General features: G+C 44.8%; 1 pseudogene; it reads left to right on the top strand.

The window, feature by feature from the left end:
• Window positions 1-207,282: 207,282 nt before the first annotated feature.
• LOC146784418 (large ribosomal subunit protein uL6 pseudogene) lies at window positions 207,283-207,881 on the top strand (annotated as a pseudogene).
• Window positions 207,882-288,358: the final 80,477 nt, after the last annotated feature.

The raw sequence follows: 288,358 nt of genomic DNA, 5'->3' as shown, positions 1-288,358 counted from the left end.
AAAAGTAGAGCAGGCACAGAGCAAATACAAAATACATTTTGATCAAAAGCATGGGTGCAAGCCAGTACAACTCAAGGTAGGGGACATCCTTAAGGTAAAGAAGAGCGGATATGTAAGCAAGGGGCAGGACAGATTCTCCACACCCTTGATTGTACGCAAGTTGTACTGCAACTCAGCCCTGTTAAGCGACGGAAGAGTGTGGCACTTTTCTGCCCTCTCAGTGTGCAGACACATATCTGAGAAAACTGCCACTCCTACAGAAGGGGCACCCTGTCAAGAACAAACCCTAGTGAGTAAAAACAGCAGACCATTGTCTGATTCATCCGACTGTGAATCTGAACAAGAGTCCACCACAAATGAGTCTACCTCGTCCAGCAGAGTTCCAACTCAGCCGGCAAACTGTGCACAGGCTTCCCCCCAGAACAGCATCACGGGCAGAGTCAGCAGACAGCTACCTCCCATTCCAGAGTTGGGTGAAGCTCCCCTGGTCTTCACCAGCAGAGTTGGGAGAAGGGTGTTACCCCCAGTGAAACTTTCTGACTACATCTGTGAATAACAACTTGTATTTTGGGAATTTAAGCATCGTATGGTACACCCCTCTCCAGCCTCATACTCCTTCTTCCTTTCTCTCTCTTTCTCTCTCTTTTTTTCTCTCTCTCTCTTTCTCTCTCTCTCTCTCTCCATTTTCTTCTCCCACTGTTCTATCTCTGTTCTTTCGGGGGAAGATGTGTTACGTCTATCAGTTGTGTCCCTGCAAGGACACCTTATGTGTTACTAGATGTGTCCCTGCGAGGACACCATACTGCTTGCTCCCTCATCAGCTGGCAATGTCACCTGACAGTTGATAGTTGACAGCTGATGACCCGAAGCGCAGCACATTCCTGAGCTCCGTCACCGGAGCCTGTGTTGGTGCATTGTAGTAATAAAGAACTCGTTCAACTTCACCGTATGGCGTGAGTTCTTAACAAATTGGCTCCCTAACATTTGCAAAAAGCCACAGCTGAAGATGTATGCGTATCACAGAGACACACAAATACTCAGCACTGGCAGCCCAAACCAAAATGCCTCCTCCATGCAGACACGGAGCCTTTGTTGCTGCCACATGTAGTGGGACAAACTTGCTTTCTTCACGTTGTACACAATAACCATTTGAATGTGTGTGTGTCATGTACTGAGAGGAGCAATGCTGTTAGGATTCCACACCACAAGTGAGCGTGCAGTGTGATACCGCTCGAATGGTGCGGTCCATATCCACAGTGCTAGGGTTGCCAAGGGAGCACTAGTCACCAGTAAAGCGTGTGCTGCCACTGGCATGTCATAGCGCTTGAATGCTGCGGTTGATTTCCACTGTGCTGGGTTTCCAAAGGGAGCACACGCCACCACTCGAGAGCATTGGGCAGGAAAGCTCATGCTACTGCTCAAGCAGGCAACTGTCACAGGACATAAAAGGTACTTGTTGTAACTTGAGTTCTTGCTATGCATCCTCTCCTTAGTTACCAGTTCCATGCTGCTCAGCCAGTGTGTGTGTAATGTTGTGAAATGCTGAGGAGTGCCTGGTGTGGATGAATGTCAGTTGGAGAGAGTGGGCTGAGCAGCAAGGATGCTGATCCTTTAGGATGCTGATCCTTTCTTACTTATTAAGTCTTATCGTAATCAATAAACCATCTTTTTATAATCTACATTACTGGCTACCTGATTACTTGCCTACAAGTGCCTATCTTTGATTACAACAGTACTTTTAAACATTACCTTTGCCCAATCTGGTGTGCAGTCCGTCAATGTGTCCTCTTCACACATGAGTTGAACACCTCATCCTTATCGTCGTGTTGAGTTCTCCTTCATATCCCCTAACACTTCATGGTGGCGTGTCTCACCATTGTCTGTGGGTCTTTATTAAGTCGTTCGTTGCCAATGTTAAGTTGTAGAATATAGCCACCCACCACATGGAGGAATCCTTTCATTAATTTCAAAGGAACTGGGACTCCATCCACAGCAAGAAGTGCTGCAGCTGAGATGCAATCCTCGTCGACTGAGACCTTTACAATTCTCCTCTCACATTCTAGTGATGATGTGTTGGTTACAGATTAACACATCATCACATGGTTACAAAACCTTTAGGTCACAGAAGGTTCCTGTAACCTAAGATACAGAATAAAATACACGTCTTCACAGCACATGTTCCCTTTGTGTTTACCTTTATCAGAATATCTTGAGGATCGTTGTAAGTCTATGGACCAGGCTAGTATCCTGTATGGTTATCAATCAACAGAGATTCCAGAGCTCACTGGGCTACTGGGCTGCCAGTGTGTATGGGTGTCTGGAGGGCCGCCAAAACTCTGGGGTTCCTGTGTCTAAGGATCCACTTGAAAAAGATTTCAGTTGGCAGTCGTTCCTGTGTTCAGTGTTGTAAGTTAGGCTACCAGTGTGCAGGCAGTGGTACTGGAACAATTTTCAGAGTAGGGGGGTGCTGTGATCAATGTCACTTCACCCACATCATGTGAACAATGCAAGAGTCACACAAATAACAAGTGTAGCAAATGAGCCCACGCCTATTCAGCAGTAGAGTGGTGGTGGTGGGGGGGGGGGGGTGATATGTGGCAGGTGGTATAATTTGGAGCACACTGTCCAAAAAATATTACTACTATTATGATCCAAGATGGCGACAGGTGAGGAGCTCCGGCCGGGAGCTCCCCTGCTAGGGATTCCCTATTTGGCTCTTTCCCCTGGAATCATCCTCCCTCGTACGTTCTTCACCCCGGGGGTTCTATGGACTGTTGCCCTCTGAATTTTGCAATTCCCTCGATTGAATTTTTCGCTAACCTCAACTTCATCTAAAGAACTTGAATATCTACCGACAGCGGAGCCCCAGCAACATGACCGATGTTGCTGGGGCTCCGCCATTGTGTTGCGAGGTTTTTGGGGTCCATGACCTGGATCCTCCATCTTGCATTTTCGATAGACTCCCAGACTGACTCACGCAGTCAGCGCCTTGTACCGCCAGATTGACCATCGCCCTAAGTCGACCCCCTCGAGTCACCTTCACCACTTTCTTATTGCATGATCACGGTGAGGCACCCTTTTTTCCCCCTCCCTCGGACCCATTCCATCTCTAATGGCGACCCGACACAGTGAGGGAGTCCAGCTCTGGATATGGTTGATCACGGGAACCCTACCGGTTAGTTTGACTCTGACTTTTTTGGTCTTCCCCTGTAGTACTTTACTCCATGGCCGGTCTGCTGAAACCTGATCTGCATTCAAACCCCTTTACTTTTCCCCCATTACCCTTTGTGCTCCATTGGTCTTGTTTTCTATGTTATTTAAGGCTCTGGTAATGGATGTAATTGTGTAACACAGTTTGTCTTTATGCTATGTTATGCTCTAGTTATCTGATGTAACTTTTTAACACTGTTTAACCTCATGTAAAGCGCTCTGATACCTCCGGGTCTAGCCAGCACTATATAAAACTCTTCAAATAAATAAATAAATGCAAGGCATGGTAGCTCACTTTCATTTTTAGAGAGCTCATTTTTCTTTAAAATTGCCACTAAATAAGCACAGACATACGTCTTCACTGATAAAACTATATAGCTCACAAGCGATTGGGTTTTACTGAATAGTTATCATTTACACATCACTAAGTAAATTGTCTTGATTTGTTTGATCCTATTAAAATCTCTCTTTCAATCGCAGTCCAGAATTAAAAAGAAAGACTTCATTTGCCCTTTCCTAAATGCTGCTATATTTTGAAACATATGTACAGTTCAGTTATATATAGGTCTTTCAATTCTGTTGTGTGTTAGAAAAAATGATGCCATGTAGCCTTTCCTTTTGCACCAACAAGAGTGTCACATTCATTTTACAAAATAATCTCACTTTGTAGTCAGATAAAGAAACATATACAACAAAGACCTTATTAAAAGAATAAGCAGCAATTTCTCAGTAGACAGAGTCTGATATCTGACCTCTGTTTTTGACTGCACAGCAGATGTGACTAGCATCTTTATTGCAAATTCACCATCCGAACTCCAGCATGGTTATTTCTGGGGGTGCTGTAGCACCCTCCCCCTCTTGCCTCCTCCACCCACCGACCCCTACTTACAGCACCTATGTGTGTAGGACTAATAGATTACCTGTCAATCAATTGGCAATGAGCTGCTAGTGACAGCATGCCAGTGTACAGTGGTGTCTGTTGGCAGAAACCTATGGGAAAGACTGTCAGTGCACAGCCCTGCCAGCATGCAGAGCTGCTAATGCACAATTCTGACTCTCGGCTGGATGTGTTTTTCATAATCGCTGCCAAGTGCTGCCAGGAAAGTGGCATCCTCACCCCATGTCATCACGAACACTATTTCAAGTCCTGGGCTTTCGTATAACAATCTAACGAACTCTTGATGTTATACTCTTGGTTTGCTTCCATTGAACTAATTAAAACTACTAATTAAATTGGCAGTGATAAGAGAGGACAATATGCAGGGCTGCCAATGCTCATAGTAGTCAGAAAGGTTGCCACTGCGCTAAGAATGTGTAGGATCAGTGGTGTCCAGAAATGAACATTTAGATGGGTGCTCATGACTCCCCGTGGTTTGTCATTAGTTTCATGACATTTTTATACAGATGTGTGTGTCTTTATCTTATAATATGATGTATGGCTATTTTCTATTGGCTTCCACGAGAAGTAGGTCTGTTTCAGCCCATACTTTGCATGCATGGCTGAATGCTGCAGATTGATGTCTTGGGTCCATTGTGTTCTCTGTTCTCCCTAAGGTCTTGCTTAGTGCAGTTCATGAGAGCTGAAAGCTGGGCTGAGCTGTGCTAACATAGGTGCTCTTAAGGGGCAAGTGAAAGAATCAGAGATGTGATGGGCTGACAGTGACTGACTGAATGGTTCTCTGTGGCGTTCATATGGTTTCTGGCCGTGGCAATGAAAATCAGAGGGAGAACAAATAGCTTCCAACTATGAAGATCAAGAAACACAAGAAGAACCTGAAATATTCTAGTGCTTTCAAACTGTGTAAACTAACCTGACCGTCCACAGGACTGATGGAAGTTTTCATACAAAATGTTGGAACAATGATTCTTTTTTCACATCAAAACCCATAGAAAGTTTGTAAAAAGCTGGTGGCGAATGGTAACAGGGGTGATTCAGTACATGCAATTTCACGTGACCTATCATTTACCATATTATCTATCCATATTTCTATATTTCACTTCCTTTTACTTATCCACTCTACAACCTCCAAAAAGATCCTCCATGGTGTATTATGACTGGTAGCCTCGTGTAAAGGGGCAGGGTGGAACAAATACACACATTTCACAATTTCAGGGACAGCAACAGAGCAAGACCAATTTTCCAGGCTCACACTGCAGTGCTGCTGCTCATGTTAAGGTGATCTTACAGGTTCAGAGAGACGACAGATTACACAAATATTACAAGTTAGGGTTTTAAACAGCACTATGCACTATCACTCAGATATCTACCTTAACTATTCACTTGGAAATACAAACTTTCCCATAAAAATTGGCTTTTGGAAATTAGAACAGTTGACTATCAAAAGAAAACTGTTTTCCTTGTAAAGCTGTTTGTAATTGTTTTAAATAAATACATATTTGATTCCCAAATATAAATGTATCATCTTCAAGTTGTCACCCGTACTACCGCCGAACATGGAACAACACTATTTAATGCAATGGATGAAGACAGTATGCCAAAAACTACCACCTTTACGATATGGACAGCAGAGGGATGGTGTTTTCATAACATAGATGACCACACTAGGCAAGGAATAACCAACATTATGTAATGTCAAGAATAATATTAGGGGTAGTCACTGTCTTACTATGGAGGCCTTCAGTAAGCCAACGTTTATCACAAATACTCCATAACTAGTTTTGTTGGTGAGGAGAGAACCATCATTTCACAAAGGACCTGATAGACTAGGAATTATCACTAGTGTGCCAGGGATAGCATTATATTGGTACCTCCAATTGGAAAAAATGACCACTGATATGAGAGACCCAACAGTTACTGTAACTGTTAGACTATCAGTTCCAAGGACAGAAGGTTCACATGCATGTAAAATGAATCTAATGAATATCCTCTGACCCAAAACATTCTCTACAATAACAACGGTTTTTGAGGTGAGGAGACAGGGGCCGACCGATTATGTGACGAGTTCGAAGAGTGTATTGTGCCTCCCTGTGCTCCAACCTATAGCCCACAAGGATGACTGGCTGCATGATGGCCTACTCATTCAAGATTGGACTTGGGTGTGGTGCTGATGACTGGGCGCCCTGTGTGCTGAGCCAGAGTTGTGACTTTTTCCTTTGTGAATGTGAGGTGCCATGAAGTAAGATGGAGGTGAAGTTTGAGTTGGAGTGCCTGGAACTACATAAAGGAAGGAACTGAATTGTGAGTGGAAAGATTCACACCTGAAGGTCACTCCAACAGTGATAGATGACATGTTACATAAAGGAATCTTGAAAGAACTAGTTGGAAGTCCATGTAACTCTCCAATTATGGGTTTACAGTATTTCAACGGTAATTGTAGGATAGTTCAAGATTTAAGAAAAATGAATAAAATTGCAGTGCCCTATTGTTCTGTGGTACCTAATCCAGCTACCATGCTGTTCCAAGTCCCATGTACTGCCAAATGGTTTACCATAATTTACCTATGTCAGGATTTCTTCTCAGTGCCATTGCATGAAGAAAGCCAATTTATATTTTCTTTTGTCTTCCAGCAGAAGGTTTTATCATGGTGTTGTATATCACAAGGATATACAGAGAGTCCATCTCTCTTTAACCAGATTCTAAAATGATATTCAGAGACCCTGAAAATGCCACACAAATCCAGTCTTATTCAATATATAAATGATTTGCTTGTGGCGTCCATCACAATCTTAAACCATTTGGCTGAGAACAGACACAAAGGGGCCGATTCACAGAACTAATCTGAGATAATATCCTAAACATACTATTTTTGGTATTCACAGAAGGCATTTAGTAGTAGTAAAGTTAGGACTCCTAACTTTACTACTACTAAACTGAGACAAAATCCTAACTTTACGGCTTTCGGTATTCACAAAAGGCATTTAGTAGTAGTAGAGTTAGGAATCCTAACTTTATCACTACTAAATGCCTTCTGTGAATACCAAAAGTAGTACATTTCTGATTTTATCCTAGATTAGTTCTGTTAATCGGCCCCAAAGGGTTTCCAGGTAAAGTGCAGCACTGTCAAAAGGAATTTCAATATCTGGAACACATCATTGTGAAGAGAACTGGGAAAGTGTCGCCAGAAAGAGTGGAAACAATCTTACAGATATATCCACCAAAACTCAGAAAGAAATTAGAATGTTTTTGGGAATGGTTGGCTACTGTAGACAGTGGATACCAAACTTTTCCTTGGTGGTGAAGCCTTTACAGAGGCTGACACAAAGAGATGTGTCTGATCCAATTCCATGGGGGAATGAATGTCCAATAGTATTCCTAGAGTTGAAGGAGAAACGGTGTTGTGCCCCGGCACTAGGAATGCCAGGTTATACAAAATAATTCACGCTAATTTGCAGTGAGAGAGCTGAATGCACTCTCTCGGTTTTGACACAAACAGATGGAGGATCTCAAAAGCCTGTATCCTATTTCTCTACCACCCTTGACCCTGTAGCGGCAGAACTTCCCGGTTGCCTTAAAGTGGTGGCCATGGTAAGTACTAGTTTGGAAATGAGCAAGAGTATATTGATGGGATACCCACTAACTGTCATGGTAAAACACTCTGTGGAGTTGATGTTAACAAGAACAAAGACCCAATACATGACCCACAATAGGTTAACACACTATGAAAGGAGAATCCTCTCAACAGACAATGTTGTTTTAAAAATTTGCACAGTATTGAATCCTTCAAGTTATTTCCAGTAAATAATGATGATAATTGTGATGAAAGTGAACATGACTGTCTAGATGTCACGGAATTGTGCACCAAACACTGCCCTGACTTTAATGATGAACTTCTGACTAAGCCTGATCATGTGTTATTCGAAGATAGCTCATGCTTGCCAGGTAATGATGGCTCAGATCTGCATATGCTGTGTGCACCGTAAAGGATGTGGGTTGAATGTTCGTGGCTTTAAAAAGTATTTTCTGCCCAGGAAGCTAAACTGATTGCCCTTACTAGAGCTCGCAGTTTAACTGATCAAATGAGAGTCACCATATTTGCTAACAGCCAGTATGGGTTTGGTGTAGTCCATGATTTTGGATGGTTGTGGTCACAGAGATGCTTTCTTACATCCTCAGAAGAACCTATAAAAAACGGGATGCATGTCAAAGACCTACTGAAAGCCATGCAGTGGCCAAGAGAGATCTCAGTGTTTTAGTGCTTAGCACATCAAGGAAAAAGCGGATACGTTGCCATGGGTAACCAGTACGCTGACTCAGTAGCCAGGTATTGTGCTCTGTTAGCCTGTTCATTTAGTAGAGGTTTCACTTATGAGTCCAAAGAGGAGAGTACTTTTGCAATGTTGATGAAAGTCACAGATACGCGGGATGAACTGAAACGGGTGCAGGAAAATGTGTCAAAAGCAGAACAGAATGGTTGGATAAAGGCAAGTTGCAAGAAAAATTAAAATGGTATTTGGAAGTAAGCAGATGTAAGACCGCTATAACTGGATAGCTTTTTGTTTCCAATGACACAATATTTCCATGGATATACACACTTAGGGAGAGACCCAGTGGTGAGACTTTTCAGACAGAATTGGCATAACCCCAGATTAGGATGCTAACAGAAGAGGTTTTCCTTTGGTGTATAATTTGTCAACAGCTAAATGTAGGGAAACTGACACACGTCACTCTGACACACCTAGGGAGATCAGGTGGCCCATTCAACAGGATGCAGATGAATTTTATTGAGATGCCTGTCCATAACAGGCTGAGATATATCCTGATGATCATCTGTGTCTTCTCAAGATGGGTGGAAGCCTATCCAACTAGAAGAAGTGACAACCTCACTGTAACAAAGTTGTTGTTGCGTGAATTGATACCCTAGTTTGGCATGCCAATTTCTCCTGAGTCAGATAAAGGGACACACTTCAGTAACGAAACTATGAAAAGTATCTACACAGTTGTACAGATTGAACAAAGATTACATTGCAGTTACAGACCAGAAGCCTTTGGTATTGCTGAACAAATGAACAGTACCAAGTCTAGATTCACTAAAGTATGTGCATCAACTTCTCTAAAATGTCCAGATGCTTTACCATTGGTGCTGATGAGTAGTAGGAGTACACCTGAAAGGAAGACAGGTTTATCCCCCTATGATATCCTGTTGGGCAGGGCAATGAGATTACCCACCCTTTCATCAAATATTACTGACAATATTATTTTGGATTACTTTAAAGGACTGGCTGACGTAGTCTGTCCTGTTGCTTATCACATCTCAGCTGCCACACAAGATCCAGATCAAGAACAGTGCCACAACCTCAATCCTGATGATTGGGTCATGATCAAGAAGCACGCTCAGAAGACTTGCCTTGAACCCAGATGGAAAGACCCCTTTCTGGTAATCCTCACTACATATACAGTTGTTAAGTGTGCTGGAATCCCAAACTGGATTCATGACTCATCACACCAAAAGAGTAACCAATCCAGAGGATGTGCCTTTGGTCTTTGAACCTAAGTTAAGAGCATTGGTGGTTTCACCACCAGTCGAAAGACGGCCCAGACCAGCAGCACCATTGCCAGTTCATCAGCAATAGGATGAGAGAGGTGAAGACAAATTGACAGAAAATCAACTGCAAGTACCTGAAATATTACAGAGTGGCGTGAAGATCTCTAACAGGAGAGAATCTGAGATCGAATCACTGAAAGAAAGTGCCGCTGATGTGGTCTTCAGACAAGAAGATCCAGGCAAAGGAACCATCACTGGAACAAGGAGGGTAAATCGAAAAGCAGAATCCAAGGAGAAGTTCTTCAATAGCTGGAATACCAAAAATAATACCTGAAGAGTGAGTCTAGTGGTGAAAATAGCCTAGACCAGAATCAGCAAAACCTGAGAAGACCAAAAAGAGCTTGAGTGCCCTGTTGCAGGTATTCAGCACCTGAATGACTGTACTTTGTGAACACCACTTTGAATGTCATTTTGGAAGATTTGTGCAATGTGAACCTTGAACTATTTGAACCTCCCTGAAAGAAACAAACAAACAAAACAAACAAACTGAAAATAATTGCAAAAATCTGAGATTAAAAAGAAGAAAGAGACTTGATTTATGTCTATTAGAGATGTGTTATTTGAGTTCTTTATTTTAGAGAAGATCAACCTAGGCCCTAACTGAAAGTTACAGAAGAGTAGGGACAACATGTTAGAAGAAAACAGAGTAGGGTTAAGGATTGTATGGTTAAAAGTTTTGAAGAAAGGAAAAAAACTGTTTACTATACTTCGGTACAAGCTGTTGGACTAAGGGCCACATGCATCAAAGTCAGGAATTGCAAATCCTAAATAGCGAATTTTAAGAAATCGCTATTTAGGACTCGCAAATCCCTATGCATGTAGGAATTGCAAAAAAAATTGGGATTCCTACATATTCCTTAATTGCCACTCGCAAATTGCGACTCGCAATTAAGGAACAGCTACCCATTCATTCCTATGGGCCTAGAATGAATGGGAATTGCAAGCGCAATTTGCGAGTACCAAATAGGTACTCGCAAATTGTGCATACAGTTTCATCGGTGCAAGGATGCCAAAGGGACACCTTGCTGCACACCTCAAATTGCCATTTTACCACATGTTGTGAACATACATGCCCTAAGGGCATGTTTGTGTGTAACATGAAACTTTGAAAAATGCACTTTAGTGCATTTTTTTAAGTTTGTGCAAATTACCATAAAGTTCAAATTGATGATAATTTGAGCTCCCTAATCAGGAATTCACAATTTGAAATTGCCTCATGCATTGCATTTAGGGAATCACAACTTGCGATTCCCTAAATGCATTTGCAATTTAAGTAGTCGCAACTTTTGTGATTACTTAAATTGCGATTCTGCCTTTGGGTTGATGTATCCCAAATGCAAAAACACTGGTCACAAAAGGGCAGATTCTGCGAATCTTCCCATTTGCGATTGGTATTTTTGTTGATGCATGTGCCCCTAATTGCTTGAACTGACTCATAGAATGTGTTGCATTAGAAATAAATATAAATGTATTATGGTTCAAATTTTGTAATAACAATAATAGAGATCCCTATAGTACTAATAGAATTTTATCTAGCACCAGAGTCAGACCTTAGAGCAAAGAAAATTACTAATTTGCACAATCAGAACTCTAATGAAAACCTTTTTAGTTACCCATTTGTAAGCTAGAAGAAAAATGACTATCCCACTAATGTCTACTCTAGGTTAGTACGCCATGAACAGAAAGGACTGCTGTCTATAGATACACTTAACTACATCAATGTCAGAAGAAGTTACCTACTACCAAATGCCATTATCTTATGCTATTTCTTGTAGTATCATATTATAATTAGGGGCAGATTTATAAGCCCTGTGCGTCACTTTTGCGCCGCCGTTGCGTCACTTTTGTGACGCAGCGGCGGCGCAAAGCCAGCGCCATGCTGCGGCAGATTTACAACGTGACGCATCTAGGGAGATGCGTCATGTTGTAAAGCTTGCGCCACATGTGGGCGTACCTTCACAGGGGGGGGCGTTCCGGCGCAGGAACGCCATAGAAAAGTGGCTGAGTGAAATCTCCAAGATTTCACTCAGTCACTTTTGAGCCCATGCTGCGTCAAAACCCTGCGCCTGCTTGAAGCAGGCGTAAGGATTGACGCAGCATTGTGAAGATAGGTTCCCCCAAAGCATTGCTGGAGCTGCGTCGCGCTTGCGACGCAACTCCAGCAATGCGCCACTTTTACAGCACAGATGCATCACGCATCTGTGCCGTTTTTGCCCCATGGTGCGCCGCATTGTAAATGCGGCGCATCCATGGTGGCGGAGCTGTGGCGCACAATAACTGGCGCATCCCTGCTGATATGCAGGGATGCGCCAGTTATTATAAATCTGCCCCTGTGTTTATAGGAGAGGACATTTTGATTATTTTTATTCGAATCATGAGCTAATACTTTCCAGTGCACCGTTAATAAAAAAGCATAACTTACACTCACAAGCATAGGAAATGGATACAGCCTGGTACTCTTTCTTTTCTCACAGACCAATATATAGTGAAAAGGCTGATAAAGACAATTTAACCGGTTGAATATGACCTATAAAAAGGCATATATAATGGCTTTAGAAGCTAGATACACTAACATGACAGGAACTACTGTCAAAAAGAATGATGTTCTAGAGAATGCTTGGAGGAAAGAGGAAAATGAATTTAGAAAGTAGACAGTTCATCCTAAACTGAGACTTGACAGCCAACACAAAGGGAACATGTGCATGTATACAAGATGGACACCTAAGAGAAGCAGACATGTAGGAGCTAGTAGCTGTAAATACACTTTTGAATTGATAGGTGGATCTTGGCAAATTTTGCAGGGAAATGAGAATGTAATTCTAAGGGTTTATTATATTTGAGGACAGAATGCTTACTTTTTATTGCCAGTTGACTGGGAAGGGTTCTGCAATTTAGGCATACTACTTCCAAAAATATATCATGTAAAAAGCATGGAAGTACTAACATTAACACTTACACATAGGCAGAAACGCAGTACAGAAACAGGAAATGGATTAGTAGGAGCCATAGTTGGAGCAGTCATTCTACCTGTAGGCATCATCTTAAACAGCAAAAAGATTAGAAAATTGTCAACAAAATGGCAACTAGCACATCCGGACCATTGCTTGTGATAAATACAGAGCTAATAGCTGTACGAATTATCATTTTGCAACACAATCTCGAATTAGACATTTTGCTTGCTGAAAAGGGTGGAATGCTTAAATTAACTCACTGTTGCACATACATGCCTGGCAAGAGTAAGGAAATGGAAAGCTTTGCAAATAACATTTTAAGTTTGGAACCTGAATTGTGGCATTCGGAAACACCAAGTTTGTTTGAAAATTTTGGGAAAGGAATTGCTTCAAGTGGCATGTCTGGAAAGGATATTTTACAGATATATTAATGGCAATAATAATAGTGGAATATTGTCTTCAATTTCTTTGCACACTGTTCTTGGGCTGTAAATACATGTTACGGAAAAGGAAGGAAAAGTTTGAAAGGAAATGGTATGAGAAGGTTTTAGTTTTAAGGGGTATTATGAATGATGGGAAAAACCATTTGTTTTTATTGAAAACCCTCATCCACCAACCTAGCTGGTGGCATGCTTCATCATCAGAGTCTGCACACTCACCACAAAAAAAATGACTCAGCTGTAATCAGGCGTTGTAGCACACCTGAGGTGCACTCAGCACCTTGAGTGGAACCCGATGATGAAGCATGCCACCAACTAGGTTGGTGGGTGAGGGTTTTCGATAAAAACAATGTTTTTTCCAATCACACATAGACATCTAGCTTCTACCTCCGTAAGCTAGTTCTCATTGATACCTACTACTATACCTAGGGGAAGTGAACTAGCCTACACTGTTACTCTCTCTCTCATTTGATTAAGGTATTATGAATGACAACTACATGAACTCAATTAAATTTAGAGGTCTTAAAAGAAAAATACGAGACTTAACTGACGATGAAAGTACCTCGTAAAATGGACTCACATGGGAAATGTAGAGAAGTGATGATTTTATAAATCATCAGATGGGGGATTGAGGAAGTTGAAAACTTTTATGAAAAATATACCACCTATTAATATAGAAATGTGCCTTAAGTTAACATAAAAATGCGTAATAAATTAGATGTGAGGAAAATGTGCCTTTATTAAACGTGCAAGATGAAAATGTTGCTTATTTCAACAGAAATCTCTAATTTCTATTGTTCTCACACTGATAGGCCTCACTATTCTTTTATTCTTTTCTATCCCTTTACAAATATAAATGCTTTCTCAAAAGATGAATTAATGTTATAAGTGAATTGTAGAGCCCTCTTTATGAAATGTGCCGTTTCCTGAAATTTGTATTTCTCTTTTCCTCTTACCATATGATTTCACTGTAGTTAGATTATTTCCTCTGCTACATATTCATAATGGCAAAAGGAACAAAAACGATGGACCTTCGGAAGATCTACCTCCATTTGACGTTGATATATTTGCCTGTTTTTGCAACATGTTTAGTGACTTTTCTATATAGTAGGTGTTCCTAGCTAGAGAGTCAAGGCATTCTATGCACTCCACCATGCCATGCCCATTAGCACTTTATGGTGCTAGTTCAAATTACCATAAGCTTTTGCTAACTGTGATTTTCTGCGATTATCTTTGCACTAAGTGAAAAGTCTTTCTATTCCAATTCTATTGCTGTGGTTCTTTCTTTCTATCTGTCTTAATGGTTGCTACTACTGCTGTTTGGAGAACTTGGCTGAATCTCTGGAACTTCCCTTAACGGGGAGTTCTACCTTTCTTAGGGGCATATTATCAAGACAGACGATAAAATGATTGCCGCTGTAGCGGCAGAAAACTGCCGCTAATACGGCGATAATGGACTTGATAATATGCTCTATGGAATTCCAATTGAAGCACAGGTTAGATGTCCTTCACATCTAACATGGGCATCAATTGGAATTCCATAGAGCATATTATCAAGCCCATTATCGCCGTTTTAGCGGCAGTTTTCTGCCGCTAAAGGGGCGATAATTTTATCGTTTGTCTTGATAATATGGCCCTTAGTTATCTGACGTTGCTCCAGAATTTACTGGCTCTTTTTCAAAGGGAACTCTTTAAGGGTTCTCATTAGGATAGGATAGTTGCTTTAGTTTAGAATAGGCATGCTGTTGTTTTCTATGCTTGTTCTAACCAAACTTTTTCAATAATTTCCGTAATTTGATCTATTTGACTAATCTGCATAAAAAGATCAAAAATACCAGCTAATCTCTTATAGAGAAAATACACTTTTGAAACTTCACCAAACCTCTCTTAATTGGCTGAACATCAAATTCAGATACTGACAACTATTTTGTGTGATTCTCCATTCTAATACAGTGGCAAAGATTCTTCAATTTAGGAAGGTGTAGACATTCCAGGTTCGCTAAGTAAGTTTTAATGTGACTTTACTTTTGGAAACTTTTATAGAATTTCCACGTTCACAACAGCAAGGAGAAATAAAGATATTTCAGGGCAGGCCGCTCCCCCACCACGCTAGCTCACCCTGCTAGTGTTGTGTCCATTGCCCTGCTACTGCCGTGAGTTTGAGGCCCTCCTCCACCCGCAGGCTCCCGCCTGCGCCTCATCCCTGGTGGCCCAGTGGTGGGCTTGTAAGTATCCTTGTCTGCCCCTGACTGTGTGTCTGATTGTGCTCTGTGCGTTTTTTTCGTTTTTCCACTTGTTCTTATTTTTATTCCTTTTTGTTGTTACTGTTGCTAACTGTACCCCCTCTGTTGCCCCTTGCGCCCCCTTTGCTCTGTTAGCCTGTTTGTTGCTCCCCTCTGTGCCCCGTCCGCTTGTTCCTCCACACTGCCCCGCGTTTCCCACCGCTGCCTCCCCTGCGGCGCCGCCCCCCTGTGTCCCGATTCGTCCCGCTCCCCCTCCCAGGTGCTCCTCCCTCCCTCGTCCCCCCTCATTATGCAGGCCGCTGCGCAGCCACGCCGCTGGCGCGCCGGAGGCATGCCAGAGGCGAGCCCATCTGCACCTGTCCGCGCCTGCCCGCGCCCAGCGCCAGAACCCCTGGACCCCACGAACGCCACTACGCCAGACACCACTACGACGACGCCGCCCTCCACGCACTCAATACCGGCCGAAACCACAGCTGCATCCAGGCCACGCCAAAGCGCACCCACGGACCTTTCTCCTGCCACAGCTGCATCTCCACCTGCGACAGAACCAGCAAACCTCCAAAGACCAGACCCAACCACCCGCGGAGGCCGCACCAACGGAATCGGAGGAGGAATAGCCATCATCCACAAGTCCACCCTCAAGGTCTCCACCCACGCAGAGGACACCCTCAAGACCGCCGAACACCTGCACTTCCAATTCCACACCGACCCCAACACCACCCTCAGAGGAACGCTCATCTACAGACCTCCTGGATCCAGGGTGCCGTTCAGCGACTCCATCGCCGACATCGCCAGCACCCACGCACTGGCCTCCACGGACTGCATCCTCCTCGGGGACCTGAACTTCCACCTCAAGAACAACAATGATGCCAACTCTACCACCCTGATCGACAACCTAGCAAACCTCGGCCTCAGACAGCTCGTCACCACACCAACCCACGCCGCCGGCCACTCACTGGACCCCATCTTCTCCACAGGCACCCACGTCGCCTTCGACCACACCACCGAACTCCACTGGACCGACCACCGCTGCATCCACTTCACCTTCAAGAAGTCAACCATGCACCACCGCACCCAACAACTCCCACGTCGCTGCTGGAGCAAAGTCACCAAAGACCAACTAACCTCCACCCTCGCCCAGAACCCACCTGCGGCCTCCAACAACCCAGACACAGCAGCCCGCAACCTCAGACAGTGGATTGAAGACTGTGCCAACACCCTCGCATCACTCCGGAAACCCCCCATCAACCACGCCAGCAAGAAAGCCACCTGGTTCACCGACGAGCCTCAGACCTCCAAACGCGCCTGCTGGAAACTGGAGAAGAAATGGCTCCACGATCGCACACCTGACAGCCACGCAGCCCACAAGGACGCCCCTCGTAGACACCACCACCTCATCAGAATGGCCAAAAGATCCTCCTTCAAAAACAGACTGGACAACAACGCACACGACAGCAAAGAGCTCTTCAGCATCGTGAAGGAACTCTCCAACCCCAACGCCAACGACATCTCGCCTTCACAAGAACTGTGCAACGCTCTGGCAACCTTCTTCCACCAGAAGATAGCAGACATCCACAACAGCTTCAACATCCCGATCAACCCGACAGCGCCAGACTCCTCCCCCGGGAACACCACCTGGACCAACCACCTGACCTCCTGGACCAACGTCAATGACGAAGAAACACGCAAGGTCAAGAACTCCATCCACTCTGGATCACCGTCAGACCCTTGCCCTCACTACGTGTTCAACAACGCCGACGCAACCATCGCACCCAAACTACGGAAGGTCATCAACGCCTCCTTCGAGACAGCCACATTCCCGAACAGCTGGAAGCACGCCGAAATCAACGCCCTCCTCAAGAAGCCCAAGGTGGACCCCAAGGACCTCAAGAACTTCCGACCCATCTCCCTCCTCCCGTTCCCGATGAAGGTCATCGAGCAAATTGTCAACGCGCAACTAACCCGCCACCTCGAAGACAACAACATCCTGGACCCGTCCCAGTCCAGGTTCAGACGAAACCACAGCACTGAAACAGCCCTCATCGCCGCCACAGATGACATCAGGTGACAACTCGACAACGGCGAAACTTCAGCCCTCATCCTCCTGGACCTTTCGGCCGCCTTCGACACGGTCTGCCATCGCACCCTAAAAACACGCCTTCAAGATGCCGGGATCCATGAGCAAGCCCTCAGCTGGACCACATCCTTCCTCTCCGGCAGAACCCAGAGAGTCCGACTCCCACCCTTCCTATCCGAAGCCACCGACATCATCTGCAGCGTACCCCAGGGATCATCACTCAGCCCGACGCTGTTCAACATCTACATGGCCCCCTTCGCACAAGTAGCCCGTCAGCACAACCTCAACATCATCTCCTACGCCGACGACACCCAGCTCATCCTCTCCCTCACCAAGGACCCGCACACCGCCAAAACGAACCTCCACAAGGGAATGAAGGGCGTCGCCAAATGGATGCAGAGCAGCCGTCTGGAACTGAACTCGGACAAGACGGAGGTCCTCATCCTCGGATCCACCCCCTCGGCCTGGGACGACTCGTGGTGGCCTACAACGCTGAGAACGGCACCTACACCTACCGACCACGCACGCAACCTCGGATTCGTCCTCGACTCCTCCCTCTCCATGTCGAAGAAGATCAACGCCGTCTCCTCCTCCTGCTACAACACCCTCTGCATGCTCCGCAGGATATACAAGTGGATCCCCTCCGAAACAAGGAGAACTGTTACACAGGCCCTCGTCAGCAGCAGGCTGGACTACGGCAACGCACTCTACGCAGGAATCCCAGCCAAACACCTGCATCGACTACAATGCATCCAAAACGCCTCAGCACGTCTGATCCTTGACGTACCCTGATGCAGCTACATCACCCCCCACCTGAAAGACCTGCACTGGCTCCCCGTCGACAAGAGGATCACCTTCAAACTCCTCACCCATGCACACAAAGCACTCCACAACACCGGACCAGCCTACCTGAATGACAGAATCAAATTCTACACCCCCACCCGCCAGCTCCGCTCAGCAAACTTCATCCTCGCGGCCATCCCCCGCATCCAACGAAAGAACACCGGCGGCAGATCATTCTCCTACCTCGCCGCCAAGACCTGGAACACCCTCCCCACCCACCTACAGCAGACCCAGGACCTGCTCACCTTCAGAAGACATCTCAAGACCTGGCTCTTCGAGCAGTAGCGGATCCCCCCTCCCTTCAGCGCCTTGAGACCCTCACGGGTAAGTAGTGCGCTTTACAAATTCCTTGATTGATTGATTGTTATGACTCACCTGGGGAGGCATAAGATTTTGACTCATTCCCAGGTTTACAAGTCCTTGTATATCTGGGAATGCATCAAAAACCATGGGAGTTGTGTGGGAACACCCGCCGCAACGCCCATGGAATTACTCCCTTGCACAGAGTAAGGCAATGCAGTGATTTACGCCTGGTTGCATTACTCCATATTTGTGAAGCCATTCAAAGCCATGCAAAGCCACAATACAACTGAGAGGTTTGCGTTGTGCATTTACCATGTTGGGTGGTGTAAGTATGATGCAAAGCCATCATAAATATCCCCCTGGTGTACATGCCCTATTTTCTCTCCAACTTTATACATCCTGGTTTATTTATTTTTGTTTTTCTGTATCTATTACAAGTGTCTTACTACTCCTACCAAGGTGTTATTAGACTTTTTAGCTCGCTGAGGCCTTTCCCTGCACCATCTGCAGTTTCTGCACCTGTCCTGGAAAGGTGGCGTACTTTAGGGTTGCTGCTGTGCTTGACAAGTGATCACAGGCCTGGTCTAGTCCAAGATCATCGGCCTCATGAAGACCAGGAGAGGAGGTGAGGAGGCCCCTTTAAAACTGGCACTTTAGTTAAAGCTCAGCTTTTTGATAATGCACATTATAGCGTCATGGACTTTACACAAGCCCCAATTCCGGTGACACCAAAGGCTGCCATTTTGATGGCACACCCACTGTAATAGCTGATGCAAGCCCAGCTTCTGATGACACAAAAAGTAAAACTTTCTGATGTGACACAATATGGCTAACCTTTCTGTGGGGACTTTAGGGTGTATGTTTGGAGGCGTGGGGTGGGGGTCGGGGGTGAGGCTTACACAGCCGCTGCTCTTGCTGTAAATGTGAGAGAAGGAACACTGACACAGCTGCACTGCTGTTTCTTCTGCAGCAGCTCTTTATGCAGCTGAAGGAGGCTGGCACTAACGCTGGCCATTCTAGGCCTCAGCTGTGTGTGTTCGCAAAGGTGGGTACAATCTTTTCAGAACACAAAAGCTACCAAATAATTGCCATTGCCGAAGCTTGTTTTGTATTAAAATCATCGGATCGAGTTGAAGGGGGGTCAAAAACAGACTAACGAGGCGCTTCCTCTGTTTTATTTCTACTCGACCTCTGAAAACGAAGTGATGGCTTCATGAAACGCGTCACAGGCAGCCATGTGGAGAAAGGATATTCACTGCTAATAAAAATGCACGCACTACCAATGAAAATGCATGACCTGTTTTGTGAAGAGGCTGCTACTGTAGAAACAGAGACTTGTGAAAAAACATAAAATTATTCAAAGGTACTGTTTGTTGTTAGGAATGATAACTTCGTGCTGCAGTTCGCGATGACGAAGTGGGAGCCTGCAAGTAATATTCAAATGTGTGCTTATTTATTCGCATTGTTTTGCATTTCAAAGCTTTTGTATTTACACATATTAAGGAAAATGTTATTTCTTAGGCGCAGAGTTTTTTTTCTGGGTATGCAATGACGCTGAGTGAACAGTTTTGGAGTACACTTTAGATCTCATAGCCTTATTTGGAGTTGTTTTTTAATGTGTGTATGTTGCATTCTGAATCTAAGGGTACAATGTTAAGATCGGTATGTCAGTTAGAATTTCTGTTTCTATACTTAGCTGTGCGTTGAAGCACAGTGAATTTGTGGATTCGGGATACCTGTGTGTGTGTCGTTGGAATATTTGGCTACGAACCCAGAATATCGTTTATGACAACGTGGTCTCACATAAATATTAGTCGTAAATATCCTTTACAAAAGTCCACAAACAAAGAGCGATCATTTTGGTGTTGTTGTTGTATAACATATTTCAGTAAGGAGATATTTTTGCGAACGATATTCTGGTATACAACTATATTTATTCGCGTTTCAATGTGGCTTAGTATTTTGCATGTGCACTTTTTCAATTTTGGGAGTGAGTTGTAGCTGAAATTCAATTTGATAAACCTTGGAGTAAGGCCACTGTTTATAGTATTATGTGAAATAACTGTGATAAGCAGGGATGGGCAGGTCCTGTGCTGGTGCTAGCACATGGATCTTGGCCATTTACAGCATTGTAAGCCAGTATCTAGTATGATATACAGTTGTTGAGTTGCATAACTACAGGGATGAGCCTGTCCCATGCTGGTAGTGTCTTCAGGGCATATATTGAGATGCATACAGACCTGAATGTGTCATGTTGTATGCAAATTAGAGAGGCCTCGCACATTCCACTTCTACCCAGCATCCCCAAAATCCTAGAACCATTTCTGGGGTTGACAATCCTGCAAACAGTTGACTTGTTTGTTGGTATTAAACCTGGCTTCCTTGACATGGGATTCTGCACAATTTACCACTGCTAACCAGTGCTAAAGTGGCTGTGCCCTTTCTCTAAATCATGGTAACATTGGCTTACATCCAATTGGCATGTTTAGTTTGCTTATAAATCACTGGTAAAGTGCACAACATGTGCACAGGGCCTGTAAATTATATACTACTAGTGGGACTACAGCACTGATTGTCCCACCCACCTAAGTAGCCCTTTAAACATGTCTCAGGCCTCCTTTGCAGAGCATGTGTACATAATTTTAACCTGCCATGTTGACCTGGCAATATAAAACTTTTGCCAGGTCCAAACCTTACTTTTATATACATTTATATAACCCCTTTGTTAGGCCCTAGATAGCCCAAAGAGCAGGGTTCTTTCTACTTAAAACTTTGGATATGTACTTTTAAGTTTTATATGTCCTTATGGTGAGACACTCTTAGACTCATTTTTCAATACTGCAAGGCCTATCTCTCTTATAGGATAACAGTGGAGTTGCCTGATTACATTTTGTAAATGTAATTTCGAAATGGAAAAAGATAATTGGTTCATGTTTGGTGTCTCTGGAATCCTAATTTACAATTCTAACTTATGGTAAAGGTGAATTTTAAATTACAATTCTGAAAATGCCACTTTTAGAAAGCTGTCATTTTCTTGCCTTACACATTTGGTGCACGCAGCCTGTCTTTGGTCTGACTGGGTGTAGTTGGCAGTTGTGCTTTGCGTATTTCTCCTGGACAGCCACACACAACTGGAGCTTAGGTGTGACTGAGTCAATCGATCAATCAGAAGTTTTGTAAAGTGCTACTTGTCACCTCTGAGGGTATCCAGGTGCTGGCAAAGTCCAGTGAATTAGTCGAATAGCCAGGTCTTCTGGGACTTTTGGAACTCTGGAGGCGAAAGGGAGGGCCCTGATTTGATTTGATTTTGATTTTAAAATGTATATCGCGCACAAACGCACAAATGCCCAAAGGCGTCTAGGTGCCTATATGAAAGGGTAGCTCATTCCATATCTTCCCTGCTAGGTAGAAGAAGGAGACATCACTGGCAATATGACAGAAAGGAGCTAGGCCCAGGCTCACTTACACCATAATAGTCTGTGTCCTTTTTCCATTCAAAGGGCTGAATACTCCCTGTAGTCAGACTGCAGCGAGGGCAGCGAAGACAGGGCATCTGTGCACTTCAAAGACATGTCTCTAGAAGCTTCTATCCACGTCAAAGGTGCCTGGATCTGTGTATACTCTGCCACGAAGAAGGACTGCTGTGCGGATGAAGGACAGCCACTCTACTGGACTCTCTGAAGGAACTGCTGCCCTGCTGCACTCTTGCCTGGGTGAGAAGGACTGGACCTGCATCTGTTGAACTCAGAACCCAGAGTGATTGCAAGTTTACCCTGCCAAGTGGTGCCACCCCAGTCCTGGACCCTTGGAAGTGGGCCCAAAATGCTTGCCAACAGAACTGATGCATATCTTCTTCTGCCGGGTGGCATTGCTCCAAGCAGAACCGATGCAATGTCGCTGCTGTGTGGCTTGGACAAGTTGCAAAGACCTGCATAGCATCAGCAGACCCAGGAACCGATGCATGAACCATCACATTTGTTCGCTTGCATGGCACATTTTTGATGTTGATCCATGCAACTCTGCACAACGAGGATTTAAGGTACTTTACTCAGTGGGCCTCACTGGGCCCCTGTAGTCAGTCCGTCCTCCATCGCGGTTGGCTTGAACTTGTGACTTTTTCCTGGTCCAAGCAGACCCAATATCTCCAGGTGGCACTTTATGCTTTTAAGTGCTACTGTGCATTTTATTCTTGAAAGGTTCATAATTCCATTTATTTATTAAATTAAGCTCTATTGTTCTAGCCTGATGTGGGATCTTTTTGTATGGTGTTTTCACTGTTTTTCTGTTTGAATTTTGCACAAATGCTTTGCACATTGCGTCTAAGTTAAGTCTGACTGCTCTGTGCCAAGCTACGAGGGAGTTGAGCACTGGTTAATTTGGGGTTTGCTTTTGACTTACCCTGAATAGAATTGCGCTTGTTGCTTGATGAGGGCTTACACTCCGGTCAGGCATTAAAACAATTTCGAACAGTTGGTTTGTCCTGTTTGTGCAGTAGACAGAAGCAAAGTTCTACTGCCACAACAGATGTGATGCAGGAGCTATGGGGTGCCACATAGTAGTCACACAGAATTACAACAAAGGCTCCAAACGTTTCCTTTTCATCAATTTGTGGGTTAAGCTCATACAAGCAAAACAATACTTTTTCAGCAGTGGTGAAAATCCTCACATTGTTGCTATAGAGTGGGCCCACTGCTTCTAGTTTGTCCGAGGTGTATGAGTCTTAGCTATATGCAGTGTTGAGTATCCTTTGACTATTTCTTTTGCGTAGTTCATTGCTTTTGTTATTTGTGTGATTATGACCAGTATGGCCTGATAGGAAGGGTAAGGAAACAGTCTTTGCAATTCAAGCATATAATGCCTTTACCACTCATAAATTAGCATGCAATGCCTTTACCACACATTGCCTTTCTAATTCAAGCCTTTGCATTACCAATTCATGTCTTTACATCACAAGGTAAGTATATATAAGGCAAGTGTATGTGTGTGTGTATGTATATACATATATTTGTTTTCCTTTCAATATCTTCCAAATTACTGAACGGACTTACACCAAATCACAAACGCACAATCTGCATACCAAGATCTAGCTTCCTATTAAATTTGATGTAATTCTTCCAGCGGTTTGGGCTGTCATGCCAATGATTCCAGTTGTGCATGAAAAGATTCGGGGCGATACCTCAAGTGGGGGTGAGAAAAAGGGGGTGGTCTAAAAATTACATTTACTATGTTAATTCCAATTGGGATTTTGAACACAAATGCAGCCCAATAGCTGGACGGTATTACACCAAATTTGGTAGAAAGCTAGTTCTTGGTCCAGAAAGAGTGCTTTTAGTAATTTGGTGTAAATCCGTTCAGTAGTTTTCAAGATATTGAAGTAAAACCACATTTGGATTAATAGTGATGCGGATCCTTCGAGGCTCCGACAGTCACTGTGCTGAAATCTCATTGGCTGCCAACACTTCAATCAGGAAGCGTTGACAGCCACCTTGGTACTCGGCTTCAGCCGAGTCCCACACAAAACATTTTAAAAAAAGAAAAGGGGGCAGGGTAGGAATACCCTCACCCCCAAGCTGTGGTGCTGAGGTTCCCTTGTGACCCCGACAGGGCCGAAAAGCAATTAAAAAGAAACATTTGCAGCAGGAACACACCAGAGCCACAAATCCACAGCATTTTCTTTTTTAAAACAAGCACGGTCTCCTGCACTTGTTTATATTATATCCCCCGGTGGGTCAGGTCTTTTTGAAAGAAAAAGAGGGGGTGCTCAGGGACCCCTCCTTGGGCTTGATCATGCCAATGTACCACCACATCCCCAGGGATACATTTTAAGAGCGTGGTGGGGCTGCTAGGACCTCCATCTCCCCGGGGCCATAAATAAATTGCTGACCCCACCATGCCGTGGACCACAACCTCCCCAGAGTTAAATACAAAGAAGTGGGGGGCCATGCGGACCACCCCACTGAGCCCCAAGGACAACTACCTTCCACGGCTAAGTTAAATATGGGGTGGGGGCCGCGTGGATGCCCCGTGTCCCAGAGACCACCAACTCCTTGGGGCTTTCTTTATTTTTTAGAAAAAGTAAACAAAATGAGGGGGGCTAGGTGGCCCCACTCCCATGCCTTTCTCAGCCCTGGAGACCACTACCTCCTCAAGGTAGCCTATGCAAACAGAAGGAGGTGGCCTCTTGGCCCTCACACCTAGAGACAGGCATGAGCCCTGGGTATAGGCACCTACTGTGTCCAGGGATGCCTACACACAGGACATAGCTGTTTGCTTTTGCCTTGGTGGGAGCTTTTACAGTTCCCGCTGAGCAAAAGCAATCACTCCAGTTCCAGCGGGTGGGAGCTATCAAAGTGCCCCCACCAAATTGAAGCAGAGGTTTAATCATTTTCCCTGTCCACAGACTTGCGGGCACGGAAAGAGATTAAACTTGTGCTCCTGCGCGGAGGTAAATGCCTTCCAGTATGTCCCTCCGTGCATCAGCAATGCCGCCTCCTGCATGAGGTGAGGATATGGCTGGGACCATGGGGGCCTTCAATCAATTAATCAATCAGAGTCTTATAAAGCATGACTACTCACCCATGAGGGCCTCAAGGCGCTGGGAGGGGGGAGGGTCTGGGTCCGTGGTTCAGTCAAAGGACCAAGTCTTGAGGTCCTTTCTGAATTGCAGCAGCGATGATGATTGCCTGAGGTGCAGAGGAAGGGAGTTCCAGGTCTGCGCAGTGAGGTAGGAGAAGGTTCTTCCTCCCGCCGCGGTATTGTAGATCTGTGGGACGGTAGCCAGGGACAGTAGGGCAGAGCGAAATTGTCTTTTGGGAGAATAGAAGGAGAGGCGTGGTTCAAGTATGCAGATCCAATGTTGTGGAGGGCTTTGCAGGTGTGAGAAACTTGAAAGTGATTCTCTTGTTGACAGGTAGCCAGTGAAGGTCTCTCAGGTGGCAGGTGATGGGGTTGCAGTTTGGGATGTTCAGGATGATTATGGACGGTCTGCAGTTTAAAAAAAAATTCTGGGTGGTGCCAGCGTAGAGTGCATTGCCGTATTAAAGTGGCTGCTGAGCGCACACTCAGAGGCACCCTCCTGTACAGACCACCAGGACCCCGCGCAAAATTCAGTGAAGACATCACGGACTTCATCACCCCACACGCGCTCCCCTCCAAAGACTACATCCTTCTGGGAGACCTCAACTTTCACCTTGAAAAGATCAACGACCGCAACACCGCCACCCTCGTGGACAACCTCGCCAACCTCGGACTTAAACAACTAGTCACTTCCCCCACCCACATCGCAGGTCACACACTCGACCCCATCTTCACATCCAGCAATCATGTCTCCTTCAGCCACACCACGGATCTCCTCTGGACTGACCACAGCTGCGTTCACTTCACCTACAACAAACCAAAACCCAGCATCCACCTCCAACCTACCCTGCAAAGAAACTGGAACAAAATCACCACGGACCAAATCTCCGCATCGCTCCTTCGAAACACCCCAGCCCTCTCTTCTAACGCTAACGAAGCCGCCGCCAACCTCACCCTATGGTTATCCAACACCGCTGACACCTTAGCACCACTGAAAAAACGTCAAAACAAACCTGGCAGCAAGAAGGCCTCATGGTTCAACGATGATCTCAAGAAGTCCAAGAAACTCTGCCGCTCCCTTGAAAAGGCCTGGAAAAAAGACCCAACCACTAGCACCAAGGACGCCTTCAAAAACGCCACCCGCACTCACCACCAACTAATCCGAAAAGCCAAGAAAACAGCATTCAAGGATCGACTTGACAACAACGCCCACAACAGCAAGGAACTTTTCAACATCGTCAAGGAATTTTCCAATCCCTCGGCCAACTCCAACGACATCACCCCCTCTCAAACCCTCTGCGACTCCCTAGCCTCATTTTTCCACAACAAGATTGCTGACATCCACAACAGCTTTGACAACCAACCCGGAAACCAACCCACCCTACCATTTGCTGATCATCTTCCCCCCGTGAACACCCTTAACGACTGGAACCCAATCTCCACTGAGGACACCATCCGCCTGATGAACTCCATCCACTCAGGATCCCCCACAGACCCATGTCCTCACCACATCTTCAACAAAGCAGACTCCGTCATAGCACCGCACCTCCGAGACGTCATCAACTGCTCCTTCAACTCCGCCACCTTCCCGGAAGACTGGAAACACGCTGAACTCACCGCCCTTCTGAAAAAACCCACAGCGGACCCCACCGAACTCAAAAATTACCGCCCCATCTCGCTTCTTCCATTCCCAGCCAAAGTCATCGAGAAAGCTGTCAACAACCAGCTCGCCGCCTTCCTCGAAGCCAACAAATCCCTCGACCCTTCACAATCTGGCTTCCGAGCAAAACACAGCACTGAGACCGCCCTCATCGCAGCAACAGACGACATTCGAACTCTACTGGACAATGGGGACACAGTCGCTCTCATCCTCCTTGACCTCTCTGCAGCATTCGACACAGTCTGCCACAGCACCCTTTTACAACGCCTCAATAACATCGGAATCCAAGGAAAAGCACTTGAATGGATCACCTCGTTCCTCACCGGAAGAACCCAGAGAGTCCGCCTTCCACCATTCAAGTCCGAGGCCTCTGAAGTCATCTGCGGAGTACCACAAGGATCCTCACTCAGTCCCACCCTCTTCAACGTATACATGAGCCCCCTCGCGGCCATCGCACGCCAACACAACCTCAACATCATCTCTTACGCGGATGACACTCAACTGATCCTTTCTCTCACCAATGACCCCAGCACCGCCAAAACCAACCTACACGAAGGAATGAAAGAAGTTGCCGAATGGATGAAACAAAGCCGTCTGAAACTGAACTCAGACAAAACAGAAGTCCTCATCTTAGGTACATCTCCCTCTGCATGGGACGACTCCTGGTGGCCGGAAGCCCTCGGAAAAGCACCCACCCCGACAGACCACGCACGGAACCTAGGCGTCATCCTGGATTCTTCACTCTCAATGAACAGACAAGTCAGCGCCGTATCCTCTTCCTGCTTCAACATTCTTCGCATGCTCAGAAAAACATTTCGCTGGATCCCCTCCGAAACAAGGAAAACAGTCACCCATGCTCTGGTCACGAGCCGACTGGACTACGGAAACACCCTCTACGCAGGTGCTACCGCAAAACTCCAGAAGAAACTCCAACAAATCCAAAACGCCTCAGCCAGGCTCATATTAGACATCCCACGCAACGAACACATCTCTGGTCACCTTAAAGACCTCCACTGGCTACCTGTCAATAAGAGGATCACTTTCCGACTGCTTACCCACGCACACAAATCACTCTACGACATCGGACCTGAATGCCTCAACTCACGACTGTCCTTCTACACCCCCTCCCGCCAACTACGTTCCTCCAGCCAAGCCCTCGCCACTGTACCTCGCATCAACAAGACCACCATGGGAGGCAGATCCTTTTCTTACCTAGCTGCTAGAACATGGAACTCACTCCCCGCTTACCTTCGCCTTACCCAGAACCACCTAGCATTCAGAAAGCAACTTAAAACGTGGATATTTGACTAGTAATCCTCCTCCCCTTCCTAAGCGCCTTGAAACCCTCTGGGTATGTAGTGCGCTGTATAAATTCTATGACTTGACTTGACTTGACTTGACATCATCCTTATCTTATGAAGATCTTATGAAGGAGGCAGAGCATGTGGAAGCAGGAGGATGAGACGTCATTGATTTGGTGGTTTATTCAGAATGAGGAGTCCTGGATAATGCTGAGGTTTTGTGTGTGATTCGTGGAGTGCAAGCCATGACCAGTCACCCTAGGTGGAGTAGAAGGAGCCCAGGATGAGGACTTTGGTCTTGTCTGAGTTAAGCTTGAGGCATCTGTCCTTCATCCAGGAGGCAACTCCCTTCATCCCGTCATGGAAGTTGCTCTTGGTGGCTCTGGGTTGGCCTACGAGGGAGAGAATCAGCTGGGTGTTGTCGGTGTAGGAGACAATGTTGTGTCTGTGGCTTCCGACGATGGCTGCAAGCGAAGCCATGCAGATGTTGAAAAGGATGGGGCTCAGGGAGAATCCCTAAGGCACACTTCAGCTGATTTCTGTGGGTTCTGATTTCAATGGTGGAAGTCTGACTCTCTGCGTTCGGAAGGTGAGGAAGGAGCGAATACATTCTAGGGCTTTGTCGTGGATTTTGGGTCGTGGATTCTTGTGTAGAGGGTGTGCTGGGGGACAGTGTTGAAAGCGGCAGAGAGGTCCAGGAGGATGAGGGCTGTTGTCTCGCCTCAGTCAAGGAGGGTGGGGATGTCATCTGCACTGGCGAGGAAAGTAGTCTCATTGCTGTGGTTGCTTCTGAAGCCTGATTGGTAGAGGTCCAGTATGTTGTTTGTTTTGACGAACTCAGAGAGTTGGGCGTTGATGGCTTTCATCCATGACTTTGGCTGGGGAGCAGATAAATGGGTCGGTAATTCTTGAGGTCCATTGGGTCAGCAGAAGGTTGCTTCAGCAGGAGGTTGATCTCTGTGTGCTCCCAGTCTTTTGGGAAAGTTGTGGACTCGATGGAGCAATTCATGGTGCAGCAGAGTTTGGGTGCGATGGAGGTGCCGGCTCTGTTGAAGATGTGGTGAGGGCAGGGATCCGAGTGGGATCTGAAGTGGATGCTCTCCATGATCCCGGAGGTATATTCAGAGGTGAGGGCAGTCCAGCTGGTCAAGGTCTAAGGGGCTGGGCCCATTGGGTGCAGGGATTGTGGGTGGTGTGGGTGGTTCTTGGGTTGGAATCTGTCACAGATCTCCTTGATCTTGTGGTAGAAGAAGGTGGCGAGGTTGTCGCAGGTGTCTTGGTACAGGGATTTGTGCTTTCGCTGTGTGGGTTTGGTAAATTCTTTGACTATGGCAAAGAGTTCTTTGCTGTTCTGCGATGCATTCCTCGATGGCTGCTTTCTTTGGTGTTCTGATGAGGTGGTGGTGTGCCGTGACAATGGATTTGAAGGCTGTGTGGTCTGCCGTGACCTTGGTGCTACTCCATCTTTTCTCGAACTGTCTGCAGTTGTGCCTGGACTCTTGGAGGGTGGAGGAGAACCGGCTGGGTTTCTTGGATGGCTGCTTGCCTAAGGGTTTCCTGAGGGGGGTCAGTTCATTGAGGCAGTCGGAAATCCAGCGGTGGAGGTTGAGTGGTGAAGTGTTGGCATCCATGTATGTCTGTGGTGGGGTCTTGCTGAGGGAGGTGGTGAGCTGGTCTTCAGTGACCTTGGTACAGCTGCTGCAAGGGGCAAAGTAGGTATGGTGACATACAGTAGGGTTGGTGAAGGAGAAGTGACTGCAGTGGTGGTCTGTCAAGTGTGGCTCAGATGTGTGGCTGACAGAGATGTTGTTGCTCCCAGAGAAGATGGGGTCAAGCATGTGTCCTGCTGAGTGGGTTGGTGTTGTGACCAGTTGTTTGAGTCCAATGGTGGTGAAGCTCTCCAGTAGGGATGAGGTGTTGTGGTGTTTGGGGTTGTCCAGATGGAAATTGAGATCACTGAGGAAGTTGTTGTCTGTTGAGGCGAGAGCATGGTGAGTGATGATGTCAGCTTTGGCTTGAGGGCCTTGATGCTCCCCCCCCATGATCACAGGGGAAAAGAGCAGCAAGAGGCAAAATAAAGGTCAAAACGAGCAGAAAGAGGCAGAATAAAGGTGAGAAATAAGCAGAAAGAGGCAGAATAAAGGTGAGAAATTTGCAGAAAGAGGCAGAATAAAGGTTCAGAAGGGAGAAGAAAGAGGCAGAATAAAGATCAGAAAAAAGCAGAAAGAGGCAAAATAAAGGATGAGAAACAAGCAGAAAGTGGCAAATTATTGGTCAACAATGACTAGAAAGATGCAAAGTAAAGTTGAGAAACGAGTAGTAAGAGGCAGAATAAAGGTCACAAATGAGCAGCAAGAGGCAAAATAAAAGTGAGATAGGAGTAGAAGGAGGCAAAATAAAGGTGAGCAATAAACAGAAAGAGGCAAAATAAAGGTAAGAAATGAGCAACAAGAAGCAGAATAGAGGTCATAACGAGCAGAAAGAGGCAAAATAGAGGTCAGAAACGAGCAGCAACAGGCAGAATAAAGATCATAAATAAGCAGAAAGAGGAAAAATAAATGTCAGACGGGAGCAGAAAGAGGCAGAATAAAGGTCAGAAGGGAATTTTAAAAAATAGGCAGAAGAGAGGTCAGACACCAGCAACAAGAGGCAGAACAAAGGTCTGAAATTAACAGAAAGAGGCAAAATAAAGGTCAGGAGCGAGCAGTAAGACACTAAATAAGAGGCCGACTGAGCAGAAGGAGGCAAAATAGAGGTCCGAAACGACCAGCAAGAAGCAAAAAAAAGGTCAGAAATGAGCAGCAAGAGACAGAATAAAGATCAGGAGTAAGCAGAAAGAGGCAAAATAATGGGAAGAATGAGCCGAAACAGGAAAAATAGAGGACAGGAGCGAGGAGAGAAGAGGTAGAAAAACACGCAGAAAATGAGCAGAGGAGGCTGAAAACCAAAGGCAGCAGGAGTAGTAGATTGCAGGCAATCTGGACAGGAGGCCCTTCACAGGGTGAGGTTTCATGAGGACCTGCTCCTGTGTGCCCCCTACGTTTTTTACCGTGCATCTACTGACAGACCCATTCATTCACTCACACACCCACACACAGACCCACTCACATACTCACGTGCCCACTCACAGACCCACTCAGAGACTCACACATCCATTGGCAGACACACTCATGCATCCACTTACAAATCCATTCACTCACTCATTCACCCACTTACAGATCCTCTGAGAGACTCACACACCCACTAACAGACTCACTCAGAGACTCTGGCATGCTCTCACAGAACCCACTCAGACACTCATCCACCTACTCACACACCCACTCAGACACTAATGTTTCCAGTCACAGACTGACCCAGAAACTCATGCACCCACTCACAGATTCACTAGAGACTCTCATACCCACTGACTGACCCATTCAGATACTCTCTCACCGCTTAGAGACTCATACAACTACTCACAGATCCACTCAAACTTGTACCCACTCACTCAACCATTCAGTGACTCATCCATCTGCTTACATACCTTCAAAGACACTCTTGGACCCACTCACAGACCCAGTCAGAGGATCACGCATCCACTCACAGACCTACTCAGACTCTCACGCATTCAGTCATAGACCTACTCAGTGTCAGCTCGACGATTCCCCGGGAATGGTTCGATTCCAAAAGGAGTCCACCTCTGGACAGCCCCAACCCTGAATGCTATAACAGCACAGGGGAATGGGATGGTCAAGCGGGGGAAGGAAAGGAAGGGGTCAGCCGGGAGGGAGATCTGAAAAGCAAAAACACTCAAAGATCAGCATTGGTTATGATATCTGGTTCCTCTTATCTAAGCCAGTGAGCAACCCCTACCTGCAAAACAAATAATAGCATTCCATCCTTTTAGGCAAATCATGAAACCAACAGTTCTGTATTTTAGTTCTGTAATGATAGTGATTGCGCTAGGGAAAGGAAAGAGGTAGAAAGGACGTCATAAAACCAGGAGCCGAAACAGACACGCAGCCATCTTTAGCTTTGCCATTCGCCAAGGAGCCATACACTCCAGTACACACACTTTGTTCCACATCACAGGGGAAGAGTAGAAGGCCGCCTCTTGAACCCCTTGTTAAGGTAAACCAAACACAAACAATCAAAATACTTCTTTTGAAATCCGGATTAATAGTTCTGCATCATTTTAACAGTCATGTGCATAGTGCAAATCACCTCCTTAGCAGCAATGCCTAGATACCTAAATCCTTGGTTGTATCTGAATAAAAATGTGGTGTGATACTCTCCTGGTAATGGATACGTGTGGGCTTTAGTTGAGGCAAGGATCCCACTAGCAACGGAGGATGAGTTAATATGTGAAGAGCACACCTTGGCCCCCAAAAGGTGAACAACAAGAAAACTCGGATGTTGTAACAACACCGGGATTTCCCGGTCAAGGTGGTACTAGTGCACCCTTACCCTACATCGGCTAGACAAAGGATCTGCAGCGCGGCTGGCGCTGCTTTGACAAGGAATAATCAGCAGCTTGTTCCTTGTTTGTGGCTGCCTTTAACCGGTCTTCCTCTTCTGGTAAAGACACCATGTGCTCAGGGCTGTAGTGGATACGTCCGCTAGACATCATGGGAAATGTAGTTCTCGGTGTCCTGCGCTGAACGCAGATCACGTTGCAGCGCCATTCCCCCTCCGTGGGTCCACCACTCAGACAGCCAGGACCAGGTTTCGCCTCCACGGGTGAACAGCGATGCTACCCCCTCGCCCTCAGGTACGTCTTTGGTCTGACCGGGATCCTTCCGGGTCGTCCCGAGACGTGTAACAGCACATCCTTCCTCCGAGGGCCCTCTTCCGGGACCAGGCTTTTCAGGATTGGCTTTATGAAACGCAGACATAAGACGAGGTGCGTGCACATTGGAAGCGGGTTCCCACGAATCCTCCTCAGGTCCATAGTTCTTCCAAGAAAGGAGATACCATAAGGTATTCCGCCTCATTTTAGAATCTAGTATCTTTTTTACCTCGTATTCAGGTTCATTGTCTAACCAGATGGGTACCTGTTTCCTCTTTGTAGGATTAGCCGATGGTTTCAACAAGGAAACATGGAACACCGGAAGGATCCTTTATGTTGGCTGGTAAGGCCAACTTTACTGCCACAGGGTTGATATGTCACACAATTCGGTAAGGTCCAATATACCGCGGCTTGAAGACACTATCCCTCCTGAAACTTATGTTTTTTGTAGACAACCACACGTAATCCCCTTTTTTGTATTCCAGACCAGGACGACGGTGTTTATCGGCATACCTCTTATATTGTCTTTTGACCTCCAGTAGGTTCTTCCGCGTGGCTCTGAAGGTATCTTGTATCTTTCTGGAGCGTTCTGTCAGGTCGGGGATTTTGTTCGTGTGGACTGGTTGAACTAATGGGCGGAATCTAGGATGAAAACCAAAGGTACAGAAAAACTGAGCCATTTTGATTGAGCTATGTTGAGCGCTATTGTACGCCACCTCTGCCAGCCATAAAATATCTACCCACTTGTCTGTCGATTGATCCACAAAGCATCATAGGTATTGTTTTAGAGTCTGATTCAGACGTTCTGTCTGTCCATCAGTTTGCAGGTGGAAGGCAGGGGGTGTGTTGGTGGTTATGCGTAGGGTAGCACACAATGTTTTCCAGAACTGGCCTGTGAATTGAGGTACTCTGTCTGACACAATTACCGAAGGCAACGTATGCAAGCAGACCACGTGAATAGCAACATGGCTAGCTGGGCTGAAGTAGGAAGGGCTGGACACGCGATGAAATGACCCAACTTGGTGAGGCTATCCACTGCTACCAATATTGTGGTATAGCCTTGATCTTGTGGCAAACAAACAATAAAATCCAGGGATATATCTTCCCAAGGAGTCTCTGGGGTGGGTAACGGTTGAAGTAAGCCCTGTGGTTTCCTGTGATCGGATTTGGCTTGACTACACGTTACACAATGTTGGACCTGTGTGTATATATCTTGTCTGACCGTGGGTCACCAGAACTGTTGTAGCAACTTTTCCAAGGTTTTGTCTCTTCCTGTATGTCCGGCACAAGGGTTCACATGACACCACTGAAAAATTGACTTCTGTAAGGCAACACAGGGCACTTACAACTGTTTTTCTCGCATTGGGAGCCCGTTCTTCAGGTGCCAATCTGGACTCTCTTCCATCCATTTTTTCCATGTGGTTTTCTTCATGGTTTGTTGTACTTGTTCCAGGAATTGATCGGTTTGTAGAAGACAGATTATTTTACTGGAGGGAATAATGGCTTTTACTTCCTCTTTGGCCATTTCAGCCGTGTTGTCTCGATGGGAAAGGGTGTCTGCCTTCCTGTTGTCCACCCCACGATGGTAGGTGACAACGAAATCAAATTCGGCAAAGAACAACATCCATCTCAGTTGCCTAAGCGTAAGTAGTCGTGCTGACTTCATGAACTGCAGGTTTTTGTGGTCGGTGTAGACTGTCATGGTGTGCCTTACACCCATCAGATAATGCCTCCACTCTCCGAAAGCCTCTTTGATCGCCAAGAGTTATTTCTCAGCGATTGTGTAGTGTGACTCCACTGTGTTCAGTTTCCGCGACATATCGGCCACCGGATGTAGCTGTCCATAGTTTTTTATTTCTTTGCGACAAGATCGCTCCTGTGGCGACATCGGATGTGCCAGCTTTTACTGCGTAGGGTATGTCCTTGTCAGGGTGTGCTGAAACAGGGGCGCAGGTGAAAGCCGTCTTTAACACCATAAATGCATGCTGTGCTTTGTCTTACCATTGATAAGAAACATTCTTCCTTAGGAGTTTTGTGAGAGGCGCCACTACGTGTGAAAACAGATTAATGAAGCGCCTATAAAGGTTCACAAAACCTAAGAAGCACTGTAACTCCTTCACCTTCTGTGGTGGTGACCAGTCCATGACTGCTTGTATCTTACGTTGTGCCATCTCCTGGCCTTCAGCCGAAAGCATGACCCCAAAAAATTCCACCTTCCTCACAATTGTGTGGAATTCACACTTGCTTAGTTTGCAGTATATATGATTTTCACGAAGCATCAACAAGATGGGACGTACATGTGCGATGTGATCTTCTCCTCTGCTGGAATACATCAGGATGTCATCGGTGTACACAATGGCAGTGATGTCCAGGAATTCTCGAAGCACGTCGTTCATTAAAAACTGAAACACTGCCGGTGCATTGCATAATCTGAAGGGCATGACCTGATACCCAAAGAGCCCGTATCGAGTGCGGAAGTCCGTTTTCCATTTATCGCCTTTCTGCATGTGTACGAGATGGAATGCCCCCTTAAGGTCTAACCGGATGTAAATCACTGCTTGGCGTACCTGGTCTAAGAGAATCGGGATGAGGGCCAGAGGATGCCTCTTCCTTATCATAACATTGTTCAAAGCTCTGAAGTCCACAAGAGCCCTTAACTCACGGTTTGCTTTAGGAATAAAAAACAAAGGCGATGCTGCTGGGGACTTAGAGGGCCTTATAAACCCATTCTTTTGATACGTGTCTAGGTATTGTCATAGGTGTTCATTCTCTGGTTCCGTGAGGGCATATATTCGCCCACAAGGAATCACCGCAATGGGTATTAAATTGATCTGACAGTCGTATATACGATGAGGTGGCAATATATTTGCTTGTTCTTCATTGAAAACATCCTGTAGCTCATGATATTGCATTGGTAAGTCTACCTCCTTCTCTTCGGCTGTGGCGATCACGTGTCCTTTTGATAGCTCTCTCGCAGGACTGACATGTATTTGTGTACAGTGTTCCAGGCAGTAAGCGGACGTGAACTCTAGTACCTCCTTCTCCCAATCGTTAGCAGGATTGTGTTTGCAGAGCCAAGGAAGACCCAAAATTATACCATATTGTGGGGCTCAAATGGTGTTGAATGACAACTCTTCCCTATGCCTGCCCCCAGATAAGACCTCAAGATCTTTGGTTCTGTAGCAGATGGGCCCCGAAACCAGTTGTCGTCCGTCCACTGCCACCACTGTTTCTGGTTCTGGTTTGGTAAGAAGTTCTACTTGTAATGTGCAATCTAGCTCCTCATCCATAAAGAGTCCCATAGCCCCTGAATCCACCATGGCCTTGAGGGTGTGTTATTGACTATTAATGTTGATCTCTAAGGCTATGTAAAAATGTACCGAAGGATCTCCTACATCTCCATGAACAGAAGGGACCACCTTTATGCCCAAGAACCTCCCTTCTGGTCTTCTTGGGCCTTGAAGTTTTCCGCCTTTTTTACCTCCGCAACGGTACTGGCTTGTGCTTCTCTGGTTCTCCCTCTTGGTTTCACTAAACAGTCCTTTACATAATAGCCCTTCCTACCGCAGTAGAGACATAGGCCATTTTTGCGTTGTTCTCTTTCTTCTGCGGTGAGAGACGCTCGGACGGTGCCTATCTCCTAGGGTTCGGAGGTGCTACTGCCGCTTCCTGTGACGGTTCTGTTCTCTCAAATCTTGGAGCAGGTCTGTCCCCTCGCTTCGTTTCATACCGACGTTCAGATAACCTGTGATCCAGTCTCAGGGTTAGGTTGATAAGCTCCATACACGAGGTGGGTTGTGGTTCAATAGGAGAAAACACATGTTTCAGATCATCTTTAAGTCCTTGATAAAACAATGCAGCTTGTTTAGCTTCCGGCCAGTCGGTTTCCCCTACCAAGCGCTGGAATGTATTAATATAAACCAACAGCTCCTTACTCCCTTGCTTTAACTCCAGCAATTCACGTTCAGCCGTGAAGGCTGCAGCTCTGCGGTCAAACACTCATTTGTATTCAGCTCGGAATGCATCCCAATCATACAATAACGGGTCGTCGCGCCTCACCAAAGGGACAGCCCATTGAGCGGCATCGCCTATAGGTAGGAGATGGTAAATGATACTCTAGACTGGTTGGTGGGGAAGGCCTTAGGCTTGCAAGTAAAGTGGAGTAGGATCTGCGTAAGGAAAACCTGGACCTTGTAGTTCTCTCCTGAAAACCTCTCCGGTGCTACTAATGGTATGGGGACAGGCATCTCTACACTAAACGGGGTAGAGTGTGCGGTGAACCCACCCCCGGGAAACCTTCCTTCCCCTATGTCAAAAGGTTTACACTGCATGCCCTCAATCCTTTGTTTTAAAACCGCTGTTATTCTGTCAGCTCGATGATTCCTCGGGAACGGTTCGATGCAAAAAGGGGTCCACCTCTCGACAGCCCCAATCCTAAATGCTATAACAGACCCAGTCAGAGGATCACGCATCCACTCACAGACCTACTCAGACTCTCACGGATTCAGTCATAGACCTACTCAGTGTCAGCTCGACGATTCCCCGGGAATGGTTCGATTCCAAAAGGAGTCCACCTCTCGACAGCCCCAACCCTGAATGCTATAACAGCACAGGCGAATGGGATGGTCAAGCGGGGGAAGGAAAGGAAGGGGTCAGCAGGGAGGGAGATCTGAAAAGCAAAAACACTCAAATATCAGCAATGGTTAGGATATCTGGTTCCTCTTATCTGCGCCAGTGAGCAACCCCTACCTGTAAAACAAACATAGCATACCATCCTTTTAGGCAAATCATTAAACCAACAGTTCTGTATTTTAGTTCTGTAATGATGGTGATTGCACTAGGGAAAGGATAGAGGTACAAAGGGAGTTATAAAACCAGGAGCCCAAACAGACACGCCGCCATCGCTACCTTTGCCATGCGCCAAGGAGCCATACACACCAGTACATACACTTTTTTCCACGTCACAGGGGAAGGGCAGAAGGCCGCCTCTTGAACCCCCTGTTAAGTTAAACCAAACACAAACGATCAAAATACTTCTTTTGAAATCCGGATTAATAGTTCTGCATCATTTTAACAGTCATGTGCATAGCGCAAATCACCTCCTTAGCAGCAATGCCTATATACCAAAATCCTTGGTTGTATCTGTACAAAAATGTGGTGTGATACTCCCATGGTAATGGATAGGTGTGGGCTTTAGTTGAGGCAAGGATCCCACTAGGAACGGAGGCTGAGTTAATATGTGAAGAGCACACCTTGGCCCCCAAAATGTGAACAACAAGAAAAGTCAGATGTCGTAACAACACCAGGATTTCCCGGTCAAGGTGGTGCAAGTGCACCCTTACCCTACTTCAGCCTGACAAAGGATCTGCAGCGCGGCCAGCGCTGCTTTGACAAGGAATAACCAGCAGCTTGTTCCTTGTTTGTGGCTGCCTTTAACCAGTCTTCCGCTTTCGGTAAAGACGCCACGGGCTGTAGCAGATATGTCCGCTAGGCATCATGGGAAATGTAGTTCCCGGTGTCGTGCGCCAAACACAGATCACAGGGAGCTGCGTTGCAGAGAGGTGTTCAGAGGCCATGCCCCTTTTTACAACACTCTGCAACGCAGCTCTGTGGCGCTTACTGGAGGTACCTGGTGGGCTAGTTGGCCCCCAGGGGACCTCAGGATTGAAGAGGAATTAATTCCCCAAATTAAAACGCGTCCACAGGGCGTGTTTGCACACAATTCACCTCAGACCCCGCTCCCTACCTTCATCACTGTGCAAACGCACCCCGTGGCGCGTTTTAATTTGGGGGATTAATTCCCTTTGAATCCTGAGGGTCCCTGGGGTCCAACTAGCCCACCAGGTACCTCCAGTAAGTGCCACAAGGCTGCATTGCAGAGTGTTGTAAAATGGGGCGTGATTTGGGAAAAAGGGGGTGGTGATGGACAGAGTTTCTGAATGATGCAGAATACTCTTACCAAGTCAAGAGATCATGGTTTTAATCCATCACCGCTTTTTAGCTCACTGCACCATCCCAGCTCAGAACCTGGCTACATGCAAATTAGTCTGTACCTGTCCCAGTGCATGATGGGAACAGGGAAAACCAAACTACCAAGCCAATTCTTATACTGGGAAGGAAACAAGCTTCCGGGGACCGGTTTCTGGCATCACAGCCTTCATCGGCCCGGCTTGCCTGAATCCTGATGGTGCAATGAGCAAGGGACTCACGTCTGAGCATACCCTCCCACACTGAGTGTGGATAAAATCGATTTGGGAAAAAGGGGGTGGTGATGGACAGAGTTTCTGAATGATGCAGAATACTCTTACCAAGTCAAGAGATCATGGTTTTAATCCATCACCGCTTTTTAGCTCACTGCACCATCCCAGCTCAGAACCTGGCTACATGCAAATTAGTCTGTACCTGTCCCAGTGCATGATGGGAACAGGGAAAACCAAACTACCAAGCCAATTCTTATACTGGGAAGGAAACAAGCTTCCGGGGACCGGTTTCTGGCATCACAGCCTTCGTCGGCCCGGCTTGCCTGAATCCTGATGGTGCAATGAGCAAGGGACTCACGTCTGAGCATACCCCCCCACACTGAGTGTGGATAAAATCGATTTGGGAAAAAGGGGGTGGTGATGGACAGAGTTTCTGAATGATGCAGAATACTCTTACCAAGTCAAGAGATCATGGTTTTAATCCATCACCGCGTGGCCTCTGAACACCTCTCTGCAAGACTGCTCCCTGGCGCTTACTGGAGGTACCTGGTGGGCTAGTTGGCCCCCAGGGACCCCCAGTATTGAAGGGGAATTAATTCCCCAATGTAAAACGTGCCACAGGGCACGTTTGCAGAGTGTGCTTGTGAGGAGGCAGGGCCTAGGGTCAATCATGTCTTTTTTAAAAAAAAAATTAAAGGGGGGTTGTGTGGCCCCCCATTCCTTTTACTTTTTTGTGGCCCTGGGGACCCCATCCCCCAGGGCCTCACCCCCAAATTAAAATGTAAAAAAAAATTCTATGGGAAGGGGGCCGCGTGGCCCCCCTCCCGTGGCCAATTCCAGGTCCCGGGGACCCCATCCCCCGGGGCATGGCCAACTTTTAAAATATTTTTATGGCGGAGGCTGCATAGCCCCCCTCCTCTGGCCACTTAAGGCCCCGGGGACCCCATCCCCGGGGGCTGGCCATTGATTTATTATTATTTTTTTTTTGTTAATGGGGGAGGGGGGCTGCGTGACCCCCCCTCCCAGGCCACTTATGGCCCTGGGGACCCCATCCCTGGGGCCTGGCATTTTGTTGGGGACCGTGGGGGGTCCCCAATCCCCCCACGGTCCCAGCCGGCTCCCCGCCTCCTGCGGGAGCTGGCATTACTTTTCCACATGGGGAGCAGCTAACATGCTGCTCCCCATATGGAAAAGCAATCTGCTTTGCTTCATTGAAGTGAGAGCAGTTTTCCCTGCTCTCGCTTCAATGAAGCAAAGCAGTTTGCCATGGCAGGGTGGGAGCCGCGAGGCTCCCGCCCTGCCATTGCAAACAGCAGTGTCCCGGGAGTGGGCCCCCCCGGGACACTGCATGAGCTGGCCCTGAGGGGTGGCTGTCCCCAGGGCCACAACAAGGCTCCAGGAAGGGGGCCGCGTGGCCCCCCTCCCACATCTGTTAGTAGCCCCGGGGGTGGCAGTCCCCAGGGCTGGGGGGGCCTCAGAGCCCACCACACCCAATTTTTTGTAGCCCCAGGGGTGGCGGTCCCTGGGGCTGGGGGGGCCTGAGAGCCCCCACCCAATATTAATAAGCCCCGGGGGTGGCGGTCCCCAGGGCAGTGTGGGGGGGATTGGGAACCCCCACACTATTTTTTTTAAATGCCCCCAGGATTTGGCCCCCTGAAATTCACGCTGGGTGCGCGAATCTCGCCAATTATTTCTTAAAAAAATTCTTTTTGTGGGACCCCCTGAGCAGGCCTAGGGGGTCAGGGTGTTTCTACCCTGCCCCCTTTTCGCGTTTTGCGTGTTTGTTTCTTAGGTTTCTTGTGCCTCAGTTCTACCGAGGCACAAGATGGCTGCCAACACTTCCTGATTTGGAGTGTTGACAGCCAATTAGAATACGGCTCGTGCACGGCAGGGTGCGCGCTGTGTGTGTATAGGGTGCGCGGATCCTCCGAGGCCATAGATATATATGTACTTTTACATGTCATTTTCTTAGGAACTACTGAATGGATTTACACCATTTAAGCAAAAGGCAAGACTCTGAACTAAGGACTCTTTGGCAAATTTGGTGTAATTCTGTTCAGCAGTTCGGGCTGTAGCTGCGGCTAAATGTCCTATGGGAAATTGGATGGGGAAAACGTGTTTTGGGACCCCCCTATTTTCTCATCCCCTGCTTGACAAATCACAGTGAAACTTTCAGGATAGGAGCGGACTGGAGCTGGCCAAACGTTTTGAAAATTTTGCGAACATTCGTCAATCGGCGCCAAAATTATTCCAAATAGAATGTTGCGGATTTCCTATGGAAAATAGGTCCTAACTATATCTACCTACTGGCGACCGCCAGTAGGTAATATAGATATCTATATATATGTATAGATATATTACCTACTGGCGGTCGCCAGTAGGTAGTTATAGTTAGGACCCCTTTTCCATAGGAAATCCGCAACATTCTATTTTGAATAACTTTTGCGCCGGTCGACGAATCCTCGCGAATTTCTCAAAATAGGTGGGGCGCTACACTCCGCTCCTACCCTGAAAGTCTCGGGGGGATTCGTCAAGCGGGGGCTGAGATAAAAGGGGGGTCCCAAAACGCGTTTTTCCCATGCATTTTTCCATAGGACCTTTAGACAGAGCTACAGCCCGAACGGCTGAACAGAATTACTAGAAATTTGGCAGAGAGGTAGTCCGTAGGTCAAGGAAGTGCCTTTTGTAGGTTTGGTGTAAATCTGTTCAGTAGATTCTGAGAAAATAGCCTTTAAATCAATATATATATCTGAGCCCGCTTACGGTACGCTTACCGTACGCTTACCGTACGCGTACGGTGGCGTGCGCGAGCGCGATTCTGATTGGCTGTTAGATCTTAGTAAACATTCGAATCGGCCGAAACCAGGAAGCGGCGGCCGCCATTTTGTGTGTTTCACTCAGAAAAAAAAGAGTGAAAACAAGAAAAGGGGGCAATGAGGAGAGTTACAGACCCCCTTACATTTGTGAGGGGGTCAAAGAAGGACTGTAAAGTACAAAAAAAACATTTATTGATTTTAAAAAAAATCACGGGGTACGCGTATGGTAAGCTTACGGTAAGCGTACGGAAGAAAAAATAAATTAAAAAAGAAATGAAATGCAGATTTAAGAGTTTAGATATTAGGGAGCTCTAAAAAGAGCTGTTGTGTTTATGAAGTCATTTTTTTAGTGGTACCTACAAGTAAGTACCGATGCAGAGTCTAAGGTTCAAGAGGAAGACTCTGTTCCCTTCATCATTGAAGTGCACACCATCTCCTCTATAAATGTCTTGCATGTCATAACGCAAGTTGTTGTGGTAAATGGCACCCATACCATAGTCACGGAGGAAAGCAGAAACAGATTTGTTGACGTGCTTTCTTGCTTTGTCAATCTGCGGACAGAAATGATTGGACCAGTTCCATTTTTGCCTTTGGCATATGTTGGAAAACACAAAGGCAGTTTTAGGGAAAAGTGAAAACAGTTGTGCAAAGGTGTCCTTCATAAGCATTTCCAGACCTACCCCAGTCAAAGTGCCTAGGTCATTGCCACCACAGTGCACTATTATGAGGTCAGGGTGTTGGATTCGCATGAAGGATTTCACCAATGGCATCAATTGGTGCCACTTTAACCCTCTCTGACCAATCCATTTAATGTCTACATTTGGCAAAGCAAGGTCTCTCACCATATCTGTTTTCTCTGCAAACTTTTCACTCCAGAAGACATAGCTGTGCCCTACAATCCACACTGTGAACATCTTCAAAGGAGAACTGGATGCACTCAGGAGGTGTCTTTCAGTAGAATGGCAATATGAAAAGAAAGACAGTTTGGAAATGGAGGCATACATATTTTTTTCAAAACAAAAAGAACTGATTGGCTGTTTCATACCATTCTAGAATAAAAACTAGGCTGTATGTGTAAATTAATAGAAGCATGTTTTGTATTGGTACAAAAAAATGTGTTACCAAAGAACAGTACTATGGATTTGCTGTTAGGTTTGAAAAGTCAAGCACTCTTGCTCTGTGGAATTGAAACATTGTGTGGCGAACTTCTGACCTAACTCCACACAGCAGTGTTCTATGAGCTGTTGCTATGGTAGCAGGCAGAAGTCAAGTTGGGGGAAGGGTACTAGGCAGAAGTCAAGTTGGGGGCAGGGTACTTTTGGAAAAGGGTTGGTTTTCAACCAATAGAAATGTGTGATTACATTTGAAAAAAAGGGGGAAGCACTGAGATTTGAAACTTACATGTATATGTGTGGAAAAATAGAGGGAAAGTTTGCCATTATCTGGTTCTGCTGAGAGGAGAGAGGTGAACAGAACAGAGATCCTGGCTCTGATAATCTGCTGTTTGAGTGCCACATTTCTTTCACAACTAACTAATTTTAAAGGTGAGGTTAGAGTTTGAGAGGAGATGTATATGGTAAATTAAGAAATGAATAATAGAAATGGAAATTCTTTTTGTTGAAGTTGCGTTTATCATTTTCTGTTTTGGGAGAAATTTAAATGTGAGGAACATGTAAAATAATATGGGCTATGTTTTCACGATAAATTAAGGTGTACTGGAAAAAAAAAGAATAGTTTAAGGGTTTGAGGTTGGACTCAGTAATGCAAATACATTCAGCATCACTAAGGCTGGTTGCCCTTGCTGGAATGTAGGCAGCCACCCAGGTTACACATGGTGGTGGTCTGAAAAAGCAGTTTGGACATGTGCATTTAAAAAAATCAAAAAAGTGGTTTCATAATGTGTCAGTCTGTAAAAGTGATTTTCACTTGCCAAAAAAAAAGAGCAGTAAGTGTGCATTCAAATTGGCAAAGAAATTTCGTTTTGGGACTAATGTGAAAACATGACTCTGTGTGGAAATAGGAATTACAGGCAGAGATTTATTGCGTTTTTTTCTGGTGATTTCACAGTTGCATTAGTAGGAAAAAGGGGGAGCGATTTTTTGGGGGAAGAAGCAGACTCTTAGCACACACCCATCTGCTTGCCATGTATAATCATGCACAGTATTTACAAGCGAGTGGGGTTTTCAGGTTTTAGTCTGTAATGCAAATACATTCAGCATCACTAAGGCTGGTTGCCCTTGCTGGAATGTAGGCAGCCACCCAGGTTACACATGGTGGTGGTCTGAAAAAGCAGTTTGGACATGTGCATTTAAAAAAATCAAAAAAGTGGTTTCATAATGTGTCAGTCTGTAAAAGTGATTTTCACTTGCCAAAAAAAAAGAGCAGTAAGTGTGCTTTCAAATTGGCAAAGAAATTTCGTTTTGGGACTAATGTGAAAACATGACTCTGTGTGGAAATAGGAATTACAGGCAGAGATTTATTGCGTTTTTTTCTGGTGATTTCACAGTTGCATTAGTAGGAAAAAGGGGGAGCGATTTTTTGGGGGAAGAAGCAGACTCTTAGCACACACCCATCTGCTTGCCATGTATAATCATGCACAGTATTTACAAGCGAGTGGGGTTTTCAGGTTTTAGTCTGTAATGCAAATACATTCAGCATCACTAAGGCTGGTTGCCCTTGCTGGAATGTAGGCAGCCACCCAGGTTACACATGGTGGTGGTCTGAAAAAGCAGTTTGGACATGTGCATTTAAAAAAATCAAAAAAGTGGTTTCATAATGTGTCAGTCTGTAAAAGTGATTTTCACTTGCCAAAAAAAAAGAGCAGTAAGTGTGCATTTAAATTGGCAAAGAAATTTCGTTTTGGGACTAATGTGAAAACATGACTCTGTGTGGAAATAGGAATTACAGGCAGAGATTTATTGCTTTTTTTTCTGGTGATTTCACAGTTGCATTAGTAGGAAAAAGGGGGAGCGATTTTTTGGGGGAAGAAGCAGACTCTTAGCACACACCCATCTGCTTGCCATGTATAATCATGCACAGTATTTACAAGCGAGTGGGGTTTTCAGGTTTCAGTCTGTAATGCAAATACATTCAGCATCACTAAGGCTGGTTGCCCTTGCTGGAATGTAGGCAGCCACCCAGGTTACACATGGTGGTGGTCTGAAAAAGCAGTTTGGACATGTGCATTTAAAAAAATCAAAAAAGTGGTTTCATAATGTGTCAGTCTGTAAAAGTGATTTTCACTTGCCAAAAAAAAAGAGCAGTAAGTGTGCATTCAAATTGGCAAAGAAATTTCGTTTTGGGACTAATGTGAAAACATGACTCTGTGTGGAAATAGGAATTACAGGCAGAGATTTATTGCGTTTTTTTCTGGTGATTTCACAGTTGCATTAGTAGGAAAAAGGGGGAGCGATTTTTTGGGGGAAGAAGCAGACTCTTAGCACACACCCTGCTCCTTTCTATGTATAATCATGCACAGTATTTACAAGCGAGTGGGGTTTTCAGGTTTCAGTCTGTAATGCAAATACATTCAGCATCACTAAGGCTGGTTGCCCTTGAAGGAGTGTAGGCAGTCACTGAGGATACACATGGTGGTGGTCTGAAAAAGCAGTCTGGTCATGGGCTTTTTTAAAAAACTGAAAAGTGGTTTCATAATGTGTCAGTCTGTAAAAGTGATTTTAACTTGCCAAAAAAAAAGAGCAGTAAGTGTGCATTCAAATTGGCAAAGAAATTTCGTTTTGGGACTAATGTGAAAACATGACTCTGTGTGGAAATAGGAATTACAGGCAGAGATTTATTGCGTTTTGCTCTGGTGATTTCACAGTTGCATTAGTAGGAAAAAGGGGGAGCGATTTTTTTGGGGAAGAAGCAGACTCTTAGCACACACCCAGCTCCTTTCCATGTATAATCATGCACAGTATTTAGAAGCGAGTGGGGTTTTGAGGTTTCAGTCTGTAATGCAAATACATTCAGCATCACTAAGACTGGTTGCCCTTGCTGGAGTGTAGCAGTCTGGACATGGGCTTTTTAAAAAATCTGAAAAGTGGTTTCATAATGTGTCAGTCTGTAAAAGTGATTTTCACTTGCCCAAAAAAAAGAGCAGTAAGTGTGCATTCAAATTGGCAAAGAAATTTCGTTTTGTGACTATTGTGAAAAGAAATGTAGTAATATATTTAAATAAAATAAAGTACATTTTTTTTAAGTTTTTTTCAGGTATTGCTGAAGAGCAGTGAACAAAATTTAAGATGCCTACAAAATCCAGAGTTCAAAAAACGCTAAAAAAAAAACTATATTTGAAGACAACTAGAGGATCAAAGTTAGTAGAAGATGCTGATGTTGGGAGGAAGAAAAAATCTTCTGGTAAGCAAAAAAAAGATTTTCTAAGGAACATATTCAAAAAAAGGAAAAATGTACAAAATGTCTGTACTGGAAAGAATGATTTCAATCGAAAAGGACAGGAAAAAATTGAGAATTTAGTTAATGCAAATATACCTTCTGCAACTAAAAAGATAAACTTAAACAGAAAAACAGCGTTTAAAGAGATACGTAGAAAAATGTTTCTGAGGAGAGTTATGTCCAATTTGATAAAGGATGTGAAGAAATATAAGCAAAAGGCAAAGTTTTATAAGAGAAAAAAAGAAATTGAAGCCATTGCAGCAAAGGCATTAGAATTAAAAAGGAAACTATTCATATTAATTTTGAATAGGAGGCGTACATTAGACAAAATGGTTAATGTACTGAAATCACATAGCAAAAGGAAAAGAGTAGTGAACAGAACAAACTTTTGTAAAGTGTTTTTAGGAAAGTGGATGCATAGTTCAAGTAGTGAACCTTTTTTTAATGAAGAGAGCTATTTTCAATGTAAAAGATGGCTGCATGCAGTTGACACCAGAGGTCGTTCATACGAAGTAAAAAATGGTTGCATAATGGAGAAGGAGATAATGGTTCCAAGAGATGAGGTACAAGTGATGGCAGATGAGGCAATGGGGAGACGTCCTAAAGCCCCAGTGTACACTTGGAATTGTAGTAGTATTTGCACTGTGCGTCAGCAATCTATTGACAAATTTCGAGAGTTTCTAAGAGAATATAGTAAAAAAAGTATAAAACAGAAGATTAAGGTGCTTCAAAGTCTGGATCCATGCAGAGTGAGAGAGAATACTGGTTTGCAGGGTCATTCTCTGGCTTGTCTATCTAGAAAAGTGTGCAATAGTGTTTTCCATCATTTTAGGATGCTGGCTGTTCATCATACTGAAATGAGAAAGTTTGTGAGACGGTTGTATTTTGCCAAAAGTCCATCAATAGAGTTAAATGAATTGAATAGGGCTCTGTTCCGAGGAACGGTATCAGATGTAGAGAAGGTTGTTGATGAAATTCAGTTTTGTTACTTTGGTCCTGAACAAAACAGTGCAGAGAAGGACACAGTAAATGAGGAAGAAGTGGAAGAGAATGTAGAACCCTCTGTAAGTAACACATTTAATGATCACATAACAAAATTTGCAATAGTCTCTAATGAAAGACCAAATTTTACTTGTATTTGTTGCCGCAGAACTCATTATAGAAAACAAACTAGGAATGTTGATCTCTACAGAAAGAGTGAAAATGAAGATAATTATAAGTGGAAGGATTTTGCCACATATATATTTCTAGAAAATTGTTTTGATTTGGGTGAAGATCAGCGTATTTGTAAATACTGTTACAACAAGTTAGAGGAAAATAGAATGCCGACCAGAGCTGTACATAATAATTTAGAATTGGATGCTATTCCTGCTGAACTTTCTGAATTAAATACATATGAGTCTATACTCATTCAATGTGTTCATCCGTTCCAGACCATAGTACGTATGGAGCCCAAAACTGGTAAATTACCTCCTTCAGATTTACTGAGAGGTTTAAAAGGTAGAGTGGTGTATTTGCCCTTGGATTTGAAAAAAAATATGGAAACTATTGATGCGGATACTTTGGAAACTGAACCATTAATTATTCTGGTTAATGGTGTACCTACAAAGAATAAGAAGATTTGGCAGGAGCTGGTAGATGTACGGAAAGTACAAAAAGCAAATTTGTATTTGAAAAGGAATAACAAATGGTATGAATCAATTTATATAGAAGAAGAAGAAGAAGAAGATTTACAAGAAGACACAGAAACACCAACTGGACAAATTGAAAAAGTGGACAAGTCAAAGGAATAAGAAATTTATGAACATTTTAGCATACATCCTCTTCATTCAAAAGAAGTTATGGGAGACAATATTGATCTCTTTCAGATGAAGAAAGCAAAAGGAACTCCCGTGAGTGTATGGGAGGAGAGCTTGGAAGCTCGATGTTTTCCCCAGCTGTTTCCTAAAGGAAAAGGAGGACGATACGATGAACGTCCAGAACAGATTCCAGCTTCTGAGTATCGGACTACAAGACTATATGCTGAAGATCCCAGATTTCGACAAAGTATTCCTTATTTGTTCCATCTTTTATTTGAAAGCGACTTGTCTGCACTGTCTTATGCAGTAAATCACATTTTAAAAAGTGGAGTACATTTACAAAATGTGTCTGCTAAGGATTTTATGGAGAAAGTGCAGCACCGAGATGATCATTTGGAAACACAACTGATCAATCTGATGGCTTGTCAGCGTGGGACAAATGAATATTGGTACCAACGCCATGGTGAATTAAAATGCATGTTACGGAATTTAGGAACACCAACATGGTTCCTTACCCTAAGCTGTGCCGAGTACGCTTGGGATGATTTACTGGATTTTCTACGAGAGGCAAATTCAAACATTAAAAACATCGTATACAAGACACCAGGAGAACTGTGCTCATTGGATCCGGTTAATGTTTGCAGATATTTCAATCATAGATTTGAGGCTATGATGTCCTTCATCTGCAATAAAAAAAATCCACCTCTTGGAGAAGTAGAGGATTTCTTTTGGAGAAAAGAGTACCAGGCAAGAGGTGCTCCTCATATTCATATGCTGTTGTGGATCAAGGATGCCCCAAAGTTTAGAACAGATACTGATGAAGCAGTGTTATCTTACATTGAAGAATATGCAACATGTGCTATACCAAAAAGCACAGAAGAGAAAAAGTTAAAGGAGCAAGTTTTACGTTTCCAAAGTCATCGGTGTGGAAAATACTGTCGACGGAAATACAAGAGCAAAGATAAATACTACACTAAGGTGCCGATCACAATCCGGTAAAAACCGGGTACGAACCGTCGGACGGAGCATATTCTCCGTCCGACGCGTACCCGGTCGTCAAAATATACAAACATGGAATTACGATTCGCACGGGTACACCATTACCGTACGAATCGTAAAAAAGACCGACCGAACAAAAAACACCTACCAATGCGATCCGGGAAAGCGCCGACCTGACGTCGGGACGCACGCAGCCAGCCATTCACGACCCAGGAATCACGATTCGCACCGACGTCACCCCGCACGGTGAATATTTTGCGGCAGCCAAAAACTGCCGGGAAATCAGGACGACGCGAACAAGGACCACCAGTACGCGACGGACAGACGGCGACGCGAACAAGGAGGACCAGTACGTGACGGACACACAGGACGACGCCACCAAGGAGGACCCGTACGCGACAGGACGACGCGATCAAGGAGGACCCGTACGCGACAGGACGACGCGAGCAAGGAGTACCAGTACGCGACGGACAGACATGGACCCGAACCTACGAGTCATCCCTGCCCTCATAGCAGTACACCTCCTCTACAGGTTACGACGCAGACGCCGCAGAAGGTCAGAATAACTAAGGGAGGGGGGAAAGTGGGGTGGGGTGGGGGTGGCACGACCAGGGCAGGCCACAAAACAACCACATGAGTGACACACTACACATGGCCTGGACATACCTGACTCCCATGCCCTGGTCACCACGAGGGGGTGGGGGCGTGTCCTGATAATCCAGCGACCGCCACAACGGAAGTCCGTCACCACGCGAACCGGCAACACAACCAGACAGGTACGTCCCGTACCCACGCCTGAAGAGCGTGGGTACGAGTCGGACCACGCCCACACACGTCACCCCAACAATGGCGGGACGGATCACACCCACGTGGCAAAGGCCTGGGTACGGGCCGCACAAACATCACATAGCGTGGGGACGGATATGTACGGACCCTACCCCCACCCCGTATGCAAGGAGCGTACCCCCCAGCCCAACAGTGCAAGTACGACCCGTACCCCCACCCGCGGACGTACGGAGCGTACCCCCAGCCCAACAGTGTAAGTACGACCCGTACCCCCACCCGCGGACGTACGGAGCGTACCCCCAGCCCAACAGTGTAAGTACGACCCGTACCCCCACCCGCGGACGTACGGAGCGTACCCCCAGCCCAACAGTGTAAGTACGACCCGTACCCCCACCCGCGGACGTACGGAGCGTACCCCCAGCCCAACAGTGTAAGTACGACCCGTACCCCCACCCGCGGACGCACGGAGCGTACCCCCAGCCCAACAGTGTAAGTACGACCCGTACCCCCACCCGCGGACGTACGGAGCGTACCCCCAGCCCAACAGTGTAAGTACGACCCGTACCCCCACCCGCGAATGCAAGGAGCGTACCCCCCTGCCCAACAGTGTAAGTACGACCCGTACCCCCACCCGCGTATGCATGGAGCGTACCCCCCATGCCAACAGTGTAAGTACGACTCGAACCCCCACCCACGAATGCAAGGAGCGTACCCCCCTGCCCAACAGTGTAAGTACGACCCGTACCCACACCCGCGGACGTACGGAGCGTACCCCCACCACACCAGTGTCAGTAGACTCGTACCCTCACCTCTAATGCAGTGTGCGTAACCCCACCGTGTATGTGCCAAGCGCACATATCCAGAAATCGGAGGTGTGTGTGCAGAGTCCACCCAGCAGTGCCCTGAGACAGGAGTGGTGGGTGTGGAGTCCTCCCAGCAGTGCCCTGAGACAGGAGGGGTGGGTGCCCATCACTCCCAGCAGTGCCCTGACACAGGAGGGGTGGGTGCAGAGTCCTCCCAGCAGTGCCCAGACACAGGAGGGGTGGGTGTGGAGTCCTCCCAGCAGTGCCCTGAGACAGGAGGGGTGGGTGCAGAGACCTCCCAGCAGTGCCCTGAGACAGGAGGGGTGGGTGTGGAGTCCTCCCAGCAGTGCCCTGACACAGGAGGGGTGGGTGCAGAGTCCTCCCAGCAGTGCCCAGACACAGGAGGGGTGGGTGTGGAGTCCTCCCAGCAGTGCCCTGAGACAGGAGGGGTGGGTGCAGAGACCTCCCAGCAGTGCCCTGAGACAGGAGGGGTGGGTGTGGAGTCCTCCCAGCAGTGCCCTGACACAGGAGGGGTGGGTGCAGAGTCCTCCCAGCAGTGCCCTGACACAGGAGGGGTGGGTGCAGAGTCCTCCCAGCAGTGCCCTGACACAGGAGGGGTGGGTGCAGAGTCCTCCCAGCAGTGCCCAGACACAGGAGGGGTGGGTGTGGAGTCCTCCCAGCAGTGCCCTGAGACAGGAGGGGTGGGTGCAGAGACCTCCCAGCAGTGCCCTGAGACAGGAGGGGTGGGTGGTGAGTCCTCCCAGCAGTGCCCAGAGACAGGAGGGGTGGGTGCAGAGTCCTCCCAGCAGTGTCCAGACCCAGGAGGGGTGGGTGGTGAGTCCTCCCAGCAGTGCCCAGAGACAGGAGGGGTGTGTGCAGAGTCCTCCCAGCAGTGCCCAGACACAGGAGGGGTGGGTGTGGAGTCCTCCCAGCAGTGCCCTGAGACAGGAGGGGTGGGTGCAGAGACCTCCCAGCAGTGCCCTGAGACAGGAGGGGTGGGTGGTGAGTCCTCCCAGCAGTGCCCAGAGACAGGAGGGGTGGGTGCAGAGTCCTCCCAGCAGTGTCCAGACCCAGGAGGGGTGGGTGGTGAGTCCTCCCAGCAGTGCCCAGAGACAGGAGGGGTGTGTGCAGAGTCCTCCCAGCAGTGTCCAGACCCAGGAGGGGTGGGTGCAGAGACCTCCCAGCAGTGCCCTGAGACAGGAGGGGTGGGTGGTGAGTCCTCCCAGCAGTGCCCAGAGACAGGAGGGGTGGGTGCAGAGACCTCCCAGCAGTGCCCTGAGACAGGAGGGGTGTGTGCAGAGTCCTCCCAGCAGTGTCCAGACCCAGGAGGGGTGTGTGCAGAGTCCTCCCAGCAGTGTCCAGACCCAGGAGGGGTGGGTGCAGAGTCCTCCCAGCAGTGCCCAGAGACAGGAGGGGTGTGTGCAGAGTCCTCCCAGCAGTGTCCAGACCCAGGAGGGGTGGGTGCAGAGACCTCCCAGCAGTGCCCTGAGACAGGAGGGGTGGGTGGTGAGTCCTCCCAGCAGTGCCCAGAGACAGGAGGGGTGGGTGCAGAGTCCTCCCAGCAGTGTCCAGACCCAGGAGGGGTGGGTGGTGAGTCCTCCCAGCAGTGCCCAGAGACAGGAGGGGTGTGTGCAGAGTCCTCCCAGCAGTGTCCAGACCCAGGAGGGGTGGGTGCAGAGACCTCCCAGCAGTGCCCTGAGACAGGAGGGGTGGGTGGTGAGTCCTCCCAGCAGTGCCCAGAGACAGGAGGGGTGGGTGCAGAGACCTCCCAGCAGTGCCCTGAGACAGGAGGGGTGTGTGCAGAGTCCTCCCAGCAGTGTCCAGACCCAGGAGGGGTGTGTGCAGAGTCCTCCCAGCAGTGTCCAGACCCAGGAGGGGTGGGTGCAGAGTCCTCCCAGCAGTGCCCAGAGACAGGAGGGGTGTGTGCAGAGTCCTCCCAGCAGTGTCCAGACCCAGGAGGGGTGGGTGCAGAGTCCTCCCAGCAGTGTCCACACCCAGGAGGGGTGTAACACATGTGTGTGATGCCACAATTACCCACATCCATACTGCCTACAAGGGAACATGTCCCCATGAACTCATGTCAACTGACTCCACACACAAGTACAGTGATCACCAAGGATGCCACGATTGTTGCAGGTGGAGACATGGCCATGCATGCATGGCCAAAGTAGAAGGGCTCCGTCACACACACAGCTCATGTACACACAGCTCTGCGCTAAACATTGGGAACACCCTGCAGGGAAGAAACTGGGTACACAGAGGAAGGAATACACCCTGGGACAATTGAACCATGCAGTAACTGCTGACATGACCTAAGGAAGTTAGCCAACACCTTGTGATGGCACACAGATCCTAGGGTGGCCCCAAAGAGCAGAACACTACTACAAATCCCACACACCCAAAGCCTTAAACACCACCCAAAACAATGTAGCAGCCCCACCAACACCAATACCACCATAGCAGGAGTGTGATAATGAAAAAAAAAATAAGCTTTATTCAGCATGAGCACAATGTCCGTGGATCAAAGGCAGTTCAAAGTCAACAAAGGCCATAGGGCAGTCAATTATTCCCAGCTGCATGGGGGACACAGTGGGATGTGTGTCCCCTACCTTGCCTGCACAGTCAAATGCCATCGTCTTCCATACTGGTGAGGGCATCAGGGGGGGGGGAAGCAACAGGCACCGCAGGGACATCAGGGCAAAGGGGCGGCGTTGTGGGTGCAGGGATGGAGGACTCAACCACAGGGGGTGTGTCATGGCCAAAGGCGGAGGCCAGGATGGCACTACACACCTTAGCAAGGTCCTCCAGGGAGTCCCCTGCACCCGAAGTGACCTCAGGCCCCAAGGAGGGGGGGGGTTCAGAGGGATGGGTTGCAGCGCCACCGGGGGAGGGTGGAGACAGGGGGGGAGACTCAACCACCCTGACCGAGGACTTCCTTGACCGCTTGCGTGGTGGCGTAACTGTGGGGCTCAGGGACAGAGCGGCCATGAAGGAGTCCTTGGGGGAGATGTGGCCAGGAGAGCTGAGGGGAGGGGATTTGGAGGGAGTGGATTGTGTGGAATGCGGACTCCCACTCTGGCTGCGTGTCACACGTTTGCCCCCCGACCCAGTGGGTGTGCCTATCTCACCCTGTGTGTGCGTGTCAGGAGGAGTGCGGTGGACCTTCCCTGCTGGTGTGGTGCCTGTGTCTGTTGTGGTGGGTGCATGCCGACGTCTGGGTGTACGTGGGACAGGCATGGAAGTGGGAAGTGTGGATGGGGCAGGGGTAGGTGGGGGGAGGTCGCGCTGCAGGAGACCCACTGCTGCAGTCAGTGTGGAGTCTAGGGACCTCAGCAAGTTGCGTTGGTCAGCCTGCAAAGAATGAATGCCCTCCAAGAATGCCTCGATGTTGGTGAGGGTTTTCCCGTGGGAATGGAGGACATTCAGGATCGCAGCCTGACCAACCTGCATTTGCCGCTGGATGTCCATAGACTCAGCATTGGCGGCAGCAGTGGAGACAGGGGCAGGGGGTGCGGTGCCTGGCAGGAAGGAGACATGCGGTGACCGGGCACGCTGGGAAGGGACACGAGCAAGTGGGAGGCGGTTGGTGGGAACTGAGGGGGCGGTGGCAGGTGTTGTTCCACTGTCAGCTGCTGGTGCAGCCTCCGCCAACTCTGAGACATCCTCCTCGGACCTGTCAGCTTCGTAGTCTGATGTGCCAGTCGACAGGTCCTCGGCCACACTATCCTCCGCCTCTGTCCCACTCGATGTGCCAGCCCCGATGTCACGGCTGCCACTGGTGCTCGGTCCCTCCGCCTGGTCCGTGTCCATGTCTCCCTCTGTGTCCCCCGACGATGCTGTGGGCAGGGTGGAGAGACAGAAATTAATCAGACACCTGTACACATCTGTCACATGAGTCCAATCTACATAGTCAACATTGCATAGCCTGAAGAGGCAGATCCCTAACATCTGCAAAACAAGGTACCGATGTAGGGCATGAAACACAGTTGGTTGAGCCACCATGCCACTGAAATACCATGGAGAGCATGAGACAATAGCTGATGACAGGAAACGGAGTCTGACATAGCACCCAGGCCCTGGGGACAATCCTGCACTGCCTCTGCACCACACAGCGTTTGTGAAAATACCTATGACCAGGGACAATATCCATGAACTTGAGACACATGCTGCATAGGTAATGCTGCAAACATGCCCAACATAACTCGGTCACTGCACCTTGCGTGTGTGTCCAGTAACATCACACACTGTCCAGACCCAGCAATTAGGAATCAGGATTTGACACATAGGCATTGCCCGCCCCAAGCAACCCCCACACGATGCTAATTGCTGAGACACAGGTGGCACCAACATCTCATAGTCTGGGTGATAAACACAGTGGCAGGCAAAAGGCAAGATTGGACGCAAAACAGCAAAGGTGCGCCTGTACAAATAATGAGGTACCAGTGCCCATCCTCAGATGAGTATAACAAGACACACAGGCACTGGCAACTGTGAGTATGAAGAGGGACAATCAGGTCAGGCTGCACAGTGGACACCTGTACATAATAGCACGTCTATATACATGGTGACAGGGGACAATGGCACAGAGCACAACCTACGCTGTAGACAGTGAGAGTGTCCACGTTGATGATGACACAAACAACACTGAGGATAAGGTGCCCCAGGGGACAGTATTGGGCACGCAACTACATGCTACTGAATGGGAATGACTGCTACACACGTCACCATCCCTGCACTATGCGTAGCGCACACTCATGCACATCATGTCACAGGCCACTACATAGGACATGCGCGCTGTAAGGCATGACACATGAGAGACCAACTCCCATGTCTGGAGCCAGCATCAGTGCCAACTGACATGGAACCCACATGCAGTGAACTTGACAGTTCACAGGCAAGGTCCCACAACCTGTTACCCACCACCACCACCCATGATGCTACAGTCATTGTTCTCGTGGACAAAGCGCCAGCCTACATTACCTTGTGAAGGAGTGACTACACACAGACCAGGGAACACATTGCAAGGAGGGGAAGGGTGGCAGGGGCGCAGCGCTACACTTGGGCAAACTGGATGGGCACAGCACCTTTAAACCCTGCCAGTGAATTAATGCCACTGTGCCCTTACAAATGCCGGTGACACACAACAAACGCACATGTACCTACCCCCTTCCGCCTGCTGCATCGCCTGTAAGCGCCTCTCCAGGTCTGGAAAGACCACCGGCAGCACACGCCTGTGGAGGTGGGTCAGACGGCGGCGGCCGCGGTTCTTGTGGCTCTCAGGTGAGTCCCCCAGCAGGAGCCGTGCAATCCTCCGCGTCCAGCACCGGATATCCTGCCAGCGTTTCCTCACCTGGGACAGGCTCCGCCTCCGACCATCCACACGCCTCACGGCACTGACGGCGGTCAGCCAGATCTGCTCCTTGGCAGTGGCGCCTACCTGTGAGGAAGTACAAGTGACACCACATCAATACACCAGCCACATGTCACAGAGAGACATATGTGAACATAATAGCTGGTTACTACATGGCATGTAATGCAGCCAACGCATTGCACCTCTGTCATAGGGACATCATCCTCTGGTGAGGGAAAAGGCAGTACGTGCCATAGTGGGTACTCAGGTGGAATGATGGCAATGTCACAATCAATGATCAAGGCTCACACTGTGCATCACACCCACACCTCCTGTCTCAGGGCACTGCTGGGAGGACTCTGCACACACACCTCCTGTCTCAGGGCACTGCTGGGAGGACTCTGCACACACCCCTCCTGTCTCAGGGCACTGCTGGGAGACATCAGGCACCCCCCCCCTGGTACCCCCCCGACAGTACATGGCATGTGTGTCACACCGGGTCACAATGCCTGAAGACACAGTCACAACATAGGGACAGTCTGTGGCAGTGGCCTATGCACTCACCTGATACCCTGGTCGCCCATACAGCATGGGGTACTGTGGGAGGATCACATCCAGCAGAGCCATGTTCTCCTCCAGGGTGAATGGCTGTGTCCTCTCCACAGCCCTTGACATGGTTCCAGGGAATCAGTAGCAGCAGCTTGGTCGACAAATGCAAAGATGTGCAGGCAAGTAATCCCTCATGGGACCTGGCTGCCTTATATGTGGCCTTCTGCCCAGTCTCATGCACAGGAGTACAGAGTGATTGGTCACTCACATTTGCATCCTATGTTTCCACCAATCCCTTCAAACCTAGCAGTCTGTGGGTTCTCTATCGGTTTCATTCTCCTGCATGATGTCAGCCCCACAAACACATTGCAACAAAGTAGAAGAATTCCAACTGACTTCTGCTGTGCACCTTCCAGAACAAAATCGAAATTTGAACCTGGTCGCCATGACAACCAGCATGCATGTAGGCCTTAATACTTGTCCCCTATGTAATTAGGAGAATCACACACAGGTACGGTGCGTTTCCGGGCCCTAGGGCACCCCAAATGCATGGCAACGGCCCGTACATGCATGCCTACGTTCAAAATCACTATGGGTCTGCACGCGTATGCGTACACGTAGTGGTACGGACCGTACACACGCATGTACGCTCACTATCACTATGGTTCTGCACGCGTATGCGTACACGTAGTGGTACGGACCGTACAAATGCCTGTACGCTCACTATCACTATGGTTCTGCACGCGTATGCGTACTCGTTGTGGTACGGACCGTACAAATGCCTGTACGCTCACTATCACTATGGGTCTGTGTACCCGTAGTGATAGTGAGCGTACATGCGAGTGTACGGTCCGTACCACTACGTGTACGCATACGCGTGCAGAACCATAGTGATAGTGAGCGTAGATGCGAGTGTACGGTCCGTACCACTACGTGTACGCATACGCGTGCAGAACCATAGTGATAGTGAGCGTACAGGCATTTGTACGGTCCGTACCACAACGAGTACGCATACGCGTGCAGAACCATAGTGATAGTGAGCGTACAGGCATTTGTACGGTCCGTACCACAACGAGTACGCATACGCGTGCAGACCCATAGTGAGAGGGCCGTACACTCGCATGTACGCTCACTATCACTATGGGTCTGCACGCGTATGCGTACTCGTTGTGGTACGGACCGTACAAATGCCTGTACACTCGCCATCACGATGGGTACACATACGGCAGCACTCCCACAGTGATTGGGGAACATACACAGGCCCTCTTAGCAGCAGTACGCCGGTTTGTACACATCACTGTGGTGATAGTCGACACACAGGTAGGAATAGTGCGGACATACTTGTCCATGGATGGACATACTTGTCCAGGAATGGACATCAAGGCATCGTCTGTGCATTACTACATGTGTGGGGCACAGGTGTGACAGGCTGTGATGTGGAACATGCCTCCTGAGTGGAGGAGGCACCAGATGTATGATGAGATGTGTACAGGTGTACTGTGTGAGGGTGCAATGTGTGCCAGGCATGCCCTTGACTCCTTTGACATGTGTGCATGTCGTACTGCGCACTTGGGGTGAGCGTCACTGGCATGGCACGGACACCAACACACGGAAGTGTCCCATGATGCCCGGTACAGGGGTCATGACACCTGACTTGTCACTACCCACAGTGCACAATGTGACTATGTCATTTATGTGTCCGGGATTTACATCAGGTTGATGTTGTAGCACCCTCAAAAGCTGCAGCCGTTGCAGCAACCAACATGTGTCTGTGTGTAGATTGTCATTGCACACTGTTCCGCACACCATGCCACATGTGGTATCTGATGTGAGGTGCACATGTATGCATGGGACACGGAGTAGCGTGACAAGGCCATGTCAGCATCCTCACAAGGAATGTGTGGTGAGTCATGACATGTGCACCTTCATGGCAAGGTGTGTGGGCAGGCCTAGTGTAATGTCATGTGACCTGTGGCTCCGGTGTTCCGCTACCAGTCTCTACAATCGGCATCCTACTTCTGCTGATGTGTGGGTGTATGTCACTTCTGTCTTGCGTCGGGCTGTTCACTTGCACTGGGACACAGCTATTCCCATGGCGTGGCATGGGGAGGTTCTCAATCACCGTGTGTAGCTGGGTCTTGGAAGGAGTGTCACCTTGCATCCATACGTGTCCTGGGCATGTAGCACATGCCTGACTCCCTATGTGGCATGTGTGTATTGGCAGATTTACATGTGCTCAGTAGACATGAGTTGTTCTCGTAGTGCACTCACTCTTCCTTGTCACTTCCAAATTACTGCAGAGCGCCTCCTGTTGCCCGAAGAATTCCAGACTTGGCCACCATGCAGGAGAATGACAGGATCCGGCTCTACCGCTTCACCCAACCGTTGATTCTGGAGCTGACGGCGAGACTGGCACCACACCTGCAACCGCAGCACAGGTATCCTACGGCACTGACACCCCAGCTGAAGGTAATGGCTGCCCTACATTTCCTTGCCACGGGTACCTTCCAATATACCATAGCTCATGTTGGTGGCATGTCCCAGAGCATGTTCAGCGGTGTGCTGCATGATTTCTTGGAGGCCATGTTGATTCACCTGGATGACTTCATCAAGTTCCCAACCCCTGAACAGATGACTGAGGTCAAACGTGGTTTCTATGCCCTGGGAGGGATGCCCCATGTCATTGGGTCCATAGATGGGACACATGTAGGTTTGGTACCACCACACGCACGGGAGGTGGCGTACCGCAATCGGAAGCACTACCACTCCATCAATGCCCTTGTGGTGTGTCTGTCCAACATGGTGATTTCACATGTCTGTGCTCGTTTTCCAGGATCAGCACACGATGCCTACATCATGAGGCGTAGCGGGATGCCTGATATGATGATGCAGCTGCGCAACGAACGTGCATGTGTTGTTGGTGGGTACAGTCTGTCTGTCCTGTATTCTGTTTGGCCGAGCAGCACTACCGCTTCGCCTGTTCTAACGATATCCATGTGCTTTCCATTTAGGGGACGCTGGATATCCCAACATGCCTTGGCTGCTGACACCTCTCCGCAACCCCATCACGCCGGCCCAGCTCCGCTACAACACCGCCCATGGCCGGACAAGGCGAGTGATAGAGAGGACGTTTGGCATGCTGAAGAGCCGATTCCGGTGCCTCCACAAGACCGGCGGCGCACTCCCATATGCCCCGGCGAAGGTCTGCAAGATCTTCATGGTCTGCTGCATGCTGCACAACATGGCAGTTGAAAGAGCTGTGCCCCTCATCCTGGATCAAGATGACGAGGACCATCCACCCATGGAGGACGAAGGGCTTGGCAATGGGGCTAGTGATGTGGAGGATGTGGAGCCGCAAGAGGACATCCGGACTCGGCTCATACGCGACTTCTTTGCTTAGTGGTGAGTACCAGGGTCTGAGTGTGCACGCATTGGTCCCCGTGTGGCATGCGTTGTGATGTGTGTCTCCACCTGCATGTATGGCACGTGGGTCAGAGGTGTGTGTGGGTGTGTCACTGGAGTGATGGTGGCAGTGATGGTAGTATTTCCCCAGACATAATTGTGACCTAGCATGTTGTCATACATACATGTGTCGAGTACATGCACATGCAAGTGGCTGTGCTTCTTGTGGCTGACTTCTTGTGTGTCTCTCTTCCCCAGGTACCTGCGCATGCCGTTTGCTGGTTGCATTGTTGTGGCACTGCTATTCCTCATGGACATGGCATCGTGGGCTGACTCAGCGTTACAGGCACGGACACGTTTGGAAGTCTCCATGGGGTAAGGGATGCATCTGGGGTGTATTGGGTGTGGCAGTTGTTCACGATGTGTGCACACTGCCCCGGTCGGGGTTTGGGTCCTCTGCAGACATGTGGCATCCCCATGGGACACGACATGCAGCTGGGTACACCTGAATAGATGGGCTGCCTGGTTGTCAGTCATCAGTGATGGGATGGTGGATTGTGATGAAGGCATCAATGTGTGTGACACTGCCCTCGGACACATACGGTTAACATTGTCTTGACATGGCGTGGGACTTCCACATCAGCGGATGTATGGTGTATGGCAGGCTCTCCGTGAGCAGCTGTGGGTATTTAGCTATTATCCGACACTTGTGTGCCAGTTCCATGGCTATCACGCATTTGTGCTGCAGAAGGGGGGTGCCAGTGTTGGAGCCACATGTTACTCCACATGATGTGTTCATGTGTACTTCAAGTTGCCTCTGCAATCCCAAACACATGACTATTAAAGGTGTCCCTATGCCTCCAAGGTGCCTCTTCTCAGTCAATGCTGGTGTGTTGGCACGGTGCATCCTGCATGTCTGGCATGGTATTCCCTGATTGTGGCTATGTGTCAATGTGTCGAGTGGCAAGATGCAAGCTGTGTGTGTGTGCTGAGACTGTGTAATGGGCATGATGTCCATGACTGTGTGGGTATTGTGACATGTGCCATCCCCATGCATCCAACGTTGTCCATGACCCCATTCTCTGCATCCACCGGACTCAAGCTTGCAGGACATGGTTCTGCCACCTGTCTACACGTACCTGGGTGCCCCCCAGGACACGGGCCAGGATCCCTGACCTCTGCGCATGACTGTTGCTGTACTCAATGTGTCTGTCAGCACGGTTGTTCGGCCACCCCCTCAGCTGGTTCTGACCATCACGGGTGTGTATGGTGCTCCATGTCTGTCTTGCCTAGAAAACTGTGACCCATGTGTCCTGTGCCAGACTCAGGCCCCAGGGTGTGGATGGTTGAAGTGAACAGATGACTCAGGCATGTTTAGACTGTACAAGACACATGTTAGGTAATAATGCTACCAGCAGGCATCTACTCTTAATAGTGTGATTTATTATTGGGGGGGGGGGGGCCAAGTGAGGGCCTTTCCGGGATTAGGGAATCCAAAGTTCAGTAGGGGAGTTGGTGTCCTTGCCATTGGAAATCCTCAGAGTCCATGCCACAGTCTTTGTCAACATTGGTCAGCCAGTGACCAGCAGGGCCATGTGGCAGAGAATGTCTCTTGATGCTGTGATGCTGTTGCTCCAGTGGGCCAGGTGCCAGGCCAGGTGTCCTGGGAGATGGTGATGTAGCAGCCACCCTCACGGTCCTTTCCGTGGACGACCCGGCTTCCTGCGGGGAACCTCAGCAGCAGGCCGTGACGACGTCTGGGATGCTCCGTCGGATGTTTCCTCCTCCTCCTCATGATCCCTCCCTGTGGGTGGTGATGTTCTCCGCCTTCTGGCACAGGGAGGGTCGGCCATGGTGTCGGCCATCCGACGGAGTTCAGCGTGAATCCCCTGGGACGCCGTCACTTGCTCAGCCTGTCTGTCCTCCATCCTCCGTTGGTGTAGCTGTAGACAGGCTATTAGCTCCGCATGTTGCTGGGCCTGCTGGACCTTGATCCCCTCGAGGACGGACACAACCTGGGCCATGCCCGTGGTGTCCTGCCGGTATGAGTCCAGGATGTTACGGACATGGGAAAATACCGGATCCCCAGCCAACTGGTCAGGCTCGCGCCTCCGCCGCTCTCCACTCCCACCACCCCTGCCCACTTGCGTCTGGCCTGCACTTGTGGGCACATGGGGTCTCCGGGACCCCTGAGGGGTGGCATTGGCGTTGTCGCCTGCCTCCTCCTGGGTGCCCGGGACACCGTGTCCCTCCTGGCGAGCCTGGCTGCATTGTGGTGTTGGGGCAGGGATCCTGGGTGTCTCCTGGGATGTGGCAGGAGTGGGGGTGGTGGTTGGCACGGTTGTACCTGACGCAGGTGCTGCAGGTGGTTGGACACCAGAGGGGCCAGGTCGGTCGGGGTCGTCCGCAGAGTGGTGAGAGTGGTCGCTGCCGGTGGGATCGGTCTCCTGCAGATCCGGGTCCTGTGAGTGTTCCCCCCCAGTGTTGGGGGGTGCAGCACGACGTTGACCTGTGTGTGAGAGAGACAATGTTACTTTTGATCCATGCAACATCCATGTTTCATCCGTTACAAAGTTGGCACATTTCCTCTTGGAATTAGGATCTGTCTTGCATTCCACTCACAGTGCACTTGTGCATGTGTGTGTCCCTTGGGCACCAATTTGGCCCCTTTAACTATGTGTGGCACAGTCTTACTTGCTGCGTCAAGTGTGACTGCAGTCAGCAGTGGAGTGTGCATGTGTGCCGAGCTATGCGTTTGCGCCTTCCTTGTAGCACTGTACATGTGCACATGGAGTGGATCCACACACTCATATGATGCAGGTGGCTGTCCTTGTGCTCGTGTACAGGTTGTAACATGGCCCTGCGTTTTGCCATGATGAAGAGGGGGGGTTCTGGCACTGGGCACCCTTGTCTACATGCACGCAGTCCACCTGCTGACGAGCAGACATTCCCACACACCAAAGGACTGATTTGCTCTCCCTGTGTCTCCCTCCTTCTCTGTCCCCCTCTCCCTCCCTCTGTGTCCCCCTCTCCCTCCCTCTGTGTCCCCCTCTCCCTCCCTCTGTGTCCCCCTCTCCCTCCCTCTGTGTCCCCCTCTCCCTCCCTCTGTGTGTCAGCCTCCTCCCTCTGTCCATCTTCCTGTGTCTCCCTCCCTCTGTGTCCCCCTCTCCCTCCCTCTGTGTGTCAGCCTCCTCCCTCTGTCCATCTTCCTGTGTCTCCCTCCCTCTGTGTCCCCCTCTCCCTCCCTCTGTGTGTCAGCCTCCTCCCTCTGTCCATCTTCCTGTGTCTCCCTCCCTCTCTGTCCCCCTCTCCCTCCCTCTCTGTCCCCCTCTCCCTCCCTCTCTGTCCCCCTCTCCCTCCCTCTGTGTGTCAGCCTCCTCCCTCTGTCCATCTTCCTGTGTCCCCCTCCCTCTCTGTCCCCCTCTCCCTCCCTCTCTGTCCCCCTCTCCCTCCCTCTGTGTGTCAGCCTCCTCCCTCTGTCCATCTTCCTGTGTCTCCCTCCCTCTCAGTCCCCCTCTCCCTCCCTCTGTGTCCCCCTCTCCCTCCCTCCGTGTGTCACCCTCTGTCACCTTGGCCCAGCTTCCTGGGCACACACTGTTAGCAGATCTTTGAGTGGCCCTTGGCCTGTTGATGTGAGTTTGTTTCTGATCTCCAGGCACCCATTTTGTCTGCTGTGTGTCTGTGCGCTGCTGCTGTGGTGGTGTGTGCTGCCACTCTTTCACACTGTTGGCTGTTCATTAGCTGCTGGCATGTGCAAAACAGTGCCTTCACCCCCATGTGTTGATGCAAGGCATCCGCCATTTGCTGGCAAGTCATTCCTGTGTTGGGACACAGTGTTTGTCTGGCTGTGACCTAGGCCATATGGGCAGAGGGCATTGTTGTCTGCTTTGGAGTCGCACTATGTGATTCTTGGTGCCCACACTCCCGCCATCCGGGTTACCGTGTCATGTGTTGTTGTCTTCTGTGGCCTGTGACTTGACATTGTCCAGCTGGGTGCATGGGGCATGGTGGCAGCAGTGGCATGTGCCTGCTCATGGAGTGTGGTTGAGTAATGCGATGGCTTGTGGTGTTTGCGTGCCTGTTATTAATTTTGGTTGTGGTTGCAGTTCCCCCCATGTGAGGTGCGTTGTTTGTGTACTCACCCGGGTCTCGGAGTCCTTCTACTCCTTCAACTGCCTCCACCGGCAGTATGGCCATCACCCTCTCCTCCCAGGGATGGTACTGTACGGGTCTGCGGGAGGGCCCTCCTCCGGTGGCGTTGGCCTGGTCGTGTTCCTCCTGTCTCTTGGCTCTGACCCTCCTCCGCAGATCGTACCACCTGTTCTGGCAATCCTGCTTGGTCCTCCTGGTGTCCGCAACAGCATTCACAGCATCGACGATGGTCTGCCACATGGCTGTTTTGGCTGCCTGGCTGGTGCTTCTGACCAATGTTCCAAAGATCTGTGGCTCGACTCTGAGGATTTGATCAACAAGGACCTCCAACTCTCGGTGACTGAACTTTGGATTCTTGGTAGTGGGCATGGTGAGGGGTGTGGGTGGGGATGGTGTGGGTGTGGGGGGTGTGTGGATGTTGGGGGGGGGTGTGGATGGTTGTGTGTGTGTGTGAATGTGATGAGAGGGTGTTTGTGAGGGTGGTCGTGTGAAGGTGTGCAAGTGTAAGATGTGGTGTCGCTTGTAGTCTGTTTCTGTGGTGTCTGGCAGCAGTGGGTCTGTTGCAAAGGCTCATGGTTTGTGTGTGTGGGCCCTTTTTATTGGTCCATGGGTGGGTGTGGCAGTGTTTGAATTTTGGGTGGGTGTGTTATAAGGAGTGGTGGTGTATTGGGCCTCTGTTTGTTTTTGACAGTTGCAGGTCAGTGATTGTGTTATTTTAGTGGTTGTTGGCCATGTTTAGTGGCTGTGTGCCTTTCGAATGGTGTATTGTTGAGTTGTTTTGTTTTGTCCTTGTTGTGTACGTGCGTTTTGAGCGTGTGTACGGTGTGTACATGGGCCATTTGGTTGTACGATTTGGTCCTTGTGTGTGGCTTTGTACGACTCGTACATGCGGTTGTGATGTTGGGGCATGGGGTGCGCTCCGTACTTAGGAGGTTGTGTTGGGGGTGCGCCAGGAACGTACTGGGGTGGGGGTACGACTGGAACGTACTGGGGTGTACATAGACGGTGGTACGACACGTACAGGGGTGGGGGGGTGTACATTGACGGTGGTACGACACGTACAGGGGTGGGGGGTGTACATTGACGGTGGTACGACACGTACAGGGGTGGGGGGGTGTACATTGACGGTGGTACGACACGTACTGGGGTGGGGGGTGTACATTGACGGTGGTACGACACGTACAGGGGTGGGGGGGTGTACATAGACGGTGGTACGACACGTACAGGGGTGGGGGGTGTACATTGATGGTGGTACGACACGTACAGGGGTGGGGGGGTGTACATAGACGGTGGTACGACACGTACAGGGGTGGGGGGTGTACATTGACGGTGGTACGACACGTACAGGGGTGGGGGGTGTACATTGACGGTGGTACGACACGTACAGGGGTGGGGGGGTGTACATTGACGGTGGTACGACACGTACTGGGGTGGGGGTACGACTGGAACGTACTGGGGTGTACATAGACGGTGGTACGACACGTACAGGGGTGGGGGGGTGTACATTGACGGTGGTACGACACGTACAGGGGTGGGGGGGTGTACATTGACGGTGGTACGACACGTACTGGGGTGGGGGTACGACTGGAACGTACTGGGGTGTACATGGACGGTGGTACGACACGTACAGGGGTGGGGGGGTGTACATAGACGGTGGTACGACACGTACAGGGGTGGGGGGTGTACATTGACGGTGGTACGACACGTACAGGGGTGGGGGGGTGTACATTGACGGTGGTACGACACGTACTGGGGTGGGGGTACGACTGGAACGTACTGGGGTGTACATAGACGGTGGTACGACACGTACAGGGGTGGGGGGGTGTACATTGACGGTGGTACGACACGTACAGGGGTGGGGGGGTGTACATTGACGGTGGTACGACACGTACTGGGGTGGGGGTACGACTGGAACGTACTGGGGTGTAGGTAGACGGGGCTGTGACACGTACTGGGGTGGGGGTGTGGCTCGAACGTACTGGGGTGTAGGTACACGGGGGGTACGACACGTACTGGGGTGGGGGTGCGACTGGAACGTACTGGGGTGTACATAGACGGTGGTACGACACGTACAGGGGTGGGGGGGTTTACATTGACGGTGGTACGACACGTACTGGGGTGGGGGTACGACTGGAACGTACTGGGGTGTACATAGACGGGTGGGGGTATACATATACGGGGGGTACGTGTCGGACGTACGGGGGCTGGGGGGAGTGTTGGGCGCGTATGCGGGCACATGTCTCCATGGTTGCTATTGGTGTTCGGTGCGGACGGTGTTTTTTCCATACGGTTGTAGGCTCGGACGCACGGGATGGATCGTGATTCCTCGGTCGGACTTGGATTTTTACGTTTGTAAGGTAAATCGTCCGAGGACGTGTCGGACACATTTTCCGACCCGAGGACGTGTGGGGAATGATTCCCGGTGCGGGTCGTATGGACTTTTTACCATGCGAATCGTGATTGCCAGTTCGTACGGCACTTGTACGATTCGTACGGTAAAAAGACCCGATACGAGTCGCACGGGGGAATTTTTTACCGGATCGTGATCGGCACCTAAATGTCGATTTGGATTTCCAAGACCTGTTCTTTCAAATGGAAGAGTCAACAGTTTTATGTCAGCTGTGAGACATACTATCACAAGAAAATCACCTAAGAATACCTACAACCTAAAAAGAAAAGAAGAATCAAAAAATATAAATGACTACAACCCAGTCATTTTATCCATGTGGAACGCTAACATGGATATACAGTATGTTGCTGACAATTCCATTGCTGTTGCTCGATATGTAACGTCTTACATTACAAAATCGGAAAAAACAGAATTGAAGGAAATGTGGGAAGAGATTTCTCACGAGAAGACTGTCAGTAAGAAGCTGTACAGTTTCAGTTTGAAGATGTTATCGCATCGAGAAATTGGATCCTACGAATGTTCAGATAGGTTATCTTCTGCAAGTCTCTACTCGAAGTCAAGAAGAATAATTTGGGCAAGTTTAGGCCTTGCAGCAATGAGAAATCGGGTACTGAAATCTGTAGGAGAAATTGAATATTTGGCCGAGAATGACCCAGAAAGTACAGATATTTTGAAATCAAACATGTTGGACACTTATTATCCCAAGAGAAGTCATCATCTGGAGAACATGTGTCTCTATGAAGTGCTGCAGAACTACATTTATTCACGGAAAGCCGCAGAAGACATCAACAATGGAAAATATAAAGTCGTTGGTGAAGAAGGATGTTTGGTGAAGCAAACAAAAGGAAGTTTGATAAATCACCGGAAGCTGAGTTGTGACACTACTGACAAGAAGGAATTTTACTACTTGGCTCTTTTACAGTTGTTTAAACCATGGCGTACAGAGGATGAACTACTGGGAGAATTTCAAAGCTATGAAGATTCTTTTAATGCTTGCAAAGACAGCATACAATGCAGTACATTCTCAACTTATCTGCAAATGTTAAATGAAGAAATTGAACAGGAAACTACAATTGCAGCAGAAATAGCTAGAGACAGTTCTCAGGACAGCCAAAGTTCAGGAACACTCAGTCAAGATCCCCTAGGACAACCAATCGTTGAAAATGAAGCATCAATAGCCATGAATGAAGTGGAAACGGCTATGAATCAAGCTCAAGAAGAATTTATAGACTTAGAAAATTTGGAAAGACAACTGAATCAAGAGCAGCAACAAATTTATGAAGAGATCAAAAACAAAATTGATCACGGATTTCTACATGAAAAAAAAGAGTGCTCATGCACATCATTTCATCCAATCAGGATGTATGTAAGCGGACAAGCTGGAACTGGAAAAAGTTTCCTAATAAAAGTCATCAGAAGCTACCTACAGCAAAAAACGGATTCTACTTTGTCTTGTGTGATTACTGCTCCAACTGGGTTAGCAGCATATAACATAAAAGGAATCACTTTACATCGTTTGCTAATGTTACCAGTGGAGCATGAGAACAAAATACAATACAACAAGCTAACTGGAGAAGCATCCTTGGAAGTTTCAAGAGTATTGAAGAAGATGCAAGTTCTCATTATTGATGAGGTGAGCATGGTATCAAACTTAATGCTTGCCTTTGTGCATTTAAGAATGCAGCAAATTTTGAAGACAGACTATGACATGTTATTTGGTGGAAAACACGTCATAGTTTTTGGAGATCTTTTGCAACTTACTCCAGTTAAAGGACAACCAGTATTTAATACTGTCACACATGAAGACACGAAGAAGTCATTGGGAAGCATCGGAAATACAAATATTTGGTCCTTCTTTGAGTACAAGGAACTTACTACTAATATGAGGCAAGCAAGCGATGAAGAATATGGAAGTATTCTGAAAGATATCAGAATTGGACTACTCACAGAAGTTGGCAAAAAAGCATTACAGAGTCGGCTGCTACATAATTTATTTCCAAAGGAAGAAATAGTTGCAGAGAAAATATACAAGAATATTGCAGAAAACAAAAGTGTCATCTGCTTAATGCCAACTCTACGTGAATGCTCAATATTTAATGAGGAGCTTTTGAAATTGGAAAAGGAAGAGATCAGGAAATTGGAAGCAGTGGACAAAATTGAGGATGGAAGAATTACTGTCACAGTAACAGGCAAACTGAAAAATAAATTGGACTCACTAGAGAAGAACATCTCCAAACAGCTGGATTAGAAAAAAATCTATATGTTTGCATGAACTGTAGAGTATTTTTAAGAAGAAATTTGGATGTTGAAAAAGGTTTAGTTAATGGAGCTATGGGAAGAGTTGTGGGTTTTATTAATTATCAGAAAAAAGAAGGAATTGAATGTTTAAAAATAAAATTTGATCAGATAGAAGAAGTTAAAGATATTTGTCGTTGCACAGTTCGTTTCATGCTTGTGAAAGACTTAGATGTACGTAGGAAGCAGTTTCCGTTTTCTCTAGCATATGCTGTAACTATTCACAAGTCTCAAGGATTGACTGTAGATTGTGCATTTGTGAACATTGGTTCAACTGTGTTCAAAGAAGGTATGGCATATGTTGCTTTGTCACGAGTGAAAACATTATCAGGTTTATTCATGATAGACTTTGATGATTCAAAAGTTAGTGCTGATACAAACTGTGTAAAGGAGTATAATAGATTAAGAAGAAGCTATGCTCCTCATTTAGGTCAGTATCCTGTGTTGGAGAAACGTGTAGTTTCTCGTAAAAGAAAAAATGAGAATATCTGTAATGAAGATGTAGAGAAGAGGAAAAAAAAGAGGAGTGATGTAATTGCAAGCAAAAAGAAAAAGGAAAATGAAGAACAGGTTGTAGGATGTCATTTTGAAAATAGCTCTGGTGTCAACTGCTACGCAAATGTAGTGCTGAATGTTGCATTTTATCTGGAAAGTTTGCAAGAGCAGATAATAGTAAATCAGGGAAAAAGATTCTGTTCAGAGCTGAGTCTCCTTTTTCAAAAGCTGAGTAAAGATAAAACTCAAATAGAAAGTGCTACTGAAATTAGAAAACTTTTAGATATATGTTCAGGACGAACACAGTTTTCTCAAAATGAACAGCAAGATGCACATGAATTTTTGATGTATTTTCTTCAGGTAGTGGAAGAAGAAGGAGTTCCCATTGAAATTTTTTTTGGTCTCTCTTATAAATGGGAACATAGTTGTGAAAATTGTTATAATATATGTGGCTCTAATGTTGATAATGAAAGGTTTATTTATTTGACATTGCCAGAGAGTAAAACAGTCACTTTTGCAAAATTAGTTAAAGATGCTAATCATAGCATGAAATGTGGTGAGTGTAAATCTGACATGCTTTCAACATTAATTTTAAAGGAATACGGACAGTATGTAATTTTAATGATGCAACGATGTAGAGCTGATGGTTCAAAATTGGATACTTTAATAAAGAAGTTTACAGGACAGCAATTATCAATTTCAGGAAAAACTTTTGTAACTGTTGCAATAATTTTCCATGATGGACCTACTGTTACTTCTGGACATTACACAGTTTATCTTAAATGTGAAAAAGGTTGGACACTGTGTAATGATTCCCAATTGATTTTCAAACAACGTTTGCCTTTTGATTTAGCAAATTCCTATCTAATCTTCCTGAAACCTAAATTTTAGAGAGATTTGGCAAGATCTGGACAAAATAATTTTACCATTTTACTGGATTACCATTGCAATTTTGTAAAAAAAAGATTTTTTAAATTATCATTTGGCCTAATGGAAAGATAACCAATTGTAATGTGGACTTTTTTAATTTTTAATGAAACTTTCAAAAACCAATAATTTAGAGATAATCGGTAACATCTGCACAATTTAAATTTTGGAATGTTATTGGACTGCCATTGGAAATTTTTTCAAAAATGATTTAAAAAATTACTATTTGGCCATGCGGAAAAGTAACCAATTCTATTGTGGACTTAATAAATTATTCAAAAAATTTTCGTGAACCAAAATGTTACAGAGAATCGGTGAGATCTGGACAAATTAAACTTTAGAATTTTATTGGATTACCATTGGAAATTTATTCCAAAAAAAATTTTAAAATCACTATTTAGCCTAAAGGAAATGGAATCAGATGTATTGTGGAGTTATTTGAGATATAATATTGTGATTATACTTCTGAAACAAACATATCAGACGGTATTTTAAAGAAATAAGTATTGGTATTAGATGATATTTTTTTAGAATATTATGCATTTCTATAATGTTAAGTTTAAGTAAAAAGAGATTCTGGGCTTTTTTAATACAATCTTTGTGATTGTTATTTTTTTTTGCCCGCTGTAAAATGATGAATGCAATTGCTTTCACAATTTATAGTGAAATGCAATATATTCTGAAAACAGCAAAAATAAGGCAAAAATATTTTTTGAAAAATATGTAAATATGTGTACTGTATTATAAAATGTTTTAAAAAATATTAATACTTTTTTCTTTTTTTTCAGATTGATATAGAAAAATTTCGAAAACTAGAACCATTTTTAAAGCTATTTTTTTTAAAAACAAATGAATAAATATTTTTTGAGTGGGTATGGTAAGTCAATAATAATAATTGTAGTCTCTCAAGGACCTTGTAATGTGATAATTGATTTTTAGTGTTTTTTTAAAAAAAAAAAAAAAAAGTACGCGTACGGTAAAAAAAAATAAAAAAAAAGTTTTTAAAAACATATGTAAAAAAAAGATGAAAGATAAGGTTGGCTCTTAAAAGAACCGTTGTGTTCATGCAGGGACAGAGGAAAGAAAGAATGGGAAAATTATTCAAAGCGACAAATGTGCTGATCTATTTTGTTGTTCACTAGGGAAACACTGGTCTCCCTATGGCAAATTAGATCTTGACAAAAGGCGCATCGAATATCAACCCTCCGAAATCGAGGGTTCATTTCCAGAGGGCCAGCAAAAGGAGATGCTCCCCCCACAGATGAAGGGCTCACCTGACCTGCAGAAGAAGGAGTCAGCTCTGCAGATGATGGTCCAGGCTGAGCTGCTGTGGATGTACTTGCTTGTCTTTCTGAAGAGTTACCTCCAAAAAGATGACCATGTGTCCTTCTGTGTACATCCTTGAGGTGTCTCTTCATGGTATGATTCCCAAAGGAATACTTCCTGTCAGGATTACCTCTTGAAAGTACACGCTGACACAGCTTGCAAGTTACTAAGGGTGCATTCACCTTTTGCTGGCCTTCAGGAAAAGTAAAATTATCCCATACATAAGAGGGCTTTTGTTTCCTCGCTCTCTGCCTCAAAACAGTGCTGCTAGTGCTAGCCTCACTCTCAGAAGAGCTCTGCTGTTCTGCCATCGTATCACAAAGACAACCCAGCTCGTTCTCCTAAGGGATCACAAGCAGAAATGAGAGGAATGGGTGTGGTGTAGGAGAGTTCTAGAACTGAAAGTAGTTTCAACCAATCAAAAGTTGTGTTTCATAATCACATGACCTACCGTACGCTTACGGTACGCTTACGGTGCGCTTACGGCAAAACTACGCATGCGCGTAAAAAAGACACGCTCACGCACACATGCGCATAACAGTCACTACCCGACACTTCCGCGTAACGTGCGCGTGTAGCGTACGCGCGCACGCGTCCCACGCGGAGTACGCGCAGCTACGCAAATTGCGTAACTATACGCAAGCAGCGTAGGGAAATTACGGGCGTTGCGTAAACCGTACGCTTACCGTAAGCTTACGGTACGCGTACTAAAAAAAAAAAAAAAATAGAAAAAAAGGAATGCAAATAAATTTTACATGTTTATTTTAAAAAATATATTAAAAAAAACATATTAAAGAATTTAAAAAATTTAACCATAGTCTTTATAAAAGGTAAGAAAATTAAAATAAAAATATGTTAAAAAAAATAGAAGAAAAAAAAAAAATTAGCATTTAAAAAACCTTGCAAATTCACTGAAAAAACCATGGGTTTCACACACGTTATAGTTAGGAATTAGCATTTAAAAAACCTTAGAAATTCAGTGAAAAAACCATAGGTTTCACACACGTTATAGTTAGGAATTAGCATTTAAAAAACCTTAGAAATTCAGTGAAAAAACCATAGGTTTCACACATGTTATAGTTAGCTGGACATTTTACTCGTAAAAAACCAATGAAATTCCCCCGTTATAGTTAGTTCAGCTAACTATAACTCGCGCGCCCGCAATGCACTGCTGATGACGTCACATATTACATCACTCATGACATGGTCAGTGACATCACTCATGACATCACTGATGACATCTCAAATGACATCACTGATGACATCACTGATGACATCATCCTTGTGATAGAGTGGCAGACCTCCTCTTCCCCTAATATAACCTTTGATACACACATTCAAAAATAGAGACTAAAATTTACAAAACAATGGACATACCAATAACAGTTACAACAACCTCTTCAGTAATTCTAAGATCCACATACACATCCACTCATTCACCAACAGTCCAATACAGTCACTCATACATGTACTCACTTATCATATGTACTCATACACCTATACATCCTGTTACACAATGCCACTCATCCATAGAGCTACTCACACACATAGTCGCTCATGCTAATAAAGAATCAAACATACATTTACTTGCATATACAGTTATACACACACCACCACACTTACTTCTACGGAAACTTACACATACTTAGTATTTTAAACAATTACTTATAAAAATACATACTTATTCATACAGGAATTCTTTCAATCTCTCACTCTCACATATACTCACATATATAAACCAATAGTCACATATACTAGTTTTAAACATATGTAGTTACTCATAAAGACACTATTGAGACAGTCATTCACTCACTAACACACCCATACACACACTCATCCACCCATGCAGTCCTGCACACATGCTCTGTTCAACACATACAAACAGTGAGTCACTCATTCATGCACCTATGCACTACATCATACCCCCCACCGAACCATGCAGACACTCATACTGATACTCAAAAAACCAACTAATAACCTATATAGACACCCATGTAGCTACTCACCAACCCATGCAGCCACTTATACACAAAGTGAGAGACTGATACAGATATTTATATATTTAAACATTACTCACTAAGCCATGTATTCACTATGATACACTTAATCAGTCAGTTACACAATCAATTTTTCAAAAAGAAATCATCCATTTAGACAGTAATATACCCATTTATTCTTCCATCGACCTTGAGATATACATATATAAAACATATTTAATTTTCAGAAAAACACACATTCACTGGATGATGCCATCAGTGATGTCATCAGTGATGTCATTTGAGATGTCATCAGTGATGTCATGAGTGATGTCACTGACCATGTCATGAGTGATGTAATATGTGACGTCATCAGCAGTGCATTGCGGGCGCGCGAGTTATAGTTAGCTGAACTAACTATAACGGGGGAATTTCATTGGTTTTTTACGAGTAAAATGTCCAGCTAACTATAACATGTGTGAAACCTATGGTTTTTTCACTGAATTTCTAAGGTTTTTTAAATGCTAATTCCTAACTATAACGTGTGTGAAACCTATGGTTTTTTCACTGAATTTCTAAGGTTTTTTAAATGCTAATTCCTAACTATAACGTGTGTGAAACCCATGGTTTTTTCAGTGAATAGATATATATATATTACCTACTGGCAGTCGCCTGTAGGTAGTTATAGTTAGGACCTATTTTCCATAGGAAATCCGCAACATTCTATTTGGAATAACGTTGGCGTCGATTGACAAATCTTAGCGAAATTTTTGAAACTTTTGGCCAGCTCCGGTCCGCTCCTATCCAGAAATTTTCACGGTGATTCGTCAAGCGGGGGGCGAGAAAAAAGGGGGGTTCCAAAACACGTTCTCCCCATGCATTTTCCCATAGGACCTGTTGACGCAGCTACAGCCCGAACTGCTGAACGGAATTACACCAAATTTGGCAAAGAGGTAGTCCTCAGTTCAGACTCGTGCCTTTTGCTTAAATGGTATAAATCCGTTCAGTAGTTCCTGAGAAAATGAGAGTTAAAAAGATAGATATATCTGGGCGGAGCCTAACCACACATCTTATCGTGAGATCTGATTGGCTGTCAGTACTTCATCCAAGAAGTGTTGGCAGGCACCTTGGGACCAATATATATGATAGCACCTCATTAAAAAGCATTACAGTTAATAGAAGGTTTTAAGAATTTAGTTACATTATAAATCATTTGTTGATGGTACCATACTCATTTTAAGAATTGTGGTGTGTTCTAAGGTGATTTTACCATGTGAAAAAGCCTTCTGCTGTGATATCATGAATCATGTTTGAGAGAAAACTATTTTCTCATGCTTTTCCCACAGAGGTTTGGAAGGTGATCTATAAGCTAAACTGAGAGCATATTTTCTGTAAATTCACATTATCTTTCTCAGTCATGTGAGAATGAAGTCTGACATTCTCAGTACAACATGTACATCCAACAAGGGCAGAGACTGTCAGTTGATTCCTTTGTGTTCTACTGCAGCTTCCCAGAGTGTTCTAAAGAACAACTAGAGAGCTAACAGTCCTACTTATGACAAACGTATTGAACACCTGAAGCCATCTTGATTGGAATAAAGTGGTAACTCTTAAAACATTTAATTTAAAAAGGAACAAAATGAGGGGGTTAATCTTGCCATAGAAAGTATGATTAGTGCTGCAGAAAGAATAATTAGGGCACATTTTGAGTGACTTCTCAAATCCTCTTCTATTTCATTAAAAAATTCTGACATGCAGACTGAAACATGCACTTTCAATACCAGCAGCAGACTTCCCTGGTGAGCAGTAGCTTTACTACAGTGATCTAATAAGCAACTAGAGTGCGTACATTCTGAATTTATGTCAAATGTCTGACACATCTGAATGCCTTCTTGATAGAATCAAAGTAAAAAACTGAAAGTATTTCCTACTGAGGAGACTGTAGTAAATGAGGAAATTAGGAAACTTCATAACAAATAAGTCTCCCAAAATGGCCACCAGAGACAAAAGAGCCCAAATGTAGCCCAAATATCACCCAGATGTAGCCCAAGTATAGCCCAATGACAGAATGTCCCAGAGTGTTCTAACGAACAACTAGAGCGCTAACAGTCTAACTTATGACAAAAGTATGGCACACCTGAAGCCATCTTGATTGGAATAAAGTGGTAACACTTAAAACATTTAATTTACAAAGGAACAAAATGAGGGGGTTCATTTTGCCATAGAAATTATGATTAGTGCTGCAGAAAGAAAAATTAGGGCACATTTTGACTTCTTAAATCTTCTTCTATTTCATAAAAAAATTCTGACATGCAGACTGAAACATGCACTTTGAATACCAGCAGCAGACTTCCCTGGTGAGCAGTAGCTTTACTACAGTGATCCAATAAGCAACTAGTGTGCTAACATTCAGAATTTATGGCAAATGTGTGACACATCTGAATGCCTTCTTGATGGAACCAAAGTAAAAAACTGTAAGTATTTCCTACTGAGGAGACTGCAGTAAATGAGGAAATTAGGAAACTTCATAACAAATAAATCTCCCAAGATGGCCACCAGAGACAAAAGAGCCCAAATGTAGCCCAAATATCACCCAGATGTAGCCCAAGTATAGCCCAATGACAGAATGTCCCAGAGTGTTCTTAAGAACAACTAGAGCGCTTACTGTCTTACTTATGACAAAAGTATGGCACACCTGAAGCCATCTTGACTGGAATAAACTGGTAACACTTAAAACATTTAATTTAAAAAGGGACACAATGAGGGGGTTCATTTTGCCATGGAAATTATGATTAGTGCTGAAGAAAGAAAAATTAGGGCACATTTTGAGTGACTTCTCAAATCCTCTTCTATTTCAGTAAAAAATTCTGATATGCAGACTGAAACATGCACTTTTAATATCAGCAGCCCACTTCCGTGGTGAGCAGTAGCTTTACTACAGTGATCTAATGAGCAACTAGAGTGCTAACATTCAGAATTTATGGCAAATGTGTGACATATCTGAATACCTTCTTGATGGAATCAAAGTAAAAAACTGAAAGCATTTCCTACTGAGGAGACTGCAGTAAATGAGGAAATTAGGAAACTTCATAACAAATAAATCTCAGAAGATGGCCACCAGAGACAAAAGAGCTCAAATGCAGCACAAATACCACCCAGATGTAGCCCAGATGTAGCCCAATGACAGAAGTGTGCAAAACACTTATTTTTTGTGTATTTGCAGTTTTATATAGTGCAGACTTGTCAGGTATTGGAGTGCTTTACATGAGCATTGGTTACATCACCCAAGATCAAATTCATTTTGGTTGTAGACATGGGGAGATTAAGTGATTTGACCAGAATCACAGAATGTTGAGCTAAAGCAGAAACTCCAACCTGGTTCCCCAGTTGCAAAGTCTGCAGCTCTGGAAGTAACACCACATCCTCTCCCCTAAGTGCAACATTAAATCAAGTGGTCAACTGGATAAAAAAACATAAAGATAACAAATAATTTAAAAGTGCGTTGTCGTTATTTGAAAACTCAGAAAATATGTCTTCATTTTAGTTTTTTAGATCACTAACCATCATTTTGATGCAAATAAGACCCTCTCATATATGTAATTTCTAAAGGAAATGCTCTAGGCATTACAGTTTTGATTACATCAAGATGACGTCAGGCGTTCCATACTTTTGTAATAAATATAGAATGTTAGCAATCTAGTTGTTCATTGGGATACTGTTGAGAGGCAGAGGCCGGGGGCACGGACTCTGAAAATTGACGGCAGGTAGGAGAGTGCAGAGGCAACAATTTGACCACACTGGGCAGGCAGGAAGGGCAGTGGCAGCACAACAGACTATGGAGGGCAGTGGAAAGGGGGGCAGGGGCAACAAACCAACAATAGAGGACTGGCAAGAGAGGCTGCGGCAATATAATAGACCATGTGGGCAGAAGGAAGAGGCAGTGGTAGTACAACCATACATGCCAACAGACCCGTTTCAGCCAGGAAACATCCAATGTTTTTAAGCTCAAATGGGCTTTATTTGATCTGGCTCCTGTCTACAATCTCCTCTTTTTCAATGTAACTCAAAGGGGAAAATCAATACCCCAGTTTTTTTTCAAAATCTCCCTCTTACCAAGTTCAAAATGTTCGCAAGTATGGTACATTGGATCATGGTAGGCAGGAGGAATTGGGGTAGGGACATGGACTCGGATAACAGAGGACAGGAGGGACATGGAGAGGTACACCAAACTGACCCCAGAGGGCAGGCATCAGGGTTTGCAGCAGCACAATACCCCACACAGGGCATGCGGGACGGGAGTGCAGCACACCAATCCATAGAAAGCAATAGGGAGGGGACAGGACCATGCACATGGACAACAGAGAACAGAGGGGAAAGAGGCAATGGTAGCTAGCTGACCATAATGGACAGACAGGAGAGAAAGCTGCAGCATAACAGGCCATAAAGGGCAGGCGGGACGGATCAGGGGCATTACAATGGAACAGACAAGCCAGGAGGGAGGGAATAGGGGTCTGCACATGGAAACAGAGGGCTGGGGGCAAGGGGGCAGGGCAGGAGCAGCAAGATGACCATGGAGGTCAGGCAGGATGGGCACTAGAAACAAGACACACCATGGAGAGCAACAGTGAGACTATGATGGCATACACACAGACCATGGAGGGAAGGTGGGAGGGGGTCAGGGGCAGCTAGCCGCCCAGACAGGGAATGTGGGAGGGGCCATGGCAGCACAGAAGACCATGCATGGCAAGCGGCAGGGTTAGTGGCAGCACAATGGCTATGATGGGCATAAAGGAGGGTGCAGGGGCATGCACAAAGGACCATGGAGTATAGAGGGGAGGGTCAGGACCTGTTCACAGACAAGAGAGTTCAGGGGAAGGGGCCTCACAACAGACCACGTGGGGCAGGCAGGAGGAGCAGTTGCAGCACAACAGATCAGGGAAGGCAGAAGGGTGTGGCAGTAAAATGGACCATGGAGGACAGGAGGAAGGGGATAGGGGCATGGCATGTGGACAGGCAGGGTGGAGGTGGCAGGGACAGGTTACAGTCATCTGACAATGCTAGGAAGGTGGGAGGGGAGTGGCAGCTCAACAGAACACTCAGAGTAGATAGGAGTGGCAGGTCCATGGAACATGGTGGGCAAAAAGGATGGAGCAGGGGCATGCACAAAGACATCGGAGGGCAGGGAGAAGGAGAATAGAGGCAGCAAGCTAAGCACAGAGGCTAAGCAGGACGTCAATGATGGGCCATAGAATTGGGCAATGGAGGGCAGGAGTAGTGGACTGGTACATCATGCTAAATGGAGGGCAGTGGCAGCACATCAGACCATGCATGGCAGGAGGGAGGAGGCTAGTCCATGGATTCAGACAACAGAGGATAGGGAGGAGGTGGATGGGGCAGCAAGCTAACTGTTCAGAGAAGGTGGGTATTAGGAACTTTATTGTTTTTAAAATGTGTGTCTGTGCGAACTACTTTAAATATGTAGCATAATCTCACTTTTATTCAGGAAGAAGAGGACGTTTGTGACTGTGACTCCGGGCTCACTTGGCAGAAACACCCCTTGACCCTCCACCCCCCATCGCAAAATGTAATGCCCATGAAAATGGTAGGTGGACACAGTGTTATATAGAACATAGTCCTGAGAGCACGATTGAAAATGAAAACTAGATATAGTATATGGTATAATCTATGCACCAAAAAGTGTGATATAAGATGAACCGGGGCGTGAAATATAATATGCAATACATTGTGCGCAATGACAGATTCATTGGAGAGCGCGAGATAGCACAGGCACTAGCACGTGCTATGCGATATGCGCCTTGGAGTGTAATATGCACAGGGCAGTGTTGTGTAACCTAACTAGTCTCTAAAGTTGTAATATAAAATATGTGCTGGGGAGTGTAACTTTGCATATGCACTGTGACAAAGAAATAGATCCCAGATTGTAATATGTATGGCATAGCGCTGTGCGTTATAACATAGGCATCAAGGAAGGCACGTTAGATGGGACAATATAACCAGTGCGAAGGCAAGTGTGGCGTGACATATTCACGGGGTGGTGTTACAGTGCACATGGGCTAGAGAGTGTCATAGCATACGCACTAGCTGGTGGAATACAACACAGAGGTGTGTGGCACTTGACGGGCACTGGTGGGTGTAACACATCATTGGGCTCAGCCAGGAGCACGCTGTGACTCTCAAGTGAGGTTTGTCTCCTTTCCAGAGAGTAAAATAAAAAGTGTTACACATCCGGCGGTGGATGTGTGTTTTATTAACTGTGAGGGGGGTTTCTTGCATAGTTTGGTCGAATCCCCTTTGAATGGCTTTGTGTGCGTGTGTATTAAATGTGCCCGTCAATAGCTACCCATGTTTGTATAAATAAACAACAAGGGTGTCTACTTGGAGAGTACCCACCGGCGGGGGCGCCGGGATTAGGCACGGTAGGGCATCAGACACATCAGAGCTTCACTAGCGTTGTAAATACATTCCACGTGGATTCATTGTATGCATAGTCGCCTTTTAATGATTATCACACAAATCGTCATGGTGATAGGTACATACGGTTTGTCCAGCATGTCCTAGGTGTTTCTATAAATATATATTTTTTTTTAAATAATAAAAAACAAAGAGCGGCCCCGGGGGATGGGGTCCCCGGGGCCATAAGTGGCCTGAGGAGGGGGGCAACGCAGCCCCCTTCCAAATTTATTTTTTTCGACAAAAAAAAATTAGGGTGCCGGCCCTGGGGGATGGGGTCCCCAGGGCCAATGAATTAGAAAAAGAAGGGGGACCACACAGCCCTCCTTCTTGAAAAAATAAAATAAATACAAGACAGGCATCGCGCCGGAGGCCACGCCCCATCCTTGCAGCACTCTGTAAATGCGCCCCCTGACCAGTTGTAAGTTGGGGAATTAATTCCCCTTCAATACTGAGGGTCCCTGAGGGCCAACTAGCCCAACAGGTATCTTCAGTATGCGCCAGGGAGCTGCGTTGCAGACAGGTGTTCTGAGGCCACGCCCCTTTTTACACCTCTATGCAACGCAGCTCTGTGGCGCTTACTGGAGGTACCTAGTGGGCTAGTTTGACCGTAGGAACCCTTAGGATTCAAGGGGACTTAATCTCCCAACTTAGAACGGCCACCGGGCGCTTTTACACAGTGGTGAAGGGAGGGGACGGGGCCTGAGGTGACGTGTGCAAACACGCCCTGTGGCGTGTTTTTAGTTGGGGAAATAATTCCCTTTCAATCCTGAGGGACCCTGGGGGCCAACTAGCCCACCAGGTGCTTCCAGTAAGCGCCACTGCACTGCGTTGCAGAGAGGTGGTGCAGGCCATGCCCCTTTTTACACCTCTCTGCAATGGCACTTACTGGACGTACCTAGTGGGCTATTTTGCCCCTAGGGACCCTCAGGATTCAAGGGTGCTTAATCTCCCAACTTAAAACGGCCACAGGGCGTGTTTACACAGTGGGGAAGGGAGGGAACGGGGCCTGAGGTGACGTGTGCAAACACGCCCTATGGCGCGTTTTAAGTTGGGGAAATAATTCCCCTTCCATCCCGAGGGCCCCTGGGGGCTAACTAGCCCACCAGGTGCTTCCAGTAAGCGCCACTGAGCTGCGTTGCAGAGAGGTGGTCCAGGCCGTGCCACATTTTACACCTCTATGCAACGCAGCTCTGTGGCACTTACTGGAGGTACCTATTGGGCTAGTTGGACCCTAGAGACCCTCAGGATTCAAATGAACTGAATCTCCCAACTAAAAACGGCCACAGGGCGTGTTTACACAGTGTTGAACGGAGGGGACGGGGCCTGAGTTAACGTGTGCAAACACGCCCTGTGGCGCGTTTTAAGTTGGGGAAATAATTCCCCTTCAATCCTGAGGGACCCTGGGGGCCAACTAGCCCACCAGGTGCTTCCAGTAAGCGCCACTGCGCTGCGTTGCAGAGAGGTGGTCTAGGCCATGCCCCTTTTCATATCTCTCTGCAACGCAGCTCTGTGGCGCTTACTGGAGGTACCTAGTGGTCTAGTTGGACCCTCAGGATTCAAGGGGACTTAATCTCCCAACTTAAAACGGCCACAGGGCGTGTTTACACAGTGGGGAAGGGAGGGGACGGGGCCTGAGGTGATGTGTGCAAACACGCCCTGTGATGCGTTTTAAGAGGTAGTTTTAATCCCCTGACCTATTATATACTAGGGGCTTACAGAGGAGGTCATGCTAATCACAGGAGGACCCCAAAGCATAGTGTTCCCTAGTGTATGTAGGTGTTTTCACTGTATTCTGAGTGTCTTTTAACATAGCACTGGCTCTAGGACTGGTTAGTCAGACTCAGTTACCACCAGTATCCGTCTGAAAAAGTTGAGGGTACAGGATGATTTTGTAACAAGGCTTCTTTCTGCTCTTTTGTTTGTTCTTTCTGCACTTTTCTTCGTCTTTGAGGACTTCTGTTGCTTCTTTCTGCATTTCTTTTTTTTCTTTCTGTGCGTTTTTTCTTCTTTCTTCACATGTCCTATCTCTGTCGGCATATTTAGAAATTAGCATTTAAAAAACCTTTGAAATTCACTGAAAAATCCATAGGTTTCAGGCACGTTATAGTTAGGAATTAGCATTTAAAAAACCTTAGAAATTCACTGAAAAAACCATAGGTTTCAGGGGCGTTATAGTTACCTGGACATTTCACTCATACAAAACCATTGAAATTCCCCTGTTACAGTTAGTTCAGCTAACTATAACTCGCGCGCCCGCAATGCACTGCTGATGACGTCACATATTACATCACTCATGACATGGTCAGTGACATCACTCATGACATCACTGATGACATCTCAAATGACATCACTGATGACATCATCCTATTACATATCCATAGAGAGTTTCTGACACCCTTTCATAAACCCATTGAGATCCTCTTTATTTGCATTCACATACCCATCTAATCAGTGTGACACCCATTCACATACCCATACAGACTTTCACACCCTCTCACATACTGATAAAGAAATGCTCACATCCTCTCATATATTTATGTAGATACCCTTACATCCATTTACATACCCAGAGTCTTTGACTCTCAAACCCTCTCACATGCCCATACTTTGACTGTCAGACCATCTCATATACCTATACAGACACTGTCACAAACAATTAAATACCTATAGAGATACTCTCACACCTCTTTATGTATCCATACAGATACCCTTATAAACATTCACATACCTATACACAGACTCTGACACCCTTTCACATACCCATGCAAACCTCCTTTATTCCGATTTTCATAATTATCCAGACTGACATCCATTCACATAATCATACAGAGACTCTTATACCTTCTCACTTACCCATACAGATATCAAAATACCCATTCACATACTGATACAGTGACTCTGACATCCTGTCACATACCCATGAATAGATTCTCACACTCTGTCACACTCCCATACATAGACTGTCACACCCTCTCACATACTCATATAGATAGTGTCATAATCACCCTCATGCCTATACAGAGACTGTCACACACTTTCACATACCAATGTAGACACATTTATGTTCATTAACATGCCTATAGACTTCTGGCACCCTCTCACATGTCCATACATGCACTGTCACATTCTATTACATGCCAATACAAGCACCCTTATACCCATTCACATACCCATAGAGAGTCTCTCACACCCTTTCACATAGCCATTCACACCTCTTTCATTTCCATTCACATACTTCTATAGACAATGTGAAATCCATTCACATACTCATACAGAGATTCTCACCCCCTCTAACATATCCATATAGAGACTCTTATATCCTCTCACATACCCACGTAGACACCATTATACCCATTCACATATCCATACAGAAATTCACATACCTTGTCACATACCCATACATAGATTTTCACATCCTCTGCTATAGCCATAAAGGCAGTGTCACAAACATTCACATAGCCATACAGGGACTCTCCCACACTCTGACATACACATGTAGAGACCGTTATATCCATTTACACACCTACAAGCAAACTCTCAAACCCTCTCACATATCCATTCATAGACTGTCAGACCCTCTCAGATACCTGTTATGAACACTGTCACAACCTTTCAAATACCTATAGAGATACTCTCACACCCTCTCATGTATTTATACATACATCATTATTCATATTCACATAACTACACTAAGACTCTCACACCCTTTCACATACTCATACAGACCTCCTTTATTCTGATTTATATACACCATTCATATACTCATTAAGAGACTCTTACATCCTCTCACTTACCCACACAGATACTGTAATTCCCATTCATATATTGATACAGTGACTCTGACATACTCTCACATACCCATAGAGAGACTCTCACATTCTGTCATACCCATTCATGGACTGTCACAGATACTCATATAAATAGTGTCATAATCATCCTGCTACCTATACAGCGATTGGCACTCACTTTCACATGCCCATGTAGACACCATTATGCCCATTCACATACCCATACACACACTGTCACGCACTGTCACATCCTCTCACATACCTATACATAGCCTGTCAGATCATGTTACATACCCATACAGTCACCCTTACACTCATTCACATTCCTATACTCTCACATCCTGTCACATATCCGTTCAGACACCCTTATACCCATTCACATAGTTATACGCAGTCTCTGACATCCTTTTACATACTCATTCAGACCTCTATTATTCCCATTAACATACTTATACAGACCGTGTCCCACTAATTCACATACTCATACAGAGTCTAACACCCTCTCACATGCCATACAGAGACCTTTATACCCATTCACATACTGCTACAGACACTGTCACATCCTCTTACATATCTATAGAAAGACTTTTATACCCTGTTGCATATCCATAATTATCCATACACAAACTGTCACACCCTCTCACACATCCACACATAGTGCCATAACCTTTCACACACCCATACAGAGCTCTCGCACAGTCACAGACCCATAGAGATACCATTATATCCATTTACACACCCATAGCAGACTGCCACACCCTCTCACATACCCATACATAGACTGTCAGACCCATACAGGTGCCCTTGTACCCATTCACATACCCATAGACAGTCTCTCAACCCATTTCCCATACCCATTGACATCTCTTTTATTTCCATTCATATACTTATACAAACAGTGTGATATCTATTCACTATTCATATACTCATACAGACACTCTTATGCCCTGTCACATATCCATACAGACACTGTTATACCCATTCACATACTGATACAGAGACTCTGACATCCTGTCACATATCCACAGAGAGACTGGCACACCCTCTTATATATGCATATATAGATTGTGACAGCTTGTCACATACCTATTCAGAACTCCTTTCTTCCTATCCACATATGCATACAGTCTTGCACTGATTCACATACAGATACACGCTACCACATACCCATATAGAGACTCTTACATCCTCTCACATACCCATGTAAACATCCTTATATCCATTCACATACCTATATAGAAATGCACCCACTCTGTCAAATACCCATAAATAGACTTTCACACACTCTCACATAGTCATACAGTCAGTCTCACAACCATATACATAGCCCTACAGTGGTGCTCACACAGTCTCACACACCCATGTGGAGACCCTTATATCCATTTACATACCCATACACAGGCTCTCACACCCTGTCACATATCCATTCATAGACTGTCTGACCCTCTCTCATACCTATAGAGACACTGTCACAACCATTCATATACCTATAGAGATTCTCTCACACCCTGTCACATCTCTATAAAGATACTGTTATACCCCTTGATATACCCATACGCAGGCTTTCACACCCTCTCTTAATATGTTGTGTTGTTTCATTGATAAACTTGTTACTTGTTGCTTAGTGAATTAATAATTAGATGATTTAATCTAGACCTTAATGTATTATTTATTACATTTCCAGATATACAGTTTTGAAAAAAAAGAAATACAATGCCTGTGAAAACACAAAAAAAAAGAAACAGTATTATCAACTTCAAAGTGCGCCAGAAAAACAAAAGAAGATGGTGAATGTCCAGAGGAAAAAAAGACGCTTGTAAGAATACTGAGCAGTTTCTCAAAAACAAATATGTCGTAAAATGCAGAATGAGAGCACAGCCTCATCTAAAAATAGAATTTGCACATCAAGTGGAAAAAAACAAGGGGAACGTGTTTCACAAAGTAGGACATTTTATAAGAACTCAAAGAGTTCTTCATAGAGACAGAAACTGTTGAAGGAATTAAGAGAAAAACGTTTTGCACTAGGGTAATAAAGAATTTACAGAAAGAATGAAAACATAAAAAGTGATGCATTTAAGCAAAAGCAGCATTTTTGAGAGTGTTGAAGAGGAATCTATTTATATTAGTATTGAATAGAATGAGGACACTAGACAAACCAGTGTTGTGTATGATGAAATAAAGTGCTAGAAAAAGGCTTATTAATAGAACTAATTTTTGTATATTTTTTCAAGGTGAATATAAGCACACGTCTAGTACAGAACATTATTTCAATGAGGAAAGCTATTTCCAAGAGAAAATCACTTGTGCATGCAGTTGATTCAAGTGGCCATTGTTATGAAGTAAATGTTGGTCCTCCTGTTCCAAAAGAGGAGATGGTTTCTAGTGATGTAGAGGAAGTGAGAGCCGAAGAGGCGCAAGGAAGGTGTACAGTACCCAATATACAAATGTAATTGTAGAAGCATTTGCAGTATTCATCAGGAATCAATTAATTTATTAGTAATCTGATTTCATTTAAATTTTTGCAAGGATTAGATCTATGCAAAGTTAGGAAATATAGAAATTTACAGGGACATTCACTGGCATGTCTTTCAAGGAAAGTTTGCAGAAGCACATTTTGTCATTTCACCAAGTTAGCTGTTCACCACTCCAAAATGCAAACTTTGGTTAGACAACTTGATTATGTAACAATTCCTGCTTTATGTTAGGAGAGATGAATAGAACTTTATTGAATGGGACATTAGCAGAGGTAGAGAGCATTTGTGAAGATGTTCCGTTTCGGTTGGTTTGGTCTGGAAAGAGAGTCTAGGGAAAATGAAGATTTGGTTGCTGGAGGTGCAGAGGAACACGATGCAGAAATTACAATGAAAACTTTGCTCAAGACATTGCAAAGTTTAAAATAGTTTCCTCAGAAGAACCAAACTGGGTTTTTATTTGGTGTTGATGCACTCACTACTAAATGCAATCTCAGAATGCAATTGTGTACTCTAAAGTTGAAAAAAGAGAACAATTATAAGTGGCAGGAAATTGGTGCATATTTGTTTGTTGAAGAAATTATCTGTAGGTACTGCTATGCCAGCTAGAGGCATACATAACAAGTTAGAATTGGTATCTATTCTACAAGAGCTTACAGCATTGAATGTTTATTAATCAATTCTTATACAACCTGTGCATCCTTTTTTAAGCAATAGTTTGTATGGAGTCACTAACAGGGAAATTACCTCCAACTGAGCTCCAGAGAGGACTAAAAGGAAGAGTTGTGCATTTACCTTTAGATCTTAAGAAGAATATTGAAACTGTAGGAGTAGATAGAGAGATAGAAGAATCACTCATCATTTTAGTAAATGGTGATCCAACAAAGAATAGAACAATCTGGCAAGAGTTAGTAGATGTTAATAAAGTTAAAAAAAGCATCATTAGGACGCTAGGTGGCGCGCTGGTGAATGGCGGCTGCCGAGTAGGGCTCCCGCTGGACGGCGCGATTTATCCGTTTATTTCTCCTTCATTGTGTCGCCCGGGGGTCGCAACTCAGCGAGGGGCAGCGGCGAGGTGTCCGGTGACTACTGGCCAAGTTTGGTGAGCAGCGGACAGCAGGCGCCAGAGAACGAAGCGCCGTTAACAGAGGCGAGCGGACGGCGTGGCAAGGCTGGGACGCCCTGCCGGATCGCGCTGGCAGGCAACACCGCGGCGGCATTAACGGCTGCAGGCCGCGGAAGCTGGGACCTGGCCTGGCCACCTGGGGGACGCGGCGGCTAAGCAAAGGCTGCGGAACACGGCAGTGTTATCAGCGGAAGACATCGCTGGAGGTGCATTCCCCCCCCCCCCCCTCTGACGATTGGACGAGCACGGACTTCGGTGTCCCCGGCTGGGGCTTAGAGACGGGGTGCTGCGAGGGAGCCAAGTGGCATCGGGGCTCACTCGGGGTGCGAGGTGGTGGCCCCCCTGCCCCCCCCCTCCTGCCTCCTCTGTCTGAGGCATATCGGCTGCGCTGGAGCGGAGGCACCCCCCTCCCGGACACCGCGTATATCCGGACTGGCTTGCGAATGCAGGAGTGAGGAGGCCCTGAGCTAGGACACTGGAATTGGGAGACCTGGATGAGCCGTGAGTACCGCTGTGACCCAGAAGGAGCTGCGAGGTGCGAACTGCTTTGCCGGGGGCTGAAGAGGAGGTCGAGGGTGTAGCGCTTGACGGAGACCTGATCCCCACGTGGCTGGCGGCTCCGGTAAGATGCCGGATGGTCGTGACGATTGAAAGGAGTGAGAGGCCGGTGGAGCGGGTGTATGCGGGACTGCCATAAGGCGCTTGAATACGCGGTCAGCCCGGAACAGTGGAGCGCAGGGAGCCAGCAGCTTCTGGGAAGTGCGCAGAGAGTGCGGACGCTGCTGCTGGTCCTAGGGGGTTGTCTGCGGCTGCGGCCGGGTGGGACGGTCCGGAGGCAAGCATGGGCAGGACGGATGCGAAGCAGCCCAAACTTTCGTTTGAGGCTAGCAAGAAGCCGCCCAAGGCAGTGGAGGAGACACGTGAACCGCCGGCGACGGCAGGAGGGTCAGCAGATGCGGCGCCCAATCTACATGATGTATTGCGCGAAATGCGCCAAGGGTTTGCAACGATTGCAGACAAAGTGGACAGAATGTCGTCCCGAATGGATGCGGTAGTCCAAAAATTGGACGCGCAAGAAGAACGGATCTCGGGGGCGGAACAGCGTATATCGGACACTGAAGATACTGTGACGCGGCACACCTCGCAGCTCTCCAGGATGGACAATCTGCTGCGCCTCATTGCCGCTAAGAATGAGGATTTGGAAGCGAGGAGTAGGCGTAACAACGTACGCATTGTAGGAATTCCTGAATCGACGAATGTGGGCAAAATGGAGGAATACGTGGAGAAGATGCTGGTGGCGGCGATCGGATCGGAGGTGTTTTCCCCCCAGTTGATTGTGGAGAGGGCACACCGGGCCTTGGGCCCCAGACCTAAGCCGGGGACGGCGCCCAGGCCGATCATCGCCAGGATACTCAATTATCGCGACCGTGACGCCGCTTTGAGAGCCGCACGTGGCACACGTACATTATCCTACGAGGGCAACTCCTTCACGCTGTACCCGGACTTCACACCAATGGTGCAAGAGGAACGGCGAAAATTTGTGGCAGTCAAAGCGAAACTACGAGACCTACAACTGGACTACGCACTGCTTTACCCGGCGCGCCTGCGGATCACATATCAGGGGAGGCAGAAGTTCTTCACAAATCCTCAGATGGTGGAGGATTTCATCAAACAGTACAAGCGTTCCCGCAGGTCGGAGGATGGAGATGAGAACGCTGAGAACCCTGTGCGCGAGGAGCTGGTGGACGGCGAACTGTGAGTGGGGTGCCTATAGATGGTATATTGGACTACATGTGCGGCTAGGGGAGTCTCTGTGAACTGATGATGGGGTAGCTGGCCCTGAGCCACTGCGATAGGGGATGGCTGGGCCATATAGCTGCAAGCACGGAGGGATGTTGTTGGGGGTGAGGGGTGCTCACACTACAGGAGAATCCGCCACAGACTACACACGTTGGGACACATTAATAGCTGTTTTTGAAGGAGGCAGGGGTCAGTTTGCTGTGAGACCCGGGTGACATGAGTGCTAGCGCCGGCCACCTCCTCGTCTCGTTGTGCTGGACTGCACGTTGTGTGGTCGGGCTGGCGTTTCTGGGGGAGGAACTGGTGGAGCCACCTAGACTTGTTTCCTGACGGGAAATACCCTAGTATATGGTGGGAGTTTGGGGAATGTACTTGCCTTGCTGTTTGGGGCAATTGTGGGTGGGCAGGGGAGGGTACAGGACTGGCAGGTTGGGGTTTGCTTCAGTGGGAGGGGGGTGGGCGAAAGGGGTGTTATGATGGTTGGTCTGTTGGAAGTTCCAAAACGGGTGAGAGCGCGTAGGACCAGGAGAAGGTGGGTGGTGTATGGGGGAGTGAATAGGCTGGTTTCCAATACACTGTGGAATGGGTCACTTTTAAATATTCGTACTGCGGGGGTGGAGAGGGTGCTGACATTGGATGGCACATACCAGGGGTGTGACTGGTGGACGGATCCTGAGGGCTGCTTTGATGATTGTGAAATTGACGACGCATGGCGGGTAGGCTGAGTAAGTCACGTGTCACTGTTGCCTCCTGGAATGTTCGGGGGTTAAATGACGCCAGGAAATGTAGGAGGGTGGTGGCTTATTTGGAACAACATAAGGTGCAAATTGCTTTACTACAGGAAACGCATCTTAGTCCCCGGGCCACGTACACCTTTGCAGGTAAATGGGCGGCGGTCCGGAGTTTCTCCTCGTATTCAGGATATGCCAGGGGTACGGCGATACTGGTCAAGAAAACGGTGCCGTTTGTGCTGCTGGGGGATCTTACGGATAAGGAAGGGAGGTTTGTTTTGGTGTGGGGCAGACTTGGCACGGATACAGTCACAATTGCGAATTGCTATGGGCCGAATGTGGATTCGCCTGCCTTCTTTACCATGCTCTGGGGTAAAATACTGAACGTTGGGTCCATGCATGTTATATGGGGGGGGGGATTTCAATCTCACAATGTCCTCAGGGCTCGACAGATCGGATGGTAGCCCGCAATACCATAAGGGTGCGAGGGACGTCATGGAAGGTATAGTGGTAGAAGGAGGACTTGTGGACAGTTGGAGGTTTGTGCACCCTGGGGTCCGGGAAGGAACACATTTCACGACATACGCTAACTCTTGGGCCAGGCTGGATTACTGCTTTCTGTCTACAGGCTTGGCGGTTGATTTAGGTCGAGTGGCTCACTTACCACGGACGTACTCGGATCACTGCCCGGTAATTGTGGAGGTGGCGATCCCGGGGATCAGTGGGTCAGCACCTAGGTGGCGTATGCAACCCACGGCATTATTGGATCCGGTGTTTCAGGCAGAATTAGGAGACGAGATAGCGGAGTTTTTTCCCCGCAATAAGGGGTCAGTGGACAGTGTCGAGACCATTTGGGAGTCGTTTAAGGTGACGGTCCGGGGGTATTACATCTCGAAAAGTTTCGGCGTCCTGAAAACACTACGCGGTTCGCTCTCCAAGTTGGAGGCTGAACTAGCGGAGCTGGAGGCCAGGATGGCTCAGGAACCAATGGGTCCGGTCCATAAGGAATTCCGAGAAAAGCTTACTCAGTACGAGCAGGAAGCGGATAGGGAGGCCAACTTTAGAGGCAAATATTGGCAGGCCCGTCGTTATTGTGAAGGAGAAAGGCCAGGGCGTGCCTTAGCGGAAATTACCAGACATGCCCGGGGACCCACGCATGTTTTAGAGATCAGAGGGCAGGGTGGGACCCTACAGCACGATACGAATGGCATATTAGCTCACTTTACAGCGCATTATGAAGAATTATATGAAGCACGCAGCGGAGGGGAGGTTGTATTTGGGGACTTTCTGGATGATGTGGCGTTATGCTGGTTAAGTGATGATCATCGGGAATTCCTTGGGGCCCCATTTGAACTTGATGAAATACGGGAAGCAATTATGTCCCTGAGTAATGGTAAGGCGGCGGGGATTGATGGCCTACCGGCGGAATTCTATAAAAGTTATATAGATGTCATGGCGCCGGTGCTGCGGGAGGTGTACGAGGAGTCACTGGAGGTAGGCGTGCTGCCTGGGACAATGCGGGAGGTACTGATCACCTCGCTGTTAAAACCCGGCAAAGACCCGGTAGAGTGTGATTCATATAGGCCGCTATCACTAATTAATTGTGATGCGAAGATACTGGCAAAGGTACTGGCCACTAGACTTTCCCTGCTTATGACCAAAATTGCCCTCCCAGATCAATCTGGGTTTGTCCCGGGTCGCTCAACTGCTTGTAACTTACGTACGCTCTTCTCCTTGATAAACACGATAGCGCCGGAACTGCCGGTGGCGGCGGTATTTCTGGATGCCACCAAGGCATTTGATTTGGTTGAGTGGAATTACTTGTTTGCCATCTTGTACAGGATGGGCTTTCCCAAAATATTTGTCGCCTGGATCAAATTGCTCTATACGGCTCCGAAGGCGAGAGTGCTCATCAATGGTGAAGTGTCTGAGTCGTTCCTGCTCACTAGAGGTACCAGGCAGGGGTGCCCGCTCTCCCCATTGCTCTTCGCTATCGCGATTGAGCCTCTGGCATGCCGTATCCGGCAACTGCATAAACAAAGTGCTTTCAAATGTTACCAGCGGCAGATAGATGTCTCTCTCTATGCTGACGACTTGACGTTGTACGTGGTAGATCCACAGGTTAACCTTAATCCATTACTTCGAGAATTTATAGTGTTTGGACGACTGTCGGGCATTCAAATAAACTGGAAAAAGTCGCAATTTTTTCCCCTGACGCCTGCAGTGGGGCGCTTTCCTCTGGACTACCCGCTGGAATGGTGTGAATCGGATCTTAGATATCTGGGGGTCCAGATCTCTAAGGATCGAGAGGAGACGTTGAGGTTGAATTATGGTACGGCCATGACTCGGCTGACAGATGATGTGACTCGGTGGGTGTCTCTCCCGCTCTCTATGGCGGGCAGGGCTTCGCTTATCAAAATGGTGGTATTACCCCGTTTTTTATATTTTTTCCAGAACATCCCGTATTATCCGGGGGCGTACTTCTTTCGCGCATTGCGTACAGAACTGCTGCGGCTGTTCTGGGCTGGCAAGCAGCCTAGATTGGCGTGGTCGGTTATTACTCGGCCATACGAATCTGGAGGGTTTGATGTTCCTGATTTTCTAACGTATTATCTGAGCGCGCAGGCCCAATTTGCATACCATTGGCTTGCACCTGCGCTATTCCTGCCACAGCTGGCGGTAGAGGACTGGTTCTCACGGCCTCTGCCGCTGGCGGGTGTCCTTCATGGCTCCAGTCGCGCCTTTGATACACTATACACTACGGTGCCGTGCACGGTGGATGCATGGCAGCGTATACTACGTCGCCTGGCGCTCAGTTTCATGTATGCTCCGACGCTGCCACTGGTTTATCACCCGGATCTGTCGTTACTGCAGGAAGGAGGGTTTCAGGGGATGTGTGCCAAAATAAAAATACGGCACTGGGGTGATCTCTTTGCTAACGGACGGCTCAAAACGAAAGAATAACTATTTGGGGGCTATCAGCCTACCCCGTTGGATGTTTTTTACTATATCCGGCTGCGGCGGGGGCTGCGGAAGATACTGCCAGGTTTTCCGGGGGAACCGGAAGTAGTGCGGCCTTTACAATTGCTGCTTACGTCTTCGGACGGTAGGCACTTAGTCTCCCAACTATACGGCAGTATTCGGGCACACAGTGGCAACTCGAATTGTAGGGCACTCCAGCAATGGAGACTTGAGCTTGGCAGGGATATCACAGATAAGCAATGGACGTATTGTTGCGAGCTCACCTCCCAGATCTCCCCCAGTAGCAGACTGCGTATTATCCATTACAAGTTTTTACAACGTATGTATTACACGCCAGCTAAGAAGTTTAAATTTGGTCTCTCCGACAGTGACAGATGCGAGAGGTGCAAGGCAGAAGGTGCTGACTTCCTGCACTTGGCATGGTTGTGTCCGAGAGTGACGGATTTCTGGCTGCAGGTACATTCGGCACTGAAGGTCATGTTGGGAGATGTAGTGGAACTAGATCCGCTGGTGATGCTGCTGGGCTACACGGTATCAATACCTAAGTTAACGCGCAAACTGGGGAACGTTGCACTATTATTAGCGAAGCGGAGAATTGCGTGTCGCTGGGGCAGGGGGAGAGCACCGAAATTCAAGGAATGGATAGGGGATCTATTACACTGTCAGGAGCAGAGTGCTATCTACGCTGAGACGCAACCATTAACTAGCAGAGCCAGTGACATTTGGGACCCGTTCAAGGAGTACTTGGCGGCGTATACCGCCTCCACGGAGGGGGAGCACCAGGAATCAGCTGAGGGTGGCCCTGGAGTTGGGGAGTTTACCTAGTAGGGAGCTGCATGATTGTCCTTACTGAATGTCATGCTTGTGGAGTGTGTTGGGGAGTTGTGCTCCGGGACGTCTGCACCTAGGAATTCCATGTAGTGCACCTAGAAGATACACCAGAAGGTTGAGTTGCTTCATGGCTTGCCCGGGATCCACGGCACAGTATATAACACTACTGATGTATTGGAACAACAGTGATTTGCCGCCGGACCTCCGGGTTATCGGCTTTAAGGCTGTGTACAGGATGATGAAACGTAATGAGAAATGTCATCTGGAGCCGGCCCATGCGGTTGTAGGCGCGAAATGTATAACTGTGTCAAATGCTAATAAAGGTTTTGGAACTTTAAAAAAAAAAAAAAAAAAAAAAAAAAAAGCATCATTATATCTTGTTTAAAATCATATTTACTATAGAAGTGTTGATGTTGCTGAAAATAAAATGTGCATACAAGAAGATACCTTACCATCATCATGCGGACAGATTAAAAAAGTGGATTGATCAGATCAGAAAAATGTGTGAACACTATAGCATCCACCTTCTGTATTCTAAAGAAGTCATTGGTGATGCTATTGAATTATTTCAAATGAAGCAAGCAATAGGTAGTCCATTACGTTTTTGCGAAAAAAGCTTAGAGGCTCATCTTTTCCCACAACTGTTTCCCACTGGAGTAGGTGGATGCTATGATGACTGCCCTGTGCCCTGCACAGATGCCAGCAGCTGAATTTCGCTCATCACAATTATACTCAGAGGATCCAATATTTCGTCAGTGCATTCCATACATATTTCATCATCTGTTTGACAGAGATGAGTCTAGACTTTCTTATGCGGTGCGGCAAAGCTATGGAACAAAATGCCAATGGCCATGAGGTTTCAATCTAATCGGCAGCTCTTTAGGAAGGATTTGAAAACATGGCTGTTCACCTCCACCTAGTCCCCCTGGTAGCACAGGCCGTACTTCCTCTCACATACACTAGCGCCAAGACGCCAAGGTAATTGAGCACTCTATAAACATATATCCTATCCTATCCTATATATTGAAGACAGGAGAAATTCAAGATGTACACGTAGAACATTACTAAATAAATTTGATGGCATGCCAATGGGGAATGAATGAGTATTCGTATGATTGTCATGGAGAACTGAAATGCATGTTGAGAAACCTAGGAGCACCTACTTGGTTTGTTATACTTAGGTGTGCTGAATATGCATGGTATGATCTGCTTGAATTTTTAAGAGACGCAAATTCAAATTTTGAGAATATTAATGTAAAGACAGCAGAAGAACTTTGCTCTTTGGATCCAGATAATGTTTGCAGATATTTTAACCAGAGATTCCAAGCCATATTGTCTTTCACCTGCAACAAAAGTGATTCTCTTAGTGATTTTTTGGGGCGTAAAGAGTACCAAGTAAGAGGTTCTCCTCATATTCAAATACTGTTATGGATAAAAGATGCTCCAAAATTTGAAGATCGAGTGATGATTGGGTGCTCTCTGTCATGGAACAGTATATAATGTACACCATCCCGAAATATCCTGCTGACAAAGGCCTGAGACAACAAGTTCTACAGTTTTAAACACATAGATGTGGGAAATGCTGCCATAGAAGATACAGATCTAAAGGAAAATGTTACAGAAGATGCCATTCTAGATTCCCACGACCTGTTATTTCACAAGGAAGAGTGAACCCCTTTTGTCTGCAGTGAGACATACAATAACACGGAAGCCACAGAAAAACACAAACAATTTGAGGAGAACAGAGGCGTCCATATACATTAATGATTACATCACACACATTCTGAAAATGTGGAATACAAACATGCACATACATATTGTGGCAGACAACTATCACTTTAGCTTGGTATTTCACTTCATACATTACAAAATCAAAGAAGCCTGAGATGAAAGAGATGTAGCAGGAGATTAGTGCAGAAAAGAGTCTAACAAAATGTTGTACAGCTTTAGTTTTAAAATGTTGTCGCATTGGGAGATTGGTTCTTATGAATACGCGGGCATCTTGAGATCAGCAAGTTTATATTCTAAGTCAAGGGGAATATTTTTTGAAGATTAGGCTTTGCAAGTGCATAAAATAGAGTGCTACTAAAGTATTTTCTGTAAATTCAGTATCCAGCAGAGTTTGACCTGGAAAGTACAGATATGGTCAAAACAAACATGTTGGAAACATACTAGCCAAGAAGAAGTATACACTTGGAAAAAATGTGCCTATATGTAGTTCTTCAGTTCAACAGATACAGAAGCAATGTAAATGAAAACATAGAAGAAGGGAAATTTGCTGTTCTTGGACATGATGATTGTTTAATACTACATGCAAAATGAAATCTCATTAACCACAGAAAACGTAGTTGCCTAACTCAAGAGAAAAGAGATTTTTTCCATTTGGCTCTTCCTCAACTTTTCAAACTGAAATTACTTAAAGGCGATGATTGCTATGAATGTTCAATTAATGCTGTAAAAGTCCGTATTCAGTGTTCATTCTTCCAAAATACATGCAAATGTTTAGTGATGAGATTTAACAAGACGAAGCAATTGCTGCAAAGGTAACTAGGGAAAGTTCTCAAGGCAGTCAAAGTTCTGAACCTCTTAGTCAAGATTAAGCCTGGGCAAAGCACTACGCTACGCTCGCGTAGTTTGCGAAGTTCGCGCTACTTCGCACTACACGAACTGCACGTAGCACAGTGCGAATACGCGTAGCGTAGTGTTGCGTAGTGCTGCGGTCATTTTTTGCTTGCTCGCGGTCCTCAACGTCAAGTTGGCGACCGCGAGCAAGCAAAATGACATCCCGGTGAGACTTTTTCCTTGTTCGCGATCAGCAACATCAAGTTGGCGATCGCGAGCATGGAAAATAAACCTCCCGGCGAGATTCCCAACGCGAGGAGGTCAGGTTTCTCATTGCGAGTGGTCGCGTATGCTCGCGGCCGCTCGCAATGAGAAACTACAAGTTCACGTTGAGAAAGATGCCTCTCGAGTAAAAATCTACTCAAGCAGCAGAAAACTACAGCTCGCACTGTGCAAGATGCCATTTTCAATGATTGCACAGTGCCGGCTGCTTGTCCGCACTGTGCAATCATTGAAAACGACATCTGGCACAGTGCGAACAAGGTACCACGCAGTTGTCGAAGTGCTGCGCGTAGCTCGCGTAGTGCGAACTGCACTTTGCGTAGCTTCGCGAAGTGCTACTTCGTGAACTACGCCCAGGGTTAGTCAAGATCCTCTTGGAGCACCTATTATTCAAAATGAAACTGCAATATCAATGAATGAGGTGGATGCTACAATGGTACAAGCTATACAAGAAACTGAAGATCTGGAACAGTTACTTGCACAAATCAACAATGAACATAAATAAATAGAAATACATTTATATGGAAGTAAAAGAGAAAGTAGAACATGGATTTCTTTATGATAACAAAGAATGCAGTTGCTCTTCCTTTAAACCAATTCTGTTATACATTAGTAGTAAATCTAGCACTGGAAAAGCGGTTTAATTAAAGTACTGACCGCTTATCTACAGAGGACAACAAACTTAAAATGTGTTGTGTGTAGTGACAGTACAGATGTATGATGTTCTCTTTGGAGAGAAGCATTCAATTGTGTTTGGTAACCTCCTGAAGCTAACCCCTGTGCAGGGAGAATCTGTTTTTCAGACCCTTGCCCATGAACCAACATGGAATTCATTAGGAAGTATTGGAAATGTAAATATATGGCTGAATTTCCAGAACAAGGAACTGTTGAAAAATATACATTAAGGGGCCGATTCCAATCCGGGTCGGAAAGCACTCTGACCGAGTCGGATCTGTAGTGTTTTCCGGCCGAGCCAGACCCCTACAGTCGGACCGAGCGAGTATGATGCGCACGTATGCTGTCGGACTCGGTTCGGTCGGACTCCCATAGAAGGCAATGGGAGCCGGTCGTACGCCGCGTACATGGGCTCCCATTGCCTGAATGGGTACGTCTCGAACAAGTGCACCCCCTAGAGTGGGTATGCATCAGTGCCACCCGCAGCGTACATGCCTGTGTTGGGGAGACCCATAGGTCTCCCCCTGTGTCCGAGTCATAGGGCTGCGGGTGTCAGGGGGTCTGATGCGGACCCCAAAGTTCGGCTCGCACAGGCTGTCCGACACGTGCATCGTACTGGCTCGGTTGTAAATCGCATTCATTGCACGCCACGGTTAGCTTCCGACCGGGATGTACGGAGTGGTTCGGCCCCGGAAACGACTTGGTCGGTGAATTTAATGTAGCTCGCATCGTACTTACTCGCCCGTACAGCTGTACGAATTGGCCGGAAAACACGCGTACGGCTTGTAGTTTTTCCGACCGAACCCGATTCAGTGCCCTTCTGTCCGAGATCGGAATCGGCCCCTATGTGTCTGATGAGGTATATGGAACTATTCTGAATAACATTAAACTTGGAGTTCTGACAAAAGAAGGCAAGAGTACTTTACTAAATCAACATATCAAAAACGTATTCTCCTCTAACAAAACACCAGCACGGCTCATGTTCAATTTGATGCAAGATGGAAAATCAATACTGTGTTTAATACCTGCACTTCAAGAGTGTAGCAACTTCAATGAAAAATTGCTAAAACTGGACAAAAAGGAAATGCTCTGATCTAACAGCTATTGACAAAATTGAGCACCAGGGAGTAACACTACTGCTGACTGAGAAACTGCAAGCAAAATTGGAGTCTTTAGAAAACATTCTATCTAGGACTGCTGGATTAGAAAATTGTTTACATGTTTGTAGAAATTCTAGAATAATTTTGCAGTGAAATTTAAATGTTGAGGGAGGTTTGGTAAATTGTGCAAAGGGTAAAGTAATTGATTTTATTATTTTGAAATAAGAATGAATTTGAATATGTAGCTGTAAAATTTGATCAGGTTGATGATATGAAACAGATTGGCCAATGTGTTGTACGGTTTTTGCTTGTTAAAGACTTTTATGAGGCAGCACCAGTTTCCATTCTCTCTAGCATATGCTGTAACTATTTATAAATCTTAAGGTTGAAGTGTAGATGCAGCTTCTATTAATATTGGGAGTAGTGTATTCAAAGAAGGTATATAATACATTGCATTGTTGTGAGTTAGAACATAGTCCAGTTTGTTTTAGTTGATTTTGATCAAAACAAAGTTAGTGCTGATACTGGTCGTTTTAGAGAGTATAATCAGTTTAGAAGTGAATATGCTCCTCATATATGACAGTATCCTATTTATTAGAAACAGAAAATCTATCCTAAGGTAAACCTGGTAGGCAATCAATGGATGCTCTGCAAAAGAAGCAGAAGATAGATGAACATGAGAATAACAAGAAGAAAACACAGCAATATGAAGGAGAAATTGTGGGGTTTCAGTTGGAAAATAGAAATTGTATCAACTGCTATGCTAATATAATGTTGAATGTAGCCTTTCATTTACAACATCTACTAAATGCAATTGAGCAGAAAAGAGACAGAAGGTTCTGCTCAGAACTATATTGTTTGCTGCAACGTTTACAGAGTGGTAGGACTGTACTACATTCTGCTTCAGGAATACAAAATGTCAAGGACACAATGAGTGGATCTGTACTATTTTCTCAGAACTCTCAGCAAGACACACAAGAGTTTATTATGGTTATACTCAGACTTTTGGAAGAAGAGGAAGTGAATATTGAAGAGTTATTTGGTCTAAGTTACAAATGGGATCATGATTGTGTGGATTGCTCTTTTACATCTACTATTATGATAAATTCTGAACGGTTCATCTATTTAAGATTACCAGATTTGAAAACTGTATAATTTGACAACCTGATGAGAAATGCAAACCAGAACATGACCTGCCCAAATTGTAAAGCTGATAGTATGTCTAAGGTACAGATACGCAGAAGTTATAAATACATTATATTGATGCTTCAGCGACGTAGAGTAGGTGGATCAAAAATAGAAACTAACACTTTAAACATTAAAGCTGGGCACATTTTAATTTCTGAAAGGACGATCACACAGCATTAGCTATAATTTTTCATGAAGAAGTACATATAACTTTAGGACAATATACTGTGTACTTAAAACTCTAAGTGGATTGACTGAACACAATGCCAGTAACCTGACATTTGAACATAAACTGCCTTTTAAACTTCCAAATTCATACCTTTTTTTTCTCCACCAAAGTTCTAAAAAGGATTTCTCTTTATAAAGTAGTTTACCCTGTTTTTACTGTATGGATTATAAGACTTTAAGACATCATTCAGCCTAGTAAGGTTAATGTCTTCAAAATGGGCATTATCACGTGAATTTATGTCACATTTTATTTTTGTAAATGAACTACTTGAATATCATACTACATTTTTTAATGTGTTTATTTATAACAGTTGAGGAGGTTCAACTGAAATGATTTACTCGGTTTCTAGTGAGTGCAGGCATAGTATGATATATTTACAGTATTATACTGTGTAAGGTTTTTTTCTTCAATGTTCAACAATGAAACTTTATAGAGTACATTGTTTAAGGTTTACCAGTATGAAACCTGAGGACAGAAAACACATTTTAAAAAAATGTTTAAGATACATGTTTAATTCCTTTAGAGAATTGCGTCTCTGTAATGTTTCTTAATTAAGAAAACTATTTACATTGCAGAATCCTAAATATTACTAAGGAAATCTATACCGTAAAATATTAACTTATTTTTATGTTTTCTCTCTTTTATCACAGATCCAATGAATGCTTTATTGCAGTAATATAGGTGACTTATTATAGGTTTACCATTATCATAAGAAAAAAGAACAATTAACAAAAGAGACACTTCTATTTCTTCAACAATAAAATAATGTGCTCATATTTTGCAACGAAAACTATTTAAACTTCAATACTGGCTGATGAAGTTTTAATTTTTGGACTTGGTTGTCTGATGGTACATTTTCCTGCTTCTCTTCAACTTGAGAAACTTCTAGTAACTTCAACAAGTATAACATTAGCACATGTCATTCTGGTTTTACAACAAAACAAAATAAACAAAAAGGAATGAACAATGGTTTCTCTTTAACGGTGTTTCAAAATAACTTGTCCGCGTTTAGAACATTGAATAGCCATTTTTTTTAACTCTTTGCAAATTGCTGTAACGGTGATATTTACAAAAGGTTGGTTGGGTGCAAATGATGATCCCCTTTTGTCAACAGAAGATGTTGCTTTCTCCTTCAGAATTCTTAAGTATGCATATTAATGGTTGCTCTATATGTGCTTCCACATTCAGGAAAACTGTGGAAAGCTGTTTCCGACACAGGTTATATTCAACATATCTGTCTGAGGTTTTCTTCTCTCCCAAAGGTACAAAAAAACTGTTTCTCAGGATCACTGTAACTATTTTGGGTGTGGCTAAAGAGGAACCAATAGAACTGAAGATTTTAGTTTTATTATTGAGTAACTCCATGAATTCCACTGCACAGCTCATTTCAAAAGGAAACATTAAAAACGTTTTAAATGTGTTATAATAGTTAGAGTTATAATAGTTGTAATATATGTATATATAGTTATATAGAGTTTTAATAGTTATATGTAAAATATTAATGTTGATTAATTGTTTTGTTCAAATACATTTATTAATGTTGTTTATATTTTGTTGTGGTTGCCCTCGCACAATTGGTGAACATTTCATGCTGACGAAGCATTGTTTAAATTCTATTGGACAGTAATACAAACCAATGGGAGTGAGTGAAGCCCTACAGCAACGAGGGCTTCAAAGTGAATCCACGCAATCGGTATTGATAAAGACATTTCTGTCGGAACGTGTCTGCCTTTTTTATCAGAATAAAATGGATTATTGAGAACCAGCTGAGTGCTTCTAATTGATGGACATTTTGAATTTCGTGCAGCCATTTACACATATGGAAGGTACCCGTTTGTTAGTGTTCAACAGTTTGAATGTGGTCTTGGTAAAAATAAAATACTTACGTAGGATACCGCCATATGCTGAGAAGATGGGGCATATCAGGTAACACTGAGTCAGTGTTACAAAATGTAAGATTACAGTTACTAAACATGTGCTTTCCTGTTGCAGCCTCATCTGATGTGCCATTTTGAGGCAGAGCAAGTGGAACTGAATAATTGAAAGTGGAATCTCTTATTGTTACTGTTTGCTCCATCTGGTCAGCATGGATAAAAGTGAGGTGAAATGCATTATGGACTTTGCAACGAATGTGGCATAATACATCTACTGAAAACTTACCAGGTCGACAGCATTGTAGTTGCCCTCACATGATTGGTGAACATTTCATGCTGAGGATGCGTTGTTTGAATTCTATTGGATAGTAATGAAAACCAATGGGAGTGAATGAAGCCATACAACAACGAGGGCTTCAAAGTCAATCCACATAATGGGCAGTGATAAAGACATTTCTGTCAAAACGCATCTGCCTTTTTTATAAAGCGAGTCCTGGGCACACGTAATAGATAAACAGTTGCTACAATAATGCAAATTATCTGGAGGTCGACACCGGTAGTTCCATTAAAGCTGTTTTATGTAAGAGGTATTGGTGAGAAAAGCAACAACGCCAGCCGACACGTGTTTCGTCAACAGGTCAATGCCCGTGACTCTTCAGGGCTGAATAAAGCGTTATGCAAAAATCAATGAACCAGTGATATTTCTGACCCGGTTAACGATTATGATAAGGAGCCGGAGGAATGGCTGTGAGAAAATGCTTTAATGGAACTACCGGTGTCGACCTCCAGATAATTTGCATTATTGTAACAACTGTTTTTCTATTACGTGTGTCCAGGACTCGCTTTATGTTTACAGTGTTTAGGGCCTTTTGGCTCATAACTCTTTCATAGGTTTGGGGTCTACCTCTGCCCTGTTTGCACCGTGAAGCATTAGTTCTTCATTCCTATTATACACTATTTTGGTAACCTGATTGAGCGCCACTGTCTTGCTTTCTCTGAAACCCCTCGCTGAAACTAGCATCTGCCTTTTTAACAGAATAAAATGGATTATTGAGAACCCACTGAGTGCTTCCAATTGATGGACATTTTGAATTTCCTGCAGCCACTAATAGGTATGGAAGGCACCCGGTCGTTAGTGTTCAGCAGTTTGAATGTGCTCTTGGTGAAAATATATATATATGTGGAAGGCACTTGCCGAGCGGTGGGGTCTTGAGACTTTAATAATGGATATTGAGTCGAGCCATACTGGCATTGGAATGTTAGTCATGTTTAAACTAGGCCTGGGCGAAGCACTACGCTACGCTCGCGTAGTTTGCGAAGTTCGCGCTACTTCGCACTACGCGAACTGCACGTAGCACAGTGCGAACACGCGTAGCGTAGTGTTGCGTAGTGCTGCGGTCATTTTTTGCTTGCTCGCGGTCCTCAACGTCAAGTTGGCGACCGCGAGCAAGCAAAATGACATCCCGGCGAGACTTTTTCCTTGTTCGCGATCAGCAACTGCAAGTTGGCGATCGCGAGCATGGAAAATCAACCTCCCGGCGAGATTCCCAATGCGAGGAGGTCAGGTTTCTCATTGCGAGTGGTCGCGTATGCTCGCGACCGCTCGCGATGAGAAACTACCAGTTCGCGTTGAGAAAGCTGAAGCTCGAGTAAAAATCTACTCGAGCAGCAGAAAACTACAGCTCGCACTGTGCAAGATGCCATTTTCAATGATTGCACAGTGCCGGTTGCTTGTCCGCACTGTGCAATCATTGAAAACAACATCTTGCACAGTGCGAACATGTTACTACGCAGTTCGCGAAGTGCTACGCGTAGCTCGCGTAGTGCGAACTTCACTTTGCGTAGCTTCGCGAAGTGCTACTTCGCGAACTACGCCCACCCTTAGTTTAAACCAGTGTTGTATTGGAAGTACTCAAGCGTGAGACATTATTAGGTGAGACTTCGGACTTTTCTTAGATAAACGGACTTTATAAATTAAATGAACAGCGCCCAGGAGCAATGGCCATATGTTAATGTTTAGTAACTCATTTAGGGTACAGCAGTTGCTATTACTCATACTGATGTGCTATAGGAATGCTTAAGGGCTGTAATGCTGAATTGTGTTCCCATTGGTTAATGTTCCTGTTGCATGGTAGAAGTGCATTGTTTGTATTTATTGTTCTTATATGTATAAATAGAGCACTAACATGGCACGCTTTAGATTGAAAAAGGCAGTGTTACTGCCGAAATGCATCTCTCTTGTTTTCCAATGCCTATAATGACCTGATTCAATAAATGGGTGTACTTTCACAGTCTTCAAATGCCGTTCCCTGTCTCGTAATGGAGTTTGGGAAAATATTCGGAATATATTTATATATATATATATATATATATATATATATATATATATATATATTACCTACTGGCGATCGCCAGTAGGTAGTTATAGTTAGGACCCCTTTTCCATAGGAAATCCGCAACATTCTATTTTGAATAACTTTGGCGCCGGTTGACGAATCCTCGCGAATTTCTCAAAATAGGTGGGGCGCTACGCTCCGCTCCTACCCTGAAAGTCTCGGGGGGATTCGTCAAGCGGGGGCTGAGATAAAAGGGGGGTCCCAAAACGCGTTTTTCCCATGCATTTTTCCATAGGACCTTTAGACAGGGCTACAGCCCGAACGGCTGAACAGAATTACTAGAAATTTGGCAGAGAGGTAGTCCCTAGGTCAAGGAAGTGCCTTTTGTAGGTTTGGTGTAAATCTGTTCAGTAGATTCTGAGAAAGTAGCCTTTAAATCAATATATATATCTGAGCCAGCTTACGGTACGCTTACCGTAAGCTTACCGTACGCGTACGGTGGCGTGCGCGAGCGCGATTCTGATTGGCTCTTAGATCTTAGTAAACATTCGAATCGGCTGAAACCAGGAAGCGGCGGCCGCCATTTTGTGTGTTTCACTCACAAAAAAAAGAGTGAAAACAAGAAAAGGGGGCAAGGAGGAGAGTTAGAGACCCCCTTACATTTGTGAGGGGGTCAAAGAAGGACAGAAAAGTACAAAGAAAACATTTATTGATTTTTAAAAAAATCACGGGGTACGCGTACGGTAAGCTTACGGTAAGCGTACGGAAGAAAAAAAAATTAAAAAAGATATGAAATGCAGATTTAAGAGTTTAGATATTAGGGGGCTCTAAAAAGAGCCGTTGTGTTTATGAAGTGATTTTTTAAGTGGTACCTACAAGTAAGTACCGATGCAGAGTCTAAGGTTCAAGAGGAAGACTCTGTTCCCTTCATCATTGAAGTGCACACCATCTCCTCTATAAATGTCTTGCATGTCATAACGCAAGTTGTTGTGGTAAATGGCACCCATACCATAGTCACGGAGGAAAGCAGAAACAGATTTGTTGACGTGCTTCCTTGCTTTGTCAATTTGCGGACAGAAATGATTGGACCAGTTCCATTTTTGCCTTTGGCATATGTTGGAAAACACAAAGGCAGTTTTAGGGAAAAGAGAAAACAGTTGTGCAAAGGTGTCCTTCATAAGCATTTCCAGACCTACCCCAGTCAAAGTGCCTAGGTCATTGCCACCACAGTGCACTATTATGAGGTCAGGGTGTTGGTTTTGCATGAAGGATTTCACCAATGGCATCAATTGGTGCCACTTTAACCCTCTCTGACCAATCCATTTAATGTCTACATTTGGCAAAGCAAGGTCTCTCACCATACCTGTTTTCTCTGCAAACTTTTCACTCCAGAAGACATAGCTGTGCCCTACAATCCACACTGTGAACATCTTCAAAGGAGATCTGGATGCACTCAGGAGGTGTAATTCAGTAGAATGGGAAAAAGAAATGAAAAACAGTTTGGAAATGGAGGCATACATATTTTTTTTTTTTTAAAAAGAACTGATTGGCTGTTTCATACCATTCTACACTAAAAACTAGGTTGTATGTGTAAATTGATAGAAGCATGTTTTGTATTGGTACAGAAAAATGTGTTACCAAAGAACAGTACTATGGATTTGCTGTAAGGTTTGAAAAGTCAAGCGCTCTTGCTCTGTGGAATTGAAACATTGTTTGGCGAACTTCTGACCTAACTCCACACAGCAGTGTTCCATGAGGTGTTGCTATGGTAGCAGGCAGAAGTCAAGTTGGGGGAAGGGTACTTTAAGAAAAGGGTTGGTTTTCAACCAATAGAAATGTGTGATTACATTTGAAAAAAAGGGGGAAGCACTGAGATTTGAAACTTACATGTATATGTGTGGAAAAATAGAGGGAAACTTTGCCATTTTCTGGTTCTGCTGAGAGGAGAGAGGTGTAGAGAACAGAGATCCTGGCTCTGATAATCTGCTGTTTGAGTGCCACATTTCTTTCACAACTAACTAATTTTAAAGGTGAGTTATGAGTTTTAGAGGGGATGTATATGGTAAATTAAGAAATGAATAATAGAATTGGAATTCCTTTTGTAGAAGTTGTGTTTATTATTTTCTGTTTTGGGAGAAATTTAAATGTGAGGAACATGTAAAATAATATGGACTATTTTTTCATGATAAATTACTTTAAGGGTTTGAGGTTGCAGTCAGTAATGCAAATACATTCAGCATCACTAAGGCTGGTTGCCCTTGCTGGAGTGTAGGCAGTCACCAAGGATACACATGGTGGTGGTCTGAAAAAGCAGTTTGGACATGGGCTTTTTAAAAAAATCTAAAAAGTGGATTCATAATGTGTCAGTCTGTAAAAGTGATTTTCACTTGCCAAAAAAAAGAGCAGTAAGTGTGCATTTAAATTGGCAAAGAAATTTCGTTTTGTGACTAATGTGAAAACATGACTCTGTGTGCAAATAGGAATTACAGGCAGAGATTTATTGCGTTTTGCTCTGGTGATTTCACAGTTGCATTAGTAGGAAAAAGGGGGAGCGATTTTTTGGGGGAAGAAGCAGACTCTTAGCACACACCCAGCTCCTTTCCATGTATAATCATGCACAGTATTTAGAAGCGAGTGGGGTTTTGAGGTTTCAGTCTGTAATGCAAATACATTCAGCATCACTAAGGCTGGTTGCCCTTGCTGGAGTGTAGGCAGTCACCGAGGATAAACATGGTGGTGGTCTGAAAAAGCAGTCTGGACATGGGCTTTTTAAAAAAACTGAAAAGTGGTTTCATAATGTGTCAGTCTGTAAAAGTGATTTTCACTTGCCAAAAAAAAAGAGCAGTAAGTGTGCATTCAAATTGGCAAAGAAATTTCGTTTTGTGACTAATGTGAAAACATGACTCTGTGTGCAAATAGGAATTACAGGCAGAGATTTATTGCGTTTTGCTCTGGTGATTTCACAGTTGCATTAGTAGGAAAAAGGGGGAGCGATTTTTTGGGGGAAGAAGCAGACTCTTAGCACACACCCAGCTCCTTTCCATGTATAATCATGCACAGTATTTACAAGCGAGTGGGGTTTTCAGGTTTCAGTCTGTAATGCAAATACATTCAGCATCACTAAGGCTGGTTGCCCTTGCTGGAGTGTAGGCAGTCACCGAGGATACACATGGTGGTGGTCTGAAAAAGCAGTCTGGACATGGGCTTTTTTAAAAAAATCTGAAAAGTGGTTTCATAATGTGTCAGTCTGTAAAAGTGATTTTCACTTGCCAAAAAAAAGAGCAGTAAGTGTGCATTCAAATTGGCAAAGAAATTTCGTTTTGGGACTAATGTGAAAACATGACTTTGTGTGCAAATAGGAATTACAGGCAGAGATTTATTGCGTTTTGCTCTGGTGATTTCACAGTTGCATTAGTAGGAAAAAGGGGGAGCGATTTTTTGGGGGAAGAAGCAGACTCTTAGCACACACCCAGCTGCTTACCATGTGGAATCATGCACAGTATTTAGAAGCAAGTGGGGTTTTGAGGTTTCAGTCTGTAATGCAAATACATTCAGCATCACTAAGGCTGGTTGCCCTTGCTGGAGTGTAGGCAGTCACCGAGGATACACATGGTGGTGGTCTGAAAAAGCAGTCTGGACATGGGCTTTTTTAAAAAAATCTGAAAAGTGGTTTCATAATGTGTCAGTCTGTAAAAGTGATTTTCACTTGCCAAAAAAAAAGAGCAGTAAGTGTGCATTCAAATTGGCAAAGAAATTTCGTTTTGTGACTAATGTGAAAACATGACTCTGTGTGCAAATAGGATTTACAGGCAGAGATTTATTACGTTTTGCTCTGGTGATTTCACAGTTGCATTAGTAGGAAAAAGGGGGAGCGATTTTTTGGGGGAAGAAGCAGACTCTTAGCACACACCCAGCTCCTTTCCATGTATAATCATGCACAGTATTTACAAGCGAGTGGGGTTTTGAGGTTTCAGTCTGTAATGCAAATACATTCAGCATCACTAAGGCTGGTTGCCCTTGCTGGAGTGTAGGCAGTCACCGAGGATACACATGGTGGTGGTCTGAAAAAGCAGTCTGGACATGGGCTTTTTAAAAAAACTGAAAAGTGGTTTCATAATGTGTCAGTCTGTAAAAGTGATTTTAACTTGCCAAAAAAAAGAGCAGTAAGTGTGCATTCAAATTGGCAAAGAAATTACGTTTTGTGACTATTGTGAAAAGAAATGTAGTAATATATTTAAATAAAATAAAGGAAGTTTTTTTTAGTTTTTTTCAGGTATTGCTGAAGAGCAGTGGACAAAATTTAAGATGCCTACAAAATCCAGAGTTCAAAAAACGCACAAAAAAACCTATATTTGAAGACAACTAGAGGACCAAAGTTAGTAGAAGATGCTCATGTTGGGAAAAAGAAAAAATCTTCTGGTAAGCAGAAAAAACAATTTCTAAAAAATATATTCAAAAGAATGAAAAATGTACAAAATGTCTGTACTCGAAAGGATGTTTTGAAAAAAAAAGGAGAGGAAAAAATTGACAATTTAGTTAATGCAAATATACCTTCAGCAACTGAAAAGATTTATATAAATAGAAAAACAGCGTTTAAAGAGATACGTAGAAAAATGTTTCAGAGAAGAGTTATGTCCAATTTGGTGAAGGATGTGAAGAAATATAAGAAAAAGACAAAGTTTTATAAAAGAAAAAAAGAAATAGAAGCCATTGCAGCAAAGGCATTAGAATTAAAAAGGAAACTATACATTTTAGTTTTGAATAGGATGCGTACATTAGACAAAATGGTTAATGTACTGAAATCACATAGCAAAAGGAAAAGAGTAGTGAACAGAACAAACTTTTGTAAAGTGTTTTTAGGAAAGTGGATGCATAGTTCAAGTAGTGAACCTTTTTTTAATGAAGAGAGCTATTTTCAAAGTAATAGTTTGCTGCATGCAGTTGACACCAGAGGTCGTTCTTACGAAGTAAAAAATGGTTGCATAATGGAGAAGGAGATAATGGTTCCAAGAGATGAGGTACAAGTGATGGCAGATGAGGCTATGGGGAGACGTCCTAAAGCCCCAGTGTACACTTGGAATTGTAGTAGTATTTGCACTGTGCGTCAGGAATCTATTGACAAATTTCGAGAGTTTCTAAGAGAATATAGTAAAAAAAGTATAAAACAGAAGATTAAGGTGCTTCAAAGTCTGGATCCATGCAGAGTGAGAGAGAATACTGGTTTGCAGGGTCATTCTCTGGCTTGTCTATCTAGAAAAGTGTGCAATAGTGTTTTCCATCATTTTAGGATGCTGGCTGTTCATCATACTGAAATGAGAAAGTTTGTGAGACGGTTGTATTTTGCCAAAAGTCCAGCAATAAAGTTAAATGATTTGAATAGGGCTCTGTTCCGAGGAACGGTATCAGATGTAGAGAAGGTTGTTGATGAAATTCAGTTTTGTTACTTTGGTCCTGAACAAAACAGTGCAGAGAAGGACACAGTAAATGAGGAAGAAGTGGAAGTGAATGTAGAACCCTCTGTAAGTAACACATTTAATGATCACATAACAAAATTTGCAATAGTCTCTAATGAAAGACCAAATTTTACTTGTATTTGTTGCCGCAGAACTCATTGTAGAAAACAAACTAGGAATGTTGATCTCTACAGAAAGAGTGAAAATGAAGATAATTATAAGTGGAAGGATTTTGCCACATATATATTTCTAGAAAATTGTTTTGATTTGGGTGAAGATCAGCGTATTTGTAAATACTGTTACAACAAGTTAGAGGAAAATAGAATGCCGACCAGAGCTGTACATAATAATTTAGAATTGGATGCTATTCCTGCTGAACTTTCTGAATTAAATACATATGAGTCTATACTCATTCAATGTGTTCATCCGTTCCAGACCATAGTACGTATGGAGCCCAAAACTGGTAAATTACCTCCTTCTGATTTACTGAGAGGTTTAAAAGGAAGAGTGGTGTATTTGCCCTTGGATTTGAAAAAAAATATGGAAACTATTGATGCGGATACTTTGGAAACTGAACCATTAGTTATTCTGGTTAATGGTGTACCTACAAAGAATAAGAAGATTTGGCAGGAGCTGGTAGATGTGCGGAAAGTACAAAGAGCAAATTTGTATTTGAAAAGGAATAACAAATGGTATGAATCAATTTATATAGAAGAAGAAGAAGAAGAAGAAGATTTACAAGAAGACACAGAAACACCAACTGGACAAATTGAAAAAGTGGACAAGTCAAAGGAAGAAGAAATTTATGAACATTTTAGCATACATCCTCTTCATTCAAAAGAAGTTATGGGAGATAATATTGATCTCTTTCAGATGAAGAAAGCAAAAGGAACTCCCGTGAGTGTATGGGAGGAGAGCTTGGAAGCTCGATGTTTTCCCCAGCTGTTTCCTAAAGGAAAAGGAGGACGATACGATGAACGTCCAGAACAGATTCCAGCTTCTGAGTATCGGACTACAAGACTATATGCTGAAGATCCCAGATTTCGACAAAGTATTCCTTATTTGTTCCATCTTTTATTTGAAAGCGACTTGTCTGCACTGTCTTATGCAGTAAATCACATTTTAAAAAGTGGAGGTCATTTATAAAATGTGTCTGCTAAGGATTTTATGGAGAAAGTGCAGCACCGAGATGATCATTTGGAAACACAACTGATCAATCTGATGGCTTGTCAGCGTGGGACAAATGAATATTGGTACCGACGCCATGGTGAATTAAAATGCATGTTACGGAATTTAGGAACACCAACATGGTTCGTTACCCTAAGCTGTGCGGAGTACGCTTGGGATGATTTACTGGATTTTCTACGAGAGGCAAATTCAAACATTAAAAACATCGAATACAAGACAGCAGGAGAACTGTGCTCATTGGATCCGGTTAATGTTTGCAGATATTTCAATCATAGATTTGAGGCTATGATGTCCTTCATCTGCAATAAAAAAAATCCACCTCTTGGAGAAGTAGTAGATTTCTTTTGGAGAAAAGAGTACCAGGCAAGAGGTGCTCCTCATATTCATATGCTGTTGTGGATCAAGGATGCCCCAAAGTTTGGAACAGATACTGATGAAGCAGTGTTATCTTTCATTGAAGAATATGCAACATGTGCTATACCAAAAAGCACAGAAGAGAAAAAGTTAAAGGAGCAAGTTTTACGTTTCCAAAGTCATCGGTGTGGAAAATACTGTCGACGGAAATACAAGAGCAAAGATAAATACTACACTAAATGTCGATTTGGATTTCCTAGACCTGTTCTTTCAAATGGAAGAGTCAACAGTTTTATGTCAGCTGTGAGACATACTATCACAAGAAAATCACCTAAGAATACCTACAACCTAAAAAGAAAAGAAGAATCAAAAAATATAAATGACTACAACCCAGTCATTTTATCCATGTGGAACGCTAACATGGATATACAGTATGTAGCTGACAATTCCATTGCTGTTGCTCGATATGTAACGTCTTACATTACGAAATCAGAAAAAACAGAATTGAAGGAAATGTGGGAAGAGATTTCTCACGAGAAGACTGTCAGTAAGAAGCTGTACAGTTTCAGTTTAAAGATGTTATCGCATCGAGAAATTGGATCCTACGAATGTTCAGATAGGTTATCTTCTGCAAGTCTCTACTCGAAGTCAAGAAGAATAATTTGGGCAAGTTTAGGCCTTGCAGCAATGAGAAATCGGGTACTGAAATCTGTAGGAGAAATTGAATATTTGGCCGAGAATGACCCAGAAAGTACAGATATTTTGAAATCAAACATGTTGGACACATATTATCCCAAGAGAAGTCAACATCTGGAGAACATGTGTCTCTATGAAGTGCTGCAGAACTACATTTATTCACGGAAAGCCGCAGAAGACATCAACAATGGAAAATATAAAGTCGTTGGTGAGGAAGGATGTTTGGTGAAGCAAACAAAAGGAAGTTTGATAAATCACAGGAAGCTGAGTTGCGACACTACTGACAAGAAGGAATTTTACTACTTGGCTCTTTTACAGTTGTTTAAACCATGGCGTACAGAGGATGAACTACTGGGAGAATTTCAAAGCTATGAAGATTCTTTTAATGCTTGCAAAGACAGCATACAATGCAGTACATTCTCAAGTTATCTGCAAATGTTAAATGAAGAAATTGAACAGGAAACTACAATTGCAGCAGAAATAGCTAGAGACAGTTCTCAGGACAGCCAAAGTTCAGGAACACTCAGTCAAGATCCCCTAGGACAACCAATCGTTGAAAATGAAGCATCAATAGCCATGAATGAAGTGGAAACGGCTATGAATCAAGCTCAAGAAGAATTTATAGACTTAGAAAATTTGGAAAGACAACTGAATCAAGAGCAGCAACAAATTTATGAAGAGATCAGAAACAAAATTGATCACGGATTTCTACATGAAAAAAAAGAGTGCTCATGCACATCATTTCATCCAATCAGGATGTATGTAAGCGGACAAGCTGGAACTGGAAAAAGTTTCCTTATAAAAGTCATCAGAAGCTACCTACAGCAAAAAACAGATTCTACTTTGTCTTGTGTGGTTACTGCTCCAACTGGGTTAGCAGCATATAACATAAAAGGAATCACTTTACATCGTTTGCTAATGTTACCAGTTGAGCATGAGAACAAAATACAATACAACAAGCTAACTGGAGAAGCATCCTTGGAAGTTTCAAGAGTATTGAAGAAGATGCAAGTTCTCATTATTGATGAGGTGAGCATGGTATCAAACTTAATGCTTGCCTTTGTGCATTTAAGAATGCAGCAAATTTTGAAGACAGACTATGACATGTTATTTGGTGGAAAACACGTCATAGTTTTTGGAGATCTTTTGCAACTTACTCCAGTTAAAGGACAACCAGTGTTTAATACTGTCACACATGAAGACACGAAGAAGTCATTGGGAAGCATCGGAAATACAAATATTTGGTCCTTCTTTGAGTACAAGGAACTTACTACTAATATGAGGCAAGCAAGCGATGAAGAATATGGAAGTATTCTGAAAGATATCAGAATTGGACTACTCACAGAAGTTGGCAAAAAAGCATTACAGAGTCGGCTGCTACATAATTTATTTCCAAAGGAAGAAATAGTTGCAGAGAAAATATACAAGAACATTGCAGAAAACAAAAGTGTCATCTGCTTAATGCCAACTCTACGTGAATGCTCAATATTTAATGAGGAGCTTTTGAAATTGGAAAAGGAAGAGATCAGGAAATTGGAAGCAGTGGACAAAATTGAGGATGGAAGAATTACTGTCACAGTAACAGGCAAACTGAAAAATAAATTGGATTCACTAGAGAAGAACATCTCCAAAACAGCTGGATTAGAAAAAAATTTATATGTTTGCATGAACTGTAGAGTATTTTTAAGAAGAAATTTGGATGTTGAAAAAGGTTTAGTTAATGGAGCTATGGGAAGAGTTGTGGGTTTTATTAATTATCAGAAAAAAGATGGAATTGAATGTTTAAAAATAAAATTTGATCAGATAGAAGAAGTTAAAGATATTTGTCGTTGTACAGTTCGTTTCATGCTTGTGAAAGACTTATATGTACGTAGGAAGCAGTTTCCGTTTTCTCTAGCATATGCTGTAACTATTCACAAGTCTCAAGGATTGACTGTAGATTGTGCATTTGTGAACATTGGTTCAACTGTGTTCAAAGAAGGTATGGCATATGTTGCTTTGTCACGAGTGAAAACATTATCAGGTTTATTCATGATAGACTTTGATGATTCAAAAGTTAGTGCTGATACAAACTGTGTAAAGGAGTATAATAGATTAAGAAGAAGCTATGCTCCTCATTTAGGTCAGTATCCTGTGTTGGAGAAACGTGTAGTTTCTCGTAAAAGAAAAAATGAGAATATCTGTAATGAAGATGTAGAGAAGAGGAAAAAAAAGAGGAGTGATGTAATTGCAAGCAAAAAGAAAAAGGAAAATGAAGAACAGGTTGTAGGATGTCATTTTGAAAATAGCTCTGGTGTCAACTGCTACGCAAATGTAGTGCTGAATGTTGCATTTTATCTGGAAAGTTTGCAAGAGCAGATAATAGTAAATCAGGGAAAAAGATTCTGTTCTGAGCTGAGTCTCCTTTTTCAAAAGCTGAGTAAAGATAAAACTCAAATAGAAAGTGCTACTGAAATTAGAAAACTTTTAGATATATGTTCAGGACGAACACAGTTTTCTCAAAATGAACAGCAAGATGCACACGAATTTTTGATGTATTTTCTTCAAGTACTGGAAGAAGAAGAAGTTGCAATTGATATTTTATTTGGTCTCTCTTATAAATGGGAACATAGTTGTGAAAACTGTTATAATATATGTGGCTCAAATGTTGATAATGAAAGGTTTATTTATTTGACATTGCCAGAGAGTAAAACAGTCACTTTTGCAAAATTAGTTAAAGATGCTAATCATAGCATGAAATGCGGTGAGTGTAAATCTGACATGTTTTCAACATTAATTTTAAAGGAATACGGACAGTATGTAATTTTAATGATGCAACGATGTAGAGCTGATGGTTCAAAATTGGATACTTTAATAAAGAAGTTTACAGGACAGCAATTATCAATTTCAGGAAAAACTTTTCTAACTGTTGCAATAATTTTCCATGATGGACCTACTGTTACTTCTGGACATTACACAGTTTATCTTAATAGTGAAAAAGGCTGGACACTGTGTAATGATTCCCAATTGATTTTCAAACAACGTTTGCCTTTTGATTTAGCAAATTCCTATCTAATCTTCCTGAAACCTAAATTTTAGAGAGACTTGGCAAGATCTGGACAAAATAATTTTACCATTTTACTGGATTACCATTGGAATTTTCTAAAAAAAAGATTTTTTAAATTATCATTTGGCCTAATGGAAAGATAACCAATTATAATGTGGACTTTTTTAATTTTTAATGAAACTTTCAAAAACCAATAATTTAGAGAAAATCGGTAACATCTGCACAATTTAAATTTTGGAATGTTATTGGAGTGCCATTGGAAATTTTTTCAAAAAAGATTTTAAAAATTACTATTTGGCCATGCGGAAAAGTAACCAATTCTATTGTGGACTTAATAAATTATTAAAAAAAAATTCGGGAACCAAAATGTTACAGAGAATCGGTGAGATCTGGACAAATTAAACTTTAGCATTTTATTGGATTACCATTGGAAATTTAATCCAATTTTTTTTTTAAAATTACTATTTGGCCTAAAGGAAATGGAATCAGATGTATTGTGGAGTTATTTGAGATATAATATTGTGATTATACTTCTGAAACAAAAATATCAGACGGTATTTTAAAGAAATAAGTATTGTTTTTTGATGATATTTTTTTAGAATATTATGCATTTCTGTAATGTTAAGTTTAAGTGAGAAGAGATTCTGGGCTTTTTTAATACAATCTTTGAGATTGTTATTTTTTTTTTGCCCGCTGTTAAATGATGAATGCAATTGCTTTCACAATTTAAAGTGAAATGCAATATATTCTGAAAACAGCAAAAATAAGGCAAAAATATTTTTTGGTAAATATGTAAATACGTGTACTGTATTTTAAAATGTTTAAAAAATATTAATACTTTTTTCTTTTTTTTCAGATTGATATAGAACATTTTCGAAAACTAGAACCATTTTTAAAGCAATTTTTTTTAAAAAAAACAAATGAATAAATATTTTTTTGAGTGGGTATGGTAAGTCAATAATAATAATTGTAGTGTTTCAAAGTCCTTGTAATGTGATTATTGATTTTTAGTGTTTTTTTAAAAAAAAATAAAAAATTACGCGCACCGTACGCGTACGGTAAAAAAAAAAAAAAAGTTTTTAAAAACATCTATAAAAAAAAGATGAAAGATAAGGTTGGCTCTTAAAAGAGCCGTTGTGTTCATGCAGGGAGAGAGGAAAGAAAGAATGGGAAAATTAGTCTCTGTGACAAGTGTGCTGATCTATTTTGAGGTTCACTAGGGAAACACTGGTCTCCCTATGACAAATTAGATCATGACAAGAGGCACATCGAATATCAACCCTCAGAAATCGAGGGTTAATTTCCAGAGGGCCAGCAAAAGGAGATGCTCCCCCCACAGATGAAGGGCTCACCTGACCTGCAGAAGAAGGAGTCAGCCCTGCAGATGATGGTCCAGGCTGAGCTGCTGTGGATGTGCTTGGTTGACTTTCTGAAGGGTTACCTCCAAAAAGTCGAGCATGTGTCCTTTTGTGTACATCCTTGAGGTGCCTCATCATGGTATGATTCCCAAAGGAATACTTCCTGTCAGGATTACCTCTTGAAAGTACACGCTGACACAGCTTGCAAGTCACTAAGGGTGCATTTACCTTTAGCTGGCCTTCAGGAAAAGTAAAATAATCCCATACATAAGAGGTCTTTTGTTTCCTCGCTCTCTGCCTCAAGGTAGTGCTGCTAGTGCTAGCCTCACTCTCAGAAGAGCTCTGCTGTTCTGCCATCGTATCACAAAGACAACCCAGCTCCTTCTCCTAAGGGATCACAAGCAGAAATGAGGGGAATGGGTGTGGTGTAGGAGAGTTCTAGAACTGAAAGTAGTTTCAACCAATCAAAAGTTGTGTTTCATGATCACATGACCTACCGTACGCTTACGGTACGCTTACGGTACGCTTATGGCAAAAGTGCGCATGCGCGTAAAAAAGACACGCGCTTGCGCGCATGCGCATAACAGTCACTACCCGACACTTCCGCGTAACGTGCGCGTGTAGCGTACACGCGTACGCATCCCACGCGGAGTACGCGCGGCTACGCAAATTGCGTAACTATACGCAAACAGCGTAGATAAATTACGGGCGATGCGTAAACCGTACGCTTACCGTAAAAAAGGAAAAAATGTACTGCAAAAAATTATAACATGTTTATTTTATGAAATATATTTAAAAAAACATATTAAAGAATTTTAAAAATTTAACCATAGTCTTTATAAAAGGTTAGAACATTAAATTAAAAGTATGTTTAAAAAAATAGAAGAAAAAAAAAATATAGCATTTAAAAAACCTTGCAAATTCACTGAAAAAACCATGGGTTTCACACACGTTATAGTTAGGAATTAGCATTTAAAAAACCTTGCTAATTCAATGAAAAAACCATAGGTTTCACACACGTTATAGTTAGGAATTAGCATTTAAAAAACCTTAGAAATTCAATGAAAAAACCAAAGGTTTCACACACGTTATAGTTAGCTGGACATTTTACTCGTAAAAAACCATTGAAATTCCCCCGAACTATAACTCGCGCGCCCGCAATGCACTGCTGATGACGTCACATATTACATCACTCATGACATGGTCAGTGACATCACTCATGACATCACTGATGACATCTCAAATGACATCACTGATGACATCACTGATGACATCATCCTTGTGATAGAGTGGCAGACCTCCTCTCACCCTAATATAACCTTTGATACACACATTTATAAATAGAGACTAAACTTTTCAAAACAATGGACATACCAATACCAGTTACAACAACCTCTTCAGTAATTCTAAGATCCACATACACATCCACTCATTCACCAACAGTCCTATACAGTCACTCATACATGTACTCACTCATCATATGTACTCATACACCTATACATCCTGTTACACAATGCCACTCATCCATAGAGTTACTCACACACATAGTCACTCATGCTAATAAAGAATCAAACATCTGTTTACTTGCATATAGTTATACACACACCACCACACTTACTTCTACAAAAACTTACACATACTTAGTCTTTTAAACAATCACTTATAGAAACACATACTTATTCATACAGGAACTCTTTCAATCTCTCACTCTCACATATACTCACTTATATACACCAATAGTCACATATACTAGTTAAAAACATATGTAGTTACTCATAAAGACACTGTAGAGACAGTCATTCACTCACTAACACACCCATACACACACTCATCCACCCATGCAGTCCTGCACACATACTATCTTCAACACATACAAACAGTGAGTCACTCATTCATGCACCTATGCACTATGTAATACCCCCCACCGAACCATGCAGACACTCAGACTGATAATCAAAAAACCAACTAATAACCTATATAGACACTCATGTAGGTACTCACCAACCCTTATAGCCACTTATACACAAAGTGAAAGACTGATACAGATATATACATATTTAAACATTACTCACTAAGCCATGTATTCACTATGATACACCTAATCAGTCAGTTACACAATCAATTTTTCAAAAACAAATCATCCATTTAGACACTTATATACCCATTTATTCTTCCATCGACCTTGAGATATACATATATAAAACATATTTAATTTTCAGAAAAACACACATTCACGGGATGATGTCATCAGTGATGTCATCAGTGATGTCATTTGAGATGTCATCAGTGATGTCATGAGTGATGTCACTGACCATGTCAAGAGTGATGTAATATGTGACGTCATCAGCAGTGCATTGCGGGCGCGCGAGTTATAGTTAGCTTAACTAACTATAACGGGGGAATTTCAATGGTTTTTTACGAGTAAAATGTCCAGCTAACTATAACGTGTGTGAAACCTTTGGTTTTTTCATTGAATATATATATATATGTATATATATATTTAACATACCCAAATGCATCTCTTAGATTTGTAAAGGGCACGGACTCCAAAGTTTTTGTGCTTATCTTGGATTTATTGCTCCAAACATGTAGATATGACGAGTTTCGGTCACCACATGTGGCCTTGATAACATATATAACGCGCTCTGCGATTTGAGTTCAAATAAATGAGCCACATTAAACACCATGTAATTGACACTCGAAATGGCCATGGAAAACAGACTGTCCGTTTGTGTTTCTCTATTACATATTTTGGTCAGTTCTTTAGGAAAACAGACTAATATAATTTCCTATTGCAACATATGTTACACATTAAGAAGAAGAAATATATATATATGATAAAGCCGAAACGCGTCTCTCTAATCTCAGGGTCGAGGGAGAACCAAGATAATAAAAAAGCCTTATCCTAACAGCCTCGTGCATGTATGCACCTGCTTCCTTGGGAGCAGGACTGTGTTTTCATGGGTATATATATATATATATATATTCACTGAAAAAACCATGGGTTTCACACACGTTACAGTTAGGAATTAGCATTTAAAAAACCTTGCAAATTCACTGAAAAAACCATAGGTTTCACAGACGTTATAGTTAGCTGGACATTTCACTCGTTAAAAAACCAATGAAATTCCCCCGTTATAGTTAGTTAAGCTAACTATAACTCGCGCACCCGCAATCCACTGCTGATGACGTCACATATAACATCACTCATGACATGGTCACTGACATCACTCATGACATCACTGATGACATCTCAAATGACATCACTGTTGACATCATCCAGTGAATGTGTGTTTTTCTGAAATTTAAATAGGTTTTATATATGTATATCTCAAGGTTGATGGAAGAGTAATGTTTAAATATGTAAATATCTGTATCAGTCTCTCACTTTGTGTATAATTGGCTGCATAGGTTGGTGAGTAGGTACATGGGTGTCTATATAGGTTATAAGTTGGTTTTTTGAGTATCAGTCTGAGTGTCTGCATGGTTCGGTGGGGGGTATTACGTAGTGCATAGGTGCATGAATGAGTGACTCACTGTATGTGTTGAAGACAGCATGGGTGCACGACTGTATGGGTGAATGAGTATGTGTAAGGGTGTGTTAGTGAGTGAATGACTTTCTCAATAGTGTCTTTATGAGTAACTACTTATGTTTTAAACTAGTATATGTGACTATTGGTGTATATAAGTGAGTATATGTGAGAGTGATAGACTGAAATTATTCCTGTATGAATAAGTATGTATTTCTAAAAGTGATTTTTTAAAAGACTAAGTATGTGTAAGTTTCCGTAGAAGTAAGTGTGATGGTGTGTGTATAAGTGTATATGCAAGTAAATGTATGTTTGATTCTTTATTAGCATGACTGACTATGTGTGTGAGTAACTCTATGGATGAGTGGCATTGTGTAACAGGATGTATAGGTGTATAAGTACATGTGAGTGAGTACATATATGAGTGACTGTATAGGACTATTAGTGAATGAGTGGATGTGTTTGTGGATCTTAGAATTACAGAAGAGATTTTTGTAACTGATATTGGTTTTTCCAATATTTTGTTAATTTTTAGTCTCTATTTTTGAATGTGTGTATCAATTGTTATATTAGGGTGAGAGGAGGACTGCCACTCTATCACAAGGATGATGTCATCAGTGATGTCATTTGAGATGTCATCAGTGATGTCATGAGTGATGTCAGTGACCATGTCATGAGTGATGTTATATGTGACGTCATCAGCAGTGGATTGCGGGTGCGCGAGTTATAGTTAGCTTAACTAACTATAACGGGGGAATTTCATTGGTTTTTTAACGAGTGAAATGTCCAGCTAACTATAACGTCTGTGAAACCTATGGTTTTTTCAGTGAATTTGCAAGGTTTTTTAAATGCTAATTCCTAACTATAACATGTGTGAAACCCATGGTTTTTTCAGTGAATTTGTATGGTTTTTTAAATGCTAATTCTTATTTTAAACGTGTGTGAAACATTTTTTTTTAATTATCTTTGCAAGGTTTTTTACATCTTTTTTTTTACTTTTTTTTCTCTTTAAACACTATGATAAAATTTAATGCATTCTGCAATATATAAATTTGCACTTTTTTTTAAAAAAAAACAGGTAAGATATACTAGTATAACATAGTGAATCTTTTTTACAATTTTTTTTTTTTTTTTTTTTTTTACCGTGCGCGCACGGTAAGCTTACCGTAAGCGCACGTTTTGCTTTATTTACGTAATATTTCTACTCTGTTTGCGTATGGTTACGCAATTTGCGTAGACATCCGTACGTCCAACGTGACGCGTAAGCGCATACTTTATACGCGTACGCGAGCGCGCACGTTACGCGGAAGTGTTCGAGCGTACCGTAAGCGCTCCGTGAGCGTTCCGTAAGCGTAACGTACGCGCACGGTTGGTCATGTGATCAAGAAACAACACTTTTGATTGGTTTAAAGTACTTTCAGTTCTAGAACCTTCCTACACCACACCCATTCCCCTCATTACTGCTTGTGACCCCTTAGGAGAAGGAGCTGAGTTGTCTTTGTGATACTATGGCAGAACAGCAGTCCTCTTCTGAGAGTGAGCCTGGTAGCAGCATCATCAGAGAGAGAAGGAGGAAACAAAAGACTTCTTTTGTATGGGAATATTTTACCTATCCAGAGGGGCAGAAAAAGGTAAATGCTCCTTTAGTCACCTGCTCACTTTGTGAGCGTGTCTTATCAAGAGGGAATCCAAGGAAGAAGTATTCCTTTGGAAATCACTCTATGGTTAGACACATTAAGGATAAACATCCCAGGACTTATGCTCGACATACTGGAGAAACATCTCCAGTAAGTCACCCGAGCACACCTGCAGAAGCTCAGCCGAGTACATCTTCGGCAGCTCAGCTGAGCCCTTCCTCTGCGGTGGGAGCATCACCCTCTTCTGCTCCTCTGGATATAAACCCTCGTTTTGGGAGGGTTTCAATGAGGTGCACAAGATGTTATGGGCTAATTGTTCATGGGGAGACCAGTGTTTCCCTCATAAACAATAGGATAGATCAGCGCATCTGTGGTCCTTGTTAGTATTCCCATTCTTTCTTTACTCTTTCCCTTTATGAACACAACGGTTCTTTTAAGAGCCAACCTTACCTCTTAACCTTTTAACGGTACGCGCATTTTTTTTTTTTTTTTAAAAAACAAAACATTTTTAATCACCCTATAAGGTCCTTGAGGGACTACTACAGAAATGAGAAAAGCATAGAGATGAGAAGTGAAAAAAAGTGAGCAATAAAGTAAATGTGTGATAATTCCAGAAATTTCACACTTACCTGACAATGAAAATAACTTAATTAAAAACGAGTGATTTATTTAACTTTATATAAAAAAGTTTATTTTTCATATTTTTCCTTTCTCAATCTGTAAAAAAAGAAAAAGGTATTAATATTTAATAATACATTTTAGAATACAGTGCACATATTTTCATATTTCAAAAAACATTTTTATGCCCTTTTTTTGCTGTTTTCAGAATATATTGCAAATCACTGTAAATCGTAAAAGCAATTGCATTCATCACTTAACAGCGGGCAAAAAAAAAAAAACAATCTGAAAGAGTGTTTAAAAAAAGCCCAGAATCTCTTCTCACTAAAACATACCGTAATAGAAATGTAACATTTGCAATAAAAATCTCACCTAAGAACAATAACTAATTCCAGTAAATATCGTCTGAAAATTGTGTTGCATAAGCATAATCACCAAAATAATTTGTGTCAAAGAAGTCCACAATGCAAATTATTACCTTTCCTTTAGGCCAAATGGTAATTTTTAAAATATATTTTGATGACATTTCCAATGGTAATCAAATTAAATTGTAATAATGTTTTGTACAAATGTTGCAATTTCTGGCTGAAATTTTAGTTTCAGAAAAATTAAATAGGAATTTGCTAAATCAAAAGGCAAACGTTGCTTGAAAACCAACTGAGAATCATTACACAGTGTCCAGCCTTATTCACATTTAAGAAAAACTGTGTAATGACCAGAAGTTACAATAGGGCCATCATGGAAAATTATTGCAACTGTGACAAAAGTTTTTCCAGAAATTGATAATTGCTGTCCTGTAAATTTCTTTATTAAAGTGTCCAATTTTGTTCCATCAGCTCTACAACGTTGCATCATTAAAATTACATACTGTCCATATTTCTTTAAAAATAACGTTGAAAACATGTCTGATTTACATTTAGAACATTCCATGTTATGATTGGCATCTTTAACTAATTTACTAAAAGTCACTGATTTAGTCTCTGGCAATGTTAAATAGATAAACCTTTCTGAATCAACATTAGAGCTGCATGTGTAGAAACAGTTTTCACAACTATGTTCCCATTTATAACAGAGACCAAACACATTTTCAATTTCTATCCCTTCCTCTTCAAGTACCAAAAGGATGTACATCAAGAATTCCTGTGCATCTTGCTGGACATTTTGAGAAAACTGTGTTCGTCCTGAACAAACATCTAATAGATTTCTAATTTCAGTCGCACTTTCTACTTTAGCTTTATCAACACTCAGCTTCTCATAAAGAAGACTTAGCACAGAACAGAATCTTGTTTCATGATTTTCTATTATCTGCTCTTGCAAACTTTCAAGATAAAATACAACATTCAGCACTACATTTGCGTAGCAGTTGACACCAGAGCTATTTTCAAAATGGCAACCAACAACCTCTTCAACATTGTCCTTTTTCTTTTTGCTTGCAATCACATGACTCTCTTTTTGTTTTCTCTTCTGTACATCCTCATTACAGATATTCTCAATTCTCCTTTTCCGACAAACAACACGTTTCTCCAACACAGGATACTGACCTAAATGAGGAGCATAGGTTCTTCTTAATCTATTATACTCCTTTACACAATTTGCATCTGCACTAACTTTTGTGTCATCAAAGTCTATCATGAATAAACCAGATAATGTTTTCACTCGTGACAAAGCAACATATGCCATACCTTCTTTGAACACAGTAGATCCAATGTTTATAAATGCACTATCAACAGTTAACCTCTTCAGTGCCCCGCCCTTTCCCCGCCCTGTCCCGGGCGTTGAATTAGCGGGCGGGGTTCATGACGAGATAGTCTTGTCATGGGCACAGCGCAACCGCGCTCCATGACAAGACTATCTCGTCATGGGCACTGAAGGGGTTAATCCTTGACACTTGTGAATAGTTACAGCATATGCTAGAGAAAATGGAAACTGCTTCCTACGTACATATAAGTCTTTCACTAACAAAAAACGGACTGAACAACGACTAATGTCTTTTACCTCTTCAATCTGATCAAATTTTATTTTTAAAAACTCAATTCCTTCTTTTTTCTGGTAGTTAACAAAACCTACAACTTTACCCATAGCTCCATTTACTAAACCTTTTTCAACATCCAAATTTCTCCTTAAAAATACTCGACAGTTCATGCAAAGATATAGATTTTTTTCTAATCCAGCTGTTTTCGAAATGTTCTTCTCTAGAGAATCCAATTTATTTTTCAGTTCGCCTGTTAATGTAATAGTAATTCTTTCATGTTGGATTTTGTCCACTGCTTCCATTTTCTTAATCTCTTCCTTTTCCAATTTCAAAAGTTCCTCATTGAATATTGAGCATTCACGTAGTGTTGGCATTAAGCAGATTACAGTATTTTTTTCTGCAATGTTCTTGTATATTTTCTCTGCAACTATTTCTTCACTTGGAAATAAATTATGTAGCAACCGACTCTGTAATGCTTTTCTGCCAACTTCTGTGAGTAGTCCAATTCTGATATCTTTCAGAATACGTCCATATTCTTCATCGTTTGCTTGCCTCATATTGGTAGTGAGTTCTTTGTACTCAAAGAATGACCAAATATTCGCATTACCAATGCTTCCTAATGACTTCTTCGTGTCTTCATGTGTCACAGTATTAAACACTGGTTGTCCTTTAACTGGAGTGAGCTGCAGAAGATCTCTGAAAACTATAACATGTTTTCCACCAAATAACACGTCATAGTCTCTCTTCAGAATTTGCTGCATTCTTAAATGCACAAAGGCAAGCATTAAGTTTGATACCATGCTTACCTCATCAATAATGAGAACTTGCTTCTTCTTCAACACTCTTGAAACTTCGAAGCATGCTTCTCCAGTTAGCTTGTGATAGTCTATTTTGTTCTCATGCTCCACTGGTAACATTAGCAAGCGATGGAGAGTAATTCCTTTAATATTATATGCTGCTAACCCAGTTGGAGCAGTAACAACACAAGATAAAGTTGAATCAGTTTTTTGCTGTAGGTAGCTTCTGATGACTTTAATTAAGAAACTTTTCCCAGTTCCAGCTTGTCCACTCACATACAACCTAATTGGTTCAAATGATGTGCATGTGCACTCTTTATTTTCATGCAGTAATCCGTAATCAATTATTTTTCTGACTTCTTCATAAATTTGTTGTTGTTCTTCATTCAGTTGTTGTTCCAAATCTGGTAAGTCTATTACATCTTCCTGAGCTTGATTCATAGCCGTTTCCACTTCAGTCATGGCTATTGCTGCTTCATTTTCTAAGATTGGCTGTCCTAGTGGATCTTGACTGAGCATTCCAGAACTTTGGCTGTCTTGAGAACTGTCTCTAGCTACTTCTGCTGCAATTGTAGCTTCCTGTTCAATTTCTTCGTTTAACATTTGGACATAATTCCTGAAAATACTGCATTCAATGGTATCTTTACATGCATTAAATGAATCCTCATAGCTTTGAAATTCTCCAAGTAGTTCGTCCTCTGAACGCCATGGTTTAAACAGCTGTAAAAGTGCCAAGTAGAAAAATTCCTTTTTGTCAGTAGTGTCACAACTCAGCTTCCTGTGATTAATCAAACTTCCTTTTGTTTGCTTCACTAAACATCCTTCCTCACCAATGACTTTATATTTTCCATTGTTGATGTCTTCTGTGGCTTTCCGTGAAAAAATGTAGTTCTGCAGCACTTCATAGAGACACATGTTCTCAAGATGACGACTTCTTTTTGGGTAATATGTGTCCAACATGTTTGTTTTCAAAATATCTGTACTTTCTAGGTCATTCTCGGCCAAATATTCAATTTCTCCAACAGATTTCAGTACCCGATTTCGCATTCCTGCAAGGCCTAAACTGACCCAAATTATTCTTCTTGATTTCGAGTACAGACTTGCAGATGATAACCTATCTGAACATGCGTAGGATCCAATTTCTCGATGCGATAACATCTTTAAACTGAAACTGTACAGCTTCTTACTGACAGTCTTCTCATGAGAAATCTCTTCCCACATTTCCTTCAATTCTGTTTTCTCAGATTTAGTGATGTAAGATGTGACACGAGCAACAGCAATAGAATTGTCAGCCACATACTGAATATCCATATTAGCATTCCACATTGATAAAATGACTGGGTTGTAGTCATTTATATATTTTGACTCTTCTTTTCTTCTTAGGTTGTACGTATTTTTGGGAGATTTTCTTGTAATAGTATGTCGCACAGCTGACATAAAACTGTTGACTCTTCCTTTTGAAAGAACAGGTCTAGGAAATCCAAATCGACATTTTGTGTAGAATTTATCTTTGGTCTTGTACTTCCGTCGACAGTATTTTCCACACCGATGACTTTGGAAACGTAAAACTTGCTCTTTTAACTTTTTCTCTTCTGTGCTTTTAGGTATAGCACATGTTGCATATTCTTCAATGAAAGATAACACTGCTTCATCAGCATCTGTTCCAAATTTTGGAGCATCCTTGATCCACAACAGCATATGAATGTGAGGAGCACCTCTTGCTTGGTACTCTTTTCTCCAAAAGAAATCCACAACTTCTCCAAGTGGTGGATTTTTTTTATTGCAGATGAAGGACATCATAGCCTCAAATCTATGATTGAAATATCTGCAAACATTAACCGGATCCAATGAGCACAGTTCTCCTGCTGTCTTGTATTCGATGTTTTTAATGTTTGAATTTGCCTCTTGTAGAAAATCCAGTAAATCATCCCAAGCGTACTCGGCACAGCTTAGGGTTAGGAACCATGTTGGAGTTCCTAAATTCCGTAACATACATTTCAATTCTCCATGGCGTCGGTACCAATATTCATTCGTCCCACGCTGACAAGCCATCAGATTGATCAATTGTGATTCCAAAAGACCATCTCGCTGCTGCACTTTGTTCATAAAATCCTTAGCAGACACATTATGTAGATGTGTTCCACTTTTTAAAATGTGGTTTACTGCATAAGATAGTGCAGACAAGTCACTTTCAAATAACAGATGGAACAAATAAGGAATACTTTGACGAAATCTGGGATCTTCTGCATATAATCTTGTAGTCCGATACTCCGAAGCAGGAATCTGGACTGGACGTTCATCATATCGTCCACCTTCTCCTGTAGGAAACAGCTGGGGAAAACAACGAGCTTCCAAGCTCTCCTCCCATACACTCACGGGAGTTCCTTGTGCTTTTTTCATTTGAAACAGATCAATGGTGTTTGCCATCACTTCTTTTGAATGAAGAGGATGTATGCTGCAATGTTCATAAATTTCTTCTTCTTTTGACTTGTCAACTTTTTCAATTTGCCCAGTTGGTGTTTCTGTGTCTCCTAGTACATCTTCTTCATCTTCATCTATATAAATTGTTTCATACCATTTATTATTTTTTTTCAAATACAAATTTGCTCTTTGTACTTTTCGTACATCTACCAGCTCCTGCCAAATTTTCTTACTCTTTGTAGGTACACCATTAACCAGAATAACTAATGGTTCAGTTTCCAAAGTATCTGTATCAATAGTTTCCATATTTTTTTTCAAATCCAACGGCAAATAGACAACTCTTCCTTTTAAACCTCTATGTAAATCTGAAGGAGGTAATTTACCGGTTTTGGGCTCCATACGTACTATGGTCTGGAACGGATGAACACATTGAATGAGTATAGACTCATACGTATTTAAATCAGAAAGTTCTATCGGAACTTCAACCAATTCTAAATTATTATGTACAGCTCTAGCTGGCATTTTATTTTCTTCTAACTTGTTGTAACAGTATTTACAAATACGATGATCTTCACCCAAATCAAAACAATTTTCAAGAAATATATATGTTGCAAAATCCTTCCACTTATAATTATCTTCTTCTTCACTTTTTTTGTAGAGATCAACATTCCTTGTTTGGATTTTATAATGGCTTCTCCGGCAACAAATACAAGTAATATTTGGTCTTTCATTAGAGATGATAGCAAATTTTGTTATTTGATCTTCAAATTTCTTATTTACGGAGGGTTCTACATTCTCTTCCACATTTTCCTCAATAACTGTGTCATTCCCTGCACTTTCTTGTTCTGGACCAAAGTAACAAAACTGAATCTCATCAGTAACCTTCTCAACATCTGATACAGATCCACGAAACAGAGCCTTATTCAACTCATTTAACTTTAGTGCTGGACTTTTAGCAAAATACAATCTTCTCACAAATATTCTAATTTCAGTATGATGAACTGCCAGCATCCTAAAATGGTGAAAAACCATTTGACAAACTTTCCTAGATAGACAAGCCAGAGAGTGTCCTTGCAAACCAGTATTCTCTCTCACTCTGCATGGATCTAGTCCTTGAAGCACCTTAATCTTCTGTTTAACACTCTTTTTACTATATTCTCTTAAAAACTCATGTAATTTATCAATAGATTCCTGTCGCACAGTACAAATACTACTACAATTCCAAGTGTACACTGGGGCTTTAGGACGTCTCCCCATAACCTCATCCGCCATCACTTCTTCCTCATTTCTTGGAACCATTTTCTCCTTTTCCATTATACAACCATCTTTCACTTCATAAGCTCGTCCACTGGTGTCAACTGCATGCAGCAAACTATTACTTTGAAGATAACTCTCTTCATTAAAAAATGGTTCAGTACTTGAACTATGCATCCATTCTCCTAAAAACACTTTACAAAAGTTATTTCTTTTCACTACTCTTTTCGTTTTGCTTTGTGACTTCATTACATTAACTATTTTCTCTAATGTATGCATCCTGTTCTAAATTAAAATGAATAGTTTTCTTTTTAAATCTAAAGCCTTAGCTACAATGGCTTCAATATCTTTTATTCTCTTATAAAATGTAGCTCTTTTCTTATATTTTTTCACATCCTTTAGCAAATTGGACATCACTCTTCTCTGAAACATTTTCCTACGGATCTCTTTAAATGCTGATTTTCTTTTCAAGTTAATTTTTATAGCTTCTGCTTGCACATTAGCATTTAGTAAATTCTCACTATTCTCCTGTTGTTTTGTACTTGAAACAGTTTTTCCAATGGGGGCATTTTTTAAATTTTTCCTTTTTTTGAATATATTTTTAAAGAATTCCTTTGTCTGCTTACCAGAAGACTTTTTCTTTTTCCCAACATGAGCATCTTCAACTAACTTGGGTCCTCCAGTTGTCTTCAAATATACTTTTTTTCTGGTTTTTTCACTGTCTTGATTTTATAGGCATCTTATATTTCCTTCACTGCTCTGCAGCAATACCTGAAAGTAAGTAAAAAAAAATACCTTTTTGTAATTTTAATATATGACTATATTTGTTACGATCTTTTCTTTTCTTATAACACTATCTACCCCTTTCCTACAAGTGAAAAACAGAAGAAAAACAACACAAATTTAATCTCTATGAACAATTCCTGTGTGCACACAGACTCTTGGTGTGATTCTAGGCAGAACACGATATTTCATTTGCAAATCAAAAGCACACTTATTTTTTTGCAACTGTTAATTACTCTAACAGTCTGACACATTTTCTTTATAGTTTAGAGAGGCAGAAAAGAGCACATGTCCAATCAGCTATTTTAGAGCATGTACATGTGTAACCTGGCTGACTGACTGCACTCCAGCAAAAATAATGATCCTTGGTGATGTTCAATGCATTAGCGTTCCTCACTCCTACCTAAAACACCACACAGTGCTGATTAGTAAGCATGAGTGTACAGGAAAAACAGCTAGCTCTCTGCTAAGAGTGTGGTTCTGAAGACTGTCTACTGTCAGGTGCAAGAGAGACTTGAATGGACCCTTACTTAACTACATAAACACTGTAAACATGTATGTTAGACTACATGTGTGGTAGAAGTTAATATGAGTTTTTAGCATGTAGCAACTACATGACCCATTGCAAGAGTGGAAGAAAAATCTGCCATGTTGATTTCAAGTATGTTAGCATTTGCCTCTTATTTGAGAAACTGTTTTGGGCTGAATGCTAACCACCACATTTCCAGAAAACAAGCTTCCCCTTTCACACGTAATAAATCTCTAACAGCAATTCCTCTGTGCTCACAGACTCATGCTGTGATTTTACGCAGAAAATGAATTTTGCTTGCCAATTTCAAAGCACACTTACTACTGTTTTCTGTGATTTCAGGCAGAAAATGAAATTTGCTTGCCAATTTCAAAGCACACTTACTACTGTTTTTTCCTGCAAGTGTTAAGTACTCTAACAGTCGCATACATTTTCATTTCAGTTTTCAGAAACAGAAAAGAGCACATGTACAAACAGCTTTTTGAGACCATGAACATGTGTGACCTTGGTGACTGACTACACTCCAGCCAAAGAAATCAGCCTTAGTTTTGTTGAATGTATTAGCGTTACTCACTGCTACCTGAAACACCACTCACTTGTGAATACTCAGCATGATTCTACAGGAAAAACTGCTGGGTGTGTGCTAACAGTCTGCTTATGCAGACTGTGTATTTTCAGTTGCAAGAGACATATGCATAGTTACTTCCAAAAAGAACCAGAGAGACATGAAATACATCTCTGACAGCAATTCCTCTGTGCTCACAGACTCATGCTATGATTTTACGCAGAAAATTAATTTTGCTTGCCAATTTCAAAGCACACTTACTACTGTTTTCTGTGATTTTAGGCAGAAAATGAAATTTGCTTGCCAATTTCAAAGCACACTTACTACTGTTTTTTCCTGCAAGTGTTAAGTACTCTAACAGTCGCATACATTTTCCTTTCAGTTTTCAGAAACTGAAAAGAGCACATATGCAAACAGCTTTTTGAGACCATGAACATGTGTGACCTTGGTGACTGACTACACTCCAGCCAAAGAAATCAGCCTTAGTGATGTTGAATGTATTAGCGTTACTCACTGCTACCTGAAACACCACTCACTTGTGAATACTCAGCATGATTCTACAGGATAAACTGCTGGCTGTGTGCTAACAGTCTGCTTATGCAGACTGTGTATTTTCAGTTGCAAGATACATATGCATGGTTACTTCCAAAAAGAACCAGAGAGACACAAAATACATCTCTGACAGCAATTCCTCTGTGCTCACAGACTCATGCTGTGATTTTACACAGAAAATGAAATTTGCTTGCCAATTTCAAAGCACACTTACTACTGTTTTCTGTGATTTTAGGCAGAAAATTAAATTTGCTTGCCAATTTCAAAGCACACTTACTACTGTTTTTTCCTGCAAGTGTTAAGTACTCTAACAGTCGCACACATTTTCATTACAGTTTTCAGATACAGAAAAGAGCACATGTGCAAACAGCTTTTTGACACCATGAACATGTGTGACCTTGGTGACTGGCTACACTCCAGCCAAAGAAATCAGCCTTAGTGATGTTGAATGTATTAGCGTTACTCACTGCTACCTGAAACACCACTCACTTGTGAATACTCAGCATGATTCTACAGGAAAAACTGCTGGGTGTGTGCTAACAGTCTGCTTATGCAGACTGTGTATTTTCAGTTGCAAGAGACATATGCATGGTTACTTCCATAAAGAACCAGAGAGACACGAAATACATCTCTGACAGCAATTCCTCTGTGCTCACAGACTCATGCTGTGATTTTACGCAGAAAATGAAATTTGCTTGCCAATTTCAAAGCACACTTACTACTGTTTTCTGTGATTTTAGGCAGAAAATTAAATTTGCTTGCCAATTTCAAAACACACTTACTACTGTTTTTTCCTGCAAGTGTTAAGTACTCTAACAGTCGCATACATTTTCATTACAGTTTTCAGATACAGAAAAGAGCACATGTGCAAACAGCTTTTTGAGACCATGAACATGTGTGACCTTGGTGACTGACTACACTCCAGCCAAAGAAATCAGCCTTAGTGATGTTGAATGTATTAGCGTTACTCACTGCTACCTGAAACACCACTCACTTGTGAATACTCAGCATGATTCTACAGGATAAACTGCTGGCTGTGTGCTAACAGTCTGCTTATGCAGACTGTGTATTTTCAGTTGCAAGAGACATATGCATGGTTACTTCCAAAAAGAACCAGAGAGACACGAAATACATCTCTGACAGCAATTCCTACTGTGTTTTTTCACTTACACCAGACAAATTGATGGATGCATCCATAACAGCGTAAACATTCTAGCAATGTATGTAAAAGTACATGTGTGGCAAGGGTTAAAATCTCTGTCAACAATTCCTGTGTGCACACAGACTCACAAAATGTAAAACACAACTTTTAAACAAGAAACACAATTCTTTTTTTTTAATCTAAATTCACCACATACATCCCCTCTCAAACTCATATCTCACCTTTTAAATTAGTTAGTTGTGAAAGAAATGTGGCACTCAAGCAGCAGATGATTAGAGCCTGAATCTCAGAGCTGTACACCTCTCTCCTCTCAGCAGAACCAGTTAATGGCAATGTTTCCCTCTCTTTTTTCTCACATATACATGTTAACTACAAATCTCAGTGCTTCCCACATTTTTTCAAATGGAAACACACATTTCTATTGGTTGCAAATTTCAACCCTTTCCAAATGAACCCTTCCCCCAACATGACTTCTGCCTGCTACCATAGCAACAGGTCATGGAACACTGGTGTGAGCAGAGAGTTCAGAAGTTCACCACACAATGTTTCTATTCCAAAGAGCAAGAGTGCTTGACCTGTCAAACCTAACAGCAAATCCAAACTAATGTTCTTTTGTCACACATTTTTCTGAACCAATACAAAACATGCTTCTTAAAATGTAAACTTGCAGCCTAGTTTTAACTGTAAAATGGTTTGAATCAGCCAATGATTTTTTTTTTTTATAAAAAATATGTATTCCTCCATTTTTCAACTGTCTTTCATTTCTTATTGCCATTCTACTGAAAGACACCTCCTGAGTGCATCCAGATCTCCTTGGAAGATGTTCACAGTGTGGATTGTAGGTCACAGCTATGTCTTCTGGAGTGAAAAGTATGCAGAAAAAAGAGGTATGGTGAGAGACCTTGCTTTGACAAATGTAGACATTAAATGGATTGGTCAGAGAGGGTTAAAGTGGCACCAATTAATGCCTTTGGTGAAATCTTTTCTACACCTCCAGCAGCCTAACCTTATTATTGTGCACTGTGGTGGAAACGACCTAGGCACTTTAACTGGGGGAGGTCTGGAAATGCTTATGAAGGACACCTTTGTGCAATTGATGGCGCTTTTTCCACAAACTGCCTTTGTATATTCTAATATATGCCAAAGGCAAAAGTGGAACTGGTCCAACCAATTTTGTCCACAGATTGACAAAGCAAGAAAGCACGTCAACAAATCTATTTCTGCTTTCCTCAGAGACTATGGTATGGGTTCTATATACCACAACAACTTGTGTTACAACATGCAAGGCATTTATAGAGGAGAAGGTGTTCATTTCACTGATGAAGGCAACAGAGTCTTCCTCTTGAACTTTAGACTCTGCATCGGTACTTACTTGTAGGTACTACACAAAAAACACTTCATAAACCCAACGGCTCTTTTTAGAGCCCCCTAATATCTAAACACTTTAATGTGATTTTTTTTCAAATTTTTTTAAATTATTTTTTTCCGCCGTGCGCGTACGGTAAGCTTACCGTACGCGTACCCCGTGATTTTTTGTTAAAAATATTTTTTAAAAAATCTTACTTTTGGGTCCTTCTTAGACCCCCTGACAAACGCTAGGGGGTCTGCAACTCTCTTTGTTGCCCCCTTTTCACGTTCTCCACCTTTGTTTATCTGTGTGAAACACACAAAATGGCGGCCGACACTTCCTGATTTCGACCGATTCGAATGTTTACAGTCATGTAACCTCCAATCAGAATTAAGCTCGCGCACGGCAGCGTACGCGTACGGTAAGCTTACCGTACGCGCTCGGAGCGTGCCTATAGATATATATATTGATTTAAATGCTATTTTCTCAGGAAATACCGAACACATTTAAACCAGACCTGCAAAAGGCACATCCCTGACCTGAGGACTACCTCTCTGCCAAATTTCAAGAAATTCTATTCAGCCGTTCGGGCTGTAGCTTGGACTAAAGGTCCTATGGAAAAATGCATGGGGAAAAAGCGTTTTGGGACCCCCCTTTTTTCTCAGCCCCCGCTTGACGAATCCCCCTGAGAATTTCAGGGAAGGAGCGGAGCAGAGCGCCCCACCTATTTTGAAAATTTCGCGAGGATTCGTCAATCGGCGCCAAAGTTATTCAAAATAGAATGTTGCGGATTTCCTATGGAAACACGGTCCTAACTATAATTATCTACTGGCGACCGCCAGTAGATAATATATATATATATATATATATATATATATATATATATATATATTTATATATATATATATATATAATTGAACTGATTTATCACCACAAGTACCAGCATGCTTTAGTAAAAGGCCCATCTGGGCGTCCACTAGGGGGCAAAAAATGTGTTAAATGAAGCAATCGACTTGGAGGTGTGTGGTCAGCAGATGCCAATGGCTTCCCTTTGAGAAAGGTTGATGCGACCGAAACATGTCAGTACTGCCAGTGCTGCAATTAATTAAATCCAATTGAATGTCACCGTTGTGAGTGCGGTTTCTTCATTCCAAGGAGAGGGCTGTGGGGATATATATATATATATAGTTACCCACTGACGACCGTTATAGTTAGGACCTGGTTTCCATAGGGAGAGAATTTTATTTGCTAATAACTTTGGCGCCATAGTTTTCAAAACTAGTTTGCCACTCACTTCAGCTGCTGTCTGGAAAGTTTCCGGGTGATTCGTCAAATGGAATACAAGAAAAAGCTTTTTCTTCATGCAATTTCCCATAGGGATTTTAGACAAGACTACAGCCCGAACTGCTAAATAGAATTACACAAAATTTGGCAGAAATCTGGATGTTGATTCAGAAATATCTCTTTTTGTAATTTGGTGTGAATCCATCCAGTAGTTTTGAAGTTATTAAACATGTATATCTAGAGATACGGAGGGTGTGCGGTTGACACAGATCCCATGTTGACATCTTATTGACTACTTCTACTTCAACCAGGAAGTGGTGGCAGCCATCTTGGGAATTCGGACTCATCAGAGTCCCCCAAAATACTAAAAAAAAATCAAAGAAGAGGCAGGATAAGAATACCCTGCCCTCCTAGGCCTGGTGGTGGGGCCACGCAGTGACCAAGTTTTTTTTTTCATGGATCACGGGTGGGCCAGGACCCTGAAGAGTAACAAATATATTTGGATGAGGGGGGCACACGTCCCCTCCAGCTGATTTTGGACATGCTAATGCCATACCCCAGGACCCTGCCAGTGATAAGAAGGGGGAGTGGGGGCTGTGCAGCTGTCAGGGAGTTCATGGTTGCCACAATAATGCATAAGAATCAGCGCAGTAATTTGAAAAAGGCAAGACTCATTGTCAAACCCTGTCTGGTAAACCTTTGGGATGACTTACTTTAGGTTTAATTAGACGTTACAAGATGGCCGCTGCTTTTGTCGCCGTTATTCATACTCTCTGTAAGCACCTGTGCAGTCTAGTGGTTAAGGGAAGTGCGCGCGATCCCTGTTGCGCACTTCAACTGAAGTTTGTTAGCGTTCACACGTTTCTTCTGTTTCTCCTCAGTTTGTGTCAGTGAGAGAACAGAATTTTAGTTTGTAGAAGAGTTGCGGAATGGAGATTTCCGCGTCCAGAGTTATTTCAAGTTAAGTTCGTTGCGGGAGTTATTTCCACGCATTCCTCTCAGTGACTCTGAGTACAGATAAAATAGTCGCGTGAGCGTTTACTCGCGCTCACTTCCAAAGTCTCAGAGTATTGAATAAGATAGTCGCATGAGCGTTTACTAGCGCTCGCTGCCGGAGCCTCAGAGTATTTGAACTAAGTTTTTCAATACCTTTGTATCAGCAGAATTACAGCGCTTCCGCCATTCGAGTTGAGCGCACCAGCCAAAGCGTATCTCCTCAGTTTCCTGAGTACTCCTGAAGGACGTTTGAGCTACATAGCCTGAGCAACTCTCCTGGGGACTCACCTACCAAGTAAGACTCAACCAAGAAAGTAGCGCTTGCTTCAATTTTTGATAGGAGACTAATATCTCAGGCCACTAACAATGAATTATTAGAACTTCGTCAAGGCTCGAGAGACCTGATTTCTTATCTGACACAATTCAACAAACTGATTGTCGAAACAAACTGGCCAGAGAAAAACAGGGCTGCCCTCTTTTATCGTGGACTGTGAGATGAGATCAAGGATACTTTAGCACAAATCCCCAACCGTCCTACTGAGCTCTCAGCATTAGTGGATTTGGTGTTAGAACTTGACTTTCGCTGTTCTGCACAAAAGGGTGAAAAGAAGAAAGAGTTCAAGATGAGTATCCCTCGCTTTGACAGAATTAAATCCGAAGGAGGGAAGGTTACTGGATCAGGTGCAGATGTGGGAATCAATGGGGATTGGTGCAGTCCGTGGTCGCCTTGAGTAAGGAAGAAAAGGAGCAGCGGCGTCTGAAGAAATTGTGTTTATATTGCGGTGTTTCTGGGCACTTTGTAAAGGAATGTCCTAAACGACCAAAAACTCCGATGAAGGGAAACGCCCAAAACCATCAGTAGAAGGGGTCACTCTGATGGCGAAAGACGAGAAGACGATCCCAGATTCTAATTTGATAATCAACATCTGGGTTTGAGATGCCGAGTTGAGTTACAACTAGCATGGTGCACGAGTTGAATATTCCTTCTCGTTTTTGAGTGAAAAATAATACCCGTGAGGGAAAGCACGCACGTATTTGAGCAAAAGGAAAGTCCATTACATTCAGAGTTTTGAATTGGTGAAGATGCTGTAAATCTCCTAGGGACGCGTCGACTGCCTGTTGCCTGTGCTGCTGCCTTTGGGGATCGCTGCTTTTGTTTTCCTGGTGGGACGGGAGTCCCAGGATCGTCATAGTGGGCAAAGTGACATCGCCCAGGGCCACTCGAGTCTAGTGGACTCCAACCCCCAGAATTCCCTCTTCCTGCTCCAGGTGTTGCTGGTATTGACGAGAAGGGGAGGAGTTAGCTGATAGACACGCTTAAAGCCGTGAAACCTCCACCGCGGTGCGGGACACGTGCGGCGGGCCCGTCCTTGCCCGTCATTGCCTGGAGGAGGCTGGGCTGGGCCTACTTTCATACTTCCTCACACCAGCAAGCCGATCATATTTTAGAGGTACTGTGAACACATGATTGTCTTGTTTAAATTACTAAGAGACATATGAACATGTGTATGTTCCCTAGAAATTACTAAAGAAAAAGGGAACAATAACCAAAAACTTATAGCTAATACAGCTCTTATTGTATTTTTGGCCTGCTGTACATTGCTGGTGTTAAAATGGGGAAGCGGAAAATCATGGAGGGGGCCGGGGGTGGTAGCGGCCCTAATACTTGTGTAGGGAAGCCAAAAAAGGCCAGGAAGATTCCCAAAAGTGCTGCTGACAACTGTGTCATGGATCGGATAGACACCCTTGTCAGAGAGTGTGAGGACCTCCTGATTGAGAAACCCCCTGCTATCCCCCCAACAGTAGTTAATACAAAAGTCCCCACGACAACTATCATACCACCAATGTTTAAAAAATCATCCCATAAATCCGATGAGCAATCATCAAAGATCCTGGTCCACAAACAAACTGTAGCTATTCCCCCGGGTACACAGGGTAGTCCTCCAAGCTCAACTACGGGCCAACCAGGTAACCCAATATCCTGGTCAAACCGGTTTGAAATTTTAGCAGACCTTTCCACTACTTCACCGGTGGAAAGCACGGCTCCTATTTTGCTTCCTCAAACTTATCCAAATGGGACTTGTTTCTGTAAATGCCCTGACAATAATTTGATCAAAACCGTCCAGTCTCTTAAGGCCGAGGTCGAATCTCTAAAAAATGTAATCACAGAACTTACTTCTCTAGTCAGGTCCTTTCCTCCAGTCTGCCTCCCAAACTAGCATCCACCCACCTCAGAGTGTCGCCCTACCTCAAAACCGAGTACTGGGAAAGGGAGAGAAGGGCCAGGAACGGCACAGGTCTCTGTGCCCCACTGTGTGTATGAGCATAAATATAACACTCACAACATACTCCAAGCCCCCCGTATGAAGAATCTTTTTGAGAATCATTCTTTAGCTAACAAAATATTCCAATTCCAGGAGTACCTTTCTACCATCTGACTCTCAACCCCAGACTCATTCAAAACCGCGGGTGCCAATGACCTTTCTGCCTCCCCCTTATCATAGGGACCAAATGAAAGCAGCGCATACTGTTTTTATGGTTAATGTCCCCAAACTAAACTCCACATGTTGTCCTGAGAGTAGAGAATCGCTAGTGAACAAGTCCATTCACTGGCTACAACATATTAGAGGCTGCCGCTCTATAATACGGGAGGACATATTAAGAGCAAGCAGGTGCCCATCTACAAATGGGGTGTTTGATAACATCGAAATAACCTTGTCAAATGTAGATTTGTCGGATAATCTGGTTGCGTTGGAGTACCGTACATCTTCTCCTGAGTCGTCCTCAATACAGTTTTTCATCAGGAACCTCTAGAGTACGGTCTTTCTTCACCACTGGGCCAAATCGATTGACTCATCATCACCCCTGCCCAGAATCCAAGGCAGAATAAACATCTCTACCAGAGCAAACATACTTTGCCTGGCTGCCCCTATCCCTCTTTGTATGACATATCGCACATGGCTATCTTTCGAAGCCACGGCGCCGTACCTACTTTTGACCAAGGTCATAGGGGATGTGAAGGGCTCGCTCATAATTACCCCTATGTTTCGAAGAACTCACCTTTAGACTCTATAGCATCTGAGGGATTGACTTTCCGTGCCACTCCTGCCATTTTTTCTAACATAGACCAGGCAGGACAGGAAGCTCCAGGCTGTGACCTATCAATAACTAATTCCTTGTCAACCACGAATGACATAGCTATCGATGTGGAGGCTACTGAACCGGAACCGTGCATCACCTCTTTAAAGATCCTTTCTTGGAACATTGCAGGGCTCAAGAATAAAGTATCATTGCCCCATTGGAGTAGTCTAGTCGAAGATCACCATCTTTGTGTTTTCCAGGAAACTTGGAGTTTGAGTTTGAGTTTAAAACATTTGTAGAGCGCACGTACACCTGGCGGTTTCATGGCGCTTTGAGGTACTGGACCCGGGAGGATAAGGAGATCTGGGAGGAGGGGGAGAATATGATAGTTATAATGAAAAGGCTTTTGAAAAAAGGAAGGTTTTGAGCGCCTTTCGGAAATGCGAGTATTGAATGGAAGATCTAAGGTGGACGGGGAGAGAGTTCCAGAAGGCAGGGGCAAGTGTGGAGAATTTCGTGCCCCCCCACTTTTTGCGCCTAAAGCGGGGAACTGTCAATAGATGTTGGGAGGATGAACGTAGTTCCCTGACGGGGGCGTAGGCTTTGATTTCAGAGGAGATGAAGGCAGGGGCTGCGCCGACCCGGGCCTGAAAGATGATACATCCCATCTTGAACTGGGCTCGTTCTCGAATAGGGAGCCAGTGCAAGGACTTGAGAAGCGGCGTGACATGGTGGAATTTGGCCAGATTGTAGACCAGGCGGGCGGCCTGGTTTTGGACCAGCTGGAATCGTCGCATACTGTAGGCGGGCATGCCACAATATAGAGCGTTGCCATAGTCTATGCGGGAGATTACCATCGCCAGGACAATGAGTTTAAGGGCAGAAAAAGAAAAGAAACGGGAAACTTTACGGATGGTACGAAGTGAAAGAAAGGAGGAGGACACCACAGAACTAACCTGGGAGTGCAGGGTGAGTTGGTCATTCAGCTTGATCCCCAGAGTTCTCACAGAGGAAGAAGAAGAAGGGGGGGAACCTAAGGAGGGGGGCCAGAAGAGAGAGGTCCAGGGACTGGAGCAACCACCTGTCAGAACCACTCCATAAGTCAGGGTATACCACTTTTTTTACTCCAGCGGTACACACTGGAAAGGGGCGCCCTTCTGGTGGCCTGATTGTGTGGGTCAGCATTGATTTGGGGTGGACAGTAAAACAACACGCAGTTTCATCCCTAGACATCTTGTGGCTCACTATAAAAGGGCTGAAGGGAGGGGAAACACTTGAACTTTTTAATGTTTACGTAAGGGGGACGACCGGGGGTAAGACTTCGCCCATTCTCTCACTTCTTGCGGAAAAAATGAGTAGCAGCCACGCACTCGCGAAAATCATGGTAGCAGGAGACTTCAACTGTACCTTCGAACCTTTGGGCTCGGATGATCTCTTGGGGACAGCAGATGAAGATCTCCAATAGGGAATACCCTCTCTAGACCTAGTACCCATCAAGAAGTGGACCCAGGTGGCTATCCAAATTAAGGCAATCACTTCAGAATTTGGCTTGAGGGCATTGAACGGTAGAGCTCCATCTGACAGCTTAGGAGCCCACACATTCAACAAAGTAGGGCTCACCTCACGCATTGATTAGATTTTATTGGCTTTTCGCCTTTGGACTGTATCTACTGATATGGTAATTGGTTCCACAGTGGACAGTGACCATAATTTTCTGTCTTGCTGCTTGAAGAATTCATGGACATGGTCCGAGCAAGCTTCAAGCACCGATTCTATTTTATTCACCAAAGATGTTGTCCCCTCCAATTCTGGCAGGTTCCTGAAGTGGACAAAGGTTGTTGGGCAAGATTTTAAAATCCAGTCTATTTCTGAAATCCTATCGATTAGAACTAAAGAATTGGAGGCAGTTGATTTAAACCCACTAGCAATATCTAAGGCAACTCTTATTTACGAAGCAACCATCAGCCAGATGAGTTCCTATTTTCAGATCAGGCAAACTCCAAATCATAAGTATAGAAACAAAAAAGGGTCCAACTCCTGGTTAACTAAGGGCTGCAGAATAAAGAGGAAAGCCTTATCTTTTGCCCTTAAAAGAAAAATTCCTTCTAAAATTAGCTAGGAAAGAATACAATGCTGCCATTAAAAATGCCAAACGCGATTGGGAGGAATCGTACTGGCAGGCACTTAAAGATGCCTGCAACCCAAGGGATTCTGCAGTCTTTTGGAATTTGATCAAAGCTGCTGATTCCAATGGTACTGTTCCAATACCCAACCACATTACTAATTTAGAATGGCACGCCCACTTCTCTAAGTTATATTCACGACAGGACTCCCTGGATAACCAGCAGCTTGCAGAATACGCCCACTATCTACACTCTGCTGATGAAGTCACATCTTTTAACACCACAGAAATTGTAGACGCAATTAATCGCATTGTTCCTGCTAAAGCAGCAGGACCAGATGGTATTCCAGGAGACTTACTCCGATTAGAACCAGTCAGATGGGCTAACTATATTTTGCTCTTGATCAACGCAATTGCTAAGGGTGCACCAGTCCCAGACTCCTGGAAAGGAGCCGAAGTAGTTCCAATATATAAAAAGGGGGATAAAGAGGACCCTGCCAACTACAGGCCCATAAGCCTGATAGATGTCATCCAGAAGGTGGTTGGCAGGGTTCTCCTACACAGGATTCAGGACTGGGCTGATGATGGCAGTATCATCTCTCAATACCAAGCGGGGTTTAGAAAGAATACCGGGACTATCGATCAGGTCTTTCGGCTGCTCCTCCTCTACTGGAAAGTGGTAGTGATTGGTAGGGGCAGCCTATATCTTGCCTTTATTGACCTCAAAACCGCGTTTGATTTGGTACCCAGGGGGAAATTGTGGACAGTTTTAGCAGAAATGGGCATCCCATCACAAATCTTAAATCTATTGACTGGCTTACATGAGGACAATGCGCGGGTAAGGTGGGGCTCTCAGGGCCAAGTCACTGACAGGATCATGGTTAGCAGGGGGGTCCAACAGGGGTGCGTCTTGGCTCCCACCCTATTCTCACTATATGTGAATGGGGTGGTTGATTTTTTGGGGAAAGATCCTGCCGACGCACCCACTCTGGCTGGTGATAAAATCTCGACCCTCCTCTTTGCCGATGACACATTGCTCATCTCCAAAACTCCAGCTGGTCTACAGAAGCTGCTAGAAAGATGCCATCTTTTTTGTACAATTCGTGGCCTTAAGATAAATACTGCTAAAACGAAGTTTATGGCCTTTAACCCTTATAAACAGTTTAGAACTAGCCTTACCCTAGATGGAACCCAGTTAGAGAGAGTCAAAACCTTTGATTATTTGGGGGTTAGACTCTCTGATAAGATGAATTGGAGATTACATCTGGACAAAATGTTATTAAATCACAAGCAAGTAGCAGGAGCCATCAGGAAAGCACAAAGCTTATCATTAAGCAAACTGGTCGCTCCTGCCCTCGCGGTTTATGAGAGTAAAGCAGTGAGCTCGGCCCTATATGGTGCCGAACTCTGGGGGTTCGACAACACTGACGATATCTCCAAGTCTGAATACAAATTCCTTAGAGAGCTAGTTTCACTTCCTACCAGTACTCCCCTGAGACCAATTTTATGTGACATGGGCAAGCGCCCCTCTAGTGACATTGCCTGGTCCCGCCCCTTGTTCTTTTGGGCACGCTTAAGGCGGACGCAGGAGCTTTCTGGGTATGCAGCAGCACTTTCAGAGGTCCTCACATTGGACCTAGGTAAAAAAGTTAAATGGTTGGTGAACCTTAAGAAATTACTAACTGATCTTGGGCTGTCCGGGGCATGGGCAAGCCGAATCCCTCCGGCAAAAGAGGAGCTCAAACTACTTTACTGGAACTGGGTACCTGATTGGGAGTTAAGAACTCTTCATTTGGGAAAACTAACTGAGGAGTACTTCTCACATAAACAACACAGCTGTCTCGAACCGTATATATACTTTATTCAAGTCCCAAGAGATAGAACCCTGTACATTCAATTTAGGTTGGGTTCCTTACCCTTAAACTCGTTTACAGCCAAATGGAATCCATTAAAACCTTCACCACAATCATGCCCATGCTGCCCTGCCCCAGAGTAAAGTACTGCCCATTTCCTCTTTGCTTGCCCAGCATACAAACTGGCAAGGGCCAGGTGGTTAAAACCAATCTGTAGAAACCTTGGCATAACAAAACATTTAGTCGCCCTCTGAATCTTAAGAACAGACGGCACTCCACTGCTGGTCTGCGGGGTGGCTAAGTTCTTAGGACATGCATGGAACAAGCGCCAAAAAATACTAAAAGAAAGCTTTCTGGAGTGATACTGCCATATTGCCAAATTGGAATTATTAGGATGTTCTGTGTTATTGTTTTATTCCTATGAATTTGTATCCATTTTGCGATATAATGTTTCTAGATGGATCAATTTATCTAGTAATTTTAAATCTATAATTAATTCTTCTCTTCTATAACTGTTGTGTTTCAGTATGCACAAGATGCAGAATATTTTTATGGCATTTTACTTATCGAACAAAGCAATTTCTGATGTGTTTTTAGCATACACCTTTTTAACTTTTATCATGATAAGATGTGGCATTGCGCACTTTATGTACTGATATGCACTTATTATGTACCAGCACTTTATCACATATCTTGTAGCAGCTCATACCTCATGCATCCTTGGCACCTTAATGCATTAGCACTTTATAATTGGTTAATATGCTATGTGAACAGCTCAATGAGAAAAATCAGATCCAATTTAGACTATCAAGGATAATTTTTTCTTTACAGTATTTCATACAATAGGCATACTTGTATTTACTTGTACTGGAAATTGGTCTTAATCTTGTCATTGTTTGGCTTGTTAACTTATTCTAAACTAATCGTGTTGTTGTGTAGGAATGTTGTTAGTATATGCGTGTATTAGCATGCTTTTATGGTGTTCTCTTTTACATGCACCGAATAAAGCTGATTTGACTTGACATGAATCAACACCCTACAGACTTTGGCTCCTCATTTGATTTTACATATGACCCTGAAGTTCCGTGATCAAGAAATCTTTGGAGTGGCTATAATGCTGAATTCAGGAGCTACTGGTAACTTCTGTGACATAAAATATGCTCAACGAATTGGAGTGCTAGCTATCCATAAAGAACTAAGTGAACCAGTGCGTGCAGTTGATGGCACTAATTTGTCTTCAGGACCAATCACTAGTCACACTGAGCCTTTGGAAATCATTCAGTCTGATGGCCATCGAGAAATTCTCCAATTTAACCTTATCAATGCACCTCAATTCTAGCTCATATTGGGATTGCCATGGTTAGTGATACATAATCCCACTATTGATTGAGAGAATCGAACTGTCAAGATGCAATCCACCTTCTGTTCGGAACATTGTTACCGCCCTTCCAATGAGATTCCAGAACCTTCACAAGCTTCATTGTTATCCTTTGGAGGACAGTCGATTGGGGTGATAGACTCCATGGAAATTCCAACGGAATATCAAGACCTTAAGGAGGTATTTAGTGAGCAAGAAGCCGAACACTTGCCTCCACATAGATCCTATGATTGTGCAATCAATTTGGAGCCGGGAGCGGTACTTCCTTGTAGTAGGATCTATGCTCTCACTGAGGCCGAAAATAATCATCTAAAGGAATACTTGGATCGTTATCTGGCAAATGGGTTTATTAGACCCTCTCAATCCCCAGTCCCTTCTCCATTATTTTTTATTCCTAAGAAAGAAGGGACTCTTAGAACTTGCATCGACTATCGAGCATTGAACCGAGTTACAGTCAAAAACCGTTATCCTCTTCCGTTGATTTCTGTCCTTTTGGATCAAATTAAGGAGGTCCGAATTTTTACCAAACTAGATTTACGTGGGGCCTATCATTTGGTTCGCATGAAGGAGGGCCATGAGTGGAAGACGGCGTTCAGAACCAAGTTTGGATTGTTTGAATATCGTGTGATGCCTTTTGGTCTCTGCAACGCTCCCGCAGTATTTCAACATTTCATAAATGACGTAATGGGAGATTTGATTGACAAAATTGCAGTCATTTATTTGGATGATATTTTAATCTTTTCACAAGATCCTCAGGACCATGCAGGGCATGTCAGAACGGTGCTGGAACGTCTTCGTGCCAACTGCCTTTATGTCAAGCTTGAAAAATGCGTTTTCAGTTCTCCCAGTGTGGAATTTTTAGGATTCATCTTATCCTCCCAAGGCATAACATGGATCCAGGAAAAGTGCAAGCAGCAGAGAGTTGTCCGCCTCCAAAAGTTGTAAAAGAGATTCAGAGATTCCTTGGCTTTGCCAATTTTTATCGGCGGTTTATTCAAGGATTTTCACAACTGATTGTTCCCATCACTCGTTTACTAAAGAAATGTGTGAAATTCCAATGGACATCAGAAGCAGAACAGGCATTTAGGTGTTTAAAGAAAAGTTTTACTTCAGCTCCAATCTTGTTACATGGCGATCCCAACAAACCTTTCTTCGTTGAAGCCGATGCTTCTGATCAAGCGATTGGAGGAGTCCTTTCACAGCGACAAAGAAATACGGGGCAATTGCATCCAGTGGCATATCGCTCTTGGAAGTTGAGTTCAGCAGGGATTAATTATACTATAGCTGGCAGTGAAAGATGCATTCAAAGATTGGAGACATTACTTATTGGGAGCTAAACACACTATTACTGTATTCTCGCATCATAAAAATCTTCAATTTTTAAAGACAGCAAAGACTTTAACTCCAAGGCAATTGTGCTGGTCATTATACTTCGCTGATTTCGACCTTGTAATTACATATCGTCCTGGTAACAAGAACGGAAAAGCAGATGCCTTATTCCGGATACAAACGGAGGAGCATGAACACCCTGTAGAACCGCAGCGAATAATTCCACAATCCAAGATTATCTGTACCATTTCATTTGACAAGAAGTTCGAAGAAGTTTAACTCCAGAAGAAATGTCGCTTTGGGTCTCCCAAGGTAAAGAAACAAAAATACAAAATCAATTACCCTCTTTCAAATGTATTTACCTACTAAAGTTTTACAAGAAAAAGTGCTTCAAGAGTGTTATGATCAGCCTTTAGCAGGACATAAGGGGATATCCAAGACTTTAGATTTGGTACAGCGTTATTTTTGGTGACCCGGATTGTCCACACATGTTAAGCAATATGGCCAGACCTGTGAATTGTGTGCCCGAAGTAAACCCAGTCGACAGGCTCCATAGGGTATGTTACAACCGCTACCTACTCCTTCTCATCCCTGGCATACAGTGACTATGGATTTAATTGTTGAGATGCCCTTGAGTCATGGATACAATACTATTTTAGTTTTTGTGGACACCTTCACTAAGATGAGCCACTTTATTCAACTAATTGGGGTACCCTCAGCTAAAGAATTGGCAAAATTATTTAGTGAAAACATTGTAAAAATGCATGGGATTCCCAAGATGGTAATTTCAGATCGGGATTCTCAGTTTGTGTCCCATTTTTGGAAGGCCTTCTTGCATGGGTTAGGAGTAGAGGTTAGGCATTCTACCAGTTATCATCCTGAGACCGATGGTCACACGGAGAGGGTTAATCAGGAGCTTGTGCAATACCTTCGTTTGTACCTCATGGATCAAGGAGGGGAGTGGTCAGATTTGTTGTGGATGGCTGAATTCACATTTAACAATGCCAAAAGTGTCTCCACAGGTTATTCCCCTTTTTATTCAAATTATGGTCGCCATCCTAATCCTTTCCACACACAGGAAGAGTTAGAAGTACTAGCAGTGGGGAATTTAATGAAAGATTTATTTCTTTTCCATCAATCTGCAGAATCTAATTTAACTAAAGCTAAAACCAATTATAAAAAATTTGCTGACAAACATCGAAAACAAGCACCTGAGTATCAAGTGGAGGATCAGGTTTGGTTATCCTCCCGTAATTTACATCTAAAGGGTAATCGAAAATTTCAGCCCCGCTTTGTCGGTCCCTATGCAATTGAACAAATATTGGGGCCAGTCACAGTAAAACTAAAATTGCCTCCCAAGCTAGGTATCCATCCCGTTTTTCATGTTTCCCATTTGAAAAAGGCTGCATCACATACTCGAGTGTCAAAACCCCCAGAACCTCTCATAATCAATGGGCATCCTGAATATGTAGTGAAGGGAATTTTAGATTATAAACTCACTAAAGGGAAACTTTTCTACTTGATTGATTGGAAAGGGTATCGTCCTGAGGATAGATCATGGGAGCCAGCTGATAATGTTCATGCCCCTCAGTTAAAAAGACGATTTCACTCACGACACCCTTACAAACCAGGACCGATAAATCGGTCTTTGAGAGGGGGTACTGTCAGGAAGTTCATGGTTGCCACAATAATGCATAAGAATCCACGTTTCTCCTCAGTTTGTGGTTGAGTGAGAGAACGGAATTTTAGTTTGTAGAGGAGTTGCGGAACAGAGATTTCCGCGTCCAGAGTTATTTCAAGTTAAGTTTGTCGCGGTGTTATTTCCATGCATTCCTCTTAGTGACTCAGAGTAAAGATAAAATAGTCGCGTGAGCGTTTACTCGCGCTCACTTCCAAAGTCTCAGAGTATTGAATAAGATTGTCGCGTGAGCGTTTACTAGCGCTCACTGCCAGAGCCTAAGAGTATTTGAACTAAGTTATTCGATACCTTCGTATCAGCAGAATTACTGCGCTTCTGCCATTCGAGTTGAGCGCACCATCCAAAGCGTATCACCTCAGTTTCCTGAGTACTCCTGAAGGACGTTTGAGCTACATAGCCTGAGCAACTCTCCTGGGGACTCACCTACCAAGTAAGACTCAACCAAGAAAGTAGCGCTTGCTTCAATTTGCGCCATTCTGCAGACTTCTAGCTACCTTACACCAAGGTAGTCCTTCTGTCCCCTCAGTTGCGCAGTCCCTTTTTCTTTCCTCCCTCTTTTCCCTTCCTTGTACCTCTTTGCGCGTAAAGAACAAGAAATGCAATGCTTGGGCTAAAGTCTGGAGAATTCCAAGAAGACCCATTACCAACAAAAGACTTTAATGGAATTTACTATTAAAACCAAAACAGTTTGAGATAGAAGGTATATAAATGTTAGAGTCGCACACTTAGTTAGCAGTAGGTTTGGTTGTGAAAACCTCATGTAATCTCTCTTTAGTTTCAGATCTCCAGCACAATCTCAGACAGAACATTTCACATTGTGCAACACAGAAAATCTAGAAGAGAGGCATAAACTCCTGCTGAGACTGGTAGGAAGAACATAGAATCTAAGTACACGTAGGGTACATAGTAGAAGAGAAACTGGTAGTTGTATTTATGTTCTCTTTCCCTCTGTGTATTAGGCACCCTCTGGGCATCCAGGAACTTCAACATAGAAGAGTCCAGGGAGAAGTATGAGGGTGGTAGACGAAGAAGGAGTGCCTCTTCTCTTTCCCATTCCCCTTTCCCCCCTACTAGTGACGTTGCTCTGTTGCTCAGTAGAGTAGCGCGACTGCACCGGTGGGCGGGCATTGGGAGCATCGTCCGTTCTGCTTCTGCGAAGACTAGAGGGTCATGACAGCAGCACCCTCCCAGGGCCGATTTCAGTCCAGTAGATCCCATCCCCCAGGGCCTGGCGGTAGATGAAAAGGGGGAGGGATGCACACATCTCCTCTCCTGGGCTGATTTCAGAACCCCTGGGACCCATCTGTTTTAGTAATGGGAAGGGGGGTCTGCACTGCCACACTCCCCAGTCCAATTTCAGCCTCAGGGACCCCATCCCCTGGATCCTGCTTCGATAACAAAGGTGAGGGGGGCCATGGGTCCCACTTAGGGGTGGGCGGAATTTGCGAAATCCACTTCCGCAAATTATCGCGAAAATGTTTAAAATTATCGCAAACAAGCGGAAATATCGCGAAGATGCGGAAGTTTTTTTCCCGCATGTTCGCGAGATTTTCTGCATGGTTGCGGGTCGCTAACTTACCCATGTGGTTGCTCGCGGGCGCGGCCATCTTGTTTTGAGTTGTCTCGCGGTGCATGATCGCGAGAAGAAAGACGTGATCGCGCGACGCATGACGTCAATGCGGGCGCGAACTGTCGCGAGACAGCGCAAATGGCTCAAAACAATACAACATCTCATGGAGAACGCGACCGGATCAAGTAAACTTGTCGGCAAACGCAGGGACTCAGGTAAGGCGATCGCGCGCGCGCGAGAATGTATTATTTTACAGCGCGAGCAAGAAACAAATTATCGCCAAGCTGCGGAAACCGGATATTTTGACATTTTCGCGCTCTCTGCGGAACGCGAAAATGTCAAATTATCGCAATTTCCGCGAACGGAACGAAATTTTCGCCCAGGCCTAGTCCCACTCCTGGAGCCATTTATGGCACTGGGGATATTGACCCCAAGGGCTGGCTCCTGCTATGTCCCGGGGTGCAGTCTCCTGGGAATCTGTGGTTTCCCTGTCCACACTGGTGCAGGAAAGTATAGCTGTGTTTGCTCTCACTAGCCGGGAGCAATTTCAAAGCTCCCACCAAGCGAGAGCAAACACAAAGTCTGCTCCCAGCTGGCGGGAGCTTTATAAATGCCTCCTATCACCTGGGAGCGGACTTCAGATCTGTTTCACTGCCCTCAGTGATTTGGGCAGTGAAACAGAACTGAATATTTCTCCCACCCACAGGGAGCAGCATTTTTAGCTGCTCCCTGTAGGTGGGAGCAATGCCAGATCTCGCTCTATTTGGGAAGCCAGCTACTCCTGTGGTGGCCTTGGGGCTCCCTCTGTGGCCCCCAACAAGGACATGGTGAGTGCCCTGGATGGTACCCAGGACAACCACCCTTTGTTGGCCGTGCCCCAGTGGATGCGTCCGCAGTCCTGAAATCTGCCCTGGTGGGGGGGGGGGGGCAGGTGCCCCCTCAATTTTTAATAAGGCTGGGCCCAGGGGATGGATCCCTGGGGCTGAAATCAGTGAGGGGGGCATTGCAGCCTGTGTGTGCAATTTTAAACTGCCATTTCAGCATGGTGAAATAAACCTTTTGCCAGGCCCCAACTTTCCTTTTTAATACATATATGTGACCCCTAGGTTAGGACCTGGACAGTCCAGAGGGACTGGGTGCAGGTGGATGAGCATTTAGAAAGTTGGACAAGTACATTAAAGGGTTACATGTCCGGGCAGTGAAATACTCCTAAATTTGGTGTTTGTGGAATTGTAATTAAGAGCCCTCTTTAATGGTAAAGTCGAATTTTAATCACAGTTCTGGACAGGAAGTTTGAATGGGAGTTTAGGCCGCAGATGGCCCAGTTAAAATTGGAGGAAAAGGAATTTGCCCTGGAGGCAGAGGATAGAAAATGGCTAATGAAAGTAGCATCAGAGAGCTGGACATCAGGGCTAGACAAGAAGGGTCCAGCAGTGATGGTGGCAGTATATCCACAATGCCCTCTGGAGACAAGAGAGTCCACATTCCTAAAGGTCTGGTGCCTGACTTTGTTGTGGGGAACAATATTGACAAATGGATTGAATCTTGTGAGGTAGCTTTGCAAATGCATTGGATCACACAGGAGTACTGGGGGCCTAGCTTCTGTAAGCATATACTTAGTCAGGGAAGGTATACTCTAGTGGCCACAGAGAAGGGGGACAGGATGAGGTATGCAATGTAATGCAAGATGAATTTGTAGAGCACTGATTGTCACAAGGGAGGGTATTCATGTGCAGGGTAGGGAAAGGACTGTATGCTCTGTTCCTTCGGTGGAGTTTGCAGAGTTGTGGCTACTCCGTGCTCCATTTGGAGCATGGAGTTTGGCAAAAACTCCATCAACGGGCAATGTTAAGTTGCCGAGTGGGAGCCAGAAATAATGAGTGCTTGACCACCTCCTGGTGAGATTTCTCAATGTGAGCGGTCTCAGCATGACACTACCACTCACATTGAGAAATTTGATGTTTGTGCTGCGAAAGCTGCCACTCGAGAAGAAAATCTACTCGAGAATCAGAACGAAGCAGTACCCTACGGTGCACAGCAGTGTGCCATTCACTCTAAATTTTATAGTGCAGGACAAGCTCCCAGTGTTAAACAATCAGTGAGAGCAGAGCAATAGACCGGGATTCCACCGCCCCCAGAACTCCCCAGACTATCGCAGTTTTTAGATAACTCCGTGCAATTCCATGGAGTAAAACTCCACAAGTTCTGCCCACCCCTAGTGCAGGGTTTCGCCCCATATTTGAAACCCTTGTAAGGAAATATGGCCTCACCCCTGAAAAGTATAGGCAAAAGTTTATTTATATCCGGAAGTTGGCCGATCAGTTCTGGGTGGATTGTGTAGATTCCATTTGCAAGATACTCAATAGCTTGGTGAAGGGCAGTAATGTAAAGGATTACCAGGGGCTAAATAACTTGACTGCAAGAGAGACCATGTTCAGTCTTTTTCTGCATATCTACACCAACACCTAATTCATAGCAAGCTCAGTGAAGCCAGAGAGCTTGCCAAGGATGCGGACTGCTGGCTCAGCACCAGGATCCACAAGAAGGTATCTTGGGGGATCATCACAAGGGTGGGCAGGGTCCCCACCAGAGGGGAGACAGACAAAAAAGACAAGTTCTCTAAAGGTACCCAAAATAGTTCCTTGGATCAGGACTCCTAACTCCGATCTGGGCAGAAAACAAGTCCTCAGAGAAGTCACCCCCAACGTGCTATGACTGCCAGCAGGTTGGCACAATAAGGGGGATGCCAAGTGTCCCAAGTGGGCACAGTCCCCGCTGGTGGGCAGATATTGGTTCTGCTTAGAGTAGCACTTGGGGAGGAGATTGCCACAGATAGTTTTAAGGTAGTAAATAGGTAGGCTTTCCTGTTTTCAGTTTCTATTTTTGGTAAATTCTGGTGGGGTTTTTTCAATACCTTAAAAAAACAGTGGTTATCAGTGGTTACACATTTTCGCGCCATTAAAAACAACAGAAACAGTGTTTTTCAATGTTATGGAATTCTAATTTAATTTTAATTATTGCTTGCTTTCTGCACTGATAGTGCATGTGTATAGGTAGCGTGTGCACAGGATATATGAGGACCAAATGCATTTTTACTGCATTAGAATAGACTACAAAGTCAATAGCATTCTTCATTAACTCTGAAGATTGTAAAGATGCTTTCAGCATACCATCTAGCAAGTGACAAGGATCTTTTACAGGGAAGCACTTCAGCTCTGGTATCGATTTTGACAGGCCATCATACAACTTTTTTAAATACGTAGCTGAATTACTGCAAATACAAGCAATATCACCCCAATCTTTATTGAACTTGGTAGAAACTTTTTTCGGCAGCATTCCAAGTGACACTGTGTTCCATGTTTACCAAACGCCTGGTGTCATGTGTTCACCACCGTCTCAGATGCTTGGTGACAACATTCTTTTCACATATACCTGTAACTACATCTTGCATTGAATGATTAAAGACTGGGGTGTTTGGCATTTCACTTACAATCAATACTGACTCACTATAAAAGGGTGTTGATGTATCAAAGGATTTGACCCATTCTCTGTCTGTGGGTAAATGTGATGCTACATATTAGGAAAGATTTTTATGAAACCAGACATTTTACCTATCAGTGAAATCAATTGTGGCGTAAATTTCAAATATGATTTTGATATTTCCCGATTCTCTACAGTTTATAAAATAACTAAATAAGGCCTAAAACATGCTTTTAAACACTGCATCTTCAGACCAAAGACCGCAAAACTGAAAAAAGCAGAAGGAGGAAGAGGCAATCTTTTAGTGACATCCCTAAACAACAAAACTCAAGCAGAATAATGTTGGCACAGTCTTTCTTGATGCTACCTTGTATAACAAAGTTACATTGTATTGGCCCCATCGTGAAGAATTAAAAGTGACTCTTTCACTCATCTTTCCTTTCTTTGAATGGCACTTAGTCTGTGATTGCAAAGGTTTTTTTTCAGTGTTTATATGTTTACACCAGTAATGGCTATTTTCCTTTCGGTGGGGGTTTATCAATTTAATATAGGTTTAAACCTAAAACCAGATAGCCTATAAATAGGTTTCCCTGTGCCCCTGGGTGACAGAGAGATGGGGCCAAAGGCTCACATATCTGGTAATACTAAGAAGTATGGGCAGTGGGTCGCCATCAATGGTCAAGGAGAGAAGGCGTTGAGAGATACTAGAGCCAACATGCATTTTATCAGGTTATTGTAGCTGAAAACCATGGGAGTCACTGTCCAGTGGCTCTGGTTCCCACTGAGGGAGGTCTCAGGATCTTCTTAAGGGTAGCTGTGAGTCTATCCATGCCTGTGGATTGTGTGCTTTGCAATGACCTACAGCACGCTATCTATAAAGAGTTGAAGCTTAGGTCCCACTTGGAGATGTTAGGGTTGCCTGAGTGGGTGTGCCTTAAACACGGCCCATGGCAGCCCAAGAGAGTAGTCAGGTGGATCTGGAGCCTGGAAGAATGGCCCAGAAACCTGCTAAAGGGAGGAAGGGCAAGGGGAGTGGGAAACACACTCCTGAAACTCCCACAGTCCGGGAAGAGGCTAAACATCAGTGCGATGCCCCAGAACCTACATGGGAGAACATTGCCTCACTGGGAAACCTGCCTGAACTGACTTATTGGCAGAAAGAACAAGGTCCTACCAAGGAGGAATTCTGCAGAGTGCAGAAGGAGTGCCATACTCAAGAGGGCCTACGTCAGCGAGGCAAAGCTGGCAGCACCTCTGGTGATCACCTGATCTATTGAGAGAACAAGCTACTGTAGAGTGAGGCTAAGGTTTCTGAGCCTGATAGAATCCGCATCTTTGTGGCCCCCCCATGCTACAGGGCGTTTCTACTAGAGTTGTTTCATGATGTTCCCCTAGCAGGTTATGTACTGCAGAACAAGACCTTTGAACGGCTTGTCACCCACTTCTATTTGGCCCATATGAGGATGGCCCCAGATGCATTCTGCAGGTCATGCCCTACCTGCCAGGTCAGTGTTAAGTCAGGAGGAAGCACAAGGCTCGCCTACAGCCACTTCTTATTGTTGGCATGCTTATCAAAAGGGTGGGCATCAACATTACTGGGTTCCTGGATGCCAAGAGAGCCCTGGGCAACAGGCTCATCCTGGTCTTGGTGGAACATGCCACTTGGTACCCAGAGGCTTATCATCCAAGGACAGTGACTGCGCCTGAAGTGATCAGGACACTAATGGGGATACTCACCTCTACTGGGTTCCAAAAGGAGGTAGTATCTGACCGTGATCCCAATTTCATGTCTGCATACATGAAGTCCATGTGGAAAGAGTGTGGGGTAAAATAGTTTTTCACACCCTAAACTAACGGGTTGTTGAGAGATTTAGATCCTGAAAGGCATGATCATGGGCTTGTCATAGCCCTTGAGGCTGAAGTGAAACGTCCTCTTGCCATGCCTTTTGTTTGAGTACTTGAAGGTACCCCAGTAGGGGGTTGCATTCGGTATGGGCATCCTGAACTAGAATGTCCCAGTCTGGTGAAGGAGGTTTGGTAAGATCTCAGGAAGGCCACCCAGGATGTGGACAGCTCCATGCTTGCTCTCCGTACCCAAATGAAATGGTTCTGGATAAAGGCCAAGAAGAATCTAGAAGCCAGCCTTGAGGTCATGAAAATTTGGTGTGAGTAGAAGACCACACTGGTTGAGTTTGAGCCTGGCCAAAAAGTGTCGGTGCTGGAGACTGTGGAACCCCAGGCCCTACAATACCATTGTCCTGAAACCTATTAGGTGAAAGAATGCAAGAGTGAGGTCGCCTACCTGGTGGACCTCAAGACCCACAGAAACCATTGAAGGCTTACATGTCAATCGACTCAAGCTCCGCTTTGAGAAATCCAAGATTGCCATTCTCCTGGTCATTGATGATGGAGTGGAGGAGAAGTGTGAACCTCTCCTTGACCTCCTTACTTCCAAGGAGCAGGATGGGTAAGTGGAGGGTGTCAACATCCCCCCTATACTGACCCCAGAGCAACAGAGGAACATTCACCAAGTGTTGGGGCAGTTTGTCTCTCTTTACTCTCTTATCCCAAACTGTCTGGGTTGACAATGGACAGGACAGACCTGGTGTGAGGTCCTTTGCGTGTGCTAGAGGCAAAGCCCTTTGAAGTGTAAGGAAGGATGGGTATAGCTCCTCCCAGTCATCCTTTCAGGTTAGCCTATCCTGCCCACACCTAAGACCCCTTTGTATTACTATCTGGAAGTAATAAATACACCCCAACAGCAAATCCATTCACAATCATGTAACCGAGGACACTGGCAGAACACACAAGTACTTGGGATAGGCAATTGTAAACCTTCTAAAAATGGAATTTTCAGAATTGTGACTTAAAATCCGAGTTTACCATTAAAGATTATTTTAAATTTAAATTGATTTGAGTGTAAATATCATGTTTCAGTTTGCGACCAATCCGAATTCAGCACTCATAAAATGTCATTAGGTAACCAAGTGTCTATGGGAGAGGAATGCCAACAGTGAAAACATTTTTTTAGGAGTTTCCCACTACCAGCAAATGTACAATGTACGTACACATGTAGTACTTTTTAGGGGTGCCTTTGGATTTTCCCTTCGCGTGTGAGGAGAGAGACAGACTTTCGTTGCCTCCAGCCCTGCTAACTCTGCTACCTTTCGCGACACCCGCTTCGCGGGTGCCGCTCATCTGCCCTGTGACCCTCTGCTCCCTGGTGTGAGCGGCTCCACAGCCGGTGGAGGGATAACGCGCTCCCAGGTCGAGTTAACTTAAAAGTGCACAGTGCGTGGAGCCTACCGGGGGACTGCGAGGACCAGCAGCCCCAGCTCTTCACAGCTGCTGCCTCTTCCCCCGGCGGCCACGCCCCCAGCCTTCAGCCTTATCAACGCCTGGGTGTGTCTGCTGAGTGGGTGCCTTTGGATTTTCCCTTCGCGTGTGAGGAGAGAGACAGACTTTCGTTGCCTCCAGCCCTGCTAACTCTGCTACCTTTCGCGACACCCGCTTCGCGGGTGCCGCTCATCTGCCCTGTGACCCTCTGCTCCCTGGTGTGAGCGGCTCCACAGCCGGTGGAGGGATAACGCGCTCCCAGGTCGAGTTAACTTAAAAGTGCACAGTGCGTGGAGCCTACCGGGGGACTGCGAGGACCAGCAGCCCCAGCTCTTCACAGCTGCTGCCTCTTCCCCCGGCGGCCACGCCCCCAGCCTTCAGCCTTATCAACGCCTGGGTGTGTCTGCTGAGTGGGTGCCTTTGGATTTTCCCTTCGCGTGTGAGGAGAGAGACAGACTTTCGTTGCCTCCAGCCCTGCTAACTCTGCTACCTTTCGCGACACCCGCTTCGCGGGTGCCGCTCATCTGCCCTGTGACCCTCTGCTCCCTGGTGTGAGCGGCTCCACAGCCGGTGGAGGGATAACGCGCTCCCAGGTCGAGTTAACTTAAAAGTGCACAGTGCGTGGAGCCTACCGGGGGACTGCGAGGACCAGCAGCCCCAGCTCTTCACAGCTGCTGCCTCTTCCCCCGGCGGCCACGCCCCCAGCCTTCAGCCTTATCAACGCCTGGGTGTGTCTGCTGAGTGGGTGCCTTTGGATTTTCCCTTCGCGTGTGAGGAGAGAGACAGACTTTCGTTGCCTCCAGCCCTGCTAACTCTGCTACCTTTCGCGACACCCGCTTCGCGGGTGCCGCTCATCTGCCCTGTGACCCTCTGCTCCCTGGTGTGAGCGGCTCCACAGCCGGTGGAGGGATAACGCGCTCCCAGGTCGAGTTAACTTAAAAGTGCACAGTGCGTGGAGCCTACCGGGGGACTGCGAGGACCAGCAGCCCCAGCTCTTCACAGCTGCTGCCTCTTCCCCCGGCGGCCACGCCCCCAGCCTTCAGCCTTATCAACGCCTGGGTGTGTCTGCTGAGTGGGTGCCTTTGGATTTTCCCTTCGCGTGTGAGGAGAGAGACAGACTTTCGTTGCCTCCAGCCCTGCTAACTCTGCTACCTTTCGCGACACCCGCTTCGCGGGTGCCGCTCATCTGCCCTGTGACCCTCTGCTCCCTGGTGTGAGCGGCTCCACAGCCGGTGGAGGGATAACGCGCTCCCAGGTCGAGTTAACTTAAAAGTGCACAGTGCGTGGAGCCTACCGGGGGACTGCGAGGACCAGCAGCCCCAGCTCTTCACAGCTGCTGCCTCTTCCCCCGGCGGCCACGCCCCCAACCTTCTTGTACTTCATTGGCCTCAGCACCACCGCGACGCGGGACGCGCGCGGGACGGAGCACGGGGCGAAGACCGGGCAAAGAGCGGGCCGTTTGAGGCCGTTCGAGTACGTGAGAGTCCGGTCCGGGCCCCCCCTCTTTGCCTGTATCCAAAGGTCTTTGAACCATTAGTAAAATGTGTACACGGGAAACCAGGAGCAAAACTTCTTCACTAGCTGCATCCGGGGCTGTTAAAGGCCCTATTGACACTTACTTTGCTAAAGCTGGCTCCCTTTTGATTGAGGAAATCGAGGTTCTGGAGCGCAGAATCTCACAAGAAATAGACTGGGTAAGGAGGTCTTCAATGGGCCCTATGGCCCAAGCTAGAACCCCAGAAAACAGATCTGGTCTTCCAAACAGCCATAGTACAGACCAGGCAACATGTCCACTCCCAGTCACTAATCCCACCAACCCCGAGCTCACTATTGAGGTCCCGAGTGACTTTGAGGACATGAGCCTTATGGCCCTACCTAACACCCAAATTCTCCAGCTTATAACCACAGAGAACATTGAGACAGCCAAAGTTGTAGGAACCAACTTAGATAGCAATAGGGGTACTAGGGAAGGGGCTATTCCTAAAAAGAAGCAGGGGCTTCAAAATAAAGAAGATCATAGGACCAAAACCCCGAAATCCAAGCAAGTCAGAGGCAAAAGGGAGAAAGGTGCTTCCTCTGACCCTATTGTGAATATATCAGGACCGCCATCTCCCCCTAGAATGATCAATTCAACCTCACTACCACAACTCAGCAGCAACGCACCATTAGACACTACCTCAGACGACATCACTTTAGAGGATATAGGCACACTAGTTAGGTCTCTGCTGAGCCCCCTTGAGGCAAGACTTATCAAGATCGAAGCTAGACTAGTTAGCATCGAAAAGGCAACCGTGCAACTTGCCGACTCAAGGAAAATTGTTAACAGTGGGACCAAAACAACAAGAGAGGGACCAGGACCAAAATCCACCAAAGGCAATGGTCCTCCCACAACAATAATTAATAAACCCCCACAAACTAATCCCAAACCCTCACAACCTGCACCAATCAACGCTCCGGCATCACTAGTTGCAAACAAGGCCCCTATCCCTACCCAACAAACGGCAACTGCTACCCCAAAATCAACCCTTCCACTGAAAGATAATATTCAGCCTCCGGCTAAAGCTAAGAGAGATCCTCCTACTACTGGAGAGAAACCTAATACTACTCCCAAACCTAAATCCATAAACCTCCCCCCAGAAGCAGCACCCTACACTCTAGTTCTGGCGGGGGTTCCTGAACTAAATTCCACCACATTTGAATCCACCACTTCACTCAAAAACAAAGTAATCAACTGGCTCTCCGTAAACAGACCGCTACCGAGAGGAACTACTAGCGATATATCCATGGCTAGGAGGGCAACGTGGGTGGGCTACACTAAGAAATCCATTAGAGGTGACTGTATTCTGGTCACCTTCAGAGAGCCGAATACAGCCGCATATATCTGTACCTGTGCTGCTGATGAGGATTTTGCGAGCATCATCCAACCATTACCCCTCTCATTTTTTTACCCCTCAAATCTGTATAACCTTGAGGACCACAGGTGGAGGTACCATCAGGAGTTGCTGGAGGGTTGGGAAAACTGTCACAGGGAGAACAACAACTATCCGTCACACAGGGAAAGACCAACAGAGCAGTTCCCTACATATGGGGATGAGGCCGGCTGGGAAACTGTCACAAGAAGGAGGGGGGGAGGTGGTGGACACAGGAGGGGAATTCCAGGGCCACATAGAATACACTACCCCGCCTATTTATCTACCCATAACCGATACAGCAGTCTTGAAATGGTAGACTGACATGCGGTTGATGAGGGGAGCGCAACTCAAATATCTCCCACAAACGAGCCCAAATTCGCCACAGCTGCTGATACTTATTTTTTAGCACCTGGCACAGTTGATCCCAGACAGGTCCCAAGCGTTACGCCTTCCTCTCCTTCCCCTGATAACAGACCCAAGGGTACGTTCCTCGTCCCCACAAATCCACGGCTGCCCCACGAGTGTACTACTACCAACTCGGTTTTTATGGGCACGGCCTCCACCCAACCACTAGAAATAACAGTGATTTCTTGGAATGTGGCAGGCCTTGCTAGCAAAATAGATTGCACAGAATGGGGTACATACATCAGATCAAAAAATATAATTCTTCTACAAGAAACTTGGGCGCGCGAAGAAACAGCATTCCCGGGTTTTGCCTCCTTCTTTAAAGCAGCTAAATGGGGGGGAAGGGGTAGGCCATCCGGGGGACTAACTACATGGGTAGCCACGGACTTAGGTTGCCAAGCTACTTATTTAGAGACCGCTTCTGATGATCTATTGGCTGTCTCACTCGAGTGGCCGGACTCATCGAAGTTGCTAGTAATCAATATCTACTCGAGGCCGGTTCCAATGCACAAAGAATCTGGCACAGTGGATGAGCTAGCCAAGCTCTTAGAAGGAATCCCAAGCGAACTTGCTTGCCTGGTAGGAGGCGATTTCAATGCTCAATACGAACCACTGCCTGGGCTACGTGATGGTCCTTCCCTGGAGGAAGATTCATATTGGCTTATACCTGAGACGGTGGCACCACCCCCACGGGCCTGGACTCCTTTAGCCCTACAGATAACTGCCCTCACCCTCAACCTTGGTTTAAGGGCATGCAACGGTCGTACCAAATCAGACACACCAAGTACCCATACTTTTAACAAACCGGGCAGCGAATCCAGATTGGACTATATTATGGTCAAACTGTTTATGTGGCCAGCAATAGTCGACTTTAAAGTCACCCCAAGATTAGACAGTGACCACAATTCCCTGGAACTGACTTATTCCCTGCCTGGGAGAGAGGCAATAATCAATGGGTCGGACAAAGATAAAACGGGCCTCCTACTTGAAAATAATCGTAGGAAGGTCAAGTGGGAGAAACTGGCCAGCAACCCAGAACGAATATCCCGGCTATATGAAAGGATAATCCCATTACTGGAGGATGCCTTCCAGCTAGGAACTAGGGTCTTAGACGATGCTACTAGAGGAGAGCTTGCACAAATACATGCAGGCATCCTCACCACCCTAGAGCAGGACCTATTCTCATCTGCAAGGCAAAGGAATGGCCCTAAACCGAAGACATCTTGGTATAATGCCGCTTGCAGGGAAGCCAAGGCCCACTTGCTACTTGCTATAAAGGAACACTATAACAAAGATGAAATCCGCGCCAGGAGAAGATCATATAAAATCCTCCTGGAGAACGCAAGGGCAGAATGGGACCACGATTACTGGGAAAACCTCACTAATGCATTAACAGCTAGAGATTCCCGTAAATTTTGGCGCGTAGTGGCGAACGGCACGGAGGACTTATCCTCCGCAATAGAGCCCAATATAGCCCCTACGGTATGGCAGACCCACTTTGAGGCCCTGTACGCAGAGGGTGGGGGTGAACAGAACAGAGATGGTCCCACAATTTCATTCTGTCCCACTAGGGTTGTTTTCACCGAAAAAGAAGTGAGGGACGCCATTAAAGGGCTAGCTGCCGGAAAAGCCCCAGGACTTGATGGGGTGCCCGGTGACCTGTTTAAGCAGGAACCCGGGATATGGGCACCCTATCTTACACTAATATTCAATGCCATTGCGGGGGGACTGGAGGTGCCCGATACTTGGAGGGGAGCAGAGGTGGTCCCAATTTACAAAAAGGGATCCCCCTTGCTCCCTTCCAACTATCGTCCTATCAGTCTAATCGACATATCCCAAAAATTGTTCGGTAGACTGATTCTGAATCGACTGCAGGCCTGGACCGAAGAAATGGAAATTTTGTCCCCTTACCAGGCAGGATTCAGGGAGGGTGTATCAACCATAGACCAAATCTTCAGGTTAAATCTCCTCTACTGGAGAACAGCTGCAATCGAGGGCGGCAGTCTATATACCATCTTTGTAGACCTACGTGCCGCCTTTGATTTGGTTCCCAGAGCGAGGCTATGGAGAGTCATGGAAGAGTTGAATGTCCCTACTGACATCCTGACAATCCTGATGAGACTCCACCACAACAACTACGCTCGCGTAAGGTGTGGCAAAGGTGGCAAACTAACCGAAAGGTTCCCCGTTCGCAGAGGTGTGAGACAGGGTTGCGTGCTCGCACCGACCCTGTTCTGCATCTTTGTGAACGGAGTTGTTGCCCACCTAAACAGGATCCCCAACTCCGATGCCCCAAAATTGACCGGCAGCAGGGTGCCTGCAATCATGTTTGCAGACGACACCCTGCTGCTGTCTAAATCCCCCATGGGGATTCAGCACATTTTGGACGGTTTTCTAGACTTTTGTAATGATCGGGGATTGGAAATCAACCCCCAAAAAACTAAGTTCATGATCCTGAACCCCAACCCCCAGAATCGAGCCCCACCCAGGCTAGGCACAACACAACTGGAACGTGTGCACAATATTGAATATTTGGGGATCACGTTAAACGAACATCTATCGTGGACGTCTCATCAGGCCAAAGTGACCATCAAACTGGCACAGTTGGCGGGTGGCACTATGCGCCTGGCGAACAAATCCTTTTATCGTCCACTAACCCCAATTATTCACATATATAAATCTCAAGCACGGGCGGGTGTCACATATGGGGGTGAGCTCTGGGGTCACACTCATCTCCCAAAGTTACAGTCCACCGAAAATAAATTCCTGAGACAGGTCACTGCCCTCCCCCAGAGCACTCCATTACTCCCCCTCAGATTAGATCTGGGAGTAAGACCAATAACAGAGGAGCTAGGTCTTAAACCCCTAACCTTTTGGAGGCGTTTGTGGTGCAGCCCCGATCTCTTAAATTACAGAGAGGAACTCCAGGAATTCTTGCAGCTGCGGAATGCCACGAGGATCCCGTGGCTGACCTATGTCAAGGGAAGGCTCGAGGATCTGGGCTACCCGGAACTATGGACGGATCCTTCCAACTCCTGTACAAAGATTTCAAAGAAGGTACTCGTGAGAGCATACTACGAACTGATGCTCACAAGAGCTATCAACGACAGCCGTGAAGGATCCCTGACACACTTATTCCTGAAAGCGAAAGACTCTTACTGTCTCGAAAGTACTCTTGATGCGATCTCCCCTCTGCTAACGAGGAAACTATTCTTTCAATGGAGATACGGATGCCTCCCTCTAGCATTTTTTACAGCGTCTTGGTCTCCTCGCTCCACCATAGCAACTTGCCCTGTCTGTGCTCATCCGAAGGAGGATGAAGTTCACGCTGTTTTCTTCTGCAAGGGCTACGAGAGGAGCAGGAAACGTTGGTTAGTCCCGTTACTCAGGAACTTGGGCTTCAGATCCTTCCAACCTGCCTATAGAGTCTTAAAGACAGATCTTTCTCCTATTGTTGTCTTTGCACTTTCAAAATTTTTAACCTCCCTGTGGTTTACTCGTAGTCGCGTGCTGAAAAGACTTGTATAACAGACCCCCTGATAGACTTTAGCACAGTACACTGTACCCTCTGTTCTCCTTTTAATGTATTTTAATGTCTTAACTATTGGATCACATCATGTTTAATACGTTTATAACTGTGTATATTTTGTTATGTATCTTTTATGATCTGTGATCGAAATAAAGATTTTTGAAACGAAACGAAGTACTTTTTAAATAGCATGAACCCTGTCCTATGAACTGCTAGGGCATGCTTTATGGATGGCTTAAAATATTATAAAGTAAGGTTTAGGCCTTGTAAATAATGTATTTTCCTATGTTGAAATGACAGCTTAAAACTGCAGTACAGGCTGCAGTGGAAGGCTTGAGAAATGGTTTTACTTTACTGTGTGGCACAAAGAGGGCTGCTGGCTCACCAGTAGCGTTTAATTTAAAGGCCATGGATACATGTAGTACCATATATTTGGGACTTACAAGTAAATTAAATATACCAATCAGGCTGGCAGGAAAAAAGTGCTTAGAGTCCTAATACCAACAAAACGGGTTCAGCAGCGGAAGGCAAAAATCAAGCTTGAGATCCGCAAAAAGGGTTATACTGGAACAACTCTAATACCCAACGAAGATCAAAAATGTAATAGAGACTGGGTGGGCTGAGCTGTCTTTGCAAGCATCCCAATGGATATACAGAAGGATGGCTCAAAGTCAAGCTCTTCTAAGAAGAGCGATGTGACAACTCTTTTTCACAAAACCTTTCCAGTGTGTAATATGAAGACCAGGAATTACAATGAGGCAAACATGTCTATGCTAAGATCAAAACACAGGAACGAAGATGGTAATTGGTCAGCTTGTATGCTCTACTACAGTAAATCACTTTCTTCTCTGGTCTGCCTAGAATGATCATGGAAATCAACAGATTGTAGCTGATTAAGCTGATTATAGCAAGTGATTAGAAAATAACTCTTGACCTCATACTTGACAGATCAGGGAGAACAGATCTTCGAAAGGGTGTGAACACAAACCTTCTTTGAGATGCAATATAATACTATGCTGTCATGGTTGACACCCTGACTGAGAGGGACATGAACCGGCTGACACATGGTGCACCGTACCCCCTTTGAAAGGTCCTCTTCTCTCCCCCCAGCAGGACGACTGGACTGACATGCCAGACACTATGCAAGTAGCGGACACCTTTTCCCTGGAACACGGTTCCTTTAAGTGGAAGACGGGTTCCGCTAGCACCGCCCACAACATGGATGTCACCACTCACAGAACAATAAGGCAGCACGCAAATCCACCACTGGGGTATGATGATCGCGGAAGCAGTGAAAGCTGAGACAAGGAGGATGCCGGAGAGAGAAGACCGGACATGCCAACCGAAGAGCAGCCGCTCTTGCGAAGGTCTACAGGGGAGGCAGAGACGTCGGATATGCCAGGAGGCCAACGTTTCCTCGCTGCGCCTGGCCACGCTACTGGAGGAGTGTGGCTCACTAATGTACGGAACAAGGTTGTGGGGTGGGTTAGAGGAAGTGAGAAGTCCAACCGTTAGGATGACTCTCTCTATCTCTGTTCTCCAGTTACCCGTTTCCCGAGCACTATCACACATTTCACACTGCTTAGGGCACTTAACGGGTGTTCCCCCACTCCCTTCCCTACTGCATTTGATGCATACAAGGCAGTGACACTGTTCTTCCTTCTCTCTATGTGCCGGAGTAACGTGACCAAGACAGAAGGACAGAAGGAGCGGTGAAAGAACAGAAGACCGGATAAGACGCATTATCCCTGTCTAATAACACTGGCCTCTGTAAAACGAAGGCGATATTCTAGAATAAAACCTTGCTTAACATGACGCAGTCTGGACCTTGATCCTTCCCCTCTTTTACAACTGGTGGAAAATGCGGGCAGTCTTTCCATTAGCAATACAATAATGGACACCCTCATCCAACAACTAGTGCAAGGACAGGAGAAACTAGGATGGGCTGTGGAGCGCCAATCGTCCTCGGCCCAAGCCGACCGGGACATCTTCAAAGATTCCATGGCCTCTCAAATGAACATCCTACAGAAACTAATGGCAAAACATGTTTCCGCCCCTGAGCTATCCACACGGGCCTTCTGGTGTGGCACTACAGCCGTTTGTACCGCGAGAGAACCCAGGCGCCTTTCTCCTCAATTTTGAGAGGGCCGCCCGAGCCTGTGGATGGCCGGTTGAGAAATGGCCCTTCTTCTTGGCCCCCTTATTGACTGGCGAGGCACAAGCCGCTTATCAAGTGGCGAACGCAAATGGCAGTTCCCCCTATGTGATGATCAAGGATGTAATTCTTGACCACTTGGGACTGGATGCTGAGGCTTTCAGGGTACGATTCAGGAAAGAAAAAGGTGCACCCAGGGAAAACCCAAAAACCTTATTCTTCCACCTAAAATCAGCAGCAGACAAGTGGTTGAAACCCAGCGAGAGTACTAAGGAGGCGATAATGGACAAAGTATATCTCGAACAATTCTTAGAGACCTTACCATACAATACTCAAAGGTGGCTTTGTCAGCACACGCAACTAACAACAGAGCAGGTGGTTGAAATGGCCACCACTTTTTCATGTGCGCAACCCCGAGCAGCCATGTGGGGAGAAACCGAATAGAGCAGTCACAGCGAAAACCGAGAAAAAGACTTATCGTCCTCCCCAGACATTCCTCGCTCTAGACTTGTGAAGCCAGAAGGACCCCCCTATAAAGGACCACAGTGCTTCGACTGTGGCGAATGGGGTCACATAGCCCGTGTGTGTCCCCGCAAGAAATCTACAGAAGAACCCATGGAAGTGGGGTATATCCCAAGATCCATCCTGTATACAGCCGAGTTGGGGAGCGCCTTTTGTGTAAGTATGGAGGTGAATGGGAGAACAGTGAAAGCCCTTTCAGATTCAGGGTGCAGGCAGTCCGTTATTCAGGGAGACTTGGTAAGACCTACCCAGATAGTGCCTGAAGCATTAGTACATATCAGATGCGTACATGGAGACGTAAAACCGTACCCAGTGGCTGTGATTGTCCTCACTCTTGCCAAGGGAAAGCCTTATACTATGAGGGTAGGGGTGTTGGCGGAATTACCTGAAGAATTGATAATTGGAACAGATAACCCTGGGTTTTTAGACATGTTCCTCTAGACTGTGCATGGGCCTCAAGAGAGGGTAGAATGTAGAGGAGAAAAGCAAGACACAGAGCCAGCTCTCATCTCCCCAGAACCCTGAATCCTAGATAGAAGTTTCAAATGTGCACAGCTTGACGATCCCACTTTGCAAAATGCCTGGCAGAATGCACCATACCAAGACACACCCGCTTCATATCCCCATTTCACCATTGATAAGGACCTCCTATACAGAATAAGCGCGAAGGACAATGAACCACAGCTCCTCGTCCCTATGTCTTTTAGGGACCAGATAATTTTTTTTTCTTATTTCCACCTTACAGCAGGGCATGTAGGAGCTGCAAAAACAACACAAACTGTGTTAAGACACTTTTATTGGCCAGGTGTATATGGAGATATAAAGAAACACTGCCAATAATGCGACACCTGCCAGAGGAAAAACACATATCGTCCTCCCCAGGTACCCCTACAACCACTACCGATGATTGGCAAACCTTTCGAGAGAGTGGGCATGGACCTCATGGGACTTTTACCAAGAACTAGGAAAGGTCATCTGCATGCATTGGTGATAGTAGATTACTCTAACAGATACCCCAAGGCTTTACCCCTAAGGGCCCCTACCACATCCAATATAGCTGAGAAACTAATTGAACTCTTTTATAGGGTGGGGTTCCCTTGAGAGATCTCAACAGATCGAGGCACCTCGTTTGTATCCCGCCTCATGCAAGAAGTATGAAAAATCCTGAACCTTTGCCACATAAAAACCTCGGGTACGATCCACAGACTGATGGATTGGTGGAGAGGTACAACGGAACCTTGAAGAGGGTCCTAAAGAAAATGCTACAGAATGAAGGGAAAGAGTGGGACCAACTCCTCCCCCTCACCCTATACGTAGTCAGGAGTCAAGTCCAGAGTTCCCTAGGGTGCTCCTCATTAAAGATGCTGTATGGACGGCAACCAAGGTCACTCCAAGAAAGGACCAAAGAGGCATGGTAAAAGGAAGAGGCAGAGGAGACACAGGGCTTTCTCGAATATACACAGAATCTTAAAAACAGAATAGAAAAGTTAAAAGATCTTGCCTACTCCCATTTGGTACGAACACAGGAAAAGCAGAAGTGGAGGCGCCTGGCCGTTAACGACTGGGTCATGGTGTTGTTACCTTCCTCGACTAGCAAGTTTAAGTCAGAGTGGTTAGGCCCGTATAAAATCGTGGGTATGGTAGGCAACACCAGTTACAAAGGGTAAACAACCTTTACAACGCAACTTTTACAACGCACCACCATTACAACGAAACTTTTACATTGCAAATGGATTTACAACGCATGCCATTACAACGCAAGTCTTTACATCGACTTGCGCTAGATGGCGTGCTAACATTACAAATAGTGTAGTTTACTATCCCAACACCTTCCCTACTGTTAAGTGGACTGGAGTTGGAATAGTAAATTACACTTTTCTAATGTTAGCACGCCATCTAGCGCAAGTCGATGTAAAGACTTGCGTTGTAATGGCATAGCGTTGTAAATCCACTTGCGTTGTAAAAGTTTCGTTGTAACAGCACGCGTTGTAACAGCACGCGTTGTAACGTCATACATCCGTTACAAAGTCCAGATCAGGCCTTCGCGCTTACAAACATTCCACATCAACCTCTTAATAAAACGGCTGGGTCCTGCACCCACTATGGCCCATCTCACTCTGCCGACCCTTTAGAACTCATCCCAGACAGTAGACCAATTAGTGATTAATAACAACCTGTCTGAAGAACAGCGACACTCCCTTGGCTCCCTCGTGCAACCCTTCACAGCCATGTTTTCTGACAACCCCGGGATGACGACCCTAACCGAAGATACCATCGAGACCATTCCAGGGAAGGTCATAAAACAAAGGCCATATCGTGTACCAGCAGCATAAAGGCAGGCCTTCCAAAGGGAGGTACAAAATATGCTGGAAATTAGGGTCATACGTCCATTCAAGAGCGAATGGTCATCACCCATCAAAATGGTCCCCAAGCCAGATGGCTCCACAAGGTTTTGTATGGACTTCCGTGCCCTTTACTCGATATCCACCTTTGATGCCTATCCCATACCCAGGGTAGACGAGTTAATAGAAAAGTTAGGAGAGGCAACCTACATCACCACCCTAGACCTCACTAAGGGGTATTGGCAGGTCCCCCTGAAAGCGATGGATAGAAAGAAAACAGCTTTCGTTAGACCAGATGGGCTGTTTGAATTCATGGTTCTCCTGTTTGGCCTCCACAGTGCACCAGCTACCTTCCAGCGGGTCATGAATATGGTGCTCAATGACCACTTTGCATCAGCGTATTTAGATGATATTGTGGTGTTTAGCCCCACATTGGAGCAACACCTGGAACATTTGCAGAAAGTCCTACACGCCCTACAACATGCTGGCCTGCATATTAATTCAAAGAAATCCAAAGTGAGATTTCAGAAGGTCAAATATCTGGGGTTTGTATTAGGCCATGGGGTGATAGCTCCGCAAGAAGAGAAAGTGAGTGCCATAGCAAAAACACTGTTCCCCACAACCAAAAGAGAGATGAGAGCATTCCTTGGCCTATTAGGGTATTACAGACGCTTCATTCCACAATATTTGTAAATAGCAGGGCCCTTAACTGACACTATTCGTGAGGACTACAAAACCGAGGCTTTGTTACATCCAACTGAGCCCTTGGTAGCGGCTTTCAAGCAACTGAAAAAAGCCATTACCACCAGTCCAGTATTAGTGTCTCCCGACTCCTCTAAACCTTTCACTTTACACACCGATGCTTCCAACTACGGCATAGGAGCGGTTCTGTCCCAACTGTCCTCCGAAGGGGTCGAACATCCAATACTCTTCATAAGTAGGAAGCTATTCCCCCATGAAACAAGATACCCCACGATTGAGAAAGCGTGCCTTGCGATCAAATGGTCCATAGACAAACTGATGTATTGTCTCGAGGGCTACCCCTTTACCCTATATACCGATCATGCCCCACTTCAGTGGATGAGCAGAAACATGGGCCAAAACCCTCGGGTAATACGCTGGTTCTTGTCTTTGCAACCTTTCTCTTCTGTTGTGAAACATCGGAAAGGCTCAGATAATGGGAGCTATGACTTCCTCTCCAGAGTGTTCCCTCTCCCCGATCGGGAGAATCCTAGGGGGGAGGTGTGTCACGGTTCACACCATGACCGAGAGGGACATGAGCCGGCTGACATATGGTGGACCGAACCCCCTTTCAATGGTCCTCTTCTCTCCCCCCAGTAGGACGACTGGACTGACATGCCAGATACCACGCAAGTAGCGGACACCTTTTTCCTGGAACACCCTTCCTTTAAATCACAGGTGTTCAAACTGTGGGCCGCGACCCCCTGGGGGGGGCGTGGATGGGTTCCCAGCGGGGCGCAAAGGCCTCTGCCAGCACATGTAAATGAAGGCGCCTGGAAGTGCAGCGATGTTTATTTGCTGCATTTCCAGTCTTCATTTACTCCGAAGCCCTCGGAATGCCGCTGTGGGGCCAGAGGTCAGTGGGTGTGTTGCTGGGGGCTCAGCTGGGCAGTGTCTGGAGTCTTATTAAGACTCCTGCATGCCCAAGTTTTTCAGAGGTCTTTAAAGACCATTTGCAGACCATTTGCATACCTTAGGAAACTGGTTATGGAGGCTTAGTTTTTTCTTTTTCCAGTACCACCTGGGCCCTGACTCTGCCTATTCCTTACATTTGTATTGTAATTTTACTGCTGTAGTGTGAAAATGCATTTCATGACATGGAATATATAAAAGGGTTGTTAATAGAAAAAATGCCAGCCATGTATGTTTAAAGAGCCTGCAAAGACCTTGCTTTGACACTAAATAGGGTCTTAAATAAAAAAGTATGTATTCATTTGTAAGTGAACTTTCTGTCTGTTCCTTTTATTTTCAGTCATGAAACATTCAGGCAGCCCTAGAACACATTTAAAAGTGCTTTATATTTGCTTTTCGAAGTACGCACAGATAGGTGCTGAAAATAGGGCTTTAGTTGACTGTTTATTTTTGTACCGTCCGGACATCAAAATAATAAGCTGGCAACCCTAATCATAAGACTGGAAGTTTGTTGCAGGATCAGCACATTATTTATTTCCTCCACCCTTGATCCCTGATTAATGCCATAATAGCAATAGTTTAACTTATATCTGAAACCCTACACCCCGTCAATAACTTGCTGATTAACTTCAAGTGTCTGTGAATTCACCCTGCATTCAGATAACTCACTCCTCATTCTCACCCTTCACTTTCACGCTCACCCTACACTCACAGTGCATAGTTATGGTTTTCCCGCATTTGCCACATAATCCATCATCTGCTGCATAATTTGCAGATTAAAAAATGCAGCAACACATGTTACCTCACAGGGGAATGCCCTTTCTAAAGGTTGGCTGGTCACCTTTCTGTTGCTTATTGCTATATGTGGGTGTTAATGTGGTACTTATGAAGGACAATGAAGGCCAAGACAATGTTAACAATTGTAAAAATAGCAAAATAGTGCAGTAATGCTATCACAAAATATGCAGCATAATTCGCCATTGCTTGCTGCAGAATTTAATCAACCATGCTGCATAATTTGGCCTTCTCCTGCCGCAAAATTCCAATGGCCCTGTTTATAGTGCTATGAGGTCCCAGCCTGTGGTAGAAAGCACTGTGAATAAGTAAGTCATTATTTTAAAACAGTATTTACATACTCTAAGCTAGGCTGCTGCAAAATGATGCAGTGATTGAGATAAAACAAGTTCTTACAAAACATACTTTTTAGTAATAAGTAATCAAACTGTATCTAATGCAGACATTTTTTAAAGTTTCTCCACTATTCCAGATCCCAGATGATAACTTATTTCCATTACATCTTATAAAGAATAGATCTTTGCCACCATAAAGCTTTAAGCAGATCCACTGGAATTATTCAGCAGAAGGGGACATTATGCGGCAGGTTTGACTAAATTATGCAGCAAGAAAAGGTAAATTATGCGGCACAATGCGCCACATTTTGTGGTTAGCATTACTTCATTATTTTGTCATTTTAACTCACGGTAACGCTGTCAGGGGAAATATTTCACCTCATTAGTACCAGTGTAGCACCCAAATACAGCAGTAAGCAACTACAAGATTACCAGTCAATATTCGCAAAGAGCCTTACACTGCTCCGGAACACTTTGTGACGCTTAAAGCAACTTTTGTTCCATTTGAACTTGAATCAAGACTTTTTTGTTGAAATCTGCAGATTATGTAGCAAATGCAGTACACTGATAATTATGTGGAAAACGCTGCTGCAGAAACTCATAATTCCATGGTTTCTCTTTAATTTTCTGCACTACCACCCACACTTTGATTTAAGGCAGAGGCATCTCAAAGTCAGTATTAGCCATTCAGGGGCAGTTTTTTGTGTGAAAGCTGATTCCATGGGGTGGCAGGTAGAAGGCCAGCAGGGTTGCATTCAGATGCATAGCCCTAATCCTATCGATCCTTGGGGCCTCACAGTAATGGTCTAGGACAGTGGTTCACAAAATTTTTCAACCCACGGCTCCCGTGACCTATTGGCCGTTGGCCACGGCTCCCCATTATTTTACTTTTTTTGTGGGCGAAGGGATGTAAGCCCAGCTTTGTAACTACTTCCATTTTTCACCCTGAAAATAATTGGGATGAAGCAGAGGGAGGTATTATAATCATAGATGTAACAAAATAAAAATATGACAGCTGTTTAATGAAAAATTTGAATTTGTTAAGTAAGCGATAAACAATAATCTGAGGTCTGCATATGGAATTTTTTTAAACTATCTTTTGTTTTAAAAAAATTGCCTCTAGAGGGGCTCATTCCAGGAGCCAAGTGGAACAGGTGATGGGCGGGGGGAAAATTAAATATTTCTCATTTACACCTTCTGCAAGATTGCTTTAATGTGCCAATGCAAGCCAGCAGCAGTAGAGTGAATGTCGAGTAGTATACTAATCAAATTATTTGTCATCCATTTCAATGCAAGCACTCAAGTGGACATGAATAGATTTACCCAAAAAGCCAATGGATTCGTTGGCATCTCAGCACGCCGGAGCTGATCGGAACTGTAATTTGAGCTTAAAGTTTACCTGAGACTTTGACTTAGAGGACATACATTATTAATATTTACAGCATCTGTTCGCGGTGCCCCTGTTTAGTTTTCAAGGCAGTTTTTGCATTTGTCACCCCGAGTGGGAAGGGTATGCCCAGACGTGAGTCCCTTGCTCTCCATGCCACTGGAAATCAAGCAAGCCTGGCTGAAGACGGCTGAAATGCCAGAAACCGGTCCTAGGATGCTTGTTTCCAGTCCAGGGAGGACCTGGCTTGGCAGTTCGGGCTGGACTGTTCCCATGAGGCACAGGGTCAAGACTGATTTGCATATGGCTGGGTTCAAACTGGAACGGCATGGTGAGCAAAAAAACGATGGATTTAGGCCCAGATCCCTGTACTGGGGTGAATGTAAGACATTGTTCTGCATTCTGTCCATCAATTGTTGTTTTTGCATTTGTCACCCCGAGTGGGAAGGGTATGCCCAGACGTGGGTCCCTTGCTCTCCATGCCACTGGAAATCAAGCAAGCCTGGCTGAAGACGGCTGAAATGCCAGAAACCGGTCCTAGGATGCTTGTTTCCAGTCCAGGGAGGACCTGGCTTGGCAGTTCGGGCTGGACTGTTCCCATGAGGCACAGGGACAAGACTGATTTGCATATGGCTGGGTTCAAACTGGAACGGCATGGTGAGCAAAAAAACGATGGATTTAGTTTAGGCCCAGATCCCTGTACTGGGGTGAATGTAAGACATTGTTCTGCATTCTGTCCATCAATTGTTGTTTTTGTAGTTTTCAAGGCGCACCAGGGTGCCGCGGCGCACATATTGGTAACCTCTGGTCTAGTAGACAGAGGAAAGGAGCGAGATTCATAGATATTGTCAAAGAGAAGGCCAAGAATAGGGAGCACTGTATGCGGACTCATTTTTATGTTTCAAAATGGCCAGAGACAGCTTCTTCAGAGAGATACCCCAAAGAAGGAGACAATATAAGTGTTTTTGGTTTTTTTAAAGGGACATTGATTAGTGAAGCTGATACTGCTGCCAAGTGTGTAAGTGGCCACTGCTGGTTATCATAAAGGAGCAGATGCAGCAGGACTGGGGCCCAGCGATTCGGGGGCCCACTGCATCACAATTATGACTGTCTACCTTTCAAAAAGAGGCATTCGAGCTTACTGTCCTTTCAAGCATTAGGACAGAGTTGATGATCCATCATGGGGGGGAAGTGGTAAAAAAGGCAAAGGAGATAGCCTGCTACTCAGGACTGCAGTTATCATTAGTGCAGCAGGTATAGTTGCATTGGGGTCAAAGAGAGTGAGGGGCTCACAATACCCGAATTATGGGGAGCAGTTTGTTCAGGATATCTGTTTTTGTTTGATTCATTTACTGTTTTATAAGTCTCATATTTGGTGCAATTCATAAGCTATAGAAAATATTCCTGAAATCATCTCATAAGCCCCGCTCCCTGCAAGCAGCCATGTCCCTCCCGCTCCCCCAATCCTTGTCATAAAGTTTTGGAGGGGGGCCCGACCTCAAAACATTTTGCTTAGGGGGGCTCAGAATAAAGAAGCTTGAAGACCTCTGCTTTAAATGGAAGACGGTCTCCGCTAGCACCGCCCACAACACGGACGTCACCACCCACAGAACAATAAGACAGCATGCAAATCCACCAATGGGGTATGACGATCGAGGAAGCAGCGAAAGCAGAGATGAGGAGGATGCCAGAGAGAGAACACCAGACATGCCAACCAAAGAGCAGCCGCACTTGCGAAGGTCTACAGGGGAGGCGGAGATGTCGAATACGCCAGGAGGCCAACATTTCCTCGCTGCACCCAGCCACGCTCCTGGAGGAGCATGGCTTACTAAGGTATGGAACAAGGTTGCGGGGTGGGTTAGAGGAAGTGAGAATTCCAACCGTAAGGATGACTCTCTCTATCTCTGTTCCCTGGTTACCCATTTTCCGAGCACTATCACACATTTCACGCTGCTTAGGGCACTTGACGGGTGTTCCCCCACTCCCTTCCCTACTGCATTTGATGCATACAAGGCAGTGACACTGTTCTCCCTTCTCTCTATGTGCCAGAGTAAAGTGACCATGAGAGGGAAGATCGTCTCCTGAAGACAGAAGGAGCGGTGAAAGAACAGAAAACCGAATAAGACACATTATCCCTGTCAAGTAACACTGGCCTCTGTAAAATGAAGGAGATATTGTAGAATAAAACCTTGCTTAACACGACGCGGTCTGGACCTTGATCCTTCCCCTCCCTTACATATTACCAGACTGATGCATGGCTCATCATGCAACTCCTTATTGTTGAATCAAAGGTTGGTCGCACTCTGCTCGTCACACCAGCAAGTTGGGGCAACTTGCTGGTGTGACGAGCAGGGTGCAGCCTATTGGATTTAATTTATTACGGCTCCCTTGAGCTATCGGGCTGACGAGCCTTGGACCTGCACCTGCGCGCCATGAGAGGTACTCTACCTGTTTTAATTACATTTTGGCAGTCCACGCGGCACCCCTATACACTTACCTGCTCCCTGCTGACAAGAGGCAACTACCTCGAAACACGTGTCCAGGGATGGCTAATGCGACACATACTTTTTTGAAAACACTGTGGCACAGGCGTACTCGCCGTCGCCACTACATTGACCACAGTTCCTTGGGGCAACTTGCTGGTGTGACGAGCAGGGTGCGGCCTATTGGATTTCATTTATTACGGCTCCCTTGAGCTATCGGGCTGACGAGCCTTGGACCTGCACCTGCGCACCATGAGAGGTACTCTACCTGTTTTAATTACATTTTGGCAGTCCAAGCGGCACCCCTATACACTTACCTGCTCCCTGCTGACGAGAGGCAACTGCCTCGAAACACGTGTCCAGGGATGGCTAATGTGACACATACTTTTTTGTAAACACTGTGGCACAGGCGTACTCGCCGTCGCCACTACATTGACCACAGTTCCTTCGTGCAACTTGCTGGTGTGACGAGCAGGTTGCGGCCTATTGGATTTAACTCCTTATTGTTGTGCATACACAGAAGACACACGCATAATGACTTGATTTTGCTATTGCATACAGCACTTCATTATGTGTTGTCTTTTAGTATCTTGAAATGCAGGGTTTTGCAGCACTCCCCAATAATGTTGCAGCTTTCACTAGGTTTGGAGACCCCGTCTACTATAAGCTCTGCAAGCACATCTTTTGGATTATCTTTTCTCTAACAAATATTTGCTGGATGGCAAAACAGTGAGGGGCTCTGTGTTGAGATATAAAAAACGAAGCAACAAATAGATGCAATTATAAAGACAGATTAAAAATATGAAAACACAAGCATAATACTCCAGGTCACCCTTGGCCACTCAGTTCAGAGACCTCATGCAAACCAAATATGACCCAAACACACTTTTCACGATACAGATGGAGTATTCTCTTTTTAACCTTGTTCATAGTGTTCCTAACTTGTCCTATTTACAATGGTTAAAGGTGAAAACACTAAGGTTAAAAAGTGGAGAGATTCTTAGTGTTGCTACTCCACCACCTGGAAAACTCTTTCTTTATCGCAGGAATTTAAGGAGAGAAATGGAATTTGCTGACACACCCATTCTATATCACATGAGAATTTGTTTAGTTTTTTAGAAGAAATATGACTCCGGCCATGTTTCCATTAATTTATGTTCAACAGAAGGAATTTCTAAATTTGCTACGAAACGGAGCTCCAAACCCAGGAGACAACTATTGGCAATATACAATAGTAAGTGTCTGGGTTCAAATACAGTAGTTGAAAGACAAAATATAAGGGGCATATTAATAAGAGAATAGTGGAGTGCGCCGTTCAGCCAAAATTGCTAACGCCACACTCCGCCATTCTGAAAATGCGGGGATGCTACCATTTTTCCCTAGCACTGGTGCTAAATTCAGCTGCCTAGTGCCAACGCAGGCATCCTTACACCTTCCTGCACATAAACAATCACTTATAGCAAATTGCAACTTCTATGTGTGCTGCAGAATGCACCACATACAGAAGTTACAACTACTCATTTTTTTATGATTGTTCATGTGCAGGAAGGGGCACCTTCCTACTCATGAACAATTAGTACTGGTGATTTGCTGTTTCTATGTGTACTGCATAGAATCAGAAAAATGAGGAGAAATTATTCACATCTCCTTGTTTGGCCAGGTTAAGACTAGGTTTTCCCTCGTTTAATTTTTGGTGATGTGCCATATTTACGCCACCCTTGTAAGTAGGGGACAGCTTCAAAAAGCAATGGGTGTTGTGGCGGAACGCTCACTGCAACACTCATTGCCCACCCCTTTCACGTGAAGTGCTGAGTGAAAGGGGGCCTTATTCACAAGGCAGCATCAAGCCACATTAAGTGGCTTATCGCCAACTTGTAAGTAAGGTGAAGGGCTTATAGCCAAGTTCCTGTGGAGATAAGGTCTTGTAAATATGCCAAGTTCCTTAGATGCTTGATTCCTCTCCCACTATTGAACTCTGTATCTGCTATTAGTAAGGTGTTAGGTATACCCCACATTGAAGAGATTTTATATATCATGCTTGTTCTTCTTCGGAATGTGGTATGGTCCACGCCAGAAACTTCCTTTAATAGAGATATTTTAAAAGATTGCCTTGATTTAGCTCACACCAATAGGATCCCATGGTTACATAAATGACCAAGCCTTTTTGCAATTGCTGATCATGATAACTTAACATTAAAAAAAGGAGCTCAAGGCATCGTTTATTACTATTGGAGAACAAGAGAGGGCTTGTGTAGAGTCAAGTAAAGTAACACTCAAAGTTGATTTTCCTACTGTATACCTGGATGGTGTCCAACCTCATCTTTGAATTGTTCCGAATTATATAATAACACGATGTTGCTGAGGTTCAGTTAACTACATGGTGGAACTTCCTAAGATGACCTGGTGGAATAAGATCAAGCTTCCATGTCATTGTGATGGGGTATCTATCCAATCCTCTATGCATTTCATAATATTTTGGAAATTTGACAGTGTCTCAAGGCAACAATTTTTAAAACCCTTACTTTGAAATAGAAATGTTACAGCATACAAACAATCACTGACATATTTGATTATTATAGCAAACCCTCCCCCCCCCAGGATTTTGAGGGCTGGAGTGGAATATTTTGCGGCAAAAAAAGCAAGACTGCAATCCCAAACCTCAAAGTTTTTTGTATTTTTGCGGTAGGCAGAACATGTGCTTGTCACAAAATGCCATTCATTCAGTACTGGAGGGTCTGTTAAGTCACTTTCTGTGAGTGCATTTCTAGATTTCTCTACTTTTTCATAGGGTACACAGGGTAGCAGGGGGCAAATGGAGTGGCGGGTACACTAGAGACTCAGGAGTCAGAGGTCAATGGGAGTGAGGAGAGGTGGCCATGAGTGTCCTGGGTTTGTTGGGGAGAGGTGTGTTTTTACCAGAGGAGAGAGGAGACACAGAAAGGGGTGATTCCTCTTTTATGTGGTAAACTGAGAGGATGTGGATTTAGGGCCAGAGCTCCAAGCTTTGGAGTCCCAGCGTCAACTCCACATGTGATTCTGGTGAGACCCTGCACTCCCTGCCAAAACTGCACTGTCTGATTGGAAGTACTCACTGTCCAGCGGTAGTTAGACTGTGGTAGTGACCATCCACTTAGATGATGTGCTTTTAAATAATTGCATCTCTTTTTACAGTGTAACATTATTGCACAATTCTTTACGACTACCTTTTAGCCACATGTAGTTGCAGCATTTTAAGAAAAAAACATAATGTCAACTGTTTGTTTAATTTTAATACATTTCCAATTTTCCTTCTTTGGAATCTTCGGTTTTATACGGTTAAGTAATAGGCAAAAAAACAATGCAGGTCACTATTTAATATCAACTTCAATTTGGTACTTTATTTCGGTTATAGACCATAAAAGTAACAGTACATCAATACAAATACACCATCGGGCAAAAAAGATAAATACTGTTCAAATGATATAAATATGCTACATACTAAAAAATAGCACTAATTTGATAAAAGCAATAAAACCATAATATATTATGTGTTAAAATCTATATACCCGGAGGTCAAGTTGCTACGCAACAAAGGATTGGTCAGGCTGTTTTATAGAGAATTTTACGCCAAATGGCTCACAAGAGACTTAGGGGCATATTATCAAGCCAGGCGATGTCCTTCACATCCAACATGGGCTTCAATTGGAATTCCATAGAGCATATTATCAAGCCCATTATCGCCGTTTTAGCGGCAGTTTTCTGCCGCTAAAGCGGCGATAATTTTATCGCCTGACTTGATAATATGCCCCTCTGGTACAGAAAAGGCAGGAGGCGTATCTGCTCTACAAATTCTCATGGCTACCTTATGCTGGCGAACACCTAGATAACGGCATAGTGGGAACTATCCAGTATTTCTGGTGTTTGCAGTTGATGGGGCTAAAAAGCAAGAGATGATCAGACGTTTCGTCGCATCAGCCACAAGCAGGACATGATTTACTATCTTCTTTCCATTTAGTTGTATGCAGGTTACCAATTGTTACTGTAAAAGTGTTCCTAGCAATAGAGCACTCCCTAGAATTATGGTTTTGGAACTTTGTGTTATTTTTTTCTGGTGTACAAATAGTTTCTCTATTACATGAACAACCTGGGTCATTTACTTGAAATCTTGTAGTTGCATGTTATGTTTAAAATGTGAAAAACAAACAGAAACTACAAAATCCAATAATTGCTTGGACACTTGCCTTCCTTGTTTATCACTCAATCTCCTTGTACATAAAAATTAAGCTTGTTTAATGTGACTGGGGCTGATGTAATGCACTGATGTAGCGGGCTCAAATACATGTCGAGTTTACACTATATAAGGGGGCAAAACATTTTGCAAATGGCGAAAACATGATATCTGGGGAAGCCTGATTTATATGTTGTAATGATTTGTAGTGCTGTAGTAAATGTTGTCTACAAGCTTTGCATGTAAAGAAATGCTTCATTTATTTGGAACATATGGAATTTAAATCATGGGATGTCATGGGATGTCTTCTTTTGATTGTTTTTAGGTTTCATTTAAGCAGTTTTTAATGAAGTTATGATATTGTATGTTATTTGTTTTAATTAGGCCTGTGCAAAATTTTAATTACTCAGAGTATTCAGAGTTAGTTCAGTAATAACGCATTACTCTTGTGATGTGAAATTACAGAGAATGATCGATTATGCCTACTCGAGTGATTAAGAGTAATTTGGGGTAAAGATCATTCCACAGGGGCACAAGAACAATGAGAGAGAGTGGGCAACTTCTTGCTACTGTTGTTCGTGTCCTGTAGCATTTAATGCTATTTCTTAGCGCAAAATGTATCCTGGGACCCATTTTGGAAACAAGGGTGCATTTTGCACTTAGAAAATAGCTCTAAATGCTAGATTACCCTCCTCACATCATTTTGAGCAATTTTTCTGAAATTAAGAGTAATTACACTAGAGAGAATTCCACCATGTATGCCCACCTCTATTTTTAATGTGTTCTCTTTTACGGTTTATGTATTTTATAGACCAAATAAAGATGATTTGATTCGACTCTAGCCGACAAGACCCTGGCACACAGGGAAATGAGTTCATGTCAAGATTTCTCATACCTATTATGTCAAAAACTGCCAGAAAATAGTATAAAAACACATAGAAAAAGCAGATAGATTCTTAGGGCCAGATTATGAGTTTGGCGGCCATAGGACTGCCAAACTTGCGATGGAGGTAAGGTGGCGGTTGGGGACCAGCGGTCCTACTTCTGTGTTACGAGTACAGCCGTCAGACCTCCAGGGGACCACCACAAGCTCAAGGGATCCGTAATCCCTGGTGGTCTTGCAGTGATCTAGGGAAGCAATATGTCTGCTGGCGCCGCTGCAGCACCACCAAGCATATTTCTAGTTTCCCTGCCCCCAGTATTTTCATGGCGGTGAGCCCGCCATTAATAGGCTGGCAGTGGGGAAACAAACTGTTGCCACTGTGTACAGGGACGGTCTGCATACACCCCCTTTCCTGCACGGCATGGACTGCACAGTCCATGTTGTGTAGGAACGGCCGCTCCCATTGCGGTGCCTTTTCAATAGGCACAGTAATGCTACTGCTTCACCGCCTGCCCACCAAACAACAACGAAACTCATAATCAGGCAGGCACGGTTGACTTTGGCTGTCTAGGAGTGAGGTGCCGCTGTGGCAGTCCACTCCCAGACTGCCAAAGTCGTAATCAGGCCCTCAGTGTTGCCTGGAAACCCATACAGTTATCCCAGTCATTTGTTGGGAAAATGAGAATCTGCTGGCAAACTTATTAAATAGCACCAGCTATTATTTTAGGGAGCAGTGTGACTCTGGCCAATGGGACACTATTACTCAAGGGACTACATACATGTCAGGCCTTTGCATGACTGCTGTGCCAAGAGCTCCCAAGAGTGACATAGGCAAAGATTTATAAGGTAAAGCGATCAACACCAACATCACTAAAATGGTAGCAGGGAAGCTTCCAGCCAAGATGGGTTTGCGGTTACATTTTATGAAATAAACAATGATAAGTTAGCAAAAATGTTGAATGTGCTATTCAAAGGTGCTGAATTCACTAGTGCCTTTAGATCCTACTTTAATAAAGCCAACATTTGGCAAAACCAGGGAAAGTTTGTCTCCAGTGCACCAGTTGTAGACCCATAATCCTCATGAAGATGGAAAATAAGATATTCTCCAGTGGACTGAAAGTGGTAATCCCAGACCTGAATTATCTTCCCCAAGTGGGGTTTGTGCTGAGATGACCCTCAAGGGAAAACACAAGGGCACTGCCACACATCCTCTGGTAAATTTGTAATAATCCAGATTTGAGAGTGGCCTTCTCTTTGTGGATTGAGGGGTACTTGTTCCAGCCCATGAAGAAGGCAGATTTTGACCTGGTCTTTATCAACATGGTGAAAAGGTTTTATACTGAGACCTAGTCCATTAGCAATGTTTTACAAATAAAAATAAGTATGAGATCTAGCTGCCTGTTCTTGCCGTTATTGTTCTTAACCACTCTGGAAACACTAGCAGCCACTATTAAACACTCATCTGAGATAGAGAGTATCCGAACCCCATTGGGATCCCCTAAATTGTTTTTACATCTAGATGATTTTCTCCTTACATTCGCCAATCTCCTCACATCAATCTAGGACCTATAGTCGAAAATCACATTGTTTTCATCCTTCTCTGAAACTGCATTAATTGTAGTACAACAGATCTCCTTCCCCTAAATATCAACACCAAGAAAAAACAACTTCCGTTAACGTCGGTGACAAGGAACTTTAAATATATGGGTATTCTGTTAAATCAAGGCCTTACAAGGCAAGGTGATAAACACCATTAATCCACTCATTTCAAAGTCCTCAAAAGATTTCCTGTGGTGCTCCTCACTAAATTTATCATTGTGGGGCAAGGTTAATAAATATGAACTTTACACGGTGGTTAAATTTGGTGATATTGTAAGTGTTGCAAATGTGTTCCACCCATTTAATCCGCTGGAATTTTTGCTTTTTGATCACTTGGATTATGGAGTTTGTATCATGGGTGACTCTTATTACTTGTTTCTCATCCACAAAGATCAGATTGTAAATGGTGTTTACTGCCAGTGTCCACCTTCTAAAATAAAGCCGCTAAGATGTAGCTAGGCTCAGGGGCACTCGGGTGGTTATCTGCAGTGTAAAAATATTATGCACCCCTAAGATTGACCAGGGGTCCCTTACATCCAGGACTTTCCACTTCCATTTAAAATCTCTTCCATAAATACAGAAGGAAAGTTGGACACTCAAATTAGATGATGGCAACACCTTGGACAGCTGGAAAGACAATCAGCCAGATGGACTCTGTCCACCCTGAGACCGCTGTGATACAGCAAGGATAAGGAGCACGTGACTATTTGCATGTTAACATGTGTTCAGGCTGCACTTTTGAGGCTACTGTTGTATGCAGCCCCAAAACTGCACACAGATAGCCTGGCGCAGTAAGGGACTCTGCATGGTTAAATGTTGACCTGAGATAGGCCTTATAATATTAGAGGGCACTTGTAGGTAAGGTTAGTAAAGTTTGCCGGTTTATCCGCAGTGTCAGAATGTTATACGCATAGAGGGAAATCTGCCCTAAAGTTCAGTTTCACTTCCCTTAGGCCTACAAAGTCCAGAGAGGTATCACATTGGGGTGAAACATGTGCACCAAGTTTGAAAATGCAAGTGCCAATAGTCTACATGTACACCTCGTGGGTCATCCAATATTGTCATATTTCCTTGCCTCAGTTCAGGCTCAGATTCCAGGCCTTTTGTCACCCTTCAGGGCCAAGTTAATTACTCTGCTGCCCAGTAGAAGGCACACATTCTTCCCCATATAAAAGGAGTAATTAACAGTACTTCACTCAGCTCCTGAATAAGAAGGGGTGGGAAGGAAAATCTGCATCTGCTCATTATCTGTCAGACTATACCTGGGTTGGGACAGCCCATGCTCACTGAACAAAGGAGTAAGCCTAGACCTTTGGCCAACACTGGAGGGGCTCCTCTTTGAGGTTTTGGTAGGGGAGTCCGTGACAATGAAGTCAGCTAGGGGTGAAGCTGAGGCCCCCAGACAAAATGTGCACAGAGACCACTTGACAGCACCAGATTGGATTGTGCCAGCATGCTGTGCAGGAGAGTTGGGACAGGGATCAAGGGTGATGTGGCATCAGTAAGATTGATCAGGAGTGCCTGACATCTAGAACTTTGTACCCCCATTTAGAAACTGTTGCACAAGGTAGAGGAAGATAATTGGATGCAACTAGATGGACGCAACACCATGGACACCTGGAAGGACAATTCCCTGACACACTAAGGACTCTGCCCCCGCCTGATCCCGAGGCCAGTAGGTCTCTCCCGTGCCAGTGATACTTGCCTTCATACACCGCCTGAGGACCAATTAGGGGAAGATTTGGATTTCTGTACCCCAGCAGGAGGAGAGGAGCACCAGAGACAAAGAAACAAAAAAAGCTGGTGCAGGCCAGAGGAACCAGCTTCCTGCAAAGTGTGCCACTTTAGAGGTGCGGAGCACTATTGTATAGGCTCCAGGTGGCTAGCACTTGCCACCAGGAGAAAAATGATCCTAAGATTGTGTAAATTGGACCAACTTTGCTGGAGATATCCAAGCTTAAAGGATTTGTCCTTTGACCCCCTGCCAGAGAACGGAGAGCATGGGGCTCCACTGCATGTTCAGAAACTAACCCTGGGTGGGACAATTCCTGGGGGTTGGCAAAGGCTTCTTTAATAATTAATGACCCCGAGATGGGACCTGCATAGAAACACCGCCCCTGAGCTCGGCAGGCACAAGGGACCCTATCCTTGGGTCTACATAGGCAGGTGGGGCTCCAGACCTCATCTCCATGCAACCCCTAAAAAGGAAGGAGGAGTAGCACTATTGCACCTCCCACAGCATAGGGAATGGGCCAGGGACCCCATCTCGGGCCCGATTAAGAAGAGAAGGAGGAAGTGCATTAATCCCCCCACACTAAAGGAGAAAAGGCCCTGGGCCCCCATTTCTGTGTCCCCAACAGTGAAGAAAAGAGGGAGAGTACTACCCTGCCCCCCACTATGGTTGTGGGTTCACGGGGTGGGCCACCAAGGAGAAGAGCCCTGCCATCATGGATCAGGTAAGGGAGAAAGGAGGAGCCAGCCGGGCAGCGCGGGACTGGGCTCCCTGCAATGCCCCATGAAAGGCACGTGGTGGGGTGCCCGTGTGGGACCGGCCACCCCAACAAAAGTAAAACAAAAAAAAGCCATGCAACTCAACGCTGCATGCAAATAAAAGCCACAGTAGCAGCTGTATAAAATTACATTTTCCCGGGAGCGAGAGGCCCATAATGCCCTGTGGGAGCATATCTTGTATTTAAAATTGCTCTTGTGGTGGCTCCAAGAGACCTAGGGCACCACCAACTAATGTGGTGGGGCTGCAGGATGTAAAGCAGCCCCCACAGACTTAACCTTTAAACATTAACTATATGTCTTCCAGATTTTAGTTAACCTCACCTGGGAAAACCTTTGCTTCATTTTTAAAGCATTCCCGAACTGTCACTTTTGTTCTACAGCCTCGGAGTACAGTGACCTTTAGTGATTGATTACATAGCTGAACGCTATGTAGTCAAAAGGTTTATAAGAAGGACACAGACACGTTACGCTGCTTTTAAATGCTTTTTTAACAATATGTTGCTGAGAGTGGTTTTTGATAAACATTGATGTGCTTTATTGGTATTAATGATTGCATCTGAACATGGTTGCTGATTTCTATGCTTATATAATGGCAGTTCTTAACATGCGGATTGTTGGTCTTTTTAATGTGGTGACCCCCTTGAAAAAGCAAATAGGCTTGCCTTCCATGCTGATGTGGTGACGTCTGTCAAAGCCAATTGGCTTGCTTTATTTAAAGTGATATCTGCAACAAAAGGGAGTACAAAAAGGTTTATTGTACATGCCAGGCTAATTCAGCTGGGAGAGTGATGTGCTATGAGCGAAGCACAAGTCAGTCTCAACTAACATACACTTCGGGTCTACTTCTTATAATACTAATTTTGGCCTAGATCCATATTTAATACAATGTTCACAATAGAAAAAGCTTCCTTCTTTTCCGTTATGTCCCACCCTGATTACATACATTTATATAAAGATCAGCTCTTTCCTGTTGTTTGTGACTTCTCATGCCAAACTAACAGATTACAATGGAAAACATTCTTGCTGCTCTGAATTCCCTGTTACATATCCTAGGCAGGACGTTCTCAGCTCGAATACAATGAAGAGGAAAAAACACTTAAGCCCAACCACATTGAGACCTTTTTTTGAAAGCAGGCTGTAGGTTATTTCCAGAAACAATTGTGCAACTTTAACATGCACGTTTAAACAGCATTATACTGTTTTTCTGTCTTTACATAATATTTCACAGTGTGTGGGCACGTGACAGATAAAACTGAATAATTAGGTCCTAAATCTAAATTAGGGTTTTGATTCCTTTCATTCCCCTCTCTAGTCGATTCTTCGACTACTTCTTCACTACCCCTGTGCATTTCTTCCAATTCTATATTTTGCATCTCTTTATTTCTCCTTATAGGGAACATACCTCCCACTTTAGCTGTAACCCTCTAGCAACATGCTAAGATAACCAGAAATACTAGGCACATCAATAGCAACAGAACTATTATAGGCAACAAGGCCTTAGACAACCCCGACATCCAGGACACCACCCAATCAAACCAGCCAGTGAACCACTCATCTGGAGCACCCCCCTCTTTCTTCATCTGTGCATGCAAATTATGCAAAGTCAATATGGCCTGAGTTAGATTTCCTTCATCTTCATCATTCGCCGTCATGAAAGTGCAGCATACTGAATTACGTTTTTTACATACTCCTCCTTCGATTGCTGTCATTAAGTCCAAAACATATCTGTTTTCCATCACCATAAGTCTGATTAAACACAGCTCTTCTTTAATTGCATTAAAGCCATCTTCAGTAGCATTTATGGCTTACATTAGCTCCCACCAGGTGATCTGAACCCAGCGGGCAGTTGCTTTTGCTTGAAAATAAGCTATCAGACTTCCAAAAAATGTTTAGGCGTCACTGAACATGCTATACTCTTTGGGCACATCATGCCACACTGAAGTTCCAAAGTACTCAGCCATCCTTTTTCTTCTGTGATGATGCAGCAGAGTTGATGCTTTACTCATGGAATGCAAATGCAAATTCTGTATTTCTTTTGCTGGTATTACCATAGATGGAGTATGCAAAGTCACCAGAGAGCAGATTCTGCTCCAGTCGGGTGGTAATTGAGTGTATATTCGAGCTCCACACTGCCAGTAAAAATCCATAATGCTGGAGGTACCGCCCTGCATATCGGCATTGTAAATAGTTGAACTGCAATTGAGATTCTGTCCCACTTTAACCTCTTCAGTGCCCATGACGAGATAGTCTCGTCATGGAGCACGGTCGTGCTGTGCCCATGACGAGACTATCTCGTCATGAACCCCACCCACCAATAAAACGCCCGGCACAGGAGGGGGAAAGGGCGTGGCACAGAAGGGGTTAACAATCCCATTTCCCTGAAAGCAAAGAGAAAATCTCATTAGTTTCACACCCAGCTTAGGATGCCGTTTAGTTCCAGTCCATGTATATGTTTGTATGTTTTCATCCCATACTTGCTGACATGATGCTTTTATATCATCAAATCTCAAATGATTTTTTGTTTCTGTGCCATTCCATAAAGATATGGCCCTACATGAAAACCTAGCTCCAGTAAACCATTTATTATTGGCAAATACTGATGCTTCAATGCTTAATACTGGCCTGGCTGCGCAATCTGGGGGCAGTGGTTTGGCAGAATAATTATTACAGGTGGATGGTGGATTAGATCTCCCTAGAATACCTCGTTCCAATACGGCTTCCTCCCAATTTGCATAATTATATTTCTGCCCTGCTCCTTTCATTCTGGATATTTCTTTCACTATCTCTGTTTTATCTGTCAAAATTTGCAAAATTTCAGGGGATGTATCAAATCTGGTTGTATTAACTCTGGCTGTCATAGGACTAACATGCGTTGGCTGTAACTGTGCTTTTATCCTACACAAGAAAAGATGCAATAAACACTTTGTCATATTAACAGGCACTTCTTTAGGATACACTAAAGGTGGTGTTTCTATGGTATGGGGAATAAGAGAACATACATAACAACTATCATTTTGTGTATTGGTACCTATATCATGCATGCCTTTGTACCATAAATTATCAAGTAGAGAATCATGCAGAGGATGTATATCTGTTTCATTGAAAACAGCTCTACGAAAGCGTAATACTTTTTCCCTATGTGTGGGATCTTTTGCATCTACATAACACATAATACAATAGGTAATTATCAGAGTAATAATCATAACTACTGAACTCATTATTATACTATGAAAAATATCATTTAACTGTCTCTTCATTGTATAATTTGTTCTTGGACCATTGCCTCCTCCCACTCCTTGTGGGAGTGAGGCCAAAAATTGAATAATGTCCGTTACGTGCACCCAGTTCCACATCCCCTCCACTTTTACTGCTGTTGGCGTGCTCTGTGTTACTTGGTAGGGGCCTAGAAACTTGGGATCCTTCCATGTTCTCACAAAGTTGCGCACGAAGACCCAGGAACCGATGCTGATGACTGTAGACAAGGGCAGGGGTGGTGCAGTACTGTTGGCCTGTTGCAGCTGAACCTGTTTAGAATAAACCTGTACAGCTTTTGTTAAGGCAGACATGTATGCATTCATTTCTTGCCAAACACTTTCTGATGCAGACTTGGTATCAGAACGAATCATTTGATTTTGTTTAAAAGAAAAATTAGAATGCCTACCTGTTAAGACTTGGTGAGGGGTCAAATGATGATCTTTTGAAGGGGTATTTCTCAATGCATACAGAGCAAGGGGAAGGCAGTAAAGCCAATTCTTTTTCAGTGTCTCACAAATTTTTGACACTTTGCTTTTCAATATGCCATTCATCCTCTTAACAATTCCATTACTCTCTGGGTGGTAAACTGAGGTAAACTGGTGTTCCACTCCTAATAGTGTAGTAATTTGCTGAAATACTGTGTTAGCAAAGTGTTTTCCATTATCGCTGTGTATCGCCGCCGGAACCCCCCACCTAGGTATGACCTCTCACCAGGAATTTGGCTGCCTGGTCAGCATCACACCCGGAGCAGGGTCCCGCTTCAATCCATCGCAAAAATGGACACACCACTACTAACAAATACCTATATAAATTACATTTTTGTATTCATATCTACAAAATCTATGTGTAACTCTATGAAAGGACCTATTGGTCTTGGGATGGAGGATGAATGCATTTTTGGTGACCTTTTATTAGAGTACTGATAACACACATGACATGAAGCTAGCAATGCATCAACTAATGGTCCTAGATTAGGGATAAACTAGCTTTTATTTAATTCATCCATCATTACTCTTTTAGAATTGTGTGTTGGTAAATGAAGTTGTCGAAGGGCTGTTATAAGAAATGACTGAGGCATTATAACTTTACCTCAAGTTGCTGATCTATAAAGAAGATCTTGAAATCCAGTCACTCCCCCCCCTTGATTTCCAGAGCTCTTTCTCATGATGTGGCGCTGCATTTTGAATGTCTAATAATGCCTCTGTAGAAATATTCTCATAGTGTTCTATCTCAACCTCATTATCTGCATCTAAAGTGTGCATACTGCATGTTTTCATTGCATATAAACTAGCTTCCTTTGCTGCTGTATCAGCAGCTTCATTTCCCTTAGACACCAAATCTGTTCCCTTTGTATGTGCCTGCCACTTAACCACTGCTACTTGACATGGTATTTGTAATGCAGCAATAAGGTCAGCTAAAAGATGGTGGTGCGCTACTGGTGTCCTATCAGATTTAAGAAATCCTTGCCTTTCCCATTACTTCAGCCCTGAGTGAACTGTGGAAGCTACATATGCTGAATCAGCGTATATTGTTACTGGCTGACCCTGACAAGCCTGTAGGGCCGTTATCAATGCTTTTAATTCAGCCACTTGGGCTGAGTCTTGGGATGGCAAGGGTAAGAGGTGCAATGTGTGTAAGGTATAATCAGTAGGTAGACCAATAGCCTCAACAACAGCTGCACCGGTATGTATTTTACCTGTCTCCTGGTCTATCCATGAGGAACCATCAATAAACAATTTTCGGCCATCAGACAAAGGGTCCTCATGTGCCAGGTGATCGTCCTCCTCCAATGTTGCACTGCTGTCATGATCAGTGGGCTCTAGTGGGTGCACTAAAAAAGTTACAGGATTGACCGAGTGTGCTCGCTCAATGCAGATAGAAGGGTTTGACAGTATTACTTCATAACCTGTTGCTCTTTGAGTGGTCAGTGTACTTTTACTTTTCTGCAGCACAGCAAATGGAGAGTGCTTAACATACAATGTTACAGCGCATCCTGCTGTAAAAGTACTACTCTTTTCTACTGCAAAAGCTGCTGCTTCAAGCGCTCACTTGCAAGGAAAGTGACATTTCATTACTGGATCTAATAGTCCACTAAAATAGGCGACGGGTTTATGACCTATTGGGTATTTTTGAGTAAGGACTGATATCATGGAATCCTCTGTGGCAGCAGAAAACAGAAAAATCTCTTTGTATAGTCTGGATTTGCTAGCACTGGGGCTGAAGCAATTGCTTCTTTCAATGTCTGAAATTCACTTATACTGTCATCACTCCACTGTATGCCTGTGTTGTCAGTTTTTGCTTGCTTCATTGCATATAATAGTGGTTGTATGATGGTAGCATAATCAAATACCCACTGACGTACACAATTACAAAGGCCTAGAAATTTCTGCATGTCTTTTACTGTCTTGGGCTGAGGCTGATCACGTATAGTTTGTATTCTAGAACCTGCAATCTTTTTGCCATCTGCGGACAACACTTGGCCCAAATACAGCCCTTCTTTTTGCACAAACTGTAATTTTTTCCTGTCCATTTTGTATCCCTTAGTAGCAAGTAGCGTTAGGAGATTGACAGTGTCCAGAACACATTCAGATTCTGTTTTACTGCATATTAATAAATCATCTACATATTGCAAAACTGTACTGTCTGACTGGAAATTTAACAAATCATCTCTCAATACTCTATTAAACACAGATTGAGACTCACAATAGCCTTGTGGGAGTCTAGAGTACTGGATGTGTTCACCATCAAAACTGAAGGCTGTCAAATAATGACTGTCAGGATGTAAAGGTATGCTAAAAAAAGCATTCTTTAAATCCACCACAGAAAACCATTTGCTGTTACTTGGTATATTATTTAATATCACAGATGGGTCTGGCACTATGGGGTACTCTGCTAATACTATGGCATTAAGGGGGCGAAAATCTTGAACCATCCTCCAAGTATTACCTGTAGATTTTTTGACAGGATAAATTGCTGTGTTACAAGGTGATGAACAGGAATACAGGACTCACTGATCCTTCAGACTTTGTATTGTCCTTCTAATACCTTCTTTTGCTTCTTTAGACAGTGGATACTGTTTTACACATGACAATTGTGCACCTGGCTTCAACTTTATCTTAAATGGTTCTGCAGATAGTATCAGTCCTACCTCATCTGGAGCTGATGTCCAGAGACAAGGTGGGACTGCTGCAAGTGCTTCAATATCATTGGAGGGGGATGACACAACTGCTAACGTGGTCTGTGCAAGGTTAACACGTACTAACAAGGGTGCAGTGTGTGTATAAACTATCTCAGTCCTGGTGGGATCATCTGAAAAGAGTTCTGAATCAGAAATGTCCCGCGGTCTCAGACCAGGCATAAGAAAAATCAGGACCTTCCAAATTCCTCCATCATTATCTGATGCCACCAGAGCGCCCCACCTTCTGGATATTTCCATGCACTCAATATAAAGGGTATTCACCTGTCCTAGTTCATCACCACCAGCTTGTCTCCTAAAAACTAATCTTGGTGGTAATTCCATCCATCTCCCTAAAAGTATTTCCTCTGTCTTCAGAACCGTAAGTACTGCATCTGCTAGCAATTTATAATGCACTGGCTCTGCCCTTCCAACCACATTTTCCTCTGGTATTCTTAGTAAATGTATCCCACATTTCGCTTGCCCTGGTATTTCACATGTCATGGACCCATCAGAGGAAAATCTTATTGTCATGTTTAATTTAGACATGATATCACTTCCTAATACATTTGCTGGTGAATTTGGAGAATAAAGGAAACGCTCTTGCGTTCGTACTCCTGCCACCTCTATGGGCACATGTGTTGTGTATGGAATGCGCTGTACTTCACCAGAAAAGTCCTGCGTATCCATGGTGGCAGAGGACAGTGGAACATTTCCATCTGAGAGGCAAGATTTTGATGCCACTGTATCAACCAAAAAAGCATACCTCCTTCCCATAATAATCATTTCTACCATTGGTTCTTCCTCTGGGTCTATAGCAGCCGTGGCCCGTGGAGGGAGTTCCGTGGGGCGGTACGGTGGGGCGGGGGAGGGGCAGGGTGGGGGGTTCTAAAAACCGGAATATGGATAATTGCAGGTAAGTAAACAATTAAATAAATAAAATGAATTTCGTAGCGCGCGCTGCATCGCATTTTGCGATGCAGCGCGTGCTACGAAATTCGTTTTGTTTATTTAATTGTTTACTTACCTGCAATTATCCATATTCCAGTTTTTAGAACCCCCCACCCTGCCCCTCCCCCGCCCCGCCTTACCGCCCCACGGAACTCCCTCCAAGGGCCGCGGCTGGTCTATAGTCCTAGCTACCACAGTACTATTGGAATTCCCTGGTGCATCCCATCAGGCTGTATGATAAAAGAGGTTTCCTCCTTGAACAATCACTCCCACTTGTCCTTGACTCCCTGTGCTCACCAGTGCAGTAGTCTGCACCTGATGCTGGCCTCCTGCCTGCACAACAGGTGCTGGTGCCCTCTGATTAGGTACGTTAGCAAATTGCTGTTGTGGCATATAAACCTGTGGTAGTGGAGTTATTTGTTGTTCAGGATAGGGGGCATACTGATAAGGAACATATTGAGGCTCTGGCCCTGACGTGTTTACATTTTGTCTTCCCCTTCCTCTCCCTATTCCTATCACTCCCTGTGCTTCATCACTCTTCTTAAAGCGGCATTCAGCAATAAAATGTCCAATATTACTGCAGTAATGGCATTTAAAATTTCTTCTTCCTTGCATCTGTCTCCCCCTATCTTTGACCCCCTTTCTTGCTCTCTGTTTGCAACTGGAACCTGCACAGTCATTTCTTTTCCTGTCTTTTTCTTCTTATTTTTCTGTATCTTTTGTGTCACCGGTTTAGCTTGGGCTCTGTCACTTTGGTCTTTATTCCTACTTTCCTTTTCTTCCTTTTTTCTACAAAAATTTATAATATGTGCTTGTATTTCTGCCCAGGGTTTTACATCTAAAGCCACAACCTGATCTAAATGTTCTTGTATATCTCCTAGTAGCCCATGTTTTAAAACATTGTAGAATAATCTGCAACTACCTCCCATGTCTACAGGTTGTACATCTGCTTCCCACTTTTTTTTCATCATTGTTATGTAGTCTGCACAGGACTGTCCTGGAGACATAGTTTGTGTCATCAATGCCCCAATATCTAGTCGGTCTGGGTACCTATTCCTTAATTCTGTCCACACTCTAGAGCGCACAACTCCAAAAGCAGACCCATCATGTTTTCCTTTAGTAATAGTTACTCCTCGTATCCCTGCACTTCTCATTATACTATCCACCTCATCCCCTACTATGGAGCTCAAAAGGCTCTTTACATCCCCAAGAGCTAAAGGTATCCCAGCTGTTGCATTTTCAGATGCTTTTATCCATTTTCCTGCTCCTTCATGTAATGGAGGCAGGCCTTTTTTTTTTTAGATTTTCTGTATCCATGTGTTGCCATGGAACATAGACAGGCTGTGATCCCTGTGTCTTATACACCAGTGGCATCTGCTTTACAGCGGTATTCCTGTCACCATGTCCCTCATAAGGTGTGTCAGACCTTAAAGCATATTTCTTCCACACACACAAACTTTGTTGCATGTAATCATAATCCCACTCTGGATCCCCATAACCTTGAAAAATACATAAATCAGCCATATTTATCAACTCAGGGTCAAAGGATCCTGTTCTTGGCCACACTTTCATCTGTGGCACCATGCCTACTGTCCATCCTGCAAGGTTATTAGTAAATGGGACAACATTATACCAAATATTTTCTCCCTTTGCTACTATTTCATTGGGTGTCAAGTCACTGTTTCCTTTCCTTTCTTTTCTCTGTATAAAACTTGTCATTCCCTGCATATTTCGTACATGAAGGGATCTTACTTCAGCTGGAGGGGAACTTTGTCCTAACTCTATCATACCCTCTACGCGAAATGGACGCCCAGACCTTGTTGTACTACTGGGAAATACCGGCTCTCCTTTTAATTGTTCTCTAAAAGAACTTTGTTTCTCTAATCTTCCTCTATTTATTTCAGCATTTCTGTTCTCAGCCTCTTGCCACAATTCCATGCGTTCCCGGTCAAGAACTCTTCTAGTTTCACTCTCCACTGAGTTTATTTCTTCCTCATCTTTCACATCCTCTCCTGTCACATTCTTGATTTCTAGATCATATCCTATGTCCCTTACAACTGGCTTTGCATCTGGTTTAAATGATATGGAATTACATATATTTGAACAGTCATCAGCAACAACGCTTAATCTCTTAATTGTATTCTGTATTCCCTTTACAGTAGTGGTCATGGCACGATAACCCTTATCCTCTTCCTGATATATTTTTGCTAGTATAATATCCATTTCCCTCACTTGAGTTTTGAGGAATCTTGCTAGCCCATTCTAATATATCTTTTGACTTTTGTTCCAGCAATTTTCCATTGTTGTCTTATCTTAATTTTTCTGAAATGTCTCCTGTTAAGGACACTGTTCCCTCAAATACTTTTTCAGGTTTAAGAGGGTCTTTATTAATTGTTTGAGCAAAATCAACCTCCCCATTTTTAATAAGTCATCAACCTTTGGTGTAACTTTGTTTATGTCAGTCAAGGGTATTAATATCGGATCTTTATAGCCTAAAGCTGGAACATCAGTGTCCACTGAGTCTATTGAGGTAGTGGATTCCTTATCTTCCACTGACAATGATGGATACATACTCTGACGGCATAAGGGCCCTTTAATTATCTCAGAATATGTCGGGGGTGGTGCTGTGGCTTCTACATGGGAATCCTGACTGAATATCTTCCACATGTCCAATGATGCTAATCTTTTTGGGCCCGATTCACAGAACTAACTTAAGAAAAAATCCTAAACTTACTACCATTTTGGTATTCACAGAAGGCACTTACTCATTTTGGTATCCACAGAAGGCACTTACTCATTTCGGTATTCACAGAAGTTAGGAGTCCTAACTTTAGGACTCCTAAATGCCTTCTGTAAATACCGAAAGCCCTAAAATTAGGATTTTTCTCAGTTTAGTAGTAGTAAAGTTAGGAGTAGTAACTTTAGGACTCCTAAACTGAGACTAAATTAGTTGTCCGAAGGGGCCCCGAAGGAGAACCTCCCCAGCGGCAGGCAGCAGCAAAGGGGATCTTTTGGCTGGCTCTGCCACGATGTCGTGAAAAAATCCTTTAAGCAGTGCAAATCATTTAATCACCACATCTGTAACAAAAGGGAGTACAAAAAGGTTTATTGTACATGCCAGGCTAATTCAGCTCGGAGAGTGATGTGCTATGAGCGAAGCACAAGTCAGTCTCAACTAACATACACTTCGGGTCTACTTCTTATAATACTAATTTTGACCCAGATCCATATTTAATACATTTTTTACAATAGAAAAAGCTTCCTGCTTTTCCGTTATGTCCCACCCATATTACATACATTTATTTAAAGAACAGCTCTTTCCTGTTGTTTGTGACTTCTCATGCCAAACTAACAGACTACAATGGAAAACATTCTTGTTGCTCTAAATTTCCTGTTACATATCCTAGGCAGGACGTTCTCAGCTCGAATACAATGAAGAAGAAAAAACACTTAAACCAAACCGCATTGAGACCTTTTATTGAAAGCAGGCTGTAGGTTATTTCCAGATACAATTGTGCAACTTTAACATGCACGTTTAAACAGCATTATACTGTTTTTCTGTCTTTACATAATATTTCACAGTGTGTGGGCACGTGACAGATAAAACTTAATAATTAGGTCCTAAATCTAAATTAGGGTTTTGATTCCTTTCAAGGGCTCAAAAGTGACTTCAGAATACCACCAAATGTATTTCTATCTGCCTTATGTATATATTTATACATTATTCCATAGTATTTTGTACTATGTGTGCAATAAATGTACTTTCCCTTTTCTAATGAAAAAGCCCTGACTGGATAATCATTTATTTATGCTGCTATTGCATACCAACGAATGGTGAATACTAACCCACACCACCTGTCCTGAGTAGGTCTTGGACTGCTCTGTTTTACTAACCTCAGACAGCCATGTGCTACAATGGGGTGCTTGGATTCCAGTAAGTGGACATTGAAGGCTTACTATTTGCGCAGGTCTCTCATCCTGCATAACTAATAACCCGATTTCTTACAGTAAGTTAGTGATGAACAAGCATGTTTGTGACTGCTTTTTTTATCTCTTTCACCCACCTACCTCTTTACCCTCTCCCTCCCTGCCCCCCATTTCCCAGATCACACTCCTGTTATGGTTACAATTTTGTGTATGAACTGAATACTACCACGTATAATGAAAAATGTATTTTTGGAATCTCTGTTGAGCAAATACGATTTGACAATTTAATAAAGAATTTTTAACAAAACAACAGTGCAGGTACCTCATGAAACCAACTGCCACACAATTAACTAAATGCTTAGACCTGAAAACCACTGAGTTATAGCTGCCTGAAAAACAGACACGAGGAACATTTCACTTGCAAACCAACATCAGATCCATTATTAATTTCTCCACATTGCACCATTAGTAAAACAATATATGGGGGAGTCTGTAAAATGAAAACCCTTAGCCTGGGTCTCTAAATGCGTGTGGATGAAGAATGAAAAACATGTAAAGAGACAACCGCACTCAGACTGGGATTAGTGCCTCGTCCATCCCACTGGTTAGTGAAAAGCATTTACATTGTTATGTTAATAGGTGTCTTAGAGTACTGTCGTTTTTAGGTCATTAACCTCCGCCTGACACCCGTTGGCCAAAAGGGAGCTCTAAACTAAGGGTTTTCAATGTGGCAGAGAGATGAAGAATAAAGGTTTCACCAGTCCTAGCATATTTTAGGCTGCACAGGTTCCAATCACCTCACTGATAGGGAGGCATACCGCTCTTGAACTCCTTGAGCAGAAAAGGTTAGTGACATAGGTTTGAGACGGTGTGCTATTGAGTTCTGCCTTTTGGCACATGTTTTAAAGGGCAGGCCGTAGTAGTCCACGTGCATGAACTGGAGCCAGGCGGTAAATATTTCCTACAATGTCGGTGAGTAGAAAGGGAAATATGAGAGTATATATTGTTCGCTTTAAAATATGTACATCTAGAAAAAAGTACCAAGTGCCATTATGTCGGTTGGTTTGCTGCAGGCGACCCCAGTCTCACACGCAGCCCATAGGTGAGCCAATGGAGAAGGAAAGTAAAATGAAAAACATCATATGACGCCATGACGCAGCTGGCGGTTGGACGTTTCTGTGCCTGGAATAGGCAACTTCGGCTGTGAATGGTCGTTTTTGAAAACTTCTTTTCCTCTTGCCTTTTCTTTTCTCTCACCCTTTTGGATGCTAGCTGGCTCCTGGCGTCCCTGGATAGTCCAAGGGCTGATTCTCCCTCCAACCAGATGGCAAAGGATTGATACTCTCCCTGCTCATTACTGCAGCTGCCTTACTGGGAAGGCGGCCTCATCTTAAAGGTTGACTAAGAGACCATAGCTGCAGAAGGGTCAGGCAAGCACCTTGATGGTGTTATTCTTTATTTTTTTGCAGCTAACTTGATGATTTACCGGGGGATTTGGAGCATGAACCAGGTTTAACACCAAGGGTTACCATCCAAGGGCGCAATAGTTAGAAAGGTGCCCTGGTAGTGGGTTGCCCCTCCTTCTCAGAACCCATCGAATTTCGTCCACAGGATGATAAAACTATCCACCATGGGAAAGTATCTCAAGTTTTCAAACATAATGAGTATGGATGCCACTAGTCTTCAAACTAAATCACTTACTGCACAAATGAAGTCAGCATCTGCAGCAGCAAGAGCTGAATGCAGCCAGAAATCCAGTTGTGGGTCAGCAGCAGTAAAAAGCCCCTTAGACTCAAAAGAAGTTTTTGGGATCAGGGACTGGTGGCCACATATTTTGCAGGACCCTCTTCAAAATGAGCTAACCAAATCCTTCAATGAAGGCAGGGTGTATGGGGAGGATAAGCAGCCAAGAATTAAAGCCAACATCCATGGCATCCACTGGGGGGAAAGAAGAGGAAGACATCTCTACTGAGGTACGATGCGATCCTTCCACGAATACTATACAAGTGAAGCTGAAAGAATATTCACTTTTTTCTAAATCTAATGCGACAACAACCATGCTCCCAGAGCCTTCTACGATCGAGCAGAATAATCAATCAATAAATATGGGAGCTATTGCCCCTTCCCCAAAACAAGCTGGTCTCCTAAATCCATTTTTTTCCCAGCTGAGTACCATAGTGGGTCTATAGTTGCTAGCTCTGCCTTAGGAAATAGATCCAAGGTTGGTTGCAACCTCACAAGTGCAATCTCAGGTCGTGATTGAAAGAAACCCCCAAGATCCATCTTCCTAACCAGAGTACCTTGGATCTGCAGCCGTCGCCTCAGCCCTTCCTACCAGATCCAAGCAGGATACAACTGCAGGCTACAATGGAAAGCAACTCTAAGACTCAGCTGCCTATCTTAGCGCTGTATTTTCAGCAGGTCCAGCAATGGGACCTAAAAACAATACTAAATCTTATACAGTATGAAATACGAGATCTACAAACAACACAAGTTATTGAGAACGCATACCCGGAGATGTGTCTCATGAAAATCAAGAAAGCAGTGACAAGCTTCCCGGTTAGGATGCAGATGGCCGAGTCTAGAATATCGCAGCTTGAAGATCGAATGACTATCTTGCAGCAGCAGACAGATCTAGCGAGGAAAGGCAAATTGTCGTTGGAAAACAGGATTGATGACCTGGAAAACCATTCACAACACTCTAATCTATGGCTGGTTGCTGCACCAAAAGGCTGCGAAGGGGCCCAAATGGTGAGATGGGTTGAGACACATTAAAAATCATGTGGCACCAGAAATTTCAGGTGACTTGTCAATTTCAAGAGCCCACAGGGTACTAGATCATCCATTTCCAAACTCCTACTTGCCCAGGACGATTTTGGTCAATTTTTCAGATTATGGTATCAAGGAACAGATACTCTCCAGAGCCATTCAAAACAATCAATTTTCCACAAATGAAGTACCATGTTGTTGAGTCTTTTCTGATATGTCCGCTGCAGCTTCACGGCGTCAAAAGAAATTTGTGAAACTCCTCAATTTATTTAAGGCCCAGGGTGCGCAGGCTGCAATCACCCCACAGTCTAAACTTAGGGTCTTAGTAAAGGGCAAGCTTCATATGTTTACAAATTTGGCAGAAGCTTAAGAAATGTTGCAATCTATCTCTACCCTGGGAGTTTAAGAAAGAGTGAGAGAGGAGAAGGGGAGGACAGGGAAGTGGCAGAGAGAGAGGAGAGAGGGAAAAAGTGAGAAAAGGCTGAATTACAGCCAGCCAGATCTACTATTATGTTTTTGCGTGGGAGGTGGGGTAGGTTCTTCACTTAGGGTGCTCCAAAATGGCACCCAGCAGGAGCGTCTATCTAGGTGCTCTGATAGGGGGTATTGAGAGGGGTACTGTGGGCTATTTCCCTCCGTCCAGGGGTAGGGGGTTAGTGGTGGGGGGTTACGGATATTAAAAAAGAGCAGAATCATAGTTAGGACCGTATTGCTGGAAGGAAAACATGGAAAGGAAAAAAATATATACATTTTTTTTTTTTAATGGGGGTTGAAGTACTCATAATCTTGGTAAATGTAAATGGAGTTTCGAATAGCAAAAAGTATGGGGCTTGTTGGACAGGCCACACGAAGGGCTTGCTCCCTCCCCGCACGACAGGGCCCGAGCTCCGGCCCACCAGGCATAACCCACGAAAAGCACCCGTACCCCGTCTCCCGACGGATCTTCTGCCCTCGGACCTCTACTCATCACGGGGCCCAGCCCCACCGGCTCCCCCGGCCGGTTCAAGCCGCCATCTTGGGCCCTGCACCACGAGGCCGCGTGGCCTCGCCCCGACCCTACCCCCGGGCCTGACCGGCCCCGACATCCCGGCACCACCATCCACCCGGGAGGTGAGCGGACCACTTGGCAGGTCAATGGGAGGACGAAGTGTCAAGAGCTCTTCCCCCGCCAGGTGCCGATCGCCTCCAACTCCCCCAGGCGCTGGCTCCACCCCCTGCTGGGTGTCTGGACACCTTCATCCCGGGCCCTCCGACCTCCAAGTGCGAGGGTCCGGACATCAAAGAGCGCCTGCCCTATAACTGGGGCAACTCCGGAGCAGGAAGGCAGTTGTATCCTGGAGTCGAGAGACACCGAGAGAACTCAGCCTTGACGGACTACTGGCGCTGCCGTAGCCCGCTCTTGTGAACCATCGTCCTGCCTGCTGGCGCTGCCGCGGCCTTCTACAACATCCATCCTCGTCGGGACCTGCTGGCGCTGCCGCGGCCCGTTGTAACGACCATCCTCACCGGGACCTGCTGGCGCTGCCGCGGACCGTACATCGACCATCTTTCCGGGACCTGCTGGCGCTGCCGCGGCCCGTTGTAATGACCATCCTCACCGGGACCTGCTGGCGCTGCCGCGGACCGTCCATCGACCATCTTTCCGGGACCTGCTGGCGCTGCCGCGGCCCGCACCAACTAAGCTCGAGGATTGTGAGCTAATCATCATCTCATCCAAACTACCTGACTGGTAGACAGACTGTCCCGCTACCCCTTACCCTACTTTGAGAGACTTGAATCGAGGGGACCCCTGAGTCCAGACCTCCTTGTACCATTCAACCGTACCTTAAGAAGTGCTTATAAAGAACACTGAACCTTATCCGTGTGTGGTATCTGTCTGTGGGGGGGAAGTTACTTGTCTGTACGATCGCTGGAGACGGATCTCCCCGGAGACCTCTCCTCCTGACCCCGGCCGACCCTCCCGGTCCGTCTATCCTTTCTAACATTGGTGGCCAGCGGCGCGATCCGAATCAACGCGTAATCGTACAGAGAGTAGCTCACCCCACGACAACAACACGATGTCAGCCAAAGATAGCAACCCCACCGAGAAATTCCAAATGGATAAATTAGAAGAATACAACCACCGCGAACTGAGACAATTCTGCATAGAACTTGGCATTGCTACCACCGGCCTGAGTACCAAAGATGATCTAAAGCACGCCCTAGAGTCGTGGACAGAAACTGGGGTCGCCGGACCCTCCGACCAAAGCAGCATCACACCAGAGGGGAACGCCACGGCTCCCGAGGAGCGGGGAACGGGCCTCTCGCAGGAGGAGATCCGAGAAAGAGAAAGAACCAGATTGCACGAGTTGGAAATGGCACGACTCAAGATGGATGGGGAACTCAAGTTAGCTGAACAGAAACTCAACCTCGAGCACATGCGGCTCCGAGATGAACGAGAAGAGAAGCAGAGACAGAGAGAGCTGGAGGAGAAAAAAATTACGCTCGAGCACGAGCGCAAACTGGCCGAAATAGAACTTCGGAAACAGAATAAAGAACTGGGGGTGCCTGAGCGACCACACACCCCGGGGCCAATCGAGAAAAAAGTCCACATCCCCAAGGATGTTGTCCGCGAGTATGTCCGAGAAGACGACATACAACAGTGGTTTAAAGCCTACGAGATCGCCATGACCTCCCACCGGATCGACCGGAGTGATTGGGGAGCCGGACTCTGGGGGAGGTTTATCAACGAGGGGCGCGATGCCCTACTGCAGCTCCCAGATCACCAAATGTCGTCCTACGACCACATGAAGGCTGCCCTCCTCACCCGCTACGGCCTCACACCCGAGATGTACCGCCAGAGGTTCAGAGATTGCACCCGGATCCCAGGTACAACTTGGGTAGAATACGTGAACTATTTCAGCCGTGCCTTCGAGGGTTGGATAAAGGGGAGCCATGTTACCACCTACGAACAACTCTTTAACCTGATGGTATGGGAGCACCTGTCGAACAACTGCTTCGTCGAGCTCAGGCAGCACCTCCTCGACAGTAAGCTGACTGACCCCCGGCAGCTCGCCGCCGAAGCTGACCGATGGGAAAGCACCCGAGTGGGCCGGAGGGGGCCACACGAACAGAACAGAAACAACCAAGGCCAGCACCGTCCTCGGGGAGGAGGAGGGGGCCAGGGGCGAGGGAGAGACGCCTTGCCCGCAACACCCGTGGCCAGCACCCCGGCTCCGGCCGGTCGGGGCAACCCCCCGTGGCGTCCTGGGGTCCGAGCCAACGTCACGTGCCACCGATGCCAGCGAGTCGGCCACTACGCCAATGACCCGAGCTGCCCGCAGAACCAAACACCCAAGCCCCGCCAGGTAGCTGCCGCCGCCCTGGGGGAAGAGCGATCATTGGAGGAACCAGAGGAGTATGAGCCGGCCCAGCAAGAGTGGGAACCGGCCGCCATGGTCCTGGCGTGCTTAGGGGGAAGAGACATGGTCCCGCGGGCTCCCCTACCCGCTAACACCAGGAAATACGGTCAGTGGGTGACCATTAATGGACAGCGAGCCGAGGCCTTGCGTGACACAGGCGCCAGTGTGACGGCCGTCCGCTGTCACCTGGTGAAGCCCGAGCAGATCCTGCCGAACATTCTCTGCCCCGTCCGCTCGGCAGACAACTCTGAAAGTATGTGTCAAATGGCCTGCGTTCCATTCGAATGGGGAGGGGTCTCCGGCCTGTTGAAGGTGACGGTCCGGGACGATGCCCCCGTGGACTGCCTCCTGGGGAATGACCTCGAGAGTTCCCCGTGGGCCACCGTTGAGAGAAGAGAGCACCTGGGGATGCTGGGCCTCCCGGACTGGGCCTGCGTAACCACCCGGTCCATGGCCGCCCGTGCCGTCCCTCGAGCAGAAGAACCAGAATGGCCAGCACCTCCGCCCCCAGTCGCCCCAGTAGAAGACAACGACGAGGCCAGCCTCCCAGACCCGACGGCCGAAGGGGACGCGCAACCCCAGGACCTTCCTGACCTGGCTCAGTGGCGTCAAGAGGGGGGGCCCACCCAAGCACAGTTCCGCCAGGAACAAAAGACCTGTCCCTCCCTCGAGGGACTCCGCCAACAAGCCAGCGCCCAGAACGCAGGGGACTCCACCGGAACTCACTGGGTCTACTGGGATAACGACCTGCTATACAGCGAGCAAAGAATCGCTGAGCTGGGGGCCGGTCGAGTACTGGTGGTACCTCTCCGCTTCAGAGACTTTCTGCTCAACCTGGCCCACGATGTCCCCCTGGCTGGACACCTGGGCCAAGATAAAACGTACAGCCGCCTAGTGACCCACTTTTCCTGGCCGAAGATGAGGAACGACGTCCTGAACCACTGCCGATCTTGCCCCACATGCCAAGCCAGCGGGAAGAGTGGTCGGAAGCTGAAAGCCCCTCTGCAACCCTTCCCTGTGGTCACCACCCCGTTCGAGAGGGTGGGGATAGACATCGTGGGGCCTCTGGACCCCCGCACGGCACAAGGACACAGGTTCATCTTAGTACTGGTGGACCATGCCACCCGCTACCCCGAGGCGGTGCCCCTACGGACCGTGACAGCTCCGGTGGTTGGCCGGGCCCTAATGGGGATCTTCTCCCGGGTAGGCTTCCCCCGAGAAGTCGTCAGCGACCGAGGCACGAACTTTATATCCAAATACATGAAGTCCCTCTGGCAACAATGCGGGGTCACCTACAGATTCACGACCCCCTATCACCCCCAAGGGAACGGACTAGTGGAGCGTTTTAACCGCACCCTCAAGGGGATGATTGGGGGATTGGAAGAGCCCCTCCGTCGCCAGTGGGATGTACTACTCCCGTGCCTCCTCTTCGCCTACCGCGAAGTTCCCCAGAAGTCCCTCGGTTTTAGCCCTTTCGAACTCCTGTACGGGCACCCTGTGCGAGGGCCCCTCAGCCTCGTAAAAGAAGGTTGGGAGATGGCCCCCCTAAAGACCCCTCCAGACGTCTTCAAATACCTCCTGGCCCTACGCAATCAGACCCGGCGCTTCAGAGAGATGGCCAAGGCGAACCTCGAGGCCAGCCAGGAGGACATGAAGAAGTGGTATGATCACAATGCCTCCTCCGTTGAGTTCGAGCCTGGACAACAAGTATGGGTGATGTCCCCCACCGAACCATGTGCCTTGCAAGATAAGTGGACGGGGCCCTTCAAAGTGGTCGAGCGCAAAAGCCCCGTCACTTACCTCATCGACCTGGGGACCTCCCGGAACCCCCTTCGGGTCCTCCACACCAACCGACTCAAACCACACTTTGTGCGCTCAGAACTCAGCCTCCTGATGGCTACGGACAGTGGGGCAGAGGAAGACTCCGAACCCCTCCCGGATCTTCTGAAGACTCAGGAGAATGACTGCTCCGTGGACGGGGTCCGGCTCTCTGACGCCCTCACTTCGGAGCAACGCCAGGGCTGCCGGAACCTCCTGCTGCAGTTCGCTACCCTGTTCTCCCTCACCCCCGGGGTCACCCCTTGGTGTTTGCACGACGTGGACACCGGGGACAGTCCCCCTGTCCGACACCGGGTCTACCGCGTACCAGATCGGGTACGGGCCTGCATACAGGAGGAGGTGGCCAAGATGCTCACAATCGGGGTCATCGAGCCCTCGGACAGTCCCTGGGCCAGTCCGGTTGTATTGGTCCCCAAAGCCGCTGCCCCCGGCACCGCACCTGAACTGAGATTCTGCGTCGACTACCGGGGCTTGAACGCTGTCACCCGGACCGACGCTCATCCGATCCCCCGAGCAGACGAGCTGATCGACCGGCTGGGGGCCGCCCGCTACCTCAGTATCTTCGACCTAACAGCGGGCTACTGGCAGATCGGCCTCACACCCAGGGCTCAGGAACGGTCAGCCTTCTCTACCCCCGATGGCCACTACCAATTCAAGGTCATGCCCTTCGGCATGAAGAATGCCCCCGCCACGTTTCAACGCCTCGTGAACCAGGTCTTGGCGGGGCTCGAAGAGTTCAGCGCTGCCTACCTGGACGATATCGCTGTATACAGCCACCACTGGCCCGACCACCTCCGTCACCTCCAAGAGGTCCTACAGGCCCTCCAGCGGGCCGGCCTCACAATTAAGGCCGGCAAGTGCCAAATTGGCCAAGGGTCTGTGACCTACCTTGGGCACCAAGTGGGAAGCGGGCTGGTGGCCCCGCTACAACTTAAGATTGCTGCCATCCAGTCCTGGCAGCCCCCCGTCACCCAGACCGAGGTCCGAGCCTTCTTGGGGCTCACCGGCTACTACCGGCGGTTCGTGAAGGACTACGGCAGCATCGTGGGGCCCCTCACGGGTCTCACGTCCAAGAACCAGCCGAAGCGGATTAACTGGACCCCGATTGTCAAGCGGCCTTCGAGAAGCTGAAGGCCGCTCTATGCACCGCCCCTGTGCTCCAGGCCCCCGATTACAGTCGGGAATTCATGGTACAGACCGACGCCTCCGACCACGGCATCGGAGCCGTCCTTTCTCAGTTAAACCCCGAAGGTCATGACCAGCCGGTGGCCTTCATCAGTCGACGTCTCCTGGCCCGAGAACAGCGCTGGAGCACCATCGAGAGGGAGGCCTTCGCAGTGGTGTGGGCCCTCAAAAAGCTCCGGCCCTATCTCTTCGGTACCCACTTCCGGGTACAAACCGACCATCGACCCCTGCAGTGGCTGATGCAGATGCGGGGGGAGAACCCAAAACTCTTGCGCTGGTCCATTTCCCTGCAGGGAATGGACTTCACTGTGGAGCACCGACCAGGCCAAGACCACGCCAACGCGGATGGCCTGTCCCGCTTTTTCCGCCTCGACGAAGAGAGTCCCCAAGGAGATGGGTGACTCTCCCCGCCTTCAGCTGGGGGGGACGCATGTTGGACAGGCCACACGAAGGGCTTGCTCCCTCCCCGCACGACAGGGCCCGAGCTCCGGCCCACCAGGCATAACCCACGAAAAGCACCCGTACCCCGTCTCCCGACGGATCTTCTGCCCTCGGACCTCTACTCATCACGGGGCCCAGCCCCACCGGCTCCCCCGGCCGGTTCAAGCCGCCATCTTGGGCCCTGCACCACGAGGCCGCGTGGCCTCGCCCCGACCCTAACCCCGGGCCTGACCGGCCCCGACATCCCGGCACCACCATCCACCCGGGAGGTGAGCGGACCACCTGGCAGGTCAATGGGAGGACGAAGTGTCAAGAGCTCTTCCCCCGCCAGGTGCCGATCGCCTCCAACTCCCCCAGGCGCTGGCTCCACCCCCTGCTGGGTGTCTGGACACCTTCATCCCGGGCCCTCCGACCTCCAAGTGCGAGGGTCCGGACATCAAAGAGCGCCTGCCCTATAACTGGGGCAACTCCGGAGCAGGAAGGCAGTTGTATCCTGGAGTCGAGAGACACCGAGAGAACTCAGCCTTGACGGACTACTGGCGCTGCCGTAGCCCGCTCTTGTGAACCATCGTCCTGCCTGCTGGCGCTGCCGCGGCCTTCTACAACATCCATCCTCGTCGGGACCTGCTGGCGCTGCCGCGGCCCGTTGTAACGACCATCCTCACCGGGACCTGCTGGCGCTGCCGCGGACCGTACATCGACCATCTTTCCGGGACCTGCTGGCGCTGCCGCGGCCCGTTGTAACGACCATCCTCACCGGGACCTGCTGGCGCTGCCGCGGACCGTCCATCGACCATCTTTCCGGGACCTGCTGGCGCTGCCGCGGCCCGCACCAACTAAGCTCGAGGATTGTGAGCTAATCATCATCTCATCCAAACTACCTGACTGGTAGACAGACTGTCCCGCTACCCCTTACCCTACTTTGAGAGACTTGAATCGAGGGGACCCCTGAGTCCAGACCTCCTTGTACCATTCAACCGTACCTTAAGAAGTGCTTATAAAGAACACTGAACCTTATCCGTGTGTGGTATCTGTCTGTGGGGGGGAAGTTACTTGTCTGTACGATCGCTGGAGACGGCTCTCCCCGGAGACCTCTCCTCCTGACCCCGGCCGACCCTCCCGGTCCGTCTATCCTTTCTAACAGGGCTTTACTTATTTGGCCTACCTCTTTTGCAGCTCAAATATTATTTCTTCAATAGACTCACTTAAAATCCAATTTTCCGAAATTATACATTCCCAAGAGCTAAGTAAAGGCCTATTTTGCTTCTGTTGGGCTGGCCATGAAGGGTGTTGCAATATATCTTGGGTGTGGGCTAGACTGGGAGATTATACAGGTCCAGAGGGGCCCCTTTAGTAGGTAGTTATGGATCAGAGCCGGGGCAAATGGTTTGTCTGTAATCTCATCAATTAATATGCCTCGACAGTAGGCGATCCTAAATGTATTATAAAAATTAATGACCTGATGAGAAGTGTGAGGGGTGGGATTTTAAAAATTTCCAGGATTTAGCTAGGGATACCTCGAATAAAACAAAAAAACAATTGAAGTCTATAACTAAAAAGGTATTGGATATTATGATTATCAATTGATCGATCCTTTGCATAACGCCCACTCCCAGATGTCACAGTATGCCTATTGTTCCCAGCAATTCCAATCTGCCTTGCGTATTGACTACTTTCTTATTTCTCGTTATCTTAAGTGTCTTGACTCTCAAATATGGGCAAACTCTTTTTCCAAACACTCTGTCACCTAGACGGCTAGGCCAGGGGAAAGATCCAGGTGGCAGATGGATCATCTCCTTCTTTCCAACCAAAAATGGCTCATTAATATGAAAATATGGACTAAAGAAGATTTCCAGATTAAGAAGGATACAGCAACACTTTTCTCTGTTTGGGGTGCCTTCAAGGCTGCTACCCGTGGGCAGATTATGGCTTTGAAAGCCATTCAATCTAAGAGGCAGAGGGCACATATTCTGGAACTGCAACCTGCTGTTGATACCGCAGCTCAATTAAGGGCAAACTCTTCGTCCGAGCGAATTGCTGTGAAGCAGCAGCTGTTTACCGCTAAAAATGAACTGAGGGAAGTCTTTGTCCTGAAAGAGATAAAGAATGATAACTTGTATCAACGAGTTTATGAAGAAAGCCAGACGGGGGAAAATCATATAAGGTGGGAGTTGCAAAAATATTCCTTGTCCACTATAAAAACTTTATGCCACTAAATATATGGTTTCACAAGAAGCCATACATCAGTATTTTTCAGATATCAATTTATCAGAAATGCTAATTAATCGGACTGAGGAATTAGTGGCTGATATTACAGCAGTATAAATTCATCAAGTGATTGCTGCAATGCCATCAGGAAAGGCCTGTCAGAATTATGGTTTTCCAATTGAGTTTTATAGAGTCTTTCAGGAAGAATTAATATTGTTTCTAGTGGAGCTTTTTAATGCAGTGAAAAATGGGGAAGAGGTCCCCCAAATATTTATGGAATCAATTATTGTTAGTTTTGTTGAAAAAGGGAAGAATCCTTGTGACGTCAACTCATATAGACCTATTAGTCTCTTAAATTCTGATTATAAAATCGTAATGAAAGTCTGGGCCAACAGAATCATGCCTGTCGCCCAGAAAATTATTCAAAAAGACCAAACTGGCTTTCTGCCAGGACAGAAAATGTCTGCTAATACCACTTTTTTAATACATGCTATTGATTTTTTCTAATACTAATCAGATACCTGCATCTATAATGATGGTCGGTGCTGAAAAAACATTCGACCTTGTTAACAAGGCTACCCTTTTTATTGCTCTTAAAAGGGTTGGATTTGCCAGCGTAATTATTAATATACTATATAACATATACCAGGGTGCACAGGCCCAAATTTTCTTGAACTCCAGCATGCTCTGAATTTTAGATATAAATCGGGAACTCCTCAGGGCTGTCCCTTGTCGCCCGTACCTTTCACAATTTTCATCGAACCATTGGCAACCAGGATAAGGGCTAATCGGGGAATTGAAGCCCCAACGGAAGGTATAATCAAGCTCAAATTATTTGCTGATGACATAATTTTGTGTCTCAGGCCTGATGAATTAAATTTATATACAATTTTTGGTAAGTTTGAGCAGTTTCAATTTATTGGAGGCTACAAAATTAATCATAATAAAACAGAAACCCTGATGTTCAACACCTTAGGTGATAATCTCCCTGGTAGGGTACATTGCTCAGTGGTTTAGTTTTTTCGGTCTCCTGCGAGAATGAAGACCATTCTCAACAACCAGACTGTGGACATCTCCGACAAGGTGGACATCACCTTGAAAGGGCGCACTGTTATTGTGAAGGGCCCTCGAGGAAGTCTTTGCCGGGACTTCAACCATATTAATGTTGAGCTCTGTCTCATAGGCAAGAAACACAGGAGGCTTTGTGTTGACAAATGGTGGGGTAATCAGAAAGAGCTGGCCACTGTGCACACATTGTGCAGCCATGTGCAAAACATGATTACGGGTGTCACATTGGGCTTTCGTTACAAGATGAGGTCTGTGTACACTAATTTCCCTCTTAACATGGTAATTCAGGACACTGGATCGCTAGTAGAAATCTGTAACTCTTTGGGGGAGAAGTACATCCGCAGAGTGCGCATGAGGCAAGGTGTTAACTCTGCACTTTCTCAAGCCCAGAAGGACGAGTTGATTCTTGAAAGGAATGACATTGAACTAGTTTCAAATTCAGCTGCCTTGATCCAGCAAGCCACCAATGTAAAGAACAAGGATATCCGAAAGCTTTTGGATGGCATCTATGTTTCAGAGAAGGGTACTGTCCAGCAGCTAGAAGAATAAGCTTGGTCCCACCAACAGAAGCATTTCAGCAAATATAAATGGTCTGCCAGAATAGCATCAAAAATATCTTTGTGGTGCAAAATTAAAATTAAAAAATATTCAGTAGTTGCGTTCAATCAGATTCGATATCTAGGAGTTTACATAACTAATTCCTATGCTGAACTCTATAAATTGAATTATGAGATTACCTTTAAAAAAATCAGGGATCTACTTGATAGATGGTCTCTTCTCCCTTTTACTCTTATTGTCGGGTCGCCCTTATCAAAATGTCAATTTTGCCTTTATTAGTTTTTTTTTATTTATGAATGTTCTGTTAAAAATGAACTTGGCCTACTTCAAAGAGCTGGATGCTCTCTTTCGACTGTTTATCTGGAAGAAAAAGGCACCCAGAGTTAAATATCCAGTTCTGCAACTGAGAATAAATCAGGGCAGGTTGGCATTGTCTCAGATTCGTGCATACTACGAAGCTTTCCTCCTTTACTTTTTGGTGCATATATCGGATTGAAGGGCATTGTTAGATGATTTTTTTTATCAATAGAATGGTAAAGGAAGCAGGATCGCAGCTTCCAGTCTTCAGAAAAATGGCCAAACTCCCAAAATGAATGAGGTATAAGATGTTACAAGACCTGCGTATTAGACTCCAGTCTCGTTATACTACCAATGCGTCAGAGGCTGGGTATGAACATCTGCAGTTAAAGGAATGTAAAGTTTTAGGTTTACATATCCATTCCAGTCATTTATGGTTTTGGAACATTAATGGCTTCAGAGAGCTGGGTCATTTTCTTCTGGAAGGGAGGTGTTTCACCTGGCAGGAAATTCTAGCTAGGTGTGGGGACCGTAGTAAGCCTTTTTTCTTTGGATTTATACAAATTATCCACCTAGTGAAAAAAAATTGTTTTGTTGCTCATTCTGGTCCACCACCACTACTGGCCGCTCTTTTTAAAGCAAGGCTGAGTGGGGTGGGTAATTGGTATAGACTTCAGCAGAGTTGAGGGAAAAACTAAGCTGGGCGAAGCACTACGCTACGCTCGCGTAGTTTGCGAAGTTCGCGCTACTTCGCACTACGCGAACTGCACGTAGCACAGTGCGAACACGCGTAGCGTAGTGTTGCGTAGTGCTGCGGTAATTTTTTGCTTGCTCGCGGTCCTCAACGTCAAGTTGGCGACCGCGAGCAAGCAAAATGACATCCCGGCAAACCTTTTTCCTTGTTCGCGATCAGCAACTTCAAGTTAGCGATCGCGAGCATGGAAAATAAACCTCCCGGCGAGATTCCCAACGCGAGGAGGTCAGGTTTCTCATTGTGAGTGGTCGCGTATGCTCGCGACCGCTCGTGATGAGAAACTACCAGTTCGCGTTGAGAAAGCTGAAGCTCGAGTAAAAATCTACTCGAGCAGCAGAAAACTACAGCTCGCACTGTGCAAGATGCCATTTTCAATGATTGCACAGTGCCGGTTGCTTGTCCGCACTGTGCAATCATTGAAAACGACATCTGGCACAGTGCGAACAAGGTACTACGCAGTTCGCGAAGTGCTACGCGTAGCTCACGTAGTGCGAACTTCACTTTGCGTAGCTTCGCGAAGTGCTACTTCGCGAACTACGCCCAGGGTTAGGGAAAACCATCTAATAAAGATTTTTTGGGCAAAAATGTCTGTGACAACGCAATGCTTTTTTTCCGAGTTCGAGTGGCAGACAATTTTTCATCTTGGTAGTAAAGCCTTAAGGGCAGAGCTGGACTGAGAACAGAATCCAGCCCTGGCAAACTGCTCAGCCCCCCCCCCCCCCCCCGGGGAGAGGGGGAGTGCAGCCGAGCAGTTTGCGAGGGCCGGTTTTCAGCCGATTTTGTTACAGGGGACGATATTGCCGACCCCCGGTAACAAAAAGGCCCCCCAGGGGCCCAAAACCGGCCCCCACCCTGGCGGCCTGCCGGGAAAACGCCCGGTGCCCTCTATGGCCAGTCTGGCCCTGCTTAAGGGCTGCAAATTTCAAGCAGATGTCTTTCCTCTTGCGATGGATGGAGTATTACACGCCTAAAGCCCTCCACAAAATGTACTCAGAAATGAAAGATAGATCTTTTAGGTGCTAGCAACCAGGTGGTGGTGATTGGCTTCATACTTTCTTCGACAACAACTGCGAAAAGGTACTTAGTCCAAAAAATAGAACCACGGCCACTTAGGAGCTACAAACAAAATGAGAACCTCGCCGAATAGTTGATACACCACTGTGTCAGAAGTAGAGAGTCCATCAGCCCACCCTCATTGGCGGAGCTTCGTCATTTGTGACTCTGAGGGGTTTTATGGTTAGGGCCCATACTCTTGAGCCATCCAGCTCTCTCGGATACCCAACCAATTTATCCCTGCATAAAGAGACTCCTGACACAATGTGTGGTCCAACTTATTCAGACTCAAAACTAAAGCTGAAATGTGAGTGCAGTGCTACAAGTGAAGGTGTGTTAAAAATGACTACGTGGGCTTTCTGGGACCTCCCAGATTGCACGGAGTCTAGATCGAGGTATCGACGGACAGAGCGGTGCCTCCTTCTCCGAGCAGTCAGCCGGGTGAGGTGAGGCTGTCCTCCCACAGAAAGCTGGGAAAGAAGAAGAAGTTCTTCTAATCAAGCAAAAAAGGTTGCTTGCCTGGTAGGGTGGCTGTGGCCACACCAGATTTTATGACTTTTCATTTTTTCACAATTAATCTTTTCACTAGTTGAGTTATTCTTGCAGTAGCTCTATTTTTCACTCACGTAGGTCCTGAAGAAAGCCGGGTCAGTTGACCGCTTCGGCTGAAACATGTCGACCTTTTGAAACCAAGCAGGAAATAGTCTATCCTTTCAAGACTATCTGTTTTTTTTAGATATGACACCTGGTCAATGCCTATTAAACATACTTTTTGCCCACGTAGTCATTTTTAACACACCTTCACTTGTAGCACTGCACTCACATTTCAGCTTTAGTTTTGAGTCTGAATAAGTTGGACCACACATTGTGTCAGGAGTCTCTTTATGCAGGGATAAATTGGTTGGGTATCCGAGAGAGCTGGATGGCTCAAGAGTATGGGCCCTAACCATAAAACCCCTCAGAGTCACAAATGACGAAGCTCCGCCAATGAGGGTGGGCTGATGGACTCTCTACTTCTGACACAGTGGTGTATCAACTATTCGGCGAGGTTCTCATTTTGTTTGTAGCTCCTAAGTGGCCGTGGTTCTATTTTTTGGACTAAGTACCTTTTCGCAGTTGTTGTCAGTGTTGTCTGGGGAACAAAGGTATTTTAGTCGGTAAACTAATCCCCGTCTTTGACCCTTGTGTATCGCGTTTTCTTGTTGTTCATACTTTCTTCACCTGTCCACTGTTGGCTCAATTTTGGGGAAAAATATTTGGCGCTCTTAGTAATGGCTTACAGAGCCAAGTCAAACTAGAGCCAACAGTAGCACTTTTTGTTTTTTCAGAATGGAAGCTAATTGTTCCAAATATTAAAAACAAGCAAGCTTATTTTGATAACCTCCTTGGTGGCATGATCCTTGATTCTGCAGAATTGGAGGACAAGTAGAGTTCCCACATATTTAGAATGGTATAAGAAAATGATCCACACAAGTAAATTTGAAGAGGCCTATGCAAAAAGGGTTGGTGCGATCAAAAGGTATACGAGGGTTTGGAAATTTATGGAACAACTTAACGGAGGAAAGGGTTGTTTAGAGCTGTCCGGATTGAGCTTTTCTCCGATTGTTTTAAAAATTCCTGTTGATTGACGGAGGAGGAAAGGCTGGGAAACACTAATGTGATTTTAGTTGGGTGCATCTAGAAAAGATATCATAAATGTACATTTGTCATCTATTTTTTCTGGCATGTTTTAAAGTGCTACCTCAATGTACTGTGATTGCACTGCACTTCATCTTTTCATAATTGATGCTCGTCGTTTATCCCTTCATCGGTCTACCATGAAATTTATTGTTTTTAGCACTTAAATAATATGATTAGATCCTTGTTTAAGAAGCAATGAACTATAATACCATTTTATGCTGAAATGTAGGGATGGGCTTAGCCAATTGATGAGGACATCTCTCTCTTTGCCAATGTTTTGACATGATCGAAATGTACTGCTGGTACACTGCACTTTATCCTCTTTTTTTGGAAGGCTGTAGATGATTTGACTGCTGATATTTATTGATCCCTTTGTCATTTATGTAATTTTTTTTATCTCCTACTATCAAGGTAATATTAAGACTTATTGTGTATTTACTGTGATATAATACATTTCTCTTTATTGTTCTGCTGAATAAAAAGAAGTTTCCATTATGTCTACAGTTTTACATCTCAGGAAAGGCAGTGGTCATGGGAAGGCAAGAAATCTAGGAATATTACTTACTATAATGATGAGTTACTTTTTACCTGCTAGGATTAGGTGCACAAATAAGCAAGGATATTTCAAATCTTTGGGGTAACATTAAGGAATCAATGTTAGTAAGGTGAAATAATACATTTCCAGGGTGAAAAATTATTGTTGTAATATGGAGTATCTAGGAAATGGCTGAACATAAATGCCTATATTACCATTTCATGACTTTCGATTTGAAAGCGAGATCTACCATTGAGGACCCTACCTTAAAAGAAGTGGTAAATCCCTATTTGGTAAAACTATCTTGGCAAAGAGATTGGTTGCTTGCTATCCCTGGAAAAAGATGTGTTTCCAGGAATGTTGAAGGTTCCTTGTTACATGCTAGGTGAGTGGGAATTTCCAACTTGAATTTTTAAAAAATGTTTTTCTAAAGTTACAGTCCTCTTTGTATCTTTCAAACAAATAACAAGCACCTCCTGAATGGCGGATGTTGTGTATTGAGTGCTAAGTGATCAGTAAATTCCTGCATTCAAATATTCAAAGAGTATGAAGGGTGCAGGGGCCTCCTGCAATCACGCTGGAATTGGAGCTGCGAAAGAGGTTCCCTACCACATGGGCTCCCGGGAGAGGAGTAATAGGGCATTTAATTAATGCCAAAATGTCAATGCATTACAATTTAGTAAGGGATGATTAGGGATTCTCGCCCCCTAACATATTTTTGGGACTGATATAGTTATGGAGAACAAAGACATGAAGTAATATCCCAATGAAGACATTAAGTGAGATTTTGGACGTTATTAGTAGTGATTTAGTTTATAATGACTAATTTGTGAGATTATGAAGTAAGAATAATATAAAAAAAAGCCCTGAGCTACAAAATTATATGAAAAATAAGACTTGGTGGGAGCAATTGACCACCGCATAGCTAAGTGACTGTGGATGCATAATCATTTAGTATGGGAGTGAAGAGAACGATGATTAAGCCAATAAAATAAGAGGTAGATTGTTCATTAATTGTCTCATTTTTGGAGTCTTTGCTTCTTGTAGAAGTAGGACAATGACTAACCTGAAAGGTAATATGATTCATGACTTTGAGGATTAATTTCTGAAGCAGGTAATTAAATAATATACATAAAGTAAAGAGAATCAGTGGAATCTTAAAGGAAAGTGCATAATTTATTTTAATATATATTTACAGCCGCATAATATTAGATGAGGAACGCAAGGATTGAACAAGATCTTAACAGCTAGAAAATGATTTGTGTATCCTAGTAAATGCTTTCAACCGAACATCGAAACTTTGTATGCAAGGTCATTAAGAGGAAAATAAGTGGCTTTAGAGACTAGGAGAACATGTCATTGGAAGCCGTGGAGTATTGAACGAAATTACAATTGTTTCATTGTCTGATATAGTTTCTAGCTGTCTCTTTTCCAGACGAAGAAATAAGTAGGTATGAAAATGTCTTGTTTTAGTCTTTAAAAACCTTTTAGAAATACATTTGTTTGTAGCTGCAAATATATATAACAAGCATTGGCATAGCCAATAGGTCTCGCTTTTGGGACCTTATAAGTATTTAGTTATGCAGCACAATATCCTTGGTGCAATAACATCAACTGATGCATGGTTAAACACTTAAAAGGTCCCAAACGCGAGACCTATTGGCTATGCTCGATGACTCAATTATGTGGTGTCCTTCTGAATTGTGTGGCATGATGTGAAATTTTATGGTGTGAAATGGATGTATGTGGCGTGTAGTGTAATTGTGTTGAGTTGAATTATGTGGTTTAGTGTTGAATTATGTGTTGTTGATTGGATGGATTAATGAATGAAAGGTTGGATGATGAGAGTGAAAGAGTTGCTGGATGTATGGGCGAAAGGCTGGATGGATGGACGTGTTGAATGGGTTGATAAATGGATGATAGATGGATGGATGAGTGAGTGAAAGGATGGGTGTAAGGATAGATGAGTGAAAGATTGAATGAATGAGTAAAAGGGAGGACAGATGGATGGCTGGATGAAAGGTTGGACGGGTGGATGAGTGAATGGATGGAAGGCTGAGTGAAAGGGTGGATGGATGAGTGAAAGGTAAATGGATGGATGGATGATAGATGTGTGAGTGAAATGGTGGATTGCGGGTGATTGAAAAGATGGATGGATACATGCATGGATGAATGAGTAAAAGGATTGATGTAATGATGCATCTAATCACAGGCATTTACAAATGCAGTTTAGCACATTAAAGCCAGACACTTTGCCAAAAAAGGATTGGTTTCTTATTGGTTGCATATACAAGAAAAATAAATGAATATGATCCTGTGATGACAGAGTGTACTTTCACTGGCAAAATAGTCCCTCGAGCATTTTAATGGAATCACTTTAAAGAAAATGGAATGATAGACCTGAGGACCATTAATCACTACAGGTATCTTGACATTTTTATTGTTGCCTGGAAATTGTTAGAAGCAAGGAATGAGGCCGCATGTTGCACAATATAAACAACAATTGTAGTACTCACCTTTTAAAGCTGTTAGCTTTGCAAGAGCGTGTTTGTATTGGCATTAGAAAATAAACTAAATACAAATTGGCACTGGTAAGTCACAACATAGGATCATGTATACGCACACCTGGGCGGCCATCCCACAATGCTATTTATTAATAAAAAAGCATTGAAAAATTGTTGACCTTCTGTGCAAAATGTGTGTGTCTGCTGTGTGATGCAGTGGCAGTTGTTGTGACATATTCTTTGAAACTTTTGTTCACCATTCCAATATGGTGAATGGACATTTTAGAAGGGTAAATAGAAAAAAAATATGCACAGTGTTGTGCAAAGCAATAGAAGCAACCTCCCTGGAAGCAGTGTGATGCTGCTGGGGCAACACTGGAATAATTGAAAAATAAATAAATAAAAATAAAGTGCAAGCAGGAATCGGATGGGCAAGAATCACGATATGCAGGAAGCAAACGGACCAGTAGCAGTGTTATTCTGCCGGGCATTCGCACAATGATTTGTTGAAAAATGTATATCTATTTTAAAATTCTTTTGTGTAATACCCGCTCATGCTTGCTTCTAAGAAATGCAGTTTTTTGAGGTTATGAGTTTTGAATCATGGCAAGTCAGACTCCCTTCTCCATTCATCTGAGGTGGGTGAATTCAGAACCATGAATTGGGCAACAGTTATATAACATAAGGTAGTGAAAAACGTGAGATGGCCGTTATAAAGAGCTATATAAAACTCTTGATATTATTGTTCCTTATATGTACCTTTTCATGTAGCTTTCTGATATACTTTCCATTAACAATTCTCTCACCAGTTCGGGTGGGGGGGGTGAGGGTGGGGGCGGCAGGGCTTTCATTTTCAGCATTTCTTGGAGAGTCCTGCCTCAGTGAGGAGGAGTTTATCCTAGTAGTAATAATGGGGGTGTTGGCGCATAAGTTTAGGAGAAATTACTATCAATGGTAAGTGATGACAACATTCTTTACAGAACACAGGAAGATACTTGTAGAAATATACCTACTTTGTAAAACACACGGGTACAGTAACCTGTGCATGACCTCTGGACATTCTGGAGCTTTCTATTAGGGAGAGGCCATTTCAGTCAGTATGAAAAAGAATGGGATAGAAGGGCTGGGACTAATGAAGCAATATACATGCAAGGAGCAGCCTGCCAAAGGGGAGATGTGCACGTGACCAGTATATGTATAGAAGCTTGGGGCAGAACCAACTAAAACAAGCACGGTCATGTTACTGTCAGGACGTCCTCTCCTGCGTGGGAGTAAATGGTTAACATTGTACGGTGCGCACAGTGAGCCACTGTTCGCCAGCCCTTGGAGTTCGGGAGATAGGATTCCTCAAAATGTTTAAAAAGTCCACACGAACAACTAGGATGTCAGTAATGAGAGGGTGTGTCTGGTAGAAACTGTCTCCATCCTCAGCAGGACTGGAGACGTGGGAGGCAGGAGCTCCCAACAGATGCCCCCACCCCACTGACCGCCTTATGCCTCTCCTAGCATGTGTGGGTCTTCAGGGCGAGACCCCTGACCCCTCAAAGTACACCCACCAGGGCAAGAAGGAGAAATGTGTTAAGAAGCAGAAACCGGTGGGACCAGGAGCCTCAAATTAGATCAATAATGCGCTTTTTATCGATTTACATTAGGAGTAAAGTTGAGAATAGGAAAGATCGGGGAGGGAGCGAGGGAAAGTGGATTCAGAGAAGGGATAGGGGACTATGGGACAGGAGAGGGGCAAGGGTAGAGGAGAGAAGCCAGGGGATGAGAGATGGGAATAAGGGGAGCGAGGAACGAGTGTGGTGGAGAGAGGGACACACACACACAGAGTGGAACCGAGGGGAGCAGAAACACGGAGCAGCAGGAAAGACCCAGAAACAAAGAGTAGAAGGAGAGACACGAAGAAACAATCGGAAAACTGGAAAAGAGTGGACGATAGAGAGCAAGAAACAGAAGGAAAGAAAGAGTGAAGAATGGCAGAGAGGACCACGAGCCGGGGCGGGGGGTCTGGGTGGAGAGGGTTGTAAACAGAGGCTGACAGAATTAAGAAGTCTAGTGCAAAAAAAAGCTTCAAATTCCTTAGTCCGTGTACCATGGGTAGGAGTCCCCCAAATCGGCAGTCATATTTCAGCAAAGGAGTCTTTTTCTGTTGAGCCTTTAAAGTCATGCAAATAAAGCGGTATTTTGGTGGTTCACTTGGCCAGCTCCCTGAACCCTAAGGTTGAGGTAGCCACTCGCGCGGGATCCAGACCTGGTTCAAATCAATGGCCAGGGCCGAAGATGAAACTGAGGTGTACAGTGCCGCTCTGGTCTTGTCCACGATCACACAGGGATGCACTCGCCTCGGGGGTTACCGCCTCTTCTCTGCCCCCGCTCTAAAAATAAGCCATAATTGTCAACGGTGCGAGCCATCACCGGGGAGCCAAACGCAGCGCAACGCTGTGAATGCCTGGCGATTCCAACTGCTCGGGGTTTAATGGGGCAGACGTAGGCCACGCTTCGTTCAGGCTGTTATTCTTCAGCCGCTATGAGAGTGTTTGAAAAGTAATGATTTGTAGAATGGGTATCACGGTGTGAGCGCAGCCTGCCTTGTGTACATAGTGTGAAAATGTGTGAAAATAGACCTGAGGCTCGCGTGTGCTTCAATGTCACGGGCATCAGCTCGCACAAATGCCAACCTCCTTCCCAGCCAGAGACTTCAATCAAAAGAGCTGCGACGGAACGCTTCCAAATAAAATGTGAACTCTGGGTGTACTCCAGCACCCATCCAGGAATCAGGGAGGACTTCCGGCAAGAGCAATGCCCAACAAAAAGAGCTAGTCTAGGGAACGAGAGTAAACAGAAGGAGCGAGGGTAAACAGAAGAAGCGCGCAGCTGCGAGGCGGACTGAATCTAATTTCCCACTGATCCGAGCAGCGCACTAGCACGAGAGGCATTTATTCGCTCTAGCGAACCTGTGAGGCATCCTTCGTCCAGGAGGCTTCTTCGGTACAGAACGCCGTGCAGGAAAAACAAGGTGCTTTGCATTTGCAGTAGTTAAAACAAAAAAAAGATGGCAAAAGTGAAAGCAGGGGTGAAAAGACGGCAAAAGTGAAAGCAGGGGTGCGCGCGCTGCATTTGAAGTAGTTGCGGACTCGCGGACGCGATCAGGCACGGGGAGACACATGGTGGCTGCGTGCACGCTCACGTGCACGCAAACTTTAGGCCACAGGCAGCACTTGGAAAACCCACATACAAAATGTCTCGGCCAGAACAGCGCATGCGGTGGATCAGGTGAGACCTAAAAAGGATGAAGCATAATGGAACAAATATGATATACTGAGATGTTTTTACATAATGCAATAAATTGTTGGATGGAAAGAGAAAAGTGATCCTCGAATTTCGACCGCCTCCATCCCCCACCCCTGCTCCCTTTGGGAATTGTTTAATTATTTTGTAATGGTGTATAGTGTAAGTAGCAAGATTATAAAATGATATATTTGAGAGCCTAGGTTTTCCATTGCATAAAGACCCAACTCGCTGAAAAAAAACGGCAAGGTAGGTCAGACACATCTCAAACACTCGAAAGAGGACTGACCTAGACACCGAATTTAGAAGCAAAACAAACCCTCACTCTTCGGAAGGGGGACCCTGTTAGGGTAACAACCTAAAAACAGAGAAACATGGTATTAACTGGGCTTGTGACAAAGGAAATTGTAGATAATCAGGATATCACTGAGCTGGTCAATAATAGCTACAAAGATTATTAGCTGTGAAAGACCTAACTAGTACAACTAAACTCATAACTTTAGGATAACAGACCACCAAGCAATTGGACACTAGGATCATGTTAATCAGGTTTAACTAGTCATTCAGCGACATACATCCCACACATGGGTGCAATAACTATATAGTAAAGTGCAGCAGTACGAGGTTTGACAAGCCTATCAGCGGGCATTTACACAACACAGCTGACCAGGGTTAGGTGGAGGGTCTGAAAACCTCCACCTCCTCTGCGACTCCAACTTGCAGAGACAACCCTAAGACACCTCACATGTGTTTTGGTGGCAAGTCGCATTGACCAACTGCTTCTTAAAAGCACAGTCACATAAAAAAACTCAATGCAACGCAACTCATACTATAGTACGCTTGGCCTGCCCATGAATGCACCCATGGTAGATCTTCCCCTGGTATACACAAAGATCACCAGATCATATGTTGGCTTGAAAATGTGTTAAGGGGCCAAGTAGTTGGCGAGCGTTGACTATATCAACACCACTTGACATAACATAAACAGTTAGGTATGTACATCTGTCTCTATAGATGTAGCATTTATATACTTATAGTTTAACACATGCAACATAATACTTGTAAACGAATCAGTGCTGCTGTTACATAGAGCTGTGATACACAGATGAGTTGTCGTCGCGCCTCTAGAGCTAACGCTTCCCAACCCCAGAAAAGAGTTGCCCTGCAAATCACTATCCCCAAATATGCAGTAAATGATAGAAAAGATCTAAAAATATGTGTTAGTTCCTGACTAAAAACTAAGTGGCACATTTACTATTATTTTTATGCAACTTGGCACAGCAAAGGAACTTGCTGCACTGCATTGTGCGACAGAAATGCTCCATATTTACAGTGCTATGGAGCTTTGCGCTGCCTAGCGGCAATGCAGGCACACTTGCACCACCCCTTTGCAAGGGTGCCTAGATTACAGGCAGGATTGTTTTGTGCAGGAAAATGCACCTTCCTGCACGAAAACAGTCCTTGGTGGACTATTCCTCATGGGAAGAGAAAGTAACAAGGAGAAATGAAGATATTTCTCCCTGTTACACCTCTTTCGGGTAGGCACACAATTTTGGTGCAAGCCCAGGTTTACGAGTATTTGTTAACCCGGGTTTGTATCACATACATGGCTGAATACATGGAAACGTCCAAGCTATACTCATGTAGTGTCTATCAACGCAAAGTAATGATATGCTCAGCCTTGAGTGACTTTGTATTTGCTAACAACTAAATCACAAATTAGTACAGTAGCTTCAGAGGAGAAAAGATCGAATGTTTCCCTATTTGGGTATTTAAATCAGAGTTCAAATGGGAACATCACAGAACTACTGCCAGCACGTGAGGGAAGATCATTCTTATGGAAGAGAATGCCTCACACTCATATCTGTGTATTGCTTCATCATTGGCAACCTCTCCCCACCCAGGTACGACAGTTTCATAAGGGCGGACTCAACTTTTTGCCAAACCCGAACAGGAGGGAGTTCTTTGATAAAAGCTGCTGGACAAAGGAAGAATCCAGATCTATCAAAAATACCTTGCAGTTCCCCGGTATGTCACCTTTAATAATGGGGACCTCAGGTATATCTAAAAACTGAAATAAGATGGTATTTTTGAAGACGATGGTTCAACCCGTCTCTCTAAGCCAACATGTTTCTGCCCTCATTTTTAGCCTTATCAAGTCTGGGGCATTCTTCAGGGTTGAGGAATCCTACATATCTCTGGCGGACTAATCGACCAGATAGAAATGCTAGGACCCAGAAAATCCCAGGTGAGTTCTACCAGATTCTGGATTTAGATATATTAACCCTAGATTTTAAGGGGATAACAGCATCCTGGTCTGGGAGGGGAACGATGTCCTTTATAGTTGCACGTATATAAAAAGGCCCATTTTGCAATTCCACCTGAGTGAAGCTGATCCCAGTCGCTGGTACATTATTTACTAAACCACCCAAAGCCACACAAAGTAGCTTTGCGTGGCTTAGTAAATGGCAAAAATTATTTTGTGGTGGGGCTGCACCACAAAAGTGATGCAACTCTGATGCACGATCATAGTATATCTATGCCTAAGAAAAACGAACAGTGTAATGATCTGCAAAGTATCAAACAAGCTGATTTCCTGTTCCAATAACCACTGGCTTCCCTTTTCTAATGAGACTTTTTTTTCTTGTATTTGCTATATTTACGACCGTTCATTAATCTAAAAAAATTGGTGACTGCTGAGTCTTTTGACCCTGGAAGTGACAGTGGCAAGGCTTTGATTTATCTGCTTCTTGGTTCACATTAAAGTCAAAACTGTTTCCCGTCGAAGCTGGCAGCCATGGCGGTCTCAGTACGTGGCTTGGCATTGTACACCTAATGAGTGATTTGGGAGGGATGTAGATGATGCTGAAAAGTCTTGATTTCTTTCTTCCTTCCAAACTCGAGCGGTATTGATCCACTGGCATTGAAGAATATAGCCATTTAAGAAGCAGGTGGGCACACCAATTTGTCACCGTATCTTCAGTGGAAATCCAGTGGCGATTGGTGGTGAATCACATTGGGGAGGTGCAAAAAATATACACCTAACAAATATATATAATAAACATATATACATATACACATATAACGACACATATTACACATAACAAATGCACAGTAATATGCACATTAACATAAATATACACTTAAAAAGCACTTACCTTACACTGCTGTTCGATGTTCTACAGTAAGTCCTCATTGTTCTGCAGCACTCCCTCCCACAGTAACCCACAGCCAACCCTCCCATCTAATCAAGACACTGTTGTAAAGCGCCTTGATTGGCTGCAGTGGGTTATCTCCATGCTCCAAAAGGCACTGCAGGCCTGTGTCTGCTCTCCAGCCCAGCTGTCAGCTGGGTTGTAGAGGTTTGAATTGCACATGTCGGTTTTGCCATAGCAAGGCTACCGGCCAATACAAACTTAAGTGGCCACTCGTCACTGCTGCCGATCATTGGCAGCAGTGACGCACTGGCCCTGCTCTTCCGCCCAGCAGCAGCAGCAACTATACCGCGCCCATCCCTTAACCACGCATATGCATGGCTAAGGCATGATCGTGGTTTAGATGTGCATTGTACTACCTGCGTGGTTCAGCTCTGCGAAGTTCAAGGTGCGTGGTTAAGGCTGTTTCCAGATGGTGAAGATAAAAGTGGAGTGGGACATAGAAATATATTTGTCGGTAGGAGTGAGAAACAGTTCTCGAGTAAAATCTGTAATTATTCCTGTTTTTGAGGAAATGGATGAGTGTGCCAAAGCTGATCATTTCCTGGGTTTCAGAAAAGAAGGTGACAAGATAGAGGGTACAATTACTGAAGGAGGTTGAGGCATCTGATATTTTTGTCTTTAGAATGTGAGTAACTATTGTGGAACTGAAAAAAAGCGGATATGGATTGGATAAAAAGCCATTAATTTAGTCGAGGAGTTGGGGTAAACAACTTTAATGAGTTGAGAAATACATGAGTCAGCTGGAGTGCAGGAGTATTTTGAGAGTTTGAAAATGAAGGCAAGCTCAACTTGGTAGACAGGGAAAGTTCAAATGGGTTTGTTGGATAGATGAGAGAATGTGGTGGAGACTAAGCGGAGAGTTTGGAGCCCTGGAAGGGAGAAAAGTGATTTCCTCATCATTTGGATCTTTGTAGAGAAGAAGATAGTAAAGTTGTTTGTGGTTTGAGGGATTTATGTGATTTGTCTGCAGGTCAGGAGCAAGAGATATTGCAGAGCAGAGGTAAGTGGATGGTTGGTGTGGAGGGAGGCAGTAAGAGCAGCCATCCATACAAAATTCACCATTTCTGCATTTGCATCTAAGACCTGCACATCCCGAAGGGTGTAGATTAGTCCTGATTAAGAATAAATAGCTGGAGGGATAAGCATGCAAAGAGGAACAAGTATAAAATTAATATGCAGGGCACTGTTCAATAAAATGAATGATTCAGTAAAGGGCTCATTCAGCTCATTTGTGGAATGTCACAGAGATTGGAATGGTGGACATTGTTACGTGGATGTGTTTCTGCTGTTGAAGTAAGGCTATGGATGACAATTTCAATTTGCAGAGCAACGAGAATAGTGTTAAAAGCTGCAGGCGTGAAAGAACCTCAATGGTGATGTGACAACTCTAGTGATTAGAGCCGGGGGTTTGTTCAGAGGGGGAAGAAACTTGTCGAGAAGAGTGTGTGATCAAGGGAGTTTAAACCTGAGTGAAAGGGTAGGATTTGGTTGTTTGAGAAAATATCATAGTGAACTTGTTTGCAAATGTGAGTGCCTACACGTGCATTTTAAAATCAAAGTATAACTAGATAAGAAAAAGATGGGGGTGAGGGGAGGAGGATGTCCTGGGTTAGCTGGATATACCTTAAAGATCTCATCCATTGGGGCACAAATATCGAGTGAATCAACCTTACGATGAGTGTTGGAAGCTATAAGACAAGAACGTGGTAGACTAAGATAGAGCTCAATGCTCTTAAGAAGATGGCACCTTGCTGTTCCTAGAGTGTGTATTGAACCAATACATCACCATGTGTGCTTGCAAAAGTACAAATGCTTTTTTGCTGAACTCAAGTATCTGTTTTTGCTTGCATATTTCCTGGCCTCCACTGTGTGGTAAAGCTCCCAGCTATCCTCAACAGACAGGCAACCCCAAGAGACTAATGTTCAAAATGTCTGTTTGCAATTTAAAATTCTAAATCAAAAATATTTGTTTAAAAAATAAAAGTCTCCACGTATGGATGGCCACCCTACCTACAGGTCTCATAATATTTTTTCCTACTTCAGAATCTGCAATGGCTTCCTGGTGGTTTCATGAGCTTATTTCCTCCAAAGAGGGGATCTTAGCACCAGAGGGGCTCTAGTACAGTCTTGAAAACATAAACCATCCTGAACATAGGAATAACCGAGTAATGTCACTGATGGCAGACCTCTAATTGTCCTCAGCCTTTTTTGTGTCGGTCTTTGACCAGAGAGCACCCAAAGCACAGGGATTCTGCACAATTGCGTGTGGACTGTCTGGACCCTTTGATTACTAGCTCTTAACTCTAGGCTATAAAGTCGAAGGAAAATATTCCTAAGAGTACTTAGATGAACCACATTTAGAAACATGTGGAGCACCCATAGCATTTTATTGGGATAATCTTGCAGCGTTGCACTACCAGTTGCAGCCCATCCCCTGCCAAAGTAGGGGGCGCGGGCCGGTTTGGGCAAGAGGAGGGAGATGGGAGGTGGGGAGTGCTTAAGGGGGCAAAAAAAGAAAATAAGCTTACCTTGCTGCTGACGCCGCTATCTCCTGCGAATCGCCTCGTTTTTTTCAGGGCCTGGGCACAGGCTTCCGCCTGCCATGTGCCAATCCTGAAGCTTCTCTTGCATGAGAGCAGCTTCGGGATGGGAAACAGCCTTTACATCGTGGTCGTTAGACCACGATGCCTTTATAACGCAGTTGTTACAACAACCGCGTTGTCACAATGCGATGCCATTACTACGCAAGTCAATTCATAGACTTGCAGTAGATGGCGCTCTAACATAAGGAATAGTATAATTTACTATTCCAACATCTTCCCTACTGTTGCGTAGGCTGGAGTTGGAATAGTAAATTATAAATTCCCAATGTTATGGCACCATCTACTGCAAGTCGATGTAAGGACTTGCATAGTAATGGCATCGCGTTGCAACAACGCGGTCGTTGTAATGACCGCGTTGTTAAAAACTGAAAAGTAAAAGCATGTGTTGTAACGTGCTATATTCCTTCAGGATTGGCCGGAGCGCTGACAACTTGCTCTCCCAGGCACTGGGAGCCTGTGCCTGCTCTCTTCAGCCCCAGCAATGCATCTGGGACTGGAGAGAGCTTCACTGTGAATGAGAGGTTTGGCCGACGTGAGACGGCCGGCCAAACACTTCATGTGCAGTGAAGGGAGTGTCCATCACTCTCCCACCAGCAGTGTCATCCCCTGGACCCACCTCCAAGACTCGTCAGAGTCCTGGAGGGGGGTACATGGGACTAAAATTAAATGATAATAAAACGGGTTAAAAACCTGTTTATTATTGTTTTATTTTTTGCTGTTGGCCGGGGGCAGTGCTCCTCTGCCCTACTTGACAGTGGCACACAGTCAAAGTTGATAATGCCCCCAGACTCATGCTAAAGCACACTGATGGAACCCCCAACTAAATAAATGTCTCTGCAACACTACGTAAATTGGCTGTTGAATTTCCTTATTGCAGCAGCTCATGTGATACCTTTCGAAACACGTAGAGATAAGCTTTTACATGTTGAAAGCACTTTGGTAAATTAAAACTTGGGCAACATGTACCAAATGGGCAGCAGCAGTGAAAATGTCTACCACAAAGAACAGGTACAGCACTGGTAGCAGAAGTAGAAAACACACCCAAACACAAACAACCTATTCCAGCTCCATGTGCAACTTGATACTGGGGTACGGTTTTGAGAGGACCAAAGTAAATGTTTCTGTTCTTTTAGTTTTTTAATACATACACTTGATATACAGCTTGTGCAACCGGGTTGCATATTTACGAGCCCGTCACGCCATCAGTGGTGCTAATCATGAAATCATATCTATGAGGGTACGGAAAGCCACTATGTGTGGCTTTGAATGGCCTCATAGGTAGAGAGTAAGGCAAGGCAGCACACATCACTGTGTTGCCTTACTCTGTGTTCAGGAGGCCTTGGGTTTTTCCAGGCAACACCCATGGATTTTGACACTTCCCCAGATTTACAAGAGCATGCAAACCTGGGGAAGCGCCAAAACATTATGCCTCCTGAGGTGAAGCGTAACAAGGAGATATAACTTTCATTCTTGTTTTTTCTGTTTCTATGTGTGCTGCAATCTGCAACACACATATAAGAGGAAAACGCTTTTAGGATTGTTTCTGTGCAGGGAGGTGCCCCTATCCTCACACACACACTCAGAGGACAGGGGCACAGTGTATTAAGAACAAGGTAGTTTGTCTTGATACCCCAAGTGAAAAAGTAACTGGGTAAAAAATTTAAAGGTGAATGTTGAATGCTGCCAGATTATCCCAATAGAGTGTGAGGAGTGTTTGGGGCTAAACACTAAGATATCAAATGTTTCGATCAAACACAATATTTACTAGTGCATACCCCTACCCCTTCCTCCAAGCATTAATTAAGAATCATGTCCAGCAGGGTAAATAGCACTAGGCAGTAGCAGTGCATGCTTCCCTCATACACACACAGACACAAGTACACACACAGGTGCATATAGTATACACCCCTCCCCAACAAACACACATTCTGATTAGGCACAACACAGATAGCTGCAGTGCACAGAGGGTTAATGGGGCAGGTGATGTGGCACCAGGGACAGATGCGTGAGGGACTTGCTACCTCAATTATGGCTGCCTTTTACTACCCAAAATGTTGGATAGAATCCGATTTCCTTTGCAATAAAGCCAATGGGAACCTTTTTTTAGGAGTTGCAAAGCAGGCAGGACTTAGTATGTGAAGATTTATTTTGTTACCCAGAGCTGTTTACCACTGGTGTTCTGGGTCTTAACTCTTCTATTAGACCAAAAACTAAGCTCCATTTACATCCCTTTAGCACTTGCGCTGCAGAGTAGCGATGTTGATCAGTCCAAGCCTTATTCAGGGAGGTGATGTGGGGTCAGAGATTCTAAACTCAATAAAGAGAATCCATAGATCCAAGATATTATTCTGCACATGTGAAAATAACACTCCCAGGTGTGGGACAGGGGTGGTGGTGCATTTTCAATTAGGGGGAGGAGGGGAATGGATCCCCTAACCAAGCCGCTAAGAGGCCTCGGGGACCCCATCCCCTACGCCACATATTTTATTAAAGGGGAGGTCCGGCCCCCTCCCCAACACTAAAATTGCACCTGCAACCCCATTCCCCATGTCTATGTCATTAATTAAAGGAGAGAAGAGCATGTGCCCCCCCTCCACAAGCCTTTAAGAGGCCACACGTTTTGAGATGGAGAGGGAACACATTAGCCACCCTCCCAGAGCCATATCATTGCCCCAGGGCACTGAGACAGTGTCCCCAAGGGTCAGAACAGGAATGGTGTCTCGGGGTTCCCAATCCCGAGGACATTGTCTTTTCCCTGCCCGAGAGCATGGGCAGGGAAAGATAATCTTCTCCCACAGGTTGGGAGTGCAAAGCTGCTTCCGCCCTTTATGAGAAAAAATCTTTTCCACTGCCCGAGTTGGGTGCAAGCAGGGGAGCCGACAAGGTTACAGGAGCACTGTGATTCCCTCCTAGCACCCAACAAGGAACGTGCTGTGTAGTGACCAAGTTGGACACCGCAGCACCCCACTTAAAATTTCAAAAACACAGCAGAAAGCAGACAAGACCTCGGATACCTGGGGGCTCTCTCTGTGGCCCAAACAAAAATAAAGGTATGGGGTGCGCTCGGTGGGCACTGATGCAACCCTCCATATATATTTAAACAATTTTAAAAATGCCACCTCCTGTCAGCCATGTTAAATTGGGCAGCTTGCAGGGAGCCAGCGGTATCACATGGGTTGTGTGGGCACTTAGCCCCCCTGTGATCCCCTACAAAAATAAGAGTAGGTGGAAAAACATTTAATAAAAAGAAAAATAAGTGAATTCATTTATTACTGACTGATACTTCAGGGAGCACCCCATCGTGCCCTGTGAGGGCTATTTACATATTTTTAGTGTATGGTGATGTCCCTTGAAGTGGCAGGGGCACCACAAGAAAACAGTTTTTAATGTTTTTTGGGGCTGAAGGGACCTCTGCAGCCCCTCCCCAAGCAACTTCAGAAAAAACAGCATATCTTCTGGCCCATTGAAAACATGACCCCAGAAGAACTCACCAAGGGCCATATCAGCAACGGGCTTAGCGATAATTTTCTTATCGCTGGCTATCTCTGCTTTTTATCACCCTGGTAGCGCGTTATCATCAACGCGCTGCTCCAGGGCGATACAAATTCCAGAGATAGCGATGTTATCGCCGTTTTGCAGTGAAAATCGCTGGTTTTCCAGCGATGTTCCTTGCAAAAGGGCGATAACCTTGCTGATACGACCCTGTGGTCGCATCAGCATAATCCACTCCCAATGTTAGGGGTGGCTTAGTCAGGATTTTAGCAGACGTTAGTTTTTGGAGAAAACAGCAGTTTTCTCCAAAAACTAACGTCTGCTAAAATGCAAGGGCATCCTTGCTGATAGCGCAAAGACGTGTTATTGCTCTCCTGACATGTAGTGTATGTCAGGAATGCCCACTTTGCATCTCATTAGAGATACAAAGGTAGGCGTAGTGTAAAAGGGTGCTAACATGCCAATACGCATGTTAGCACCCTCTTGCTGATAGGTCGTTGGGATTATCTCCGCTTTTCTGGCTTTTAAAGCCAGAGAAGCAGAGATAAAGCCCTTGATGATATGCCCCCATCTTTTTTGTATCCTGAAGATGTATAAAGTAAAATGCAAGGTCTCCTTGTGGTTGTTTTTAAGATTGCATCTTTTGGTTTGAAACATTTTCACAGACAGACTCACAGACATGTTGCATTATTATTTTTTCTTTAAAAAGAAACGATATGCTTCTGACAATTTATTTTCACATTTTTCACCCACAAAATGTATTAATAAAATGTATGAAAAAGAAAGAGTCACAGACATGTATTTTAACAAAACGTTAAAAAATATTTTTGAAGTAATCAATATGAATAAACATTGCATTGTGTATATTATTGAAATATATATATGATTAATATTATTAGTGATTTTTGGAAAAAGATAATAGATCTGTTTTATATATAGGGGGTTGTGTGCCTGAGAGGAAGGGGAGGGGCTGTGTGCGTCGGGAATTGGCTTAATGCATTGCCTCAAAATATTACTTTACATTAGAAAAAGCCCTAGAAATTCACTGAAAAAAACAAAGGTTACAGTAATGTTATAGTTAGGTGGAGATGTGAGTTCAAAAATTACATTTTAAACATACAAAAATACTGAATTTCACTAGTTCTAGTTATTTCAAGTAGCTATAACTGTGCCCTAAGGTAACTATAACTCACGCTCTCACCATGCACTGCTAATTACCACACATATCACATCACTCATGACATCTTCTATGACATCAATAATAATACGACTGCAACAGTTGCAATGAAATTATTGATGAGAAGACTGTGCATGATGGAGGTTCAAGTTCCAGTTACCTTAGTGCATAAGTAATAGTTATTTAAGATATGTACAACTGGTGAATGTCAGTGATTTTCTACGTTTAAAATGGCATTTACTAACTGACAGCACCTAACTATAATGTCACTTTATGCCTTTGTTTTTTCGTGTGTGTGTGTGTGTGCGGTGGGGGGCATGGTTGGCACTAGCTAATTCTATGCTTAAAGACGTTGTTGTATAAATGGCAAAATACTTTGCCCCTTTCTAGCTCGGTGTAGATGTGTAATATGTATATATAAATATTCACAAAAAAATAAAAGGTCACGGGGCTGTTATAGTTAGGTTCAGATTTAACACACACAAAACCATAGAAATTCAGCAATTAGAGATATACTTATGTCAAGGAACTATAACTCGTGCCCTGAGGTAGCTAATACTTGAGCTTTGAAATTGCTCCCGCCAAGCGAGAACAAACACAGGTTTCCCCACCATCACCACTGTGGGCAGCGAAACCGCTATGTCCCTGGAGTGGGCACCCCAGGACATAGCTGGAGCCAGCCCTTGGGAATGGGGTCACCAGGGCCAATAATGGCTATGCGAGGGGTTGCATGCAGCCCTCTCTCATTTCTCTCTACCGCCGGTCTCCATTACTAATCTGACTGGGTCCTAGGGGATGGGGTCCCTGGGCCTATACCATGTAAGGTAGAGTGCTCTGTGCCCCCTCCCACTTTGAACCTTCAGCCGGGCCCTTCGGGATGGGATCCCAGGGGTCAAAATCAATCCAGGAGTGAGGCCTTGTACCCCACTCCCATTGTATGTTAAAGGCCAGGCCCCAGGGGATGGGGCTGGCTGGGCCAACATCACATCGGTTAGGACGGCCACATGAGCCCCAGACCCCCAAATCTATGCATTTCCCAGCAACCTGGCCCACCCCGGGAGCATAAAAAACACAAGCAGGGAGAAACATGATTTTTTTCAAATTAATTTTAGCATGGATTCACGGATTCACCACAAATTCACAGTAAAATAAAAACACTCTTGGCCCCAGGCAGGGTTCCTGTGAGACCCCACCACCTGGCCTAGGGGTAAGGGTATTCCAACCCAGCCTCCTAATGTATTTTCTTTCCATTTTGTTCTGGGACTCGGCCTAGTCCGAGTTCTAATAAAGCTGCCAACACTTCCTGTTTGAAGTGCTGGCAGCCAATCAGATCTCACCATGACATTTGTTGGACCGCGGATGAGTTGAATCTCTAGATATACAGAAATATTTTTTCATTAAGAACTGCAAAACTGCTGAACAGATTTACATCAAATTACAAAAAGGGCTCTTTTTGGAGCAAGAACTACATTCCTGCCACATTTGGTGTAATTCTGTCTAGCGCTTTGGGCTGTAGTCGTGTCTAAAATCTCTATAGAAAATTGCATGGGGAAAACACATATTGAGACCCCCCCTTTTTCTCACCCCCGCGTGACGAATCACCCTGAAACATTATAAACAGTTTCTGAAGTGATTGTTGTACTGGTTTGGCAGATTTTGTGAAGATTTGTCAAACAGCACCAAATTTATTAGCAAACCAAAAAATGTTTGGACTATGGAAACTAGGACCAGATGTACGAAGCATTTTGCTGGTTGCAATTGGCCAATCGGGTCATTTGCGACTGGTAAAATGCATTTTTTGACATGTACGGAAGTCAAGATGTGACTCTTTAACTTGTGGCCAAATCGCACTATTAACTAATATTAGTTAGGACCATGTATCACTAGGAAAAGCATTTTTTTACTTGCCTATCTCTTTGTAAGGGGTCGGCGGAGTTCACAGAGTTGCACTACATGGAATTTCACAAAGTTGCATAAAAACTCACCTCCACCCTAATTAGATCCCTGTCATCCTAGCGCGATGACTGCAGTGCCTGCTTGCGTGCCCGGAGGCCTGAATCGATAGCAGGAAGGGCAGTGTTGGTGATCGAGGCACAGGCAGCCATGTTAAGCCCATTGGAGGGAGAGACGTGAGGCACCTGTGTGTATTCCTTAGTGTGCCTAGCGATGCCTAGTGATGCGTGGGGTGCTAGACACAACTTACATAGTACAAGCTTTTGGAATGTGCTCATCACATCAGCCACAGATGTAAACAGACCTACATCAACATCAGTCACCTTTTTCAACCCAAAAGACAATACCTGAGTTCCAAATAAATTTTAGTCAAACTTTAGAGGGAAATGTAAAGTAATTAAACACTTTGTTTTAAGTCTCGTTAGGAACGGAAAACAAAAAGCATGTATAAATGCTGAATTCATGTCACTTACCTGGCCATTGGGCTGATGCTTTTGAGCGCATGTAGCAGACTGGAAAGGGCTTGGAGAGCGGGCAGCGCTGTGCAGGTTGCTGGAAACCAGGCTCCTCCTAAAGGCAGTAGAAGAAGTGAGTCCAGGCAGCAGGGACGGCATCCCAGTATGTCCTTCCCATGCTGGTTAGGCCATAGGGGCTGCTGCAAGCCGCCAACACAGGTGCGGTCAAGTGGAAGGGGTTGGGCCAGTGCAGCAGTTTCCAGTCCAAGAGAGAAGGCAGAGCCTCTTGGGAGTGGCTAGGGGAGGACACCGGAGATGGGCTCAGTGCCTCACTAAGACTCTCCTCATTCGACTGAGAACTCATGCTGTTGTGTTGTAGAGGTGGTGGTGGCAGGGGCGGTAGCAGTGATGAGGCTGGTTGCTGTGGTTGTGCGCCAGCACGCATGTGCTCAGACTGAAGGAGAGAGGGCCGTTCCCTCAGGTGCATGTAGGCCTCCAGGGGGGTTTGGATCTGACCACCACCGGAGACCCCCTCCCCACTTCTTCTTAGAGTATTTCCTCCACTCCAGACCGCCCTGATGCATCCTGTAACCCCCCAGTAGGGGCAACAGATCAGCACCACATGGCCGGGGGAGCAAGACCTCCAAGAGAGCGGAGACCTCTAGCCCATTTGAACCTGTGCCGTGTCCACAGTCCACACTACTCAAGAGAGGCCCTAATAGATCTTCTCTCTGCTCATTTGGGCTGTATCAAGACTCTCCCCCCGGAGACAGAGGGTTCGGGGGTGGGACTGTTTAAAGATGATACCACCTGCCCGTATTTTTAACGCTGTTGTCGCATGGCATTAAAGTGCAATGCCACCCCTACTCTTGATCCTCCCCGGGCCGTCAGATATGGTTTCCTTTTCCGGTGCCCGCTGCGTAACAGTTTTAAGAAAGCGTCGCCGCGCACATGTGTCAGAGCTCAGATAAAATGTGTTGGTTGTTGTGCATGTACTTTCATTGAAAACTGACAGATCCCCTGGGATGTAGACTACGGTCGCGGACCTTTGACCAAGGTACACTTCCCAGAGGCCCGAGTAGTATCACGTTGACGTTGCGGTAGAACGGAAGGCGGAATAAAGATGCTTCCTTTTCTCCCGGTGTTGCCGATTATTTCGGATTTGGAAGTTCAAGAGCCTGGAGGCCGTTGTAATTCACTGTCGTTGAATTGCTGGTAATGGTGCGGTTGCACCACCATTGTTCCCAACCGTTTAATGGACATACTTATTTTGAGCTGGTTGTGCTGGCATATTAAAAGGAGGGCGGGGTCCGATCCTTTGCTCTCCGTCCAGAAGGACAGGTCTTTCTCAAATGTATCTGCTTGTTCGTGGGGATTAATTTGTGATTGTGTTCCTCCCTGTTGGAGAGACGCATGTATGCCGTCTATTGCATGTTGAAGGGACACGGGCGCATTTGTCTGGTCGAATACGTATTTTGGTATAGATCCTTTTCCAGCTGGCGAGCCCCTTTGTTGCTCATGTGGGAAGAGGTACACTTAAGTATCTTTGATAGCAGTAATTAGAATCAACGTCTTTGGGACTAATGCCAATTTCTGAATTCTGATTTGCGACTATAACGCATATCGATTACCACTGCAAGTAGGAGGCTCCTACGGAATTTTGTGGTACTTGCTTTATTCAATATTGTACATTGACTAAGAACGGAAATGTGTTATTAGGCAATCCCACACTACTACTTTGTGTCATGTGATAACATGGTTTTGTTTTATATCACTTGCTTTTAATAATAGGGATCTGTGGTAGAGCTGAGCTTTACAATCTATTGCAGTCCCTGTGAAGCAGAGCTCAGGGTCTCCTGGATAGGTGGTGATCACGTGTATTGTTGATATGGTAGTGAGCTGTTTAACCAAGTGATATTTAGTTCAGGGGAATCCTCAGAGACTATTAACTGTCCTCTAATTATTGTTGTATCTACAGCATATTATTTCATAAGTGGCATCTGAGAACATAATCTGATCACATCGTTTTTTCACAAGATTGTGTGTGTGTTCATGGTGTGCACAGCTGTAATGTTATTTTCCATAACAGGTAATTAGTATATGAATATTCATAATAGACAGAGAGAGACTAGAAAGGTTAAGACAGTAGACTTATGGCATTTCTTTTGTGTGTTTTATAGATCTCCCTCCCTGCAGTTCCCATCCTTTCCTTCCCTCACTTGATCGCTTCACTGTTCTGTGCTATTAAAGCAATCAGACTTTATGCCATCAAAAGGTGGACATATTTGAGCATCGGTCCGACCCTGAGGAGAAAGTGAATCCGACAACATGACACCAATGTGTGTCCTCCCTCACACAGGGGTGGGCGCTGGGAGCAAACTCTACCATGTGGCAGAATCAGAGTTTTTTGCTGAACTCTGCGCCCCCAGCAGAGCGTGGAGTTGCAAGATTTCTCAAATCCACCCGCAGAGCCGAGTAAACCACCCACCCCAAATCTTTGGCGCCGTTTGATGAATCTTCTCAAAACTTTTCCCAAAAAGGGTTCATCCACCTCATCTCCTTCCTGGATTGTTTCCGGGTGATCAGTCAAATGGAGTCCAAGAAAAAAAGGAGATCCCAAACTGCAAAATCCTCATGTTTTTCCGCAGGCTTTTTTAGAACGAGCTACCGCAAACACTACTGAAGGGAATCACCCCAAAATTGGCTGGAGGCTTGATCTTGAACCAGAAAGCGTGCTTTTTGTGATTTTGTGTAAATCTGTACCTCAGTAGTTTTTGAGAAATTAAAGTGTAAACATATTTGTATATTTAGACAGTTGGGTTTGAGGGACTCTCGTAAGAGTCCTTTGAACCCAATTAAAAAAAATTAAGCGTTCTGGTTGGCCCAGGGAGTTTTTTTCCCGTGGGCAAATCCCCTCCCATGGGAGACATGTTCCTGCAGAGTGAGTGCTCTGATTGGCTGGCAGCAACATGAGGAAAAATGTTGCAGGTAGCCAATACAGGGTGTCGGTCCCCTGTTCTGAGTTGAATTAAAAAATATATATAAGTGGGCAGGGTAGGGATACCCTGCTTTCCTAGGCCCTGTGGTGGGGGTGCCAGAGGTACCCTCCTGGGGTCAAAATAAAAAAACATCAGTTTTGCCCGTGATCCGCCTGGACTCCCGTGGGATTGCAGTAAACAAAAAAAAGAAAATGGCAGCTCGCTATTTTTTATAAATGAACTGGGGTGGGAGCATGAGTGGGGCCTCCCTCCCCAAGCCCATTTTGGGCCCTAGGTATCCAATCCTCTTGGGCTAGGTTTCTTAATTAAGAGGGGTGCATGGCACCTCCCTGAGGCCCATCCCCAGTGCTAAAAAGGGGAGGGAGCCATCGATCCATCCTCTCCAAGCCTTAAAAGGCCCTGGGATACCATCCCCTTGGACCAGCTCAATTATTCTGCTCCAGGGACCCCACCCCCTGTACAGAGTAGTTTCTTTTCCGGCATCAGTGCAGACAGGAAAACATATTTTGCTTCAACCAGCAGGGGCATTTTTAATAAGCCCGGACTGCGTACACCGCTCTCCCTGCGGAGTTTGCGCAGTTTTACCAACTCTGCCCTCCACTGGAACACAAAGTTGTGGCAAAACTCCAACTCCGAGGCAAAGCGGAGTACGCCCCTCAGCCCCCTGCTCCACAGCCCAAAAAAGGGTTAAAAAATCCACTTACCTTCTCTTCTGTGGTCTGCGGGTGTCTCCTCCTTGCCGTCGTCCTCCTCCTCACGTTGCCGGTCACAAACCCCTATGTTTTACGTCTTGTGTGAACTACGTCATGCACAGTTCACGCAAGACGTAAAATGTAGGGGTTTGCGACCCACAATGTGAGGAGGAGGACAACGGCAAGGAGGAGACACGGCGGCGAGGAGGAGGGTGGCCTGCAGGTGACAGAAGAGCAGGTAAGAGGGTTTTTGACCTGGGGTGGGGGGAGAGCAGAGCGGAGTTCCACTGTGTTGTTTTTTAACTCTGTGGAACTCCGCGGAGTGCCACTCCACATACTCCACCCGGGGTTAATTTTTAATTCACCTGCTGGGTGGGAACAAACATGCCTAGCCTGCCTGCAGAAGTAAGGGCAGCGAAAACATTTCTGCTCCCCACCAGTGGGACATTTAACAATGGTTCAGTTGGGTGAGAGAAGACTTCTGTTTCCATGCCCATATATTGCTCCCGCCCAAAGAATGCAAGCATAAGCAGCAGCTCCTTCTGGGCCAGAGCAATTCTGGCTCCTTCAGTATGCAGGGAGCTGGCTGGAGCTGCGGGAACCCTGGGGCCACACATGTGGCTCCCAACTGCACACACCACAACCATTGTTTGTGGGTGCCCGGGGTGGTCACTGGGGCACCTACCTCTGGCCCCGGGGCCACAGTCAGCCCCGAAGCAGCTACAGACTTGTCGGAGGACTTGTCGGAGGACCCACACATTAAGCACCTCTGGTATAGTACTGAAGACGGAATCATCGCTGGGGCTGCTCACGCTGCTGTGCCCCTGCTCACCCTTGGGCCCACACCAGCAGGCCTTTACATAGAGACAGTTATGTTCTGGACAGCTAGATGCTATGGGGTACCGCTCTCGGGACTCAAAATGCATCTGTGTGCCTTCCAGCTTCACCTGTGCCATCTCTTGAGACGGTTAACTCCTTGGGCTGTGCTGGTGGGACCCTGCAAACTGAAGACAAACAGGACATCTTCCTGGCAGCAAACAGTCCTTTATACACAGACAACCTTGAGAGATTTGAGACATGACCACCTATCTGGAGGAACAGCTTCATCATTTTGTCCCCCCCCGAGGTACTCTCATCCTTCTTCTCTTTGGAATGTGCCCACAGGGTCCCAGCGAAAAAAAAACTCCTGGGGCCGCTCCTTTACCAATAGTAGCCCACATGCTCCATTACCGAGACTGAGATCTAATCCTCAAAGAAACTCCCAAACTCACTGAGCTGATGTTAGATAATGCACTAATCATGTTCTTCCTGGACTTCATGCTGGCATTGTTCCTGCTTTGTGTTTTATACACATGCTGCAAGGAACATGGACGCCCCATCACATTCCATAGCAACCATGCAATCACTGCATATTGGGGTTTCACAAGCACATATGCCTCTCCTATGAACTCCCTCCACTCAGAGGATATACCATACCAGACACATGATGTTAAACAGTTTGTGCAGATACATGTTGTTCCTCCTCTCCCAGTGGTATTCTTGGTTTACTATGTTATGACATGTTAGTTTCATATTTGCCACCCGCACCTACCAACTTACCCACCTCTGAATGCATAGCATGCAGCTTAGCCAGCTGGGATCATAGACCCCGCACTAATAATTTACTGCGATGACTAACAATAATGTGAATATCCGGAATGTCCGGGGAATGCACAGCCTGTACTGCAGATATGCTCTCTATGCATACCTGCGACGCCGCTCCACATACATGTTGTTTTTGCAGGAAACAAACTTAATCCACAAGGAAACCTAAAAATTACAGAAGTGCTGGAGAGGACAAGTCTAGCCTAGAAACTACTCCACTGATGTGCACAGTATTCTAATTAGGATTAACACTGGAGTCCCATGTATGGCAGACACAAGTGTTGTAGATGCTGAGAGTAGATACATGTTCATAGAGGGGAAGCTTGAGGGCCATCACATTCTACTTGGTGCCACATATGCCCCGAACATGGACCAAGCAGCATTCTTGGCCACTTTAGTGGAAGTATTTTAGCACTAGAGTTGGATCCCCTGCTTACTAGGTGGGTACTTCAATGGCATCCTGAGGGCCGACCTGGACTGCTCCTCACCCCCCTCTTCCGCACACACCAGCCACTTTTAATGGCTGTGCACTGTCCAACTGGTTGCACCACTGGCAGCTGTCCCATATATGGTGCGTGTGCAATGCCTGCCTGAGGGTGTATTCATTTTACTCACATGCACACGACCACCACATACGTATAGGCTGGTTGATGGCCAACCTGGACATAATCCCCTACATCTCGCACACTGATTGCTTAGGCAGTGTCCGATGACAAACATATTTTGGCTGAAAGGTTCAAGCAATGTATTTTAAACATCAGCAGCTGGATGAAGGAGAATTGCTTTAAACTTAAAGCAGAATAGACAGAGATTCTGATCTTCAGTGCCCAGAATTCTGTGTGGGTGGGATCTGGGGGCCAGAGACATGCGGTCATCTACCCTCCCCAGTGAACACTGCAAATATCTTAGGAGTCATTTTTGACAACAGGCTTGCTTTTGACTCACAAGTCAACTGAACGACCAGCACTTGTTTCTACATTATCAAGATGTTGAGGAAAATATTTCCCTTCATTCCCTCTGAACTTAAAGCTGCAGTAGCGATTGCTCTTGTGTCATCCAGGATTGACTATTGCAATTCAATTTATCTTAACATCAATAAATCTCTCCTCAGACAATTCCAGGTGATCCAGAATGTGGCGGCCAGACTGGACGTAAATATTCCGAAGCAGCTTTCAGTAACGGAGGGCCTGCGCTCCCTTCACTGGTTACCAATCCCACAGAGAGTACATTTTAAAGCCCTCTGTATGATACATAAGGCCTTGCACTAGCAAGGTTCACATGCTCCAGGTTCTGCATTTCATTGGTACCACCCTGTAAGACAACTGAGATTCTCTTATTTGAAGAGGGTGGTCATTCCCAAATTTTAGAATGCTAGCTGGGAAGGTCGCTCCTTCTCAACAGCATCAGAGAAACTTTGGAATACATTGCCCCCTCAGATAGCCAGTATGGATTCTCATATGGCCTACCAGAAACAATGAAACACATGTCTGTTCTCTTTCCTGACTTTCAATGGTTTGCGTTGTGATGCCAAAGGGCATAATGTGCTCTATAAATACAAATACAAATGCACTCAGATTGCAATCCCTAATACCTGCAGTCAAACTGGGGCCAGGTACCCCCATCCCCACTCGGAATTTACAGCCGGCAGCTCTAGACAATCCCCCATTCTACTCCTCACTTGACACCCATTTAATGTAGTCATTAGGGGCACTGCCTAGGTGCTACATGGAATATGCGACGTCAGCTAGATAAAGATGTCTTGCAGATAAAATGAATACTACTGAGACTTGAGTTCCAAGCACTGTCTAGCTGGGAGGACAAAATGCACCTTGTGCACATGCAGCAAGAGCATGTTACATTACTAGAGAGGCTGTGTTGCCTTAATTACGCAGAGCACTCCACCATGATTCACCCTGAACCTGATGAATCAGGGTCACTCTTAGCCTGGCCCATTTTCTATGAACAGTCTAGGCACCCTATCCAGGATCTTAAAGCTGCGTCTGGGACTCTCCTACATACACATTGGGATATCCACACGGAACGCACACATTACTACACTTCCTTGTACATGTCAGCAGCAGCCATATCAATTAAAAAATTGAATACTTCTTGACGGATACCCCCCTTCCCTACATGTAGTCGTAACAGAAGGCAGAGATAGATGCTCCCATTACACTCTTTAAAATTCAGGAAGCTATTCAGGCAATTGCCATTGGTAAGACCCCAGGACCAGATGGACTTCCGGCTGAGTTCTAAAAAGCATATGCCCTTCTCTTAGCCCTCCACCAGAATACACTGTATGATGAAGCCCTGACAGCACCTTCCCTAATGGCCTTGCTCCGGGAGGCACTGCTCATCTCCCTTCCAAATCCTGACAAGGATCTCACAGCGCAAGGATCTTATAGCCCACTAGCACTCATCAACAAAAACATCTTCCTGTTTAAAGATCACTTATTTCTCCAGCGGAAGAGGAACAGCATGGGAGCCACATGTGCTAGTCTGGCCTGCCTTTACCTTGGAGAACTTGATCAGAAACACATCTATAATGAAATGGCCCCCTTTTATGAAAATAATAAAGGGTGGTCCAATTTCATAGATCATATTTTTTTATATTTGGGAAGGGTTAGAGAGAGACTTTCTGATGTGGCCCAACTTGGGGGAACCAGAACTTAAAATTTACATCCCATCGGAGTAGGGAGAGGGTTGATTTCAAATGGAATTATACGCGAAATCAACGGACAAGAACACCCTCCTCCACTATTCCAGTTTCCACCTAAAATAACAGAGGGAGAACATTCCCTTTGGACAATTTCTTTTATTACGAAGAAATTGTTCTAGTCTGGATGATTTTAATAAACATTCAGATGTTCTATAACAGAAACTAAAAGATAAAGGTTATCCTAAGCGATTGACTACACACTCATTTAAGGGAGCATGCTTTTATAATAGGGAATCAATGTTTGATAGAACTAAGAACAAAAGAGAGATGACCAAAATAGTATTTATAACTCAATTCTCTGAGATCAGTAACTGAATAAAAAAATGTATAGTTAGGAACTGGAGCATATTAAATTATGAAGAATCTGTACAGTTAGAGAAGCCGATGTTTGCTTTCAAACATAATAAAAATGTAAGGAATCAATCAGTACAAACCAATAGAGATGAAAAATGTAATCATCAATTTACTTTAGATAACCAAATACCGAGAGAAAATAATAGATGTGGGTATTGTAGTATCTGTGGACAATGTCTAGTTGGTAAGGACATAGAGCATAATGGAATAAGAATAAGAACGACCACCTTAAATAACGGTCACAGTAAGAATGTAGTATACTTCATGAGATGCCCTTGTGGATTAGGGTATGTAGGCAAAACGAGTAGGGAAATAAGAACCCAACTCCAAGAACATAAGTCCACCATCAGAACCTCTCAACTGCCCCATGGGTGGGCCATTTTTTGAAAAAAGGACACAGTCATGGACTTTGAGTGGTTCAGCTTAGAAAAGATAAGTAGGCGAGGTGGGAGTATAGAAAATAAACGCAAAATGAGAGAACAGTAGTATATCTCAAGATTCAATACAATTAGAAATGGATTGAATTCAAGAGAAGATAAGGAGCGTATTATTAGATAAATGGGTTTGTAAAATGAAAAAAGTATTTAATTAGATAGCAGTTAAATAATAGAATAGCCAATATGAAAACTAGATATATGCAGATATGGGGACAGATACCTGGGAGAGAATAACAACACCTGTATAGTAAACCCCCCCTTTCCCATCTCTCTCTCTCTCGCACTTACCTTTTTACGATATGCTAGTAATATTATGAGGAACTAGGATCCTCCTAGAGTTAGGAGGAGAAGGAGGTTAAAAGATAGTAATATGGAAAATAGATAGGCAGAGATATGCGGGTTGATATTTAAGAGTTAACAATAATAACCACACAGCATTCCCCTCCTTCCTGATATACCTATAATAGCATGAGTAATGGGGGTCGTTTTGGAATGAGGTGTATATTAAAATACATATAGAATAACGACGGAAGACAATGTAGTTGTTGAGATAATAATTAATTAGCAGATAAAACAGAATAACAATAACACCTGTATATAAACTAGGGATTTCCCATAAGGGGCCTGACTAGATCAAAGAACATAAAGAAAAATGTTAGCTGTAAAGCGGCTTTGGACTTTTTGGGATGAATTGAACCTGTCCAAGATTGCGGATCTCGCAGGGAAATTTAAATGAAATAGACTTGTGTTAGATCTGGCACCATTGGCGTGGGTCTCCCTTCCATTTTTCGCTGTTGTCTCCTATGTTTTACTTGGATTAGACGTTCTGGGCGCTGTGCCAATGCCATCCAGTGCCGCAGCGCGAATGCTCCCTATGGTAAATTGACTATATGAATTGGTATTCCCATAATTGGCTCATTTGATTTACCTGTTAGTCCCTATTAGAGTGCACCATGTGTGCCCAGGGCTGGTAGAGCAAATGCTGCTGGTAGGCCTGCAGCGCTGATTGCACCACCCACAGAAGCAGCTTGAAAAGTGTGTCTCAGACCTGCCATTGCAGGGTCTGTGAGCAGTCCAGAACTGCTATGTTGACTGTGAAGTGAACCCACTTCCCAGTCCCTAAACCTTCCCTTGGCATCATGTGAGTCACCCTTATGACAGGGTGCATTGTATGTGAAAGGTAGGACATGTCTTGGTATGTATAGCATGTCCTAATAGTGAATTACATCCATTTTTGTTTTTCACTATTGCAAGGCTACCTGTTCTCCATAGGCCAGAATGGGTAGTTTGATTATTACACCTTATAATCCTAACTGACTCAGGGAACATGGTAAAAATTCGAATTTAGTATGCCTGAACTCAGAAAGATAAAATACATCTTTTAGTGAAGTTGGTTTTAACATTCTGTGTTTGAAAATACCTATTTTAGAAAGTAGGTATTTTCTTGCCTAAGCCTTCCAGTGTACTCTGCTGTTATGTGTATTGGCTGTCTGGTTTTGGAGGGACAAGACAGGCTGAGTCAGACCTGGATTGATTAGAGTGATCTGCATTTGGAGTAGAGGAGGGGTGACCCTGTGATCTGAGCAGGGCTGTGCCTGGCAAGGTGAATGCTGGCTCCACCTCCCACTGTGCGTCTGATAGCAGACCCCCTCTTTCTGAAAGGAAGGATGCAGCCCTGTAAACAAAGTGCTCCAGGACTGAGCAGAACCAGTTGTGGCTGGGTTCAGTGACTTGTGACTGTTTAGAACAAAGACTTTTGGGGTATAAATATCTGCACTGAAACCCCTACAAGTGGTATTTACTTCTGGGTGTCAAGACGAACCTCTGTCCGTGTAACCAAGGAATCTGCAGGAGTTGGACTGCCCCCTATGCCAATGTGCTATTTCTGGGGTTGACCTGCAGTAGTTACCAGTGGACTTGGAAGAAGAGGGGAAAGGACTTGGAGAGAATGTTCACAGATCTTGCTGAAGCAATCACCCAAGGGCTTGAACTGAGCTTGCCTCCTTCCGAAGTCTCAGGCACATTAGACATCACCATCAGCTTTCTGAATCCTCCCAGCGAGGACTTCTATTTGCAGGTGAGGCGCCTGTTGAGAATTCCAGGCCCTCTAGTTCTACTGCAGAGAACGTGCGCTGAAATCATTGCATCGCACATTTGCGGGCCACTGCAGCTGAGAGCGCCATCGAGAAGTAATCGCGCTGCTGCGTCTGAGTGCTCGCAATATCAAGGTCATCGAACCGCACGTTTGCGGGCCGCTGCAGCTAAGAGCGCCATCGAGAAATCATCGGGCTGCTGCCTCTGAGTGCTCGCAGCCTCAAGATCACTCCATCGCATCAAGAGCATCACATCCCAGCGATCGGCGCATCACGACATCGCAGCGCGGACGCATCGCGGCCGCCACTCTCATCGCATCGCACCAGGATCGTCACTCCCAAGCGGAGCGCCATTTCTTTACATCGCAACCTGCTCGCAGCATGCATCAGTAGACCGTCGCATCGTCTCCTCCCTCGCGGCAAGGGGTCGTAGCATCACCGGCCTCATGTGCAGAAGTTCATCGCATTGCCTTCCCTCGCATCAGCAGTCCAGCGCATCACCTCCTCCCTCGCGGCAAGGAGTCATCGCATCACCAGCCTCGTGCGGAAAGAATCGACGCTTCAGCTTCATTGTGACATTTTGCTTATTTGCACTGCCAATTCAGGTACTTTGTGAGTAGAAGGGTCGCAGAGACCACTGCTTTGAACTGAACTATTTTTGCACACTTTGAACTATTTTTGCAGCATTTTAAGAGTATTTCCATTTTACAGTATTGTGGCTTTTTGTCGTTTTGGGTCTTGTGATAAGTCTATATAAAGATACTTATTTTTTTATATACCTACTTGTGTGGTGTCCCTTTGTAGTGTTCTTCACTGTGTTACTGTGTATGGTCATAAATGCTTCACACACTGACTCTGAGATAGGCCTGTCTGCTCGTGCTACGTACCACAGGGTTGAGCAGGGGTTATCAAAGGGTGTAGTCCCCTTACTCTGACTTAGGAAGAAGGGTCCCTACTTGGACAGTGGCCAGCCATTGCCAACTAGAGACCCCCATTTCTAACAACTTGCATAACCTCTGACCCAGGAAACAGAAGTATTTAACACTGCAAGATAATGGGGACTGAGACTCATAAATGAGGATTGAATCAGGAGAATATACGAGTCTCAGAGACTGTAATTTAAGAGCAAGGAAGGGATGGGAAAGGATCCCTTGAATTGCTCTTAGGTGGCGATAATGGCTAGAAGAGCATTTAAGAAAGATATATTTCTTGTTTACTCATTAGGTCATAACCACTATAAAAGAAATTTGGTTGTTGTACAAGAGAAAACAAAATGAAGAAAATGTGAATCAGCCCACACCTTTGAAAACACCGCCTACTCCACACCGGAGATAACGGAGGGGTAAGAAGAGGGATGGGCCTTCATTTAAAATATGGGGTAGACCTATAGAACGGCCACAAATTATACATAATTCCCTCTATTTCAGACATTCTGTTGGGGTCGCTTTTACGAGCCCAAATTGAATCCACATGGAAATGCAATAACCCACAATTTTATGCTATTCACATTGGCAGGATGGAGAAGAGAGTCTTATCTTTAGATTAGATTAATGTATTGTTTATGACGAAAGGGTTACTCATCATTAGAATATGAAACTGAAGAATCTATAACATGACCCTTAGTCTAAAAATACAGTCACAAGAAAATACATATTCAATATTAACATGTGCTGGGTTAAGTTTATTCAAATGCCGCACTGAGGATAAGTTGAGAGTCCCTTTCGAGCGCATTCTAACAAAGCGCTCCACCCAGAAATACTGGCTCCTGTTTGGAAAACATATGCATGAGTGTACTTAACGAACAGGAATGCAATACTTACAATGCATTTGGAAATTAGAGAAAACATCAGGACATCTGGCATTATACGTGTTAAGCTAAAGAAACGAGCACGCTATTGCATAACGTGACGAGTGTTGCATAAAGGCATGTGAATCATGTATATACGAACCTATAAAACGTGCAATATATGCGTGTACATGCGGAACCAAGGAAAATGTAGCACCCGTAACATGGTGAAGGGCTACTTGAAGACCAATATAACATAACAAAATATAGAATATGGGCTGTGCCCTAAAAATTTAAAGCATCAACTCTATCAAATAAGAAAACAACAAAATAAAAGTTTCCTATTGATACTACAAGTGAGCATGAAAATGAGTTTAAATAGAACCTGATGAATGAGGTATGGATAAAAGAGAGATGAAGCGTGAATGAGATGACAAACTCAATACATAAAGGTGGGAACATTAAGAACAGTCAGTGAAATGAATGGTGGTACGAGATATAATTCTAGAGAAAGGGGCGGGTTTGGAATAATTAGCATTTAATGGAAAACATGTTAGATGGGATGACATGTGATTAAATAGGAATTAGCACTCACTTTCTCAATATGAACTATATGTTTACAATGTAAATTTATATGCAAAAGCAAATTAGATTCTGATTGTTTTTATGTTTTTGCTCAGGAGAATTTGTCTTTGTTAAAATTATGGGAGAGAATCTTTTTGTCCTGAAGAAGGTGGCCTAATAGCCATGGTATCCACCGAAATGCGTTGATGCAGAAACTTGATACCAAATCTGGAGGACATGTAAAGAACACTGTAGATATTTATGATTTGGTGACATTTTTTGATGTATGCAATGACCCAAGAAGAGTGGTGATAGGAAAAACATACACTGTTGTCTATTGTATTCTCCCCGTCTCTGTTTATGTGTTCTGTAATGGATTGTATTTTATTGTAAAATAGGGCCCGCTTTTTGCTTCCTAAGGGATTTATTAACAAGGAGGTTTTAGTTGTGTTTTTAGCCTTTTTTATTGTGTATTGACATATGATTTTCTTATCAGTTTAAATATGAGATTCAACATATAAATAAAAAGCTAAGTGAATATCCTTTTTATATAGAAATATTGGTGTGAAGTTCGTACCTTAATGTTCTTGGGGATGTTTAAGAAAGACGGCATGAAACTGAAGTGAGAGTATTGCATGAGTCTAAGAGTGTATATATATAAACCCAGTGGGAGTTTGATATTGACTAAATGTGCCTGATGCTCCATAGTTGTTGAGGCTCTGTGGGCGAATGGAGATCTCGCTGGTCTTTGGCCCACCATCCATCCCCTCTCTCCCCTTCTGGGCACGAGGGCCTCATGTCTAAGATGGCGGTCCTTTCCCTCTTGCAGTGAAACTGACAGGACTGCTGACACACAGTATTAATGAAAAAAAAGAAGGGCTCTCTGGTCAAGCATTATACTTGATCCCACGAACCTCTAAGGAGTGGCCATCTTGTAATGGCAACAGTCTGAGTCCTACTCCAATCTGTATAACTTTTACTTGATTTAGCAATGCAGCCTTGTTCGCTAACATTCATTTGTTTGATCTACATTTTCCTCAATACGACCTCACCTACCCATTCAGTAATTTAACTTTGGCTCTAACCCCTCATGCTTTGGGCACCTGTTTGTAGTCTGGATTGTCACCTCCTTGTCATTACCATATCATTGGCTATAACTCCTTGCACTTTGGACGCCTATTTGTAACCTGGAATGACTTTCAATAGGGCAATTCTGAACCCTTACCCGAGTCCCTATTGCAGCTGCACAGAAATCAAAAAGGAACCTATGCTCCATATTAAGTCTGGAACTCCTGACCCCATTTGTTTGCCCCATTCGTTTATCATGTTTTAATCGCTCACCCAGATATGGCTCCTAATTCCCTAAGAGCATTTGGCACCAATCTGAGCCGGCCGGTCGCAATGCTTATAAAATTAGGTGCCTTCCTAATCTAAATAAAAATGCATTTTAAAGCCTAAATCGCAGACTCCTCAAATCTCACCCAGAAACTCTAATCTCTGACCCATACTTTTGCTCTCATAAATGAGCTATAATTAGTGACCTCATCTTCTACACAAAAAGAAGAGCGCAATGGAGGAAAACCCTATACTCCATGATCTGAATCACTAACTCCAGGAAATCAGCATATGGTCTAAGACTATCGGTAGCCTCCTCACCCATCTACTATATCCCTATTTAGCAATGATATAATCCTTATACGATCGTCCAATCGCAACCTAGAAAAACTGGATGGAATCTTCACTATCATAAAGACTGCTGTGATCAATAAGGACCCCCCCCCCCCAAGGTGGCACAAGCTTCGTTTGCATCTCTAAGGGACACCTATTAGTGTCCACTCTCGTCTTACCGACACCCAGCCCCCTATCCATCACCCATACCTTCTCCCCCAACTCGATTCTCACCTACAATACCTTAGATACAACACCTTTTGCTTGGACCGAGGCTCATCCCTTGACTCGCCGCACCATACCACATTCACACTCGCCTCTAGAACAGCGAGTAAAGAGTTACATAATCCTGGTTCTAACACCTACCCCATGACTATATCCAAGTCTTACGAATTCACCTCTGAGGGTCCCGATTGCATTCTCCTATCTTCCCCGAGGGCCCATTTATCTACAATTTCGGAGCCTGAATTTTCTAATTAGATTAACATCTTCTCTCATATGGCCCTTATTCAGCACTTGAACTCCTCTCTTCTCCCTCTCCTTCCTAACTCCATCCCCAAATAGACCTGCCCTCCACTAGATGTCCTTGACCAGCAAAACTCCTACACCACCAACGGCTTCATTTCACCACTGGGAATCCTCCTGCACACTATGACCGGTCATTTCCTCACATACCTGGAATCTAGACTAGACTAGACATGATCTCACTCTAACTTCTTCAACTCAAGTTAGAACTACATAGCTTCCCAAACATCATCACAGAGTTGGTGAACAATCAGAGGCCCAAAAGGTCTCCAATTAACTTTACTCATACCCATGTTCAAGCCGCAAACGTCTGCTCGATACTGCCTGCCCACTTCTCTTCCTCTTCTCATCAGAGTTGGAAAACCGTACCCTCCCCCAACACTTCCTCTCCGGCCCAAGAGATTGAATGAGCGACAAGCTGACAGTGACATACACGCCCTCCTCCATACTTATAACACTACTAATGATACTGACGCAGACACTCTGGGCCAAATCCAAACTATTCCTGCTAATCCACACAGATAACCTAGACTCCACACCAGAGTGGTTAACAAAGCCAATCTTAAGAGTAATAACATCACAGTCTCCCTCAGTTGACATCACTGCTCACCTGAAATGCATGCTTCTCAACTGCAGATCAGCTGTTCAGACACACTCCCGATATTTCTGACTTTATCATCACACTTGTGTTTGACCTCCTCTTCCCTACATGGCTTAACGATTCCTCAGCTCCTATGCTAGTCTTACTAGTCACCCCTAGTCACGACATCATTAGACTAGATAGAGGTAACAGACCTGACAGTGGGGTTGCCTGCATCTACCATAACACTCTCTCTGTGATACAGTCACAAACCATTGCTTTTCCCGCTTACGACTACCTATGCATTGATATTGCAAGTAACAACAGACTCATTTGCAAACTTCACATGATCTACCATCCACTGGGTGACAACCTACCATTCATTGAACAAATCATGGAAGTCATCACAACCAATGTTGGTCATCGAGATACCCAGATCTTTTTTGGGGACTTCAACCTACACTGGAATGACTTGAATGACCCTGCAGTGAACAGCTTTAAAGCCTTTCTAGCTGACCAGAATTTGAAACGGTCTTACACACATCAAGGGGGAGACCTTGGATCTAATATTTGCTAAAATGGACAACATGGAACTTAAATCTATTGTCCCTTGTGACTGGACAGATCACCACCACATCACCTTCCTCATCACAGATGCTCCGAGATCTATAAAGGCTCAACTAAAGAAACCTAAACAATGGAACAGAAGTTTGCAGAACATAAATGTTAATGATCTGACTACCCTCAGTAACAACATCCTGCCTGCTCATGTGTATATGGTAGATGTCCATACTCTCACAGATCAGCCCGACACTCTAAATTTACATATAACCTGGATAAACAATCTGCTACACGATTGTCTTCCCCAGGAATGTATGAGACAGAAAATTGAAACTCTTTTTGTTGTATAGCTTCCATTTTCCATATCCTAGACTCAATTGCGCCCTTACATTTAAAAAGACTCTCAAAATTAGTTCAATGATAGCCTTCACACGGAAAGACGCAATCTGATCCTGCCAGAACGAGCTTGGAGATTTTCTCTGTCCATTGATCATTTAATCCATTGATCGCGTAAGATCAGTGAAGAACACCTATAATAAATTAATCAGAAGTTCGAAAGCTAATTTCTTTAGAACCCAAATAGATCTAGCTAGAAACTAACCTAAAAAGCTTTTTGAAATGGTCAAACAACAGTTGAATCACCCTAATCCTTCTTTTAAAGGGTACAACAAGCTTGCAAAAAAAGGACATCGCCTCCTTCTTCCTGGGCAAGACGGAAATATTTGAAAATGATCTCGGATCGGCAAGGGTGCTCCTTCTGGTTATTCCACATATCAACCTTCCTTCTTCACAGACAGCTGAACCTCCTGATCTCCCAGGGCACACACATAAAAGCAATGCTTCTTGACATACATTCACAACCTTCAAAGAAAGCGACATTCTCAACAGTTTTACAGCACTGAAACCTTCAAACCTCTTCATCGACCCCTTACCACAAAATATCTTCAGGGACAACAAATTTTCTGTGCTCCCACTTTGGACCAAGATACTAAGGGACAGATTTACAAGCCCCTTGCACCACTTTTGCATCACTTTTAACATGGGAAAAGTGACGCAAAAGTGACGCAAAAGTGGCGCAAGGGGCTTGTAAATCTGCTCCTAAATGCCTTACTTCACCAAGGCACTATCCTGGACTGCCTAATAGCAAGGCAGATAAGCCCCATTATGAAAAAAAACAACTGCAAATCTCTCTGACCTTAACAGCTTCAGCCAACATTCCCACTTTAGCAACGCTCCTTGAAAAATGTGTCCAGGTCTAAATTTGCAACTGCATAGAATAATTCCACCTTCTAGACTAATTCCAATCTGGCTTCCGTCAAGGCCACAACACTGAATCAGCACTCACGCTCATAGAGAAGGATGTGCTACAAATGATGGATCAGAATGAACGGTGCCTTCTAATTCTCCTATACTTATCGTCTGAGTTTGATACGGTTAAGCAGTCTACTAGATTTACGTGAACGGAGGATGGGTTTTCCAGAACAGTCCTAAACTGGTTTACCTCATTTTCCACAACAGAACAAAATAGTTATAGTTAACCAGTCCCTGTCGTCTTAGGGGTTCCACAGGGGTCCTCTCTCTCACCTACTCTCTTCAACCTACTCATGAAGTGTCTATCAGAAACTTTCAAATTCACTAACATTCATTATCACATGTCTGCTGATAACACCTAATTGTACTTGATAATCTCTTACCCAGAAGACATTTGGTCCCTCAACACAACACTATACAATACTAAAAACTGACTAACTCACAACCATCTCAAACTAAATGCTCTCAAAATGAAATGCCTCCTAATCGTCCCACCCAGTTACAAGCTCGAGATTGATTTATGGATGAAACATCTAAATGCCCTCAAGTGCTCACCACACATTATAGATTCTATGAGATCTCTGGTAATAACACTTGACAAGAACCTGAACATGCAGGAGCATATGAATACTGCCACCAAAGGAGCACATTATCAAATGAATATTTTGAGTAAATTAAACCCTTCCTCCCTCATGATGACTTCATCTCAGCAGTCCAAGTCCTAGTCATTCCCAGGTAAGACTTTGAAAGTGCAACCCTTTGTGGCCTTTCTAAATCTAAGTTGACACCTCCAAGGGCCTCTCTTAATGGTACTACTAGACTCATCTCAGGAACAAAAAGGAACAAAATCATCCCCCCGGATCTAAAATCCCTAAACTGGCTCCCATCTGAGGCAAGAATACAAAAACAAATTGCTTGCATGACTCATAAAGATTTACACTACAACACAGCTAGGTACTTGACACAAAACTAGATTTATCTGGTGGATGTAGATCCTCTAGAAGCACCAGCCCCTTGTTGCTTAAACCACATATATTCTGCAAAAAGAAAACTTGCAACAGAGCCTTCTTGGGTATTGCACAGAAAATTGGGAACTCCCTACCGCCTGAAATCAGACTGATACCCTCTACAGCATCTTTCAAAAAATAAAGTTAAAATACTACTTCTGAACAAATTTCTGCTTTAGGTTACACATTTTGTCTCTGAATCTTTAATTAGTACTCATGGATCATGTCTTTTGTCCTGTTGACCTGTCCAATGGAGGTTACTTTCCTCCATTTGGGAATTTACACAGGATGTACCTCTCTTGATTATGTTGTGGTTGTTCTCTTTTTTGTTATTTTATTCCATCTGTAAAGTGCGCTGATACCCTCACAGGTCATGTTCTCGCTATATAAAGCTTTGTAAATAAATAAATAAAATAAATACACCTGTGTGTCAAGAAGACATACTGCATTTGTATTGTATTATACTGCTTCTGAAGATGAATGTGGCACTTCTACAATGTATAAGACCAAATGTAAAAAAAAACGAATTTAAAAAACAACCAGATATCAGAGCCTCCTCCTCTCTTCTTGAAGTTCTCAGGACCTGGCTTTTCAATTAACCAACTTACCACAGGCAGGGTTAGCCCAAAAAATGCCACTATTTGAAAACAGAACAGGGCAACAAACTGAGCCACTGCAGGTCCACTATTAACATGACCAGCTTCGGACCAGAGGATCTGTATGACCAGTATGTATAACCAGTTGAGCTCTATTAGAGAGGCTTCTAGAGACATTCTTCTGAAGTATACAGGTATTTTGCATTCCTGGTCCTGGCTCCAGACTAACTACAGGGGGTATGCAGCCCTTTCTGTGGAGACAGGACACATCCTATTCAAGTGTAAGTGGGACTGGACCCAGCTCCTTCCTCCCATCCTGACAGTCACACCTAAGGTCCCCATTGTGTGTAGCTGGCTGTCTAGGAGGAATAAACAAAGCCTAACTGTCAACTAAACCCAGTCATCTGACCCAGAGACAGGCTGCAGGCACTAAATGGCTAAGGCAGGAAAATGCCAACTTTCTGAAAGTAGCATTTTCAAATTTGCTATTTAAAATACGACTTACCATAACTTAGGATTGGTCATTACAATTCCAAAGACAGCAAACATGAAGTGATCATCTGTTCCCATTTGGGAATTGTACGTATTAAATGTAATTAGGTGACACCAATGTTATCCTATGGGGTAGGCTTTGCAGTAGTGAACATTGAGTTTGATTCTTTGTAATACCAGGGCATGTAAAACTTAAAAGGGCATATAATGCCTTTTAAATAGATTGCACCATGCCCTCTGGACATTACACCATACCCTCTGCGCTGTCCAGGGCCTGCCCTAGGGTTAACATATATATTTAAAAGGAAGGTTTGGGTCTGGCAAAAGTTTTACTTTGCAAGGTCGAAATGGCGTATTAAAACTGCACATACACAAGCTGGAATGAGAGGCCTGAGACATGTTTTAAGTGCTACTTAAGTGGATGGCACAATTTGTGCTGAAGGCCTACTATTAGCATTTAATTAACAGGCCCTGAGCACACATAGTGCCACTTTTCTAGGGACTTACAAGTAAATTACGCATGCCAATTGGATATAAGCCAATCTACCATGTTTTAGCACTGGTTAGCAGTGATCAACTGCCCAGAGTCTTAAGGCCAGCAAAAACACATCAGCAGAAACAGGAGGTTCGATGGTAAAATGTTAGGGGGAAAACCACATCAAGGATGCCAGGTTTAACACTAGGCTTTGATGGTGTTTGACTTGTATTTCTTATCATATTATTCTTTGTGCATGCTGCTCCGCTTGAACGTTACATTACCTTAAAAGTGAAGATTCAGAGGCTGTGGTGTTTTCCTCATCATTATGTATTTATTGCGTTTGCAACATATATTGCGCCATCTGCTGCAAATTTGCAGATTCAAGCAAAAAAATGTTCTAGCTCAAATGGACTGAACGTTAGTAGGAGCTTCACCGCACACATAGTGGAACACAATGGCAGACACTTTGCAAAGGTTAGCTGGTCACCTTTCAGCTGGTAATTGCTGCAATTAAATATTTAAATGAATTTCAACTGGAGTGAGACTAATGGTTCTTTCCACTTCATGAAAAGATTTTGCATTATTTTCAGTACAAAATCATGCCACGCCACAGACACTCTTCTCAAAGCAATGTTCATTTTAAGGACACACTAAAGAGTACACAAAAATAAAAAACATTGTATTTCTATTTAAGGTCTGATGTCTTGAATCTTATAGTGCCTCTTGGAAATATTTACATTATACATGTGTAGTGCACAACACTCAATGTACTGCAGTTTTGCTACTTAATAGATAAAACGGGTTTTGTATACTTGGATGAAACTCAAAATTTAAGACATTATAAAACAAGGATATACAGATAAAAAGGACACACCTTTTCTCGCACGAAGTGTGCACACACACGCAGGAGTGTTTTCTGCTGAGAGCAGCATTATATGTTTAACACAAACTATTTTATTCCATGATGTAGAAGGGACTGTGTTCATAAAATCTTGTCCTGTACTTCCATGCAAGACAATATTTTAAATAGAATCTTGTGATTAGTTAGAGTTTTCTTGAATATAAACATTTGCATTTTTCGTAGCGTCAGGATCCCTTTATATCATAGCGTTGCATAATGACAAAATAGCAGATAACTCTGCCACAGAAAATGCTGCATAATGTCGTATCATTTTCGCTTGTATGCTGCATAATACGCCTCTCCTTTGCCACATACATTCAGAGGTCCTGCTTATGGTGCCCCACATGCAGGGGGTCAGATGGGTTCAGCCTTGGCGACAGAAAGAAAATACAATTCAAACTAAATGAATACGAGGAGGTTCATTTGTTCAGCTTTTCACTAGGGTCCCTTATGAAGAACACTGAGTTGTCAAAAAGCAGAGACATGCAGCTTCCTTTCTGGTCACGGGAAGGATGTTTTAATGAAAATCCATATTTCCGAGGCAGCACACCGCTGTATTAAACGCCTAGGCCCCCACTCGCTCCCTTGCCTAATCAGGCAGCGATTACAGATGGCTGGAAGAAAACGCGTTTAGGTGATAAGATAGGTCGCTCGTTGCCCGGGAAACAAGGCCAATGACTTCTGGAAAAATAAAAAAAATAAAAAAAGTTCATCTGCAGCTCACTCCAGAAACTGCGTTCGCTTTGAACTGATAACTTCCAATCCAGTCCTTAGACAGCCTGGTTGGCTGCCTTTGTCTCACCTATCCACCTACCATCGCTGCAAATAAATCAAATGCCCCCCGAAAGGAGGAGGGGGTTCGTAATTATTAGGTGTTTGAAGGCCCTATGCCAGGTTTGCTGTGCCAGGGCTATTTAAATTGAGGCATGGTTTGAGTTACTCTCAAGTGACCATCACGAAGAGTAAAGCTATCATTTTACCCTTATTGCAAAATATTTTTAAGAGTTAGATTTTCTGGTGGCCCCCTAAGTACTACACCTGGGCGATAGTATTTGAATGAGTGGTTAAACTGAAACAACATATTGTTGGAACTTTGAAATGTTGGGAGATAAGGGGGGTTACCACTGCAAAATAGCTTGTGTCTAATTCCGGCTTCCCCACTGAACGGTGTTTTGAGATTTTATGCAAATATCCCCATGATTGGCAACACTTAGCACATGGCCAACTGCTGCCCATATGAAGGACTAAACTGGTTGCTGAAATTTACAAAGGGACAAAGCACTCGTTGTAAATTAGAAATAATGGGATTCAAAAAGCAACTTGCACCTGGCATAGGATACCTTGAGAGTTTAGTGGCATTGTATTGTAGTTGTGTTTCTTTAGTGCTGCAAACCCCGATGAGTCACACTGCAATCCCGTTTAACAAAAATCATTAGCCCTTTCTACAGTCCTCCACGTGTTGTAGGCTCTCTCTTCGAAAATCTTCAAAATGCCCTCAAATCAATAACAGTCAATGTTGCAGATCAGGGCATATAAATTCTCCCTACTTCCACGGATAGAGTAATTTCACAGATACACGCACATACACTCACCATACGCTTGGGCCCATTTCACTAACATACACTCAGATTACTCTATCAGTACCAACCATGGGAGAGAAAACCTCTTAAACACCCTGCATCTACAATGAGGTCAATGAGACCAAATTGACACTGTCTTGAGTCATGATTTAAACAATAATAATCACAATAAAGTACTCAATAATTGACAAGAAATAACCACCAACACTGTATTTAAAATTATGGTACTTTATCTAAAATTAGTTCAAAAGAAAAGTTAATCAAAATAAAATCATTATTCTTATAATTACCTATTCTAGCTAAATGTCATAAACGGGTCAGGACAGGTCTCTCAGTAGAAGTCTCCCAAGTCGCCGTCCTCACAGCATCGATCCTCACCAACGCAAGTTTGGAAAGAAGTGGCCTTAGACCCTCTCTAGTCTAACAATATTTATAATAATTCTTACAAAATAAAGCAACATAAAATGTTCTAAATTTCCGTTGAGCCGCTGAGCAGAGCGAGCAGGAAAGGATGTAGCATCGCTACATTTGGAAAATCTCCGCTCAGAAAAATCACAAAAATAAAAAGACGGAAGAAGGAAACTCGAGTTTGCAAATGTAACTTTTACAAATGTTCTTCTTCGGAACCATCGCGAAAACCACTACTGTAATCACAAAGTTCATTGTGGCTCTCTTTTCCTCCAAGGTTACTTGGACGATTGCCTGGAGTCGCTGTCATCACGGAAACTTTCAAAACTCCAGCAGAAGCCATAGTCAGATGACTTTCAACAAAGCTTCTCGTCATCCATTTCACTCGAGCACAGGCTGTAAACGGCAGCCATTTTCTCTTAGGCCAAAACGAACCATCTTAATAGAAAGAAATACAAACAACGTTACTACATCACCGCAATGATTAAACAGTGTTAATTCCCACTAATACCCTTATGTGTATGTAATTAACTAGCCATCTGCAACATATTTAAGCATTAGTACACGTTATTTCAAAAGCGTTTTGTGCTTTAAAACAAACAACACTTAGCAACATTCATTTAATAAAACCTGCACATTATTATTAAGCAACATATATGCATTCCCACGTGTAATTTCTCTTGTTAATCATGTTGGTTAATCAGAATTTTCACACAAAACAAATAATTACTGATTACGAATTAGTATTTTAAGTCAACACATATAGACAAAACCGGAGCTTCAAAAACCCGATAAATTTTCAACAGAAAACTCTGCTCCAGCAATCCCCCCTTTGGTGATATTATCACCAAATAAACAACCCAAAAAAAAATTTTGTCCCATTTTAGGAGAAATTGGAAATGTCTTTTTTCTTTTTCACAACACACCAGACTCCCTTTCATCATCCCTCTTCGTTTCCAAGTAAACACTCTCGCTCAATTCTTCTAATTCTATTTCTTGTGGATCTCTTTTTAACCTTTTATTTCTCTTTTCAATATTTCTTTTGATTAATTTCTTTTTGCCTCCCCTGTTTTTACAACACAAACACCCCAATCTTAGTATCAATAAAGCAACAATTACACAGGTCAAAGGAAACAATATCTTACCTATAATAGTACTACGTATTTTTGCAATAAAACTCTTAACAGCAACTATCTTATTAGCTATTTTGGTCCAGATACTTTCAGCTTCCAGTGGTACTAATGTTTCATGCAAATCAGTAATATTTTTAATATAGACCTTCAGGTCATTGCTTTCGTCAGGAATGTAAGTGCAACAATGTTGAACTTTCAGCATTCCACAAACCCCACCCTCCTTGGCCAATAAAATATCAAGGGCAAGTCGATTTTGCATAGACATGGCACGTACGGCAATCATCTCCGTATTCACCAAAAGAAACCCTCCAGCGGTACTTGTCGATAAGCGATCCACCACTGTTGACAGTTTCCGAATTCCATATGCATTTAAAGAAATTCCCAATGCTGGAATTAAAGCTCCAAAGATATCACCAACTATTTCTGACCAAGTTTCTCTCTTAAAACGTGTTAGTAGATTAATATGTTCTACATCTTCTATTCTATCTATATGAAAGATATTTGGAAAGACCAGGCCCACATAACACGTGTGTTGGACTTGGCCCTTCTGGCAGGTTCACCCCTGAACTTTTTGCTTTTTATTGGTGACTTGGTGTGGTGATTTTTTTGGTTTCTGCGCACTTTCCCTGTGTCCCAGGGTAAAGTGCGTGCGTGCTCTGAGTGCATGTGGTGAGATAGGCCTGCCCTCCCATAGGAATGCATGGGGAATGTATGTGTCCCTAGTAGTTCCTGATGCGTGGGGTGTGCAGGCCCGAGTTTGGTATGTGCGGACTCGTGGGAGTGAATGCTGCGCGATGATGTGTGCGGCGTGCATGTACCTAGTATGGAAGTGCCACTTCTAGAGGTGGGCACTTCTGTGTGCAGTGTGTCTGTCGCGTGATTGGCTGGTCATGTCATGTGACGGGCTAGGGATTCCCCAGAGTCAGGATGAGTCACCCAGTGGTGAATGGGGAGATCAGCAGCTAGATGGGTGGGAGGAGTACACCTGGGTCCTGAATAGGACAGGGTTTTCCACACACAATGCTGGCTCCGCCCCCTGTGGTGCGACTGACGACCCTAGCCCTGCCAGTGAATAGAGTGAGGGGCTGAGCACACCAAGGGTGCTCCCCAACCAGCTGCGACTGGTTTTCCCCCTCACCCTGAACCCAGAACAAAGGGGTTTGCTGTATAAAAATGGGGCTGTGTCCCCACAGAAACTGTTCTGCTTTGGATCCTGACAGGAGGGGGCTTGCTGCTGGTGGGGCCCAGCCGCCCGCTCCCCGCACCACGAGAAGAGTGCGGCTGCTCCCGCCGGCGGTGTCCCGAGAAGTCCGTGTCAAGAAGAATCCCGGTGAGTAGAGGGGCCCCCTGGGTGCCGGATCGAGGCCCAAGCTCCCGTGCGTCCCAAGAGGGGAGGTGAGATCAGTACCTACTGCTTGAGCGGCCCCACATGGCAGAGGGCCGCTCCATCGGGGGTATGTGTCTTCTTAAGAGCCCCGTGGCTCCAACGTGAGCATAATGATTTCTGGAGCCTGCGTGGCTCCAAAGGGGGCATAGTTGTTTATAGAGCCCAAGGGGGCTCCAGCATATTGGCGCACCATTATTTCAGGAGCCAGTGTGCTCCAGGGGACATGATTTCCAGAGCCAGATGGCTCCCATGTTTGGCACACTGTTCTAGAGCCTAGAGGGCTCCAAGGATTGGCGCAGTTTGTTCAGTTTGTTCTGAAGGGCTAATGAGAGCCCCCCTGCGCCTATTTGCCTCCCCCAGCTGCGCAGCACTTAGTGCCAGCTGCAGCGTTTAGGCCCTGTGCTTGTCCCCAGCTGCCCAGCAAGTAGTGGGCAGCTGCTACGTTTAGGTTCTGGCGCAACCTGGACTCTGATGTGATTTTGGTGCTAGGAAATGTACGGTGTAGTATGTTTTGCGCACCCTGTGTTCATGCTTTTGGGGTTAGGAAATGTACTGTGTATAGTATATTTTGCGCTCCCTGTATTTCATACCTCTAGTTAGGATTTCTGCCTAGGAGGTTGTTTTACCTTGTTTAGGTTGATGGTAGGGAGAATGTACTTCCCTGTGTTATGTACGCCCCTAGTGTAGGTATACTTAGGTGGCTAGGTCTAATGCGTTAGACTTGCGAGAAATTGCATAATGTGGTTTATGCCCCTGTGATGGATGCAGGATAGGTTTTATACCTGATGCTAGTGTGATGACGCTGAGGTCATTATTGCGCCAGTAGATACTGGTTATGTTCTACATGTACACTTGGTAATTTGTGTTATGTTCTAAGAGTGCTAATTCCTGACAGTGGTCCATGTGGCCCTGTCCCCTGTATATATAATCCCTTGTAAATTCTGCCCGTGCCTGTTGGCACATTGTAGAGTGTGTGTTTTTATCTAATGTGTTGTGTATAATACAAAGGCTATTTTTATAGAATACCTTGTGTGGAGTTTCCTTTGTGGTGGGCCTTGGGTGTTGTTGCTGGGTGCGCGCGCAAACGCTTTACACATCGCCTCAGGGATAAGCCTGTCTGCTAGTGCCAAGCTACCAAGGGGGTGAGCAGGGGTTATCTTTGGCGTGTAACTTCCTTGCCCTGACTAGAGTGGTGGTTTCTGCCTGGCTTTGGCGCAAGCCTCAGCCAACCAGAAATCCCATTTCTAACAACGTGCCATACCAATGGTCAGGCAACCTATAATAAGCCTTGTTCCCACAAACATAATACGCTCCTGGGAAAACTGGATCCTCTCCTCCTTTGAAACCCCATCCTGTTGCAATGAAGTATGTATCATGACACTCACTAGTCCCAACAAAATATGTATCATATTGGGATTTCTTCCTTGTAATGCATAGTTTACCCTTCTGTGGTGCATCTAGAGCTAAAGTTGGACTAGCCCCATTTCTCAATTCTTTCCCCATCTCAATGTCCCAAATTGTCTCACTCACTTTGTATTTCCCTGCCTTTTCATGCATGCTCATTCTCCTTTCCTCTACCATGTTTAGGAAAGCCTTCTCCTCTTCTTTCAAGCTGCAAGTTAAATTATTACAGCAACAGCACATTCTACACCATCTTTTCAAGAAGGCACATCTACTTTGATTATTTTCTATGTTAGCCATTTTACTACTTTGACCGTGTCTTTTGACTTAGCCTCTACTACTCCACTACTGCAGTTTCTATTTTTCTCTGGATTACTTCAGACAACTAAATTTCAGACTTTCTTCTTTCACTTTTCTCCAAGTGATTGCTTCAGTTCACTCAATTTGGATACTCATCATTCTTCACTTCATCTTTTTCAACATCAAATTGTATTAGATCTCCAACATCATCTTCAATATCCGACTTTTCTCCAATGTCAGTCAAGATTACTTTCAGGATTTCACCTGTATCTTCCTCAACCACTTCACGTAAGGTCTCCTCTGGATTTCCTTGACTTTCTGCCTCTTCTCCTTCAGACAGTGCCACGTACGTCCATTCCGGCGACCTATACTTCTGGTTAGGTTTTCTTATCCTCTTGATCCCCTCTGGTTCTTTCGACTCTTTCCGCTTTTCACCTTTTACTGGATTTTGACTCGACACCTCATTCACTTGTTCAGCTTTCGAGGTATTTGCTCTTATCAGTCTGTATCTCATCCTCTTTACTCGTTATTAGGCCAAAGATCTCCTCTTACAACCTTTTTTGGTCTTGTTTCTTTATTATTTCTTTCTCCAATCCAAGTTCTTTTTCTCAGAACTCGACCCTCTGATTTTTCATTCTCACTTTCATCCGATTCTGTTTCAAATGCCTCTTGTTCTTCAGCAGTTTTCTTTCGCTCCACAGTCTTTTTCACCACTGTTTGAGACTTCCCAATTTCTTTCCCTTCTCGGGTCTCCGACACGCAATCTTCTTGCTGTCTACTTATCCCTTCACCTAGCTTATCAGGAATATTCCCTACACCTCCTCGGGGGTCTTCCGCAATCTGTCCCTCTCTATCTTCTTCTGACCCTACTTCTTCAGATGTAATCTCAAGTGGATTTTCAACCTCCTCATCTGATTCAAGAGTAGTCTCTGTGGAACTGCTCTTTTCTCTTCTTTCTTCTCCACTGCTTGTTGGAACTTCAGGCTCTCTCACAGAATCTGATCTCCCTTTTGAAACTCTCAATGTTTCTCTTGAAGCTTCTCCTGGAAAGAAAGAATCACCTGACTCTCTTTCTCCTTCAGCTCCTTCAAAATTCCGATTCCTTCTCACTGGTTCTGTTTCTTCATCATCACTGGAATCTGACTCTTCAAAATACTCCTTACCAGTCCCATCTTTTGGGTTTGGAACTCTCAGAGTATGACTTGCATGTACCCAGTTTTTCACACCAGCACACTTCACTGCAGTTGTCGTAGTCAGAATGACTTGTCTTGGCCTTCCCCACCTTGGAACCAAGCAATTTCTTCTTCTGTGCACTTTAATCCTCACCCAGTCCCCTGGACTCAGATCATGAGCTTGCTTCTTCTCAAGTGTAGTAGCGTCTTCTCCAACCTGGTGAAACACAGAATGAACTGCGTCAGCCAGGCCTTTACAGTAATCCAAAATCATGTCATCAGTTATTGTCATCAACTTATTGACAGGCACAAATGCATGACGCATTGCACGTCCCATCAAAATCTCATGTGGACTCAAACCAGTAGTTCTATCTGGAGTAGATCTAATAGTCATTAGCACTAGAGGCAAGACATCAGGCCATTTCATTCCAGTGGCTAAACACATCTTACCAATCCTGTTCTTGATTGTGCCATTTATCTGCTCCACAACACCAGAAGCCTCTGGTCTGTAAGCACAATGTAGCTTCTGCTGTATGCTCAATGCTTCACAAATTAAACTCATGAGCTCATTATAGAAGTGTCCACCTCTATCAGACTCAATCGTTACTGGAAACCCGTACCTAGGAATCAACTCTCTTAACAGTAACTTTGCCACTGTTATTCCATCATTTCTCCTAGTCGGATAGGCCTCCACCCACCTCGAGAACAAATAGACTACCACTAGAACATACCTCAATCTGTTCACTTGTGGCATTTCAATGAAACCAATCTGCATTCTGGTAAAAGGACCACCTTCTCTGCCTATTGTTCCTAGACTCACCACTGTCTTTTTCCCAGTGTTAAATTGCTGGCAAATCAAACATCTTTGACAAATGCTTTCTGCAATCATCCTGAACTTTGCATTGTACCAAGTCTGTTTAAAAGACCTGATCATCGCATCCCTTCCCAAATGTCCCTGGCCATGATACATCCTTGCCATTGCTGACAACATAGAATTTGGCATGACTGGTCTACCATCTCTATAGATCCAGACATGATCTGTTTCTCTTGGGGCACAACCTGCCTTGATCCAGTCTTTCTTTTCTTCCTTTCCTGCCTCATCCTGCAACTGTTTCACCTCATCCCACGTTTCATCACAGAACAAAAAGACATTTCCCCTTCTCGTTCCCTATTAATCGAATGATTACTTTTAGCACAATACTGTGCAATATCGTTTGCGAAGCGATTTCCAATTGTCACAAAATCATCTCCTTGTCCATGAGCAGCACATTTTACAACTGCTAATTCTTTAGGCAGCTGTATCGCCTCAAGTAATTTTCCAATCACCTCAGCATTCTTTATTGGAGTCCCACTCGACGTCAAGAAACCTCTCTGTAGCCAAAGCTGGCCAAAATCATGCACAACTCCAAATCCATACTGACTATCAGTCACTACAGTCACTCTCAGATCTTTCCCAATTTCGCAAGCTTTCGTCAATGCCACCAATTCAGCAACTTGAGCAGATTTCACTCCTTTCAATGGTGAAGCTTCCATAACTTCTGAAACCTTGCACACTGCATATGCTGCACTCAGCACACCATCATCATTTCTCAGACATGATCTATCCACAAACAGCACATGATCACTCTCAGGCAATGGAAGATCTCTTATGTCTGGTCTCGGTTTTGTACAGTAATCCAGCACATCCAAACAATTGTGATCATCTTCTGTCTTTATACCCACACCTTCATTATCTGGCAATAATGTTGCTGGATTCACATTCACACATCTCTCAAGAGTCACATTTGATGCTCCCAGAATGACTTTCTCATATTTAGTCAGCCGACTATGTGACATATACTGAGTTCTGCTTCTTGTCAAAAGAATTGCCACATTATGAGGTACAAATACCCTTACAGGATATCCCATTATGATTCCCTCACTCTGTTCCAGACTTCTGCATGTTGCAGCTACAGATTTCAAACAACCTGGTAAACCCACAGCTACAGGGTCAAGTGTCGATGAGAAGTACGCAATAGGCCTTCTCAGTAATCCATGTTTCTGGATTAACACTGAAAGTGCACATCCATTTCTCTCACTGCAGTACAACTCAAACTCTTTTTCATAGTCTGGCATACCCAAAGCAGGGGCTTCACACATTCTGCTCTTCAACTCCTCAAATGCTGCCATTTGTTCTCCATCTAGCTCCAATGGGTCTTTCATCTCACTTAATCAGTGGCTTTGCTATCAGGGAGAAATTAATTATCCACTGACGACAATAACCCACCATCCCCAGAAACATCCTCACTTCTCTCTGGGTCTTTGGGGCTCTCATTCCCCTGATAATTTTGATCCTGTCATCAGTCACCTTTCTCAGACCCTTTTCAATATTGTGTCCAAGATAATGCACCTCTTTCTTGCAAAATTGCAATTTGGCTGGAGATACCTTTAACCCTCCATCTGCCAGATGATTCAGTAAAGCTATGGTATCTACTTCACAAGCTTCACGTGTCTTTGATGCCACGAGTAGGTCATCAATATACTGCACTAGTACTGAGTTTTCAGGCATGATCAAACTCTCTAATGACTTTTTCAATAACTGATTGAATATCGAAGGACTCTCCGTGTACCCCTGTGGGATTCGACACCATGCTAAAATACGCTGGCCAAACCTAAATGCAAAAATCGGCTGGCTGTCATGATGCAATGGAATTGAAAAGAAAGCATGACACAAATCAATCACTGTGTACCACTCAGCATCATGTGGAATCTGATACAAAATCACTGACGGATTTGGCACAATGGGACAACATGCCACCACAATTTTGTTAACTTTTCTCTAATCCTGTACAATCCTGAACTTCCCATTAGGTTTCTTTAGCCCCATTATCGGTGAATTACACGGACTACTCAGTAATTCTCTCAAAACTCCTTGCTGAATCATTTTCTCAATTATAGGAGTTATTCCTTCAATTATTTCTGGTGTCATTTTGTACTGGGGAATGTTAGGATAAATAATTCCCTCTTTCACTGAAATTTTCACAGGATCTACATTATTCATCAATCCCACATCCTCTCCAGTAAAAGCCCAAACTGTCTTTTTCACTGTGTCTCTCAGCTCTTGAGGCAAATCTTCTGGATTAAACACAGCATATGTACCAACCATCTCACTTTCTCTATTATCTAGAGTCATTCGGTACAAAACATCTTCATCTTGTGTTTCAAAAGCTATTCCATCCGGAGTACAAAAAATTGTACAATTCATCTTACATAGCAGATCCCTGCCCAACAAGTTCACTGGACTAGTGTCACAGACCACAAATCTGTGCATGTCCGAAGATTTCCCTATTTGTACCCTTACTGGTTCAGTAAGACGTGTCTTGATTTGTGTATTGGCTACACCAACTACTTGGATTGCTTCATCCGAGAGAGGAAGATTTCTAATATCTGCTAACCTGACAGTTGATCTTGTCGCACCTGTGTCTACTAAAAAAGTAACACTTTCTTCATTTATTTTCCCATCTACAAATGGTCCTGCCTGGTCTATTTCTAGAGTTGCACCAAGTATGCACTCTTCCTCCTCTCCTCGGCACCGTCAATAATCACCTTCAGACTCACTCCCTTCATTCTTTAACAAATACTGTGGTACCTGGTTAGAACGCCTTGGTTTGTTTACCTGCTCCTCATTGTAGAATCCCGAATCCTGATTGTACTTTTGTGACCCTCTACTCTGCGGCAAGGGCGGTTTTGGCTCTTGGCTCTGCTGTCTCACAACCTTCTGTTGTTGCTGCTGTTGATTATTCCCCTCGTTCTGCACCTGTTGATTTAAGGTTTTACTCTCATTATTCGCTAATGGTGGATTGGTACATTCAGATCTCCAATGTCCCAGCTGGCCACAGTTGTGACAAGGGACCTTTTTTTTCGCTTCCTCAAGATTCCCCTTTCCTTTCCCTGCATATCTGGGCCTATTCCCTGGATTATTTGCCTGTTCCACCAACTGTGCTTCTTGTCTCTCCGCAACCTTCACTTGTGCCCACATTGCTTTCTCTTTCAGCTTTCTCTGTTTTGCTTCAATTTCATCACTGAAGTACTTTGCATGTCTCAGAATCTCATCTATTTTCTTACTCTGCCAATCCACTGTATGCTCACGAATTCTCTCACTAATCTCAGGTCTCAGGCCATATACAAATCTGTATACAAAATGACTTAAATCCTTGTCACCCAGGTGCTCATCCCCACTGAATTGTTTAAAAGCCAGTATCAGCCTCTCATAAAAAGCATGAACTGATTCTTTTGCTTCCTGATGTGTTCGATCTATCTTAACCCAGTCTGTCTCTTTTGGAGGGACTTTACTTTTCAGGTATACAATCACCTGATCGTACTTCCTCATTACCTCTGGATCTGGTGCTCCTGTTCTCTGATCTCTTGGATATTCCTCAGTAGGCCAACTTACAACTATTTTACACTCAGCCCACAAGTCTGCTGGAACAATTATATCAAACAGACTATTCAGGTCAATCCACAGCACTTTTGACAATTTCACAAACCTGTCTACCTGCCTATACCACTCGACGGGCTTTTCTCTCAGTCGAGGGAAATCATTCGTAAATGATAAAATATCCTGTCTGGTCCATGGAACATGTACATATCCCTCTCCAGGTATTTCTCTCATAGGATAAGCATCCACTGTTTTCTCTTTTTCTCTCACAGGAAATGCTGAATAAGTCCTATCCACTGATTCTTCCCTTTTCTTATACCACCTATCCTTCCATTTTTCTACGTCACCCCATTTTCGCAACAATGCAATCATTTCCTTAATCTGTCATGTTCTACCAGCACCATTCAGATTTTCAATATCTTTGTCCGTAAAATCCATCCTGTAAGACCTCTGCAATGCTTTCACCTTATCAATGTCAACTCCTTGCTCACTCGCTATTGCTCTTAACCTGTCATGCGTATTTTTAGCTCTCCAGGTAATGTTTTTGCACATGAATAACAATTCTCCATGATGATGATTTTTTAGAATGTCTGTAGGAATTGTCCCTACAACAAGCTCCTCTAATTCTATGCGTAACCTGGCCACATCAATTGCCTGGGAATCGTTATCCCTCTTTTGAAGGACTCTCATCCAATCATTCAAATCTTCAGCTGTTATTTCAGTAGTTCTTTTCACTGGAACCACCTTTTCTGGCATCCTCTGTGGTTCTAAAATTGGCATCCCTGAACAACTAGCATCACTAGTATCCAATCTCGAATTAGACTGTACCTCTAATCCTCCACTGCATGTGTCACGTCTGGATTGTCTCAAATCATCATTACTTTCTGTCCTTTTTCCTGAATCTCCTGAGGGACCAGCCAAACTTGTTATCTTATTCCCAACATATGGAACCACCAAACCATTTTCACCCATCCTCTGTTTATCAAAAACAGGCATAACCGGACCTATGGTTACAGGCACCGTAACAGCTTCTAGATTCTTCGTCAGTTCTCTAATCTTTTCAGTCAGTTCTGATGTAGTTCTGGCTAATTCTCTCGTATTCTCATCACCACATCTTTTCTCTCTCTCTTTTTCTCTGAAAGGGTTACCACTTCTTAATTCAGGTGTCACAACTTCTGTCTCAATGATACGCAATGTATCTCTTATCGGAGAAACAACTGGTGTGCTCTCTTCTGGTTCTGGTCTATATGGAGGTGGTCTCTTGTAAATCATGTCATTCAAGACCTCATCCTCATAATCACTAACTCCATATCTTCTCACTTCTGCCTCAGGAACCCTCTCCGTACCCTTCCTTTCTTCCTTCTCGTCAACTGTTCTCATAGGATATAATCCCTCTGACATACTAGCATCTTGCCATCTCCTCATTCGGTCATGATGAGTTTCACGATCATGTTTCCTCCCAAACATGTACCTATAGTTGCCTCCAGACCTCTGTTTTTCTCTCTCATGTACTTCCTCTTCCCATTCCACCAAAGCCTCAAACTGTGTCGGCCTTGGTCTAGGCTCTAGACCCATCATTTTCTCCCGCAAATTTCTCAACACGGCCAGATTAAATGAACCATGTTCTGGGAATGCTAAGACACCATCTTCCTTAGTATACCTAGCCCAATTCTCCAACCATATACAGGTATGATACCCATATCTCGCAACCATAAAGGATGCAGGCGTTTTCGTTGGAGGTAACAATTCACCTTCTCTTGTCTTAACATCTTTATCCTTGTCAAACCATCCTTTAATTTTTCCGAACAAGGATTTCTTCTTTTTCTCTTCTTGGTAATACATTTCTGCGTTTACCAAAACTTTCTAATCTCTTCCGTAATACAACTGTACAGTACAATATTTTATCCAATAACAGCGCGACTCACACCAACGCACCAATCCTGGAGCGTCTACGTCACCTTGTACCCCTTCCAATCCTTGCGCGGCTCACACCAACGCACCAATCCCAGCGCGAGCACTGTTCTGATCTACTACCCAATCAGAGCGCGGTCTGTATTACGTCAGCAGTCGCTCAGTCGCTCCTGCTCCTGTCTCCTGTCACTCGTCTACCCCTCCTTTACAAAATCTTCTCAGTAGACTTCGTGTCAAATTTTACAAAATCTATTAGTTACAACATATAAACATCTCCATTGTCTGCTTCGCTAACCATAGAATAGTAAAGAAAATCTATTTCACAAGAATCCCATCTTTTCCCTGAAACAGCACTCACTTCTGTTCCACTACGGAATTAATACTCTCGTTGACACAGTAGCACATTCCTCTACTCTGCCCTTCTAACATGCATCCATTAACTGTTTCCTCTAGGACTGCTCCAAAGAGTCTTACAATCAACTAAATGCTCATACATTCACGCACTTTCATACAAGAAAATATAATACATACACACAGAATCCTGCCTTCCCGAGAACAGCGAACAGTCTGTCCTACTACAGAATTATAACACGCATTAACCAAGCAGTGTTTTCCTCTGCCCAGTCCTTCAGACAAGCTCAGAGAATACCTATTACTTCTCCCGCGATAAGCTTTAACGGCGACCCTTACGGATCCCTGGGACTTAAGACCAGAGTTTCACAGATAACCTTCGCTATCATACACACTCCTTTTATACTAGAAATATATCCCTAATAGTAACACACGACGATGTCACTGATTCCGAACCCAGACAATGTGATGCGCAACTTCAATTGTCACACGTTTCTCCTGCATACGTACAGGACCAACAATCCCGTCTTTCCCGAGAGCAGTATATACTTCCCTCTGCCCTACTACGGAACTGCTACCAGCTCCCAAATTCCAGAAGCACTACATAAAACTCAACACGACGACTCCAACATATAGTATTAGTACATATACCAACATCAATCAATAATCAATAAATCAAAAAGCCAATGTACAAGCAATCTAATCAGATCAAGACAATAATCAAAACCATCAAATTCTGCTATCAGGAAATTGTTGCAGATCAGGGCATATAAATTCTCCCTACTTCCACGGATAGAGTAATTTCACAGATACACGCACATACACTCACCATACGCTTGGGCCCATTTCACTAACATACACTCAGATTACTCTATCAGTACCAACCATGGGAGAGAAAACCTCTTAAACACCCTGCATCTACAATGAGGTCAATGAGACCAAATTGACACTGTCTTGAGTCATGATTTAAACAATAATAATCACAATAAAGTACTCAATAATTGACAAGAAATAACCACCAACACTGTATTTAAAATTATGGTACTTTATCTAAAATTAGTTCAAAAGAAAAGTTAATCAAAATAAAATCATTATTCTTATAATTTCCTTTTTCTAGCTAAATGTCATAAACGGGTCAGGACAGGTCTCTCAGTAGAAGTCTCCCAAGTCGCCGTCCTCACAGCATCGATCCTCACCAACGCAAGTTTGGAAAGAAGTGGCCTTAGACCCTCTCTAGTCTAACAATATTTATAATAATTCTTACAAAATAAAGCAACATAAAATGTTCTAAATTTCCGTTGAGCCGCTGAGCAGAGCGAGCAGGAAAGGATGTAGCATCGCTACATTTGGAAAAGCTCCGCTCAGAAAAATCACAAAAATAAAAAGACGGAAGAAGGAAACTCGAGTTTGCAAATGTAACTTTTACAAATGTTCTTCCTCGGAACCATCGCGAAAACCACTACTGTAATCACAAAGTTCATTGTGGCTCTCTTTTCCTCCAAGGTTACTTGGACGATTGCCTGGAGTCGCTGTCATCACGGAAACTTTCAAAACTCCAGCAGAAGCCATAGTCAGATGACTTTCAACAAAGCTTCTCGTCATCCATTTCACTCGAGCACAGGCTGCAAACGGCAGCCATTTTCTCTTAGGCCAAAACGAACCATCTTAATCGAAAGAAATACAAACAACGTTACTACATCATCGCAATGATTAAACAGTGTTAATTCCCACTAATACCCTTATGTGTATGTAATTAACTAGCCATCTGCAACATATTTAAGCATTAGTACACGTTATTTCAAAAGCGTTTTGTGCTTTAAAACAAACAACACTTAGCAACATTCATTTAATAAAACCTGCACATTATTATTAAGCAACATATATGCATTCCCACGTGTAATTTCTCTTGTTAATCATGTTGGTTAATCAGAATGTTCACACAAAACAAATAATTACTGATTACGAATTAGTATTTTAAGTCAACACATATAGACAAAACCGGAGCTTCAAAAACCCGATAAATTTTCAACAGAAAACTCTGCTCCAGCATCAACACCCCACCGTCATCACAGGAGACTTGAACCCGGACCTCAGCATTTAACCAACGCACACGACCTTCTCACATCTTCTCTCTCATCACGTTCTGCTTAATGCTTATATTAATTATATCTACTTATAACAAAGGCAAATTATTAGACCCAATACGGTTTCTAATGCATTGTCACTCTCTCCATCCATCACTGATCTTTCTCCCTCAGGTCATGCCATCACCAACATGTTGTCCCTACTTCCCCTTCGTTGCTATCCCCCACTTGCCTACAAATCTTCCACCCCCCCTCTTCTTGCATTGCTATATCTATTACACATCACTTCCCTACAATGGAATACGTCATCCACAAAACACAATCAGACCTTTCAACAGGCTTTTGGCTACTGCTATCCAGGGTGAACGTTCTCCCCAAAAAGCCTCATGACCACAGTCACGGATTACATTGCGCATTCGTTCCTCCACAGCACACAATGATAAGATTTTGGAAGTAGATTTAGTGTTGTCTAGTGCTGCGTATACCATATGTTGACTAGAGCTTGTTTTTTTATGCATGTAGGTTTTCATTTTACTTCCTCTTGGTGCTCTTATTCCATTTACAAAGGACAGTGCAAATCAGTGTGTGGTGATGTCATCCACCACACACTGATTTGCACGCTCCTTTGTAAATGGAATAAGAACACTAATAGTAAGTAAAATGAAATGCATACAAACAAGCTCTAGATATGCTATGCACAGCACTTGAAAACACTAAATTTACTTCCAAAATCTTCAGCTGTACCCAAAATGACTGGCATGCATATCTAACTATATTCTTGATTCTCCTACAACAACCACTTTTGCGTCTTCTCTCTCAGCACCAGACTTTCCAACCTTTCTCTTAAAAAATCACCACCAAAACAAACTATAGCCTCACAACTAACCTCTGTGCGTCCTCCTCTCCTAATCCTAATAGTCCCCTACTGCACTTGTCTACTGTGGCGGATATTGACCTCACACCTCCCATGCAGCTAATCCTGGCATTCAAATCTGAGAACCTGTTGTGCACCCCTTCTGAACCTCTCGGCCCTCGAACCACAATACATCTTGCTGTATCTTCCAAAGTACTATTCTGTCTGATATCTTTATTCAACCATTCACCCGTGTCTGGTAATCCTTGTGCCAACATTAAATCTGTGATGGTTCTACCCTCATTAAGAAAGCTTGCAACAAACTTGGCCTCCTTATTTAACTATAGACTAGTCTAGCTGCTCCCCTACTCAAAATTATTTCAAAGCATCCTCTTCAGTCGCATAATTGTCTCTTCCAATCCTAACAATTTGCTTAACCCTTTTCAAACAAGTTTCCGTTTTCTTGACTCTACTAAATCAACCAACACACACTCATAGCTAACTTCATCACATATGCCCACCACAACTACCTTTCTGCCACTTTCATACTTTGGATCTATTTTCTGTGTTTCACACTCCTGACCATCCTGCCTTACTTGAAACCCCAAAGCCCCATGGCATCTTCAAAGCTGCGGGTCAGGCCAAGTTTGCTTTTCTGATACCCTATCTTGAGTGCTGGAATGAACGGGGATCCAGATAGATTCTAGATCCGGCAACTAATATTGAGAAAGATAGAAGAACCGTTGGGCCCTAGTGAAATATGCTGAATTTTTCCTGGAGTAATTTGTCAACACTGGGACGCAGCCCTCCACGCTTTCTGCTTGCTGTTTGGAGCAGCAAAACACAGGCAATGAGGGAGCGTGCTTAATTTCACTTCTAAATGGGTGTAAAACAAAGGGTTGATTTAAAGGAACGTCCGCCTTTCTTTTGTTCAAGTATCATCCTGGCTGAGAGCCATCTGCAGCCTGGCACCTAGATGCCAATTGAATGGAAGCCAACAAAGTCACACAGCTTATTATCGCCTCACAAGCACTTAAGATAAACTACGATTAAGTGAAAAGCTTTTGATTTTGTTCAGTGCCTATATATAAGAGGTATGCATGCACTGTAAAAATGTCAAATGTGTGGGTCTGTGAATATTTGCAGGAATAACAATTTAAAAAGCACCTACTAGTTATTTTATTTCTTTTATAGTGCTAGTCATACGAATGTAGGGTGTCAGAGTTCTTTGCATCACATGCAGACATTATATATTAGCAATAAATCATGCAAGAGTGTAAATCAATGAACAGGATGTTACATAAGAAAATGAAGGTTTCAAGGTGTAGGAGACACATATCATCTTTATTGGTGGGGATTATTTGTTAATAGTGCATTGGCCAAGAGAAGCAGAGTCAGGATTTAATGCATACAACAGTGCTTCGCTTTTTCCATACTAATAGCACTTTATTACTACCCAAAGAAACTCTTTTAGCAGCCTTATAATAACAACAGATGGAGAAAAAAAGAGCTCACTTGCTATATCAGAAGTATTGCAATTTATGAAATGCAATTAGTTTCCTATTATTTTTTTTTCTTTGAAAACTCTTTTTATTGGCATTTGTAATAAAAATATTGCATACATTTTCACATTCGGAAATACAGTAGGTATGAGCCCGTGAACAGGAGCGTACAGACGCTGCTTTTATGGTCAGCGGAGCTTACAGGCTTAGAGTGTTATGGTCCCCGCCCTATCTCTGAGTTATAAACCGGCTACCGAAGCCTGTGTCTGGGCTCAGCCCACTAGTGTGCACTGTGGACGCCGCACCATACGGGGCTGCTAAATGTATCTATATCCCCTGTGTGGGTTATCACATAGGTCGTTGAGGTGCAGCCACCTGGCTACTATTAACGAACTGGGGATATGTAAACTGGGGAGTGCACCATATCTTTGAATATAAGCAGTGTGAGTCTAACGTCGGAGAGCAGTGTCATTGCCTGTCGTAGTGTTAGGGTTTCGCAGGCACGGGGAAGGGTCGGGGGAGAAGGTGGAGGCGGGAGTATTAATCCTTTTCTATGCATGGGCCTAAGAAGGGAACAGTTCCAGTCTGCAGTTAGGAACCGCCGGGTGCCCGGGACTCCTGCGTGCCGCCCTGAGTGGATTCCTGAGTCGCGGAGTCCCCCTGAGAGCCAATCGTTCGCGGGCCTACTGCCGGTAACGTTTCCTGTGCGAAGGAGTGCATTAGCATTGCCCAAGGCAGGGAAATCGGATGTTTGCGATGTCCCCGAGCTTCCTCTGTTCTAAGTAGCGTTTCCTCCGCCTTCCCCCACTTCTTAACTGCCCTCACCCATGCCGCCAGGGGAGGTCCCTCTGGCGCCTTCCAGTGCATGGTAATGCATCGTTTGGCCAGGATAAGCCCCAGGAAAGCAAATCGCCTCTCCACCTTCTTATTCTTGTGCCACCCAAGAATGCTCAAGGCGCTGGCTTCCCATGTGTATAGGTCCTGCAACCCCGTGACTGTGCGAAGGGCGGTATGCACCGCACTCCAGTAGCTATGAAGTGTCGGACACTCCCAGAGCATGTGTATGAAAGCGGCAGCCGGCTCTAGACACCAAGGGCAGGCGAACGTCTTATCAGGAAAGTATTTCTGTAGTTTTTCAGGAGTGAGGTACGCCCTATGTAGGATGTGTAACTGTATATTCTTGAAGCGGTAATTACGGGACACTTTTTTTGTGTATTCGAGGGCCCTGGTCCATTCCCTGTCGTGTAGTGGCCTGCGAAAGTCATGTTCCCAGTGTTCCCTGAGGGATGCAAGTGTGGGTTGCCTCAGGGTCCGTACGGCCCTGTATATCCAAGTAATTAGGTGCCGTCCAGGCCCCATCTGCAAAATCGCGTGGATGACCGGGTGTGTGCGGGGTTCCTTATCAATCGCGCGCCACTGTTTGCGATAGTCTGTGAGAAGCTGTCTATGTCTTAGGAACTGTCCCCTGGGAAGCTCGAAATCATCTACCAGCGCGTCAAATGTCTGTAGGCGCCCTTCAGAATATAACATCCCCACCTCCGTCATGGCGTAGTCTGTCCATATTTGCAGCATGCTCTCCGTATAGTGTGCTTGGCCCCTGGGGAACCCCACCAGCGGCAGAAGTGGAGAGTACTGGGGTGCATCCCGGTCCATACGATGGATACGAGCCAAGCAGGTGCGCGCCGTATTGACTTGTAGGGGCCAAGCCGGAATCGGCGCCGCACCTGGTAGTAGCATGCAGTGAACAGTGGGGGTTTGAATACGCCCTGTATTGGTGGTCAGCTCTCCCCGTGCCCGGTCTGCTGTCCAGCGTGACACCCATTGCAGCTGGGCGGCTAGGAAATACGCCTCAAATGACGGGGCCGCTAGCCCACCCTGGTCGAGGGGCAGCTGTAATTTTGCCAAAGCAATACGTCGGCGACCAGTGCCCCAGATGAGGGACCCCAGCAGGGTATCGAGCTCGGGAAAAAGGAACGTGGGGGAACCACCGGGAGGTTGGAGAAAAGATACAACAGACACGGAACCAGGATCATTTTTGCGACCGCTATCTTCCCCGTGACCGCCAATGATATATCTTGCCAAAAGTGAACAGAAGAGCGAATGCCACCCATCACTTTTCGGTACGTTCCCCTCGTATATATCGTTCGGTGTATGGTATAGTCGAACTCCTAAATAGCGTACCGTCTGGGGGCTCCAGGAAAGGTCCGCACTCCCCATTCGTCCGCGGCATGGGGCCATGGCCTGTGTTAGGGGATAGACCGTGGATTTAGACCAATTGACCCTAAGGCCCGCCACCCCCGCGAAGTCGTGCAGGATACGTGATATTGGAGTTAAGTCGGCTGTGATATCCCGGACATATATGAGTACATCATCAGCGTATAGTGATACCGAGTGGATGGAATCTCCTATTGCGATGCCCCACTCCTCACCCGCTACACGGAGCGCGGCTGCCAGCGGTTCCATTGCCATAGCGAAGAGCAAGGGGGAAAGTGGGCATCCTCGTCTGGTGCCGCGACGGACTGGGAAGAAGTCTGAGATCATGGGACCTATCCGCACTCTAGAACTGGGCGCGGAATAGCCGAGCCGAGTATAAGCTTGCAGTCTATGCCCTATGCCCATACGTCGCAGGACCTGAAACAAGTACGCCCATGAAAGAGTATTGAACGCTTTCTCGAGGTCTAACACCAGACACGCCGCCCGCAGAAACCACTCTCTCACCTGATCCTGTACATGGAATAGTCGCCGGATGTTATAAGAGGTGTGTCTTCCTGGGACGAACCCATTCTGATCCGGTTTAATTAACTGCGGAAGGATTGTAGCATACCTGTCTGCTAGGACCTTCCCGTAAATCTTGTAATCCATCGGCAATAGCGCTATGGGTCAGTAAGATCCCAGTTGGAGTGGGTCTCTATCCGGCCTAAGAAGGGACACTATGACTGATTCACACATAGATTGGGGCAGGGCCCCCCCGTCCAAGGCGGCCTTGAATTGAGCCTCCAGCTGCGGGACTAATTGGGGCCCGAAGGCGTGATAAAATTCTAGTGGAAGGCCATCCAGTCCCGGGGCCTTGCGGGTTGCCAGTGCCTTCTTCGCATGCCTAATCTCGGTCGCCTTGATAGACCTGTCAAGATCTTGACGTGTGTCATGGTCTATGCGGGGTAGCCCTGTGCGGTCTAGGAAGTTAGAAATCATATCTTCCGATGTCGGGGGGTGCGGACTGGCATATAATAATGCATAATGTTCTCAAAACGCCCCCAGAATTAGGTCTTGTGAATATACTAGAGTGCCTTGAGCATTGTGGATGGCCGTGATTGGTGGAAGGTTCGAGTCTTGTTTAACAAGCCACGCCAATAGCGTGCCCGTCCGGGCGCCTTCCCCGTGAGCCCGCACTGCATATGCCGCGAAATTAAACCGGCGCATGCTGGCCAACGCCTCAGCATAAGCGGTCTCAGCATTGACTATCTGCACAGGAACAGCTATAGCCGGATTAATCTGTTTGGTAAGCTCGGCAAGCCTTTGCTCCGTGTTTTGGATATCACGCTCCAGAACCCGTCGGACCCCTGTGATGTGGCGAATGCAGGCGCCCCGCATTACAACTTTAAATGCATTCCACTTCTGCGCCCATGAGGTGGCTGTGCCTGTGTTCTCCTGAAAGTAGTGGCCAATGTGATCCGCTAAAGTTTGCTTAAACACTGGGTCGTCCAGACTATCCCTAGGGAGGCGCCAGGTGGGGACAGGGGGATGCGGCGGGCGCCACTGAAGCGTTATCGTATGGGCGTCGTGGTCTGATATGGTTCTACCCAAATAATCAGTGTCTGTAATGATAGGGAGGATGGTGGGGGAACAGAGGAAACTGTCCAGGCGCACTCTAAGGTCATGCGGCCTGGAGTGAAACGAATAGAGTTTGGTGGTAGGGTTCTGGGTTCGCCAAGCATCCGCCAGGGACCAGTGCTGTGCCCATGCTGCAAATCGCTTTGCCTGTGTCACTACGGGGGATGCTGGATGGCGTGGGTGGGACCTATCTAGTGCTATGTCTTGCACGCAGTTGTAATCTCCCCCCAGGATCCAAGGTGTCTGCGTATATGTGCTTAAGGGAGTAGACAGTGCTTCCCAAAATGTATTCTGTTCGTTATTAGGCCCATATATGCTGCCCAGTAGTACTGACTGACCATCCAGCCGGCCCATCATTAGTGCGTATCGGCCGTCTGGGTCTGTTATTTGAGACTGTTCCTGAAAAGGGACCCCAGGACGTACCCAGATAAGGGTTCCTCGGGCAAAGGCCGAATAGGTTGTGGCACATATGGTTCCCCGCCAACGCCTGCGCAGTTTCGCCACCTCCCCAGCTGTGAGGTGTGTCTCCTATAGAAACGCAATTTGTGCATGGTGGCGTTTAATGTATGCATATGTGGAATATCTCTTACGTGCGGTATGCATGCCGTGCACGTTCAAGGTAATGATTGTGATTTTTCCCGTGTGTGCCATCAATGCGCATGTCTAGCGTATAGTGTAGGACGGGTTGGCAGGCTCCCCAGGATATACCCGGTTCTAATCCCCACGTCCCCCTCCCGCGCCCCCAGTGTATCAACGCGGCTGCTCTTCGACTTGTGGATATGGACATGGTGCATAAAATGTTTGGGTAGGGGGAGGGAAAACTGGGTTGAGACAAACATAACTTGCCCCAATGCAGGGGACCTATCATCACATGCGATACGTCCAAACTTACTCCCAAATAATACGAGAGCCTCAACATATTTAAGGGGGTGACGACTCGTGTCCGCCGGGGCTCAACGTATGGGCTATGTGCGTTATCTATGACCAGCTCTAGGCACGTTGATCCACGCCCGGGGACACCCCGGTCTAAGACACTAAGGGGACGCACGCAGCGCCATGGCCAGCATTTGTTATGAGCTGAGGACACCTCCCCCCAAAGCAACCACTCTACTTTCTGCAAAAGTCCAGTCATATCAGATCATCCGCTGTTCGCGGGGTGACCGAAGGCAATGCCCCCGAGTCCACTCCAGACTGCGTCGCCTCACTGTCCCCCTCCTCCTCTGACGTGAATAGATGGGGGGCCCGTTCAATGTCCGTTTCTGAAGAGGCCGGACAGAGGCCCGCCGCCGTCTTAAGGGCTTGGCGCCGCTCCCGCACTATCTGTTCCAGGTCCGGGGATCCCAGAGTATGCGGAAGCGGCGCAGGGGCACCCGGACGATGTCGTCGTCGCGAGCGTTGTCTCCTGGGGCCATCCGATCTCATGCGGTTCTCCTGGGCGCGATCCGCCCGATGACCCCCAGCACAATGTTGGTCTGCCCAGTTGTGCGCTTCCTCCAGCGCTGCAAAGAAGTGGGTAGTGCCTTCGTGTATCATCTTCAGACGTGCCGGGAAGAGCAGGGAGTATTGTATTTTCTCCGCCCACAGGCGTCTCTTCACCTCCAGAAAAGACGCCCTTTGGCGCTGGACCGCTCGTGGGTAGTCTGGAAAGATCATGAATGCCCTGTTCTCGACTCGGAGCGGCCCGACTATCGGGCCGCCCGGAGCACCGCATCACGATCCATGAAGTATAGGAATTTGGGTAACAGGGGACGCGGCGGGGCCCCCAGCTGCAGGCGCCGCGCCGGGACACGGTGCGCCCTTTCAATGGAGGAATACGCCGTGCGGTTATCGCTGGGGATGAATGATTTAGTCCAGGTCTCTATATACTCCACTGCGTCTGATCGCTCAATTCCCTCCGGTAGCCCAAGGACGCGAATATTGCAGCGCCTCGACCTCCCCTCCAGATCATCGATGCGTTCTTCCATGGTGGCCACACGACCCATGAGGGTATGCAGCGAGTCCTGGTGCACCCGCACTGCCGGTTGGATGTCGGCCACCGCCTTCTCGTTGTCCGAGACCTTATCCGACAATTTGCGGTGATCGTCACGGAGGAGGTTGACGTCTGTAGTGAGGGTGCCCAACTGTTGTTCCAAGGAAAGTCGCGACTGTTCTATCGCCGCCAGTACCTTGTCGAGCTTGTCCAATAAGGAGGGCTCCCCCGACGATTCAGCAGCTCCGGAGGCCCCTCCAGGCCGGCCGGTCGGGGCCACCGACGCCTTCCCCGGAGCCGGCGCCGCTAGTCTAGATTTGCCCATTGTGCCCCCTGGTCACCATTAGGTCACGGAATCTGTTCACCTCAGCGCCGGCCCGTTCACAGCCAGCAGATCTTCCTCGCAGTCCAATTAGCGCGACTCCAAGTGATACCGTCCACGCCACCGCAGGAGCCCCATCACCAGTCGCAGGGTGAACCCCACATCCACTCCGGGAGGTACAGTGGTGCAATCAGCGCGTCGGCGTGGCAGCTGCACCCCCGGTCGGCCACCGGCTAGGGCTTATGGCATAGCACCTCCGCAGCAAGCCGACGGGGAGGTCGCATCAGCAGGGCACCCCACGCCGCCTCCGCCTCTCCGGGAAAGCTTGCATGCGTCCATATATCGCTGCTCAGGAGTCCGCGCTATGTGTGCTGGGGCCCCCCGCCTCCGGGCCCCCCGCGTCAGCGCCGCCTGGCGCCCTCAGGAGTGTCGACGCGGGTCCAGGCATGCGCCGAGTCCTCACCACTCGGTGGTATCAGGGTCAGTGCACCGCGTAACCTCCACGACCCCACCCAGCTAACAGAAAGTCCAGGCGAGCCTCTGTTGGAAGGGCTTGTGCTGGGACAGAGCCTCTGGCCTCCGGTGGGTGCCGACACAGGCACCAGGGCTCATCGTGTAATTGTGTAGGCCGTTAGGCGAAGGCGCGAGGGGTCGCCACGGTCAGGCAGGCCGCGCAATGGCCACGACCCTCCGCGATGTTTGCAAGGCGCGCAGAGTCTCTCACCAGGTTACCCCCACCATCGCGCGGGCTCACCTAGGCTCCAGTGGCAGTCCAGGGTCACAGGAAGCACACCCCACGGCCCCCCAGGACAGCGGCAGACGAGCCCCTCGCGGCCGGTGCAGGTGGTGACAGCGCTTCCTGGCATTGCGTATCTCCCGACTTCCACTGGCCCATGCAGGCTGCCTCCTCTCCGCGATGGAGCCCAGGTAGGGGGGCCTCCGCCGCTCGCCGGGTGTGACAGAGGTAGGGTGCGGGCGTCTATTATCAGCCACGCCGGGGCCCCCACCGCTCTCGGGAGGAGGGCGTACACCGCTCTCAGAGTCGGAGGTCTGATGCTATCCCCTCCGATGCGCCTGCTTCGTCCACATCGCCTTTGAAATGCTAGGAGTCAGTTGCGGTGCCGCAGGAGATCCGCAGGCCCATAGTGGTTCAACTGTCGTGGCGGGAAGTTACGGGTCGGGTGGGCACCATCTTTTGCTCAGCGTCACTTCCCCGCTGCAAAATCCAGGTTTCTGCCCCTACAGGGCCAAGTCTGCTGCGTGGATGCCGGCCCGGGCGCCCGTTGCTGTCAGGAACCACCGGGCGTGGGCCAAGACCAGCTGGACTCTATGGAACTGGGCGAGGTGAAAGCCCAATCACGGAGCCTCACCGAGACACGTCCGTCATGGCGGCCATCTTAGCCACGCTTACTCCTGGTCCTGTTCTCCTTGTCCCATTGATTACAAGTGAGATTACTATCTCACCAGACAGAAGAAAAAAGAACAGAGAAATATTGGTATATACTTGCCCACCCACTTCTACTGGGGGATAATTAAGTGGTACTTACCCAGCATTTCTCTTGAACTACCAATCCCCCATCTTATGAAGGCCGACTGTCTTGGAGGGATGGATGGGGGCAATGAATGGGACGAGGGCAACAGGACCAGGACTATTGAAGATTACTTGTAAGTATTAGGACATTATCCCCAGGTGCCCCTTGCTCTTCTTACATTCATTACAAGTGAGACTACCCAAGCCAAGCAACCCAGCATTTATAGGAAAGTAGATACCACACAAGGACCCACAACAGCTATTTGAGCAACCCATAGTGATTTATTCATACAGGCAATAGGGCAAGTTTATGAAACAACCTCATGTAAAACACCCAAACCAAAATTGTTATCAGCACACAAAAGATTGTGCAACCTGTAATGCTTAAGAAAGGTATTAGAGGATGTCCATGTAGCTGCTCTGCAAATTTCAGAGATGGGCACCCCTTTCAATCCCTCCCATGTAGCAGCTACTCCCTGCGTGGATCGTCCCTGAAGCCCCCCAGTAGGAGGATAACCAGACAAAGAGTACGCAAGAGAAATTAACTGCTTGATCCACCTACTAATGGACAAAGAGGAAGCCTCGTCCCCTCAGAAACAAGCACCAAAAGACACAAATAAAGAGTCCCTCTTCCTAAAAGATTCTGCCCATTCTAAGTAGATCATCAAAGTCTGCTTCACGTCCACAGAGCCGGAAGAATCACTTCCTGAGTTCAATGAAACTGTGATGTCACTTTTGGCACAAAAGAAGAATGCAGACGAAGGATGACACCATCATCAAAAATCTCAAAAAAAGGTTCCTTGTCCATCAAGGCAACAAATTCTCTAATGCATCTGGCAGAGGTTATGGCCACTAAAAATATCACCATTAAAGTAACAAACTTAATGTCGACTGGTTCCAAAGGATCCAAAACCAGAGTATTTAAAATCAAAGGCAAATCCCACAAAGGAAACAAAGGTTTAACCAAAGGGCAAGAAAGAGAAAATCTGTGCAACATCCGTGCCACCAAATCCTCCATGTTAGCCAAATTCCTCCAAGGGACCTAAAAGAATTAATAGCCGCCCATTGTGCCACAGAGTAGAAATCGGTAAATGTTTCTCATAGTCTTCCTACAAAAACTGTAGAACCTCATTCAAATTACAGTCAAGAGGGGACAAATAAAGAGGTTGACACCAATGCTGATAACTACACCAATGCCTCTCATAAGACTTCACTGTAAAAGGCTTGCAGGACTGCTGTATAGCAACCGTTAAATACCTGGACAGACCCTTACTCTGCAATCCCCACCTCTCATCTTCCAATCCAAGAGTCGCAGCCTCTGTGGAGACAGGAAGGGAGAAGACCTAAGAGGAGAGGGAGAATACAGGATTATCCATGGACCCTGAATTGCCAGAAACATGGGCCTGGGGAACTATGATGAAGGGGCCAAAACCAAACCACTATTACCACATTTCATGCTTCCCCCAACAGCCCCGCAAAGAGCTTGGAAATGAGTGGGTTTGGAGGGAAAGCATGCAATAGTTGATCCGTTGAGTCAATGCATCCACTCCCCAGCCCCTCGCAGATTGTGGCAACAAAACCTAGGAACTTGTGCATTGAAGCGGGAAGCAAAGAGGTCCAGGAATGGCACACCAAACCTCTCACACAGCTGAAGAAAGACGTCCCTTGTTAGATGTATTTCCTGGGAAGAGAGAAAGAACAGACTGAGAGAGTCTGACACCCTATTGTCCACACTCCTGATGTGAATTGCCACCAGAGACTGTAATTGTACCTCTCCCCACTCAAAAAGCAGGAAAGTCACACATTCGGGGAACTGGAACAGATCCCCCTGATGATTTAGATAGGTCACCATAACCTGGTTGTCTGATTGGCCACCCGATTGTGACCTACCAGAAGGAATCTGCTCAGAACCCCATTACAGCTCGTTAAACAGCCATCAGTCCTCACCAATTGAAAGAGTGATGGCTCTCCAGCAGACACCACCGAGCCAGCAGAGTCTAGTCCCCCAGTGTGACCCACAACTAAAGCAACTGGCATCTATCATGAGAATCAAGGGAGGGCCCAGTTGCAACACTGCCTTCGACACCATCTTCCACCGCACACTAGCCGCCAGACTCCATGACACCGGCTTACAGGGAACTGCCCTAGACTGGCTCCGCTCCTTCCTTGCTGGCCGAACTCAAAGAATCGGACTGCGCCCTTCCTCCCAAAACCCACAGAGACCAGATACAGAGTACCCCAAGGATCCTCCCTCAGCCCCATTCTCTTCAACATCTACCTGGCCCCCCTCGCAACCATCGTCCTACGCCGACGACACCCAGCTCATCCATTCACTCACCAATGAAGCAGAAACCATCAGGCACAACTTCCAGGAAGGAATGAAGGACGTCGCAACCTGGATGAGAAGCAGCTGACTTTAAGCTCAACTCAGAGAAAATAGAATTTCTCATCCTCAGACCCACCTCCTCTGCGTGGGATGACACCTAGTGGCCACCCTCTCTTGGCAACCCTCCCATACTCACAGGCCACGCCCACAACCTCAGCATCATACTTAACTCCTCCCTCACCATGAACAGACAGATCAAGCTGTATCCTCTGCATGCTTCAACACCCTCCGCATACTCCGCAAGACTTTCAAATGGATCCCCCTGAATCCAGGAAGACCATCACCCATGCGCTCATCACCAGCAGGCTGGACTACAGGAATGCCCTCTATGCTGGAATCAACAAAACTCTACTCCAATTCCAGAACGCCGCAGCTAGACTCACCCTCAGCATCCCACAACAAGACCAAATCACCCAGCACCTACAAGACCTCCATTGGCTCCCCATCAAAAAAAGAGTGACCTTCAAGCTGCTCACACATGCCTGCAAAGTCCTCCACAACACCAGACCCCAATACCTCAATGAAAGAGTCTCCTTCTATGCTCCCAATAGAAACCTCTGATCCACTGACCTGGCCTTGACCGAAATTGCTTGCATCCACAGAGCCAAAACGGGAGGCAGATCCTTCTCCTACATCGCGGCAATGACCTGGAACAAACTCCCTCTCAGCATCAGACGAAGTCCCACACTTCAAGCATTCAGGTAGATCCTCAAGACCTGGATTTTCAGATGACCAGATTCATGAAGAGCCCCTAGACCTGGATTTTTAGGATGACCAGAGCTGCATAAAACCCTTCCCCCCGTGCCATGAGACCCTCACGTATGAGTAGCGTGCTCCTCAAAAACCTGATTGATTGATTGATTGATTGACCATGCTTTTTGAGAGAGAGTCCTGCTGTGTTCACCAGCTTAGAACCTTGATAACCTCCGCAGTCACTAGCACCACACATTCGAAATCCCCCAACTTTGGGTCCCAAAACAAATGAAGTTGAACAAACAGAGGGTAAATATGAAAATGGACCCAAGTAACTGTAAGTATAGCTGTCGCTATGTGCCTCAGTAATCTCAACCATTGATGGACCGGCAGGGAGTGAAAACCCATTACCCTCACGGCCAGAGACCACAAGAGCAGAGCTCTGGGAGCACGAAGGAAAACCCTGTTTAGATCGCTGCGTAACCTGGCTCCTATAAATGTCAGATTTCTGGATGGCACCAACTAACATCTCCGCTAATTGAGCAGAAACCCATGAGCATGGATCATCGAGCAGACCAAGGCCAGCTAGTGAAGGAGCTGCTTCTCTGATGGAGCATGATTTATCCAACCGTTCAGATACGTATACAGGTGAATGCCTAACACACGAATCGATGCCACCAAGGGCAGCACGACCTTCATGAAGACCCTGGGCAATGACTTGAGGACTATTGGAAGCACACTGAATTGATAATTTGTCGCCCGTGCACCAAATCTCAGATACTGCTGTAATTGAGGGTGAATCAGCACATAGTAGTATGCATCCTGAAGATCCAAGGTGCACATCAGAGGACCCTTGATTACAAACGGAATCACTCTCTACAGAGTTTCCATTTTGAACCAGAGGGACTGCACAATCTTGTTGAGAGCCTTCAGGTCCAACACAATCCTGAAACCTTCCGTAGACTTTGCATCAAGAAAAATAATGTAATAGAAACGATTGCCCCTCTCCATCCAAGGAACCTCCAGAATCGCCTCCTTGTGTAGAAGAGAGGAGATGTCCTGAGCCAGAGCCCAACTCTTATCCTTTGGGGATAGCCACGGAGTTGGACAGACTCCTGACTGAGGAGGCAGTTCCACAATTTTGATCTTGTACCCCTCTCTCAGGATATTCAGCACCCAGGCGTATGAAGTAGATGCCTCCTAGGCTGGGAGAAACTGCTGTATCTGACCTCGACCATACATACCTGACCTTCCACCATATAGTCAGGTCTGAGGTTTTGTGGGAGACTTTGCTGTCCTGTCGTGACCTCTACAGGGGTGAAAACGCCCCAGAGACTGTGGATATTGTTTCAACGAGGGCTGATGGAATGGAGATTTAGGTTTTACAGGCTGCCTCTCACCAGAAGCATGTTTCAAGGAGAAAGAATGTTTCTTTTCTTTCAATAACTCATGGAGCTTATCCTCCAGCTCCGGCCCAAGCAACTGATTACCCTGGAACAGCAATCTGAGAGCAGATGCCTTTTAGGCTGAGTCAGTGTGCATGTTTTTCGATACCAGGTTTCATCAGGCTGCCACACAGACCCCTCTGGACAAGGCCAAGGCCCTCACCATATCAAAAGAAACATTCAAAATGTACTCCTCCTGATGTTCGATTTGTTCCAACAAACCTGAACAATCAGCTGCATCGTCCATAGACCTATACATACTAAATGTCTGAGATCAGAGACTGAGCCACATATGTTCCGTATATCCCAGTCCGCAGGCCAGATGCAAGCCTGAATATACCTTACACAGGGAAGAACCAATATTTGTATCCCTAGAATCCTTTATGACAGCATCGTCAGCCAAGGACGTTCTCCCCACCTAACTGTTTACAAAAGAATCACTAGGGATTGGCTCTGGAAAATTCCACTGCAAATCCTGACTGAGGACTGAGAAGACCCTAGAGGGTCACTTAGTCAGAATTAATCTCCAACAAAGTCTTCTTGATCAGCCTCTTAATTCTGGTATCACCACCCTCCCTGCATCTTTTTGGCAGAGGGGAGGAGGATGAAGAGTCAGATGAAGAAGAGGATGTCTACACATGTCTCCTCTTCTTTGAATGCTTTCCCATCTTGAAAGCACAGAATCACCAAGAACAAATTCACAAAATCCAAAGTACTATGGGTACAATGCTCAACATATCATTTTAGAACACAAATCGCAAAACCGCTATGCAGTACTCTCCCCCGGAGCCGGCATATAAAGGCCTACATTTCTGTAAAAGGAAGAAGCCGACACCGGCTCACACATGTGCACACTCCCCATGCAGAGTGCATGCGCTGCACACATTCGGTACCTCAAATTCAGAAGCCGTGTCATCTAGCGCACCATTCCACAGACTAATGTTTTTCAAGGGAGATGATCAGAAAATGAAAGAAAACTTGCTTCCCCCATGCGCATCTCCCTGCCAGCCCAGCATGCAGGGAGACACTCAATACTCCAAAGAAGTTACACATGTCAATCCCACCTTGAGTTGCTGCATGTGCGCCTGCCTGTACTGCGGTCACATGCGAAGACTCTCAGCGTCCAACCGGAAGTCAGGCATTCCGACATCCCGCAAGACACATAGCAAATGGCAGGAACTGATTCAAGGGAACAAGTCCCAAAAGAAAATGCTGCCATCCTGTGGATCTCCCCGCAAGCCTGTCAGGTAGGGAGACATGCTATCCAGACAGCCGACACCCCTGCCAAGCTGAAGATATGCTTAGCAACTCCAGCCCTACAGGAGCCACTTCAAATCCTAGTGAGTTCATTCTGTCAGCAGACAGAAAAAATAAAAGGAGAAATGTTTGGTAAGAACCACTTAAGTATCCGCCAATAGGAGGAGTTGGGGCAGTGTATACCCGTACTCCTCTATTCTTTTTTCTTCTGTCTGGTGAGATAGTAATGAATGGGACGAGAACAAGGGAGACCTGGGGATTAATCAACTGATCTTTGTGTCAAACCCAGTAACCTACTTACCTATCTACATAAAATAAATATCTGTTATCTGCATGTTCCACAATTCACTTTACATGAGACAGATTAACCTTCAATGTTACTTTATGCTACTTTATGAGTCAAAACTGTGACTTGACAAAATATAGATCTGTCCAGGAAGTGCAATAACCACCAAAGTTATCTTAACAATTACATTATCCCCTGAGATTTAATGTGAGCACAATGCTCTCTGCAGCAGGTGTGTTAACATCATAATATATTCTAAAATGTAACCTTTCCAAACAGTTATGCCAGAACAGATTTACTGTCACATTTCTCCTTGTTACCAATTTATTTATGGAGGAGTTTAAAAAAAAAGTATAAATTGACTGTCAGACTGCTTTTCATGTCTCTGCCCCTTGTGATTCCACCCACTTTTTATTGCCGATCCTTGACCCCCCAATGTATGGGATACCGGAGTAAAAGATTGCCAGTTCTAGCACTGCTGACACATACCCTCACACAATTTATATCAGCCAGTCAGTACATCTAACTACACTACGCCACCTTGTGCACGTGCAGATACCAGTCTTTCTACCCTCTTGAACCCACTTATTGGAATGCTCCCCCAGTCAAGATTGGCACTAGAGGACTTTAAAGCAAAAACACCTCTGAAAACTGAACGTCACAATAGTTCAACACTACAAAAATGTGGCAGTAGAGGGCAAAATGCCTTTGTTATTACCTACTGGCGGTTGCAAGTAGGTAGTTATAGTTAGGACCTAGATACCATAGGAAAATGGCAACATTCTATTCCCAATAACTTTGGTGCCGATTGACGAAACTTCGCAAAATTTTCAAAACTAATTCTTTGTTGAGATCAGCTCCTATGTTGAACATTGGGGGTGATTCGTCAAGGGGGGACCAATAAAAAAGGTGGGTCCCAAAACGTGTTTTCTCCATGTTAAATTCCATAGGAAACATTAGACATGGCTACAGGTCGAACGGGTGAACGGAATTACCCCACATTTGGCAGGGAGAAGGATCTAGGTCTAGAAAGCACACTTTTGTTTATTTGGTGTAAATTTGTTGAGTAGTTTTTGAGAAATATCGAAATTTACAGATATCGATATTTGGGAATTCTGCCGTCTGATTGGCTGAGGCGTTACAAGCACAAGCTTGTTGCTGATTGGCTGCAAGTGGTGCGAGCGGTTGCAACTAGGAAGTGTTGGCCACCATTTTGTGATTCCGTTGAAGCGAGTAAGGTGAAAAAAGGGGGGAAAAAGTGGGAAATAGGAGGGTAGGAGCACTGTAACCTCTGTGGGGTGTTTAGGGTGTGCTACAGAGGGGGTGCGAAGTGAAGTATTTACCCCTACTGGTGTGTAAGTGGTGGGCTACAGAAATTAAGTGAGGTATTGGGTAGAGTCTGATGCGGGTGAGCAGGTGCGGGACTCGGGGAATAAAGCGTGAGCCCAAATTGTGTGTCATATGCTGTGAAGTCATGTGCTCTGGTCGCTGTGCCACATCTGTGCAAGTAGTGTCAGCGTGTAGTTATAGGTACTTGGATGAACTTTTGTTTAGAACATTGTAGCTTGTGTATGGTGCTTAGGTGGTGTTGTATAGGGAGTGCGAATGTAAATCAATATGGTATTTGTAGAGCGCAAACTACTCACCCCTATTGATGAGTTGAGCTGGGGATCAAAACGAGAGGTCTGTGCTGCAAAGTGAGATGGTCTGGCCACTGCACCACAGCTGTGTGGAGAATACATTTTGGCGAGGGTGTGGGAGTTGGCGTTATATGGCCCTAAAATAGGGGGCCTAAGTTGTAAGTTATAGGGTGGCTCTAAAAAGAGCCCTTGTGTTCATTAGTTGGAGCTACATATAAGTGCGGATGCACAACTTCCAGTTATTCAGGAGAACTCAGTTTCCCTAATCTGTGAAGTGTACTCCATCACTTCTGTATATATCCGCCATACGTATGTTGTTGTATATGGACCCCATTTTGTGGTCTCTGAGGTATGCAGAGACAGCTTCATTGACTTTTTTCCGAGATTTTTCAATCTGAGGACAAAATTGTTTGGACCATTTCCACTTCTGTCTTTGGCATATATTGGAATATACAAAGACAGTTTGAGGCAAAAGTAACATCAATTGTCCAAAGGTGTCCTTCATAATCATTTCCAAATCTACCCCAGAAAATGTGCCTAGGTCGTTTCCACCACAGTGCACAATCATGAGGTCAGGGTGCTGGAGATGCAAACAGGTTTTAACCAAAGGCAACTATTGGTGCCACTTCAATCCTCTCTGTCCAAACCTTTTAATGTCAACATTTTGTAAACCTAGGTCTACGTCAATCCGTCTCTTTTCTGCATACCTCTTGCACCAGAAAACATAGCTATGTCCTACGATCCACACTAGCATTTTGAAGGTATGGCTGGGAGGTATGGAAAGATGTCTGTAGCTCATGCAGTTCCTTTGTAGAATAGGAGATATGTTTAAAGATGGGGAACTAGTTTCTTTTCGCATACAAAACGGTACCTGATTGGGAGATGAAAAGCATTGTTTTTTAAAAGTAGGGTGCACATTTGTTTTGTGGAAAAGTATGTTTCTGATTGGTTTAGAAAAAGCAGTTTGCACGTACATATTATAGGATAAAATTTGCTCAACTCAACCACATCTGCTACTTGCATTTGGAAGGCACTGTTCGAACTTGAAACAATCGTGAACTTTTAACCTCCACGTGCCGTTAAATGTTCGAGAAAATGTTGCAAAAAAATATCATTAGGTTTAAAAACATTGATGAACTTTTAACCGTCACGTGTAGAATGTTCTAGAAAGTGTGTTGATAGAATACGTTGCATTTCTGACTTCGATGTGTACTTGAATATTAAAAAAACTATGGAAAAGTAGAAAGACAGTAATAGAGAGTATTTTTGAAAGCTAAAAGAATCAAGGAACTATTGTAATTTATTCTTGATTACCTACTGGCGGTCGCCAGTAGGTAGTTATCACTGTTAACGGTCTAAAGGTGTCGTGTTGCTCAGAGTGGCATGGTGGTGATATGATATGGTGCTACACTCGGGTATGAAACCGAGATTCTAAACCGTGAGGTCATTGCTGTAAAGTGATGTGGTCTGGTGTTTGTAGCATACGTGTGCAAGTAGTGTTAGTAGGCTTTTATACCATACAGGGAGTGGGAAGCGAACTACTGACTGCTACTGTGTGTTGATAGTATAGCGGAAGCGGGAAGCGAAGTAGTTATGCCTACTGGTGTGAAGACTTGGGATGAAACTGAGCTGATTGCTGTAAAGTGATGGGCTCTGGGTGGTGTAGGATACCAGCCGCTGTAGTATAAGTGTGTAAGTAGTGTTAGTATGCGTTTATAGTATATAGGGAGTGGGAAGCGAACTACTCATCCCTACTGTTGTGAAGACTCGGGGATTAAAGCATGAGCCTAAATTGGGAGCTCATTGCTGTAAAGTGATGTGCTCGGGACGCTGTAGCATACTTGTGGAAGAAGTGTTAGTTTATGTTTATACAATATAGGGAGTGGGAAGCGAAAGTCTTACCCCTACCGGTGTCAAGACTCGTGGATGAAACTATGAGCTCATTGCTGTAAAGTCAAGTGCTCTGTGTAGTATTTCATTGTAAGTCATAGTAGAATGTTAGTATGTAATTCTACTAGAATCTAAGGGGTATATTATCAAGGAACGGCGTTAAAATTAGCGCCGCTTTAGCGGCTGGAAACTGCCGCTAAAACGGCGATAATGGGCTTGATAATATGCCGTAGAGAATTCTAATAGAAGCCCATGTTAACACGAGAACATGGGCTTCTATTGGAATTCTCTACGGCATAT

Source organism: Triturus cristatus, chromosome 11 (assembly GCF_964204655.1).
Source record: "Triturus cristatus chromosome 11, aTriCri1.1, whole genome shotgun sequence".
Classification (NCBI taxonomy): Eukaryota; Metazoa; Chordata; class Amphibia; order Caudata; family Salamandridae; genus Triturus; species Triturus cristatus.
The sequence above is the reverse complement of the archived record's forward strand: the minus strand, read 5'-3'. Positions and strand labels throughout refer to the sequence as shown.